Raw genomic sequence first — 212,828 nt, forward strand, 5'->3', positions numbered from 1 at the left:
GAAGGAATTCTTCTTGACTTTATAAATGCGTTCTCTACTGCAACTTCTGTATATACCAGGTTTCCATATTTGCCGGCTATTTTACTGGGTCACTCTTCTCTTGGTCTATAGCTATGCTAAAACCTCAGCACCTTAACCACTGCAACTTGATAATGACACCTACTAGGGCAAGTTCCCTCCTCTAACTGTTGCAATTTCTGTTGTTGCTGTGTTCCTCCTTTTTCTCTCCTCCTCCTTCTACCCTTATACTTGCCTCTCTTCTTCATTCTTCATCTGGAATACCTTAGTTATTCTTGGACTATTTACTGTCTTATACACATTTTAGAATCACCTTGTTAATTTCCATGTAAAACCCTGTTCAGATTTTAATTTAAATTCTATCAATTATTGAATCTAGCAATTATGCTGTAAAGAATTCACATCTTTCTTATATGAAATCTTTTCATAATTGAACACAGTACATCTCTACCATTTATTTAAAACTTCTTTCATGTCTTCCCATTGATTTTTATCATTTTTCATTTAACTGTCTTGCACATCTTTTGTCAGATTTATCCCTAGGGTTGTTTTTTTTTTTTTTTCGTAAATGGTAGCTTTTTAAAAAGCTCTCCTTTGTAACTCTTTATTGCTAGTATATAGACATGCTGCATTATTACTTGGTTCTTTTTTAAAAAGATATATTTCCCAACTCTTCGGGCTTCCCAGGTAGTGCTAGTGGTAAAGAGCCCACCAATGCAAGAGACGTAAGAGATGCAGGTTCAATCCCTGGGTCAGGAAGATCACTTGGAGGCGGGCACAGCAATCCACTCCAATACTCTTGCCTGGAGAATCCTATGGACATAGGAGCCTGGCGGGCTAAAGTCCATAGCGTCCCAAAGACCTTCACCAACTCTTCACCACCAAGAGCTGGAGTAACATGTATCAACATGTACTCAATAAATTAGGTATTCAGGCTGACGTTGAGCTGTACACAATATCATGGCTGTACTAGTTACTAAAATATTGAAATATTTCCATAAAGGACCCCCACTGACTTCCCTGCTGGCACCCTGGCCATCCTGGCCTCTCTCCATGGACAGACCCAGACCTCCCCAACTCCTAAACACTACTAATGTGGTTTAACATCTTATATTTATAGGACAGTCTTGTAGTTTCTTTTTATAAAAGGAATTTTGGAGTCTTCTGCTAATTTTTTCTATTGGAATTTTTTCTTATTAAGACAGGCATTAATTGTATATTTTGAATGCTCTTTGTGGGTTTCATTATTGTAATATACTTTCACTCTTTTTTGTATCTCAACCCAAAAGAGGTAGGGGGCCTTAGGCCCTGCTTCACTGGAAAGGTGGACGAATGTTCTGATTGCTCCATTCCTATGCCATGTGAGTTGTTAAAAATTTTGAAAGTTGCCTTGTACACTCACATGCCAGTGCTAACGTAACACCAAGGGTAAAATATTCATCTGAGTGGTTTCTCAACCAAGGTGCCGAGAGCTCAGAAAAAGGAGATCAGCTCTGGGGATCAAGAGGGGGTCGAGAGATCCAAACTGTAACCAAGGAGATGCAAGCCAGCACCCACCTCTGAAGATCCCCACCCAAATCCCTGCACCTCGCCTCACTCCTCCCCTTGGAGTTCCCACAGGCACCCTGATCACATTTCAGACTTTAAATGCCAGGGCTGCTCTCTTCCTGACTCCAAACTGGTGGGACGGTGTCTCCAACCACCTTGCCCCCAACAGCAGGAAATTCAGAATTATCCTAGACTCTGCCTTACCTATAGTACTGCTTACCAAGATCTGTCGATTCTATGCCATTAAAAAAAAATATCCTAAATATGATCTTTTCTCTATCCCGATTACTCCGACTCCTGAATTTTTGAATAGTTTCCTAATCAGTCTTTTGGCCTCCAGCCTCTCTTGTTTCTCCAGCCCCTCCCCTGTACTGCTACCCACATTAGCAGTCCCACCTGGCCCATGAGCCTTCTCTGTTTCCTCATCTGTGGAGAGGAGTATGTGGAAGCCATCTGCCCTGGCAGCAGGGAGTGTTTTGTCACTGGTGCAAATATAAAGCAGATCGACTTTGAGTTGGTTTTATTATTGTGTTTAAATTCCCTACAGACAATGCACCCCTTTTTGCCTACACCTGCCTAGCCAGCTGTTCTCATCCGCTTCTCCTTGGCATGAAACTGGAGACGTGATCTGCCCTATAGAGCTGCTGTGTGCTATGCTTAGTCATTCAGTCATGTCAGCTCCTCTGTCCATGGGGATTCTCCAGGCAAGAATACTGGAGTGGGTTGCCATGCCCTCCTCCAGGGGATCTTCCCAACCCAGGGATTGAACCCAGGTCTCTCGCATTGCAGGTGGATTCTTTACCATCTGAGCCACCAGGGAAGCTACGAAGGTTAAATGAAACAATACTTGCTGGGAACTTAACCCAGGCCCCTGGCACATGGTGAGCATTTGGTCCATGTTAACCATGATTAATAATAACATTATTATTGATTCCTTATCTCCTCTGTGATTCCTGTTTCTGTAAAACCTTATCTGCCTGGCCTCAGTCACTCCCTCCCATCCTCCTGAATTCCATACGCTTGGCAGCAAACTGTTGACTCTGCCTTCACCCCACCAAGTTCTTCCATGTTCCCCCACCTTTGCAAGTGCCCTTTACTCAGCCTGGAATGTCCCCCTTCTTCTCTGTGGGTTCACCATTTAAGATTCAGCTCACAGTCAGGCTTTCTGTGATGCCTTCCTCAAATTATCCAGACAAAAAGGATGCCTCCTCCCGCTATGCACCCAGGCCTTCTGTTCCTATCTCCTCTTAAAACTCGGCCTGGCTGGAGTTCCTGGTAGAGAGAGACTCTATGTGCTTATTTTGGTGATCAAATTTGTAACCACAGTCACCAAAATTGTGCCGTAATACTGGCTTAATACTTGTGGACGTTTTGCTTATTTTGTTTGATTTTATTGGAAGGAATGAACAAATGAATGAATGAGAATAGTCTGACTTCACCCTAGACCTAGCAAAAAGTTTGGGTAGTGATAGTGTTGGTCATTTGGGGCAAGCTAATATTGGACTCTTCTTTTCATGCGCCAAGAAAAATACTACCTAACAATAGAGAACCAGTCATCCTAAGGAACTGAACTCAGTAACTAAAGGAAAGCCTATATTTAAGAGCAGGGAGAGTGTGAAGCAGGTCAACGCTGTCTTCGCAGCTGTCCTTGAGAGGGCGCTGTTCCCAAATCAAACCTCCAGAGGCCGGGAATGAAATACCAGAGCGTTCCCACCGAGCTCAGCATCCCTCCCTTCCCGTGCAGCGAGCGGTCGCGGGTCCCCAGAGGGGCCACTGCCCACAAACATGGCGTCGCCCTGCTCAGCTTCTCCCCGCCGTGGCCGCAGGGCCGCGCCAGCCTTGCCAGTACTCGGGGACTTCCTCCGCGAGCCGGCTTCCTGCACGGCTGGCATTTAAACCCGCGCCTGAGGCTGCGGGCTGCGGCTGCAGATGCTGAGCTGTCCGCGGGCTGGGCAGCGCCGCCGCCTCCTCTGAGCCTCCGGGGCGGGCGGGAGCAGATTCGAAGCATCCCTTAACTGCACCCGAGCCAAAGTGGGAGAGAGCTGAGGGGGGCCGGGGGACCCGGCATCTGACATTTTAATTGCAGGTTTGACTTTTTCCCCAAGATCGCAGCCCTCCCGCCCAACCCAGATATTTTTCCTCTCTCCGGCCTTAGTTGCTGGATGAAGCCGGGGCTGGGCTTGGACCCAGGAGCAGAGGAAGAGCGCGTTCGCGGCCCCACGCCGTCGCCCCGGGGACCCCCGAGCCCTGCGTCCTGGCCATGGTGCGGCTGAGCCTGGCGCTCCGGTGAGGCGGCGGCGCGGCTGGGAGCCCGGCGGGCCCGCCCTGCCGGACACCTTCCCCGAGGACCCGGGGTCGCCGACTCCACGCCCTCCTGCTGGGACTGCGCACCGGGGGCGAGCAGGCGAGCGGTGGCCGCGATGTTCAGCTGGCTGCGCTCCGACGACCGCCGGAGGAAAGACCCCGAGGTCTTCCAGACCGTGAGTGATGGGCTCAAGAAACTCTACAGGACCAAGCTGCTGCCCCTGGAAGAGCACTATCGCTTCCACGAGTTTCACTCCCCCGCCCTGGAGGATGCCGATTTCGACAACAAGCCCATGGTGCTGCTGGTGGGCCAGTATTCCACCGGGAAGACCACCTTCATCAGGTGAGCCAGCCAGGGTCCCCCAGCAGCCCACCCAGCTGCCCAGCGCTTAGACCCTCTGCTCACTCCCGATGTCCCTCCTGCCTGGGGACAAGAGATAAGTCTTCACTTGAAATCTCTGAAGAAATCCTTGTGTGGGGGTTGTCCAAAGCTTACCCTATAATTTCATTGGATGGTCCCTTACTCCATCCTACCTAGCACCTCTCCACTGCACTCAGCTCATGAAGTGTAAAGTTCAGAGCCATCCCTATGCTACCCATTTTATAGATGGTGAAACTGAAACCCAGGAGGCACAAGTGAGACGTATCCTGGTCACAAGAACACCTTAGGCTGGTGGTGGCGGGGGAGGGGGGGTTACACCCTCTCCTTGTAGTGACATGCGCTTGATGGTCAGGACCATTTCCTTTGCCTTCTAAAGGCTTCAGCCACTCACAGTTGCAGCTGAGGAGGTGGGCCAGGGAGGCTGCTTGTCCTTCTTTCATCAGTTTCCTTTTCCAATCAGAGCTCCTTACAAATATCTCTTGGCCACTGGAGACAAGCAGTGTCTAGAGGCAAAATGCTATTTTGTTTCCTGTTGATCTTCGTGGCTCAGTAATCATATTAAAGTCTTTTGGAGGTGGACAGAACATTGGCCACTGTCTCATCCAGCTCCTTGACTTGGCAGACAAGATAACTGAGGCTTAGAGAGGTTAAATGAATTGTCCAAAGCCATATAACAGGATGGGAGGCTGACCTGGGATGCGGTCCTAGATGCATGGGAGGAGATGATTGGCTCAATGCCTGTAACTTTGAGGGTGAGTCATCCATCCCCTAGAATTACAGAATCCTCGGGCTGTAGGAATCCTCAGGAAGTCAGCTGTCCACCTGGCCTTCAGAGAAGTCCACTTATTGTCCACCAGAGCGATAAGGACCTTTCGTAGCTTTAGAAGACAGGCTTCTCTCCAGCCCTCAGGCCACAAGGCCTTCAAGGCCAGGCCATCCTCCTTGGCCTCATTCACACATTCACAGGCCTGAAAGCTGTTGAGGGTGCTCTGTGTTGAGTGGCCCACTGTGTTGAGAGTCAGGCTCATAGAAAGTGGTGATGGGTTCAGTTCCCCTCCCCACCCCCACAGAGTCAATGGTGCTCATCTCCTATGGAAGGTTTCAAAGCAGGGATGCTCTTGTTTCCCTTCATTGACCTGCAACATGCAAAGCACTGTGCTTTGTTTGGTGAGGAGAGCAGAAAAGTTCACAGTCTAGTTCCTGATTTTCTAGATTCAAATTTTCCCTAGTGCTAAGCTTTTAACACAAGCCTTCTGGGAGCAGGGCACCACCATACTAACATGGCATGTCTGAATGGGGCATCCGCTGAGTTTTTCCTTGTGGGGTTGACAGCCTTGGACTCACTCAGCTTAAGAGGCCGAATGATTTCTGAAGTTGGGTACCTGAGGGAATTGTTGGCTTTTGGAGGTCTTATATTGTTAGAACTGCAAGGACCTTTGCAAAGAATCTAATTCATTGCTTCTTAACTTTTCAAAAAGTCTGTGAACCCATCTTTACAAAAAAGTACCTACATCCCAAATTTACATATAATTTTGGGAGTCCAAGCCTTAGACCTTAGGGCAAGAACCCCTGATCTAATCCATCTTCCTTTTTTATTAAACGCCCATTGCTGCCAAAGACACCTCAGACCCTCCTGGTTCTGTGCAAGGTTTCCTTTGTAACATGCATCTTCCACCTGGCCCCATGGGAAGCACAGGCCATTTACAGATGGCTCCTGCCCATCGCATGGCCTTCCCCAGCCCTCTGGCCACACCTTGGTTATAATTCTTAGTAGGTTGTTTAGAACTTCTCCTTCCTGTGGCACCAGCACTTACTGCCTAGCTCCCTGGGACCTTGCGTGGGGGTCTCTGCTACAGGAGCTCCCAGTAGACATTTGCAGAATGGGAGGGGAGGTGGGGAGAAGCCAACATCCCCCAGGGCAGGATCACGGAACAACAGACGTGTTTAAGTGTCTCTTGTCTGAGACACTCTCCTGGCTTTGCCTGAGTCATGCTGGCTGTTAACTGGGTCTAAGAAAGTGGCAGAGCCAAATTGCTATAGATTACTCCTTATCTGAGGGAGACAGGAAGGCTGGGAGAGGCAGAGCCCTCCTCTATCTTATCCTCTGAGTACAAGCATTCTCCCTCCCCACTCATGTCAGTAACCGAATTTAGCTCGTGCATCAAAAGCTGTCTCACTTTGAGAGAGAGGATCCCAGCAGGGGAGGAGGGGTGGCAGCACAGGGAAGGCCTCCAAAACCAAATTACATATTTTCCTTTCTTCTCATTAAATCCACTGAACAGTAATTTTTTTTTAAAAAATTGGAAAATGCAGACAAGAGTAAATTTGAGGAAGATGAAAAAATGCCCCATCATCATCCTACAACTCAGGGGAAACAATTTTAAATATTTTATATATAGTTCAGTTCAGTTCAGTTCAGTCACTCAGTCATGTCCAACTCTTTGTGACCCCATGGACTGCAGCACGCCTGGCTTCCCTGTCCATCACCAACTCCTGGAGCTTACTCAAACTCATGTCCATTGCCCTGCCAATGCAGAAGATATAAGAGACTCAAGTTCGATCTCTGGGTGGGGAAGATCCCCTGGAGGAGGACATAGCAACCCACTCCAATATTCTTGCCTGGGAAATCCCCATAGACAGAGGAGCCTGGTGGGCTACAGTCCATGGGGTCGCAAAGAGTCAGATACAATTGAAGTGACTTAGCACATATATATGATGTATGTATGCAATATATGTATATGTGTATATAATACGTATTATGTCTTTCCAGTAATTTTAGCTATTTTATAACACAGTTGAGATCATGCCATAATGTAATTTTGTATGTGGATTTATTTCACTTATAGCATGAACATTTCCCAAGTAAATTTTTAAGTCTCTGTAAGCATTATTTTTAAGAGCTGCATGATATTTCACTGTATGTATATGCAGTTATTCATTTAACCAATCTACTTCTTTTGAATATATGAAGTTGTTTCTAATTTTATTTTGTGCTATTATTGTAGGATCAATCTGACTATCTCTGTGCATAATACTTTTCCACGTATTAGGCTGTTTTCTCAGAGATCTCCAGAAGTGAAATCACTAGGCCAAAGGCTGTACAGAGTTTTGGTTTGTTTTTTTTTTTTAACTTTTTCTGACTTTTTAATCTTGGTAGTAAGAGTCACATTTTTGAGTTGCTTTTCAAAAGAGTCAGTTGATACCACACCCCTTCCCCAAAGCAGAGAAGGTTCCATTTGGGGTGTCTAGGAGCACCTGGGTATGGAATCCAGCCTGCCTTCACAGCTGCACCCTCTCCCATCCCTGCTTCTTGTCTTGAGTATGGCCATTCACATCTTGTATTCCAGCCTGAACCTGAGAGGGACCCTTCCCTTGGAAATAAAGACTTGCTTATTCATCCCCTGGCCCTTGGCCTTCTGTCTCCTAGTGTCCATCTCCTTTCAGTTACATTTCCTTGCCTCGGGGTCTATTTCTTGTCTCAGGAAGAACATGCAGAAAAGGACATTCTTCTAATAACTAATTAATGTGCTATGATCTCCGCCTGAAATAACTTCACTGGCCTAAGGCCCAGCAACCCAGGGTAATAAAATAAACAATAAATTGGCCGGGTGGCTGCTTCCTCCAACACAGGCTGCCTCTTCCTAGTACAGTAGCTCTGTGTCCTTCTGGCCTGGCAGCCTCTCCTCCCGCCTCTGCTGTTTTTCTCTCTTCATTCTTCCTCACTCTGGCCTGCAACCTCAAGTCCCTCCTCCTTTGCACCATTTGGCCCCCTGGTCACAGAGATGAATGGCTGGCTGCCCCAGGGGCTATAAGGCCCAGGATCCCAGGGCCTCAAAGAGGGCCTTGCTGGCCTGTGGCCACACTGTAGTAGAGGACCTGGGGCTTTGGGTGTGGGGCTTGGGGCTGCTGGAGCTGAGTGGCCTCGGTCTCCATAGGGAGAGCTCAGCTGGTCTTGAGCATCTCCCAGCCCTTCTACAGCATGACTGAGCCTCTACAGTATGAACAGGCACATGGTAGGGAGGGGGCCGGGTGGCTACCCAGCTGGTCCTTTTGACTCCCCTCTTTTTCAGGGGGCTCTTTGCATCCTCCTGTAAAAGCGACTCAGCATCTGCCTGTGGTTGCACCCTCTCTTGTCACCTCTCTGGCATCTCTGCTGCCCAGGCCTCATAGCAGCATCACCCCCAGAAAGGATGATTCTCTAATAAGCTGAAGGGCTAGTGAAGGGGCCCCTATCCATTCCAGTAGACCCACTGTCCTCTGCCAGGCCATCCTGCTAGCCACAGCCCCAGCAGCTCCTCACTCCTGTCACCCGTCTGAGGTCCATGGACATCCTTTTCCTGTCAGGGCTCTGATCTGCTAGTCCCTAAGTGGGACTAGGTGGACTGCCTGCCTCTTACAAGGCCTGAGTGTTACTCAGGGGAGCAGAGGGCAGAGCATTGGTCTACCTCCTGATGTCTGGCTTAAGATCTGTCTTGAGAGTCAGGCACAAACTGGAACCAAGATTGCCAGGAGAAATATCAACAACCTCAGATATGCAGATGACACCACCCTTATGGCAGAAAGTGAAGAGGAACTAAAGAGCCTCTTGATGAAAGTCATGGAGGAGAGTGAAAAAGTTGTCTTAAAACTCAACATTCAAAAAACGAAGATCATGGCAAATAGATGGGGAAACAATGGAAATAGTGACAGGCTTTATTTTCTTGGGCTCCAAAATCACTGCAGGTGGTGACTGCAGGCATGAAATTAAAAGATGCTTGCTCCTTGGAAGAAAAGCTATGACCAACCTAGACAGCATATTAAAAAGCAGAGACGTCACTTTGCCAACAAAAATCCATCTAGTCAAAGTGTCCAATAGTCATGTATGGATGTGAGAGTTGGACTATGAAGAAAGCTGAGCGCCAAAGAATTGATGCTTTTGAACTGTGGTGTTGGAGAAGACTCTTGAGAGTCCCTTGAACTGCAAGGAGGTCAAACCAATCAATCCTAAACAAAATCAGTCCTGAATATTCATTGGAAGGACTGATGCTGAAGCTGAAGCTCCAATACTTTGGCCACCTGATGCAAAGAACTGACTCATAGGAAAAGACCCTGATACGGGGAAAGATTGAAGGCAGGAGAAGGGGACGACAGAGGATGAGATGGTTGGATGGCATCACCAACTCGATGGATGTGAGTTCAAGCAAGCTCCGGGAGTTGGTGATGGACAGGGAAACCTGGCATGCTGCAGTCCATGGGGTGGTAAAGAATCAGACACGACTGAGTGACTGAATGGAACTGAACTGAGAGTCAGGTGTGGAGGTCATCAGGAGAAACAGGACTGGGAGTAGGACCTCTGGGGAAGGGCTCATCCCACTCCCACTGACAGGAGAATGCAGCCACAGGAAAAACATGGGAAGCTCAGCAGAACCCAGGCTCCACCCATTCCAGCCAGGAGACCTTGTTAGGAAGGGTCTAAGCTTTCTGAACCTCAGTGTCCTTATCACTAACATGTGAATAATGGCAACCACCTCATAGGGTTATTTAGGCCAGCCTGTGTCAGGGGCGGTTAGGCAAGGCGAGGCTAGTAGGAGGCTTGACAATCTGGTGACTGGTCTCCTTTGCGCTTGGGTCACTTTGTCCCCTGGTAGAGGTTGCTGTGCGCTAGGGACAGTGGTGACCGCTCCATGAAGCAAAGAGCTGACTCAGACTTCAACTCGGCCATTAAGTCCCCCATCTCTTACCTCACTTTGTGTCTTTGGGGTGATTTACAGTCTCCCTGAAACCCCGTGAGGCCAACAGGACAAGTAATAATGTCTTGACCCCATTTTAAAGCTGAAGTACACAAGGTTTAGAGAGACCAAAGATACAGATATACAATGCAAATAGGGTTCCCTGGTGGCTCAGACGATAAAGAATCTGCCTGCAATGCAGGAGACCTGAGTTTGATCCCTGGGTCGGGAAGATCCCTGGAGAAGGGAATGGCAACCCACTCCGATATTCTTGCCTGGAGAATTCCATAGACAGAGGAGCCTGGTGGAGTCCATGGGGTCAAAAAGAGGTGGACACAACTGAGCAACTAACACTAACCTAACACAAATACCTGTAACACAAGGCAGAAAGGATTGTGTGCCTTTAGTGTCAACCTCAAGATATACAAATTAAAAGCTATGTGGATTTTCACGAAGGTGCGAGGACCCTGGGTTTGGAGTCCCTCCAGGTAGAAACGCGCTGGGTACTTACAGACATGTGTTTTCTCTAATTATTACCTGTGCCAACATGAGCCCATGTGTGGTGTAGCCATTGCTTTTCCAAAACTCATGTATGTCTTCACAAAAACCTTCACTCTGTCCCCCTGAGCTAGTAAGAAACCAGGATTAGCCCCACTTTATAAAAACTGGGGAAACTGAGGCAGTGGGTCTGGAGGGACTTGTCCAAGGTCACATCTGCAGTGAAGCAGCCACCCATCAGGGCGCATTCCCTAACTGAGCTGAGGCATCAGGTCCAGCCCAGCCACGGCCTCGGGCAGCATTGCTGGTGGCCCTGGTCCCTCTGTTCCCCGCTCTGGGTGCTGTCCCAACAGCAGGGAGGTTTGGCCCCACTGTTGCAGAGGCAGGGGCCCCAGAAGCAAACTAGGTTGATTCTTGGCTATGCCTCACTCTGAGTGCTCAGGTGCCAGTAAAACAAGCCACATGCTTAGATTGCCAGCCAAGCAGGACACTGAAAAATGAGGGAGATGATATTAGGAAACAGTTTGCTTAGGAAAAATAGTCCTCATGGGAAAAACCGGAATTGCATTGGCCTTCTTTATATCCATTTTATTTCTTTTACATTGGATGGCAAGTCGGGGAGACACCCAAACCTTCTCTGCTCTTTGGGCCTCTGAATATTTGTATTTGGCCCTGAATAGGGGCAGTCTCCATCTCCATTTTCTCACCTGCAAAACTGAAATAATTCACCAATCCTGCAGCGATTCTAGGACCGATTGGGTGGAGTAATTCAGGGAAGGGGCACAGAAGAGCACCTGGCTCACAGTGGGTGCTCAGCCCGCCAGCCCCTCCTTGTTCTCATGCTTCCCCATCTCCACTGCTCCCACCCGGGCCTGAATTAACTTTTCTTTTTTTACCCTACCATGGGAATGTCTTTGCCTGGCAACAGAGGCGATCTGTATCTCTCCCCATAGAGAAAGCAGCCATGAGAGCCCTCAATAGGTTTTCCTTTCTGGACACAGTGCTGGCTTTGTTAAGGGGGCCCTCGGGGCTGCAGGTCATACCCAAATGTCCCTGAGAATTTACCCAGCCCCAGGTTCTCTGCTTGGCTTGACTGCGTCCTTCGACTTCCTTTGGGCTTCACTGAACTCTGTGTTTCTCCAGACCCATGTGTGGTCAGCAAATCCAGGATCATGTGGTTTTAGCCGAAGTGCTCTTGCTGGGCTGCTTGAGGCTCTGGAAACGTCCCAAGAAAGTGGCCCTGGCTATGCTGGGGAGCATCACCCTTTGTTCCACCCCATGGAGCCTGCCCGGGTCCTCTGTCCATGGGATTCTCTAGGCAAGAATACTGGAGTGGGTTGCCATTCCCTTCTCCAGGGGATCTTCCTGACCCAGGAATCGAACCTGGGTTCTCCTGCATTGCAGATGGATTGTTTACTGTCTGATCCTGCAACAAATAGTTTGATCTTTGGGATGGTGATCTAGATGCTAGGTACTGGTTTACGCGCTTACGGTCTATAACTAATTTAACCCTCAGAACATCTGGTGAGATGGATTTACCTATGAGGCCCATTTGATGGTAAGGGTTATAGTGCTCACATCAGAGGAAATGTGAGATGAAACGATATAATTCATGGACAGTCTGGAACGCTGTCTGGCACAAGTGCTTAATAAATCAGAACAATGACCTCCCATTTTAAAGATGAAAGTGCTGAGGTTCACAGAGGTCGAGAACCTTCTGAAGGTTAGAGAAACCAAGTCTGCTCACCCCAGGCCCTGAGGCTCCCTGCCTCTCCCCTGAGGCTCTGAAGGAGAAGGTGTGCTTGAGAAAGAGGAAACCCTGTCCACGGGCCGCTGGGGTGATACATTCTCATCACAACCCAGCTTTCGGAATGGGCCTCTGATGGAAGGAAATACTGTCTTCACACTCAGATGTTGGAGGGAGATGAAGGGCTTCACTAACCTAAAACTGCCGGTGTAGGCAGGTGGCCCCTGGGCAGCATCTCCTCCATGGCAGCTCGCCTGCCAGCTCCTTGGCGAGCGACCCCGTGGCAACTGAACTGCCCTGGAAGCACAGAGTAAACTAGCAGCTCAGAACACGATGAGATGCCCATGAGCTGGAAGAAATCCCAGCCAGTTTCCCTGGCTGCTGCCTGCTGGGCAGAGGGTGGGCACGGGGCGGAGGTGGGAGGGGTGGCAAAGAGCATTTCCTTAGGGTAGAGACAGTTGAAGAGCAAAGGATTTGGTGTTAGACTGATAAGGGTTTGGGTTCCTGCTCCACTATTAGCTCTTTAACGTGGAGGAAGCCCCATAACCCTTCAAAGCCTTGGGTTCCTCAATACAGCTGTCCCTCGTTCCTTGGAATCCATGGAGTGCTGGTTTCAGGACCCCAGCTCCCTTGCAGATGCTCAAGCCCCTGCAAGTATAAAATGGCACAGTACAGCAGACCCTCCGGATCCATGGGGTCCACATTCAATGGCTCCAATCAACCACGGAGAATTCAACCCGGGTTCTCCACGGTTGGTTGTGTTCTCAGATGTGGAAGGCTCTGATACAGAGACCCGAACTGCACCTACTAGGGCTGCCAGAAGGAGCTACATTCTTGAAGTGATGAGGGTGATGTCTGCCATGGACATGCTATTGTCAGTGGTGCTATCAGCATAATGACAGTGTCCAGAGCAGGTTGTCAACCCGGCTGCAATTAGAATCAACTAGGAAGTTCCTGAAAAAGACCAGTGGTCAGGGCCCCATCGTGGACTAGCGGGTCAGACCCCTGGGCTGGACCCGGCACTGTTAGCTAGAGCTCCACAGGTTCCACGTGCAGTGGCTGAGGCCCGCTGGCCCAGGAGTTCCTAGGCTCCCTTCCCGGCCAGCAGTCTCTGACTTTCCATCTCTTCTCCTAAGGGCTCCTTAACTTTTCCCTCTGGGCATGAACATGGCCCCTTAAGGTTTAGGGGGAGGGTCTTGGCACACGCTGTGGGCTCACCCATGGGTCTCTGTTTGTTGTGCAACCCACTCCTTAGCTCCTTGTCCGTCATGGCCCCTGGGACTCTCCTCTGGCCAGTCCCAACCCAGGGCAGCACTGGACTCCTCTGCCCACAGTCCAGCCTTAAGCAATTTGGGCTCAAAGCTGTTCTGAGCTCCTGCCAAAGAGTCTGGTTTTCCTTCCAGCTTGTTCTCTTCATTCTCTGGCTCACTGTGGGCTCCAAAGGGGGCTGTGGAGAGGGGTGGTGGCCTCAGGCTCTCAATGCTCAGGCCTGGAGGAGAGTAAAGAAAAACACATATGCCCTGGGGCCACAGCCTGGTGGCTGTGCTAGAGAGTGGGACTGAAAGTCTAGGGTAGGATGGAGATCCTTTTTTCCTGGTGTACCCCTCACTTTTTATCATGTATGAGCTATCTTTACATTAAATGACTGACTAAACAGATCAATAACCACCTATGGCCAGCCAGCAGAGCCTAGGGGTGGTCTAATTCTAACCACACCTGTGTACAGGTACTTTGGCAGACTCCCACATTGTGAAGTCCACAATATTCTGTGTAGGAATCAGTTTCAAGCGATGCTTTATTTGTGAGCCCAAACCTTTCTTGTCCCACCCACCCCTCCGCATCATGGAGGTGAAAAGAAAAGGACCAAGGACAGATTTGACATTTTAAGTTCAACTGAAATCCCACTTCCTCCCAAAGGTCTTCAGATTCTGCATCTGTGAAAATCTCTCCCTGCCATGAAATTCCTTGATTTCCTCTCCACCGTGACTCACCCCAGCATCTGCCTTGCTGTGCACAGGCAATGTTGATGGCCCAAGCATCCTTGCATTATGACTGCTCTCTTCCATCAGGTATCTCCTGGAACAGGATTTCCCGGGCATGAGGATTGGGCCTGAGCCAACCACTGACTCCTTCATTTCGGTGATGCAAGGCGATGTGGAGGGCATCATCCCCGGGAATGCCCTGGTGGTGGATCCTAAGAAACCTTTCAGGAAACTGAACGCCTTTGGCAATGCCTTCTTGAACAGGTGGGTACAGAGGGAACGCGTGCATCCTGGGTGCTTTCTTTTCTCCTTGGAGTATGAAAGGGCAGGGCAAGGTCTTGGGAGACCCTGTTTCTTTTCCAGACCTGGAATCTCTCTTGATTGTCCCTTTCTTAGTGGGAATGAAACCATCATTGACTAGGAATATGGAAGCTGATGACACTGGCCTGATTTCTCCTGATCAAGTTGGGGGAGGGATCCAACTAGTTAAATCCCATCTCTAATCCGCACCTCCCTCCAGGAAAAGCAGAGAGGGCTGCCCTCTGTAGTTCCCAGCTTTTGCCTATCCTATGGAAGGGCTTTTCAGCCAGCTAGAAGGAGGCAGAGGAAGGTTCCTCCTGTTCTGGACATTGTTTTTACTTGGTGGCAGGGATCCTGGACTTAAGGTAGAAGCCCTGGCTTTGATCACTGTCCCTCCTACTAAACTCACTATGTGACCTTGGACAAGTCCCCTCCCCTGAGACAAGTCAGCCTGTAAACACCAGGTCACTGGGTCAGTTTGAGTGGAAGAAGCTCTAGTGGCTGCTCCACAAGCTGACCCGGGCCTTCCCATTACTCTTCTTACCTAGAGTTCAGGCTGATCCCCTGATCAGGCTTATAATGTAGATCCACACCACAATTTTGCATGCATATCGCATTTAAAAGTTTTTTAAGCTACTTTCTATAATTGAAGGCATTTAGAGTAAAGGTAAAGACTATGGGCTTTGGGTTAAGAACCCATCCAATAGCACCATGCTCTTAGATAGATTACCCAACTGGTCTGTGTCTCACTTTTCCCATCTGTAAAATAGGGTAAGAGTAAATATCCTCCTCCAAGGCAAGAGGACTTTGTGAGAAAGTTGGCATTTGACACAGATAGTCAATGATGAGTGAAGTCACATGCAAAGGGTTAAAAAAAGGACATTTCAGCAGAGAAAACTGAAAAAAAAGGTGTATATATATGTGTGTGTGTATTGGAGAAGGCAATGGCATCCTACTCCAGTACTCTTGCCTGGAAAATCCCATGGATGGAGGAGCCTAGTGGGCTGCAGTCCACGGGGTCGCTACTAGTCGGACACGACTGAGCGACTTCACTTTCACTTTTCACTTTCATGCATTGGAGAAGGAAATGGCAACCTACTCCAGTGTTCTTGCCTGGAGAATCCCAGGGATGGGGGAGCCTGGTGGGCTGCCGTCTCTGGGGTCGCACAGAGTCGGACACGACTGAAGCAACTTAGCAGCAGCAGCAGCAGTATATATATAAGCAGAGAGGATTCAAAGAACATGGCTTAACGCAGGAACACTGTGACTTCTCTGCTGGAGCCGCCACAGCTGACTGACAGATGTATACATGTACTGTTGGCTGAGGACCGGCCAGGTACGTCCCCTGGGAGGAAAAACAAGGAGCAGGGCAAGGCAGGGAGTTGGGGAGGCCCTTCCATGTACCACCAGCTTCACTGCAGCCACGTACAGGATAGCTAAACCCTGGGTGCCTGCTTCTCGTCCTTGTACTGCCCAGGGGTTCTATTTCCCCCCTGACATCTCCCTTCCCCTTCTCTGGGGGTGTCCCAAGCCTTTTCCAGGCACCTCAGCCTCCTCTTGCAGTGGATGACCTTTCTTCCCATTCTAGAGAAGATGGAATCCTGTATCCATGGGTTCCCTGCAGTTGGTTTGGTTCCAGTCTGTCCATAAGTGGAGCCTGTTTGCATCGGGCCTGCCCCTCCATGCAGCCCCGAGAGCTGCATCCTCTTTACCCTCAGGTCTGCTGCTTCCCCACCCCCCACCCAAGAACCCCCCACATCCAGCCATCTTCCCAGGGACAGCTCTGTCAATGACTCCTCTTCCTGTCAGCTCCACCCTCCCTTGGCTCCTTTACCACAGAGAATTATCTTCTTGAGAACCCTGAAGCAGGCCCTACCAGCTCTTACCCCCTCGCTTTCCTTCCACAGCCAAGTTTCTGGGCTTCACCTCCTCACTCCTTCCTGCCCCCCACCCTGTGGAACATGGCTTCCCCTGTCACAGCTGCCCATGTGAACACTGTCCGTGACCTCTCTGTGATAAGCCATGAGCACTTCCGGTCCTCACCCCACCCCATCTCTCAACCACCATCCCCTCTCAGCTCCTTGGCCTCCTCCTGTCTCCCTGGCAGACCCTCTCCAGTCTCCCCCGGCCCCCTTTTGCTCTGGCCCCTATGACCTGGTGTCCCCCTCAGCCCCTGCCCTTCTCACTCCATGCACCTGGCCTGGGGGATGCTCAACCAGAGCCCTGGCTCCAAACACCAGCTCCATGTACATGACCTCCTGGTCACCAAGTGACAGCAACCCTGCTCAAACTGGTTTCAGCAAAATGTGGAATTTATTGAGGAATGCTGGTGTGTGCCTTAGAACCTATGGACAAGAATCTGGCTGGGCCCAAGGCATAGAGGAAACCATGGGCTTTAATAGGAAAGGGACCGTGCCATGGACTATCTAGCACAGTGCCAGAAACACAGCACATGCTTCATTAAGTATTTACCAAACTGATCTGGAAAAGCTGACAACCACCATATCAGATTGTATCACTCTTTTGCTTAAAACGTTCCAATGGATTTTTACCACCCTCAGTATAAAATCCGCATTTCTTAATGTGGATCCTTATGAGGGCTTTCAAGGCCCTCATAATCTGGCCACTACCTCCCTGTCCGGGCACGTCTCTAGCTGCTCCAGCATTCTGGTTCTCATCTCAGTGATAGTGTCCCCTGGCCTGATGCCTACACACACACACACACACACGCATACATGCTCCCCTCCCCCCTCTCATTTCCGTGTGGCATCTCCACCTGCTTCTATTAGTTTCCTAGGACTGCCAGAACAAATTACCATGAACTAGGTGGCTTTAAAGTAAATATTGACTCATAGTTCTGGAGGCTAGAAGTTCAAAATCAAGGTGTTGGCAGGGTCATGCCCCCTCTGAAGCCTGTAGAGGAGAATCTTTCCTTGCTTCTCCCAGCTTCTGGTTACTCCAGGCATTTTGTTTGTATCAGAATAATTCCAATCTCTGACTCCATCTTTACATGGCCATCCCCACTCTGTGCATGTCTGTATCTTCACCTAGCTACACACACACACACACACACACACACACACACCCTAGCTTCCTGCCTACACCCCTGTCCTCCCAGCAAAACTGGCTACCTTTTGAGGTCTCACTTCAGGTTCTGTCTCCCCTGTGAGGCTTCCCAGACTCTCTTTCCCTTGCATCCCTGGCCTGCTCGCCAAACCTGCATCTCTGCAGCCACCTCACTGGAGAGCAGAGGCTCCCTTCCCTCTCTGTTCCCAAGACTGTGGGACCTTGAACTGGAACTGTGATGGTCAGACACCTTGTTGGCTTCCACCAAAAATGACATTTAAGAGAGAAGACTTGAAGTGAGAAGGATCTGGCTTAGGTTTACCAGTTTGTATTTGGATACTTTGGGATATAATGCTGGAAATGTTTCCTTGATTAAGGCTTGAGAAGGAAATGGCAACCTACTCCAGTATTCTTGCCTGGGAAATCCCATGGATAGAGGAACCTGGCGGACTACAGTCCCTAGGGCCACACAGAGTCGGACACGACTGAAGCAACTTAGCATGCATGCACGCTATCCTAATAGCAATGTTTGGTATTTGGACAGCCTCTTAAAAGCCCACCTAAGCATTCCTGCATGGTGTGGCCCATTCTTAAAGTCCAGTTGTAGTGTCTTCTCCTCCAGGAAGCCTTCCTTCCACCTTGAATCTCCTGAGTCCTTCACTCGACCTCTTGGGGGTGCTGGTCCCATGGCACCCATATCATGGTTGTCCTTGTGCACACCTCCACTATTCTACCAGACTGTGCCCCTGGGGGTGGGGGTTGGGGACAGGGATCGAGGGCTGGACATCCTGGTGTCCCTACCAGCAGGGGCCACAAACATAGGCCCCTTAGAATGCGCCCAGGAGCTTCCTCCAAGTGCAGATCCTGGGTCTACTGTGGGGGCTGGTCTAACTTGGGGCTGGGAGTCTGCATGGGAAGGTGGCTGAGCGTCGGAACCTCTGCCCAGAGCAGGAGAGGTTGGTATGGGGACAAAATGAGGGTGCCTGAGAGGCAAGAGCAGAATAGCACCTCACCATGGGTCTCTTGCCACCCGTGCAGGTTTGTGTGTGCCCAGCTGCCCAACCCCGTGCTGGAGAGCATCAGCGTCATTGACACACCAGGCATCCTCTCTGGGGAGAAGCAGAGGATCAGCAGAGGTAAGCAAGGCACCTGGTAGGCTTGGCCCTGGCTCTGTGTTGTGTTCTTTCCAGAATATTCTCTGGCTTCTATACCAGGATAGAGGTTCCTGGGGCCTTGCTGTCTCCTGATGAGTCAGTGCTGCCTTATGTGCTATGTGGGGTGGTCCTAGGCTAGCACCAGAGTTCAGGTCCATTGTCACTCAGGAGCAACTGGCCCCAGGCTTCTCATCTGTGAAATGGACATATCAGCATCAGCCTTACTCGCCTCATCAGGTTTCCTCCTGGGCCAGACCCTGACTTGTTCTGAAGGTCCTGCTGTTCCTGCCCCGGGAGCTGGCAGCTCTGCAGGGAAGGCAAGTGCGGGCTGAGGACTTCAGCCAATAGTGTGAGGATGACAGTGTGCTTTGGGGTGTGAGAGCAGGGAGCTGGGTTCATTAGAGCACTTGAAAACTGCCCATTCCAGCAGATGTGGGTGACTGCTCATTGAGGGTGGTCACTGGCATGAGGGGTCAGGAGCCTGAACTTGGGAGCCAGACCACCAGCATTCTGAGCCTGCCTCTAACACTTCCTAGAAGAGTGACCTGGTGGGTTTCTTTCCTTCAGCTGCCTCATCTGTAGAGTAGGGGGCATAATTCTATCTACCTTCTAGGGTTGTTTGAGGATTAAAAGAAATAATACAAGTAAAAAGCCTCCTGTCTGACATGTAGCAAGTGCCCAGTAAACATGATTTCTTACCAATCATCACCATCACTAGCATCATCGGGTTTTTCCTAACTCTAAAACACTAGATGGATACTGCAAAAGTCTTAAAGTTCCTGACTGTGCTCCTCCAGCCTCTCCAGCCACACCAGGCTGTGTGCCCTAGGCGGCCCCCTACCCTTTCTGTGCTGATGCTGTATTTCTGGTAAGAAAAGCTGATGAAGCCGTGCCCACCCCAGTCCTGGAGCTGGGAGCTGGGCAGGAGCCAAAGCAGCACTCAGAAGGCAGCTTCTGGGAAGGGAAGGCTTTGCACAGGCAAGAGTTCTCTGGGCGGCAGAGAATTGACCTTCGGTGACAGCCCGCCTTCCTCCCACACGTGCCTGGGGTGAGGTGCATGTATGGTGGTGCAGGGGCGAAGCGGGCCCCGGGGGGAGAGGGGAGCGTCTCACCCCCTCCCTCTGGCCTACCTGCCCTTTGGAAGCACTCTGTTCAGGGCCCCGTGGCGGGGTGCAGGGAGCAGCTTGGGCAGCTGCTTTGCTTCTCTTTGTTTCCCTAATTATTCCCTCCCTCCTGACCAGTCCCTACCATCATTAAGGCTTCCTCTAGGCTCATCCGAAGTTTAGGCCTAAAGGAGATTTACACAGACAGCCTGTGTCTTCTCAAGGAAGAGAGCAGACAAAGTTCTCCCCCTGAACTCCCCAAGGGTTAGGGGGCTATGTTCCTGTAAGTGCAGCCTGATCGGGGATCCAGAGAGGATTCCAGCTTTTGGGTTTCCAAGGGCACTGGACTGGGAGTTTAGAGCATTGGGTTTTAGAACCTGTGGGTCTCAGTAGGTCACATTTTCCCCTGAGTCTTAATGTCCCTGTGAGTAACAAAGGGTAATGATACCCATCACTTGACCTCGTGATGTCCACAGACAGTAATGGAAAATTGAACATCAGCTCTGGAACTGGATCACAGTGAGCTCCCTTCTTTCGTCTTTATCTGACACCCAGGGCCACCCTATTAAACAGCACCAGGGCAATCTATCAATATAATGGCCTTCCTTGCAGTTGTGCAGTGCACTGCCTATGCAACTGTACATGGCAGCCCTGCTTCTAGAGATGCCTGCCTTCCTCAGCTTCTGTTCCATTCCGTTCTTTTCCTATTCCTCTACCTTTTCTCCTGACTTTATCTTTGGACCTCAGTGGCTGCTCTACAGTAAACTGGGGGCTCGGTTTTCCTGCCTGCCCTTCCTATCCCCTTCCCACCCCACGCTGACTACCACCAGGTCTCACCCCACTTCTGGGAGAAGTGATAGCCCAGTGTATGTCTCTGCAGACCAGTTTGATCTCTGCCCTCCTGAGCCTAGACTATAAATGCAGCTGCTGGCAAAGTAGCCTGGGATAAAAACAAGAGCTGAGAGCTGAGCTGCCAGTCCTTCATCATCAGCCTGGGACAGGGCTAACCTCAGCACTCCACAGAAACCAGGAAAATAGAAGGTGGGGATTGGATACCCTCAGATATCAGGAGCACTCCAAATAAGGAAAGTTTCTAGTATGAAGACCCCCCCCCATCCTTCACAATCAGCCATAGAATTCAGTAGTTCAGTGTTTACCTATATACATATAACCCCCTATCTATATTCATCACACCCCTCTCCACACACCCCTCCATGCACTCACACAGGTATGTGCACAGAACCAAACACACTTCCTGTGGCCTTTCGCCTGGGCTCTCAGAACTCTGGGTTTGGCCACAGCACAGATTCAGTGCTTCTTGCCTTCCTGCAGCCCAGGGCTAGGATAATCCATGGATAGCCCAGCAGACGCGCATCTGACTGAGGTGGTGAGTCAAGCCTGAAATCCAGCCACGTTCCGCTCACTGAACCTCATGCTAGGTTCAAGGCTGTGTCTCACCAAGAAAACAGGGCATCGTCATCACATTTACACTGAGCCTCTTCTGGGCCGAAGCCTGGTATGCCACTTCTCCCAGAGGCCCCTCCTAGGATCTCAGACTTCACAGATGGAGCACTCAGGCGCCAGGCCAGAGCTGGGCCAAGTGTGGTCCTTGGTCAGGTTGTGGCCCCTCTGCCCGGATCTGGGGGTGCCTTGTGTGTCTTGTGGGAGAGCGGAAGCAGGGATGTCTGGGAACCTGAACCTGGGAAGTCCCGGCCCACACTTGTCTCTGGATGCAGATGCTTTGGGGTGGGTGGGAGAGGGGCAGGGAGGCAGTTGCTGGAAGTGACAGGATGTGTTCAGCCCAGGACTCATTACTGGGAAGAAGCAAGGATGCAGTGGAAGAGGAAGGCTCCGGAAGTCTGAGTGTCCTCACACTAGGGAACCACATTTCCTGTCCGCCTTCCAGCTAGAAACCCCCACAGGCGCCACCCTAGAAAAGCAACCCCACGGTGCACTGCACACATCACTCCCAGCGGACCCCGTCCTGTGCAGGTGAGCTCAGCAGGGCCGGAGCAGGAAAACACTTGCCCAGGTCACACAGCCAGGATGGGAACTCTGGTCTCCTGCTTCCCTGTCCAGTAGCTTTTCAGCACATTAGCATGGTCTGCCTGCCCAGGAGAAGCTCAGAGAAGAGAAATGGGGGCATGCGCTCCTCTGCAGCTTTCCCCTGGGGACCCCGGAGGGTCAGATCCTCACAGTCTCCCGTCCCTGGCCTATTTCTGGCGCCCTCACTTAGGGGCCTGCAGGCCCCTGGACCACACGCTGTACATACACACAGTGTAGGGCTGTCACACACCAGGGCAGAGTAGCAGAGTCCCGAGTCCCTTCAGCAGGGGGAATGGACACCCTGTGGCCACTGGGAGGCCTGGGGCAAGGCTGTTGGGCTGCTTTTCAAGGTGACTTCTGGGGGGCATGTAGTGTGGCCTTTGTCATCTGAACTAGTCCCACACTTTGCAAACTGATACCTTCTAATTTCTCTTTCTCTAAGATGTCTTTAAATCTTGACAGATTCTGAAACAGAACCTTTTATGTACCCACCTCAAATAAGTGCCTGGTTAGAGGGCTCAGCGCCCGGAGCTCCAGCTTTGTGGGGCTCTGAGCCAAGAAGGGAACACAGAGGGGAGTAAGGATCTGGGTCCTAGCCCCAAGTTTACCACCACCTGGCTGTGTGAGCTTGGGCGAGCCCCTTAACCTCTCTGTTCCCTCTCCCTTCCCTGTTAGATGTGTCTGCCTGTTTACCTCCTGGCACATGGAGAGTTATGAGAGTCAAATGAGACTGTGTAGCTGAAAATACCAAGAAATGTGCTGCCTTGTCAGCACCCTTGCACTGCCTCTCAGGCTGTGAAGGAAGCTGGTTGATGACTAAGGAGTTGCTGCACTTACTGTTGTTTGTCTCATTGATTTCCTCCTGCCTGGAATTACTTAGAAATGCTTTCCTTCCAGTGCTCTGGAGCCTGGGGTGGGGGGCAGGCCTGCAGGCTGCCCAGGCTCTGCTCCAGGGGCTGCTCACCCGCTCTCCCAGAGGAGGCAGACTTGCTACCTGTAATTCCAGGATGGCCAGCTTCACCATCAGTCTTCAGAGCTTGAACCTCCCACCACCCACTAGTCCACATTGCCTGAGCCCTTGGGCTGCTTCACGGACTTGAGAGCTCTGTTGTAGGGCTCTGAGCCGTTCCCAGTACCAGCGAGGGAAAGGGGGCTCGTCACCCCAGATGTCACGGCAGAGCCTCCAGACTGAATCTGGGCCCTCCCCATGGCTCTCTTGTAACCATGGTTCTACCATTGATCCCTCACCAGTCAGTCATTTTTATCCCCGTTTTACAGCTGAAAAACTGAGGTTCAGACTTGCCTAAATCCACACAGAAACTAAATGGGAAAGCAGCCCATTCCCCTTTCCTGAATAGGTCTACTCCGTGCTTTTCTGATGCTTCCATTCCTGGATCCGCATAATCTCAATCTACAAAACTAATTAGATACCCAGCTTGGAGCCCCCGAGGCTCCATAGCCAGGAGCAGGGAGGCTGAGCTTCAGAGAGAGCTCGCAGAGTCATTGCTTGACTCTCATTTCCTCGTAGCCACACCTGGGGAGGAAGCTTTCTCAGAATTCCCCAGCTGGTAATTTGATAGCCAGCCCTGCCAGAGCAAGCAGAATTTGCAAAAGTGGAAGGATAAAGAGGAGGCCTCGGTGCTTCTGAAATCCTAGAAAGGGTTCCCAGAAGCCATCTGCCTGCCCTCAGGCAGGAGCAGGCTTCATATGGGCACCCAGGACATGGAAGACAGCAGGCCCCAGCCTTCCTTCATCCAGATTAACAAAGAGACCAAGAACCAGAGAAGGGAGGCTTCTTGCCCCAAGACACACAGCAAATTGATAGCTGAGCGGAAACTTGAGGTGGGTGTGTCCAGCCCAGTGCTCCTCAGATGACCCCTTCAGAGCACACCCAAGTCATGGAAACTCAGGCTTGGAAGAAGCTCCTTATAGAGTGGGCAGAGCCATAGGAACAGCCAGGGTCACCTGCAGGCAATCTCACCTGCATCCTCGTCGTTTATTGGATCCTCACAACCAGCCTCTGGCAGGGTCGGGTAGGTTCCAATTCAGAGACCAGGAAACTGAGGCCCAGGGATGGCTTGTTCACTGTCCCTGGGATATAAAAGGCAGACCAGGTCTCACATTTCAGTTCTGAGCAGCATGTGCTGATAGAGCGCCTACTGTGTGCAGGGGACCGTGCTGAGCACAGGGAAGCAGAGGAGGATGAGCGGGCCCTGCCCTACCAGCTCCCGGTGCAGTGGGGGGGACGATGCATCCTGACGGTTCTCTGGGTCAGCCGAGAGGCTGGCGCCTGCCTGAGGGGCACCTGACCCAGCCATGGGGACAGGCATGGCCCTGTTCTGGCAGCACTGACCCGGTGTCGTCCCTCTCCTGCCCCTCCCCACGCAGGGTCCGATCAGGCTTCTGAGATTTGCCCCACTCCCTCCAGGTCTTTGCAGCAGAGGCTCCTTGTGCAAGGCTACTGTCATTGTGTACTGGCAAGGGCTCAGAGGCCAGGAGCCTCTTCTCTGTAGCTTCGCTGGCCCCTTTGATCTCCCCAGCCCATGGAGGGGTGGCTGGAGAGCTGGGCTTAGAGTCAGAAGACCTGCGTTCTGGTCCTGGGCCCTGGGCAGTCTCAGTGGCTTGCTTTGAGCTATGTCATCAAGCATCCAGGACTAGCTGCTCTGGCTGCCCAGCTGACGGTGAGCAGTTGCCACTAGCAGCCACGTGAGGTGTGCTGAGCAGTGAGGGCTGAAATCTGCCACACAGAGGGACATAGGGAGGGGGCAGCCTGCTCTTCGCAGCCACCCTCCCCATGGCTGGCACTACCACAGCCAAAACCTTGTCCGGCTAGATTTGGGAGCAGGCCTCAGCAGAAGGGCAGAGGCCTCCGAGCCCCACTGCCCTCCCCAGCCACGGCGGAGGGCAAGCTTGCTGGTTCCAGGCACCGCAGCAGCAAGGCTGCGACCCGTTTTCCAGGTTGTTGGGGCACTGGGGCCCGGAAGTCAGTTTGCCCTGATTTTCTGAGCCCTCTGCCCCCCTTCCTGCCTATGGCTCTGAGGGGGCTGCCTTCTGGAGGTGAGGTAAGAGCCACCCTCCACTTGGCTGTGCTGAGGAAGATTAAAAATAGCCAGAGCCAGCCCTCGGAAGGGACAGGGGAGGGAGTGGGTGCAGGCTGCAGGCCCCCCTGGAAGAGGCGAACAGGGACCTTGGGGCTCATTGGAGCTGCGAGCCCAGTCTGGGCACAAGGAGGGGAGTGGGAGGCAGGGGACTCACAGGTGCAGGACCACTGCCAGCAGGACCTGTGTAGGGTGCCCAGAGCCCTGTAGCCAGGTCCAGTCCTGACCCCCGCCCTGCAAAAACACACACACACATGTCAGCAATTTGACTCTCCCCTCATCTCTGAGTCTCTCCTCTGGAAAGTGGGACTGTGCCTGCCTCAGAGGGTGGTGTGGGGGTGAATTGAGGTCGTGATGTGAACTGAATCGAAGTCTGAGGCTCTAACAGTCTCTCCAGGAGATTCTGCTGCACTCACGCTGAGGACCTTGTTACAGGCGAGCAGAGCTTCTTGCCTCTCACTCGGTGGCAAGGCAGCTGCTGGATGACCTTCCCTGGTCTCTAATCTTCCTCTGTGAGGCAGGGTGGGAACTGCTGGCTTTTTCCTTTTGGCTCAGTCTCCCACTCAATGTGGCAAAGAGCTCTGGGACCCCAAGGTCTCTGCCTGTAAAACCCTGTGGTGTTGGGAGCCAGGGTCTTTGGGCCCACCCAGAACCTAAGGAAGGGCTCCTACCGCCCTGACAGAGGTGTGGCAGTGGGGGGGGCGACAGAAGGCCCCACACCTCCATCCTTATCCCAGCGCTGCTGCTCCTGGGCTGTGTGCCCTCAAGCAAGTCACTTTACCTCTCTGAGCCTCACATCCCCATCTATTGCCCTTTATATGGAAGAGGAGACGGAGAGGTGAAGCTGCTTCCTCTCTAGCTGCTAGGTGAGCTGAGCATCTCTGGTCCTTAAAAATCTGTTAACTAGATACTATTCATATGCCCATTTATAGATGGAGAAACTGACTCAGAGACAGTAGGTAACTGGCTCAAGGCCAAATAGTGAAAAGATGGAGGAGCCAGAGTTGAACCCAGATCTGACTCCCGAGACCATGTTATTTCCACTGCACTGCCGCCTCACCCCACATCCCTACCCTTCACCCCAAAGGCCCCACCCCCTGACTCTGCTCTGCCACAGGGTACGATTTCGCTGCGGTCCTCGAGTGGTTCGCCGAGCGGGTGGACCGCATCATCCTGCTCTTTGACGCCCACAAGCTGGACATCTCCGATGAGTTCTCGGAAGTCATCAAAGCCCTCAAGAACCACGAGGACAAGATGCGAGTGGTGCTGAACAAGGCCGACCAGATCGAGACACAGCAGCTGATGCGGGTGTACGGGGCCCTCATGTGGTCCCTGGGGAAGATCGTCAACACACCCGAGGTGATCCGGGTCTACATCGGCTCCTTCTGGTCCCACCCACTTCTCATCCCAGACAACCGGAAGCTCTTTGAGGCTGAGGAGCAGGACCTGTTCAGAGACATCCAGAGTCTGCCCCGAAACGCTGCCCTGCGCAAGCTGAATGACCTCATCAAGAGAGCCAGGCTGGCCAAGGTGAGGCTGCCTCTGGGAGAGGGACAGCATGGGTGGGGCCAGTGGTTTGGGGATGGGGTCAGCTGCAAGAGGAGAGGGCTACTGCCTGCAACCCTGAGCTATTGTCTGCCCACGTGAGGATGTCCGGTAGTCACTGCCTTGTGAGCATCAGCCATGCTCACTCGGAGGGGGTGAGGCAGGGTAGTGTGGTGGTTACAATGACATGCCCTGGCGTCAGCTGGCCAGATTGGAGTCAACTCCACAGTTTACAGTGTGATCCCAACCTCAGCAATGCCCTTAGTTGCTCTGTGCCTGCTTCCACATCTGTGAAATGAAAGGGTTAGAAGAAAACATAGAATAAAGATGGAAAAGCCCTCATCACAGTGCCTGGCATGCTCACAAGTGCTTTGTTTGTGTCAGTTGTTGTTACTGTCTTCCTCATCAACATCATCACCAGAATTACCATCCCTGTTACTGCCTTGACCTTAACCTCCCCACAAGCTCCCGTTTCCCCAAGATCTAGTGAAACAGCTCAGTGCTGTAAGCAATGGAAGAGAAAGAGGATGGAGATAAATTATTTCAGAAGTAGGAGCAGGAGGAGGGATTTGTGGGAAAAGATGGGGTGAGAGGCGCCCTGGAGGGAAGGAAAGAACTTGATCTTGATGGTCAAGGAAAGAACTAGAGGTCTTGATCTGAAGGCTTCTCTCTGCCCCTGTTATTCAGGTTCACGCCTATATCATCAGCTCTCTGAAGAAGGAGATGCCCTCCATGTTCGGAAAGGACAATAAGAAGAAGGAGCTGGTGAACAATCTGGCCGAGATTTATGCCCAGATTGAGCGGGAGCACCAGATCTCACCTGGGGACTTCCCCAACCTGAAGAGGATGCAGGTAACCAGGGTCTGGGGGCTCCAGGAAAGGGACGAGCTGGCTGAGCAGCTCAAGCTTGGAGTAGGCCACCCTAGGATGTCCTGCAGAAACTCAGCCCAGAATCAACAGGCAGGCAGGTGGCCCTGGGTCTGCCCTTCCTGCTGTGCTGACACTGGCCCAACAGGTGCCAGACCTGGGCCCTGGGAGAAACATGGAGCCCCAGTGCTCCCAGTGGGCAGCGTGTTAGAGGGGGCTCTGATACCTCCAGCTTATGACCTTCCCCTGTCCCGGTCACTACCAGTTTGGAATCCCCACCACATCATGTGAAACAGGACAAATCACCTGACAGACATTCTCTTGGCCCTTCATTGCTTAAGTTTACTGCTGAGATCTGCCTTGGCAGTGATTTGAACATACGCCACCAAGAAGCAGAAATCTGCACAGGAGTTTGTCATCTTTGGGGTGCACCATGGGCGCCTCTCTTGGGCCAGGGTCGGTCACACATAGTTTCTTATGTCCCCTAAAACAATCCTCTGGGGGAGGCATTTCATCCCCCTTTCACAGGTGAGCAAACTGAGGTTTACAAATATAATTAACCTGCCTATGGTTTTAGTAATGTTTACACAGGCTGCAAATAGAAACCCCAGGAGCTGTCCAAGGTCTAAGCAAAAACCTACCACACCCTGCTAACTGGATCCTCTCTGACCTTCTGTCTCTTGTCTACATGTTGAGGCTACAAAAGCACCACCTTATATGGATATTGTGAGCATAAATCAGATTAATGTTTGTAAGGCAGTTAGCATGGCCTGGCACAGACTATGCTGTTTAAATGCAGTAAGAAGTTAGGTGAGATGTCACCAGTAGAGGAGGCAGGGGGATGAGCACAAGGAACCTACCTCTGCATGATTTTTGAAACTTCCCATGATTGTGTAATTATTTGAAAAGTTTTCAAGAATTAGGGGATTAGGAAAAATAGCAGATGTAGTAGTAATATTGTTTTTGCTCTTGTTGCTCGGAGGGTTTCAGAACATCAGTGTAGTCCCAAATATATGCATTTTTGCTTTCCTATCTAGTAAAAGAAAGAAAAACATAGACGTCCAGACTATGCATTTGTTCATGTATCCATTCATTCCTATAACTATCCACAACGAGCCAGTCACGTGTTTCAGAATTGTTTTCACATAATTCGGGTTTCAACTTTCAGTTTCTCTTTCTGTTAAGAATTTAATGATCTGTAAGCAAACTTTGGGGAAGATGACATTTGAAAGGGATCATATGACTTTTTAATGTGAGGAATTCTTTTGCAACATAGATGGTTTCACCTTCTCGCTTGTTTGCCCACCTGATGTCAGGTTCTGTTAGGGATGCTGGTTCAGTATGTAAATGACTGTACTGTGGGGATATATGTGTGGGCTGATGGGAGCACTCATTGTGACCCCTGGAAGACACTGGGACCCCTAGTTGGAAGCCCACCAAACACACCTTGACATGGATAGGCTAGGAGAGACAGGGACCTAGGGAGGTTGTGCCCAAGGGCAGGAGAAAGGGCTTGTCTGCTCCACCCTCCACACTCCTCCCAGCCCCACCCTGGAAGGGAGGTGAGGATGCCCAGGCTCACACTTGGTCTTGAAATATAGCCATGAGTGTTTTCTGAATTTTTCTGTAGTGAACTCAGTGTGCTTGTCCTGAGACTGTCTCCTGTAAACTGGCCTCCTCCCAGTGTCCTGAGATTGCTGTGGCCAGAGCCAGGGTGGGAGCCAGAAGCTCTCATCTTGTCATTATATCAGCCAAGGAGAACCTGGGGATGTTTGAGACCTGGACCTTTAAAAATGGCAAATACACGCAAAGCAGAACACATTTCTTTTACTATGTAGTGTGGTGGTCATGGGAGGGCAAGGAGGGGAGCTTTTATAAAACCTGCCTACCTGCTCCTGCCTCCTGAGTCAGAACCCTCAGGGAGAAGCTGATCATTGAAAAATCTCTCCAGATAATCCCTCAAGCATCCTGATTAAGAACCACTGGCTTGGGAATGACCTTTGGCTTCTACTGTGATTTATTTCTCATTGCCTGTACCTCCCTTTTTCCTTTCCTGAATGGTGATAGAATGTGATTTCCCACTCTCAGAAGGTCACAAGGAAGAGAATGAGCTCATGTAGTGGAGGGTGTTTTCAAGTGTAACCCTTATTGAAGTAGAGACCCACATGACTCAGTCTCAGAGGGGTGGAGCATTCAAGAAACACTCACTGTTCAATCAATAGCCAGAAGGAACTTAGAAATGTAATGACTGTTGTCCCTTGGTATGCACATGGGATTGGTTCCAGGACCTTCCACAGATACCAAAATTCATGGATGCTCAAGTTCATTATAATATAAAATGATGTAGTATCCACAAAAGCAGAGCCCTCAGATATGGAGGCCTGACTGTATTTGCTTCCTAGAATACTAAAGGAATCCAAACAGATCAAAGTGAAGTGAAAGTGAAAGTCGCTCAGTCGTGTCCGACTCTTTGCAACCCCATGGACTATATAGTCCATGGAATACTCCAGGCCAGAATTCTGCAGTTGGTAGCCTTTCCCTTCTCCAGGGGATCTTCCCAACCCAGGGATCGAACCCAGGTCTTCCATTGCAGGCAGATTCTTTACCAACTGAGCCACCAGGGAAGCCCAAGAATACTGGAGTGGGTAGCCTATCCCTTCTCCAGGGATCTTCCCGACCCAGGAATCAAACTGGGGTCTCCTGCATTGCAGGCAGATTCTTTACCAGCTGAGCTATCAGGAAAGCCCCAAACAGATCAAACCAGTTGTTAAATCTCTTTCTTCTCCAACCCCTGCAATTAGCCTCTCTCCTGAAAAATCCACCAAGAGCCAATATGCCTTTTGTCTCTTTCTCTCATATCTTTTCTGGGCCCACTGTCTTCTGTCCTCACCTTTTTTCTCTCTCTTCCCAGGACCAGCTACAAGCCCAGGACTTTAGCAAATTCCAGCCCCTGAAAAGCAAGCTGCTGGAGGTGGTGGATGACATGCTGGCTCATGACATTGCCCAGCTCATGGTGCTGGTGCGCCAGGAGGAGACCCAGCGGCCCGCCCAGATAGTGAAGGGCGGAGCATTCGAGGGCACCCTCCATGGCCCCTTCGGGCACGGCTACGGAGAGGGGGCCGGGGAGGGCATCGATGATGCCGAGTGGGTGGTGTCCAGGGACAAGCCCATGTACGATGAGATCTTCTACACCCTGTCACCGGTGGATGGCAAGATCACAGGCGCCAATGCCAAGAAGGAGATGGTGCGCTCCAAGCTGCCCAACAGCGTGCTGGGCAAGATCTGGAAGCTGGCCGACATTGACAAGGATGGCATGCTGGATGATGAGGAGTTCGCACTGGCCAACCACCTCATCAAGGTCAAGCTGGAGGGGCACGAGCTGCCCAACGAGCTGCCTGCCCACCTTGTACCCCCCTCCAAAAGGAAGGCTGCCGAGTGATGGGAGCCAGGGAGGTCCAGAGCAGGCAGATGTTAGAGGAGATGGGAGAGGCGATCACACACACACACACACACACACACACACACGCAGGCAGATGTTAGAGGAGATGGGAGAGGCGATCACACACACACACACACACACACACACACACACACACACGCAGGCAGATGTTAGAGGAGATGGGAGAGGCGATCACACACACACACACACACACACACACACACACACACACACACAGATGTTGAGACCGGCACTGAAGATAGGAGGGAACAAGGATCCCTAGGTTTCCAGGATACATCTCCAAGTGCTCAGAATTGGCAAAGCACAGAAGCACCCAGAGTCCTAGGAGTCACGCCTCAGTCTCCATCCCTCTTTACCTCCCTGGTCCCACTGCCTGGAGACCCACCTTCTCCTGTGGAGGAAGTTTACTCAGCCACAGATGGCCCACTCACCTCCAGATTCCCTGGACCCAGAGCAGATGGAAAAAGCTTTTCACTTAATAGACAATCCACTTTTTTCTACGCTTTATCCCCACCTCTTTGACTTGCTAACATGAAATCTGCTCTAGGGCCAGGAGATGGGAGGGGAGGGTGGCTTCTGCAGGGAGGGGAGTGAAGGGGGAAGCGTCCTCAGGGAACCAGGCCCCAGACTTGAAAAGACATAGCTGTGAGCCCTCTTCTTTCCCATGCTGAGGCTCTGATTGCCTCGGCAGACCTGGCTTTAAGCTTGCTTGCACTTCCTTTCAAAGAATCTCGGAACCAGAGCAAAAAGGGAAAAACTTGGCAGGAAAGAAAGCAAAGAAACTGTCTCATCATCCGTTGCTCCCATAGCCAGTCAATGGTGGTTTTATTCCAGATTTTGTGAGATTCCTGTTTTTCCCACCTGGCCTCTGTATGGATGCTTGTACTCGACACATTTATCCACCCCTCTGAGTGCCAGCAGCTGCGTCAAGCGCTTCATATACTTTATTCCAAGTTGTCCTTAACCACTCTCCAAGGAAGTCTGTGTGAGCCCCTCCCATTTGCGCCTGAGACTCAGTAGAGTTCAGGTGACCCTCCCAGGTGACACAGCTCACATGTGATGGAGCTAGGGCCATAGACTCTGCCCTCTGCTGTGATGATGTACAGGATCCCTGTGTTTCTGGCTAATGACAAACTGTGAAGAGTTAGCTGAGCACGCAGGCCCCTCACAGGCTCCCAGAAAAGGCTGGCAAGCGAGAAGGGCCAGCCAGCATTTGGTGGGCCATCAGTCTGGCCATCTGTCACAGCACAGAAGCAAGCCGTGCCTTCTGGCGATGCGCCCCATGTTCCCAACCTCGCAGAAGCCCAACAGCAGCAGTGGGAACGTGACCTGGCCTGTTGGGTGCTGTTTGCCTCTGACTCTGCTCCCCCTCCCACTCCGCAGCCTGAATCATCCCGGCTCAAATGCAGCCTCCAACTCTTCTCAAGTGGGACCTCCTGCTGACTGTCCTGAAGGCCAGTTCAAGAGGTCTGAGGCTGTGTTCCCTGCAGGACCCACAACTCTGCAGTGTCTGGCAAATCCCCACCATTCTTGATGCCCTACAGCCGCCCTTACGGTCTCTCCCTTGGCTTGCTTTGTGGCCACTGAACCAGTCACTTTGTATGCTATGCTCCTACTGTGATGGAAAACAAAAACAAGTATAAGTTATTTTGTATCTATGTTCAGACTATATAGAGAATATTCTATGTATCTACAATGTGCTTACTACTGCAGTGCATTTGTCATTAGTATTCATGTTAATATAACACATTTATCCTTTGGTATCTACTTGGCCATAGAGCATGATTCCGTGGGAGGCTGACGGAGAGGACTTGGGTTCTTAACTTGGGCATCTCTGGCAGAGGATCGGAGCCACCTATAGCCAGCATCCACAGGTAGTGTCCTGTTGGCCTGGTGTTTCTCCAGGCCCACTGACTGCCGTGCCCTGGTGGAACCACCCTGCCACTCTGGAGGGAAGATGGTCCCCAACTCCTGGGCTTCCTTCTGCATCCACACATTCTCTTTCTCATGAAATGAAGACCAAAGGAAAACCAAGGCACAGAGGTCCAGCCTCCTCTAATTCAGGTGCCAAGCTCAACAGAGGACCATTTCTCAGCTCTATGCCTTTATTTCAACTGAAGGGGAATGCGAAGGACAGCAGAGTGAGGGAAGGTTTCTGTCTTTATTTTAGATGGAGAGGGGTGTCTGTTGGTTCCCTCACCCCACCACCCTTTGGACACACACATGTGCCACTTTCCTGCCCTTCCTTTCTCTGTGTCTCTCCCCTCCCTTCTTCAAGGCTCTGCCCCGGAGAGATCTGGGAGGCATGGGAATTCCGTGTTGACACTTCTCCCATCTCCTGAGAAAAAGGAGATGGTGTTTGAGCCTTCTCCACACAGATGAGGGGACAGATGGGGAACACTTTCTCTGGGGCTGTCCCTCTGCCCCTGCTGCCTGGACCTATTGACCTCTCGCAGTCTCTGGGGGCTTGGGGAACTCTCCTGCCTCAGCCTGGAGAACATTTAAAGTGGAGAGCAGAGCCTTGTCATGGCAGTCTCACCGGCAAGAAGCCCTAGAGACCCCACTGGCCTGGTCTGCCTTTCCCCACACTCAGTCTGGACCACAGAAATGCTCAGACAGGAAGAGCCACACCCTATGCCCCGTCCCCAGAAAACCTGCCCCTGGCACCTGAGGGGTCAGTCTTGTACGGGGAACACTACTGCCATAGCAGGGCCTGGCCCCAGTTTGCAGAGTGGTGAGAGGTTGCCCTGAGTCACCCCATTCCCATTGGTTTCCTCTGTTCCAGGAGCAGACATTTACATGTTAGCTGATTAGTAGAGCCATGTTGGGGGAACAGACTTATTTCCCTGTGAGATGTTAACTAGCCTCTGTACAGATTCAGTCTTATTCTCTAATTTGTCCATCCATCCATGCCTCTATCCATCCATTTTTCTGTTCAGAAGACACTGAGAATCTCCTGCAAAAAGACCTTAAGATGAAATTCAGACATCCATTGAACCATTCAAAAATACTGAATACATGCCATCTGTGCAGGGGGGGACAGTTCTAGGTGGATCAAATCACATCAAGTTCCAGCTCTCAAAGAGCTCATGGCCTAGTTGGGGAAGTGAGACATTTATACAAACATTGATAATACAGTGAGGGACTATGACAGGTGCTGGGATGACGGCGGGCAGTCAAAGTGGGGGCTCAAAAATGGAGAGTCAAAAATGGCTTCCAATGGGGAGGGAGTGGAAGGTGGCCAGAGAAAGCTGAGGGTGAGGGTGGGGCTCTTGAACTGAACTCAAAACCTCCTGGGGTCCGCCTCTCGGGCCCATCGTCTCCCTTCTCTAATCCAAGAAAGACAGGGTTTTTGTACAAAAATAAACACATAGCATTCCCAGCCCACAAAATCATGACAGACTCAGAAAAATTGATGTATTTGAGGAAAAGCATGATGAGAATTTTGCCCCTGGGGACTGTGCTGGTTTTCCACAGGCCGTTTCAAGTAAAAATTTTATCAGTATCTTTAAAGTTGAAATTTTCAGTGCTTAGAGGGACAGAAAAGTGGTAATAGAGAATGTCAGTAATCCTAGTTGGAGCCATGAGGGAAACAGGAGGAAGTAAGAATGCAGCTCTCCCCACCACCTCCCTGTGGAGGTAATTAGTGTTCCCCACACTGTGGTTCTTGGGTCCTCTAGACACAGGAAGTACCGAACTTTCTACCCCTTTAAAGTTAGGCTTTGGCTGGCGACTTATGGTAGTTAGCAACATGACCCTTCTGGGCAGAAACAAGCATGCAGTTTGCCACATTCTGCTTCTCTTGCCTGGCCAGGAATGCGTGTGGGAGCCTTGGTGAGCCCAGGTCCCTGGGTCTCTCTAAAATCCCTTACCAGTCTGCACTGGACAGGTGGCATGAGCAAGATACAAACTCTAGTCATTATAATTTTAAGCCACTGACAGTCATGGGCTATTTCTCACCCAGCATCACCTAAACTATCACAACCAAAATACCTGCTAAGTTCTTTCCATAGTTCAGTCCATTGAGTACGTGTAAAGGCAAGTCTTCTAGGAGATTGAGCTTCTGCTTTCTCAAGAACCAAGGTCACCTGAAGCTGAAGGCATAGGTGATCGGCACAAAGTCCTTTAGTGTCCGAGCCATTTGCTGTAATGTCCGAGACCCAGTCCTTCAATGTCACTTTTTAAGCTGAAGAAATTTGCACTAATGGAGGCAAATACTCATAAGACCTGTCTTCTTTCTGTGACAATATCAACACTGAGGATTGACTGGGTGTTTGTCTGCCTTGAGTTAGAGAATGCACAGGTTGGAAAGAGAAGAACTACAATTCCCAGACTCCCTTGCAACCAGGTTCACATCCTTAAAATTACATCCTTGTGATTTTAAGCCCTGCCAACCAGATATACTCAAGGGAGAGTTTGCTGAAGTGGATCATGCCAGAGGTGGACCCAGCAGCTAACACAGAAGCTTCCTGACTTTACAGTTTCCTTTTCATGCTCAAGAAGCTAGAAGAGTTGCTTGTGATGTCAGATGAAACAGTGGCCTGCAATAGTGACAGGAATGTTAATGATCATATGCCGCCTAACTAGGGTGCCTGAGCACTGCTGAGATGTGCAGAGAGGACGAGGCTGCAGCAGGGGAGGCTTCCTAGAAGGGTGTGTGTATGTGTCACCCAACTTTAAAGGGTTAGAAATTTCAGTCCTTCCTGTGCCTAGAGTACCCAAGAACCACATTGTGTGTGTGTGTGGGTGGGTGTGTGTGTTGGGAGGATACCCTGAAGTGGTTCTTGCTGGATAAGTGAGCAAGAGAGGGGATGACAGGGCTTTCTAGAAAGAATAATGACTGGGGAATTTTCAAAGTAATAATCCCTTTCTAAGAATCTAGGGGGTATGCACTCAGAACACTTAAGACTATTAAATAAGGAAATATTAAAAAAAAAAAAATAGCAGTTCTAGCTCCTCCTGTAGAATTTCATGGATAGAGTTTCCCCTCCCCAGGGAAGTGTACATGCACGTCAGCATGTACGCACATCATTACCCAAAGAAGACACAGGAAGTGCAGGGCTTGGGGCCACCTGAAGTCCAGCATCAAAATTAACCATGCAGCCTCTCTGTGCCCCCATTCATTTCCGCCCTAAGTAGGGATCATTTTAATTATTTGTAGATATCATGAGAACACAAAGAAAGTTCACCAGTAACATGAACACTGTATATGTAAGCTTTGTTGGCATGTGCTAGAAGAGGCACAGTTCACGCCTCACAGAAGAGGCGAGACTCCTATGTATGAGGAGGAAGGAAAGCAACCAAGCCTGAAAAGACACAGAGAGAAAGGAGAATGGACAAGGAGGTGTGGAGGAGATGGGAAGCACAAGGCTTGTAGTACTTGAATACCTGAAAGGTGCCCTGGGCCCAGAGACTACCTGTAGGGACCCATAGGCCCTAGACCACTGGGGCCCCTGCCACTGGCAAAAATGCAGAGCCCTGCATCCCTGCCTGGCCTCCTGGCCACCAAAATCTGGTGCTGACAGAGGGCTGTGAACAGTCAAAGTGCACTCACTGGTGGCTGAAGGGGCAGCATGACAGCCTGGCCCCAAAACAGACCACCTATGGATGTCATAGGTCAGAGAGGTCAGAGTAGATCCTCCAGGGCATTGAACACACCACCCAAATGTCAAATGTTTATCCTCATTCACAAAGTCCCAGAATCACAGCATTGGGTAAGGTGATGTCTCCTTTCCTGCCAGCCAGTGTTTTTTTAAATAGCATCTCTTAATGTTGGTTTGAGACAAGGAGCTAAGAGAGAAGGAAATACTAGGTTAGAGTAGAGAGGAGATGACCCTCATTGTTTCTCAACCCCACTGTGGGATGGGCCCAGGATGTGGTTCATCTTCGAGAGAATCTCAGACATACTGGTGTAATGATGCTGCTGGTGAAATCTGACTTTAGTCCAGGGCTCCTTTTTCACAGCCCACTTCCTCTCTTCTCTTTCTCCTGCTCTTCTTCCCACCCCATCCAGGTTGCCAGAGGACCACTGCTTCCCAGCTGGGCATTCTGCCCTCTCCAACACACACACACACACACCCTTACTCCACAGCCATGTCTGTTCCCTCTCCCAGCGCTGGGTCCATGGTGACCACTGGCTGATTGGGGGAACCAAGAGTCTGCACCTGTGGCCATGGGGCCAGATGCTGTGGCTGTGACTCTAGTCACAGGCATGAATCTAGCAGCATGGCCCAGTGGGAGAGGTCTTGTCAATCCAGCAAAGAAGAAGGCGGGAGATTCAGGGTTGGGTGGGTATCGGGACACACCACTGTGCAGGCACCTGCTCCTATGGAGGCTTCCCCTCTGGATCTTATCCGCTTCCTAAATGCCTCTACAGCTTTCTCAACAGCACACAGTAATTCCCCTCATTCCAGAAAGTTCTACCCCTCAGGAATGGGCCATGGCATGAAAATACAGAACTCCAAAGAAGTCAGAGGGTGCTTCTTGCCCCAAGCAGAGTAACTGTCCAGGCCCCAGAGCAGATGTCGCTTGTCCTCTTGATCTCCTGGCACATCCAGGGGCCACGGGAAGTGAGGGCTGAGATAATAGCAGCCCTGACCTCTGCGGCGACATTTCCTGGAACTTCTTGAGATGAAGAGAAAACAAGCAAACTGACTCCAAGCTGCCGCACTTGGTCAGACGTCACTCCCCAGCCCTGGGGATTGACTGAAAGTCTGGTTTGGAATTCAGGACTCATGGTCTGTGTACAAGCAAGCCCGCTCCATGCACCAAGGATTTCAATCAGGCTGCCTCGACTGGATAAGGACAAAAATCTGCAAGCCAGGCTTTTCTAAGACCCAGTTCAAACACTCCCCCCAAGGAAGCGACTCTTCCACCGCCACCAGCAGCCCCATCACCTGCAGATCCCTAGGGCTTTGGCATCTCTGTCTGCAGCGGCCCCTCACAGCACAGTCATTTGCATCCTTGTTGATTCTCACCATCCAGGTAATGAAATCCTTCCCAGGGCCTGGAAGGCTTAAGCTAAGCACAGGGCAGGTGTTGCCTTGCTGTGTCACCTGGATTGTCTCAAGTGCTTATGTCCTCAGCTGCAGGGCTGCCAGCTGCCAGCCCCTAACTTCAAGATATCTCCAGAAATTGTCCTTGGTGGCAGCGATATGCCTCCCACAATGCCACCCCCTCTTCCCATGGACAGCTGCACCAGTGAAGGTCAATGAGGGGCTATAACAGCCTGGCCCCACCTGGAACAGTTCTGAAGGGCCCTCTCACTTCAGAACTCCACACGGGCTCAGCCCACCACTCATGACTACATTGCAGCCCAACACCTCCCTCAGCCTCCTCCTATATCTTTCCCTTCCCTTTCCAAGAGCATCCTCCAATAAACCTGCTGCCTACTAAACTTGAGCTTCCCTGGTGGATCAGTGGTGAAGAATCCAGCTGCCAATGCAGGACATGGGAGTTTGATCCCTGCATTGGGAAGATCCCCTGGAGAAAGAAATAGCAACCCACTCCAGTATTCTTGCCTGGGAAATCTCATGGACAGAGAAGCCTAACAGGCTACAGTCCATGGGGTTACAGAGTCAGACACAACTCAGCAACTAACCAATAACAACAATGCTAAACTCCATCCCAGGGATGGATGCTTCCCAGGGAAGCCAACCTACAATAAAAGAAAGGGTCTGGCAGAGAGAAGTTGCTTGATAAATACTGGTTGGCACAATTGAACAGTCAATTGTTCAGTGATAAATCCAACCAGAGATTGGTCTCATGGGGACTAGGGAGTTGACCGTGCAAATAGAAGAGGCAGCCTTCCCAGAAAATAAGTGCCATGTGGCACCAAACCTACTGGGCACACCACGGTGAATTACTGGGAGAAGCTGGCACCATGGCATGCAGGGGAAAAGGTGAAATGGTTCCAGAGTTACACCTCAGGCAGCTCCAGCCAAAGGGTTGTTTATTAGTGATAAGGAGAAGGGCCATAGGACTCTCCTTTGTAGAATGAAATAATTTTTTCCAAATCACTCTCAATTCTTCTTTTCTTACTAAAAGCATGTCTGTCCTGTTCTTGGATGTGCTTCAGCTCAGAGAGAGATGGGGGTCCATAGATGATGGACAGAGCATACTTTCCAAAAGGCAGCATTAGAGGCAAGGACACTTCCTCAGGAGCTGAATTGGTGAAGATGCTGTCCTTAAGCAGAAGCCTAGAACCACTGCATAGAAACTTTTCTACATTAGCTGTGAAAGCCCTAGTGATAAGGATGAGATTGCAATTTTTAATTGCAGACTTGTAGGGTATAGTAGAAGATCAGTTGATGAAAAAGAAATGGGACAACAAAAGAATATCTTAGGGGATCAGCATCTGCAGAGCTGGTTTCTACATCCTAGCGGCCATGGACAAGTAGCAGCTGCCTGGAACACTGATGGGAGGGCCCAAGGTACCTTCTGTGACCAGTCTGCTGTGGCTTTGTGGTCACAGAAAGGGGGAACAGTAGGACATCCCTCCTAAACTAAAATGTCACCAGTGCCTCTGTGAAGAGGCATCAAATTTAGCACCAGAGTCACACTATATATTATGTGTAGTTTTTTAAATAAATAACATTCCCAGGTGGCGCTAGTGGTAAAGAACCTGCGTGCCAATGCAGGAGATGTGAGAGATGCAGCTTCAATCCCTGGATAAGGACGATTCACCTGGAGGATGGCATGGCAACCCACTCCAGTATTCTTGCCTGGAGAATCCCATGGACAGAGAAGCTTGGCAGGCTACAGTCCATAGGGTCACACAAAGTCAGACACAACCAAAGCAACTTAGCACACTCGCATATGCTAGACATAGTTAATAGTTTAATGAATTATGTTGATCTTATTCCATAGTCTCAATCATTTTATCATCTTGGAAAAGTCTTGAGAAAAAAGGAACTTCTTCAGGTACTTTCAAGCAACAGGGTGACCTCCAGTGAATTGCTGTGTGAAGACCATGTTGGTCAGAGAGGACAGGCTGGATAAGCAGCACCCCTTGTAGGACATGCCTTCATAAGGCCCGTTCCTGACTGTGTCTGGCCTAGGCCACAGAAGCATGGGTCTGGAGCTGAATGGGACCTTGAAAATCATCATGTCCAACCAGCCTCAGACAGGCACCTGTGGAGCTCTGGATCTTTACAACTATCCGTCAACACCCGCATATCTGGACCAACCTTTTCTTGATGTGATATCTTTTGCAGTCACGATCTCATTTTCATAACACTTTGCCCAATCAGCATATGCCCGGAACTGCATCTGTGGGGTAATGTGGGAGCAAAATATGCTTGTCAGAACCCATAGAAGGTTCAACACCGAGAGTGAGCCCTAAGGTTATCTCTGGGCTTTGCGTGATATGATGCGTCAGTGTATATTCATCCATCGTCACAAGCATACCACTCTGGTGGGAGTGTTGAGAGTTGGGGAGGTTGTTCGTGTGTAGGGCCAGGGGGTGTATGGAAACTCTCTATATCTTCTGCTAAGTTTTGCCATGAACCTAAAACTGCTCTAAAAATAAAGCCTATTAATGAAAAAGAAAGAAAGAAATCAGATCCCTCTCTGCCCACACGGCATTCAATAGCTGTATGTCACAGTGAAGGAAGTGCTGCCTGGCATGAACTCTGGGGTCTGGGTTGTCTGGCTCCCTTCCCATCTCACTGAGACAATACAGTCAATGACTGCTAGGTGTTAAGAGGGGTTGAGTTTTGATTTGAGGGATCCGGGGTCTAGAGAAGAAAGAAGATTTAAATAGATGCTTATTTTATGTACACACTGCTATATTTCAAATGGATAACCATCAAAGAACTACTGTAAAGCACTTGGAATTCTGCTTAATGTTATGTGGAATCCTGGACAGGAGGGGAGTTTAGGGGAGAATGGATACATATGTATATGTATGGCTGAGTCCCTTTGCTGTGCACCTAAAACTATTACAACATTGTTAATCTACAATACTCCAATACAAAATAAGAAGTTTTAAAAAAAAGAAAAAAAAAGGTGCTCATTTAATTTGCTGTCTGCAAAGCTGCAGCTTATCTTGGGAGCAGTTGGTCCCCTGGTCCTCATACCTCCTTCTCAGCCCCTCCCATTTCAGTTCTACCATTCAGGGCCTGCCCTTCCAGCATGACCAAGTTTTGAAGCCATCATGTCCCATCATTTCTCTCCGTGTTGGTCTCATTTGATCCAAGCATGGAAAAAAAAGACCCAAGATGACTTATTGTTGAGAGAAAAGGAGATAAGTCACGAGAAGGGAAAGAATTTATTTTTTTCCTTGCAGCTCAGGAAATGCAACTCTCTAGATAAGTTTCTAAAAATGCACTCTTTCATTTTCTTCTAATACAAAAGCAAAATTGCCCTTGAAAACTAAATGTATCATTCATGTATCTCAAACCAGAGTCATTTTTTTAAATAAAAAAGGCAGATTGAGGGGTGTGGGGAATATGATCCATTTCAACCCACGCCCTCTCTCTGTGAGCATTAATCAAACAAGGATGAAGAGTAAGGCAATCCTTCCAATGCTCTTCCCCTGACTTCTTCCCTCTGCCCAAAAAGATTTCATACAAAGTTATTTCAGTTGTTGTAGGTTTTAGCCCTAATTCAACAATTTTGCCAAATGTTAGGAGTATTACTGTGTCTACAGGGCTTCAGCATTTGTGTGTGTGTGTAAGAGAGAGCAGCTGAGAACCTTTGTGAGTGTGTGTGTGTGTGTTGATGCTTGCGTTTCTCCTGTTTCTCCAGTGGTACAACAGTTTTGGAGGGTACCTGAGAACAACTTTGCAAAACAGAACCTTCCTATCCTGTTTCTTTTAAGAAATTCCAGTTTTGGAAAGGTACCACTGAAAAGTGCTTCCAGCTGAGCCATTTGAAGATGCAGGACAGTGTGAACCTATTACAAACCAATCAGCTCACCCAGCCAAGTCCATTACCAGCAACTCTGCAGCCCATCACCTGGGCAGGCTGTTGAACCTTTCTTTGAACCACATCCGTCAGACGTAAGGCTCTGCACCCTTTCCTCCCTGTGCCACCTGCCAACACCTTCCCATAGAAGGCAACTCAGGAATATATCCACTCTGGTTTGTTACTGCCTTCCTCTCTTTTCAACCCTGGTCACAAGTCCTCGACCATCTCTCCCTTTCCTGCACTTGATGCACCCACAAATTCAGCACCTAATAACATAAGTCTGAGCTATTTGTTAAGGGTCTCAAGTGTCTTTATTTTGTCTGTCGAGCAGACTCTAAGCTACCACGAGCAGGCTTACATTTCCTATTCTTGTTGCTTTCTCCCAAACTGCCTGGATGAGTCAGGAGCAATCAGCTGGTATTTGGAGCTGGACAGAGTGGCACAGGCCCAGTGAGTGGATCCCTTGAGGGCTGCCATCCGAGAAGCCTCCAGCCTTCCATGGACTCGGATGAGACCTGACTGTTACTTGGCCCAGGTTGATATCCATGAAGTGTCAGGGCTGGGATTAGCCATGGGAAGGCTGGCTGTTTTTATGAATATTCTTGTTTTCTTCCCCTCTCTAACTGGAGAATTTTCAAGAAGAGAGATACAACTTTGTCTACTTTTTATATCCCAAAAAAATGCTTTCTAAAGAAATCAAAATTACTGCTGATGGTGATTGCAGCCATGAAATTAAAAGACGCTTACTCCTTGGAAGGAAGGTTATGGCCAACCTAGATAGCATATTCAAAAGCAGAGACATTACTTTGCCAACAAAAGTCCGTCTAGTCAAGGCTATGGTTTTTCCAGTGGTCATGTATGGATGTGAGAGTTGGACGGCGAAGAAAGCTGAGCGCCGAAGAATTGATGCTTTTGAACTGTGGTGTTGGAGAAGACTCTTGAGAGTCCCTTGGACTGCAAGGAGACCCAATCAATCCATCCTAAAGGAGATCAATCCTGGGTGTTCAGTGGAAGGACTGATGTTGAAGCTGAAACTCCAATACTTTGGCCACCTCATGCGAAGAGTTGACTCATTGGAAAAGACCCTAATGCTGGGTAGGATTGGGGGAAGGAGAAGGGGACAACAGAGGATGAGATGGTTGGATGGCATCACCAACTTGATGGACATGGGTTTGGGTAGACTCCGGGAGTTGGTGTTGGACAGAGAGGCCTGGCTTGCTGCAATTCATGGGGTCGCAAAGAGTCGGACACGACTGAGAGACTGAACTGAACTGAAAAGAAATCAAGGAATATTTTTCATGAAAGGAGTCAAGGGCTCAAACTCCTTAGGGAAACATTTAGAATATAGAAAATCTGAGATTATTTACACACAGTTCCACTAGGGACCAGAAGAATAAACAAATTATTCTCCAAAGTCCTTTCGGGACTTGTGACACTGGTCACTAAAACAGCTTAGTTGGGCTGCTGACCTTGTTCATGTCTGAAATGTCTCATGACCTATCTGATCCATAGTTGCTGACATTGTACTATCATGATATTGCTCCATTCTACACCTTAATTGCAGTGGAAAGAATAATAAGTCTCTGATGAGTGAAAATCCTTTCATCAGATAGCAGCATTTTTTTCCACATCAACAATTCTCCTAGGACTTAACAAGCTATTCCTTGTCTGTCCCCATCAAGGTCCTGACTGGCGACTAGGAACTTGATTCCCTGCTTGAGAGGAAGAAGGGCACAAAGTCAGGTGAGGAGAGAGCCTTCTCACCTCAACGTAAGGACAAGAATTCTTCTCCCAAGACAAGGATGGGATGTTTCCCTGAAATACTTGAATTCTTGCCTAAGGAATACCCAGATTTACTTCCATGCCTTTGGGTAGAAATAGCCTATTCCCACGTTGGACTTCAGATAACAGCTAACTCCAAAAACAAACCAAGGATAGCCAGCTCTTATGAAAATCTACTAAAGAGAATACCTCTCTATCTGGAGCACAGACTTTCTGGTTCATGCCATCCCTACTCAGTTGGCCAAATACATCATGTCACCTGCCTGACTCTTTCAGGCATCTTGCAGATCAGCAAGAGCACAGGACCAAGACCTGAGCCCGGAGGGGCATCCCGGACAGGCAGAGGGAGCAGGGGGGGTACAGTCGCTCCCTAGACCTGAGACAAGGCAGCAGTAGCTTCAGAACTGGAAGGAGAAGACGGGATCTCAGAACCCAGTGGTACTAAATGCAACAGAAAAGCTACCAAAAACAAAGGCTGGTGAAGTTTGATAGGGGAGGTTCAGGAGTCACCCAGAAGGGGACAGGGACATAGGGAGATGAGGGACTACATGTTGGGGAGGTTTAGCAATCTATAAACAAAGAAGAATAGAATAGGAGCTCAATAGGAAGCAGAGGACTTCCCTGGTGGTACAATGGATGGGAATCTGCCTGCCAAAGCAGGGGACAGGGGTTCGAGCCACATGCGCAGGTCAGCTAAGCCCATGTACCACAACTACTGAAGCCCGTGTGCCCTAGAGCCTGTGCTCCACAACAAGAGAAGCCACTGCAATGAGAAGCCTGCACACCGCAATGAAGAATAGCCCCTGCTTGCAGCAACTAAAGAAAGCCCTTGCACATCAAAGAAGACCCAGCGCAACCACAAATTAAAAAATAAAAGTTCAAAAAATATATATATATATAAAGGAAGTTAAATTGTTTCACAAAGAGGATGCATGTACACAGGTTAGGAAGGAATCAATGGAGTTGGGGGGAATCTTTAGGGTGACCTACCATCCTGATTTGCCTTTAACTCAACAATTTCCTGGGATATGAGACTTTCAACATTGAAACTAGCGAAGTCCCAAGCAAACCGGAAAGAGATGGTTATCCTACAAAATTCAAATGGGTCAGTATGGGGACGCAGAGAGAATTACAGGATCCTGGGAGGGGTAGAACAACTGACCTGGAAAGGAAGGCTTTCTCTACATCAGTGTTTTTTCCACTGGGAAGTGTCTTGGTACACAAAGGACACTTGGGTTTATGAACTATAGACATACATTCTCAATTTCTCAGTTAGCCTGGCTCAGGGCTGAAAGCTTAGTGTCTTCTGCTATTCCCCATTGAAGCTCTTGATTAACTTGTTCCGGCTATCTTGAACCTTCTGGTCACTGACCTTTTAGCTTTCTGCCCTTCAACTCAAGATCAAGCTTTCACTGTTAGTCTTCAGCCCCTGACACGTAAAGCTCCTTACAGCCGAGGTCCCAGGCCTGGCCTCTGCTTTGGATCACAACATTTTTACAAAGTGCTGCCTGGGCAGCAAGATCTCAGACCTGCACCATGTGGCAGGGGTGGACTTGCTAGAACTTCCACCGACCTTCTCTCACTCCCATCTGGCCACATCCCTGCAGAGCCCACATTCTCACCTCCCCCAGCCTCCCCCAGCCTGGGTCCAATTCTTTTAACAGTGGTTTCACAGGAGCAGGATTTAGGCACACAATTCCTTATTAGTGCATCTTTTCTTAGAATTTAGGAAATTCTCCAAGGCTGACAAATCTCTCCCCTTTATATTTGTCAGGAGTTAGACACAAACAGGGCATCCTGAAAAAAAACAGAACTAGAATAGCTTCTGGCTCTGCTATTACCCGCGAGACTCTGGGTAAGGAATTTCAGCTCCCCAAGCCTCTATTTCTTCATCTGTAAAATGGGTCTATAATGCCTATAACTTAGAAGCCTAATTCACTTCAGTTCAGTTCAGTTGCTCAGTTGTGTCTGACTCTTTGTGACCCCATGGACTGCAGCACGTCAGGCTTCCCTGTCCATCACCAACTCCCGGAGCTTACTCAAATTCATGTCCATTAAATCGGTGCTGCCATCCAACCATCTCTTCCTCTGTCATCCCCTTCTCCTCCTGCCTTCAATCTTTCCTAGCATCAGGGTCTTTTCCAATGAGTCAGTCCTTTGCCTCAGGTAGCCAAAGTATTGGAGTTTCAGCTTCAGCATCACACCTTCCAGGGAACATCCAGGACTGATTTCCTTCAGGACTGACTGGTTTGATCTCCTTGCAATCCAAGGGACTCTCAATTCACTTAGAAAAACAGCCTGCCAATTCTTAGCCACACTGTAAATAAGCTAGCAGCTCCAGAGGTAACAATGAGCTGGAAAGACATCTGGGGAGCCAGCAATAAACAACTGTTGAGTGAATGAATAAATGAATGGGTGAGTATGGGATTTTGATCTGGTCAGACCTGGGAAGAACCTAAAAACTGGTCAGTGCTAACCAAGTATGAAACTAGAGGGGGCAGTTCCAAGTTCACAGAGGTGGAATTTGAAGAAACTTGAAGACAGACAAGCTGGCCGGACACCAGATGCAAACACAAGCCACAGAGGAGGCCTCACAGCAGAGGGAACTGCCTTTGCTATGAGAAGCCTCCTTAATTTGGGGCCCAGCACAGGCTCAGCTGCATGATCCACTATCCCAGCATCACATACACAGAGGCTGCCGAAGACAGAGAGGTTTTATCTCAAATGTACACCAGTAAAGCATACAGGTGCACGACGACAGAGTGCCGGTCCATGGTGAACTGGTAAACACGCCACTTTCAATGGAGGCCATTTAAAAAGGTCTTCCAGATAGAAGCATTACATCGTCCAGACCACAGAGGGAGAAGTGGGTCTGTGGACAAGGCCAGTTCAAGCACAAATCTTCTGCCTGTGACCCTCAGCTTGAGCTGAGCTTCAGACCGCTTCAAGCACTGGCCTTGTCCTGATGCAGATTCCTGGATCAAAGTGCAATCATGAACATGCCAGGAGCCAACACGAGGCTGTGATGTCCACTGAAAATGACACACAGAGAGACTAGCTGTCTTAGTCCACTTGCGCTGCCAGAATAGAGTGCTGCAGACTACGAGGTCTAACCAACAGAAATGTATCTCCTCACAGTTCTGGAGGCTACAAGTCTAAGGTCAAGGGCATGTTCCTTTCCTCTGAGGCTCCTCTCCTTCGCTTGTCTTCTCCATGTGTCTTCACATGGTCTTTCCTCAGTGTGTGCCTATGTCCTGATTGTCTCTTTTTATAAGGACATTGGTCATATTGGATTAGGTCCCATCCTAATGATGTCATTTAATGGTAATTACCTCCTTGAAACCATATCTCCAAGTACAGTCACACTCTGAGGTCCTGGACGTTAGGACTTCATGTTAATTTGGGGGGTAGGGGACACAGTTCAGCCCATAACACTGGCTTTAGTAGAAATCAATAATCCTTCAACATTCGAATGAGATCAGTCCTCTCTGGCATTGTGTATACTAGAAATAATCAAAAGAGCTTATGGGAACCAAACAAGGGGGCTCGACATATAACACTGCAGCAAAGCTCTGATAATCAACCTTCCCACTCCCAGACAATTCTTTCATTCTAGAATTATTGTTTTTAATTGAACCTACTGTATTTCAGGCACATTTGATGGCCAAAGTCAACCTGGCCTGGGCCCTCAGATAACTCAGTCTATTGAAAACAATTCTCTGGTTCCACCCTTTACTACCTATGTGACTCAGACCAGGTTGCTTACCCTCAGTGAGCCTCACTGAGGGTAAGTTACTTACCTCATCTGGGAGATGAAGAAAGTAATACCCACAATTAGAGAAGATAATGAGGCATAGAGAGGGTCTATCACAACATGTGAAACTCGCGTGTCCTCGATCAACATAAGCCTTCTACTTCAAGTCCTATTACTTAGCCTTCCACACAAGATAATCCACACTGAGGAATTAAACTTTTCAAACTTGAAAAGGAACATCTTTGTTTTTGCCTAAATTTGTTACTTCCCATCCCAGGGCAAGACGAAAACAGGACCATAACTTATGAGTGGAGACAGTGAACATGTTATCAGTAGAAAGGCACATTCCAAGATAATGAAGGTCCTGCTTCCCAGGGTCCAGCTCATCCCTCCCTCTTCCAACACGGAGGGGGTGGGGAGGTGGTTTGGGCGTTGAGGAGGGACTGGCGCCATCTTGGATCATAAATCACTTCCAAATGGTTCCTGGAAGGCCCAGACCCCCAGAGCTCTACCTTCCACACAGCTAAAGAATTTCCTGCCAAAACGGATAAGAATTTCCTGTTTTGCTTTTCATTATTACTTTAAATAATCATATTCAGAGTCTTGGAGGACTGAAGCAGCAGGGGCTGGGAGGGCCTCATCAGCATCTTTTCTGGATTAACTCTGGACGGCTGCAGCCACTTGAGAAATGCCAAGCTGAGATCGGGAGAAAAATGAACGAAACTGAATGAGAGAGAAGGACAGCTGATGCATGGGGTCCCCTTTGTCTGGCTCTGGTCATTGCTTGTGCCTTTGACCATGACTCCAGATCAGGCAGGAGGGTCCACTCTGATTCTCCCCTTAAAGTTCAGAGGGAGCCCCTACAAGCCCTCAAGTTTACCACCTTTCCTTACCAAGAAGGCCCAGGTGTCCTTAAAAGCATGAACCTCTGAGGAAGCTCCAGGCAACTCACAAACTTATCACACCTGCCCTGTTGGCTGTCTGCTCCCGCCCAGAAAACACAGGCTGCACAGCCCCAGGTCTAGGGAGCTGAGACCTGTGCTAGGTTCCTTCTCGGGTAGTCTTGCATTTGTCCCATTCCCCTTGCTGTGCCCACCCTACAATAAAGCCTCAGGGCCTTAGGGCCTCATCATCTCCAGCCCCAAGGACAGCAGAGGCCTCTGACCTGGTCCCCCACCACAACCCATGCTATTCCTTTCCCTGTTTCTCTGGAGCTGCTGGTACTCTCCACACAGCACTCAATATGTTCACAAACCTGCTCAGAAATGTCAAGGCCAAGCAAACAAGGTACTCGCCCCTTCTCCTGGCACTCAAAGTCCCACGTGATCTGGTCTCAGGTTTCTCTCTTATTATTCCTCCCTTCATGCACCTACACTTCAGCCAAGCTAGGCAGTTCCCCATGAAGTTCACATTTCTTGTCCTTTGCTGCACCCCTGCTTCTGACCCCACCACCCCTTCTAGATCCAGCATGCTCCAACCCCTGCCTCTCAGAGTGCAGCCTCTTCCACAGGTCTTCCCATCAGGCCACTTTGGCCAGTGCTCCCCTCCCCACTGCCCCACACAGCTCTCTGTATTGTTTTGTCACAATATAAGGACCCTATGGCTGGTAGGACTGTTGCCAAGTATCCCCATTCTCCCTTTCTGGGCATTTGGTGGGTGACCTTGCAACTTGCTTTGGCCAACAAATGTAGATGAAAGTGATCCATGATCTTTTGGGTCAAATCTTGAAAAGCTGGTGTGTATCTGCTACATTTTCTTCCCCATGAAATAAGTGTCAAGGTGAGGCTTCCATCAGCCTGAGACCTTGCTGACCTGCTGTGATCATACAGTGGGAGTGAGAAGGTTCCTTGCTTCTTAAGCCACTGAGATTGGGAGATTGTTTGTTATCACAGCAAAAACTGGCTTATCCTGACTGCTATTATATGAGGTCTAAGAGACCATCTAGTCCAAGGACTGCCTTATAGACAAGGAAACTAAGGCTTCGAGGAAGTGGAAGGGCTTGCCCAATGTCAGATCATCAAGTAGTGATTCAAGTCTAGCACCAAGTTCCCCTAGCATCCAGTCCAATGTTGTCTCCATGACCCCAGCCTGTAGGATACTTGAGACTGAGGACCTAATAGCAGGAGTCTGGGAATCTCGGCCCCTGCCTTCCTCTACTTAGCTGTGTGATCCTGGGTAAGTCCTCCTTCTCACAGACCTGTTTCCCCACTTCTAGAATGAGAATATGGGACAAAAGTCCCTTCTAGGAGTCTTGCTATGTACCCCTCTGTGTTCACAATGGTACCTTGCATCTGTGGAGGATCACCCAACCATGTCATGGGCTTATCCCCTCTCTCCTGGGGAGTAACCAGGCCTTCCCCAGGTGGGGCAAAGGTCAGACTATGTGCATTGACCCATTCTTGAATTACCCTTCCCATAGTTCCTCATCAAGCTGCCCTCAGGTATGAGTTTATGCTTGATTCTCATCTACCAGGCCCTACCTTTAGCTGGAAGTCATTCGAATAACACGCCCTGTTCTTAATTAACCCCACGTAAGCTAAGCACTTAGCCTTTGATGATACAGTTGATGAAAGATATGAGCTTGTTTATTCATGTGTATTTGCTCCTTTTGTTTTTTCTCAGCACATCCTAGTTCTTGCGAATACTAAGTACTGTCAGCCTTTTAACTAGGTCATCAGGTTTCTGTCTAGGACATGCTGTTAATTCCTTTTGTCTTTTGATCTTTCCTTAAGCTTCCTTGACATGAAAAGGACCAATTCTTTGGAAGTTAAAACAGTTACGAACGTTTGCAAACATGGCAGACCGTCTCATACTCTTGGACGTGGTGTCAGAAGTTGAGGGAGCCTGGCAGCTATCAGCCACATACCTGACATTCTTATGGGATTGGTCAACCCAGAGCAGGAAGGGTCTCAGAGCTGGGTGACCTCTTCCTCATACTGGTGGCAGAGAGGGCAGGTCATGCCCTGGTGCAGTCCTTCCAGAGCAAACATTTTACCACAGAAGTTAAGTTGTTCACAAGGACACAGGCAGTCTTGGGCCTCCCCCTTCTGCCTTGGCCACCTCTGTGAGGTACATTAGGGCAAATGACCAAGGAGCAGCCAGAGGCAGGGACCCTGCAGCCACCTGGAGTCTTCCAGTGAAACTTCCTTTCACCTAACTCCAGGCTAGTTAACAAACAAGACCCAAAATGGGAAGGAACCCAGAAAGCTCATTCAACCTGCCCATGAGAAGCATACTACAAATCACATCTGTATTTTAAATATTCTAGTAGCCACATTAGTAGAAAACAACAGATAGGTCAAACTAATTTTAATAATACATTTTTATTTATCCCAATATATCCAAAAATTATCATTTCAACACGTAGTCAATATAATTATTATTAATGATAGTTTACATTCTTTGGAACTGTCTTCAAAATCCAAGTGTGTTTTACACTTGCAGCCTACCCCGTTTGGGACCAGTCACAGTTCAAGTGCTAGTAGCTGTTTGCGTCTAGTGGTCTCTGATTGAGAGCACAGGTCTAGTTAAGCCTCTTATCACTAGAGATGAGGAACCTGAGGCTCTGAGGTGAGAAAAGAATGACATCAACAGGCAAATTAAAGCCCTGGTGTTTGCAACACCCTTTTAGTGTACCACTAAAACATCCCAAACCAGAATAAAACAAAAATACCCCTCAGCGGCAAATAAGAGGTTGGTTTATACAGACCCCAGACAAAAGGCTAAGGGTACACTGGCAGATTACAAGAAGTCATGTGACTTTCAAGTTCAAGCAAGCTGGGCATTGAGGGAATTTCTTCCTGCTCTCTGAGTGGGGTAGGTATTTGTGCTACTGTTAAAAGCCAAGCAAAGGCAGCTGCCCCACAAAAGAGACAGCTTCAGGCAAAAGGAAACCTGGAGAGCTGCCACTCAGCCAGCTGGTTGCACCCACACTAGCAGCCACTGAATCCATTCACCTGCAGCAAGATGTTAAACGAAATATTGGTGATAAAGAGAAAAGAGCTTGTTCTGGAATCAAGTTGACCCAAATTCCAGTCTCTGACCACCTCTACGAGCTTCTGCATTTTTCTCTGTATAATGGGGAAGATGCTGGTGGTGTTTTAAAAGGATGGCTGCTGGGGAGACTGAACAGCCTGGCCCCATTAGTAGGTCCTGGGCCCACAGTCAGGCCTCAGTACCCTTTAGCTTTCCTTCCTGGTGGCCCAGAGGCTGGTTCCTTACAGCAAATCAATGCCATTCTCCTAACTGCTCTTGGGAAAGGGGTTCTCTGGGTTAAGGGCCCCTCTTGGTCAGGGTCACTTAGCCAGCTATAAAGTACTTCTAACTGGACCTATCTCTGTGTCTTAACAGATAGATGTCTCTGGAGCATCTTTCTAGGCCCAACCATGACGTGCATGGAGCATTGTTCTCCTAAAGTCACAGGTGGTCCTCCTGGCAACACTGTTACCTTGGGTTAGAGAGAAAATCAAGCTGGGATGTCACAGCCCTCTGTTATCCGTGCCCTCTGGGGGACAGTTTCAGAGGAAGCCAACCCCGGGAGGGAATCCCAGGACCAATGTTTGGGAGAGGAGCTCCTCAGTGGGGGCATCAGTTAGTGCCCAGTTTGGATATGGGAGTGCCTCTCTCTCTCCCTGCTGTATTTCTAATTCTAACATCAAGTAAAAATAGAATTTCCTGTTGATCTGATAAGAAATTCCTGTTTTCCCAAGGAGCAGGGAAGACTATATCAGGGGCATGGACAGCAAGGTTTACCAACTACTTCCGAGATGGATGACTACAGAAAGGAGGAGCCTAGTGGGCCCTGGCTCACATTTATTTATTTTTAAAGTGTAAAGACAGCTCATACCAAGAAGAATCACAGGGTGTGATTAATGAGTTCCTACATACATTGAAGACCTTGGCTGGCTTTGGAAAAGTTCTTTATGCTGGTTCCCTGGAGCCTGGGTATTTTTAGTTGCCAGATGCAATTTGGTCCAGATTCTCAGGCTGAGATGCTGAACCTCACACATGGAATGTGGAGTATCAGGGCAGCAACCTGCACAGGATATGTGGGTACCAGGCCCCAGCCTTTGCCCCAAACCCCTAGTCACCCCAACTTGTGCTCTGCTCCTAGGGGAGCCCAGAGCCTATGGCTCAGCTGTCACTGCTGCACTTGCTTCTGCATAAACAGTTGAGAGTTTGTCCCTAGTGGACATTTGAGGCTTTGTGGTCTCCTAGCATCCACTTCCCTTTCCTTCTGTTAATGGCTCACCCATTTCCACTTGGAGAATCACCTCTTCTCCCCAGTGTGCAGCCTTGATGGAACTGTCAGTCAAGGATTCTTGCCCTCCCCAGCTCAAGTGGCCCATCAATAAGACCCTCTCCTGGGGTTTGGAAACTTGAGTAGAGTGATGCAAAGACAGAAGAATGTCCATCACCCATTTACCCCAGCAGTCAGCCTCTGACCCCTGGACCCTGGGACCTTGTTTGGCACCTGCCTTTTAGAGCCTGATTGTTCATTCCTCCTGGGATTCCCAGGTGGCGCAGAGGTAAAAGGAGATGCAGGTTTGATCCCTGAGTCAGGAAGATCCCCTGGAGGTGGGCATGACAACACACTCCAGTATTCTTGCCTGGAGAATTTCATGGACAGAGGAGCCTGGCGGGTTACAGTCCATGGAATCACAAAGAACCGGACACAACTGAGTGACTAAGCACAGCACACACACATTCATTCCTCCAATTCTATGTGCTACCCAGGTGCCTTTGCACCAGTGTACTGACGGTGAGTCAGAGTTGTCACCTTGCATGTCTCCTAACAGGAAAGTACTAGTCATAGCACAGTATGTGATCCTGGACTGATGTGGAAGCACCCCGACACCAGACAGCTCCTCAGCCATTTAACAACTCCATGAGGAAGGCGAGCAGCCATCACAGCACCTTTTGAGAAATGAAGAGGCCGACTTTCAGGGACCCGCGGACTTTCAGGGACCCACCCAGCAGCTACACAGCCGGGGGATGGCAGAGCCATCACGTGAATGTTGGTCTGTCTTCTGCCCCCAACCTAGGATGTTCTCTGCCAGACCACACTCTCCCCTTGAGCTGAAGTGGGGCCATTTCCACAGGTTGGGGGCTGTCCGCTCTTTAACCTCCTCTGCCTGTTGATGCCAACGTCCAGTAACTAAAACTGGGAAACTAAACCCTGAGATATATTTCCCAAAGTCTGATGCACATCCAAGCAGAGAACCCATAAAAACACACCGTCAAAGTCATCTTTAAAACGTCATCGGGATCGCATGTGCATGTTCCTATTGACTCTTCACAATACCCAAAATGTGGAACAGTCCAAATGTCCATTAATGGATGAAAGTGAAAAGTGAAAATTGCTCAGTCATGTTCGACTCTTTGCAACCCCATGAGCTATACAGTCCATGGAATTCTCCAGGCTAGAATACTGGAGTGGGTAGCCATTCCCTTCTCCAGGGGATCTTCCAAACCCAGGGATCGAACCCAGGTCTTCCGCATTGCAGGCAGATTCTTTATCAGCTGAGCCAACAAGGAAAGCCCATTAATGGATGAACAAATACACACACTTTGGTATATCCATACTGCTGCTAAGTCGCTTCAGTAGTGTCCGACTCTGCGCGACCCCACAGATGGCAGCCCACCAGTCTCCGCCGTCCCTGGGATTCTCCAGGCAAGAACATTGGAGTGGGTTGCCATTTCCTTCTTCAGTGCATGAAAGGGAAAAGTGAAAGTGAAGTCACTCAGTCGTGTCCGACTCTTAGCGACCCCATGAACTGTAGCCCACCAGGCTTCTCCGTCCGTGGGATTTTCCAGGCAAAAGTACTGGAGGGGGGTGCCATTGCCTTCTCCGATATCCATACTATGGAACATTATTTTACCATTAAAAAAAAAAAAGTACTAATGTACTCTAGTGGGTGAACCATGAAAATTTACTAAGTGAAAGACACCAGGCACAAAAGGTCGGATGTTATATGATTCCACGTATATGTAATACTCAGAAGAGACAAACTCACAGAGAGAGAAGATGGTTGCCAAGTGCAAGAGGGGAGGATGGGAAGAAACTGCTTAATGGGTTCAGGGTTTTAATTTAAATGATAGAAAAGTTTTGGAACTAGATAAAGGTGGTGGTTGCACAACATTATAAATGTTCTAAATGCCCTGGATTACTCACTCTAAAATGGTTAGTTTATGTTATGTGAATTTTATCTGAATAAATCGTATAAATACTTTAGTGGATAAAATGACAATAAAACAGATTTGAACAAAACAAGAATATCATTGGGAGCCATCCTTTCCTTTTAATTCCTGTTAATCTCCCTGACTCCTTTCTCTTCCTCAGTCAAGCATTCACAGTCACTGGTCACCACAGGAATTCCTCACACCATGTTTTACTCACAACGTTTGCTCTCTCGACAACGCCCAGTGACACTCCAGTGACTAGAAATGAAGACTCAGCTGGGTGTTCAAAGTCTTCCAACCTCGACATCTAAACTTCCAGCATCCCCTCGACTTTAGCCAGACTGCTCTCCCCTCTGTCGCTGGTCACTGACGCATCTGTGCTCTTCCTGAGCCCGGCTCCCCTTAGAGAGATGATGTCTGTGAACTTTCATCCTCTATAAAAGTGGGTGATGATGATGATCTGATGATGACGATGAAGATGATGTAATTAAACCACTGCTGCTACTCTTACCAATAGCTTCCCATCTGCCCCAGCTCTCCTAGGTATTTTAGAGTGGGGTGAGGATTTGCTGTTGTTGTTTAGTCGCTCATGTCTGCTCTTCATGACCCCATGGACTGCGGCCTGCCAGGCTCCTCTGTCCATGGGAATTCCCAGACAAGAATACTGGAATGGGTTGCCATTTCCTTCTCCAGGGGATCTTCCAGGACCAGGGGTCGAACCCACATCCAGAAGGATTCTTTACTACTGAGCAACCAGGGAAGCCCAGCGTGAAGAGGCTTCTCATCAAATTGAGACACTTCTCTTGAGCTGCCTTTGTGTGCGGTGGGCTCTAGTGTTAAGTGTTCTGGTGACTATTTCTTGCCTTTTTCCTTCTACATTAGATACAGTGCAGTTTTCTCTCACTCTGCATTTCTACCACGATAACCTCTACTCCCTTTTGTTCTACATTTCCCCTTAACCTCTCCCCTGGTTGATATGTAGAATTTGGTATTTGTATGATCTATTGAGCCTGAACAATGGAGCATTGGAGCAAAGATACCAGGACAATCACCATCTATCAAGAATCTTCCTATGTGGTGGTGCAGTATGTTAACAGGCCGAGAGGCCCTAAGAACAAGATAAAACAAGATCCCTGAGAACAAACATCTTTGAATTGTGGGCAAAGTGCCATGGATGGGCTGGCTTCCCCTCTCTGTTGTTGCATGGAAGGTGTAGCTGAATTAAATCATGAGAGGGGCTGGATGGAGCCAGTCATGGTGGTGGTGCTTAGTCAAGTTCAACTCTTTGAGACCCCATGGACTTGTAGCCCACCAAGCTCCTCTGTCCATGGGATTTTTCAGGCAAGAATACTGGAGTGGGTTGCCATTTCCTGCTCCAGGGGATCTTCCTAACCCAGGGATCAAACCCACATCTCTTGCATCTCCTGCATTGGTAGGTGGATTCTTTACCACTGCACCACCTGGGAAGCCCAAATGTTGCCATGGGGGTATCACCATTGAGGGTATGGAATTATTTGTTTGACGTTTTAGCTGGTTGAATGGCTATACGTATGTCTGTTTCCTCCTGATTGATAGCTTTTGTCAAATGTACACCTTTGCACAAGGCTGTGAGCTGCCCAGTCCGGGGTCAACAGGCGTCTTGGAATCAAGGAGCACTAAGATTCTGAGAGCTGAATTTCAGGGACACGGCTATCAAAAGATGAAAGGGTGTTCCAGGAACACTTTATATTCTCTATCTTGTGTAGTATTGATAATAACTGTAGCTAGAGAGAGATAAAATTATCTCCAAGTTAGAGATGAGGAAACGGACTCCAAATTTTAGCCAAGCCACATACCTAGTGCCTGAGGAAGGTAAACTGAATCCCGAGGTCTCTGCTCTCCCCTCCACTCTGATATCAGTTCCCCTCTTCTCTACTTTCTTATTCATTCCTTGGAGCTCTTCTGAAAATGATCTGGCCTTAGATTAGCTGCCTCACCTGCAGGATGTCTTTTCGGGACTCCTACGTACATACAGTACAAGTGAGTTGTGTTACTTACTTGAATATTTATTTCATAATCTATTCTCGCCCAAGTCTCCTAATGAGTCAGAAAGGAAGGGGGCAGGGCACAACCTTTAAAAGAATGACCCAGACATTGAGGACAGGACAGAAACTTGTTAGAACCAACCAGCCTCAGGATGGCAGAAGATTTGGCTTCCAGTAGATCTTGAACCTCAGTATATGCTCAGTGTAACACATTAGCCTCTAAATGATACACCTACAGGTGCCACGACATTTCTGAAGTAAAAGGCCAAAAAGTGAGCCATGACACAATTCCTGGAAATCCCTGCCCCTTCCCCAAAACTGTTGTAATAATCCTCCCACTCATTAGCCCCTGAAACTACCCAGCCCATAGCAACTAACCGCCTTGTATTTCAGGGCTGCTCTTTCTGAGACAGACCACACTCTGTCTATGGACTGCATCTTGCCCTCAGTAAACCTGCTTTCACTTTACTGTATTTTTTTCTTGAATTCTTTCCTGCAGGAAGTCAAGGACCCTCACATGGCAGCCGATCCCAGGGACTCACCCAATGTCTCTCAAACCCCATGTTTTCCTACAACGGTATATTTTGTATTTATTTCAAGCACGTGTATCTGTATCCTTGATAAAAGCACAGATTCCTTGAGAGAGGACAACTGCTCTGCTCACCCCCTTCCCAGTCCTGCCTAGAAAAATACTAAATAAGTAGGAAATGACCACCTTGCCATGGGATTGGAGAATTTAAATGGTCCTTAAAGATTGTTCTCACCCAGGACCAGACCACTCCAGAAACTCCTCAGCGGTCACATGAGCAAATGAAGAATGAAATATATTGTTTCAACTGACTTCACTACCTCTAGTTCCTTTTGCCCTTAGATAGCAATCTGTCATTTCCTCTAGGAGAAAAGAGAGTTATTCTTTATAGGGTTTTGGCTCTCACAATTCCAGAGTTGACAGTCACCACTACTGAAATTCATTTAGGGGACATACTGACTCTGCTTTTAAAAGCAATGGAGGTTCACAACCCCTTATCCTAAACTCTCGAAATCAGGTGTGTTTTAGAATTTAGAATTCTTCAGATTTCAGGAAGGTGATGTGGTGCCTATACACAGTATACCCTGTAATGACCACAGCAGGCTCCAAAGCAGCACCTCATTGAAAGTGAAAGTGAATTGCTTAGTCGTATCCAACTATTTGGGATCCCATGGACTGTAGCCTGCCTGGCTCCTCTGTCCATGGAATTCTCCAGGCAAGGGTATTGGAGTGGGTTGCCATTTCCTTCTCCAGGGGATCTTCTCTACCAAGCGATCGAACCCGGGGCTCCTGCATTGCAGGCAGATTCTTTACCAACTGAGCCACCAGGAAGCCCAGCACCTCATTAGTATTTCTAAATAAAGCTGCAACGTCAGGAGAGGTTTTGCTTCCAAATGAGTTTTGACACCAACCACAAAATTTTCAGAGCTTTTTGACTTCAGAATCATATGCAGACCTCTCATAGACAATAATTGTTCAGTGTTTAGTCCATAGGCAGACTCCCTGCTAAATGCCTGCTGTGAGTTACTTCATATAATCCACCAGCAGCACTAACAGGTAGCTCATTTTACTTCCATTTCACAGATGAGGAAACTGAAGCTTAAAAATCACATGCCCAAAAATCACACAGAGAGTGAGCCTGGGAGGAGAGCTCCATAAGTAGTTATAGGTACCACCACCCATTCCCCCTTCTCTGTAGTCCCCTCTGGGGGTGACTAGGATGGTGAAGCTAGCAGAAGCAAATGACTCCCATGGGTCCCAGGCTATGGGCCTGGGCAGAATTTACCCACAGGCCTGGAGAAGCAGAGCCTCAGGTCTTGAAAGCAAAAGACAAGAGGAAGTCAGCCACCTTCCTGAACTAACTAAACCCCCAGCCTTGACCATGACTGAGACAAGCAAGACACGAGCATCACCTGGACAGGAGGAGCCTCAGAGCGCAGGTTAAGAGCAGGAGGTCTGATTCAGCTCGTGGGGGTCAAACCCCATAACTAGCTGGGGGATGCTGGGCAAACTTCCTTCCTTGTTAAGTTTCAGTTCCCTCTTTTGTATGATAAGATTTCGTGATGCTTCTTCACAAGACTGTTTGAAAGATTAAATGAAACAATTCATGGAAACAGAATGCCTGACACTGAGTGGGTCCTCAATATTGGCTTTAAATACAACCTGAAACAGAAGAAAATAGGATTGTAAACTGAGATAACCCGAGAGGAAAGGCATGGATTCTCTGATCGTTCAATGTGCAAGAGCCCTATCTGAATTGTTTTGCTGCTAAAAACACCCTCGTTTCACAGCCCTTCACCACTCAACCACACTAGATTGAGGGTTTGAGATGGTGAGATCAATGCCATGGGGGCCTCAGGAAGTCAAGCATATCCAGAACCAGCCAGAGATGGTGGAGGTGGTGTGGCTGTTTTACATGGGCTCAGCTGAAAGGTGGGAGTTATGATGGCCTGGGCTGAAGCATAGCAGCTCCAGCAAAGACCTTGACCTGCAGTCTCTGAACAGGCTCAAAGACAAATGAATCCGTCACTACTCCTGTCAGTTCATTCTTCACAAACATCCTGGAAGTGGCCTTGATCGCCCATGGTTTTCCTCCCACACCCCTGAGACTATCTGAAATAATGGTTAGTCCTCATTGATAAGCAGTTTGCCCTTCCCCCACCAACCACGGGCCATCAGAAATGGCCACCTGGGGCAGCACACCCAGTAGGCCCTCACCTGGCCCCTGAGGCACCAAGACTGGTCTAAAAGGGAACGCGTTAGTCGCTCAGTCATGTCTGACTCTTTGCAACCCCAAGGACCGTAGCCCACCAGGCTTCTCTGTCGATGGAATTCTCCAGGCAAGATATTGGAGTGGGTAGCCATTTCCGCCTCCAGGGGATCTTCCCGACTCAGGGATCAAACCTGGGTCTCCTTCATTGCAGTCAGATTGTTTACCATCTGAGCCACCAGGGAAGCCCAAGATTTGCCTGAGGGGAAGCTAACAAAGCCACACTTCACGGAATCTTCCAGAGCCAACCCTGACATCACCTCAGGGTCGGCTACGTTCTACAAAACGTTCACTCACTCATGGAGACTGCGCCTGAGAAGCCTTCGTCTCACCCACAAACTCACAGCCGACACAGGCAGCAGGCAAAGTTCCAGGAAGGTGGGGCGTTTGACCACACGCCACTGTGATTCCCTATTCACCACAAGACGGCACTTGGCAAATGATACAGGTGCTTAACAAATGTGTGCTGAGTGAATAAAGAAAAGGACACACACCTCTTGGACGGTGCAGCGTGCGGCTCAGCGTCCCCCCAGGGGATGTCCCTGCCTGGTCCTCTCCATCCTCCTGCAGCTCCTCTGGGCCAGCCTGGGAGCTCATCTGAGCACAAGGCCCCACACCTGAGGCTCGAGGAACTCATGCCAAAGCCGGAGGAGTCTGCCCTCACTGGCCTGACAGCGCTGTCAGGTGGGGCCTGTCAAGTCCCTCTTTAAATCTCACAGTGTCTCTCTTGTTCCACAGACAGACCTGCCATTAGGAGCGTTCCAGACCAGAGCTCAGCTGCTCTGAAGAGCAATAATTAAATCAGCAGACCGTGATGTCTGCTTTGGGTTTCTTTCACACCTGTCTGTCAGTGGGATTATGGCTAAAAGAAGGTCTTGGCTGGGCCCAGACTGGTAAGCACCTGACACAAATGGAAGGAGGTGGTGGCCATGTGCAGGCCAGCTTCTAAGACCCACACAGCAACTCACTGACATTTCTGGGGGGCTGCCCTATGGCCTAGGGGAGCTGCAGGCGGGGTTGGAATGAAGGAAGAGAATCGCAGTAGGTTATGGATATGGGCCGGGAATATTGCCCCCTTCTTGAATATTTACTGGGTTCTCCTGAGTGCCAGGGCTGCATCGGCTTCTCTGTCTCTCAGTTTCCTCCTTAAGTGGCCCAGACTTCAGTAGTTTCTACAGGCTGACGAAAGCACAGTGTGTGCCTGCAAGAGACATCCCGGAAATACCTGCCAGGAGCAGAAATGGGTGACAGCCCAGGTTAGAGACTCTGCTGCTGAGTTCCCCTCCCTTTCTTGCACAGCTCAGTGACCCGCCCTGGACAGTGTCCTGGGTTTGGGGCAATAGGCTCGGGGGAGCGAGCAGAAGAAGTCTCTGGGCTCCCAGGGGCTATGGAATTGGGGGTCAGCTTATCGTTTTCCTCTCTCAGGACCCCATGGCCTTCTGTAAATACACTGTCGACTGAAAAAAGATGCACAACTTGCGAGTGGGTGAGTTGTTTTATTTGGGGCAGAATGAGGACTGCAGCCCAGGAGGCAGCACTTCAGATAGCTCTGTGACTGCTCCAAAGAGACAGTGGGGGAAGATCAGTATATAAGATTTTGGTGAAGGAGGAGTTCAGTGCAATCAAGCACTTACTTTACAAGAGGTTTCCTCCTAGTCACGAGGCTCTGATGTCATCATGAAGGGATTTAGTGGTTTTCTAGATATGAGGACATGCAAGGATTGGGATCACAAAATCAGTTCCTGAAAATATCCACCTATCTAAAGACTTGTCCCACCAGGTTCCCTGGAGCACAGAGTGCCTCACTCCACCCTGAGCTCCCTCACCGGGTGCTAAAGGTCAACAGCTGCAGCAGCACAGGGCTCAGTCTCCACAGAGGCAGAGGGCAAATGCCCTTGTTGTTCAGTCATTGGCAGCGCTCTTAGCAAGAGCCAATTTGTGGTTGACAGTGCCCCCTTGTGGTCATAAATTAGACCATACTTGGGGAGGAATTTCGTGACCATTTTGTCCCGCATTGCCAGGAAGGCTCCTTCCCAGCTCCGAAGAAGGTTTTAACAGACTGGCTACTCAGTGTGTTATTATTGGACTAGGTCTTAATTGTCAAAGATCTCTCTGGACACCTGTCTTCTAATTATGGTCCAGGAAAGTATTCCCTCTCATTGCCTCTTCCCATATCTAGAATTAGACGGTTACAATCATTGATCATATCAGTTCAGTTCAGCTGCTCAGTCGTGTCTGACTCTGCAACCCCATGGATGGCAGCACGCCAGGCACATACCGAGCTATATATTTGATCAACTGTGTGAATTTTAGTTATCATTACTTTCATTGCAGGCTCAGTCATACTCTTGATAACACAAGAAACAATGATCTTGTAAAATAGGCAAAATACAAACAATATCACTAATAACATTCGTGGAATTATAAGTAAATATTTCAGCCATGAGCGTCCCATGCCAAACCAGTTTTTTAAAAGGTCGTCAAGACTAGGGAATGGGTCACTTAAGGCAGAAATCTGATTTTTTCATATGGTTCATCAGATGTGTTACATTAAATAAAAGTTGCTCAGTTGTGTCCGACTCTTTGTGACCCTATGGACTTTGGCCCGCCAGGCTCCTCTGTCCATGGAATTCTCCAGGCCAGAATACTGGAGTGGGTTACTGTTACCTTCTCCAGGGGATCTTTCCAACCCAGGGATTGAACCATGTCTCCTGTGTTACAGGCGGATTCTTTACTGTCTGAGCCAAGATTCATCAGGTATGAAAAGAGCGTTCAGTTTGAATTATAGTACAAGTACCTACCTCCCTGAGATGCTGTAAGGTGTCAAGGGCCTTGCAGTTTTGTAGCACTGCCTTTCTCATCCTAGAGATCTCAGAATTCAATAGCTAATAGCCCAGTTACTACCGTTTAAAGCTTATGAAAGTTGTTAAGGCTTTGATATGGCCAATTACATCCTCCAATCCCAATGAAGGAACAAAAAAAAAAAACTGCTAAATGTCTTAACTCATAAAGCTCACATCAATGTTAAGATTGTCTCAAGTTACCTCTAACTTGTTACGTATATGACCTTGAGTTCACAGGAATCCCAGGCTACACCTTCCTATCCATTCTGTTAGAAGCCAAGCCATAAATGAGTACCACAAATCCACTGAGTTCCTTACCACTCACTCTCTCTAAGGGTAATAGTAGGCATAGTTCATAAGGCACTCAGCCTAGTTTCATATTACTAGGGTGATCATTCTTGGTATGATTTAATTGCTCCCAACACAGAGGAATTTTTAAACTTAAATGACCATAGCCTGGTGTTAACCATATAGATCCATCCCATAATTGTGGGAGTTTTCCTTTTAGTAGATGAGAAGTTACAGGTTTTTTTGATTGAAACTCAGCTTGTTGCTCTGATTGAGTTCGAGTGTCCCTAAGAGAAAACTTAAATCTATGGCCAGGGTCAGGGCAGGTATTATTAATTAGCCAAATGAGAGGATCCCATCTACTAATATCTTGAATAGACAGAACAGAACTAAACTCTCTTCTAGAATAAATTTCCTAGGAGGATATCCAATCAGAGTCCTGGAGGGGAGAAATCCGCCAAGGTAACCCAGAAGTACTAGACACTGGTAATTGGCCACAACCCACAATTGGATTGAGTTTTAAACTAGCATGGAATCATGTTCATGACAGAAAATGTTTGATTGATATGCAAAGGCCCAAGAAATCAAGAAAGCATTATAAACGATCATATGAATCAGGTTCAGCGTCTTGGGCAAGCTGTCTACTCCTGATGTCATCTTCTCTTCCTAGTGTAGTGCAGTTTCCTCTGTTTGAGCATCATTTTAAGGTGAGTTTGAGGTCAACACTCCTCTCTATAGACCAGTCTGGTGTAGAGGCCTTTGGAAGTGGGAATTAATCCAAGAATCAATTTCCCTTCAATTTCACTGTGCATGAGCTAGTTAAGAGTATCTGATTAAAAGGTTCTTCCATCCAGGTTGGAGACAATTCCTTAAATGATGTCTTTTTCCTGCACGGAGGCAGATGGCAAATGCCCTTGTTGTTCAGTCATTGGCAATGCTCTTGGCAAGTGCCAATTTGTAGTAGACAACACATGACCTGGAATTTTGGACAATCCCAGCTGGTTGTCCAGGAAAAAGGAAAAAAAAAAATCACAGATGGCCCACTGAGCTCTGCCCCATTCCAGGTCCCATAAACACAAATGATCAAAAATACTTGGGGCCCTGGAAAGGATGCCTTCTGCATCCTTCAAGGGCCTGAGGGTTAGGCCACAGGCTCTGAGACAGACAAGAGCACCACTTAGAAGGGGAAGCAGAGGCAATGGTCACCTCCCATGGGGGCCTGGGGGTCTCTGGTATGGGGGCCTCTGGGGAGGAAAGCTGGGAGCAGAAGCATCTCTGAAGTCCAGAAAGCCTAGAGGAAAACAACAGAGGAGGCCAGATGATTCTCATTTAGAAAGAAATCCAACTAAGGTCTGTTATGATTTTCCTTGTAGCTCAAAATTGTAATGAAATAAAAAGTGGAAAAGCCTGTCATTATCATCAAGGGGGTTTTCTAAAGGGGAACTTCTACCTGGAACCATGGAAGGGGTTCCATTGAACGATCAGCTGCAGCTGCCATCTGGGCATGTTGAGCTTTTGTGTCACAAGGCTGGAAAGCAAGGAGTGGACTCACTGTCCTGGCAGGGTTGACTGACATGGTCACAGGAGGAGATCAGGCAGCTGTGACCCAGTGGGAGCTAGGTGGAAGAGGTAAGGGCACCAGGCCATTCCCTCGGGTGCCCCTTGGTACTCTGTGCCCCAATCTTGACAGTAAATGAAAAGTGAAGTAGTCATGGTTTTTGAAGAGCATTGATGAGACTCAAACGTCTCAGGGATAAGGGTCTCTCTGGGTCACACCACCAGGGAAGCTGCTGAGACCAGAAGAAGGGCTGACTAAGGGCATGGGCAACTAGGAGGGAGATGTGGGTATTAGATGTAGCCATGAGATCAGCTGGGGTTTGTCTCATTTCCTCGTGGAAGTATCCCTCAGGGAAAGAGACCACTGGAATTCCAAGGGACCTGCTTCCAAAACTTAGAAGTGGGTCTGAGTGGTACAAAGCTGGACCATTGAAGCTGCTGTGATGAGCAGCCCAGATGCCCCTTCAGGGCTAAAGAACTTGTTCCCTCAGCTGATACAAGTGCTGCCAGCTGAGAACCCCCTTCAGCATCGCCTTGGTGGTAAAGGGTTGCCTCACCCCAAATCACACCCTCTTCCTGGGACAACTTGCACCCAACTTGACTTGACTCGGAAGGATAAAAGCCTGTACCATCACCACCACTCAGGATGACTCTGAAGGTCCGAGCTGCCCATGGGGTTGGTGCAGTTGATGAGGGATTTGTTACTGCTGCACCTGCCCCCACTTTCCCCTCAGCCTAGTCCTAACCCTTCCTTCCACAGACATCCATTTCAAGAGCATCCCCAATCAACCTTCCACTCTGCACACTGGTCCCACCTCCGTCTGGTATACTGGCATACAGTCAAGCACCCCAACACATGTCTGGTAAAATAAATATACCCCCTGAAGTTTGTTCACTCTGTATGCATTACCGACTGATACTAAAAACTTAAATAATATTATTAGAGCAGATTGAAATGATATCCTCCTCCGTACACACCAACCTCAGGAGGAAGACCTGGAGTCACCTCCAGGAAGCCCTCGGGGGTTCTGAAAACCAGGAGTTTAGGTCCTCACTCAAGGTAGAAGGGAATCCCACGGGGATACTGGCTCAATGCCAGAATGTCCGCATCTGACCTTGCTTCTGTTCGGTGAGCTGAGGCGTCGGCCTGCTCCTCTCACTGCTCCACCCTCATCCATGTGAACCACCCCGCCTCCTCCCCAGGTGGTGTAAGAGAGCAAGTGAGATCTTCAAATATTGTATTTGGAAGGACATTTTAAAGTGCAAAGGGCTATGCAAAAATAAGAGAATATCATTTAGCAGATGGCCCATGAACTGTGTTCACTCACTGTGTGCATTCTGGACACTCATCCTCTAGTGCTGGATTAAACAAGACATCAGTATGACCTGCCCCCCGTACATCCACCATCTTCTTCATCTGGTTTTAAGACTCGAATAAAATAACAAATGTGAGTGCGTTGAATATCATCCTAGTGTGTATAGGTTTGCTAAACTGTGGGTGGGTTGGGGGGCTGCTGCGAAGGGTGGGTTGGAAGCAGAAGGGAAGACACTGAGTTCCACACCTTCTCCACTACTTACTAACATGGAAAGTGAAAGTGTTAGTCATTCAGTTGTGTCTGACTCTTTGTGATCCCATGGACTGTAGACCGCCAGGCTCCACTGTCCATGGATTTCTCCAGGCAAGAATACTGGAGTGGGTTGCCGTTCCCTTCTCCAGCAGATCTTCCCAACCCAGGGACTGAACCAGGGTCTTCTGCATTGCAGGCAGATATTTTTTACCATCTGAGCCACCAGGGAAGCCCCCTACTAATTTGGTGGCTTTGGGCAAATCACCTCAATTCGCCTCTATAAAATGGGACTGGTGGCCCAAGCTTTATCGTCCTTGTGTGCTCAGTCGCTTCAGTCGTGTCCAACTCTTTGGACAGCTTACAGAGGCCTATGGACTGTAGCCCACCAGGCTCCTCTGTCCATGGGGATTCTCCAGGCAAGAATACTGGAGTGGGTTGCCATGTGATGGCCCAAGCTCTATCATCCTTACAGAGTTTTAATTTTATTTTTATTTTTTGGAAAGTCAGTGAAAATATGTGTTTGGAAACATTTGGGGTAAATTGAGGCCAAAAGTCAAAGTCCTTACCTCTTATAAGTGGAGAAGTTAAATTGAACCCAGGACCTTGACTCCCAAGTTCAACCTCTTTCCACACTGGGTCAGATATTAGGAATAAAAATAACAATAGGTATGGCAATTACCACTGTGATCACCACAGACTTTAAAATACCTCAGGCCACTTGGCACATCTGTGTTCATTAGAATGGCCCCCCTGAGCTAAGGGAGCACAGCCTAGTTAGAGTACCAAGGTCTCTATTTCAGACCCTGCTCACCACCCACCTGTGCTGCCAGGTACCCTTGGGCAGGGCACAACGTTGGCAGCCCCAGTGGTTATCACCTTAAGTTTTGAGTTGTTCGGCACCACCGTGGCTGTGGGCTCAACCTTTCACTATTTCAAAGGCTGTCCCCTCACAGAGCAGTGAAATCAGTGAGCCAAGAGAGAGACGTGCCAACCTGACAGACACAATGTCACCCTTCATCACTGCCTTTCCTAGGAAAGAACAGGGGAAAGGAGGGTGGCCTGGAAGCAGAGGGAGGAGAGGAGGGGAAGGAGAGCCCAGCAGGCGGTCGGGACTTCATTGTGGGAAGTTCTCAGCTTACAGAGGCCAACTGGGCATTGTCCAACTTCCCTTAGGGAAGGAACATAGGGACAAGGGAGTTTTGAATGTTTCCTGCATTTCGAAAGGGCATCTCCATTCCTGTTGTGAACTTTCCCCCACAGCCAGGAGGTCTGGCCACCCACAAGGCAGCCTAGAAGCCCATTATGCCAGTGGGAAGAGGAGCCAAGTCTCTGGGGTGAGACGGAAGGTGCCAGATTTGCTTCCGAACTTCCCAGCATGCAAGCCCAGTAGCTTCCCTTGCCCTTTTTCTCTCTACGTATCACACACTCCTACATTCTGGGTGTGGACCAACAACATCCTGCCTTGGCAGGGAATGACCCAAGCAAGACCTATGACACACAGGGTTCCATCCACTGCCAGCCTCAGATGGAATAACTCGACAACTGGTGAATGTCACGTAGTAATTTGTAGATGAAGGTGATCAGCAGGGATGCCACCCTGTGTGTTTCTAGGTCAGAATGAGTTTCTGGATCGGTGGGGCAGGGCGGGGGGGTGCGCGGCACGGTGTGTGTCTAAGGTGTTATCTGAGAACACAGAGTTTCAAGTCAGCTTACCTAAATTCAAGTTTTGATTTAGCTACTCACCCATCCTACTCATGACTTCAGTAAGCTAACCTCTTGAAGTCTATTTCCTTATCTAGAAAATGGGATTGATGCTCACGTCATAGAGTCAATGTGAATTAAAAACAAAAGTATGTGTGACGTACAAAAGGCTGCACTGAGGCAGGATGGGGTGAAGGTGAAGAACATGATATTTGGGGTTAAAGAGCTCTGCACTGGGTCACAGTTTCACTGTTCACTCAGGCTGGACCTTGGGCAGGCACTGAGATTTTTTTTTTTTAATGTAGACTTTATTTTTCAAGGTAGTCTTAGGTTCACAGCAGAGCTGTGAGACATCATGTCCCCCATCTCCCCAGTCCAGAGCCTCGCCATCATCACCATCCTTCCCAACAGTGACACTTGTTAGAAATGATGAGCCTACATTGTCACCAAAAGTCATTATCACTCAAAGACTATAGTTTACATCAAGTTTCACTCTTCGTGGTATGCCTTCAACCACTGTCTAATGACACCTATGCACCAGTACTGTATCACACAGAATGGTTTCACTGCCCTCAAAATCTCTGTGCTCTGACTCTTCATCCCTCCCTCCTTGCAGCCCTGGCAACCATTTGTCTTTTTACTGTCTCCATAGTTTTGCCTTTTTCAGAATGTCATGTAGTTGGATTCATATCCCATGGAATCTTTTCAGGTAGACTTCTTAGTAATGTACATTTAAGTTTCCTCCGTATCTTTTCACGGCCTGACAGCTCACTTCTATTTAGCACTGAATAGTAATCCATTGTCTGGATGTGTGTATGTGTATGTATGCACGTGATCAGTTGTGTCTGATTCTTTGTGACCCCAAGGACTGTAGCCCACCAGCCTCTTCTGTCCATGGAATTTTCCAGGCAAGAATACTGGAGTGGGTTGCCATTTTCTTCTCTAGGGGATCTTCCCAACACAGGGATCAAAGTCACATCTCCTGTGTCTGCTGCATTGGCAAGCAGATTCTTTACAACTGAGCCACCTGGGAAGCCATGTCAAGATATACCACACTTTATTCATCCACCCACCTACTGAAGGACATCTTGATTGCTTCCAAGTTTGGGCAATTATGAATAAAGCTGCTATCAACCTCCACGTGCAGGTTTTTGTACGGAAATATGTTTCCAATTCATCTGAGCAAACACCAAAAAGCTCAACTGTGGATCATATGGTTGCTGTAACTTTTCTGAGCCTCATCTTCATGATGTTTGATTGAGCTACTGCACATGAAACAGTTTGCACAGCATCCAGCACATAGGCAGTGCTCAACTAGTGGGACCTTTGTTTGTTATTCTACTCAATTGTCCGTGAAAACACTAATGCTTGGATTCACATCCAAGGGGGAGGATGACATATGGGTACATCATTGTCATGGATCATCTCTCTAGAGTCCCAGAAGGCACAGAGCAACACAAAATGCCGGAAGGCTACTGGACTAAGGACTACCTCCACTGAAGAGGAATGTGGTGGTCTCCTGCACTGTGGGAAGGGAGGAGGAGCTAAACCTTCTGTCCTACAGGGAAGTCTGTCCAGGTTTAGCAAATCGAGGTGTTGGGGGAATCACACAACCTTAGAGGTCTGCTGTCCTCCACTGTCTCCTTCCCAAGTTCGCTCTTCAGACAGCTTCCCTCACCCGTTCCTCCACCTGACTCATCCAAAGCGAAGCCCTGCCCATAGCCAGAAGCTCAGATGTGATGAAAACAAGGACCTTTTTGTTTTCCCTTTTCACCTACTTCCTGTGTACTCACTTCATTGTTCCCAGAATTTACCAGGTCAGAATTACCAGGAAATTTCACTAGTGCAGTCTGTTTCTTTTCTTTTTGCTTCTCTGACCACAAGGTCTACTTGGGGTCTAGACTTGAGCCAATAGTACTTCTTTAGAAGCCATGTCTTTGGTATTTCTGTGGAGAGGCTGAATGAGGGGATGGGATTGAACGACAAAATAAGGCTCCGTGTGTGGTGTGTGGTTTTCAAAAAGCAACACATACTTCACTGTAGAAAGGACTAAAGATGTTCTCCAAGCCTCCAACCCTGGGCTATGTTATCTGGAAACAGCAATGGTGATTATGCTTTGTCTGGGCTTCCTTCTCTGAACTGCTATGGAATGATTAAGTAATCTGAGTCAGAACTGGGCCTGAGACTTCTAGGAGCTGGAAAGCTGGAGTTTTAGCCAATGATGCTTCTATAAAGCAAGTCAGTGCAGGAGGCAAGCCTGGTGTGGGTACCACTCTAGTGATATCACCTGAGCACATCTAATACATCACTTTCAAAATGAGGGTGTCGAATGCGACGACTTTTTGATCTCTTCTTAGACCCATTTTTTAATACTTTTCCAAATGACCTTAGCACCAGCCAGCAGAAGTTATTGCCATGATGGACGTGTTCACTAAAGCTACACAGTCCAGTAGTGGCAGCCGATAGCCCTGTGTGGCCACTGAACACTTGAAATGTTCCTCTTGTGGACAAACAACATTTTTTATTGCATTTAATTTTAATTACTTTATTTTTTTTAGATTTTTATTTATTAATTAATTTATTTTAGTTGGAGGCTAATTACTTTACAATATTGTAGTGGTTTTTGCTATACATTGATATGAATCAGCCATGGGTTTACATGTGTTCCCCATGCTGAACCCCCCTCCCAATTTAAGTAGCCATAATGGGCTGGTGGCTACCATATTTACCATTATTAGTCAACACAGGTCCAGAAACCTGGATTCTGTTTCTTTTAAACTACATATTCTGTCAATTCTGCTTAAAAATGGTATGATTAATTTGTCCCCTTCTTCTCCTTTCAGGTTTCCACCCTATGCTGAACCATCACCATCCCCTCCTCCCTAGTTTTTTTCCTACTTTCACTCTCTATGATTCTTTTGGTACAGTGAAAGGTGAGCTTCTTAAAACATAAAATTCATCAAGATACTCCTCCACTCAAAACCATTCAACAACTTCCCCATGGCAATAAAATTGAAAACCCCCCATGAGGTTTGGACACCCTGCTCCCCCTTGTGGCCCAACACTAGGCTCCAGGAAGCCACCTTTTCCAGCTCAGGTCCTTTGCACAAATTTTCCTTTGTTCTAGAGTTGGGCTGTCCCATACAATGGCTGTAGCCATATGTGACTTTTTTTTTTTAACATTTATTTACTTGACTGAGCCAGGTCTTAGTTGCAGTACACAGGAACTTAGTTGCAACAGGTGAACTCTTATTTGCAGCCTGTGGGATCTAGTTCCCTGACCAGGAATCCAGGTTCCCTGCATTGGGAGCACGGAGTCTTAACCACTGGACCACTAGGGAAGTCCCTATATGTGACTTTTTCATACATACACTTAAATAATTGAAATTAAATAAAATTGAAAATTCAGTTCCTCAGTCCCACAAGACACATTTCAAGGGCTCAGTAATTACATGTGGTTCACTGGTACCATACTGGACAACACAGATACCGAATATTCCTACCATCACAGAAGTTCTAGGACCTTCTTCCCTACACTGGAGCTTGGCTAATTCCTACCCACTTTTCAAGTCTCAGCTGAAATACCACAATATCAGAGAGGCCTTTTCTAATCCTCCAGTTGAAATTAAGAGTCCCTGCTTTCTTTTGTATAGAGCCTGCAACTTTCCTTTTTAGCTCTTACAACTGTTTGCAAAGTTGTAGTGATCTGTATGGTTGTTTAACGTACGTGTCTATTAAAATCTAAAATAATGTCTTGTTGGTTTTCCAGTCAATCCTTGGGGCCTACCTCACCTGAGACTTAGTAGCAGCTCATTCATGTTAGGTGGATAAATGAAATAATGAATAAACATATAGATGGATAGAGTGGCTGCATATAATTACTCATCTTTCAAAGCACCAGGGGGACTTCCCTGGTGGTCCAGTGGTTGAGACTTTGCCTTCCAATGGGCAGGGTGCAGATCTGATCCCTGGTCAGAGACCTAAGATCCCACAAGCCTTGCGGCCAAAAAACCAAAACATAAAGCAGAAGCAATATTGCAACAAATTCAGTAAAGACTTTAAAAATGGTCCACATGAAAAAAAAAAAGCACTAGGTAAAGAGCCAGACCTTAGGAACCACATGGTCCTGGAATGAAATACTGACTTTCATCCTTATTATAGCTTGTCAGTTAACCTTTCCAAGCCAGGATCTGTCCACATGTAGGAAGGAATGCTGTTGCCCATCTCGGAGCATTGACATGAGTACAGAGTGGGCTAGATGAAGGCCTTGGCCCAGAGTCAAGAGCTGTGTGGACGTACATTCCTTCTTTTTCATCACTTCCCCTGGGTCCTTCTGGCCCTCTCTGGGGTCTTCTCCCCTCTCACACTGCATGTCTGGCGTTGACCTCTAAGTTTCTCGTTTCTTGGTCCCATTCTCTCTAAGAGAACTTTAGCTTTCTTTAAGCTGCCACAACTCAAAGGATCAAACCAAAAGACTTCAACAAAGAGAGCCCACCTCACTCAGGCCTTTCTTCTCTGCCCTCCCTGTCTCTGGTTGTAAAAACCAGTCTGACCTTCAACACACCCCAGACTCATAAAGGCACACACCAGTCTGGAAATCCTCTCAGAATAGCAGGTACGCAAGCATATGGCCTGGAGTGGGTCCATTCTAGTACTAGGTGTTCTTGGTCAATTTGTATCTATGAACTATCTACACCAGCAGCACCTGATTGTTTAAAATGCAGATTCCTGGGCCCCCACTCCTGACCCATTTAATCAACTCTCTTTTGAGGGGGGTCTGGAAGCTGCATTTTCAATAGCCAGCTCAGGTAAGTCTATTGCTCTAGATTAAGTCTTCTCAGTGTATAATATTATCCCATCAAGCACTGGGACGTTTATTCTATAAGTCCCTCACTGATCCTCCCTTTAATTTGTACACAATATATATGTGTGTGTGTGTGAATATATATATACTCATGTAAGCTCAGTTGCTCAGTCACGTCCGACTCTTTGTGACCCCATGAACTGTAGTCCACCTGGCTCCTATGCCCACGGGATTCTCCAGGCAAGAATACTGGAGTGAGTTGCCATTTCCTTCTCCAGGACATCTTCCCAACCCAGGGATCAAAGTCACATCTCCTGTGGCTCCTACGTTGGCAGAAGAGTTCTTTACTGCTGAACCACCTGGGAAACCCTATATATATATATATATATATATATATATATATGTATATATATATATATATATATGCATATACACACATATATGTGTATATATAGGGCTTCCCTGATAGCTCAGTTGGTAAAGAATCCACCTGCAAAGCAGGAGACCCCAGTTTGATTCCTGGGTTGGAAAGATCCACTGGAGAAGAGATAGACTACCCACTTCAGTATTCTTGGGCTTCCCTTGTGATATAACACATAATCCCTCTAAAATTTGCTTTACAATATCATAATCAGGTTGGTTTTACATGTGACAGTATAAAGGGCAGAGTTGGCCAGCTGGAGGCAGAGGCATTTAGCCAGCTCCACATTGCACACAGCTATCATCAGTCCTTCTTACTGGCTTTGCCTCCTTCAGTCAGAACTGCCCAGTCCTCAGACACCTGCTTTCTCCAAGTACAGAATTTCTCCACTTACCACTTTCCCCAGGGTCCACCCTGGAAAAGCACAGCCAGCAGCCCCAGGTGGGGGTTTCTCTGATGCTCAGAAATAACAGTCAGGAGCATCCCCAGCCCCTATCTTCTTGACTGTTCCCCATCCTACACAAGAAATCGTGGCGCATAGCAGCAGCCCAGAGCCATCTAAAGATCTCCCTGGAAAAGCTCCTGTAGGTTCAGGAATGCTTCTTGCGTGTTGTTCCCAGTCCTGCGTCAGGCACCAGGCTGGGCTGTCACACAGGGGACCTTAGACTCTCACCACGGCACCAACTTGCACACGGGGTTGACTTCTGGGTCCTTCGTGCAGATGAGAGAGCAGAGGGTAGGAGTGACTCAACTGAGCCTCCCACAGGGACCCCTCCCCACCATCCCTCACGGGACATTATTCCCTGGACAGCCCCTCCTGTGCCTTTCTTCCTATTTTTCCTCCACCTCATCACATTTCTGTTAACTTGTACAGAAACAGCAAGATCCTGCTGGTTTGCAATTGCAGGACGCATTTAATTATTTTTTTTTTAATTATTGAGCATCATTTACATATGGACTCCCCAGGTGGCGCTAGTGGTAAAGAACCAGCTGCAGTCCATAGGGTCCCAAAGAGACGCAGCTGAAGCGACTCAGCATGCATGCATGCATTTATATATAGTGGAGTGCAGAGCTCTTGAGAGCACCATCCCATCCTGTGAGTTTGACAGATGTCTGATCCACAGCCCATTCAACAAACAACATTCTCATTGCCCCAGAAAGATCCCTTGTGCCCTTTCCCAGCCAGTCCCCACCCTCCAGAGGAGAGTGGGGAGGAATGCACTAAGTTTTAAGATCTCCTGGTTTGTTCCTGCAGGTAAAAGTATACCATACACTTTAATTTTATACAATTTTTTTACTATGGAAAAAAATACAATGGCTGTTACTTGTCGTTATGTTTCTTTTTGGATTTCTTTTTTTGTATAACATGAAGTTATACTCAATTATTTTCTGTAACATATAAATAAATGATAAGTATTAATAAATAATGATTAATCAACAAAAAAAGAAAAAGAAATAGGAGAAGACCAGCTGGGGGAAAAGCAGAGAAGCAAAGAAGGAGGTGGAGCCAGTGAAGGACTCTCAGATACCATCACTATCCTGGCTGAAGCCCTTGGCACAGGTTCATTCTCCCTTCCTCCCATTGAAGCAATGTATCTTATGTTGTTTTCCTTCCAAAGGAAACAGCCTCGAGAGAGGCTCTTGGGAAGCTCCAGCACATGTCTCTGGTGGCCTCTCTCCCCAGGGCTAACAGCCTTTCCCCCTGTTCTGCCACCCGCAACACCTTGGGCTCACACCCCCTGAGCACCCACTGTCTGCAGCAACGCTCAACCGCTGCTCCAATGCCCCCACCTCATGCTGCAGCGCCAAAGTCCTAACTGGAGCCCTGGGTGCAGATGGATCAAGTTAACATACGTGGGAATAGCCAAGCGGTCCCACTGAACACCACCCCAACAGTTGTGACTGCGCCCAGGCTCCTCGCTACATCCCTGCTGGGAGTCTGAGCACATCCTGTCCAACATGTCTGCAAAAACAACCCTTGTTATGCTCATCTCAGCCCTGTTTATGATGGTAAAACCTCTTGTGAGCAAGCCAAATGTCAACATTGGAGGATTCATTAAATAAATCACAGTGCCATCCATACAATAGGAAACTACATACCCACTAAAAATAACATCGAGGAAGAATATTAATAGACACGGAAGCTGAGTGGGTATATTTCTAAGATTTAATGGCATCTCACAAACCGTGTTAAGTTGTTCTGAGTGTTAGGATTATATGGGTGATTATCACACTCTTCTGCTGATTTGTCAGTACTTTGTGCAATGATTGTGCTGTATGCTGTGCTTAGTTGTTCAATCGTGTCCAACTCTTTGCAACCACATGGACTGTGGCCATGCTCCTCTGTCCATGGGGTGCTCCAGGCAAGAATACTGGAGTGGGTTGCCATGCCCTCCTCCAGGTGATCTTCCCAACCCAGGGACTATGGAATATTAATTTTATTTATTAAAGATACCCAGCTTTATACTGTTAAATATGAAGAAACAAAGCATAGGCAGGAAGTGTAGAAATGCTACAATAGCAATTTCACTTAAACACTAACATCAAGAAGTGGAAAAGACATACAGTTATGACCCCTCTAGAGAAAATGCAAGGACTGGAATTTTGAGTACCAAGAGAACACAAAATATATGATGAGTTTAAGTCTTTATTATCACTGATATTTAAGTAGAGTTATTTCTGAACATTAGAAATGAATCTTGTAGAACCACCCCCTACTTAAAACCACCAATGCTTTTCGATTTTGGCCTAAGTCTTCTATAATCCCAATTGTATTTGATTCATAAATGTGGATGTATCTATCTCTAGTAACTGAACAAGGAACAAGTTGGAGACCACTTGTTACACCTACACTCTTGTCTTGAAAATCAGTGCCTCAAATTAGAGCTCATTTGCATGCTGTACTTCGTGTTGTATATAGAGGGGCAATGTACCTTAAATGAGGTCTTGGAAGCATTTTTAAGCATTGCAGGACTGATCATAGGAAATACACTTTTAGCTCTAGATTCAAATTTTTGGAAAACTGAGGCCCAGTCACTCTGTTCTGTTAACAGTGCAGAGGTCACTAATTGAGCTATTACCAGAACCCTTGGCTTAGCATGACATTATCCTGTGGGAGTAAAAGCAAACCTCAGAGACACTGAAGTTCAGTTGGAGACCACCACAGTGAAGCAGATATCTCAATAAAGCATGTCACATGAGTCCTTTGGTGTGATACTATAATAATTACCAAAATGACACAGAGACTCCAAAGAAACAATTGCTCTTAGGAAAAAAATGGCACCAAGAGATTCGTCAGACTCAGGGTTGCCACAAAACTTTCATTTAAAGAAAAAAAGAAAGAAAACAAAATGCGGTATATGCAAAACACAACACAATTCAGTTCAGTCGCTCAGCCGTGTCTGACTCTTTGCAACCCCATGGACTGCAGCACGCCAGGCTTCCCTGTCCATCACCAACTCCCGGAGCTTGCTCAAACTCATGTCCATCAGGTAGGTGATGCTATCCAACCATCTCATCCTCTGTCCTCCCCTTCTCCTCCTGCCTTCAATCTTGCCCAGCATCAGGGTCTTTTCAAATGAGTCAGTTCTTCACATCGGGTGGCCAAAGTATTGGAGTTTCAGCTTCAGCATCAGTCCCTCCAATGAATATTCAGGACTGATTTCCTTTAGGATGGACTGGTTGGATCTCCTTGCAGTCCAAGGGACTCTCAAGAGTCTTCTCCAATACCACAGTTCAAAAGCATCAACTCTTCAGCGCTCATGTTTCCTTATAGTCCCAACTCTCACATCCACAGGTTACTAATAGAAAAACCATAGCTTTGACTAGAGGGACGTTTGTTGGGCTTCCCTTGTGGCTCAGCTGGTAAAGCACAACACATGGAAGCACAATAATGGAGGTACTAGCTCACACTGGCCAAAGAAATATTAGGGGCCCATTCTTCTTAAAGTTTATTTTCATTTACTACATATGAATAAGAGAAATGTTGCAATCCACAAACACACGGGATTGACCAGCGTCCTTAAGAAGCAAAGATGCAGTGCTAAGTCTCTTCAGTCGTGTCGAACTCTTTGCGGTCCTATGGACTGTATCCCGCCAGGTTCCTCTGTCCATGGGCCTCTCCAGGCAAAAATATTGGAGTGGGTTGCCATGTCTTTCTCCAGGTGATCTTCCCGACCCAGGTACTGAACCGGCGTCTCTTTCGCATGCGCAAGCCGATTCTTTACCACTAGCGCCACCTGGGGCGCCATAGTGAAGTCGCTTAGTCGTGTCCGACTCTTTTGCGAGCCCATGAACTGTAACCTATCAGGGTCCTCCGAGCATGGGATTTTCCAGGAAAGAATGCTGGAGTGGGGTGCCACTTCCTTCTCCAGGGGATCTTCCCGACCCAGGGATCGATCCTAGGTCTCCTGCATTGCAGGCAGACGCTTTACCATCTGAGCCACCAAGGAAGCCCGTCAAGCACATAGAAGAAGGGAATCCAGGAGAATTTCTGAAGGCCGCCCCCCCGGTCCTGGCCAATCACTAGCTACACAACCGGAAGCTTGGGACTGATCGACAAACACAGGCTTTCCTTAAGTATCGCGAGGTAAAGCGGGAAAGCGGCCGACCATCAATTGGTTAACGGGATCAGTGACGTCAGACGCAAAGCCTCGGGCCTGCCGCTGGAGGGTTGAGGTACCACGCGAATTCCGTTTGGAGGCTTCTTTGAGCTCGCAGAGTAGACATCATGAGCAAAGCACACCCTCCCGAGTTGAAGAAGTAAGTATACGTGGGGGCCGCGCCCAAATGGCCGCTTCCTTGTAGGCCTCGAGTTCCTTAGATCCTCCGCCATTTCCCGGGAGTGTGCCTAGCGTGCGTATTCTGGTCCGCGGACGCCTAGATCCGGGCCAGTGTCGCGCGTTTTGCGGCCTGAGACCCGCGCAAAAGTAATATTTCGGCCGGGCGGATACGGTTACCAAAGCCAACAAGGCGCCACCATCTGCTGACTTACTTCCCGTGCCCGAGCTCCCAGCTCTGTCTCCCGGGCCTTCTCTTTCGTTACTTGAGGGTCTCGAATGCCACACTTTGTTGAACATCTCGAGCAGCATGTTTTCGATAAGGTGGCTGGAGAGTGATTCTATAAAGGAACCAGGGAGATGGGTGTTTGATAGTATCTGAGGAATCAAAAGCCACTTTAATCTTAGACTGTATTTGTAGCTGTTTCTTTGAGCTTTAACTTGGAAATTAAATTCCTTTTTCTTGATTTCTTGTTCTTAGATTAAACTTGAATGTTGTGTGATATCTACTCTGTTAACAAAGCGGTGTGAGAATATTCATGTTTCTAATTAGAGAAGGCTAGGTTGTTGGGGGGGGTGCGGTTGAACCCAGTAAAATCAACTCGAAGTAGGTTATTCCTACTGTAGGTAACACCCAATTTAAAGTTTAGCGTCCTGAAACACTCCTGGCTGAACTTAGCATGTTCCATGTTTCCTGAGTAACTTCTCTGTCTTCTTTGTACTATGTAATCCCAAAATTCTGCATTTATTAGTTGGCTAGCAGCAAGGATGGAAAATTGATCCAGGGGTCAGTTTGTGAGGCAGCCACTTGGTCTGCCTTGTATACAGTTAATTTACAATTGCCCCATAAAGAAGTCAGACATAAGGGAAAGTTCATATTTAATGATTTTGCATTTAAATGCACATTTGTATTGAAGCCATACTTTGTGCAGAATCTTGTATATTTTAGTCTGTTAATTAAGACAATTATGAAGTCATAAGCCTGACATTAAGAAAAAGAGAAATTGCAATTAGTGAGCTAGTAAAATCTTAAATGTTTTCTGAATTCATCATGAACTGGTGAAATTATTTTTTAACAAAGGACCATTCTCTACCTGTAAGACTTCCTTTTGATTAAGACATTATTTGAGAATTTGAGAGGATGAAACTGGTTTTAACACTTTTCTCTGCTTATCTAGATTTCATGAGTTGTGAAATCCTGTCAGGTCGACCTCCAAAATGGCTTTTAGTATTTTTGTTCCTTTACATTTCTCACAAATACCATCTTTAACAAGTTTATATCCTTCTCCTAGTTTAGCATAACTCTGGCTCTTAACTGCAGGAATGGAAGTCTGGTTCTGCCAGCATCTAGTAGGCAGAGGCCAGGGTTGCTGCCAGATGTTCTACAGTGCACTGGGCATCACTCAACAACAGAATTATCCGGCACCAAGTGTCGGTATGCCTAGGTGGAGATACCCTGGCCTAACCAGATCCTTCCTGCTGCTGCTGCTAAGTCGCTTCAGTTGTGTCCGACTCTGCGACCCCATAGATGGCAGCCCACCAGGCTCCCCCGTCCCTGGGATTCTCCAGGCAAGAACACTGGAGTGGGTTGCCATTTCTTTCTCCAATGCATGAAAAGTGAAAGTGAAGCCGCTCAGTCGTGTCAGACTCTTAGTGACCCCCTGGACTGCAGCCCACTAGGCCCCTCTGTCCATGGGATTTTCCAGGAAGGATTACTGGAGTGGGGTGCCATTGCCTTCTCCAGATCCTTCCTGCTACTGCTAAGTCGCTTCAGTCGTGTCCGACTCTGTGCGACCCCATAGACGGCAGCCCACCAGGCTCTGCCGTCCCTAGGATTCTCCAGGCAAGAATACTGGAGTGGGTTGCCATTTCCTTCTCCAGTGCATGAAAGGGAAAAGTGAAAGTGAAGTCGCTCAGCCGTGTCCGACTCTTAGCGACCCCATGGACTGTAGCCCACCAGGCTCCTCCGTCCGTGGGATTTTCCAGGCAAGAGTACTGGAGTGGGGTGCCATTGCCTTCTCCGAGATCCTTCCTAGTGCTCTTAAAAATGGATGACAGAGTACTCTTTGTTTTTTTCCTTCCAATTTTCTTTGAGATATAATTGACATACAGCGCTGTGTAGGTTTAAGGTGTATATAGCATGATGATCTAACTTACACATGCCACAGCTGTCTTGCCTGCAGCTGGTTCTGCTGCAGTAACTTATTGCTGTATATATAACAGTGTGCAGACTTCTTGACCCAGCATTCACGATCCTCCATCTGAAATACAGGCACCAGATTCTAAACACATTAACAGCTGAATACTGTGTTCTCCAGCCAAACTGACCATTTGATTTTTTCAGACTTTTTCACTGCTGTGTGACTTAACAAAATTTTATTTATACTTTCTGAGCTTCAGTTCCCCATCTAGTAAATGCTGGTAATTATTATTATTTTATATATATGTGATTTATGGGCTTCCCAGGTGGCGCTAGTGGTAAAGAACCTGCCTGCCAGTGCAGGAGATATAAGAGAGTCGGGTTCGATACCTGAGTTGGAAAGATCCCCTGGAGGAGAGCATGGCAACCCACTCCTGTATTCGTGGCTGGAAAATCCTATGGACATAGGACGCTGGCAGGCTACAGTCCATGGGATTGCAAAAGTCTGTCTTCTTACAACTTATGTCAGGCCCTTTGTCCTATTTATCTTTGAATTCTCCCATGATATACATTGAAATTGAATAAAGATTCATATTTTTTAGTCTGTAACTGGAAGAGGTAAAAACTGGTTTGACTACATGTCTTCATATAATTCTGCACTGCTGAGATGGAATTTTCTGGTTTAATTCAAATTATTTAACTTCTAAATATGTATTTTGCCAAAGTGTACTTATGTGTTGAAGAATATCCTGAACACTTAAGATTGATGTTTAACATTAAATAAACAACACTACTTATTGTCTCAAATAAGATACCTGTTGGATTGGGTATGGTTTGATTATCTTCTGGTTTCTTCACAACTTTGGCTTTGGAAATAACCAAAAATATAACCAAATCTTTGTTTTTCTGTTAAGGCTGTAAATCCTGTTGTTGAAAATTAGCTCAGTATTGAACAAGAATGTTGTTGTAGTTCACATCAATATAGAGACTCAATTTAATGTACATTAGTATGTTCTAAACTCATTCTGTTTTTTATTGTCTTCCCCTTCAGAGGTTACGTTGCTCAGTTAGTATAAGTACTAGCTGAGATAGCCCATCATTCTCATCCTTTACAGCAGTACAAAACTTTTAATTTTTTAAATTTCATTATTCCTATTATGTAAATTTAGCAGATTATATTGACAGTATCTAAAATTAGTTATTTAATCTTTACCCCTTTTGCTTTTTCAGATTTATGGACAAGAAGTTATCATGTAAGTCTTTTTGGTTTATTATTTTCAGGATGTTTTTTAAATATCAAATTAGTTTTTACATCTGCTTTGGTAGTATATTTATTATATTTTATTATATTATTTTTATTATTTATATTAATATTTATTATTATATATTATTATTATATTGTTGTTATATTAATTCTGAATGCAGAGTTCCAAAGAATAGCAAAGAGAGATAAGAAAGCCTTCCTCAGCGATCAATGCAAAGAAATAGAGGAAAACAATAGAATGGGAAAGACTAGAGATCTCTTCAAGAAAATTAGAGATACCAAGGGAACATTTCATGCAAAGATGGTCTCAATAAAGGACAGAAATGGCAGGGACCTAACAGAAGCAGAAGATATTAAGAAGAGGTGGCAAGAATACACAGAAGAATTGTACAAAAAATATCTTCACAACCCAGATAATCATGATGGTGTGATCACTCACCTAGAGCCAGACATCCTGGAATGTGAAGTCAAGTGGGCCTTAGGAAGCATCACTACTAACAAAGCTAGTGGAGGTGATGGAATTCCAGTTGAGCTATTTCAAATCCTGAAAGATGATGCTGTGAAAGTGCTGCACTCAATATGCCAGCAAGTCTGGAAAACTCAGCAGTGGCCACAGGACTGGAAAAGGCCAGTTTTCATCCCAATGCCAAAGAATGCTCAAACTACCACACAATGGCACTCATCTCACACGCTAGTAAAGTAATACTTAAAATTCTTCAAGCCAGGCTTCAGCAATACGTGAACCATGAACTTCCAGATGGTCAAGCTGGTTTTAGACAAGGCAGAGGAACCAGAGATCAAATTGCCAACATCCGCTGGATCATCGAAAAAGCAAGAGAGTTCCAGAAAAACATCTATTTCTGCTTTATTGACTATGCCAAAGCCTTTGACTGTATGGATCACAATAAACTGTGGAAAATTCTGGGAATACCAGACCACCTGACCTGCCTCTTGAGAAACCCGTATGCAGGTCCAGAAGCAACAGTTAGAACTGGACATGGAACAACAGACTGGTTCCAAATAGGAAAAGGAGTATGTCAAGGCTGTGTATTGTCACCCTGCTTATTTAACTTATATGCAGAGTACATCATGAGAAATGCTGGGCTGGAGGAAGCACAAGCTGGAATCAAAATTCCCGGGAGAAATATCAATAACCTCAGATATGCAGATGACACCACCCTTATGGCAGAAAGCGAAGAAGAACTAAAGAGCCTCTTGATGAAAGTGAAAGAGGAGAGGGAAAAAGTTGGCTTAAAGTTCAGCATTCAGAAAACTAAGATCATGGCATATGGTCCCATCACTTCATGGGAAATAGATGGGGAAACAGTGGAAACAGTGGCTGACTTTATTTTTCTGGGCTCCAAAATCACTGCAGATGGTGACTGCAGCCATGAAATTAAAAGACGCTTACTCCTTGGAAGGATAGTTATGACCAACCTAGACAGCATATTAAAAAGCAGAGACATTACTTTGACAACAAAGGTCCGTCTAGTCAAGGCTGTGGTTTTTCTAGTAGTCATGTATGGATGTGAGAGTTGGACTATAAAGAAAGCTTAGCACCGAAGAATTGATGCTTTTGAACTGTGATGTTGGAGAAGACTCTTGAGAGTCCCTTGGACTGCAAGGAGATCCAACCAGTCCATCCTAAAGGAGATCAGTCCTGGGTGTTCATTGGAAGGACTGATGTTGAAGCTGAAACTCCAATACTTTGGCCACCTGATGTGAAGGGCTGACTCATTGGAAGAGACCCTGATGCTGGGAAAGATTGAGGGCAGGAGGAGAAGGGGACGACAGAGGATGAGATGGCTGGATGGCATCACTGACTCAATGGACATGGGTTTGGGTGGACTCAAGGAGTTGGTGATGGACAGGGAGGCCTGGCGTGCTGCGGTTCATGGAGTCGCAAAGAGTCGGACATGACTGAACGACTGAACTGAACAATGTTTGGAGAAACTTGATAAAAATTCAAAGTACACAGACTTCTAATTCACATCCATTAAGCAAGCAGGTTTATCAAAATTCTAACTAGACAGCTTTTAGAAACAAGCAACCTTCCGTTTGAATTCCAGTTTTACCCTACAGTAACTGTGTAATCTTGAATCAGTTACTTAAAAATACTGTAATTCAGTTGCTTCATAAAAACTCAGGATAATTCTACTTTATAGGATTCCTGTAACTTTAAATGTGGAGGTAAATGTAAAATGTTTAGCCCAGTGCTTGGCATATAGTAAAGATATATCAGGGTTTTCTCTCACTTTATTTTTAATGAATAGTTTAGTTGATAGTTAATGCTCAGGTTTATTAAAATTCCTTTTTCCTTTTACATAGTGAAATTAAATGGTGGCAGACATGTCCAAGGAATATTACGGGGATTTGATCCCTTTATGAATCTTGTGATAGATGAATGTGTGGAGATGGCAACTAGTGGGCAACAGAACAATATTGGAATGGTGGTAAGTACAGATACAAGATCTTAGAGATTTCATTTTTCTTTTGGAATAAACATGAGCATCCCTTCTGTCCAGCTCTTGGATTAAACTGAAGTTAGGCAAATTACACGCAAGATTAGATATTCCAATCCCCTTTTAGTTTAACTTACGGAGGTTATTCAACTGTGATGATAACCCCAGTTACCTGTAGATAAGATCTGAATCTTATACAGAACCCACTGAGGTCCTTGGACTTGAAATAGCTGTTGGGAATTATTTTTGTGCTTTACTCTATAATGAGGCCCATACTTGTTCCCTCATTAGAGCCATAGTGAAGTCACTCAGTTGTGTCCAACTCTTTGCGACCCCAAGGACTGTAGCATGCCAGGCTCCTCTGTCCATGGGATTTTCCAGGCAAGAGTACTACAGTAGAGTACTGGAGTGGGCCATTTCCTTCTCCAGGGGATCTTCCTGACCCAGGGATTGAACCCCCAGGCGTTCTGCATTGCAGGCAGACGCTTTACCGTCTGAGCCACCAGGGAAGCCCCATCATTAGAGCAGTAGTATAGAGGGTTTTCCAGAGAAGGCGATGGCACCCCACTCCAATACTCTTGCCTGGAAAATCCCATGGACGGAGGAGCCTGGTAGGCTGCATTCCATGGGGTCTCGGACACGACTGAGACACGACTGAAGAGTCGGACACGACTGAGCAACTTCCCTTTCACTTTTCACTTGCATGCATTGGAGAAGGAAATGGCAACCCACTCCAGTGTTCTTGCCTTGAGAATCCCAAGGACCGGGGAGCCTGGTGGGCTGCCTTCTATGGGGTCACACAGTCAGAAACGACTGAAGCCATTAGCAGCAGCAGCAGCATGGAGGGTTTTCAAGTTCCCCAGGTGATTCTAATGTAAGGCAAAGATTAACTGTTGATCTAGAGTGTTTACAATCAATTAATCAATGAAGAGTTGTGTTTTTTTTAAGCAAGCAAATAAAAATTATGCCTAGAGTCTACCTCAAAGCATTTGAAATCTGTAAGGCTACTGTTTGTGTGTGCTGTTAGAAGATCTTGTGTAATTTTAATGTGTGCTGAGGATTACTACTTATCCGACTTCAATGTGCTATGCATTCCCGAAGGTTAATTACCCTTTCCAAGGCTTGTATTATTGCCTGTTTCAAGTATATTTCCATTATTGCATTTGGAAAAGCAAATCAGTCAAAGTTGGAAAAACAACTTGGGAGTCCCTAGATACGAGACTCCCTGGCTTCTTGCACACATTTCATGTAGATGGACCTTCTTTTCAGGTACAGTCCCCTTGAGATTCTGTTGAAAATGAATACAAGTATGGCAAATCATTAGCATTTTCTTATAAAAGAGAGTTTTAAAAATACCCCAAGATTTCCCTCTGGCTCTTCATTTTACAGATTAGGAAATCTTCATCCTAATAGAGGGTAGATTAGGGTTTTGGTTCATATAGCAACATATTCACCAAAAAATAAATAAATAAGAATTAAAAAGGGAATTGACATATAAAGTTCTAATTTGAGGAAATAACTTTTGAGAATGTGTGGCACTTTTCAGAACTTTTATTAGTGACGGTATTGATGTTTCTCGTAATTTTCCCCCTTATTTGGATAGGGTTAATTTTCCTTACATGGAAATTGGTTAAAAGCAGCGCCATCACAAGTCGTTCAAATGGTGAGCTCCAACTTACTGTGAAAGACAGTCTGCTTTTCCATCTCTGCGTGTTGTGTGACTAAAACTTAAAGTCTGTTAGTAGGTGCTAATTCTTATGGCTGAGTTAACACTTTGAAAATGAAATAATGATAATATATCAATTTTCTTTAATTAAAAAACAGCCTAAGGAAAATGCAAGAATGGTTTTTCTAAGGGAAAGAAGGGAAACTAGTTACTATTTTATTTTTTCACAAGCTGTTTGGCTAACGAGACAGTTTTGTTGGCTTCATTGTTCCCTTGTCCAATCAGTGACCCATTGAGGCCATTGAAATTACTTAATACAGGACTTCCCTGACAGTCCACTGGCTCAGACTCTGCTCCCAGTGCATGGGGCCCAGGCTCAATCCCTGGTCAGGGAACTAGATCCCAAAAGTCACAACTAAGACCTGGCGCAACCAAATAAATAAGTTTTTTTGTTGTTTTTTTAAGAAATTACTTAATACAGGATCTGTCAGGTGGGTAATTACCTAATGATGTCTCAGTTATCCTCTTCTGAAATATACCCATAGTAGTCAGTAGCCTCAGTTCAGTCGCTCAGTTGTGTCCGACTCTTTGTGACCCCATGAACCGCAGCACGCCAGGCCTCCCTGTCCATCACCAACTCCCAGAGTTTACCCAAACTCATGTCCATTGAGTTGGTGATGCCATCCAACCATCTCATCCTCTGTCATCCCTTTCTCCTCCCGCCCTTAATCTTTCCCAGCATCAGTAGCCTCACCTCTTATTTCCTTAAGATTCCATTCTACTCCAAGGTTCCCCTAAGAATATAGTAAAAATTGTGTAGTTTTTGATGCTGTGTGTTTCAGGAGTTCTTACTGACTTTGTGCTTCTGTAGCTCCATTTTAGGTTTGTATTCTTTATTAGACAGTCGTGCCCCTTCATGAAAAGGCTTGGGCAACACTTTGCCAAAATTTAGTACTGAAGCCCAATCCAAGAAGCAGTATGGAATTCTGGACCTGATGGTTCCAGTTTGATCTGGAATATGGGGTGTCCAACACAATGGGAAAAGAGGAAGAAAACTGAAGCAGAATTGTTCACGACGAGCCTTAATTCCTGTCTTATGTGAGAAGCCAAAGAAGTGTGTGATACCATTTTAGAAAACATTGAGGAAAGTGGCAGTTTTTTTTTTTTTAATGATGCCACAAAGAAAAAAGCCCACAGATCTGAAAGTCTTAGTTATCTGAAATAACTTCTCTCCACCACCCTCCACTTCTGGGGAAAGTGTCACAAATGGACAGGTTTAGGAAGGAACTAGGAAAAAGGCTGCTTGGTTTTTAAGTTTTGATCAGTGAGAAGTGATGTTCATCTTCTGTTGCAAATAAGCAGTTTAAAACTCTTGAAAACTAGGAATCATGTTGTTTAGGTTTCTTCATTTCTTTCCCTAACTTGTAAGAAGAGGACGAGAGTAGCTTCTTTCAGTCTCCACTGTCATTTTCAGGGCCTTGTTCCCTTTCACTGCGGCTCTTTAACTCTTTGCCACTTCCTCACCATAATCATTGCTGTTTTTCTCTGCCAGGCTCCCCAACACCTTCCCACCTGTCATGGTCCTTTCCAGTCTGTTACCTGCAGTAATCAGATGCAGGTCATCTGTTTACTTAGTTGAGCCTTTTGTGAGCCTGCCACTGCTTTAGGCACTGAGTAGGTGCACCAAGCAAGTCCCTGCCCTCAATAGAAATGACACTTGAGTGAGGAAGATAATACATAATAGTGTATGTAATAAATAAAGCAAGTAGAATGAGAGAAGAAAGGAACAAGTTATGGCTATTTTTATGCCAGCTGCCTCCCAGCATAGCTCCACTTTGAATCTTACTCAGTGAAAGTCACTCAGTCGTGTCCCACTCTTTGCAACCTGATGAACTATAGTCCACGGAGTTCTCCAGGCCAGAATACTGAAGTGGGTAGGTGTTCCCTTCTCCAGGGGATCTTCCCAACACAGGGATTGAACCCAGGTCTCCCACATTGTAGGCGGATTCTTTTACCAGCTGAGCTACCAGGAAGTCCCTGAATACTGGAGTGGGTAGCCTATCCCTTCTCCTGCAGCTCTTCCTAACCTAGGAATGGAACCAGGGTCTCCTGCATTGCAGGTGGATTCTTTACCAGCTGAGCTACTAGCAAAGCCCTGAATCTTACTCAGGATGCCTCCATTTCTAATAAATGTTGCGCATCCCCTCATCCCACTCCTGTCCTTTCACCTGTCTGGCTCTATTGAACTGATCTGTGATTGCATTACCTACAGTCCACCAGGGGCTGCTTATTTTCACAGTCCCCTTCCAGTTTGACTTTTCTATCCTATTTTACCAGCTATTACCAGCCATTTCGCCTATGCTGTCATATGAGTATCCTGACTTACCTTCTTTTATAGAAGATCCCCAGGAGTAGGAAATGGCAACTCGCTCCAGTATTCTTGCCTGGAAAATCCCATGGACAGAGGAACCTGGTGGGTTATAATCCATAGGGTCGCTCACGACTGAGCATCTGAGCATTCACACACATTGACTAGGAAAAAAAAAAAGCCTCACAAACTGACATTTAATACCTGAAAAACCATTAATGAGTTGATGACAATTCTTTAAATCATCATTGATACCAACTGTTGAACAAATTTGTGTTCTTTTCAAATTCATTTTCTCTTTCTTAGGTAATACGAGGAAATAGTATCATCATGTTAGAAGCCTTGGAACGAGTATGAACAATGGCTGTGTTCACCAGAGAAATCAGCTGCTTCCATGTGTCCCCTTCTCCACATTTTGCTACCAGAAGAATTGGGTCGTGTACATTTTCTTACTGAACTTTTTTGTTAAATAAACTTATAGTCAAAAATGCTTTCTTAACTGTTCTCAACGTAGAGTATTCACTCTTATTCTGAGTTTTTTCTGTCATGACCTGTTACTGGTTGAGACTGATTAGTTCAGAGGTTTTTAATGCATTAAAATAGAAGAATCTTATTAAATATGAAACATTGGCAAGATGCTTCTCATATCTTTTACCACTGAACAAAGTTAAAGAAGCTGCAAATCTGAGTGGGTTTCTTCTAAAACATTAACTGGAGTTTTCAAAGTTCTTGCAGTAATTTGGACAGACTCTGACTTTTTCACATACATCTACATTCCAAGTACAGTTTCACTCAAACAGCACAGGTTAAACTGCAGGTCCACTTATATACTGGTTTTTTCCAATAGTAAATACTACAGTCCTACACCATCCATGGTTGAATCCACAGATTCCAAACTGAATAGAGGAACTGCATATGCAGAGAGCTGATTGCTCAGAGGGTCAGCATCCATACCCCTCACAATGTTTTAAGGGTCAACCAAATAGTACAACAGAAGTAAAACACAGGAAGTAATGATGTCGTTGTTTTATTTGGAACATAAGTCGGGGAAAATTTTGAATACAAGAGTAGAAATACAATTCCAGAGGAAAACATTCCAGTGCATTGTGGTTCTTTGTGGGGTAGAAGATGGTGATAATGCTGCCCATAATATGCTCACCTAGTTTGTAAATTTTATGGTGCACAAACTCCAATAAGAGATATTACAGATGGATGTATCATAAACCTAACTTTAAAAAAACCTATCAAGCAAATGCTAAAGCTTATTTTTGTGATCTGGTAGAAAGCCTATAAATCATGAGTCACTTTAAAAATAGTGGAAAAATAAAACTAGAGAGTGGGGTATTATATACAGTATGTGAGGTACTTGTAAACAAGTATGTAAAATGGTCTTTCCTATTTATAGGAAATGTTTACAGAAAAAATATAGCTAGAGGGATCAAACTAGAGTTGATGTGAAGGCCATACATTTTTATTTTTCCATTCTCCCCTCTAAATCTTCCCTAAGGTTGCAACCACATAAAGTTGAATTTTAGAACTGGTAGAATTTCTAAGTGTGGCTTCTAACCAGCAGCATCACCTAGGAACATAACAGAAATGCAGTCTTTTGTATGCTACTCCATACCTACTGGAACATTCTAGGGGTGAGGCCAGCCATGTTTCAACAAGCCTCCCGGTAACATTGGAGCAGAAGTTGGCCTTCTTTCAGCCTGTGCATAATCTTTACCAGTCTCTTCTGTAAAAACTTCACTTGAGTAGCCTCCTGGAATAATGGGCCCTAACAGGATCTTTCTTCCAACTAAGTCTTTTTGAATTCTGTTAATTGCATTAAAATTAATAGGCTTACTATATGGATAACGTTTTTGCTCTTTAACAACTTCAGATGCCTCGTTGAAAAACAGTGAAGAGTTGGGTTTGATACAACAGCAACATTTAAAACTGGTGTTCTAAAAATATTTGCCATTGCAAAACAAGTCTGCAGATGATAGAAATTATTCCACTAGAATTCACCCACTTTTAGCATATACACAACAGTGCTATACTCTATAGTCTTCTTTAAAACCATGAAGGAAAAAAGTACGAATGCCTCTTAACATACTTGTTAAGAACAAAAATAGTAAAAAGCTAACTCTGACAAACTAAAAATCTAACTCCTGCCTCTACATCAAATGTCTTGGCAGTTTTATCAGCATATTAATATTCACAATTGTAGAGAAGAAACTGCTTTAAGAATCAATGTTCTTTTTGCCAAAAGGAGCAACTACTCTAGTCTGGAGGAGGACTTATTTTAAAAAACTATATATGTTAACTTGGTTGCAGTTCAGTTACTTTTAGAATTCACAAGTTTTTACTTGTTTGTCCTTCCAGTGACTGTAAGGACACTCATGATCTTTGTACAGGTGGAGAATCAGGTCTCAAGTCTGGCTACATCCTAGAATAATTCAGGAAGCAGTCCTACAGGTGATTGCAATGTACATCCGAACCACAGCCTTAAACGATTTCAACAACCAATTTCTCAATCAAAATGCTACAGTACCTTCAGAAGCATTTAACAGTTTGAACATACACTGGATCTGATCAAGTGTGGGGTCACTGAATATATTCCTCTAGTGCCAAAGGCTCTAGAGTCATCCAAGTTGCCTCTGCTGTGAGACTGTCGATGCTTCTTACTACCAAGATTACTACAGTTCTCACTGAAAGAAATCCTTCTTTGCAACATGGATTCACTTTGATAATGGATTGGGTTTCTTGGGACTTTTAAGACACTAAAAATCCTTTGAAAACATCATAAACCCCCACATCAGTGAATCTAAACCCCAGCTGTACATTAGGAACTCAAAAGCTACAAAAAGCTGACGTCCTATCCTCAGTCCACTAAACCAATCTCTGTTGTGGGGCTCTAGCACTATTTTTCAAAGCTCCTCAGGTGAGGGTTTGATAATAGAAGACCAATTTAGGAAATTTCTTAAATCAATAGCCTATACTTGCTTTTCATTTTACTTGAGATTTTTGTGTGACATCTTTATATTACACTAAGACTTCTGAACTTCACCCCTAATGAAACAGAGACAGAAGCAATCAAAAGAACATTCTGAAAGTCAAGGCTTCAAGCATGGGCATATGTCCTTTGAAAAATACAAGTTACTAAAGCCAGGCATAAGATACCAGTTCCCATGGCAATTTTACCTAACTGAAGATCACATCCAGCCATGAAGTGCAAATGAACTAGTCCCGCACTAAAAGGTAAGTCTTCCTCAAGGGCTCAGCTTAAAATGCTTTAAGGTTTCGTTCAAAATCCAGGGCCCCATCCCAGACCTATTAAATCAGAACCTCCAGAGGAGCTAGAGAATTCATAGGTCTAACAAACTCCAGATGATTCTTACGATCAGACAAGTTTGGAAAATGCTGCTGATGGATATTAAAGAGTTCAATTTTGGAGATGCAATAGTTACACCTTCATGCTTAATTAGAACTTTGCGTTTCTCATGACTCACTTGGATTACTTTTATTAAATGATGATAATGGCAAAATATCTTGATTCAAAATCATCTCTGTTCAGACTATGTTCTTTTTTTTTGCCAGTGATATTCCATTTGGAACCAGGAGGGGGATAAAAGAGTGGTATTTCATAGTTCCGTTTTAAGTCTCTCATATAAGTCCTCTTGGTCAATCATGTGTGTGTTCCCATTCCAGCGGTGATAGGCGAGGAGAGCAGCATTATAGCCTGCAATGGCACTCATTTCCATGGCACTTGCTGCAAACTCTATGCCATTGAGGTAATAAAGTCGATCGTGGAGTATGATGGAGGGGCATCTCTCTGGAGGCGTATAATGAGGGCATGCAAGCCATGACTGCTTCACAGCATAATCATAGGACACAAAGAGCTTTAAAATTTGTTCTTTAGTAAGTGGTGCTGCAGAAAAGATCTTCCAGACATGTGCCGTATCTGCTTTTGGCTGAGGATTATTGTCGTCTTCTACAGGGGACACAAGCCCAATGCTGTTAATGAATAAATCTGGATTATCAGTGGTTAAGACTGTACCAAGATGAAACTCATTTAAGGCTCTAGAGCTAAAGACAGTTGAATTCAACTCCCCTTTAATTAAAGTTGTCACTAAAGGTTCATAGTGTTGATGGAATTCCTCAATTGGAGGATCAAAGTTGAGAAAATTTATATTGGACATTTTCCGATTCAATGGAGTGGCCACCAGGACGATGTCATAGAAGTCTGAATGGGTCTCAGATCCAGTTTGGTAGACCACTTCATACACCTTTGAGGGATTTCCTAGAGGAAATAAGCATTTTTTTTTAAAGTGTTTCTAACATACTATATTTTATACCTTCTAAAAATAATTCTATACCTTAATAGTTTCTCCATAATTCTAGGACTTAAACAAGTTTTATCCCTTAAGATAACTGTCCCCTGCATTTGTATTACACTGAGGCCAATTTTCTACTTGGAATGGAAATAAAACCTTGTCAACAGGTATAAAATACGAAATGTTTACTTTTGAGGAGGAAATTTCTTTTTTAAATCCGAAGAGTCATGCCACTGTACTTGAGCACATATGTACCTATTTCCACATGATACACAACACCTCCAATTTAAAATTTCATCATTTGGAACTGAATGAGAGATGGAGAAAGAGGTTTTTCTCCTTGAACAATTATTTTCTGCAGGGGAAATTAGCAACAATAAAATAGAAGTTCAAGCTTACCTGTCTGCTTGGTCCTTGTTTTCTCCTCTATGGACATTACTAAGCCCGATACAAGATTGCTTCTGGAAGCCTGAAGGAGCCTTGAACAAACAAGTTTATTGCCACCTTTTACTGCCCAAAGGCCGGGATCAGTACAGGACATTGACACTGCCCCTGTCAGCGGTAGGACAAAATGTGTTAATTCTGACTCTGTAAGAGGCCCTCTACCCACTCTCCCTTCCCAAGTAGCTGCATCCTGCTCCAAATCTAGACACTGCCAAACGACCCTCAGAGCAAAGTTTCCCCCAGTTGAGAACAATTCAACTAATAAAAACCAAAGACTGTTCCCATAAAAACGCTCATCTACACATGCACAATTTTGCCAACATTTTCATGTGTCTGAGCTTTCACAAAGGAAAGTAGTCATCTCCAAATCGTGGCCTAAAGTAAGGAGTCAACAAAGCATCGGGTAAACTGCGCTGTCAACTAATGTCGGTTAACTATTCCAAGCTCTGACTTACCTACAAAGCCATTGATGTTTGTGGTTTGGCCATAATTTACCCTCATGACAGGAGTAATAATTTCATCAAGGAACTTCTCAGAGAAGCCTGCTTTCTGCAAGGTTTCAAGAAGTGACCGGTTAAATAATCCAAGATAGTCGTCCCCTCCTAGGGAATGCAGTAACTTTTCTACACTACTGAAGGCATAGTCATGAGACTGGTAGCGGTAGATCCTTTGGAATAGAAGAGAAATGGCCATTAGACACCAAACAAGATAGTGGGAAGGGTACCCACAAAGAAGGAAAACAGCATCCTAAGACTCCAAGTGGCTTTCTTGTTTCCTTCGGACAAGTCCCTACCGATCCGTGAGATGCGTCTTCCCCAGATATCCCAGAGGCTCCTGGCCTCCCTTTCCCTTTGTCTCCTCTGGAGGAAGTTCACTGTCCTTTGAATTCACTCCTCTGCATGAATACGGTCACTGGGATCACCTTTCAGGAAGTGGGTATGTCTTGTTCTCGTTCATCTTCCAGCACACTAAGACACGTCTAAAATTAAACTTTACCTTTCCACTAGGCTTGATCCTCTCCTCCTACCCCCAGTTCCAACCAAAACAATGGGTTAGTCCTAACATCCTACGCATCATTCTCAGTTCATTTAAATTTAAACATTTCATTTCTCCTTTCTGCTTCACCCACTTAAGAAGGGAAGCTTTTATCAATCTTCCTAACATCTCTCCTGTTATTTCTCATCTCCCTGATCTTAAGTGAAGCCTTATATTCAAACTACTAACATGAATAACTGATTTACCTGCCTCTAGTTTCTTTTTTATATATTTTTTTAATATTTGTTATGTGTTAGAAGGTTAATCTGTTGGATATGCTTGGGTAAACTATTATTTTTTACTTGTTTGACATTTTAGGTTTTGGTCCCACTGTGCAGATCTTAGTTCCCCGACCAGGGATTGAACCCACACCCCCCTGCATTGGGAGTGCAGTGTCTTAACCACTGGACTGCCAGGGAAATCCCTCTAGTTTCTCTTCTTTGAAATATTTATGAATCTCCCAGAAGCACTAAAATATACTTCTTGTCAACCACCCACGTAGTCAAAAACATCTTACTTATACTACTACTTACTAAAGTTCCAACATTTAAAAAAATCACAGATTTTTAAGAGCCAAACTCATCAACTCCTTTGCTCCAATTGCAAATAAAGAAACAAAGGAGAGGTTAAAGAACTTGTCTAAAAGTGACATGGCAAGTAGAAGGCTCAGAATCACTATTCCCCCTCTGCCCTCAACCACACACACACACACTCATACCTCACACCTGAACACAGCTGACCCATTCAGTACTCTCTAAATATGCTCTGGATATTGCTCCTAAACATTTTCACTAGCTCTTCCCTCCACCTGGAATACACTTCCCATCTGTAATCATAGAACAGTTAACTACACATCCTTCAGAGCTTAAATCCCACCCACTTTACAAAGTCTTTATTTTAAATTTACTTTTGGCTGCATTGGGTCTTCATTGCTATACATGGGCTTTCTCTGGTTGCGGTGAGCAGGGGCTACTCTTCAGTGTGGTGTGCAGGCTTCTCTTGTCATGGAGCAGGGGCTCAAGAACGCATGGGCTTCTGTTGCAGCGCACAAGCTTCACTGCTCTGCTGCATGTGGGATCTTCCCGGACCAGGGATCGAACTTGTGTCCCCTGCACTGGCAGGCAGATTCTTAACCACTGGACCACCAGAGAGTCCTCCCTTTGCAAAGTCTTCCTGAGTTTCCCAGTCCATAGTGATACCATCATCTCCAAAAGTCCCATAAAACTTAGCACTCATGTTTAGCACTTAAATATTACTTTGTACTATTTATAGTAGTATATTAAATACTACTTTGTACTAAAATTAACTATAATTAATTTTTAGGAAATATCACCTGACATTTCTCTATACTTTATGAACTTGAAAGAATGTCCACATAAATCAATTCATGCAATAATTCAATACATATTATTTAAGGCTGCAAGTGAGGATACAAAAATGAGGAAGTCATGGTTCCTTTCTCTCAAGGAACTTACAGTTAGGGACAGCTACTCAGGTACACCACATAGCTAAGTCTATGAAGTAACGGAAGAAATAAATGCCAAGGAAAGATCTCTATTAGTGGCCACAGGAGAAGAGTTTTTACATCAACTTTCTTCTCTCAAAATAAACTGTAATCTTTTTTAAAGAGCAGAGATAATGTCATACACATTTCAATATTACCTACTCTCTAACAGAGTAGTATGGGCTTCCCTGGTGGCTCAGCGGTAAAGAATCCGCTTGCCAATGCAGGAGAGGTGGGTTCTATCCCTGGGTCAGGAAGATCCCCTGGAGAAGGAAATGGCAACGCACTCCAGTATTCCTGCCTGGGAAATCCTATGGACAGAGGAGCCTGGTGGGCTACAGTCCATGGGGTTGCAAAGTGTCAACACTAGCAACAACAGTGTAGTATATAAAATGCTGAATAAATTTTTGTGGGAGAATTCTCAGTGCCAAAACTGAGAAATTAAAATAATTCCTTGCAACCATATCATTTGGCCTGTAGTGCCTAGGAAGTTGGAAAAAGTAGGATGAAAACACTGAGTTCTTCAGAAAAGTAATAAACTAAATACCTCATAAAACAGTGATTTTTTGCTAACAGTCAGCATGACAAAACAGTAGCCAATTAAGTAAGTTATAGATGATGTTATGGATTTCCAGGTGGCGCTCGTGGTAAAGAACCCGCCTGCCAATGCAGGAAACACAAGAGACAATGGTTCAATCCCTGGGTTGGAAAGATCCCCTGGAGTAAGAAATGGCAACCCACTTCAATATTCTTGCCTAGAAAGTTCCATGGACAGAGGAGCATGCCGGGCTACAGTCCATAGGGCCACAAAGAGTCGTACACAACTGAGCGACTGAGTGTGCACACACACACACACACACACGATGTTATAAAACAGTTATTCCTTGCCTCCTCCTGCCTGAGTCCCAACCACACTCAAGCAAGCCTCTTAAGTAAAGGCCTCATGGAGAAACTATATACCATATAAACATTGAGCACTGTAAGTGCATTACAGTACATATTTACTAAAAAGCAAGGTGTGAGTAACTAGCAGTTTATACAAGCAATCTGATTAGCAGAAACTATCTTTTTTCTCTTTAAAAATCTGTATAACCCTTAACCATTTATTCACTCAATCATTCACTTATTCATGCAACAAATATTTATGGAGCATCAGTTTGAGCCAGACACTGTTCTAGATGCTGAGGATACAGAGGTCAATACAACACAGAAAAAAAAAAATCGCTGCCCTAACAGAACTTTTGTTTTAGATGGGACAACAGGCAATAAAATAAATAAATAAACACAAGCAACTTACATAACAGTTTGTGCTAAATTTCTTCAGCTGTATCCGACTCTTTGGGATCCTATGAACTGTAATCTTTCAGGCTCCTCTGTCGGTGGGATTCTCTAGGCAAGAGAAATGGAGTGGGTTGCTGTGCCCTACTCCAGGGGATCTTCCTGCCCAGGGATCAAACCTGTGTCTCTTACATCTCCTGCACTGGCAGACAGGTTCTTTTATCAAGGAGAAAAGTAAACCGAAAGATTGGAAACACCTGGAGCCGGCAGAGCTGCAACTCTACAGCTGAAGCAGAGCGATCCAGGAGAGCAGGAGGAGGCAGACAGAAAAAAGTAGTGGAGGTAGGATGAAGGACTTCTAAAATGGAATAAGGACCTTAGAAAAATCTGCCCCTACATAAAAGCAATGAGAACACTGGCAAACACTGTCAACATCAACTTTTTTGGAACTCTGGAAATAAACCAAAGACTTGCTAAAATCCCAGGAATATTTAGATGGCTAGTCATTTGTAAGAACAAATGAGCCCTGTGGTATTTGAACTTTCCCTAATCTCATTCCCATCTTGCTAGTAACAAGGAAGCCTTCAAAATCAGCAGCCTTGCAAGTACAATACCTGTGAAACCAGCAAGTTGGCAGCCACAGAAGCGATAAGCCATGTTTAGAGCATCCCCAAATTCCCATTGTCAGAGAAGTGCCACTATTTGCCTTATCTGGCAGTTCACTCAAAGCACTATCCTCAGGACTTGTTCTTTTTTTTAATTTTTGATTAAAATCTTTAAAGGGTATACTCCATTTACAAAATTGGGAAAGGAGTATATCAAGGCTGTAACTGTCACCCTGTTTATTTAACTTATATACAGAGTACATCATGTGAAATGCTGGGCTGGATGAAGTTAAAGCTGGAATCAAGACTGCCAGGAGAAATATCAGTAACCTCAGATATGCAGATGATACCACCTTAATGGCAGAAAGTGAAGAGGAACTAAAGAGCCTCTAGAGGAAGGTGAAAGAGGTGAAAAAGCTGGCCTAAAACTCAACATTCAAAAAACTAAGATCACGGCATCTGGTCCCATCACTTCAAGGCAAATCGATGGGGAAACAATGGAAACAGTGACAGACTTTATTTTCCTGGGCTCCAAAATCACTGCAGACAGTGACTGCAGCCATGAAACTACAACACGCTCACTCCTTGGAAGAAAAGCTATGACAAACTTAGCATATTAAAAAGCAGAGACACCACTTTGACGACAAAGGTCCACATAGTCAAAGCTATGGTTTTTCTGGTAGTCATGTATGGATGTGAGGGTTGACCATAAAGAAGACTGAATGCCGAAGAACTGATGCTTTTGAACTATGGTGCTGGAGAAGACTCTTGAGAGTCCCTTGGACTGCAAGGAGAACAAACCAGTCAATCTTAAAGGAAAGCACCCCCGAATATACATTGGAAGGATTGATGCTGAAGTTGAAGCTCAAATACTTTGGCCACCTGATGCGAAGAGCTGACTCAGTGGAAAAGACCCTGACGCTAGGAAAGATTGAAGGCAGGAGGAGAAGGGGACGACAGAGGATGAGATGACTGGGTGGCATCATTGACTCAATGGACATGAGTTTGAGCAAACTTCAGGAGACAGTGAAGGATGGGGAAGCCTAGAATACTGCAGTCCATGGGTTGCAGTGTTGGACACGACTGAGCAACTGAACAACTCCAAGTACAATTAGAAAATATTGGCTACATTCCCCATGTTGCGCAATACATCCTGTAGCCTATCTTACACCCAATACTTCATACTTTCTATGCCCCCACCCTAACATTGTCCTTCCCCCCTTGCCACTGGTAACCACTAGTTTGTTCTCTGTATTTGTGAGTCTGCTTCTTTTTTGTTATAGTCACTAGTTTGCTGTATTTTTTAGACTGTTTATGTGTGCGTGCTCAGTCGTGTCCAACTCTTTGCGACCCCATGGACTGTAATCCGTCAGGCTCTCCTGTCCATCGGATTATTCCAGAAAGAATACTGGAATGGGTTGCCATTTCCTTCTCCAGGGAATCTTTCTGAACTAGGGATCGAACCTGTGTCTCCTGCACTGGCAGGAGGAATCTTTACCACTGGGAAACCTTTTCTTTTTAGATTAGGGCTTGTCTTTTTTACCTCACTCTGTACAAACAGCCCATCCTGAGCACATCTGTCAAAAACTTTTGTTGCCTGAGGTTGTGGTACCAAGTTGGGCTAGCAAGAGGCTTATCAGAAGATTTTAAAAAGAAATACTGGGGAATGAAAAACCCCAATTTGTTTCTAGGGACGTAGAAGGCCATGCCCATGTACAAGACTGTCACATGCCCAGGAAAGACCTGAGAAGGCCCTCATTTGTCACCTTCGGCTGACCTTGAGGCTTTGAGCAAGCCAGAAGTAAAGGCTAGAGCTATAAACCACCTGCCAGAGCACTGAAAGCAATCCTCACACACACACACTTGAGCAGCCAAACATGACAAAGAATACTGACTTCAGAGAATTAGTTCCAGAGTCACTAACAAACAGCAACAGCAATAAAACCTGGGGTGAGTGGATTTCTGATGTCCAGAGTTACTATTCAATATTATTTTAAAAGTCCAGTTTACAACAAAAATCAACAGAAATCCTCCCTGAGAAAACCCAGACACTGGACCTGCCAGACAAAGACTTTAAATCAGCTATGATAAATATGCTCAAAGAACTAAAGGAAGCCATATCTAAAGAACTAAAGCACGTATGAAAACAACATAGATTAGGGACTTCCCTGGTGGTCCAGTGGTTAATACTCCGTGTTCCCAATGTAGGGGACACAGGTTCGATCCCTGGTTGGGGAACTAAGATCCTGCATGCCACACATCTTGGCCACAAACCAAGAAATGTAGATTAGAACAAACACAGACTGCTGTTAAAGAGAAAGAAATAATGGAAAAAAAAAAACTTACTGTGGAGTTGAAAACAGTAGAGAAAATTAAAAATCCCCTAGTGAAATGTAAGGGAATTCACTGTTCCTGACTCCTCTTTGGCAACCTCTGTGGCTCCTAATCCTGGTTTTTGTGACACAGGTGATACTACAAGTATTTAACAACTGGATTGAGGGCAAGAGGAGAAGGGGTGACAGAGGATGAGATGGTCCAATGGCATCACTGACTCAACAGACATGAGTCTGAGCAAACTCTGGGTAATAGTGAAGGACAGGGAAGCCTGGCATGCAGCAGTTCATGGGGTCACAAAGAGTCGGAAACGACTTAGTGACTGAACAACAACAGCATTAAACAGAAAGTAGACCGATTATAGCCCTGGAACTGAGTCAAGACTCCCTGCTGAGGGCAAGGAAAGAGATTCCTGGGGAAGAGAAAACATGCTGGCAGAAGCTATTTAGTATGACCAGCAGTATTTCACTATTTAGCAACTGGCACATGACGGCTCAATACTTGCCCTTTATCCAACAAGGTATGATGGATATGATAAAATTATCAAAGTAAGATCTGCATGTTCTTATTGAAAGCAACAGAAATGTGTGGCCCTTTAAACAACATAACGGTCAGCACTCCATAATCAAGTATCAAAGATACACGGTGGGGTGGGGGAGGGGGGATAATTCCATGTTTGGGAATTGTTTTCTAAAATCAAAAATAGTATAATATACAGGGAACTATATGCAATGTATGTGTATGTGCTTAGTCACTCAGTTATGTCTGACTCTTTGTGATCCCATGGACTGCAGCCTGCCAGGCTCCTCTGTCCATGGGATTCTCCAGGCAAGAATACTAGAGTGGGTTGTCATTCCCTTCTCCAGGGGATCTTCCCAACCCAGGGATTGAACCCAGGTCCCTGCATTGCAGGCAGATTCTTTACTATCTAAGCCACCAGGAAAGTCCACTATATGCAAAACCTTGTAATAAATCATAATGGAAAAGAATATTAGAAAAGAATGTATATATGTATTAATAAACCACTTTGCTATATAGCAGAAATTAACACAACATTGTAAATCACTATACTTCAATAAAATAGAATTTTTTTAATTTAGAGGAAACCTGGTTTACAATGTTGTGTTGGCTTCTGCTGTACAACAACATGAATCAGCCGTAAGTATATATACATATATCCCCTCCCTTTTGAACCTCCCTCCCACCCCCTCATCCCGCCCCTCACATTTTTAAAAAAAAGTATAATCTGTGTATCCCCTCCCTGGGCCTTTTTCACAGTTCTGTAATACAATAAATTCACTTCAAAAGTGATTTCTTAATTTCTCAAAGGGCAATTCTCTACATGTCAAGAAAACTGACTCACACAGGCAAGGCTGTATCTCATGCCATGTGAACTCGATTTACCTGTTGAGGTTGCAGCAACATGCCACCTTTCTTTAAAAAGTGACTGGCTCTACACAAATTCTATACATTTTCCTAGTGAACTGCTTGTCTCTTTACTAGAATATATATTTTTTAAGGGTAGGGGTATGTTCTAGGTTCTACATCTTCAAGACCCAGAATACTGCCTGGCATGTAGTAAGCACTCAATATTTGGTGAATGAATAAATGAATGAATGACTACTTTAAAACAACCTGCACTATAGCTGACCTTTCCAGTAGCTGGAAAGATGTTCAAGGAACTGACCTCAGAATGATGCTTAAAAATAAAGAAATCTCCAACTACTACAAGTTACAGAAACTAGAATATATTTATCCTATTCAACTTTTACAAGCTGAATTTCTCCAAGATCTAAAACTATAAACCACCATAAAAATTAGCACATGCCAACAACCTTTAAAAACAATAGGTTATATCATATACGTACGGTTGAGTCCCTTCGCTGTGCACCTGAAACTATCACAACATTGTCTGTTAAACGGCTATATCCCAATACAAAATAAAAAGATTTTTTAAAAATAAGTTATAGTTTTCAAAGTCAGATGGTTTTCGTTTTAATATTCTCTTGGCTGAGCCGTATAGCATATGGCATCCTAGTTCCTCAACCAGGGATCAAATGTGCGCCCCTTGCATTGTAGTGTAGAGTCTTAACCATTAGTCCACCAGGAAGGGCTCTAGACTGGTTATTTTATGTTATTTTTCTTACTTACCAAAGCAATGTATATTTGTATATAAAGAACTTTTTGAAAACACAGAAAAACAAAGAGAAGGAAAAGAGGCACCTGTATTTTCACTATGCAGGACAGTGTGGGAATATAATACCTTAATTTACATTCTTGGGGCACAGACCTGATATGCTATTTCAAGCTGCTGGCTCACTGAGACATCGTGTCACAGTTAAATCAAGCTCATTTAAGTTTTCTACAAGCTCTTGTACGTATCACCTCATCCATCTACACACAACACTAAAACAGTTCAGACATTAAGAGGGAGGACTCTGGAGCCAGACTGCCTGGGTAAGAACTCCATCTCCACCAGTTACTAGGCAGGTGGACTTGCATACCTAAAACCTCTCTATGCCTCCACTTTCCAGTAACCTACAAAAAGAAGCTAGTAACAGGACCTACCTCAGAGAGCTGTCATAAGCCTTCAAGGAGTTAGTATGTGTAGAGCATTTAAAAGTGTCTGACAACATTACATAAGCATTTGCAAAATAAGTTTTCAGAAGCAAAAATAAACGACCCTTTCACGTTCCAAGTGGATAAAAGCCCTGTATATCATATACAAAACATTTTTCCTAATGACCTTACAAATAGGCTTTGTGGTTAGGTAGAGAACTGTTCCAAAAAACTGTAACTCCTGCAGATTATCTAATAAAAGGTCTTAGGTTAAATGGAAGAGAAAAGATTTACCTCATAAACTTGTCTAATATATCCTCTACCCACATGTGCATTCGGAGGGACTGAAATCCATAGTGCCAAATTAGTTTAATCATGTTAATTATAAACCAGCTGCTTTCCTCATATACCAGAGTCTCTCCATTATACACCCCCACTAGGCCACTAGGGCTCTGAACAGCAGAGAGACCTGCAAAAACAAAGAAAGGGTAACTAAGTCAATGGTTTCTGTACTGATCAAATGAGAGAAGGTAATTTGAAGCTATGGGGGACACTTTGAAATGAGTGAATCTGGGCTTCCCCCAGTTCTCAGGAGACATGTTAACAGAGCTCTATCTTTAGAACAGTGTGTGATACTCCAGACATCACACTGTCCAAAAGCAGATTCCCTTAAAGATGGGTTGGATGATCATGCAGCTATATCAAAATTAGAAACTGGCTATATTTAGTCTCAAAAGACTAAAAAAGGCAAAAGAAAAAGCCAAAGGACAGTGAATTCATCTTAAAAGCAAAAATGTCAGACATGACTTTTGCAGCATAAATTGCTCCTGGCACACACTTGCCCTTGTGGAGCGAAGAGGCCCTGGAAGCATCCACAGGAAATGTGGAAAGCAGCTAAGGAAAATAGGATTTCCATTCCTGTGCAAATCCTATTCTGCGTAACTTGATATTTCTCATAACTGGAAGGAGGCCAAAATTACACAATATTCCCTGAGGAGGGAGCCTGCAGAGGCCCCCCAGGCTTCCCCCACAACCTGTCCAATGCCTCTGCTGCTAGCGAAGCAGTCAGATGTCCCAAGTTCCAGGCACACGTTTGCCCCTACAGCTGTGAGTGACCTTAAGTCAGACACCTCAACTCTCTGGGCCTCATTTCCCCAGCTGTAAACTGAGCATGCTAGGTTTTGCTAACTCAAACCATTCTTTGATTCTTTCACACAAACCCAGAATATTTAAGAATCAACAGCAACCAACCCCAACCCACGCCCCATGGCTGTAATTCCAGATAACTGAAGATGCAGATACTGTAGTGTCCCATTACAGCAGAGCAACTCCTAAGGCAGTGACAATTGCTAGCAGGGAAGTAAGGAAAGCAGTTTTACCAGCTTCACTGTAAAAGACAATTAATAAGGTAGAAAAGTTTCAGTTCCCTATGTGATAACAATATCCATGCACTTTGAAGTCTCCTTTGCTCTCAGACCAAATTACATACCCAGATCCTTGACAAAACGCTTCATGTGCAGATTTAAAGGATGGATGACAGAACCTCCTGACTCAAATTCTTGCCCCTCCACATTCAAGGTGGCCAGACGGCCTCCCACCTTTCCTTTTTCGAACACGTCAATCTTCACATCTTTCCCAAATTTCTGCCGCAGATAATAGGCTGCTGAAGTGCCACCAATTCCAGCTCCAATAACCGCTATGGTGGGGAAAAAAAGGAACAGGGTTTTTTTCTCTTACCAGCTTCGCATGTTTGTTTTTGAAAGGCCGTAAATAAACAACTGACATTACCTAAAGCAGTTATCGACAATTTAGGGAAGCCTGGGGAGGGGGAGGCAAGGGACAGTTGCAGTGAAGACAGAAAGAACTCTAAATCTGCACCGACACTGCCCCCAGACAACAGTCGTAGTAGATCGTTACATTTTTTTTTTTCAGCCAGATGCCCCAAGCCCCTCACAGTTCGTTGCGGAGGCACCAAGTGGCCCGCACACGCTCCTTTGTGCCCAATGCAAGGGAACAGAGGAGGTGGGGCCTTTCCAGCACGCATTTTAAATAAAGTGGCCGCCATTTTTGCCTAGATTTGTTCTGTCTCATTAATGTAAATAGCTTAATGATCCCAAAGAAAACGGGTTAAAAAGGAATCAAAATAAACAACAACAAAAAAGGCAAACAAAATAAACATGGAGCAAACCACCAAAACGAATCAAACCAAAAGAGTGACTGTTTCCGCTGGGTAGTCGTCCTAGGTAAAGTACTTGTGCAAGCCAGGGGCCTCTGCAAGCCGGCCGACTTCAACAAAGCAGACGGGGGAGAGGTGCCCCGGAGGGGTGCCCCCCACCCCAGCCCATCACGGGAAGCACACGCGGTCAGCCTGTTCGCGCTGCTCGGCGTGCTGTGCCTGCGTGCGCCTCTCATCTGCAGAGCGGAACTGGCCAGTCGCTCCCTGAGCAGCCAGAGGACCGGCCTCCGAACAAGTGCAGCAAGGGAAGGCCGCGGGAGGGACCTTTGCTTCCTTGGAGCCCCAGGCCCCCGAGACAGAGGCTGCAGAGACGGCGGGCGGCCGCCCGTGGACTGGTCCGGGTCGCCCCCATCTCCACTGCCCATTCCTCAAGTGGGCATGTCTCCACACCCGAGAAAGGGGGTTCCCTGGAGCACTGAAAGCGGTTCGGAGGCGCGAACCGGTAAGAGCGCCACTTTCACAGCGGGCTGGTTCCGCGCGACCCAGCGGGCGTCGCGGGCGTCGCGGGCGCCCGGCCTGCAGCAGCTGGCAGCGACCGACCGGCGCGGGCGCGCTCTCGCCACCCCCGCAGCGCGCCACCTCTTCCTCGCCTACCGATCTTCTCCGGCGGGGCCCGCGGCTCGGCGTTCCCAAGGGACCACCAGCTGCACAGCAGCAACAGCCCGAGCCACAGCCGCAGAGTCCAGCGCGCGAGCTCAGGAGGTGCGGGTTCCATGGCTCTCCAAGCGCTGCGGTCGGACTGGAGCGCCAGGCTGCCACCCGCATTTGTTGAGTCTGCGCTCTCCGTCCGCCCCGCCCCCTGGCTGGCCTCACCCCTCCAAGCCCCGCCCAGGTCCGCTCCCACCCTACCCACTCCTCAGCGCAGGCCCCTGACACCCCAGAGCCACACTTCCCTTCTGGAGTTCCCAACCGGGTGGTGTGGGTACCCCAAGCCGGCCCTGCCCCACCACCCGAAACTCACCCTGCTTCAGGGAGATACCAAAGGCCCCAGAGGAGGCTCACCCCAGCTTTTAATTTCTTCAGCTGTGCCCTCTTCTGTCCCTACAATCGCTCTCGCTCAAATGATGGTCATAGCTAATTGCTGCCAAAAACAGACCAGGGGTGCAAGAGATACTTTACTGAGTGATTACTAGGTTCGGAACTGCTGGGTATGGGATGAATGCGTAAATGGTACTGACAGTGACAGTGACAGTCTCTCAGTCGTGTCCGACTCTGCTACTGCATGGGCTGTAGCCTGCCAGGCTCCTCTGTCCATGGGATTCTGCAGGCAAGAATACTGGAGTGGGTTGCCATTCCCTTCTCCAGGGGATCTTAAAAGGAAAAACGTGGGAGCCCAGGGATAGGATAGTTCAAAGTGAAAGGAGTGGAAACATCCTGACAGACATGAATAAAAATAATGGATTGACCTCATATGATAGAACATTATGCAAGCATTAAAAAGATTGTAGGATTTATATAGTCCTAGTATTGTTAGGTGAGAAAAGCTGCTAACTGAGTGATGGGTATTACATGATTCCATTTCTATAATTAAAATACCCCTCCCAGCCAAAAAAAAAAAAAAGGAAAAGAAAAGAAAAAAAACTAGTACATGACCATGAAGAATATTATGGATGGAAGGAAAACAAGTTGGATAAAAAGAAAGGTTAAACTTGGAGAAAGGAAATAGAAAATCCACTACAAAAAAAGGATTCATTTATTGGACATTTATTGAGTTCCTTCCAAGTGACAGGCAGTGTTCCAGGTACTTGAGAAAAACCAGTGAACAAAATAGTGTTTTTAAAAAATATTAATTATAGTGACACAAACATTCCAGTGGAAGGAGACCGATGACAACTAGAATAAACATGCAAATGATGTAGTGTGGGGAAAGAGAAATGAGGAATGGCTTGCAATTTTAAATAGAGTGGTCAGATCAGGCTTCATTGAGCAGAATGGCATTTGAGCAAAAGTAAATGGCTACCCACTTCAGTATTCTTGCCTGGAGAATTCCATGGACAGAGGAGCCTGGTGGGCTACAGTCCATGGGGTCACACAATGTCAGAAACAACTGAGTGACTAATACTTCCAGTAAGTGAGAGAGTGAGCTAGGGAAAGAAAGACCTTTCTAGGCAAGGGAAATGCCTGGCATGTTTGTGGAACAGCCAGTACAAACAGGAGAAATGGAGGTGTTAATGGACAAGATGCAAGTCACACGAGAACTAAACACTTCCTTGTAAGAACATAAAAATACGAAGATTAAGTCTCCTTTTTCTACAAATTATAAAGAAAGAGCTAAATTATGTCTTTTACTTTTTCCAAACTACGTTATGCCCACAACACCTAAGTACCTTTAGCCTTTTTAAAAGGCCTTCAATAAATATATGCTGGTTGATTAGAATTTACCATGTCAGTGACCTTGACACAGGTGTCCTAGGAAAGATTGTGCTGAAAGACCCTTGGTGAAGAGACAGTGGAGGTGGACTGAAGGCTTTCTCATTCTGCCCACTTACCTTTTCAAAAGAATTCTGTCACTAAAACTAAAAAAGATATTTTTATGTCATTTATGGAAAATGTTACCATGTACATGAAGTATAATATAAAGTAATACTAGAAACCTTTATTTATTTCTGTATTCAAGAAAACAGTCAACCTTAGGAAGCTGAAGCCTAAGATTCTCTCCTTGACCAAATTCTCTTTAGCCAGGTTCCTCTGAGACCTCTTCTCAACAGCACCTCAACTTTAGCATATGAAGACTAACATAGTTTACAGAAGCTCAAAGCCACATCCTTGGAATAAGCCTGGCTTCCCTTAAAGTGCCTATCTGAGAAAAACTCAAGGCTGCCAAAAAAATTTAGTAGTGGTTCCAGGTAACATATGAAGACAGAGAGCCACTATCTTCTAGTCTTCGTGGAAGGACAGGAGACTAAATTTGGTAAGGAACAGTTAATGAAAGCAGAGTGATTTCACTTGCCTACTGGCTGCTTCTCAACTTTTGTAATCTTTCATTTCCCTAACTCCACTAGGCCCCTGCTAATTCCCCAACTTCCATTCCCTCATTCTCCTTTTAAAACATGAGCTCACCTATGTACAAATCAAAGTTGATTTCTACAGTTCACACTGGACTTTACTCAACTGCAACAGTATACTATTGATTAACATTTAAATACTGATAAGTGTCTGAGTTTGTATTCACACCGCACTTCTCCCCAGTGAAATAGTATATTACTGATGACAGTAAAAATGTAACTAGTGTATGGCTTTGTTTGTCTTTGACAACACTCAAATTGATAATACTACCACATCTCCAGGCTTTTTTCTTCATTGAAATTAACTCAAAGAAATTCATTTTCATATGTTCTTACTTCCATACATCTCATTTCTTTCTTACTCTAAATAGTCTAAATGATATTTATTGCCTTAGGTAAGATAAAGAAATTCAGAGGCAATATGAGAAAAGATAAACATGTTTGATTACATAAAACATAAAGATTTTCAGATGGCAAGAAATAGAATTTTAAAAGTTAAAAAAAATACATGAGAATTAATACTTGCCTATAAAATGACAGTTCAGTTCAGTTCAGTCACTCAGTCATGTCCCGACCCTTTGCGACCCCATGAATCGCAGCACGCCAGGCCTCCCTGTCCATCACCAACTCCCAGAGTTTACCCAAACTCATGTCCATCAAGTCGGTGTTGCCATCCAGCCATCTCATCCTCTGTCGTCCCCTTCTCCTCCTGCCCCCAATCCCTCCCAGCTTCAGGGTCTTTTCCAATGAGTCAACTCTTCACATGAGGTGGCCAAAGTATTGGAGCTTCAGCTTCAACATCAGTCCTTCCAAGAACACCCAGGACCGATCTCCTTTAGGATGGACTGGTTGGATCTCCTTGCAGTCCAAGGGACTCTCAAGAGTCTTCTCCAACACCACAGTTCAAAAGCATCAATTCTTCAGTGCTCAGCTTTCTTTATAGTCCAACTCTCACATCCATACATGACCACTGGAAAAACCATAGCCTTAACTAGACAGACCTCTGTTGGCAATGTAATGTCTCTGCTTTTTAATATGTTATCTAGGTTGGTCATAACTTTCCTTCCAAGGAGTAAGCGTCTTTTAATTTCATAGCTGCAGTCACCATCTGCAGTGATTTTGGAGCCCAGAAAAATAAAGTCTCTCACTGTTTCCACTGTTTCCCCATCTATTTCCCATGAAGTGATGGGACCAGATGCCATGATCTTAGTTTTCTGAATGTTGAGGTTTAAGCCAACTTTTTCACTCTCCTCTTTCACTTTCACTTTCATCAAGAGGCTTTTTAGTTCCTCTTCACTTTCTGCCATAAGGGTGGTGTCATCTGCATATCTGAGGTTATTGATAATTCTCCTGGCAATCTTGATTTCAGCTTGTGCTTCTTCCAGCCCAGCATTTCTCATGATGTACTCTGCATATAAGTTAAATAAGCAGGGTGACAATACACAGCCTTGACGTACTCCTTTTCCTATTTGGAACCAGTCTGTTGTTCCATGTCCAGTTCTAACTGTTGCTTCCTGACCTGCATACGGGTTTCTCAAGAGACAGGTCAGATAGTCTGGTATTTCCATCTCTTTCAGAATTTTCCACAGTTTATTGTGATTCACACAGTCAAAGGCTTTGGCATAGTCAATAAAGCAGAAATAGATGTTTTTCTGGAACTCTCTTGCTTTTTCTATGATCCAGCGGATGTTGGCAATTTGATCTCTGGTTCCTTTGCCTATTCTAAAACCAGCTTGACCATCTGGAAGTTCACGGTTCACGTATTGCTGAAGCCTGGCTTGGAGAATTTTGAGCATTACTTTACTAGCGTGTGAGATGAGTGCAACTGTGTGGTAGTTTGAGCATTCTTTGGCATTGCCTTTCTTTGGGATTGGAATGAAAACTGTCCAAGGTAAGGAGCAGCTGCTGCGCTTTGCTGGAGCAGCCATGAGGAGATACCCCACATCCAAGGTAAAAGAAACCCAAGTAAGATGGTAGGTATGGCGAGAGGGCATCAGACGGCAGACACACTGAAACGATAATCACAGAAAACTAGCTAATCTGATCACATGGACCACAGCCTTGTCTAACTCAGTGAAACTAAGCCATGCCGTGTGGGGCCACCCAAGACAGATGGGTCATGGTGGAAAGGTCTGACAGAATGTGGTCCACTGGAGAAGGGAATGGCAAACCACTTCAGTATTCTTGCCTTGAGAACCTCATGAACAGTATGAAAACGCAAAATGATAGGATACTGAAAGAGGAACTCCCCAGGTCAGTAGGTGCCCAATATGCTACTGGAGATCAGTGGAGAAATAACTCCAGAAAGAATGAAGGGATGGAGCCAAAGCAAAAACAACACCCACTTGTGGGTGGGACTAGTGATAGAAGCAAGGTCCGATGCTATAAAGAGCAAAATTGCATAGGAACCTGGAATGTTAGGTCCATGAATCAAGGCAAATTGGAAGTGGTCAAACAGGAGATGGCAAGAGTGAACATCGACATTCTAGGAATCAGCGAACTAAGATGGACTGGAATGGGTGAATTTAACTCAGATGACCATTATATCTACTACTGTGGGCAGGAATCCCTTAGAAGAAATGGAGTAGCCATCATAGTCAACAAAAGAGTCCAAACTGCAGTACTTGGATGCAACAAACCCCATCAGACAAGTAAAAGAGATAAAGAATCCAAACTGGATAGGAAGATGTAAAACTATCACTATTGTAGATAACACGACACCATATAAATAGAAAATCCTAAAGAAACTACTAAAGAGTATGAACTTAATATAGAGACATATGTTGAACTTCTATTACTAACAACAAATTATTAAAAGAAATTAAGGGGAAATCCCACTTACAATCACATTAAAAAGAATAAAATACCTAAAAATAAGTCTAAATAAGGAGGTAAAAGACCTCCACTCAGAAAATTATAACAAACTGATGAAAAAAATTATAGACAACATGAACAGATGAAAAGATATACCATGCTAATGAATTGGACAATTTCATATTGTTAAAATGACCGTACTACCCAAGACAATCTATAGAATCAATGCATTGCCTATCAAACTACCAATAGCATTTTTCACAGAACTGGGACATAATTTTTAAATTTATATGGAAACACAAAACATCGTGAATAGCAAAAAAAAAAAAAAATCTTGACAAAGACGAACAGAATTTTAGGTGTCATGCACCTTGACTTCAGATTATATACTACAAAGCCACAGTAATGAAAACAGTATAGTAATGGCATACACACAAAAAAATACATAGCTCAACCGAACAGAATGGAGAGTCCAGAAATGAACCCACCCACATGGGCAATTAAATGATGACAAAGGAGGCTAGAATACACAATGGGGGAGAGACAACCTCTTCAATAGATGATGACAGGAAAACTGAACAGTGACATGCAAAAAATCAAACTGGTCTACTCTCTCACTCCATACACAAAAATAAATACAAAATGAATTAAAGACATAAATGTTAAGACCTGAACCATAAAATTTCCAGAAGAAATCATAGGCAGTAAGTCTTTAATATCTGTCTTAACAATATTTTTTATATGTCTCCTCAAGCAAGGGAAACAAAAGCAAAAATAAACAAATGGGACTACATTGAAGTTAGAACTTTTGTACAGTGAAGCAAACTGTTAACAAAACAAAAACGCTACCTACTGAATCAGAGAAGATAGTTGCAAATCCTTATCCAACAAGGGGTTAATATCCAAAATATATAAAGAACATATATAACTCAACATCAAAAAATGATGTCTGTTCAGAGCCTCTGCCCTATTGGAAAATGGGCAGAGGTTCTAAATAGACATTTTTCCAAGTAAGGCATACAGATGGCCAACAGGCACATAAAAAGGGGTCAACTTTGCTAATCATGAAAGAAATATAAATCAAAACCACCATGCGATCATCTCACACCTGTCAGAATGGCTATTATTAAAAAAACAACAAATAAGTGTTGGCAATAACAAGGCATGGAAAAAAGGAAAGAAAGGAAATCCTCTGGAACTATTGGTATGTGCTAAGTTGCTTCAATCATGTCCTACTCTGCGACCCTATGGACTGTAGCCCACCAGGTTCCTTTGTCCACGGGATTCTCCAGGCAAGAATACTGGAGTGGGTTGCCATTTCCTCCTCCAGGGGATCGTCTCGATCCAGGGACCCAACTCACTTCTCTTACCTCTCCTCAATTGGCAGGCGGGTTGTAAAGCGTCTGCCTATAATGCAGGAGACCTGGGTTCGATCCCTGGGTTGGGAAGATCCCCTGGAGAAGGAAATGGCAACCCACTTCAGTACACTTGCCTGGAAAATCCCATGGACGGAGAAGCCTGGTGGGCTATACAGTCCATGGGGCCGCAAAGAGTCGGACACAACTGAGTGACTTCACATTCACTTTTCTTCGGCACTAGTGCCACCTGAGAAGCCCGGTACTATTGGTAGGAATGTCAATTGGTGTAGTCACTGTGGAAAACTGTACGGAGAGTCCTCAAAAAATTAAAATAGAATTGCCAAAGGATCCAGCGATTCCATTATTGGTTATCTATCCCCCGAAAATGAAAACATTAATTAGAAAATATGTATGCACCGCTAAGTTCATTGCATCATTATTTATAACGGCCAAGATATGGAAGCAAGCAAAGGTCATCAGTAGATGGATAGATTAAAAAGATATGGTACACATATATTCACTCAATAGAATATTATTCAGGTCAGAGTTTAAGTTTGATAAGCACTAGTTAACGAAAACAGAAGAGTTTCACTTAGACTAACCCCTGCTTCTCAATTTTTGTAATCTTACATTTCCCTGACTCTGTTAGGCCCCTGTTCATCTCCCTCCCTATTTCCTCATTCTCCTTTTAAATCAAAATATCACCCCTGTACAAATCAAACTTGATTTGTCAATCCACACTGGACTTTTCCCTACAGCAACAGCATATTGTTGACTAAAATTTAAACATTAACTTGAGTCTGGCATTGTTTATCAATGACAACTCTCAAGTCAATAATTACAACACTGCGCCATAGGCTTTTTGGTTTTGCTTTGATTTTTGTTTTGTTTTTGTCTTTGAAACTACCCTGAAAGAATTTCATTTCACAACTTCTAATTTCCACACACCTGATTTTCTTCTTATTCTAAATAGTTCAAATGACATTTATTCTGTCTTAGGAATAAAAGGAAATTCTGAGGCAATATGAGAACATATTTGATTACATAAAACATAAAACATTTTCAGATGGCAAGAGATAAAAATTTAAAAGTTAAAAAATGTATGAGAATGAATATTTGCATCAAAATGGCAGATAAGGGAATCCCCTGGTGGTCCAGTGGTTAAGAATCTGCCTTGCAATGCAGGGGGTGCAGGTTTGAGCCCTGGTTGGTTAACTAAGATCCCACATGCCATGGAGCAACTAAAGACCATGCACCACAACTACTGAGCCTGCACACTCCAGAGCCCACATGCCACTACTAGAGAGTCGACATGCCACAACTACTGAAGCCTGTGCTCTCTGGAGCCCATGCACCACAACTAGAGAGCCTGTGTAGCACAACTAGAGAATCCGTGTGCCACAATGAAAGATCCCACATGATGCAATGAAGATCGTGCATACCACACCTAAGAACCAACACAGCCAAATAAATAAATATTTTTAAACGACAGATGAGATTGTAGTTATTATCATAAATATACAAAGAGCTCTGCAAATGGATAACAAGGGTTGAACAACTCAATATAAATACAGACTAAGTACATGAGTAGGGAAATCACAAAAGAAAGAGCAAGTACCACTGAGGGGGAAAAAAAAAAAACCCACACATGAATGGATGATAACTCCAACAGCACTTTAGACAAAAGCAAATTCAAACACGAGATACTAGTTTTCATCATTTATATTGGCAAAAATTAATGATGAGAATATCTTAATACAAGAAAAACTGAGGTGGACTGGGTGGGGTTTTCAGATACTAACTATTGGTGTTATGGATGACTATAACTTTTTAAAGACAATTATCAGTAAGATACATATAGAGAAAGATACCATTTAATTCAGAAATCTCATATTCAGTAATTTATTCAACAGAATTTAAAGAATCAGTCTTAAGGATATATGTTCCAGGATTCTTATTGCAACACTGATTGTAGTAAGGGGAAAAAAATTGTAAAATGTATAATTCAAACAGATATAAAGGGAGAAATTGGCCAAAACACAGAAATATTGGGGAATTTAACACCACACTCACATCAATGGACAGATTTTCCAGACAGAAAATTGATAAGGAAACATTGGTCTTAAATGACACAGCAGACCAGTTGGACTTAATAAATAAAAAAAAGAAAATTGCATTCAAAAACAGCAGAATATGCATTCTTTTCAAGCGCAAGATAGGTCACGTGATAGGTCACAAAATAAGTCTCAGTAAAACTTAAAAGACTGAGATCCTGTCAAACACCTTTTACAACCACAACACCATGGGACTAGAAATCAACAATAATGGAGAAACATGCAAAAAAACCCCCACAATACACACATGTGGAGGCTAAACAATATGCTACGCAAAGACTAAAGAAATCAAAGAGGAAATAAAAAAAATACCCGAAGACAAATGAAAAAACAAAAACACAATGACCCAAAAGCTATGCGATGCAGCAAAAGCAATTTAAGAGGTAAGTTTACAGCAATAGAAATCCACCTCAAGAAACAAGAAAAATCTCTAATAAACAACCTAACCCTACACCTAAGGGAACTACTAAAAGAACAAACAAATTCAAAGTCAGTAGAAGGAAAGAATCCTAAACTTACAGAGCAGAATTAATTAAAAAGAAACTAAGAAACAATAGAAAATAGTAGTAAAACTAAGAGCTGGTTCATTGAAAAAATAAAACAAAATTGACAAACCTTTAGTCAGATTCATCAAGAGAAAGAAGAGAAAGGGATCAAATAAATAAAGTCAGAAATGAAAAAGGAGAGGATATAACCAGTACCACAGAAATGTAGATGATCATTTGAAAGTACTATTAACAACTATATGCCAATTAAACGGACAATCTAGAAGAAACTGACAAATTCCTAGGAATGTGCAATACCCGAGGACTAAATTAGGAAGAAATAGAAAATATGAACAAATTACCAGCAATGAAATTGAATCAGTAATAGAAAAACTCCCAACAAACAAAAGTCCAGGACCACACAGTTTCACAGGTGAATTCTACCAAACAGAGAACAGTTAACACTTAGCCTTCTCAAACTACTCCAAAAAATTGTGTAGGGAAGAATGCATCCAATCTCATTCTACAAGTCCAAGAGATAAGAAGCCAGAGAAAGATTTCATAAAAAAAGAAAAGTACATACAAAACAAAAAGAAAGAAAATTATAAGCCAATATCACTGATGAACATAAAAATGTTCAATGAAATATTAGCAAACCAAATTTCAACAATATATTAAAAGGATCATACATTTTGATCAGGTGGGCTTTATCCCAGGGATGGAAGTAAGGTTTAATATCTGATCATCAATCATAGGATATACCACATTAACTAATCAAAAAATAGAAATAATATGATAATCTTATAGATGGAGAAATATCTTTTGACAAAGTTGAACATTTATTTATGATTAAATCTCTCAAAAATGCATGCTTAGAGGAAACATACATCAACATAATAAAGGCCATATGTGACAAACCCATAGCTAATATCATAGTCAACGGTAAAAAGCTGAAAGCATTTCCTCTAAGATCAAGAATAAGACAAGAATGAACACTCTTGCCACACTTATTGACAGTAATATTGGGACTCCTAGCCACAGCAATTAGTAAGAAAGAGAAATAAAAGAAATACAAATTGGAAATGAAGAAGTAAAATTGTCACTGTTAGCAAATGACATGATGCCACACACTGACCATCCTAAAGACACTACCAGAAAACTACTAGAACTCATCAAAGAATTCAGTAAAGTTGCAGGATCCAAAATTAATATACAGAAATCTGTTGCATTTCTGAGTCCTAACAACAAACTACTAGAAAGGGAAATTAATAAAACAATCCCATTTACAGTTTCATAAAAAAGAATAAAATATCTAGGAATAAATCTAAATAAGAGGGTAAAAGACCTGTACTTGGAAAATTATAAGACAATGAAGAAAGAAACTGAAAACGACACAAACGGATGGAAAGATACATTATGTTCATGGGTTGGAAGATTTCATACTGTTAAAATGACCATACTACCCATGGCAATTTATGCGTTCACAGTAATCCATATCAAAGCGTCAGTGTCATTTTTCACAAAACTAAAACAAGTAATTTTAAAATCTGAATGGAAACACAAATAACTCCATAGAGCCCAACCAATCTAGAGAAAGAACAGAGCTGCAGGTTATCATGCTCCTTGCTACAAAGTCACAGTAATGAAACAGAATGGCAATGGCACACAAAAAAATAGACACATAGATCAATGGAACAAAATAGAGAACTCAGAAATTATAGGCAGTTAATCTATGACAAATGAAGCAAGTATACACAGCAGGGGAAAAACAGCCTCTTCAATAAATGGTTTTGGGAAAACTGGACAGCTACATGCAAAAAAATCAAATGCAACTACTCTCTAATACCATGCACAAAAATAAATTCAGAATGGATTAAAGACTAAATGTAAGGCTTGAACCATAAACCCTAAACCAGAGGAAAACATAAGCAGTAAGTTCTTTGACATCAGTCTTAGCAGTATTTTTTTAGATATGTCTCCTCAGGCAAGGGAAATAAAGGCAAATATAAACAAATGAGACTATATCAAGTTATAAACTTTTGCATGTGAAAGAAAGTATCGATAAAATGAAAAGGTCATCGACTGAATGAGAGAACATATTTGCAAATGATATATTCAATAAGAGGTTAATATCCAAAATATACAAAGAACATAGACAACTCAACATTAAAAAAAAAAAATTCAAAATGGGTAGAGGCTCTGAACAGACATTTTTCCATAAAAGACATACTGATGACCAACAAGTACACGAAGAGGGTCAACTTTACCAACCATTTGAAAATGCGAACCAAAACCACAATGAAATATCTCCTCATATCTGTCAGATGGCTATTATAAAAAAGATAACAAATCACAAATGTTGGCATGGATGTAAAGAAATAGGAATCCTTGTACAGTATCGGTGAGAATGTAAATTGATGCAGCCACTGTGGAAAACACTACAGAAACTCTTCAAAAAATTAAAATAGAACTACTTGGACCCAGCAATCCAATTCTGGATATTAATCTAAAGAAAATTAAAATGCTAATTAGAAAACATGTATGAACCCCTATGATCATTGCAGTATTATTTATTGTAGCCAAGATACAGAAGCAACCTAAATATCTATCAATAGATGAATGGATAAAGAAGATGTGGTATAAATAATGGAATATTTCTCAGCCATAAAAAAGGATGAAATCTTGTCATCTGCAACAACATAGAGGGACCTCGAAGGTATTATGCGATGTGATATAAGCCAGACAGAGAAAAACAAATACTGTATGATTTCACTTATATGTGGAATCTAAAAAAAACAAAACAGGGAATTCCCTGGTGATCCAGTGCTTAGGACTCCACAGTCTCACTGCTGAGGACCCGGGTTCAATCCCTAGTCAGGGAACTAACACCCCACAAGTCATGCAGCAGCCTAAATAAATAAATAAATATAATTGTAAAAAATAAAAGCCAAAACAAATGAACAAGCATAACAAAACAGAAACAGTATCATAGATACAGAGAGTTAACAAGTGGTTGTCATTGGGGAGGGACTGGGGAGAGGAAAGAAATAGGTGAGGGCGATTAAGAAGGTACACACTTCCAGTTGCAAAAATAAGTGAGTAACAGGTATGAAACACACAGTGTGGGGATTATAGTCAAACTATGCGGTATCTTTGTATGTTGACTTATGACTAGAATTTTTGTGGTGACTATTTTTTAATGTTTGGAAATACTGAATCACTATGTTATACAGCAGGACCTAACAGTATTGGTACTGTATTAATACTGGTATCGTATCTAACAGTAACAGTATTGTAGGTAAATTGCATTTCAAAACAAACAAATTCTTAGGAAAAGAGATCAGATTTTTGGTACAAGAGGTGGATACAGAGAGGGAAAACTGGGTGTAGACAGTCGTTAAGCATGAACATCCAGTTACAAAATAAGTAAGTACTAGGAATGTAATGAGCTACATGATAAATATAATTAACACTGCTCTATGTTATATATCAAAGTTGTTAAGAGGATAGATTCTGAGTTCTGGACACAAGGAAATACATATATTCTTCTGTTTCTTTAACTTTGTATCTATATGAGATGATGGATGTTTCTTAAATTTACTATGATCATTACCTCATAGTGTATGTAAGTCAAATCACTGTTGTATACCTTAAATTTACACAGTGCTCTTTATCAATTGTATCTTTAAGAAAAAATGAAAAAATTGAACAAAACATTAACATAGTTACTAACAGCTCAAAGCTGATCCTTGGGATGACCCTAGTGCCCTTTTTAGTGCCTCAGAAAACACAAAGCTGCCAAAAGAAATTACTGTTCGTGGGAACTTCCCTGGTAATCTAGTGGTTAAGAATCTGCCTTGCAACGCAGGGGATATTGGTTCGATCCCTGTGGGAACCAAGATCCCACATGCCCAGGAGCAACTAAGCCAGCGCACTACAACTACTGAGCCCATGGACTATAACTGGTGAGTCCATGTGCCTCAACAAAAGATCCTGCATAATGAAATGAACATCCCATATGCCACAACTAAGACCCAACACAGCCAAATAAATAAATATATTTTTAAAAAAGAAATTAGTGTTTGTTCCAGCAAACACTTTGTGTACGGGCATGCCTGCTGTCACTAAGTCATATCTGACTATTTGCAACCCCAAGGACTGGGGAGCAACAACCAGAGGAGCAACAACAAGCTCCTCTGTGGGATTCTCCAGGCAAGAATATTGGAGTGGTTTGCCACTTCCTCCTCTAGGGGGTCTTTCTGACCCAGGGATCAAACCCACATCTCCGGCATTGATAGGTGGATTCTTTATCACTGAGCAACCTGAGAGCTAGAGCCCCTATCTTCCAGCCTCTTAGGAATGGTATGAGTCTAACTATGATAAGCACAAGTTAAGGAAACCCTGTGAGTTTCACTTGAATTAATCCTTGCTTCTCATTTCCAAAACTTCTACTTCCTTGACTCTACTGAGCTCCTAATCATTTCACTCCCTATATCCTCTGTGCCTTTCTAAAAGAGCAGATCACCTCTGTACAAACTGAAGTGAAATGAAAGTCGCTCAGTTGTGTCTGACTCTTTGCAATCCCATGGATTATACAGTCCATGAAATTCTCCAGGCCAGAATGCTGGAGTGGGTAGCCTTTCCCTCCTCCAGGGGATCTTCCCAACCCAGGTATCGACCCCAGGTCTCCTGCATTGCAGGAGGATTCTTTACCAGCTGAGCCACAATGGAAGCTCAAGAATACTGGAGTGAGGCCAAACTGAGCTATCAGGGAAGCCCCTGTACAAATTGAAATTGACTTCAATTCACATTGGGAATTTCTGTATTACAATAGTATATTACTGATACAAACTTAAACTTAATTAGTATCCACATTGTATTCAAAGTGAACCTTCCTCTATTGTGATAGTATATTATTGACTACAATTTAAACTTTAAATATTGTCCAACCTTTTTTGTCTTTGACAACACTGATATTTATAACTCTGCCAAAGCTCCATGTTTCTTTCAAACCACCCTGAAGAAATTCATTTTATACCTTCTCATTTCCTCACATCTCATTTCTTTCTTATTCTAAGTAGTCTAAATGATTACTTATTCTGTCTTAGACAGCATGTTGCAGCCTGGCAGGGCATAGACCAGGACCTGCCCCATGACTCGAGGGTGTGGCAAACTGTGCCCTCCTGATTTTCCTAGTAAGTATGCCGAAGGGACATTTTTGGGGCGGGACATGCTCTCTGCTCCACTTCACTGCCTACCCCTGCATCCGTCCTCACGGAAACAAAACAAGATATTCCTAATCAACAGCAGAGCCTTCGCTAATCAAACTCCCCAGTATAGCTATTCCCTAATGATCTCATGTGACTTCTGGTAATAAAAGTGCGGGCTGAAAGGAACCATTTTGTCTTCTTGCTATGGAGAGCAGGAAGGCCCCCTGACTCCCCGATTGCCAAATTATACCTGTCTGTCCTTTCATTGCACTTGCCCCCATTTCAGGTCTTTCTCACCCCCTGTGCTGGATGCAGCAACAATACAGAAAATTCAGAAGCAATATGAAAAGATAAACACATTTGATTACATAAAACTTAAACATTCTCAGATAGCTAGAGATAGAATTTTTAAAGTTTTTAAAAAGACATGAGAAAAAATCTGTCACTAATATGACAGGCAAGATTGTAGTTTATATCAGAAATTTACACAGAGCTCTACATATGAATAGAAAGAGGTAAACAACTCAATATAAATACACTAGGTATATGAAAGGCTCATCAAAAAAGAGAAAGCAAGTACCATTGGTCAAAAAAACACACATGAAGAGATGCTGAACTCCAGTAGCAGTTTCAGAGAAGGCAATGGCAACCCACTCCAGTACTCTTGCCTGGAAAATCCCATGGACAGAGGAACCTGGTAGGTTGCAGTCCATGGGGTCTTGAAGAGTCGGACATGACTGAGCGACTTCACTTTCACTTTCACGCATTGGAGTCGTGTCCGACTCTTTGTAACCCCATGGACTATACAGTCCATGGAATTCTTCAGGCCAGAATACTGGAGAGGGTAGCCTTTCCCTTCTCCAGGGGATCTTCCCAACCCAGGGATCAAACCCAGGTCTCCCACATTGCTAGCAGATTCTTTACCAGCTGAGCCACTAGGGAAGCCCAAGGAAGTAGTACTTTAGATGAATGCAAATTCAAACAGGGAGATACAAGTTTTAATTGATCATATTAGCAAAAATTGAGACTAAAAACAATTTAATGCAGAAGAAAATGAGATGCATTAGTTGATGATCTCAGGAACTGACTTTTCGTGTGGATGTGAATGAATAAAACCTTTTAAAAACATTAGTTATTAAGATATGTAGAGAGATACCACATATTTCAAAAATCCCAAATTTTTGAAAAATTTCCAAATAGGAAATCTATTCTATAGAAATAAAAGAGCTAGTTACAAGGATATATATACTAGGATGCTTATTGCAACATTATTTGTAGTATAGGGGGAAAAACAGGTATAAAATAATAACAGACCTAAGGGAGAAATTGACTGAAATGCAATAATAGTAGTGATGTTAACATCCCACTCACCAGGACTTCCCTTGTGGTCCAGTGGTTAAGACTTCCACTGCTGAGGGCCCAGGTTCAATACCTGGCTGGGGAACTAAGATCCCATAAGTCAAGCAGCACAGCCAAAAAAAAAAAAAAAAAATGACGATAAATAATAATTGTTGGTGAGGATGCAGAAGAAAGGAAACCCTTGTGCACTGTAGGTGGGTATGTAACCTGGTGCAGCCACTGTGGTAAACCATTTGGATAGTAAAAAAAAAAAAAAAACCACCAGCTGTGCAACATGGCCAAAAAAAAAAACTTACAACAGAACTACTATACAATTCAACTGCTTCACTTTTGAGTGTTTATCAGAAAAAAATAATAATTCAAAAAGATATGTGCACCTTCATGTTCACTGAAGTATTATTTACAAATAGCCAAGATATGGAAGCATCTTAAGTACTCATCAATAGATGAATGGATTTAGAAGAAATACTGTATGATTTCACATATGTGTGGAATCTAAAAAACAAAACAAATGAATAAACATAACAGAACAGAAACAGAGTTATAGATACAGAGAATGACCAGGTAGTTGTCAGAGGTGGAGGTCATGGGCAGGAGTGAAATAGATGAGTGAGATTAAGAGGTACAAAAACAATAAAAAAAACCCCAGTGGACCTTGAATGTACGTCAGTGAATGCTATTTATGGTCATTTATTCAATTTGCCATTGAATAAATTGTGGCATATTCTATGATATGAACTCTTTGTAGCTGCCTTCTCAGTACTCTGCAGGTATCCCAGTAAGTTCTCATACGGAGATCTTACTGTTGTTTTTATTTTTAAATATTTACTTATTTGGCTGTACCGGGTCTTCGTTGCTGCATGCAGGAACTTTTAGTTGCAGCCTGTGAACTCAATTGCAGCATGTAGTGTCTAGTTCTCTGACCAGGCATCGAACCCAGGACCACTGCATTGGGAGCACAAAGTCTTAGCCACTGAACCACCAGGGAAGCCCCAGATCGTATCAAATGATGACCTGAAAATTTTATTCTTGGAGACTTAGCATTATGTATAGTTTTGTTTTTTTTTAATAAATTTATTTATTTTAGTTGGGGGCTAATTACTTTACAATATTGTAATAGTTTTTGCCATACATTGACTTGAATCAGCCATGGGTTTACATGTGTTCCCCTTCCTGGACCCCCCACCCACCTCCCTCCCCATCCCATCCCTCTGGGTCATCCCATTGCCCCGGCCCTGAGCCCTTGTCTCATGCATCAAACATGGAATGGTGTTCTGTTTCACATATGATAATATTATCATATGTATATTCTTGGAGACTTAAGGGGCACTGGTACATTTCTTAGGCAGGGACATAGTGGAATCTGAGTGGGGTGCTCAGGGCAACATAGGCGGCCATGTTTTTGTTAAATCTGGCTTAACTGAAAAACAAGTGGATAATATGGTCTGAACAAACTGCAAGTGAAATGAAAGGCTGAATTATTCTCCTCTGAAGAAAGGGGACATTTGCTCCTTCTGGCCACAAGGTGTCCTCAGGCAACTGAGAACCTAGTGGAAGCGTTTGAAGATCAATCCTTCCAACGTGGACCAGTCTCACAGGGAATCCCAGCACAACCATTAAGTAAATACTGTGCTCTTCCTGAGACACACGATGTAAAGATTGATCATCTAGTGCCCTGAGCACCCAAAGCAGTTTTAAACTATCAGAGGGAAAAACAGAGACATGTCCAAGAGTCAAAAATCCAAGGCTAACTCTTCGGGGAGCTTAAACTCAGAAACAGTACACACCTGATCCACCACACTCTTCTCAGAAAAGTGTTCAGATTTTATCTGAGTTAGGGTACCAAATTAATAATAGGAAATCGTTTCTGGAAAGCCTAACAGCTCCCTGGCAGGCACCTATGGGAACTCCAGTAGGGCTTATGTACAACACTTATGGACAGGGAGGTCTGGTGTGCTGCAGTCCATGGGGTCGCAGAGTCGGACACGCCTGAGCAACTGATCTGAACTATGGACAAAATACTTGCAAATGCTTATTTAGTGGAGAAGGCAATGGCACCCCACTCCAGTCCTCATGCCTGGAAAATCCCATGGACGGAGGAGCCTGGTGGGCTGCAGTCCATGGGGTCGCTAGGAGTCGGACACGACTGAGTGACTTCACTTTCACTTTTCACTTTCATGCCTTGGAGAAGGAAATGGCAACCCACTCCAGTGTTCTTGCCTGGAGAATCCAAGGGACAGGGGAGCCTGGTGGGCTGTCGTCTATGGGGTCGCACAGAGTCGGACACAACTGAAGCGACTTAGCAGCAGCAGCTTATTTAGTTGGGAACTGAGGAAAGTTGTGCCCCCAAAACGACCAAGATGGGGCTCTTCTCAGCTTTCCAGACTGGCTTTGCACATGCAGTTACATAATGTCAGCTTGATCAACATCTTTTCAGAATTCAGACCCTAAGGGAACAAGTTCTTCTAGGAGGAACTCGCTTTTCTCTCCCTAAGCCTTAAGATGTAAATTTGCTACCAGGGCTCTCAGGAACTCTTACCTTACTCCTATCTAAACTATCTCCAATTCCTGAGACTGAGAAGAAAAAAATGGAAAAGAGGCCTTTTTAAACTCACACAAATAAACTTAACTTCTCCAATTGTTGGGGCTTCCCAGATGGCACAGTGGTGAAGAACCTGCCTGCCAATGCAGGAGACAAGAGAGATGTGGATTTGGATCCCTGGGTCAGGAATATCTCCTGAAGGAGGGCATGGCAACCCAGTCCGGTATTCTTGCCTGGAGAATTCCATGGACAGAGGAGCCTGGCAGGCTACAGTCCACAGGGTTGCACAGAATCGGACACAATTGAAGCAACTTAGCATGCACGCACTCCAATTGCTATTTACAAACTAGTGAGTTTATATTGTAATACCTGATTCATAACTAGATTTGAAAATGAAGTCATGAAATCTCTGGTTGTGTCTGTCTATATTTGTGTGCGTGCTCAGTCGCATCTGACTCTGCGATACTGAGTGGGTTGTCATTTCCTCCCCCAGGAAAGGATCAATTATGTGTCTCCTGTGGCTCCTGCATTAGCAGGTGGATTTTTTACCACTGAGCCACCTGGGAAGTCCTATACGTGTGTAAGTTATAGATATGATATATCTTTACTGTGAATGGCTTTACCAAAATTAACTTGTAAATTAACCATATTTAATTGGCTTAAAGAAAACTAAATTCTTATATAAATACTCAGAAATAGAAAAGAAACTAACTCAAATGAATTTTAGGTTCATATGATTTGAAAAATACTCAAAAACAGTTTTACTAGAAGTCAAATAAGGTCTTATTATATGTTAAAAAAATTAGCAAGAAAAAGAACTTGATTTGATGAAACCAAGATTCTTTCATCAATTGCACTGTAATTAGATTTTTTTTTTTGTAATTAGACCTTTAACCACCCCTTTTAAAGTCTTTTGTCATTTAACAGACAGCTATTGTTGCTCTCTGATGCTTTGGAAAAAGATGCTTCATCTTCAAGAATGTTCATAGTAAGGACCTTTTGACAAGTACAGGTTTCTAATAACTTTCAAATCATACCACTAATCTGAGTAAGCTGGAATCAAGATTGCTGGGAGAAATATCAATAACCTCAGATATGCAGATGACACTACCCTTATGGCAGAAAGCGAAGAAAAACTAAAGAGCCTCTTGATGAAAGTGAAAGAGGAGAGTGAAAAAGTTGGCTTAAACCTCAACATTCAGAAAACTAAGATCATGGCATCTGGCCCCATCACTTCATGGGAAATAGATGGGCATACAGTGGAAACAGTGAGAGACTTTATTTTTGGGGGCTCCAAAATCACTGCAGATGGTGATTGCAGCCATGAAATTAGAAGACGCTTACTCCTTGGAAGGAAGGTTATGACCAACCTAGATAGCATATTTAAAAGCAGAGACATTACTTTGCCGACAAAAGTCTGTCTAGTCAAGGCTATGGTTTTTCCAGTAGTCATGTATGGATGTGAGAGTTGGACTATAAAGAAAGCTGAGCGCCGCAGAATTGATGCTTTTGAACTGTGGTGTTGGAGAAGACTCTTGAGGGTCCCTTGGACTGCAAGGAGATCCAACCAGTCCATCCTAAAGGAGATCAGTCCTGGGTGTTCATTGGAAGGACTGATGTTGAAGCTGAAACTCCAATACTTTGGCCACCTCGTGTGAAGAGTTGACTCATGGGAAAAGACCCTAATGCTGGGAAGGATTGCGAGCAAGAGGAGAAGTGGACGACAGAGGATGAGATGGCTGGATGGCATCACCCACTCGATGGACATGGGTTTGGGTAGACTCTGGGAGTTGGTGATGGACAGGGAGGCCTGGCGTGCTGCGATTCATGGGGTCGCAAAGAGTCGAACACGACTGAGTGACTGAACTGAACTGAATGGAAAACTGATGATGGTTTCATAAACCCTTAACAGACAATCAAGATCAACAAGAATTAGCTACAATAGGGCTGAATGAACTGATGAACATGGTTATAATTTTTACGACTTTTTGTCTGAAATATTATTGGCTTTCAATATTTGTTTTCCAGTTTTAAGGAAATCTTTCCCCTTAAGCTAATAATGACTTATAGCAACTTGGTGTTAGTCACTTAGTCATGTCTGCCTCTTTGCAACCCTATGGACTGTCCATAGGCTCCTCTGTCCATGGAATTCTCCAGGCAAAAACAGTGGAGTAGGTAGCCATTCCCTTCTCCAGGAGACCTTCCTGACCCAGGGATCAAACCCAGGTCGTCTGCATTGCAGGCAGATTCTTTACCATCTGAGGCACCAGGGAAACTTGTACCTTTTTAAGCAGAATTGAAGTATTTATTCTTTCTCCATAAGGGCTTCCCTGGTAGCTTGGATGGTAAAGTGTCTGCCTACAATGCGAGAGACCTGGGTTCGATCCCTGGGTCAGGAAGATCCCCCGGAGAAGGAAAGGGTAACCCACCCCAGTATTCATGCCTGGAAAATCCCATGGACAGAGAAGCCTGGCAGGCTACAGTCCATGGGGTTGCAAAGAGTCAGACACAACTGAGCGACTTCTCTTCACTTCACTTCCATAACTACTCATTCCAGAATTTGGAAACTCTTAGTGAATATTCTTATTTTTAGGCAATATAGTTATTTGAGAAGTTTAATAAGAATTTGTCTTCCTTATAACAGCACATAATTGGAAACACTGGTAATATTACTTTGGCTTTGATTTGAATGTCATAATACAGGGTATTTATAGAATCAAATATGACCAAACAGCTTTGAAGAACTAATGTGAACTTTATGACACCATAAAGCCCCTTGGGAAACAACCTGGTACTCTGCTTGCAGGGTTCTCAGCAGCCTTAATAGGTAGATAAAGAAGTCCACCTCCTGGCTGGTAAAGGATCTCCAGATATTCTGGAGACCTCTAGAATTCACCCAGATCTATAGATACCGCAGTCAGAATGGAACCGCAAGCCCTTGAGGTGGCTTTCCCGCCCTTGAGAAGCCTTTTAAACATTCAGCCTGAGATTCCTTATGAAAACTTCCAGCAAAGCCAATTTAAAAAGCCTATAGAATCAATTGCTGCTGCTAAGTTGCTTCAGTCGTGTCCGTCTCTGTGCAACCCTATGGATTGTAGCCTGCCAGGCTCCTCTGTCCATGGCATTCTCCAAGCAAGAATACTGAAGTGAACTGCCATGCCCTCCTCCAGGGGATCTTCCTGACCCAGGGATCCAAACCCACATCTCTTATGTCTCCTGCATTGGCAGGCAGGTTCTTTATCACTAGTGCCTTATGTAAATAATCAAGACAAGTTTATTGAAATCAGGTTTATTTTGCAAACAAATTAGTCTTAATTTGGCTATGTTTGGTGGAAATGAGGATAATTTTATTTTTCCAGGTACCTTTTATTTTTTTTATTAATTTATTTTAATTGGAGGCTAATTACTTTACAATATTGTAGTGTTTTTTGCCATACAATGACATGACTCAGCCATGGGTGTACATGTGTCCCCCATCCTGAAGTCCCCTCCCACCTCCCTCCCTATCCCATCCCTCAGGGTCATCCCAGTGCACCAGCCCTGAGCACCCTGTCTCATGCATCGAATCTGGGCTGGCGATCTGTTTTTCACATATAATATACATGTTTCAATGCTATTCTCTCAAATCAGGAAATGAGGATAATTTTAGAGAGAAAAAAATTATGTTTCAATATAACTTTGTGGATATTAAATTCTAGTGTTCAATTTTGTTTTTTTTTAATTTACTGCCTAACAGTCATTTCGGAGAAGGCAACGGCAACCCATTCCAGTACTCTTGCCTGGAAAATCCCATGGATGCAGGAGCCTGATAGGCTGCAGTCCATGGGGTCGCGAAGACTCAGACACGACTGAGCGACTTCCCTTTCACTTTTCACTTTCATGCATTGGAGAAGGAAATGGCAACCCACTCCAGTGTTCTTGCCTGGAGAATCCCAGGGACGGCGGAGCCTGGTGGGCTGTCGTCTGTGGGGTCGCACAGAGTCGGACACAACTGAAGCGACTTAGCAGCAGCAGCAGCAGCAGTCATTTCCTGAAGGGCTTCTCATTACTATATTATATTATTGTTAACTTTAATTTTTAAAGGGCATTCCAAGTTTCTTTCTAAAGCTTATGTCAGTAATCTATCTTTGGGAGAAGATCAAGTACCCCACGACCTGCAATCAGGCAGATTATGCATACTGGGAAAGACATTATTTAAAGGACTATCTCCAACCTAGACGGAAGACCCTTACCAGATATTCTTAACTAATTCACATACAGTAAAAATGAAAGAGACTGACTTTTGGATTCTTATTTCCCACTTCAAAAGGGCCCTGCACTGGATGGTCTATAGAGAGACCTGCTGACTTCAACTCACTTCAAAACATCGCTCACACAGAAGGGAAACAATACCCACACTAGGACAAGAAGACAATATCAGAAGCAGACAGCTACCCTAAGATGCTGGACCTGACTTGTACGATCATTTATAGTTTTTTATTGATTTCTTGGATTCTATATAAACAAATTTCTATCACGGACACAAATCCTATGTGGAGTTTTAAATTAATTCAATTATTTTACAGTCAATAGCCTATGTCCAACTTTTCCAAGTGTACCGTTGGTGGACTTCTCTCCAAGGCTCTAATTGGATGACCCTTAGAAATTTTATTCTAGAAGAAAGATATTCTAGGACTGTATAAGCTACTGCTGATATCACTAAGTGGGACCCTCTTATCCAGCCAGTTAATGACATTTGTTTGGAATATGGCCATAAATACTCCTTTTCACTAGATGCTAAATATACTAGTTAGCTCCTACTAAGATCCAGTGGATTCATGCAACAAATTTATGGCCTTGGCTCTCCCCAGGCTGGTTAGAAAGATGCACTATTAGTTTTACTCATGCTCAAGGTCACCTAGAGGAGGTAGCCTTTGAAATTGTCCCTGTCAATCTGCCTTTAAAGTGAAAATACAGGGATCAGTCTTTCACCAGTATGATCACTTAGTCACGATATTCATTCCTTCATTTGAAATACAAGATGTCATTATTCACAGAGACTTTAACAAAATTCACCCAGCAAGCCTTAAATGAAAGTAACCAAGCCATTAGCTTGCTTAATTCAGAAGTTTTCATAATGAGAAAATCCCGTGGCCCTTGATATTTTAACTGCTTCCCAAGAAGCTTTTAATATAACCCATATTGTTACACAAATGAAGACTTTAATTTCCATTCTGAATGACCTTCTTTCGAGTTTAAGTGAGATGTGAAGAAAATGGTTTGGTTTGGGAAGGAAGAGGTCGTATCTTTACTAACAGTATTGTTACTCTTTTTAATATATTTACTTATTTATTTGGCTGCACCAGGTCTTAGTTGTAGCACAGGGCATCTTCAATTTTCATTGTGTCTTAGTTGCAACATGAAGGATGCAATTCTCTGACCAGGGATCGAACCCAGGCCCCCTGCATTGGGAGCACAGTTTTAGCCACTGGACCACACAGAAGTCCCTGGCATTGTTATTTTTGATGGTAATTTTGATTATAGTTTGTGTGACTTATAAAGTGATGGCTTCCTGAATTTCATGCTGTGTATCACCAACTTCTACTAAGATAGTAACATCTAAACTGCTTGAAATTATTGATCACATCTATAGTTCCCTATAAAACAATGAACATTCACAATGCATATACAATGTAAAATTGACTTAAGTTCTATTGAACAATTTGGAATTGACTATCAGTCCTTGCCAGACATTCTGCCAATATGTACATGTGTGCGTGCTAAGTTGCTTCAGTCTTGTCCGACTCTTCTTAGACACTATGGACTATACCCCACCAGGCTTCTGTGTCCATGGGATTCTCCAGGCAATAATACTGGAGTGGGTTGCCATGTCCTCCTCCAGGGGGTCTTCCCGACCCAGGGGAAGAACCTGTGTCTCCTGTGGCTCCTGCACTGCAGGCAGATTCTTTACCGCTGAGCCACAGAGGAAACCCCTCTACTAGTACAATCCTCCCTAAAAGGAAAGAAAGAGCAGGCTTTTAGAACCAAGAATGGAGGAATATGATGGACCTAGAGCAGGTAAGCAACCATTCTGGGTGGCATCAAGGGACCAAATATTTGATTACCAAATGCCTTCTATCAAAAGATTAAGGATTCAAAGAGGGAGTTGATGAAACAAAATTATTTTTAAGGCAAGACAAAAAAAATTTAAACATAAAACTCTCTCTGCTCACTTAGACCACTACTTCTCTTTAGGGTGCACTGTGCTTCCGCAATTATGCGTTAACCAAATTTCCTTAAAAGACATGGGAATTCCTGCTTGATGGTAAAGAGCAATTATTTCTGGCACCAGAAAAATAATTCCTTAGGATTTAATGTGCGGGATTGAGCATGGGGGTGTTTTATTTCTTTTCCTTCTCAACTGAAGAGGGTTTTCATTTCCAGCTCAAATATTTTTCTTATTTTATTTATTATTATTATTTTTTGGCTGCACCATACACCTTGCAAGATTTTAGTTCCCCAACCAGGGATTGAACACAGTCCTGGGCAATGAAAGCACTGAGTCCTAACCACTGGACCTCCAGGGAATTCCCACATTTCTTTCTTAATCCTTAATCTGCATCTGTACATGCAGATTTGGACTATGCAAATTCATCATTTGCTTTGTCTTCAAAATGTATACAATTCTGGCTGCCCCAGAGTGGGATGTGTGTGGGTCTCTGGCCAGGCCACAGTCTACATAGGAAAACAATCAGTCACAAAGTTATGGGAATGCCACACAAGCTTGGCTATTGACGCGGGCACTACAAAGGAGCCCAGGCCAGGTCCTCTGCACATTTGTTGTTAAAAACTCTACAGGGTGAGGCTGTACCTGAGTTTATTACAAAAGAGTTGTACTTACAAGAAACTGTACACACAGGTGAAAAACTCTCAAAATTCTCATCTATGAGAATTACAAGTTGCTAAGGCAAAATATTAAAAACAGGATAAAATTATAAACTTATAATTCTTTTCAAAAGGATTAATATTTTTAAAACACATATGCTACTTTCTTTAGCAAATCCCACAGAAAGACTGAGCACCCCAGCCCTCCTTGAGCCCCAGAGGCTTTGTCCATGAATGGGCCCGGCCAGGAGACACTGTCCAGAGTCAGGGCAGGGGAGCCAAGTCCACAGTGCAGAACAGAATGCTGAAACACACACAAAAGAAGGAAGATGTCTCTAGCTAAAACCTTAGCATTAAATGAAAGAGGCAAACAGGATGGAAACATGCAGTCCTACCGGCCAGGTTGGGGAAGAATTAGGAAACAGGCAACCTTTCAGACTGGCTCCAAGAGCAGTGAGAACCAGGCCTGGGCCCATACCTTGATGGTAGAAAGTTGTCTTTCAACCAGCTGGGTGTGCCTACTAGGCCTGGCAGGGAGTGCATACAAGAAAGAAACAGGGAAGGGTAGGTGGGTCACCCTGGCCACAACCAGCTCATCAAGTAACTAATGTGGATGTAGTGCAAAAAAAGTCACCATTAAGTACTTTGGGCATGCTCCCTGCTTGCCTTAATGGTCACAAGGCCATGTTGGGCCCAAGGTAGGACCTTGTCCTTGTCCTGAAAGCCTGTGTCCTCAATCACAGAAACAGTTCCAAAAAAGACTTTTTCCCAGTGTGTGTGGGACAGGAAAGACAGAGCCCCGTCTCCTTACATGTTCGTTGAGAACTCCTGGGTCCAGGTATCAAGGTGCAGAGTTGTGCATCTCTTTGTAGTCTGTGTCCCTTGTTGGCACCAGCAGGTGAGAATGGGGGACAGAGGAATATCTGGACCTCTCACCTCATGGCAGAGCACCCAGCCTGAGCCCCACCTTAACATATCACAATAGCCCTTCCACACTGGCGAGGTGTCCAAGAAAACCCACAGAGTGGCCTGCTGAATAGTATGTGATACACAGTTCCATGGAGGAGCATGGATCCTGATGTTCCTAGGGTACAGCTCCATGGTTCTCAGGTGGGCACCAGGCCTGGAGGGCCATAGAGAGTCACCAAGGTAATGTGGTTGTTCTGCCTGACCTCAGAGACCATCTGTTGAAGGCCAAAGCAGAACGTGGAGCCAAATGGGTTGGAATTGTTTGAGCAGGAGGACTTGTGCAAGACAAGCGGTTTTTTTTTCCACAGGATGGCCCAGAAGCTCCTGAATGTTGTTCCACTTGCCGTAGGTCATGTGTGTTTCTGTCTGACCTTCTGTGTTTTCTCTCTTTACAGATAGTGGAATCTTGAATTCACAGTAGTGATACATATTAAAATTATAATGTCTAGGGTAACTGGTGTGTAGGATAAACCTCTTCATTTTGTGTGTATTTGCATCATGGCAGATGTTCATTCTGAGAGTGAAGTAGTTAAAAAGCAGTCATGGGACTTCCCCGGTGGTCCAGTGCCTAAGAATCCACCTTCCAAAGCAGGACATGGGTTCCCTCCCTGGTGGGAGAACTAAGATCCCACATATCCCGGGGCAACTAAGCCCACGTGCTCTAGAGCCTGTGCTCCACAACAAGACAGTTCACATATTGTAAGGAACACTCAGCGCAGCCAAAAAAAAGAGTACTCACTACACTTGGATGGAACTTGCTTGTGAGGCGAAGGAGAAAGAATCTTCATCTTGTCTTCTGACTTGTAGAAGACCTTGTGTGGAGAGCCAAGCATGCTAAGAACATCTTGGCAGGAATTGCCAAAATATACTAAGATTTCAAATACCTGCATCCGGGCCATCTGGTAATAAGTTGGGTCCACAACCTGCGACAAGTAGGCAAAGTCGTAAATCTGAGGATCCACTTCCATCTCAAAGATTATCTACACTCTCAGCATACATGTTGCCCAGGAAACATCTCAGGGGCATCATGGGAGCCTTGGTATCCTGTAGGCTGTTTCCACCATACATGTACATTCATCTCACAGTTGCTCTGTGGGGTACCTGGAAAGAAGCCGGAACATGGGCAAAACTGGGCTCATACTTGGGAACCTTGGTGCATGAGTCTAGCTGAAAAGAGAAAGACAGTCCTCTGAGGTTGAGCTGAAAGAGCTGTGCTGTGGAGTTCTCCACTCCAGGATGGGTTACATCGAAGACTGGTCAATCTGCTCAATTAAAATGTACACCACAATAGTGTAACTGCACTTTAGTCACATGATATATTTGAATCACCTTAAGTTTCTGATTGAAAGCTTCAAACAGTAGTTTGATCCACTCCTGGGTCAGGTTAAGGATGAGGTCATGCTTAAAAGAGGAGACCAGTGTGAATACCTATTGCTCTTTTCCCAGAGAGTGTTCAGGCACCACTTCCAGATCCACCATGGACTGGGCCCGCCAGGCCAGGGTGGCCTCCTAAGGCAGTGCACAAGGACTGGAGCTCCTTCACCGGCAGCAGCATGGGGCAGCCCTGTGCACTAACCTCTAATGGGCAGAAAGTCCTCAGAGCTTGCTGAAAGACTGTCTCCCAGGTTATAATCCTCTTGATTATAAACTGGCTTGAATAAAATTCTCTGTTTCTTTATTTTTTTTTTTAAAAATTACTTATTTATTTAATATCTGGCTGCACCAGGTCTTCGTTGCCATATGCAGGATATATATATATAATTTTTAGTTGTGGCCTGTGGCCTCTTTAGTTGTGGCATTTGAACTCTTAGTTGTGGCACATGGGATCCAGTTCCCTGATGAGGGAACAGTCTTAACCACTGGACCACCAAAGAAGTTCCTCTATTTCTTTCTTAGATTAACTATTAATCATTTTTTTGTGGACAATGTGAACTGTTCAGAATAGACAGATCTATAGAGAGGAAAAATTAGTGGATTGGGGAGGAGTGAGATGGGGTATTGGGAGTGACTTCTAATTGGTAAGGGTTTCCTTTGGTGGGGGGTGAAAATGTTTTAAAATTGATTATAGAGTGGCTGCATACCTCTGTAAATATACTAAAAAACCACTGGATTATACACTTTATATACTTTTTTTCCTTTGACTGCCAGTATACAGTATCTCAGTTTCCAGACCAGGGATTGAACCCAGGCCATGGCAGTAAAAAAGAGCCCAGACTCCTAACCTTTAGGCCACAGGAAATTCCTGCATTATACATTTTAAAAATTTGTATTGTTCACCCTCAAAATATTAATATTTGATATCTTTGAATAAAATCCCAAGAATGTATCACAGATTCTAAATTCAATTTCAAAAATGATTAAAAGTGCTGCAGTCTAAATGAACTACTTCAAGAAAACACATTTTGGGGCATGTACATTTCCCAATGTTTAAAAAAAATTTTACATAATTTAAAATGCAACACAAAATGCATGATTAGTACACTGAAGTACATTTTTCTGCCTCCCTGGAAGAGGATAAAAATTTGTATATCTTCTTATTCCTTCAGTTTTAGAACTCTTGGATTGATTTGTATTAAATAACTGTTTCTTAAATGTTTTCCAGTGTACATTGATTATACCAAGGAAATTCAAATATAAAGAAAAATTCCTTAAAGATGTGTAAATATAATCGTGGCTCAAAAATTTGGTTAACACCAAGAAGACAATTCTTAACGAAACTCTTACTTTTTTTTCCGGCTGCGCCGCGTGACTTAGGGGATCTTAACCAGGGATTAAACCTGACTTCGGCAGTGAAAGCGTGGAGTCCTAAATACTGGACTACTGCTGCTGCTGCTGCTGCTAAGTCGCTTCAGTCGTGTCCGACTCTGTGCGACCCCATAGACGGCAGCCCACCAGGCTCCGTCGTCCCTGGGTTTCTCCAGGCAAGAATACTGGAGTGGGTTGCCATTTCCTCCTCCAGTGCATGAAAGGGAAAAGTGAAAGCTACCCCATGGACTGTAGCCCACCAGGCTCCTCCAGCCATGGGATTTTCCAGGCAAGAGTACTGGAGTGGGGTGCCATTGCCTTCTCCGACTGGACTGCTAGGAAACTCTTTTAAGTTAAAAAAAAAAAAAATTTTTTTTTAAAGTGAGATTTTTCCGTACAGAAAAACTAGGAACATCCATTCAACCGTACCAAAATGAAAGAAATCATTTCTTACCTTAAAAGTAACAAATTACATAGACTCACAGTAAGCTTTTATTTTTAAATGAATAAATCTTCATTGGGGAACGAACGTCCACGTGTACTTGCTCCTAAGGCATTTCAGCAAGGCTAGCTTCCGTCAGCGCCGCTGGTGTAGTGGTATCATGCAAGATTCCCATTCTTGCGACCCGGGTTCGATTCCCGGGCGGCGCATGCCATTTTTGTCCCCGCTTTGCGTAATTTTTATAGTCTTTCTTCTTCTGGAAACACAGTTTTTCATTTCCATGAAGATTTATATTTTACTATAAATCACTGTTGACACATTCGAATCTGGAGGTGGAATTCAAAAATGTTTACTCAAGTCGTTAAACAGTTAACCATTACGCCTGCGCAGTCCGAGACAACCCTCTGGCGTCGTTGGAAGCGCGGCTGCGCAACAAGTGAATATATGGACTGAGGTGTAGCCTGGCGGCCGGGAGGTTGAAAGTGCAAAATTTTTCTGCGCCTGCGCGGCCCGGGTCACTTCCCTGGCTGCTCCAAGGCTCCCTGCTCGCCGCCATCTTGTATTCGGGCTTCATTGTTCGCGCTGGGCCCGGCAGTTTAGTGTAATTGCCGCCGAAGAAGGAGGCGGGGTAACCTCCGGTCAGCCGAGAAACCCGGCTATCCCGCAGCCATAGCCGCTCAAAAGATTTGTGAGGTAGTAAAGGGTAGGGAGCTGGACCTGGAGGCGCCGCCGCGACAGCAGCAGCCATGGAGGACGAAATGCCTAAGACTCTGTGAGTCTGGGGCAGCAATGAGGGGGGCGGGATGGTGATCGTCCCGGAGCGAGCCTTAGGCTCTGCGCCGCTTCCCAGCCTATTGTTCCCCGTGGACGCCGCGTTATCAAGGTTACTCTCTCTGGCGCTCACCTGGATGTCTAGGGACCGAGATCCAGGCAGTGAGGACGAAATGGAAAGAGGGGGCTCAGCCTCTAAATTAGTCCGTACACCGTAACTGCCCCTACAGCGTGGCCTTTGGCCTCGTCCCGGGCCCTCGGCAGCCTTAGGCCTGGAGAAAAGACTTTCATTCAAACCTCTCTTTAGAACTCGGCGAACCTTTTTGTCCCATGCCTTCTTTCTCTTCCCCATCCCCTCCCCAGCTTCTCGATTAACCTCTACTGATTTTTACAGCCGTCTCGCTTTCATTTTACTTTGATTTTCTCCAGATACTCTTCCTTTCATTTTCTTTTCATTGATAAGAATTTTTGTCTTGAAAATCCGTGTACTCATTTTCAGGGATGTAAACTTTATTCTCGCAGTTGCCAACTGGGAAAAAGCCAATTGTTTTTTCTTAAACTTCTCTTTGGCTCTCTTTCTGTGGCAACCTCCCATCCCCGATTAAAAAGCCCCATATCGGACCCCCTAAGGATTTTGAAACTGCTTTTTAAAAATGGAACTCTCTCCCGGAGGTATATATCAACTGAGGGGAAGTGGATTTAATGCTTTTTTATCTTCGCTTGCTACTTTTGTGATTGACATGTTGAAGGAGCGGGGAGTTTTTAATGAAGCAACAATTGATAAATACCTTAACTAAAATACTTAGTCACCTCTGAATTTTTGTAGTGTTAACTGGTCTTAGTTTGGGATCATTCCTTTGTAGCGTAGTTTTCCCCCCGCCCCAGGCATTCTCCTTTGTTTTTCGAAGTACTATCCGATGAGGTGATCCTGCCTTTGTTGCTTTTCTCGAAAATAAGAAAAAGCCCCATCAATTTTTGACGTAGCTTTCTCGTTTTTATTCTTAGAATACTGGCAATTTGAGAACCCTCTGCATTAAAAAGATACACTCTTAGGTTTCTTTTTGCAACTCTGGATATTATAGTTGTTATCAAATACAATGTAGTCAATTTTTTTCAGCGCCAAAAAATAGTTTCGTTTTGTAATCTATATGAAAAATATAGTCACTTTTCTTAATAAATAAGTAGAATTTTTTGCGAGTTTATCTCATGTTAGTGACCTTTAGTGTCTTTTTGCTAGGATGCAGCAATTAGCACATGACTTTTGTTTTTTGAAAGATTGTATCTGTAGATGAATACTCCCTAAAAAAAAATCATTAACCCCATAGAGTTTATGGAACCCTTTTTTCCCTTTTGCCTCTTCACTACAAGTATAATATCCAACAGCATACTGGATTAAGAAACTGCCTGTCTTTTTATATTATAATGTCTTCAAGGTTCTTATTTCAAAATTTTTAATTTCAGAAACTGCCAAAAATAATCTGAGAACTTAACTTTTTTAGTATGTTGATTTGGGAATATCAAATAATGAAGACAACTTCAGCTTTCCCAGGCCAGTCTACAAAAACATGCGGTACTAGTCTGGGGACAGAGGGCCAGACATTGCGGGAGAATTATGAAGGAAGGTTTATTCAACAAATACTTGTGTTCACTGTTAAGTCCTTCAAGTGTTTGTTGAATCCTCATCAGAATTCTGCAGTAAATGTGTCCATATTGCATTTGAGGAAAAGCTAAGATTAGAATTTAAGTAAGTCATCCCAAGTCATATACCTACCTTTTTGTTCATCAGCCTGCCATTTTGCTGTCCTCAACTTTGACTCACATTTATGACTGATTTTGCCTTGTATACTTTACCAGAACACCCCATCCAAGAATCTTTTCCCCAAAGTAGTCCATACTTGAACATTTCCTAATATCTCCTCCTTTGCTTCTACCTTCTCAACGAAAGCTCCCATTCTTCCAGTCAAACCAATCCTGATTAAGTATGAGTAGGTGCTCACCCTAAGTTTTGCCAGCAACGTTTTTACTTTTAATATAAAATGTTTGTGTGAATAACCTTGGGAGTCAGAGATTCTTAATATGTTCTTAGCAATGTCTGATCCATGGTAAGTGATCAATAAAATTGTTTTAAAAACGGGTAGTTTCCAAGCAGTGAATCAAGATTTTACTCATTCTTGAGGGTAAGATATGTGTCTGAATTTCAGTATTACTTGTGTACCTAACTGGCTCAGGAAATATCTTCATTTGCCCCAAATGAGTGTTCAGCACTGCCTCTTTAGAGACTGCCAGTATTCAGTTTCTTGTCAGCAGTACTCTGGAAATGGTACAGTTGACCCTTCAACAATGCAAGGGTTAGGAGCTCTAGCCCTTGAGCAGTCAAAAATCCATGCATAACTTTTACAGTCAGACCTCGGCATCTGTGGATTCAACTAATTGTGGATCGTGTAGTACATACTTAGTGAAAAAATCCATGTATATGAATGGATCCACGCAGTTCAAACCCATATTGTTTAAGGGTCAACCTTATTGTGTGAAGTGATTTGATACTGGATATGTTTTGAAAATAAAGCTACAGGAATTGCCAGTGGTTTGATGTTGAATATGAGTGAAGTCAACAATAACTTTAGTTTGCAAATGCGTAATTATCAGTCATCTAGAATGTTAGTTTGTTGCAAAATAAAATTAAAAATGAGAACTGTCTTGAGAGCGTGGATGTCTTAATAAGTCTTCTGGGCATGTGTGTGTGGGCTCAGTTGTGTGCGACTCTGTGACCCCATGGATTGTAGCTCGCCAGGCTCCTCTGTCCATGGGATTGTCCAGGCAAGCATACTGGAGTGAATTGTCTCCCATCTCCCTTATCTTTTGCATTGCATACTGATTCTTTAACACTGCGCCACCTGAGAAGTCTTTTCTTCAGACTGATTTGTTTACAATTGACCCTTTGTATCCACTGATGTGGATCCCTCAATATGATAAGCCAAATGTAAGCAACTTGAGCATCCATGGGTTTTGGTATCCATGGGAAGAGGCAGGTCCAAGAACCAATCCCTGTAGAGTAACAAGGAATGGATGACTGCATATGGTCTGATATCCAAGAGAAGGAGATGGCCAACTAATAAAATTAGAGGGTTTCTGCTATCATGCAGCAGACTGTCTTTTGTGAAGAAGAGACAGTTAAATAATAGCAAGGTTATAATGCTGGCATATAATATTTGTATTATGTACTACGTAGCTCTTACCAAGTTCCATCCTCAGCTTCAGTGGAGCTTGCTAGATTGTTCATGGAGAGATTAGATACCATCTGGCAAGAGCAGAATCATCTCCCCAACACATGAGAAAAGAACAGACACTGGCCTGCACCCATTTTATCCTCCTCTTCCTGTCCAGCCCATCATGGCAGTAAAAGGTGTCCCTCCCTCCTCCCATCAGAAGCAAACCCCAGGTAAAGGACTTAGATGTAAAGGAAACCAGAATATTGTCTTGAGCTGCAGACACTTTGGGGCTTTGCCGGCAGCTCAGATGGTAAAGAGTCTGTCTGCCTGCAATGCAGGAGACCTGGATTTGGTCCTTGGGTCAGGAAGATCCCCTGGAGAAAAAGATGTCACCCCACTCCAGTATTCTCACCTGGAGAATCCCATGGACAGAGAAGCCTGGCAGGCTACAGTCCATGGGGTCGCAGAGTCAGACACGACTGAGTGACTAATACATACATATGTACTATGTACAACGAGTATTTACTGTTGTAGGAGTATTTACAGTTGTACATAATTTCTTTTTAGTTGAACTATAATTGATACACTGTGTTATATAAGTTACAAGTGTACAATTTTAAAGGTTACACTCCATTTATAGTTACAAAATATATTGCTATTTTAATATAAAATATTGACTATATTCCCTGTGGTATACAATATCCGTGTCATAATTTCATAATTAGTAAGAAATACACACCTTTTACCCCTGAACTAGAATAACTCTGGCAAATGGATTAATTTTCTATCACATTGCAAATGTTCAAAAATAATTGTAAGAGAATACAGTTACCTCTTTTAAATTTATATTTTATTGGCGTATAATTGCTTTACAATGTTGTAGTTTCTGCTGTACAGCGAAGTGAATCAGCTACAGTTATCTCTTTAACAAATATTTATAGAGCACTTAGAATATTCCAGGCAGAGTTCTATGTAGTAGATATGAATGAAAATGTCTCTACTCTTATGAAATTTATCATTAGATTAAAACCTATTTACTCATGTTTTTCACTCAAATTTTCAGAGGCCTCATATCAAATTTTACATTTTTATACAATGATTGTCGCTCTAAACAAACCCAATACAGCATTCTTCCTTGCAGACTTTTCTTTGTAAGTTAAATTTTCCAGAGCTGTACTAATGAATACTTAAAATGTTTTGGATTCCAGTGTTATAACTATTTGAACTTAATATCACCTTAAAATAATGTATATGTTAAATTGACATGAAATCCTCTCTCAGAACTGTCAGGTTTTCACTGGCATTGATGATTTTTTCCATTGAAACTTCTCAGATTAACTTTTTATTTTGAAAAATTTAAAACCTATGGAAATGTAGCAAAAATAGTGCATTTAAGACTTAGATACCTTTCATATGGAATTACCAGTTGCTAATACCCACATTTGCTGAACCATTTGAGAAAACATCAATACATTTAGGGCTTAAATAAATCTGAAAATTGGGGCATTCTCTTATATAACCACAATATAATTTTCATACTAAGGAGACTACATTGACAGAGTGTTTTTAACCAATACATAGTTCGTATTTTATCCAGTTGCCCAAGGAGGACATTTACTTTCCAGTTCTGTATGAGATTGGTGCATGATCTCAGAGGTGATGTTATAAATATCAACATGGGATACTTCAGTCTAGGGTGTTAACAAGAAGTTCACGGGACACCTAGAAAAGGATGTTTTAATGTTCTTGAATAAAAAGCATCTTGAAAAACTAAAACTACATAAATGTAAGAAATTTGCATTTTGGTTTAGTAGTCTAGTCAACATTGTGACAGGGAATCTTGGCTTTCAGCTGCTCCAGAATCAATTTTGGTATCCATCAGAATTTCTTTAAATGCATTGCTGCAAAAAAATTTAAGCATGAAAGGAATTTGTTTTTTTTTTTTTTTTTAAAAAAGATACTGGGGCCATACTCTTGTCTATGAAATGTTTCTCTTGTGAATAAATCCACTTGTTACCTATCACTTTGTCTCACTGAGTTCTTTCTGCAGTGAGACATCAAGAACCTGAGCTTCATTAGGTCCTTGAACCAGGCCTACTTAGAGGTTAGAGCTGGGAAATGAATGAGATACACATGCCCAAGAGTTTGCACTGATTCTTCCAATGCTTGTCTGATGCTACAGAGTTCATTCTGTTCTTTCCCCTCTCTATTTGTAACTCTGTTCTCCCAACTGTGAAGAACTTGGCTTCTATTGCCAATATATATATTCCCAGTATATTTACTTGATTGCTCAGTCTTAGAATTTCAAAAAGTAGCTTCAGAATTGTTCAGTCATGCTTCTTTAAAAAAAAAAAAAATATATATATATATATATATATATGGAGAGAGAGAGAGAGGACACTTTCAGAACTTGCAGGAAGTTTATGGAACCTGGCTTTAGAAAATGTTCAGGAAAGAGAGACAACTGTCAGGCCCACAGTCCTAGTCAAGCTACAGACCATCCCAGGAAGGATACTCCTACCACATACAGTGAGGGCCTGATACTACAACTTCAGCTTCAACTGGACATGGGACTCGGCTGCTGTTTGCCACCAAAGTGGATTCTCTTCAGTTTCTGCTTCTGTAACCCCTGTCTTTGTCTTCTGTGTTCAGGGCTGGTATCTCTAGTATGACCTAGCCTAGATCATATGCATGGTAGACTACATAACTGTATTTAGCCTTTTCATCTTTTGAAGAGGAGTCAGGGTTTGCCACAGGGTGAAGATTTCTCTAAATGTAGGAAGATGTTTGGCAGCCTGAAAGGAAAAAAAAAAAAACTGTTGCGTATGTAACTTAAATCTATGCTGTTAATAGGAAATCCTTTGTTTCAGAAACAGAATAATATGGGACAAAGTATGGGACAACTAAAGAAACTTGTTTTATAAAACAGACTGTTAAATATGTTAACTTAAAGTTTATTGTAATGGTGTCAAAGGTTGAGAGCAAGTTGTTTGTGTAACTTGCTCTGAAGAGACTCTAAACAGCTGTGTGTAGTTGATAAAGGCTCCGGGAAATTACATTATATAGCAGGCCACATTAAACAAATACAAAGGCAGTATAGACCTTAATATCTTCAAACTAGGAAAGTCACTTAGAAATTTTGAGTTTCTGAGAAAAAATTTGAGAAAATTTTTTTCTGAGAAAAATCTTGAAGTTTTGCAGAGTAAATGACAGACTGCAGGTTCCCTACATACTGTCAGTTTATCACTGGATTACCTAGCTTTAGCAAAGTAGATGTTAGAATTAAATTTTCAGAAGAGCCATTTTTTCCCTTAGACATATGCAGTCCTTAGGGTTTCTTATAGGCACACGAGTTGGGTAAAAATAGAAGAGTTACAGAGATGGTTCAGAGTTTTCACTTGACCTTCACCCTTCCCTTAATATTAATATCTTACATAACCATGGTATGATTATCAAAACTAAGAAGTTAATACCTTGGTACAATACTAGTAACTGCAAGTTTTATTGCTGTTTTCCCACTAATGTCCTTTTTCTTTTCCAACATCTAATCCAACATACAATGTGTTTTGTTGTCATGTCTCTTTACTTTCCTGTAATATGTGAGGAGATATCTTTCATTGTGGCACTTAGGAAGGATGCTGTTTCTCCTCAGTATCATTTCAGTTCAGTTACTCGGTCATGGCCAACTCTGCAACCCAGTGGACTGCATGCAGCACACCAGGCTTCCCTGTCCATCACCAACTCCTGGAACTTACTCAGACTCATGTCCATTGAGTCAGTGATGCCATCCAACCATCTCATCCCCTGTTGACCCCTTCTCCTCCTGCCTTCAATCTTTCCCAGCATCAGGGTCTTTTCTAGTTAGTTCTTCACATCAGGTGGCCAAAGTATTGGAGCTTCAGCTTCAGCATCAGTCCTTCCAATGAATACTCTACTCAGGACTGATTTCCTTTAGGATGGACTGGTTGGATCTCCTTGCAGTCCAAGGGACTCTTGAGTCTTTTCCAACACCACAGTTCAAAAGCATCAATTCTTCAGCGCTTAGCTTTCTTTATAGTCCAGCTCACATCTATACATGACTACTGGAAAAACCATAGCTTTGACTAGACGGACCTTTGTTGGCAAAGTAATGTCTCTGCTTTTTATTATGCTGTCTAGGTTGATCATAGCTTTCCTTCCAAGGAGCAAGTGTCTTTTAATTTCATGGCTGCAGTCACCATCTGCAGTGATTTTGGAGCCCAAAATAATAGTCTGTCACTGTTTCTATTGTTTCCCTATCTATTGCCATGAAGTGATTGGACCAGATGCCATGATCTTATGTCCACTGTATAGTGACCCTTTTTTCTTAACATACCCTGTCAGAATTGAGTCACTAAGAGTTGCCCACACTCAGAGAGGGAAATTAAGCTTCACTTTGTAGAGGGAGGTGTATCAAGGAATTCTTACCCATAACATTATTACTAAAGTGTTTTAATGATGATTTCCCTCATTTCTTGTACATTTATTAGTTAGAATTCTGTAAGAAAAAGCTTTCTCACCCCCTCCCTAATCTAGGATTCAGTCAAGGATTATTCATTGTAAATATTAGGTTGTCAGTGTCTTTTAAACCTCTCAATCAAAAGTAGTCTTCCTTTTTACTTTTTTTTTTTTTTAAGGACAGTAATCTTTTTAAGATATCAAATAAGTCACCTTATATAATATCCCAGATCTGAATTTGTGTGTTTTATATGCCCAATATCCTGTAAACTTATATCTGAATTTAAGCTTAGCTAAATTCAAGTTAGATCTTTCTGACTTGAATATTTCATATATGATATTGTATAATTCAAATTGTATACACAATGTCTCATTGTTCGTTCATAACATGATTTAAAGTTTGATCACAGGGTCAAAGTGGCCTAGAGATCTCACTTTTTTTTTAACTTATTTTTTTACTGAAGGATAATTGCTTTACAGAATTTTGTTGTTTTCTATCAAACCTCAACGTGAATCAGCCACAGGTATACATATATCCCCTCCCTTTTGAACCTCCCTTCCATCTCCCCATCCCACCCCTCTAGGTTGATACAGAGCCCCTGTTTGAGTTTCTTGGGCCATACAGCAAATTCCCTTTGGCTGTCTATTTTACATATGATAATATGTTTCCATGTTACTCTTTCCATACATCTTACCCTCTCCTCCCCTCTCCCCATGTCCATGAGTCTATTCTCTATGTCTGTTTCTCCATTGCTGCCCTGTAAATAAATTCTTCGGTACCATTTTTCTATATTCCGTATATGTGCGTTAGAATTCGATATTTATCTTTCTCTTTCTGACTCATTTCACTTTGTATAATAGGTTCTAGGTTCATCCACCTCATCAGAACTGACACAAATGAGTTCCTTTTTACAGCTGAGTGATACTCCATCGGGTATATGTACCACAACTTGTTTATCCATTCATCTGTTGATGGACATCTAGGTTGTTTCCATGTTCTAGCTATTTTAAATAGTGCTACAATTAACAACGGGATACATGTGTCTTTTTCAACCCTGGGTTCCTCAGGGTATATGCCTAGGAGTGGGATTGCTGAGTCATATGGTGGTTTTATTCCTAGTTTTTTAAGGAATCTCCATACCATCTTCCATAGTGGCTGTATCGATTTGCATTCCCACCAACAGTGCAAGAGTGTTCCCTTTTCTCCACACCCTCTCCAGCATCTGTTGATGGTTCATGCCTGAATCAGTGAGTTCAGTAGGGCTTGCACATCGTTAATTTAATGCTGTCTACAATTATTGTCTAGCATTTTTCTGTAAAGGAATTTTTCATTGTTCTTAAGACTCTGCACTTCTCTCTGCCATTTTAGCCTATTCCTATGCCTTCATAGTAAGCATTCAATAGTATATTGAATGGGTAAATGGAAGGAAGGAATTGAATCCACACTTTCTGGCATGTATAGGTGTTTTATTTTTCTGGGGAGAGAGTCGATACCTTTCATCACATTCCCTGAAGGATTCTTAGCAGAAGAATTAAAACACCTACAGTTGTTGGGAGACTACATTCTCTGATTTCAGAAGTAATAAAACTAACATATCTGGAGGTAATCTCATTTCAAAATCCCATTTTGAATATTTATAAACCCTTTAAATAAGGATCATCCTCCTCCCCCCTAAAAAAGTAAGGATCATCCTAGTCATGTTGTGTTTAACACATTATTTACAGTAATTTTGTTAGTCACCAACTTATATTATCTGGTAAAAGTCTCTCCTAGAATCTTTCTACTCCCTTTCTGCTTCCACTGATCAGTGATATTCACTAAAAGGCTTCCCTTTCTTTTGTGAGCATGTACAACAGCTGATAGTGATTGATTCATGATCTTTCAAAAATATGTTTACTGTCTAAACCAAAGTATACCTCATTTGGACACTTTTAGGACAATCATGTGAATTAAACATTGAGGAAATTTTATTTAATGTTCAGTAATATTGTAGAAGGAGAATAATTGCAGAGTTTTCTAGGATTGATTGTATGAACTGTTCTACATATCAAATGATTCATTTGAGAGATTTTAGGCATCTCTCCTAAATTCCTAATTTCCTAATTTTGCTAATTTCCTAAGATTAGCCTAGAAACTTAAATAAAAGCAACAGGTTTAATTTGTGCAATCTTCACTAAAAACAGATACTTACTAGTTTCCCTCTACTAACTGTCTAGTATATTTGTAAGTAACATATCTTACATCTGTTTTGTAAGAGATTTTGAAGTTTTCAAACTTTTATAAGTTCCTAAATAGTGTAGTACACAGCAAAGATCTGCCTATTCCCCCAATTCACTGTTGAGTATTCAATTTTAGGAACTGATTTAAAAGAAGCAAATTTTAAGTGGTGAATCATTTTTCTTTGTGTTTCAGATATGTTGGTAACCTTTCCAGAGATGTCACAGAAGCTCTAATTCTCCAGCTCTTTAGCCAGATTGGACCTTGTAAAAACTGCAAAATGATTATGGATGTAAGGGTATTTTACTGAGTTAACTTTCTTCTTTTTTTTTTTTTTATACATTCTTTAAATCCATTACTTGCAGGATCTCTTAAATTGGTTTATACAGTCTAAATTCATAGAGGTTTTAGTAAATTTGTAATAAGTCCATTTTGGCAACCAAGTTTGTTTTACTCAATAAAGAATAAAGAGACTAGATCTAATCATTTCCAAAACAGATGAGAACTATATGTAGGGCTCTTGTTTTAAAATGTATTGAGGCATCAGAATTGTTTGTTCTGTATGTGGTGTCAGTTGATTGGCAAATCTAGAAATTCAATTATTAATTAAAATGGGAAATTAGGCAAAAGAAATAATAGACTTTGATACTGTGAAGATCTTTTAAACTTTATTTTTAAAGGTCACAGTTCAAGTTTTTCTTGTATTGTGGCAGTGCCCATTCATCAGACCTTAATGTATAGAAAAAACATCAATTAACTCATGTAATTGGTATTAAGCCTGAGTCATAATATGTGTAAAAAGGCAGCTTCAAATTCTCTTGGTGAGAAAAACAGTACTAAAGAGAAATCCTTTTATCCCATGGTCTTTCCTGCATTTAAACTTTTTGTTTCTCCAGGAAAGAAAATCATGTATGTATCAGTATCTACTACTTTCTCTTCTATTATATTCCAGTTTAACTTTTTTTAACTTGGTATTTTTAAAAATAATTCTTCAGCCAGTTGGCTTTGGTTTGTTGTCTTGTATTTTAAAAAGTCAAAACTTTTCTCCTAATGTGGCAGAGTCACCTACACATAATACTGATGGATTCAACAGATGTTTTTTTATCCTTTACACTCTTCTGAAGTGTTCTCTTAATCATATTTAATATCTGTATGCCTTTGGATAATGAATAGAAGATTCCGGTACCCATAGAAAAAGATAAGAGGGAGAGATAAAGGGAAATGATGGAGAATTTAAAACGAGTCTTTCCTTCATCTGGGTCTCCTTCCTTATCTTAGTAATAGCATTTACGAAATGCTTACTGCCTATCATTTTCATACTGATGCCTCATCAAAAATACTCAATAGAAACATTACAAAGCAGATGTTATTCCTGTTTAATATATACAGAAATGAGGCAAAGCAAGGATGTAAACCCAGGCTGATCTTTTCTCTCCATAGGTCTATAGGCTGCTGTTCTCTCTCTGTCTGGGTCTTTCTTGATTTGCTGGTAAAGATTGCTAGGCAAAGTGTTAGTGACTGCTGGACCTACAGAAAAAGACTAGCTAGGGGAGCCTCTGCCACTTTGTATAAATTTTGGACTTTGGTCACTCAAAGACTTAGATTGACTACTCTTTCTCCTGCTTCTTATCATTATTTTATTATTATTAAAGTCTAAATTCCAGTCTGTTCACACTGTTGGACTGATGTTCATATTTATTAATTTTATTCTCCCTAGAGTATGAATTAGAGAAGGAAGTGGCAACCCACTTCAGTATCCTTGCCTGGAAAATCCCATGGACAGAGGAGTCTGGCAGGTTACAGTCCATGGGGTCACAAAGAATCCAACATGACTGAGTGACTAAAACTTTAGAGTACAAAGGCTGATAATGCATGTGCTTAGAATTTTTTTTAATCTAAAAAGTATAGTTTTTATTTTTCTGGACACAAATTAAGTAAAATGAACATTCTTATTTATTTTGATTGCTATACTCTTAGGTGTAAGCCGCTTTTTTAACCACTTTTCTGATTCTGATGCCTGTCAACATGGATCTTGGTAGTAGAATTCCCATTAAGAATAGCATTAGTTTGAATTATACAATTTTAAAAACACTATATATTCTCTAATGCTTTTAAAATAAAATAATGGATAGTTTCAATGTCATCAATTTTGTGGTTGCCTCTTTACTCTAAAATTCTTTGAAATCATTGCCAAGGACATTTTTTTTAACTGTTAATTGTGCATGAAATAAAATGGCATATTTATTTTATTATCATTCTAGTCTTTTGAATTAGTTTCTTACTTTAACAATTCTGCTTGGGCGATTATGGAAAGAATTTTAAAATGGACTATGAAGCCATTTGGTGTTTTACACCAAGAGGTGTGAAAATATTAGGTATTTTTTTCTACTTCTTTATAAGAAAACATCCAGGCTTTGCCTGTCATCAGGCTTCAACTACTTTGAACACCAACAGAGGAGAGGAGAGAATTTCTTTCTGGTTGCATTGCACAGTGGCTTGTGAGATCTTAGTTCTCCAGTCGGGAATTAAACCTGTGCCCCCTGTAGTGGAATCACGGAGACCTAACCACCGAACCACCAAGGAATTCCCAAGAATTTTTATTTTTAAAGGCCTTCTAAGCAGGCAAAAATTTTGATGTCAGAAAGTCCACATTCTAAAACCTATTCTAAAACTTTACTTATCTGAGAATGTCTTCAGTTTTTAGAGTGTATATGCTTCTATTTTAGTAATAGGTTTAAGAAGGTTAATTATAACATTTAGTCATTAATAAAAGATTAAATTACATATAGTAGTGTAATATAAGCTGTTGAAGAAGATAGCTTTCTATAAAAATAATTATTTTTTATTGTTGTTTAGTGCCTTATCTTAAACATTTACTTGCAGAACAGCCCCTCATTCTCCATGGCATGATACTGAGCTGTATAAAACTTTGTATAGTTTTAAAGTAAGGAGAGTATATAAAACTTAAAACTGACTTTTGTGTCTCTTCAACAGACAGCTGGAAATGATCCATATTGCTTTGTGGAGTTTTATGAGCATCGTCATGCAGCTGCAGCACTAGCTGCTATGAATGGGCGGAAGATAATGGGTAAGGTAAGCTATCGTAATTAAAGAAGGTGACGTGCACTGGAAAATTCTAAGTTGTAAAAGGTTTTGTTTCCATTTTAGAAGCATTGTATTTGTTTTACAGAAAATGATCACAATTAATATTAAAAAGATGGGGTGAAGCTTTTAGAGCATGTGTTCATGTTAGTATTCTTCATGGTGCCTTGCACATGGTAAATATTTAGATAACTGTTGAATTACCAGGCTTTATTGAAACATAAGAATGCTGGCTACTAATGGGAAAGAATAAAAGAAAAAAAAATTTATTGGTACTTTAGGTACCCATTTAGGTACTTTAGTTGAATGTTAATAGAGAAGTTATGTACGGTTAGGATTTGTTAATATTATGTGCAGATGTGTACATTAAAAAATAAATAAGTATTGAAGGGAAAAATGAAATAATTCTGAGATTATGTCCTTTCTACATTTTTGCTAATGTTAAAATGGCTTTTCTCAAAAAAAAAAAATTGGCAGTGATAACAGATGGTAATGATTTCGTCCTTAATGAAACAAAGTTGTTAATTCTTTTTAAAAAAGTATTGAAATTTTGACCAGAAAATTTTGAATGCTTCTTGTCAAACATATACCTTTGTATTCATAGATGCAAATCTTGTAATATCTGATTATGACCTTTATTTTTATGAAATATAAATGTAGAAAAAATTTTTTTAGGAAGTCAAAGTGAATTGGGCAACAACTCCCAGCAGTCAAAAGAAAGACACAAGCAGTAAGTATATTTTATACTCTTTGAACTTTTGTGTTTATTGTACATAGTAGTTTTCTTGTAAAGCATATAAACATCATACATTTGCAGTAATGTTTTGATCGTTATCCTAAGATATGATTGACTGTGTTTGTATTAATAAATTTAAGAACAAATCTAATCTTTGTCATCAGGTAGTACCGTTGTCAGCACACAGCGTTCACAAGGTAATTGTATCTTCTTAAACATAAAATGAAATCTCTTGAAAGGGTATTCACTAACCACCTGAAGTTTTTTTGTTTGATGTTGGGGGGAGCGGGGAGGGAGGGATCGTATTACTATTTGTCTCTCTGGCAATATTTTTCCCTTTTTCCCAGTGTTGACCAAGTGTGGCTTGTCCACTACTTTGGTGCTATTTCAAGTTCTCTGATTCCCCCCTTGGTAGCAGCTGATGCCTTAGAAATACTTCACCACTGAAGGGCAAGATACCCTGTTTCCTTGAGGTCAAGTTCTGTGCTTCATACCCAGATCTTATTGCTTGAGTTGCACTTGAAACTATGTCTCCCAAATAGCAACCTAATATGTTGCTTAAAGGCCTGCCAAGTAGGGGTAACTTTTCTTTCCAGATATACTTTGTCAGAATTGATATGTATGTCCATTTAAAGTGTTGATCCAACTATTTTGTATATTTAAAGTGTTTCTTTCTTTTTTTTTTTTTTGAGCATTGTCTTTTTAAGAAAACTTCATATATGGGATCATTATTTCTCTCCAGTGCTTTTTTAATGCCTCTGATATAAAGTGAAGGGATTACTGTTTTCATTCTGTTGCCTTCAGTCTTAGTTCACTTGCACATGGATTCACATAAACTGAATGGTGTAATGTCTGGGCAACCAAAACTGTTGGCTTTTGAGAAAACTCAAATACTTTAACATCAAACTGTTGAATGCAAGGTATTTCTTTGATTGTTCTTCACAAAATATGGTTAAACCAAGTATATCGCATAGCTAGCTTCAGTAAACTGTCTTAACTGAGGCAAATCTAGCCTAATAACTCATAATACCACTATTTTAATTGGTAAAGATTTAATGTAGTGGTAAACTGAATGAATGTGAATAATTACTATTAGAATGGTAATTAAATCATATATATATATTTTTTTTTTTTTGTGCAAAACTTGTTATGTATTACTAGTTTACTTTGGCCAGTATAATAATTGGTTATAAGTAGAAATGTAACTGTCAGTCTCCCATTAGATATATCATAGGAGAATCTTTCCTGTATTGTCACCTTGATTCATTATTCATTATGTTTAAAACTGATAGAATTTGTCTAGATATAGGATAGTGTTTTACTTATACTTTATTGTAATACATAAATTATTTTAAGAATACTTTATTGAATAGATCTTAGCACTTTTTTAAATTCTAAAATTGTATTTTTCTTTTCACTTCCCCTTCCTTCCCCCTATAAGATCATTTCCATGTCTTTGTTGGTGATCTCAGTCCAGAAATTACAACTGAAGATATAAAAGCTGCTTTTGCACCATTTGGAAGAATATCGTAAGTAACAGAAGATAAATTTTAAAATGCTTTTAATTAGAAACAATCTTATGTAGGAAGTAATTTGAAAATCTGTTGTGAATTTTTTTGGACATTAATTTTAACACCTGAATGTAATGTATTAATATTCACTTGAATAAATGTATTGTTTAGAGCCTATTCAAGCAGTTAACAGCCAAAGATTATTTTCCCGTTGATAAATCTTTGGTCTTCAATTATCTTAAAATTCTTTTTCAATTAGCATTAGCTTTTAAGAGACGAATGTGCTGTCCTGCATCCTGTTTCTTGTATGAGTGTCTTGCTAGCCTGGTCATAATCCTTAGTGAACTTGTGCTATGACTAAGGAGTTTAGACCCTTTGGCACTTCTATGATACCATGCATTTTCTGTTAATATATTTTAACAAAAAGAAACCTTAACAGTTTAAAAAGCAGTTATTAAATGTTAATTCCAGGATACCTGTCCTTTTGTTGTTGTTATTGTTGCTATTAACAACAATAATAATGCCTCTTAGTATTTTGTGAAGCACTGTATTGCTTGCATTGTTATTAATTTTACAGTTTAGGCCTTTTATAAATAGCTCACTTGAGCATTCATCATAAAAGAACTTTAATATTTTGAAAAGCATGCCTGTAGTGGAGTAAGAATAAGTTGATTATTGCACTTTCTTAGAAGTAATTGTTGAATTTAGAAAACAAAGTTTTTAGAGTTTCTGGTTGCTTTATTATTGGTGTTCCAGCTAGAAGAGTAGAAAAAAGGAAATGCTAGCTTTGATTTGGTTTGATGAACAGACCAACAGCAGAGATGAGAAGGAGACTGGAAAGTAAATGCTGGTGGTATTGATGTTGAATTTGGGAATTTTCATTTGAAGAGTTTTAGTTCACTGGTAGGAGGAAGAAAATGGATAGTGACCAAAGAAGGATCATAAGTAAGGGGCCAACTTTAAAGGCAGTCACAAGATTAGAGTTTATAGGTGGGCTTTTCTTTTAGGTGACATTTTTCTTGATCTCTTAGAACTGACTTTAGGAAAATAAAGTTCTAATTTCTTGATTGTTCTTTTTGTCTGTTTTAGGGTTTTGATGATGGTTAGCTGGCTTTCAAATATCTAGATTGGACAGTGTTAACCTTTGACCTCTTAAAGGCTCTATAAATTTCTGTATGCAAAATTTTGCGCTTGTTTTCATTTTGATGTGTAGTATCTTTGTAAATTTTATCCACTTTCAGCATAGTCACAGGACTGTAAAGGATTAAAGAACTCTGATCTGTATCTTTGCTACTTCTTCCTTTGAGAATTCTTTCAGATAATATAAGAATCAAGGCTAACATTTCCTGAAACTTAACATTAAGAAGAAAAAGCTTTTCTAACATTTTAACAGATTAAATGTTATATTATTGAATGTTTAGATTTTGATTGAAGTAGCTTTTCTGAAAGCGTGGATATTTAGTTTGGGGTTAAGATAAAGATTGTTTAACAATTGGCGAGTGTAAGTTAAATGACATTCAAATTTTAGTAATTTCATTACTTTTTAATCAAGAATCAATAATTTCTTTTTGTTAAATATGTTGGTATCATAATTGTAGTCTGTAGATTTTCTTAGAGTCTACTATGATTACTGATGTATATGATTTTTTTCTTGATAAGACCTTTAAGTTTTATAATTTTCAGTTGAGATAATGTCTAAGCTTTAGGTTATCCTAAGAGTTAGTGTTTCTAAATTTGAAGGAACTATTTTCAGTTGGTAGCATCACTTCTTGATTTTTTTTAATTAAAGGAGACACGTTGATAAATACATATATTGAGAGGTTCTCATGATAGTCAGGTATTGTCTGTAGATTCTAAACAACAGTGCTTGATTTATAAAAGTTGTGTAGTAAATGTTGGCCTATTAAAATATTTTGTATAAAAATTATAGCACTTTCTTTCCCTAATTTATACAGTTTAAATTTTTCCTGTTCCTTGAGTTTAGGGTAGTCTAACAGATTTTGCTGTAGAATCAGCTTTAAATTAAATGCATGTGTACCATAAGTATTTTTACATATTGAGAAGTGACTTGCATTAGTTTTCCTCTTTCACCATCACCTCTTTGTCATTTTGACCCTAAGCACTTAATAAATCACTCCTAAATTTATCAAAATATGCTTATGTATACTTTAATATAAAATTATATTGCATGGCTTTCTGACTTGGGTTTTTGTTGTGAAAGTGCCTGTTTTGTTCATGTGTCCTGAGAGAACAAGCATTGTGACATACCTGGCTAACTTAAAAGCAGATTGCCTGCGAAGCACAATTTGAGTCCAATTTTTTGAGGTATGGAGTTTTAGCTATCATGGCTGGGTTTTTCACTCAATCTCAAATAATAGGGCTCTGGTTATTTTGCAGAGTATCTCTGAAGAATGGACAGAATTGCCCTGGCTAACTACAAGCTACGGTTCACAGTGGATAAATGTTGGCGTGCTTTTTTACTTTCTGACTTTTTAAAATTTTGCTTTTATATCTTGTAGTTTCCAATCAATCTTATATGATTGCTATTTTAGAATTTAGTGTAAAATCTTTTCTTATATAGAATAAGACTAAAGTGTGTGTCTAGTATTTTTCTTCAATTTCTGAAAATGTCAAGTTCTCAAAATTTACCCATAGTTCAGAAGGGGGGTGTGAACTGATCTGAGAAAATGAAAAAAATTAATTGATTTAGGGAATATACAACTTCTTCATTCTTTTAGTTTCCAGTTTTCTATTTTAATTTTTTAATGATTAGGTAGTATATAGTATAAAATAGCAAGTTATAAATTGCATGGTTAAAGAAAGCCATTCATTTAGTGTGCCAGTGAACCCTATAAGTTAAGTAATTCATGTGAATAGCTGCTTTTACCATGCTTAATATTTAAAAATGTAAAAACTTTTTGAAGTGGGAGGCAGTTTCTGTAAAGTGTATACATATATATTTAAGAAGTTTTTGATTTGCATGTTTATAAAATTAAGCCTAATTTGCTAATACATGATAAATTTTATAGAATAAAAGGTAAATTTGTATTAAAGGTTCATTTTAATGAAGATGAAACATGAAAATGAGTTGTGTATGAAATTCTCACTTGATATCCAGAGGAGAGTTTGCAAACCTAAACTTCTGATTGTTTCTGATTTCAGAGATGCCCGAGTGGTAAAAGACATGGCGACAGGAAAGTCTAAGGGATATGGCTTTGTCTCCTTTTTCAACAAATGGGTGAGCTCAATAAAAAGTGCATGTGCAGTATTAGAAGAAAGAACAAAAACGTTCATTTCATTTCAATTATTCATTTCTGTCATATACCATTTGTTCATATCACTGATAATTAGTACTCTTACTGGAGGATACCTTCTTTCTCCTGTTTGGTTATTTAGTCAACATTTATTTAGCACCTTGGGCTTCCCTGGTGGCTCAGATGGTAAAGAATCCCCCTGCAATGCAGGAGACTGGGGTTCGATCCTTGGGTCGGGAAGATCCCCTGGAAAAGGGAATGGCCGCTCACTCAAGTATTCTTGCCTGGAGAATCCCATGAACAAAGGGGTCTGGCAGGCTACAGTCCATGGGCTCATAAAGAGATGGACACAACTGAGCAACTAAGCACATGTATTTAGCACCTGATGCGTGCAAAGTACTGAGAAAATGTTTTCAGGATATAAAAAGTAGAGGTGTTTAAATCATCATCCAAAGATAGGATAGATATTGAGTATCTTATTTATATATTTGATTTGTTTTCTCCCTGTTTTATATTCCCATGTTAATTTAAAAGTAACTAATAAAATGTTCTGGTGGGTGGGAATTTTTCTAAAAATAGTATATTAATGTATTTGAAAATGTCTCATCATTTCCTTCATCCAGTAAACACTATTGAACATGGATTTGCATAGACTTGAAGTTTCTGAGTTTTGCAGAGAAAAGGAAGGATAGCATAGTTTGTCAAATGAGAGGTGAAAGGAGGGTATAGAGAAAGAAAGGCTTATATTTATGACAGCTGGATAAAATCTTTGGTATGTTCTCCATATAATGTAATACTGTGCTGTTTACAAAAGGAAAATGAATGAAGAACCTCTGTAAGTCCTGGTTATGGAAAGATTTCCATGGGATATTGTCAGGTAAAAAAACTTTTTTGTGTAAAGAAGACAGCATATTATATGTGTGTGCGTGGCAGGGAGCGGGGTGGGGGTGATTTCTTTCCCCCTGCATTCCCCCTGCAGAGATTAACAAAACACTTGTAAGATTTCCTGTTTGTGGGCTAGGTAATGAGAGGCACATGGGCAGGAGGGCAAGAAACTTCTAGCTGTATTGTACTATCTGAAGTTTGAACCTTGTAACTATATTACTAATTCAAGTGAATAGTTTTTTTAGTGTGATGACTCAAGATTCCAAACAATTAAAGCAGAGATATCACACTTCTAAAAATGTAGAGGTGGATGGTAGGAGAATTTATATGCATTAATCCTGGATTATACACTCAGGTTTCATTAACCTTTGATTTTATTGTCTTGCCTCTATGTTACGATTGTTTGCCAGTGATATGTGCAAAAATACTGTGTTTTTTGTGCAAGAGTGCCTTAGAATGAGCCATTAAAATTTCTGATACTATGAAATGTGTTTTAGAAAGGATTTTCTTTAGTAAAGGGAGTATTTGAAATAGGTATCATTTCTTGATAACTTCAGGTGAAATTTATAAGCATCATTTATTGTACCAGTTCCTTCTGAGTTTTTAAAAACATCTGCAGTTATGCCAACTAGTGTCAAATTGTCTTACATTTTCTAGTTCGTGTCTGCTTATATTGAAACTAATGTCTGGTTATTCCTCCCTATGCAGATACTCACTGTAACAGCCAGCTTGCAGCCATTTTACTTTTCCAAAATTTACTTTTCAAATAAAAAATCAGCCCTAAAAATGTTAACATGGCCTTTTTTTTTCTTAATTCATATCTGTACCAGGTCTTTATTGGTGCAAGAGGGCTTTCTCTAGTTGTGGAGTGTGGGGGGCACAACTTTTTGTTGCAGACCCTCGAGCACGAAGATTTCAGGAGTTGTGGCACACGGGATTAGTTGCTCCGCAGCATGTGAAATCTTCCCGGACCAGGGATCGAACCCATGTCCTCCACATTGGTGGGCAGATTCTTATCCACTGCGCCACCCAGGAAGTCCTTAACATGGCTTTTAAGTTAAAACAAAAGAAGGTAGAATGCATTTTAATTGTGTGTCAGCTGTTTGCACAGTGGCATCGTATCTTTCAACCAGATTCTTTTATAACTATCATCTTCCTCTCATGAAGTGACTGTCTTCTAAGAAGCAGGTATTAATCTAAGAGGTCAGGAAACATCTGTATATTAGAAGAAAAATTGCAAATGGTAAAGCATATTGAGAAGTGAAGATGTAAAAGCTCTGTCATGTATGGTCCCATCTACCAGGTGTAAAAGGAGATGAGAAAATAAAAACTATGAGCCTGTAACTAGTTCTTAAAGCTTTACTGTTAATCACAGCATAATATTTAAGGAAGGTAGAAGAATACCTCATGCAATGAATTGATAGCCACATTTACCTTAAAGGATTGATAAATAGGTTGTCAATGTTTTGTGATACTTGGTGATATAGGTTGAGGGCTTTGGGTGGAGTAAAAACGCACTTTTTTGCATTTGGGATTATGGAATATATTCCCCTGCTATATGTCACTATTAAATGCATAGTTAGTATGAAAGTCAGATATAGCAGAGGATGTCTGTGTGTGACCTCTGTAGTTACCAGACATGGATTATAATCCTGATAATCCTGACAGCCATCACACAAGAGGTATATAACTTTGAATAAGTGATACAATTTGATCTTCCCAAATTTATATTTTAGTTTCTGTAAATTTGTGCTATGTGATTGGCAGCCATTCTCTGGTGTTGCGAAGTGCCACAGCACTGATTGCGATTGCCCCTGGCTCCCTTGCCTCTCCTGTGTTGTGTGTCCTAGGCAAACTCCAGTACTGGTTGAACATACCTCCCTGCCTACTCTGAAGTAACTGTTGCTAGATAGAAATTGAGTCAGCTCGTTTCACTTCTAATTTAGCAGTTACACATAGATAAATACATGGTACTGTCTTTGTAAACCTGTGTTTTTCTAGTAAAATTGATTTCCTGTTCTTTGAAAAACTTATTTCATGCTCCCTCATTTCTCCTCAAATATTCCTCACTCTTTTTCTCCATCATCACCCAGAGCTTCAAATGAGAAAGTAAAAGCTATCATACAGAAATTCCTTCAGCTTTCTACCACCAAACCTACATTAAATGCTCTCACCTTCTCCCTCTTCCTCCTGTTACAGTGGAGGAAGTCTTTCCTGTAGTTGTATATGAGCATGTAATTATATTTGTTTTCTAGGGCTGCTGTATCAAAGTAGCTGAATGACTTAGAACAATAAAAAGATTCTCTAAGTTGTAGAGGATAGAAGTCCAGAATCAGGTTGTCATCATGGCCATGCTCCATCTGGAGACGCTGGAAGTATCCTTCCTTCCCTCTTTAGTTTCTGGTAGTAACTGGCAATCCTTGGCATCCTTGACTTGTAGCTGCATTACTCCAGTCTCTACCTTTGTCTTCACATGACCCTCTTTCCTCTGTGTGTGTCCTTGTTAACTTCTCATCTTCTTATAACAGCCCTTCTTTAAAAGGGCCCACCCTAACTTGTATGACCACATCTTAACTAATATACCTGCAAAGACCCTATTTCAAATGCAAATGAGGTCGCTTTCACAGTTATGAGGCTGGATAGATAGGACTTCATATAAATTTAAGCGACACAGTTCAACCAGCTATGGAGTTCAGACTGGTTAGTGTGGAAAGCAATATTTGTTTCTTTTTTAAGAAGAATCATTTCCTTTTTATGTGTCTCAAGGACAGCTTTTAGCCTTAAATTTACCTGTTCTTTTGTGCTAGGTTAAGCCCACATTTGACATAGGCAAACCAAAGCTGAACCCCACGTCCTTTTCCATCTACTCTTAAGTTGGCTTTATTCTTATTCTGTACCAAGCCTACTCTTTTCAAGTTCACCTATAGATTTCTGCTTGCTTGGCTCTCTGACAGTACATTGTTGTGGGTTTCTTCCTTCATCACTAGCTATTCCTTCTTAGTCACCTTAGCTCGCAATTTCTCCTTTATCCAGTTTTCACATTTTGCTCTTTTTCAGGGCTCTATCTAGGATGCTTTCTTTTCTCTTCAGTCTTTCTTCATGGCTCTGAATCTTACATCTGCAGCTCCATTTACTTCACACTTAACTAACAAATAGGAAAAGGAGTATGTCAACGTTGTATATTGTCACCCTGCTTATTTAACTTATATGCAGAGTACATCATGAGAAACGCTGGGCTGGAAGAAACACAAGCTGGAATCAAGATTGCCGGGAGAAATATCAATAACCTCAGATATGCGGATGATACCACCCTTATGGCAGAAAGTGAAGAAGAACTAAAGAGCCTCTTGATGAAAGTGAAAGAGGAGAGTGAAAAAGTTGGCTTAAAGCTCAACGTTCAGAAAACTAAGATCATGGCATCTGGTCCCATCACTTCATGGGAAATAGATGGGGAAACAGTGGAAACAGTGTCAGACTTTATTTTTCTGGGCTCCAAAATCACTGCTGATGGTGATTGCAGCCATGAAATTAAAAGACGCTTACTCCTTGGAAGGAAGGTTGTGGCCAACCTAGATAGCATATTGAAAAGCAGAGACATTACTTTGCCAACAAAAGTCTGTCTAGTCAAGGCTATGGTTTTTCCAGTGGTCATGTATGGAGGTGAGAGTTGGATGGTGAAGAAAGCTGAGCGCCGCAGAATTGATGCTTTTGAACTGTGGTGTTGGAGAAGACTCTTGAGAGTCCCTTGGACTGCAAGGAGATCCAATCAATCCATCCTAAAAGAGATCAATCCTGGGTGTTCATTGGAAGGACTGATGTTGAAGCTGAAACTCCAATACTTTGGCCACCTCATGCGAAGAGTTGACTCATTTGGAGAAGACTCTAATGCTGGGTAGGATTGGGGGCAGGAGGAGAAGGGGACAACAGAGGATGAGATGGTTGGATGGCATCACCAACTCGATGGACATGGGTTTGGGTAGACTCCGGGAGTTGGTGAGGGACAGGGAGGCCTGGCGTGCTGCGATTCATGGGGTCGCAAAGAGTCGGACACGACTGAGTGACTTCACTGTATTAGTCCTGGTCACCAACATTCTTTTTTATTCTGAATATTACATTGGTCTTATAAAGTATTTTTTTATTGTCTTATCTCCCCAAACTGTTCTCCTTAAAACATAAGGATGGCCTTAAGACATACATTGGATCATGATACTCTCTTACTTAAAATAATCAGTTTTTTCTTCTCACACTTTTCTTTTTGGCACACTAGATTCCAGTGAAACTAGTCGTGTTTCACATGCTTCTTTTAGATGTGTACCAAACTCTTGCCTGCCTTAACACACTTTGCAGTGGTTTTCCCTCTACCAGGAACACTCTGGGTTTTTGACTTTTCTAGCTCCTTTTCCTCTTGTTTCAGCTTAAAAGTCATTTCTAAGAGACCTTCCCTAATCGTGCTGCCCTAAGGTAGATTCCCATCCCTGTATCTCAGCGTGGCATATTCTTGCTCTCAGCCTTTTGTTTCTGTCATGGCACTTACCACACTAATAATTACTTTATTTGTCCCCTCCAAAAAATGGAAGCTCCATGGCAGCAGAGACCGTGTCTGCCTCTTTGACTGTATTCCCAGCACTTAATGTTAACTGCTGTCTAGAACATGATGACTGCTCAGTATTTGCTTGTAAGATGAATGAGTAACCAAACACTATTGTTGAAAGCTTGTTGGATTGTATAAAGTGAGATTTTCATCCATAATAGTCTGGGTTGTTACGTGAACTTGACAATGGCTACCTCACAAGGGCTTTTGGGCTCAAGTCTTTCAGGTGATTAAAATCCCCAAAAGCCCTTATGAGGTAAAAGAAAGACAGTTTAAAAGCACCATTGTAAAATAAACAAAACCACCATTGTATTTTAGGAAAGCTGTCATATATTGTGTATATCATAAAGTATTTCATTAAGAAAACATTTGTGGAAAGCAACCATGAGTTTTCTCTTTTGCTAACAGTTGTTTAACATCAACTAATAGTGGCTTCTTTGTTATTTCTAATGTTGTGTGGAACAGGATGCTGAAAACGCCATTCAACAGATGGGTGGCCAGTGGCTTGGTGGAAGACAAATCAGAACTAACTGGGCAACCCGAAAGCCTCCAGCTCCAAAGAGTACATATGAGTGTAGGTGTATTGGAGAAGAAAAGGAAATGTGGAATTTTGGAGGAAAAAACACTAGATTTTAAATGTTAGAGCTGTTCCCGGAGACTTATTGCAGAAATAGATGAGAAGCAAATCAAGACTACTGTTCAAAAATGTACTTAGTTTTCATTTTTGTAATTATAAATAATAAGTAATATCTCTAATGTCAAGTCTCCTATTAATCAGAAAATATTGAGTAATATTTAGACATTCTTCGGGGAGGTTTAATCCTTAATCAAACTGTAATATGTATTAAACAAGCATTTTGATCAAGATAAATATTACCATTACAATAGTGTAGTTATATCGCTTTATTCTTTCTGAACATTTCGTGAACTAAAAATATTAAACTTTTCTCCCCAGCAAACACCAAACAACTATCATACGATGAAGTCGTAAATCAGTCCAGTCCAAGCAACTGTACTGTGTACTGTGGAGGCGTCACTTCTGGGCTAACAGGTATGGCATCTTTACCTATGTGGCATCTTAAGATTAATTTTGAAGTACTTGATATTTGTAGGATTTTAATGCGGTTTTGGTTTTCATCTAACAGAACAACTAATGCGTCAGACTTTTTCACCATTTGGACAAATAATGGAAATTCGAGTCTTTCCAGATAAAGGATATTCTTTTGTTCGGTATGTGTGGTTTTTAAAAAAACTTTTACCTCCAGATCTTTTTGAACTTTTAACTTAGTGATTTTCTTTAAAATTTACTTTGGTTATAAAGAAATAGAAATTTCTCTAGCTTTTATTAAATTCGCCGCAATAACTCCTTCCTTCCAATACAAAGGCAAATCATTTTCTATTAAGACAAGTTTCTCCAAAAAATGAAGCCATTTTATTCTCTTATATTAAATTCCTGTTTTACCTCAGGCCCAGTTTGATTTTTTCAAATATGTTTTATGTATAAGTACCTTAAACAGTGTATATTGTAATTCTTCATATTATTTTCAATAGGTTCAATTCCCATGAAAGTGCAGCACATGCAATTGTTTCTGTTAATGGAACTACCATTGAAGGCCACGTTGTGAAATGCTATTGGGGCAAAGAAACTCTCGATATGATAAATCCTGTGCAACAGGTGAGAGGGTTCTTGACTTTGCAAAGTAATGGCTGGGCTAATAGGTATTTTTAAATGAAATTGTTAATAATCCTTGTTAATGTTTCTAGCTACAATGATGGCATATAGGGGCTCTTCCTACATGTATAATATTATAGTTCCAGAGTGATGGTTCATGGATGCAGTGGTGACATGATGAATGTGACTGCCTCAACTGACTCATGCTCACACCACAGTGGATTTTAAAATGTTCTGACAAACCTAACAGGGTATTAAATTTTTTTCTAATTCTTAGTAGACTTACGTACTATTCGGAGAACTCACAAGCATGTTTGAATTCAGTTGAAACAAAAGCTATAAATATATTTAGGACTTTGGTGTTTTCTTCTAGATTTTGCCACCTTTGTTTTTCCAGGCAGCTCTAGTAGTTCAAACTTGATCCCACAAACATTTCTATGAGGAAATAGTAAATGTAACATTAAGATAGGATTGAGAAAATCCTAAACTATATAACTTTCTTAAGTAAACTGAATATAAGCATAGTCTTCATATCTTCCTTATCTAAAGGAAACAGTCATATGGATAATTTACAAAACACTTAAATGTTATCCTGAGTTTAATATTTATTTCTAGGCCATTACCTGCTGGCTCAAAGAATATGGCATTTAGAGCATCACTGTAGAGTTGAAGCAGTATGACCTCGCAGTTTTTTAGCAGTGACAACTTACTTTTGCTTATCCTTTAGTTGTCATTGTAATGATGACCCTATGTGTTATGGCTATGTATTTGTGGTATATAAGGACTGTATATGCACCTATAATTTCAAATAATACTAAGTTATCTGTTATAACTTTACTTAACAGCAAAATCAAATTGGATATCCACAAGCTTATGGCCAGTGGGGCCAGTGGTATGGGAATGCTCAACAAATTGGCCAGTATATGCCAAATGGTTGGCAAGTACCTGCATATGGAATGTATGGCCAGCCGTGGAACCAGCAAGGATTTAAGTAAGCACACTTGTTCTTTTCCTTCATTATTAACCTTTGAAAATGTCAAGAACTTAAGAAGAGATTTTAAGTAATTAGCAGGTAATGTGGCCTTCTATCTAAAGCGTAGCCTTTGAAGGACTTAGAAAGTCTTTTACATTATAGTTTTAAGTGTATATCTTTAAAAAATTGCCTGCAAATGTGTTGCTTTGATTTATAACCAGCATTATAAGGACTTTGGTAATGCTTGAATGACTCAACAAATATTTAAGTAAGAAATAGGAACTTAATAGTTGTTAAGGTTTTTATGTGACTAATGGTCACTAGCCTTTCTTGGATACAGTTATTTTGATCCTAGTTGCTTTATTCATTAGGCTTTTTTCCTGTGCAGAGGGTTTATTCATACATTGTTATACAAAAACTTCTCTATACATCCTGAATTATGCGATTTTATTTAAATTTCTGAAAAACACTTTGCAGTTTTTATTTAAAATGAATCTTGTTATGCTGAAATATTTATAAGCTTACATATACTAATAAATATTTTAATTTCTTCTTTGAGTAATATAAATGCAAGTCCGTATTATACCAGATGATCAAGATTCTTTGAGACAGTGGCTTGTTCAACATATGTCAAACCCCAGGAGAACAGTTCTGAAATTAGAGATGAGTTTTTATGAATTCAAAGGGAATAAATGTTTATAGATAAAGGGTATTTTCTTAGCTGTAGTAAAACTAACAGAATTAAACCGTACAAATTAAAGCCACATGGATGCTTATTTTTAAAAGAAAAAACCTTTTGCCTTTGCTTTCTCTGACATAACAATTATTCTTATATTTGGGCTTAAGAAAAAGGATATTTCCCACATATGTGTAATTTCTTCTTGGCATTACATTTTATTTTAATCAGTGGATTTCCCTTCCCCTCTGCTTCTTTCACATTCTCCACCAGTCAGACACAGTCTTCTCCACCATGGATGGGACCAAATTATGGAGTGCAGCCACCTCCAGGACAGAATGGCAGCATGATGCCTAATCAGCCTGCAGGGTACCGAGTGGCAGGGTATGAAACCCAGTGAAAAAGGACTCCAGAATCTAAAGTCAGGGGCTTAAGGCTACAGGGAGTAGTAAAGCCGTTGTTTACTTACAGATTTATCAAATCAGTCAGTGCAAATGTCAGATACAGTGTATTTATTTAAAAGATTCATTTTTCAATCATGAAATTACTTATCATCCACATTGTTTTAAAAAGAAACAAGATGCTGGATGTCTGCCAATTTTTGCCTTCATTACCTTTTTTGATAAAGTTTCTCAGATCCTTGTTTCAAATACAAATGCAGGGATTGCTGCCACTTTTTTAAAATTGAGGCAGAAAATTGCACAATGTTGAACTTTTTTCCACTGAAGTAGTGTGCAGTTCTAGTTTGCATTCCTGATATGATTTAAAACATGTAATATAAAGATGTAAAAAAAAAGAAAAACCAAAACTGTGCAGAGTCTAGAAGTTCTTTGTAATCTTCAGCTAATGCACAATTCTGTTTTAGGTTTTTTTGAAATAGGCATTGTTTGAGCTGTCCCATCGCCACTGTTTTCCTCTGCCGTTTTTAAATATAAATTATTAGTTTACATCATTTTTGTATCTACATTTTTTCACAAATTTGTCTTGCCTTATTAAAGTTCTGTAAAATACACTTAAATGGGAAAAAAAATGATGTTCATTTAGATTGAAAACTTTTCTCAGATGGATTGATAATTGTATTCATCTTGTGTTTTATATGAGAAGGTGCCTCAAGAATTCCCTGTTGAATCTGTTTAAAAGGGTTTTTATCTTCTGTGATAAACTTTGCTGTGTACCAGGAATTATAAAAACAAAAACTTGTTACTAAAGAAAATCTCTGAAATGTGATAAGTTCTTATGAACCCATGTTAATTTCATACGTCAACTTCTATATTTACATGTATTATTTCATTATGTAAAATGTTTTAGCAATTTAATATTTTGCACAGTTACCAAACTTTGTATGTCATTTCCTCCTTAAAGGCATCATGCAGAGTCGACAGGAGATTTATAAAGTTTTGTTTGCATGTGAATATCAAATACACACTTTGGTAGTCTTTGAATACAAAGTCATCAGCTCTTGTTTTTCAAGAATTTTGAGACACAAAGTTGTATGTAAAAATATATTAATTTGCCATATTCTAGTTATATTTACTCAAAAAGAGTAAATCAACTTGATTTTAATATGTACAAATGATAGCTGTGAAACTGTAGAATATCCTTATGTCAGGCATGGGGTTCCTTGTGAACTCCAAAATTAGCCTGAATGACCAGCCGGGCAAAGCATTTTTAAAATGTTCAGAGGCCAAAAGATAAACAAAAAAATACAAAAACCCTTGAAATCCTACCTCCTTAAACCGCCTTCCAAGAGGAGAATCCTCAGTGCAATCATTACTTTGATTCTTTTGGTACCTGTTTTCCTGGAGTTCCTAGTTTTATTATTTTGGGTTGGCTCCAAGCATTAAGAAGTTTAATCTTTGATGGCATTGTTCTAGTTTTTAAATTTCTAGTACATTTCAGAGTCTCGTAGAACAATTGTGGGAGATTTTGTTTTGTTTTGTTTTCAATAAAAGTCACAAACTCTCCTGTTTGACTCACAAAGGGAAAGGATCCCCACTATACCTATTTGGATGCTTGGTTGTTCTTTTTAAGACCAGAGAGCTCCCATGTTTTGTTTAGGAACAGAAAAGGCCCATGGAATCTTAAGAGATTCCTGGCCTGTATTCTGCAGGTAGCAGCAAAGGAGCCTGAACTGGTCTCTAAGCCAATACTCCAGTAAACCAGAGCCCAGGAAAGACAGCTCTTAAATGTGTAATTCTCTGGGGCTCAATTCTATGCAGTTGTAAACACTTGGAAATTTTATTTCCTTGTTAACTTCTACAGATCAGGGCATGCAACCAAAAGCAGCTTAAATGAAATACTCAAAAAATGAAATAACAGGATGCTGTTTTTAGATTCTTCTGGTTTATGTTCCTGTTTTAGGACCCTCGTTGTTTTTCTCTTATTCAAAAAAAATTTATGTCCTATACATCTGTGGACTGCAGGGTAAATTATTTGGGCATAAATAATCTAAGCAAAAGTGTAGTTTTCCTTTCATTTTGACTATCTCAAGTAATACTTTTTATTAGCCAATATTTTTTATTGCACAATTCTAAAATGTACAGACTACTTTTTGAGAAGAAAGTAGTATTACTCAAAGGGTTACTACTGAACAAATTTGCAATTCAGGAACATTGCTAACTTTGCTTTAAATCTTATTCTCAGTGTTAAATCATTTAAAAAATTTACAGTCTAAAAATCATACTGGTATTAGTATCCGGTAAGGAAATTACAGTCTTTAAAATGAATTCATTCTCTGCAATATACATTCAGATTTTACTTTAAAATACATCTGGTACTGTAAAGAACCTGAAGTGATTCACACTTAAGGGGTTCATTAATCCAGTATTCATTGCCCTGACTGTTTGGATATTAAAGTTCCTTTATGTTTTCTATAACCTTTGGGATCTTCTTGCAGTGATTATTGTGTGTGAGATTTTTTTTTTTTCTTTTTGGTCTAGCCATATTGTTATATTCACTCAGGTATTTGTTAGATTTCTTTTTAATCTTATTCCAGAAACCATGCTTTGCATTGGGATACTGCAAAGAATTGCTATAGAAAACTTATTATATGAAATCAGGATCTCATTTTCCTTGTTGATATTCTCTCCCTGTGGAAAATGAGACTCACATTCTAGTTTTATTCTTGTTTTGTTTCTGTGCTTGCTCAGCTTCCTTTTGTATGTATGTTAAGAGTTCTATTGCTTTGGAAAAGACGGTTGATAAGGACTAGTTTGCGTAGAGAATTAGAGTTGAGTTTACTAAGAGCTACAGGGTGCTCTTGAGGTTACAGTTGAATTGGAAAAATAAACTGTGTTTGTAGGAAATAAAGAGCAAACCCTTTCAATGAAAGAGTGATGATTTCTAAAGACAGAATCTTTGTGTACAGGGTTATTGCCTTTTTTCCAGTGACTACATTTTGACTGTTTAGAACTTGAAGAACATACCTCTAAAACCACAAATTTTAATTTAAGAACCTTGAGTAAAATGTATATGAATGAGTCTTAGTTGAGTAGTACTTTACATTATGGCCTCTGAAGTTGGAGGCTGAAGTTATTCTAATAGTAATTCACCTAAAAAAGGAAAAAGTAGATTTTTGACTCAGGGTTAATATGCTTAAATGAGTTACTGCACAGAAAGTAGGAGTTAAGCAGATTTACATACTAGATAAATGAGATCCCTAGCTTATCTGTTTTCAGCTCTAGAAGACCAATAACCATACTTAAACACGCAAGATTTAGAGGCTCCTACTGTGGAAATACTAAGCTGCTCTTGAGTGAAAAGACAGATGCTGATATCTGAGGGTCCTCACCGACTCAGTGGACATGAGTTTGAGCAAGCTCCAGGAGGTGGTGAAGGACAGGGAACCCTGGCATGCTATAGTCCATGGGATCGCAAAGAGTCAGACACAACTGAGCAACCGAACAACAAAACCGAAAAGTAACTGGCCACCAGACCTCTTCGAGTGGAGTTTGCTGACCAGTAAGCCCTGCCCATGTACACAAACCTTCCAAACAGGTTTTTAGTGCTTCACTTTTCAATGAAGTCAGCCAAAGGTCACCAGAAATTGAGAAAAACTTTGATTGCAAAAGGTAGAACTAAATAAAAAGCAACTCTCAAGAATCTGAAAACTTATACTGTATTCAAGAAATTAAAACAGAATACTGATAAAATGTCACAACAAGAAATGAGAATAAATACATTCAGTGAGAGTATTAAAAGACAAGGAGATGTTCTGGAACAGAAATCAAAATTAGAAAAAATAAATATGGATCAATTGAGGAGGTTTATAATATGAAATCATTAAGTGTTCCAAGAAGAAAACAGAAAATAGGGGAGTGGGTAGAATTTATTAAATAAAGGAAAATTTCCCTGATGATTTTTTTGAGTTTTAAGATTGAAGAAAGGCTAATGTTGAGTTTGCACAATAAATAGGAAAGATCCATATGAAGCCATACCACTATGAAATTTTAGGACGCCAAGCCTCTAAGGGGCCCATCCTAAAATTTACCAGATAGAAAAAGGATTGAGAAAAATACCCAATGACAACATTGAACCTAGGAATCAGTGGGGCACTGTTTTCAGAAGTGTAAATGAATTATGTCATGGGTCACAATAGAATAAAGACGAGATATGTAAGTTCATAGAAGACTGATTCTCAGGGATAAACTGGATAAACTCCATCAGAACAAGAATTAAGTCAGGAAAAAAAATACGATGTAGTATCTAGCAACAGGATCAAACAGGAGTGAGATAACAGGAAGTCCTAGCATTACAGTTGTGAAGAGACCTGGCAGCCAATCCAGATTGATGGTCAGCAGGCCAGACTTAAGGCTCTCTAGAGGTCGGGGTGTATATTGTGAGAAGTTTCACAGAACTATGGAGAATGTGAGAAGACTAAATACTGGAAAATCAGGCAGATGGGAAGAGACAAACCAGGGAAGACATTGTGTAAGAAAAGAAACATTCCCTGAGCTAAGTACACGCACCAAGCTAATATTTCTTGTTTTCCTGAATTATATTCATAAATATTTGTACTATTCCACTGCTTTGGTTTTCTTTGGCAACTCCAGTTGTATGTTGGATTTCCTCTGCCTGTCATTGATTTCTATCATTTGTTCTTAATTATTTTTATCTTTTCGTTTGCTTTTTTTTTTTGGCACCGTGACATACGGTATCTTAGTTCCCTGACCAAAGATCGAACCCGCGTCCCCTGCATTGGAAGCGTGGAGTCTTAACCATTGGACTGCCAGGGAAGTCCCTGCGTTTCTCATCTCTAATCTCTGTTCCTTAATATGCTTCCTGTGGTATCCCGACTCACTGGTGTTCCTTTTAATGTAACCTTCATTTCTGGAAAAAAAAAAATTTTTTTTTCTGTTTCCTAAACTCTACCAATTTCTGTTTCACTTTAGGGACAGCTCTTCCCTGAATTCTTGTATTTCTTAGCTGCATTTGCTTCATTAGATTTTTAAAATTTACATTGGAATGTCAGTGTATTATTTTCAACTGCTTTATGGGAACATTTTCTTGTGAGTTTTCTCCAGGGAAACTCTGGGTAAGTTTTGCTGTCTTTCTTATTTTTAATTACAGAATCTTGGTACAAATGCTGTGCTTACTCCTTTCTGTTTATTCATATTTGAAATGGTTGGTTTTTTCTAGACCAAGTACCAGCAGGAGGATGAAGGGGAAAGACCCTGTCAGGGTTTCTTAGCTCCCTCCTCTGTGGCTACAATGAATTGTCTCCTTAAAAGCGTAGCCATGGTTCCTCTCTGGGATGAGGCCCTGTTCAGAAGTTCTGTGCCAGCTGAGCGCCCTTGATTCCTTCATGTGCTCCATTAAGTGACAAAACTCTTGTCTTCAAGGAGATCCCCTAACTTGCTTTCTGAAAGACATCTCCTCTGGACCCTTTAGGCACTTAACACATCTTCCCTCCCCCTCCTCTTCCAGCACTCACATACTAGTTCAGTCCTTCCGACAGCTGGCTCCACGCACGGTTTGGCTCTGACTGAATATTTGCAAGTGATTTCTGAGGTCTGCCACTGCTGGCCCCCTCCTCACTCCCTGTCCTTCCCCCACAGCACTCGGTTGGCCTCCCATCCAATACCACACTTCTTCTCAATGTGGAATGTGTTGAGTTTTCTCTGTATCCCTGGCTTCACTGAAGATACTGTCTGTGGGAGTTTGTGGTCATAGGTTTTCCTTATTGCTCCCTGTGGTTTCCAGGAAAAGGGTAAAGATCCAGGTACCAGACTGCTAACCTTTCTACCAGAATCAGAGCCCAAAGGAATCTTTTATAGATGTAGATCTGATCATGACTCTTCCCTTCTTGAAAGTCTTTGCTTCAGATTATATTTAGGATGTAATCTAATATCTTTGGAAAAGACCATGATGCTGGGAAAGATTGAGGGCAGGAGGAGAAGGGGGCAACAGAGGATGAGATGGTTGGATGGCATCATTGACTCAGTGGACATGAGTTTGAACAAACTCCGGGAGATGGTGACGGACAGGGAAGCCTGGCATGCAGCAGTCCATGGGGTCACAAAGAGTCTGACACGACTGAGCAACAATGACCAAAATCTTTAATACGGCCTGCAGTTGTCTTCTAAAGTATAGTCGGTGCTTACCCAACTTCACTGCAAGCCACTTTATATATCAGAATCCTATCAGGAGACAGAGACCACCACTAAAATTTGAAAAGGGAAATTTTAGTGTAAATAGTGAAAAATGGTCAACCCCTAGAAGGAGTCCAAAAATTGCAAGTGCAAAGAAAAAAAAAAGCTACTACTTCTGGGCAGAGTGGACAGTGCAGAAGCTAAGGGTTTAGGAGAGCACTTGAAGTTTCTAACCTTTTCAAAGTGGGCTTGATTATCACAGGAACCTGCAGCCTGGTAAGAAATGTGCGTGGGCCAGACCTGTTCCTTAGGAGCTGCCTACCATTGGCCAGAGTTGATCTTTAGAAATGGTCCACCAGGTGAGGGAGCTAGGGTTGCCAGATTTAGCAAGTGAAAGCACAGTCCCAAATATTACATGAAACATACTAAAAGTTATATGATGTTTAACTGGAATCCCAAGTTTAACTGGGTGTCCTGTATTTTATCTGTCAGCCTTTGAGGGTGTTACAGGCTGGTGCAGCCAAAACTGCCACAGAAGCAGCTGTAACTGAGGAAAAGTGTAGCCTGAGGGTGCAACGGGGACAGGTCCAGAGAACCACTGAGGGGAGCACCCCTGGGTCTTCTGTACACTGATCCATTGGATTGCACACTGAATATAAAGATTGAACCAGAACCCATAAGGAACATTCCTTCCTGTCATTGCCTTGCATGTTCCTCTAGTTCCCTCTGTTGGCAGAGCCTAATATTGAGCCAGCTGGCACAGGTCAAATGCTTCACAAAGCGAGGCATAGCAGGGTGGATTGGGGATCAGGACTCCCATTGCAGAACCCTGCCGTGTGAATGCCTCTTGTCTGTCTGCTGTTTGTCTTCAGCTCTCCACCTAAATGTCTCTTCCTCTAAAACTTCTTCCTTTCTCTACCCACAATCTAAATCAGGAGCCTCTCAAGTCATCTTATAGTCTTCCTTTAGAGCATTTGTCATAATTTTAAGTTATGTATTTATGTGATTATATCTTTAAAACCTGTGTTCCCCATTAAAAGCTGGTGACTGTTTTCTTCAATGCTGTATATATACCCTGTAGGTAGTAAATCATTTAATTAATTTAATTATCTCAATCTCATTTTAAACAAATGGCTTTCTGCTGTGTGCTGATAGTACTACCACCTAAAATACTGGTTGTGAGGTGGTAAGAGCTAAAACTAAAGGACCAAACCAGGGCCAGTTCTATGAGATCTACCTTCCAAAATGTGGGGTGTAGGCACGTAACACATTCAAGTAGAAATATCCAGTAGATAATGATGTTGAATTTGGAAGGGAGATCCAGACTGGAATAGAGATGGGAGTCATCAGCATTTAGGCTGTAGTTCAACCCAAGGAGTGGCAGTCACCCAGAGAGACAGTAGAGTAAAAAGTGGACTGAGGACAGAACTCTTAGGTCTGTCTCAATGGAAGGGGGCAGAGACAGCTAAGCTTGCAAAGGAGAATGAGGAAGAGCTGCCTGACAGGGGAGAAATACTGAAGGCCCATAATGTTGCAGAGATCAGGAAGAAAACAACTCAAGGAAATAGTAGTCAAGGGTCAAGTGTGGCAGAGGGGAAAAATGTTCACTGGATTTAGCAATAAAGAAGTAATTGGTGACTTTAAAAACTAACACTTTCAGCGAAATAGTAGGAACAAAATGTGGATGCAGTGGGTTAGGGAGTGGGAGGTGTGGATGTTTAGTGCAGACTGCCTTCCTGATTCAGTGGGCTGTAGAGAGAAGGAAGCAGAGAGGAAGGAGCAGATGGATTTAAGAAAGCAATAATTTTTTTAACATCTCAAGACAATAAATTATGAATAAATCACAAAGGTAAGTAAATGATCACCAAAAACAAAACCTCTACTGTTCACCCATTTGGAAATACACAACAAAAAAATACCTCTGTTTTATATAAAAAACTGGAACAACAGTTCAAGAATGCATTTGTGTGCATGTGTGTACTATTTCTCTAGGATACTTAGAATTGAGAGATGGAGTAAAGAATGTAAAGTGTAAAAATTGTATGATATATATTGTCAGATTGCCCTCTTAAAAGTTGTATCATTTTACACTCCAACCAGAAATGTCTGAAAGCACCCATTTGCCCCGCTTTTACCAATGCTGATTGTTATTAAGCTTTCATTTTTGCCAATCTGAGACATGTAAAATGATCTCTTTTATTTCTCTGATTGCAAGTAAAGTTAGTGATTTTTTTCCCCATGATAATTGGTTGTTTGTGTTTCTTTTTTGTGACATTTCTGTTTATATCCTTTGTCCGTTTGACCTCCAAGGACTTTTAGACATAGTGATTGCATATTGAATAATAACTACTGAAGCCCATGCACCTAGAGCCTGTGCTCCACTACAAGAGAAGCCACCGCAGTGAGAAGCCTGTGCACTACAATTAGAAGCCCCCACTCGCCACAACTAGAGAAACGCCCTTGGAGCAACGAGACCCAGTACAGCCAAAAAATAATTTTTTTTTTTTTTTAAGAAATATGATCATAGTATCTTATGTTAAGTGACAAAAGCAAGTTGCAGGAAAAAGATAACAGTTATCTTTGAAAGTAATAGAGGAAGTTTTGAAAACAATACTTTTGAACTAGACATCTTTCTTAAAGAACTAAGTATAATTAGAGTGAAAGCTGCTGCTGCTGCTGCTAAGTCGCTTCAGTCATGTCCAACTCTGTGCGACCCCATAGACGGCAGCCCACCAGGCTCCCCCGTCCCTGGGATTCTCCAGGCAAGAATACTGGAGTGGGTTGCCATTTCCTTCTCCAATGCCTGAAAGTGAAAAGTGAAAGTGAAGTCGCTCAGTCGTGTCCGACTCTTCGAGACCCCATGGACTGCAGCCTACCAGGCTCCTCTGTCCATGGGATTTTCCAGGCGAGAGTACTGGAGTGGGTTGGCTCATGCGAATGGAGAAGCTCTAGAAACATTCTTAAGGTCAGGAAGACAAGGTTATCTACTATTACCTTATTAATTAATTATTTCCAGGACTTACCTGGTTGTCCAGTGGTTAAGAATCCACCTTCTAATGCAGGAGACACAGGTTTGATCCCTGGTCAGGGAACTAAGATCCCACGTGCCTAGGGACAACTAAACCCACACGCTGCAACTGCTGAGTCCGTCCACTCTAGAGCCTGTGGTCCCCAAGAGAAGCCCACACCCTGCAACAAAGACCCAGGGGAGCCAAAGAAGAACGGAAAAAAAAATCCCAAACCTATGACAATTAGAAAAATACTACAAAAACAATGAGAATTAGGTGGGTAAAAAAATGTTAACATACTGAAATAAAGAAGGCCCTTATTTGTATAAAGCCCTTATTTGAAGAAGGAATTGAAGAACCCAGTGTGCCTGGCTTGGAAGAAAGAAACCTCTTTTAGAATGAGGTTGTTTGGAACATATAATGTGTATCAACTGAAAACAGATCTCTTAGGATGCATTTGGGCAATTCCGTTGGAAAAAAATTTAAACACACTCACTTTACAACAGTCTCTCAATTGTGACACTGTTAACATTTTGGTCCAGATAATTCTTTGTTGTAAGGGCTGTCCTGTACATTGGAGGAGGAACTTCAACACCTATGGCATCTACTAGATGTGTAAGCAGTGCTCCCAACTGAGAACAACTGCTTTGTGTAATCACTTGGCACTAATATAATCATAAACACAACCAGACGTTGAAACCCCACCATTATTAGGTGATCATTTAGATGATCCAGGATATACTTTTTTAAAGAATTTTTTTGGCTGCACGGGCTCTTCGTTGTATAGTGTGGACTTTCTCTAGTTGTGGTGCATGGGCTTCTCTCTTGTGGCACATGGGCTCTAGGGTGTGTGGGTTCAGTAGTTGCAGTGTGGGGCCTCAGTCCCTCCATGACATGTGGGATCTTAGTTTCCTAATTAGCGATTTAACCCATCTCCCTTGTATATTGGAAGGCAGATTCTTAGCCACTGGACAGCCAGGGAAGTCCTGATCCAGGATATTCTGATGATCATTTTAAAACTTGAAATGGAAAGACAAAACTGGAAAAATTCCGTGGAAAAGAAAAAATGTGCCCTTCTCCCCCTACCTCCAGATTAGGAAACAACATAGCAAATCTTAATCACGGAAGGGACCCCTTCTTTTATTAGTAGTTAAGAAGACTAAGGTTCTGCCAACTAAAGAATGTCACTCACCATCTGGCTTTATAAGGATTAAGTCATTAGCCACTGCAGTCACTGACCTTCAACACACTTTGAAGGGAGTTCAAGGTGGAGATCAGAAACAAGGCACTTTGTGCTCTGGAAAAATTGGGAGAATAGGACTTCATATGGATATTTTCAGGAGATTTTATGAACCTAGTTTCCTGCATCTTTCCATACTTAGAAAAACACTAAAATCATTAACCAAGATACCTGTGCTTTGTGACCAGAAGCACCCCTCTACCAATGTGTGCTTGATTGCACATACCCCGTCTCCAAAATCATAGATGTGTTAACCTCCCCCCATAACCTCCTCACATCACTTCCTCAGAGCTGAGAGACTGTCTCATTGACTACAGTCCTCAGTAAGTCCCTGAATATAACTGAAACAACAGCTCTCACCTTTTTATTTATTCATGTTATTTCATTTGACAGTTCTCAGGCGACAAGTCCACAGTGCAACGATTAATAAGTAGCAGGATGAAGGCTAAAGGTGCACAAAATCTCATTCCGGGGTTTTCCAGTACATACAAGCCTCACCCTTAACACATTTGTACTCAGCAGCTATTGTCAACAAAGAGTATGTAGATTTATCCTGTGCAATTCCATGGACCAAAACTAGTCATGCGGGAACTCAACTCAATTCCAACCTCTTCTAAGGGGAAAACGTTCAAGTAATACGTCCGAGTATAATTAAGGGAGAAAAAGATAACTTGATACAAACACACAAGTGATAGGAACAGCGAATACTTTGGTAGACAACACTCCCTTGACAAAACACTAAATCGCAGCCGACATTGCTAAAAATATAGAAAATCTTAAGACTTTTGCATCAGTGACGGATGGAATTCTACTCAGAAACAGGACTCACTCAGGCCTGAAATAGCCATGACCAGCGCTAGAATTGTCTGTGCCTTCCAGTACCAGCAGAGTTGTCCAGAGCACTCTTGCCATAGCAAAAAAAAACCTTAAGCAGATTCCTCCACCTGATTCTGCAGCAATTGTCCGCTGCCTCCAGGAGGAGGAAACTACAACTCCCGTCAGACAACGCGAACTGAGGCGGGGTGGGCCCTCGCCGCGCGTGGGCGGCTCTGACCAATAACGACTGTCGTTACAGCGAACAGTTTGGCCGTGTTTGTAAAAGGCCGCGGCAGGCGAAGAGAGAGGAGGTGAGGGCGGTCATCAGCGTGGGAGCCAGGGGCCGCAGGGTGGGGGGCGCAGGGCAGGTAAGGGGACTGTGTTGACCAAAGGCGTGGGCGACAGTGGGACAAGGGCGTACAGCCGGGAATCCTGGCGGATAGCGTTTCCCAAGAGCAGGGTGCTGGCCGAATGATGCTTCTACTCGGGCCTACTTAGGACCGGAAGTGAGTGGTCGCACGGGGAGGATGCCGGGAAGTAGGTTCCCGGGTGATGCGTCTGGGGGAGGGCTGCGTCCTGGAAGCCAGGTGGAAGGTGCGGGACCCGCTGGGTGACAGGGGATCTTGGCCTTTCTCCGGTGTTCCGAGGCAGCGCAGGGCAAACGGAAGCACCCTGGACCTGAAGTGGAGAGTCCTGGCTCTAGTCTTGCCCCTTCCTCTCTTTTCTGGTTTGACAAAGAATCCATCAGATTCCAAACTCACCCTAGATTATTTAGAGGCTGACCGAGGAACAGGAATCAAACCCCTGCTTTCTCTGAGCCACTGGTAAAATAATACCTGTGTCAAAGGATCGTGGTGAGCATTACACGAGTAAATGCATGGGAAGGGCTTACTTGTACTCAATGAATGTTAGCAAGTTTATGTTTTAGTCATGGTGCTCGTTCACTTTACTGTGCTTCACAAGAATTAAACAGCGTTCAGCGAACTGAATATAGCTCTACAGCCAAATGGCACATGGCTTAAAAAAATAGATAAATAAACTAATTTAAAAAAACAAACCAAATGGCACATGGCTGAAAGCCCACCACCACAGGGAGTGTTCGTGGGGTAGCTCTTTCAGCACCAGTCCCTGTACACCATCCGAGGAGGCTGTTCAGAAAACTTGCCCGGAAGAGGAGACCCTTTTTAAGGCAGAGCTCAAATACAGATTCTTTATGAATCTGCATTTCTTCTCAGGTGAGACTCAGCCAAAACTCAAATTCGGACTTGAACCCAAGATCCCTGACTTAGGAGGGAATGGGAACTTATTGTGTTGATCTTTTAATTGAAACCGTTCAACTAGTGTCAGGACTTAGTGAAGCTCAGAGAGTTAAGTGTGAGGCAAAGTGGCCAGTAAAGAATGAGTTTATTAGCATAGGAGGCTTGTGAGAAATACAAGCAGGCCAGCAAGGGAGCACAACCTTGAGAACTATTCAGTAGGGCTGCATTTTTATAATCAAAGGAGAAGTGGGGAGGAGAGAAGACCACCTTCTTCCCCATTCTTGGACCTGCATCAGGGCTTACATCATTAGTTCCTCCTTTGACCCTCTCTGGCCTAACTGGGACTGTCCTGGTGCTAATTAAGTCATTTGTGTATTAGCAAAAGGCTGGTAAATTATACTAAAATATAGTGGAATTTCTAAACTTAACTAATTATCCTACTCTATCCGTGTCATTTACAAATTGTGTTACTTGTTCGTGTATGCTTTCTGTAAGAAGTAATACTTGTGTTCAGTTGCAAAGTCGTGTCTGACTCTGTGACCCCTTGGACTGTAGCCTGCCAGGCTCCTCTGTTTATGGGGTTTTCCAGGCAAGAATACTGAGTGAGTTGCCATTTCCTCCTCCAGGGGATCTTCCTGACCCAGGGATCAAACCCTCATCTCCTGCATCTCTTATATTGGCAGGCCGGTTCTTTACCACTGAGCCATCTGGGAATCCTAAGTGATACTAGTACAAGTTTAGAATTCACATCTTACAAAACAATGAAATGTGCATATCCCTCCCTCTTTCTATTTCCGAAGTCCCCGGTCACTTCTTCTGAGGCAATATGTTATATAGGTGTGTGTCTTCCCCGTTTCATTTTTTCTCTTTTAAACCAAGAGTATCACATTAAACATGAAGTTTTATACCTTTTTTTTTACTCCACAGTGTATCTTGATATTTGTTCCTTATCAATATATATAGATCTGATACTTTTTAATGGCTCTGTAGTAGCATATTTTATAGTTACACCATGATTTATTTAGTTAGCTCTTAGACTGTTTCTGTTCTCGTGCAGTTATGGACAACCTTGCATGGAGTACCCCTGTGCATGTTTCGTGTTTATATGAGACTTGAACTCATGGAATCTTAAAAGTGGAATTGTTAAGTCAAAGTGTGTTTTAAGTTTTATTTTATTTATATCTCTTTGAAGACGATATTGCAGTTTACACTCCTACCAACAATGCAGAGTGTGTTTCTCCACATCCTCCTGTGATAACATCTTTTTGTCACTTTGCTGAAGTCCTGTTTTACTTTGCCTCTTGCTTATTGCAAGGTTGAGTTTTGGACATTAAAAACTTTTTTTTTTTGGAATCCCCTGGTGGTCTGGTGGTTAGGACTCTGTTCTGCCACTTCTGTGGACCTGGATTCAATCCTTGGTTGGGGAACTAAGATCTCACAAGCCACACCACCAGAAAGATTTTTTTTTCTTTCTTTTTTTTTATAAGCTGTCTTTCCATGCCCTTTACTGATTTTTCTAGTGGGATTGCTGCTTTTTTATTGATTTGTAAAAACTCTTATTTTAGGAAATTAGCCCTTTGTTATTTGCATTTCAAATATTTCTTTTTCCCATTAAATATAATTTTTACTTTATCTTGGAATATAGTTGATTTACAGTACTGTGTTAGTTTCAGGTGTACAGCAAAGTGATTCTGTATACACATATATATATACACATACATATATCCACTCTTTTTCAGATTCTTGTCCCATCCAGGTAATTACAGAGTATTGAGTAGAGTTCCCTGTGTTATACAGTAGGTCCTTGTTGATTTTCAATTTTATCCTTTTATTTTTAGTGGCAGATTTATTGAAATATAAATCATATAACATAAAATTCACCCTTTTAAAATGTTAAATTTGGTGATTTTAGTATATTCACAGTAATGCAACCTTCCATCACCCCATAAAGAAACGTCACACTTATTAGCAGTCACTCGTAATCCCCCCATTCCCCTCAGATCTAAGCAACCACTCATCTGTCTCTATGCATTTGTTGATTCTGGATATTTCGTTTAAATGGAATCATACAATGTATGGCTTCTTATGTCTGGTTTCTTTCACATAGCATTGTATATCAAGGTTTATTCATCCATGCCATAGCATGTATCAGAACTTCATTCCCTTTTATGGCCAAATAATATTCCATTGTATGGATATATCACATTTTGTTTACCCATTCATCAGTTGGATTGATTCTACTTTCTGGCTTTTATGAATACTACTATAACGAGCATTACCTACAAAACCACCAATTTTCTAAAGTGGTTGCACCATTTTGTGATACTATCAACAATGTATGAAGGTTCCAGTTTTTCTTTATCATTATTATTGTCTATATTTTTTTAGTCATCTTGGTGAAATGGCATCTCGTTTTGATTTTTTGATTTGCATTTCCTTAGTGGCATGATTTTAAACATCTTTTCATGTGTTTATTGGCTATTTGTATGTCTTCTTGGGAGAAATATCCATTCATATAATTGGCTCATTTTAAAATTGGGTTATTTGTCTTTTTACTGTTAAATAAATGTAAACATATAAATGTTTTTATATACTCAGGATACAAATCCTTTATCACATATATGACTTGCAAACATGCTCTCCCATTCTGTGGGTTATCTTTTTACTTTCTTGATGCATCCTTTGAAGCACAGTTGTTTTTAATTTTGATTAAGATCAATTTTTCTGTTTTTTTCTTTTGTCACTCAGGCTTTTGGTGTCATATCTAAGATACCATTGCCTATTCCAAGGTCACAAAGATATATGCCTGTATTTCTTCCTAAGAGTTTTGTAGTTTTAACTCTTACATTTATGTCTACGTTCCACTTTGGGTTAATTTTTATATACAGTGTGAAACAGGGATCCAACTTCATTCCTTTGCGGGTGGCTATGTATTGTTCCAGCACCATTTGTTGGTGGGACTGTTCCCACCAACTAATGGATCTTGGCATCCTTGTTGAACATCAACTGACCATAAATGAGAGGGTTTACTTTTTAATTCTCAGTACTATTTTGTTGGTTTCTACGTCTATCTGTATGTCTATTGTCACATTGTCATTCCCCCCCAATTTTATTGAGATGTAATTTACATATAACATGGTGTAAGTTTAAAGTGTAACACACTTACATTGCAAAATGATTACCGCTATAGCATTACCTAGTGCTTCCATTACATCACATAATTAACATTTCTTTTTTTAAAATCATTTATTCTTTTTGAAATAAAGATTTCAAAGCACTGTATCTTCATTGCTGCGCCCAGGCTTTCTCTAGTTGCAGTGAGCAGGGGCTACTCTCTAGCTGCACTGTGTGGGCTATTCAGGTGGTGGCTTGTCTTCTTGCAAAGCAAGGGCTTTAGGGTGCACAGCCTGTGGCTCACAGGCTCTAGAATGTGGGCTCAGTAGTCATGGCAAACCGGCTTAGTAGCCCCACAGTATGTGAAATCTTCTAGACTAGGGATTGAACCCATGTCCCCTGCATTGCAAGGTGGATTCTTAACCACTGTAACTATGCTGTACATTAGATTCCCAGAACTCATTCGTCTTACAACTGGAAGTTTGTACCCTTTCACTAACATCTCCCGATTTCTCCAATGCCCTAGGCCCCTGGCAACTACCATTACATTCTACTTCCATGAGTTTGGTTTTTTTAGGTTCTCCATGTAAGTGATGTAATACAGTATTTGTTCCTTCTCTATCCACATTGTCTTAATTTGCTGTGTAGTAAATTTTGAAATTAGGAAGTGAGAATGCTTCTACTTTGTTCTTTCTCAACATTTTTCTGGCTCTTCCAGGTCCCTTGCATTTCTATATGAATTTTAGGATCATCGTGTCGATTTCCAAAAAAAAGGTATTTAGGATTTTGATAGGAATGCATTACATTGGATCTGTAGGTCAGTTTGAAGAGTAGTGCCATCTTAACAAGATCAGCTCTTCTGGTTCATGAACATGAAACCTTTCCATTTTCTAGGAAATTTTCATTTTCATGGAAAGCCTTTCCATTTTCTAGGTCTTTAATTTCTTTCAATTATGTTTTGTAGTTTTCACTGTACAAGTCTTCCACTGCTTTGGTTGCTTAGTTTGTTTTAATCTTTGGATTTAGTCTGAGGTACTTTTTTCCATAAAGAAAAATACCATTTTCATGTAATCAAATGAGTCAAAATTTTAAACTGGGTCAAATATTTGAATAGTTATTTCCCCAAAGAGATAGACATATGACTAAATAAGCATGTGAAATGTTACCAACATCATTATTCACTAGGGAAATGCAGTAAAAACCACAGTGAGGCACCACTTCACACCCATTATAATCTAATGGCCATAACCAAGGAGACAATAACACTTGTTGGCTAGAAAGTGGAGAAAGTTTGTGAGAATGTATAATAGTGCTGGTGCAATGTAAAATGGCACAGTCATTTTGGAAAACATTTTGGCAGTTTCTTAAAATGTTACACTTAAACTTACCCTGAAGTGTTAGTAGCTCAGTTGTGTCTGACTCTTTGTGACCCCATGAACTGTAGCCCGCCAGGCTTCTCTGTCCATGGGTTTCTCCAGGCAAGAATACTGGAGTGGCTTGCCATTCCCTTCTCCAGAGGAACTTCCTGACCCAGGGGTCAAACCCTGTTCTTCTGCACTGCAGGCAGATTCTTTACCATTTGAGCTACAGGGATTTCTGACTACTCCTATTTATCAGTGTTGTTTTTTTTTAACTTCTTTATTGAGGTAAATGTAAAATTACCCTACCACTCAGTAATTCTAATTCTCGGTTTCTACCCAAGAGAAATGAAGACAGTTGTCTGCACAAAGACTTGCATGTTAATGTGCTCGACAGTATTGTTCATGATAACCCTGAAGTGGAAACGATCCAAGTATGTATAAGGTGATCAATGGATAAACAAAATGATATAGTCATGCAGTGGAATGCCATTCAGCAGTGTAAAGGAATGAAGTACTGATACATGCTACAATGTGGTAGAACCTTAAAAACATTATGTTGAGCGAAAGAAGCCAGACATAAAAGGCCACATATTGTATGATTCCATCTATATGAAGTGTCCAGGAATTGTAAATCTATAGAGACGGAAAGTAGGTTAGTGATTACCTAAGGGTGGGCATGGTGATTGACTCCAGAAGACAAGAGGGCTCTTTTATCGGGTGATAGAAGTGTTCTAAAACTTAATTGTCATGATGGATACCCAACTCTATAAACAATAAATATTATTGAATTTTACACTTAAAATGGGTGAATGGTACGGTATGTAAAATATACCTCAATAAAGAAGTTTTTAAAAAACACTGATAAATAGGAAAAATTAATCATTTCTAGATTTAATGTTTACTATTTTCTGGATTCTGGGTTTTGTGTCATGTAGGCCATCTTCAATCTGATATCCTTAAAAAATATTTTAAGAAAAAATTCCCTCTTTTTGTTCTAGTGTATTGACTGTTCCATTTTTTTGTGTGTGAATGTTTTATCTGCTTGGAATGTATTTGAGTACAGAAAGTGAGATAGGATGAATAAGACAATAATAACATTTTTAGAAGTCGAACTTCTTTCTCCCAATAAAATTTTATTCTGTACCCAATAAATTAAGAAAACTAGAAACAATGTTCAGAATCTTTTCTACTGAAATAATTGCACCTATATACTAAAGTTAGTGTTTAAGATGTTAATTGCAACATTGTCTAGAACTAAAACTCATTGGTAGAGATGGTTCAACTGTGGTAAAATATTAAGTATGCAAACTTGAGGACACTGAGTTTAATATAACTCAATTTTTCTAAAACCAAAATCCCACATGTGTACATACATATATTTATTTATTCATAAACACAGAAAATAGTCTGTTGGATATATGCCAGCCTGTTAACTGTATTTACTCTTGAAAAGTGAGGATTTGTGGGGTGGAGGGGCAAGTGGGGGTAGTGGTAGTGAAAGTAGGGGATAAAAGGGTCATTAGTTCTTTAGTCTACTTTTGCAAGATCATAGACTTAAATGATTTATTTACAAAATAAACTATAACTGGCAAATAGTTCCTCCCTTAATGAGCAAAGTTGTTCTGTTTTTTCACTTTAATAATAATATGAAATTATCATCATCAGTGTAATTTTAAAATTGATTTATATATAAAGCAATCTGAAGCTCAGAATTTAAAAGATTTGGTCATAGAGATAATCAGCTTTGGAACAACATTCTTTCCTAAGAACCCACATTTGACTGATTGAGAACACCTACCAAAAAAGTGTATTGACCTCAGAAGGAAATGCTGTGTAAACAGACTAATGTCTCTAGGTGTTTTTAAAGGGGTGATTTTGCCCCCCAAGAGGATATTTAGCAATATCTGGAGACATTTTTGTTTTTTTATAACTTAGGGAGGGCATGTTGACTGCTACTGGCATCTAGTGGTGGAGACCCAGGATGCTACTAAACATCCTATGACACATAGGATAGCCCCCCATAATAGTTGTTGTTGTTCAGTTGCTCAGTTGTGTCCAACTCTTTGTGACCCCCATGAACTGCAACATGCCAGGCTTCCCTGTCCTTCATTATCTCCCAGATTTTGCTCAAACTCATGTCCATCAAGTCGGTGATGCCACCCAACCATCTCATCCTCTGTTATCCCCTTCTCCTCCTGCTCTCAGTCTTTCCCAGTATCACGGTCTTTTCCAATGAATCAGCTCTTCACATCAGGTGGCCAAAGTATTGGAGCTTCAGCTTCAGCATCAGTCCTTCCAATGAGTATTCAGGGTTGATTTCCTTTAGGATTGACTGATTTGATCTCCTTGCTGTCCAAGGGACTCTTGAGAGTCCCAGCATCACAGTTTGAAATCATCAATTCTTAGGCACTCAGCCTTCTTTCTGGTCCAAGTCTCACATCTGTACATGATGGAGAGACTAGAGTTTTGACTACATGGACCTTTGTTGGCAAAGTAATGTCTCTACTTTTCAATATGCTGTCTAGGTTGGTCATAGCTTTTCTTCTGAGGAGCAAGTGTCTTTTAATTTCATGGCTTCACTCACCATCTGCAGTGATTTTGGAGCCCAAGAAAATAAAAGTCTGTCACTGTTTTCCATTGTTTCCCCATCTATTTGCCATGAAGTGATGGGACCAGATGCCATGATCTTTGTTTTTTGAATGTTTTTTAAGCCAGCTTTTTCACTCCTCTATCACTTTCATCAAGAGGCTCTTTAGTTCTTCTTCGCTTTCTGCCATAAGGGTGGTGTCATCTGCATATCTAAGGTTATTGATATTTCTTGAAGTACAAGCAGTCTTGATTCCAGCTTGTACTTCATCCAGCCCAGCATTTCGCATGATGTACTCTCCATATAGGTTAAATAAGCAGGGGACAACCTTGACGTACTCCTTTCCCAATTTTGAACCAGTCTGTTTTTCCATGTCTAGTCTAACTGTTGCTTTTTGACCTGCGCACAGGTTTCTCAGATGCAGATAAAGTGGTCTGGTATTCCCATCTGTTTCAGAATTTTCCAGTTGTGATCCAGACAGTCAAAGACTTTAGGGTGGTCAATGAAGCAAAAGTAGATGTTTTTCTGGAATTCCCGTGCTTTTTCTATCATCCAGCAGATGTTGGCTATTTGATCTCTGGTTCCTCTGCCTTTTCTAAATCCAGCTTGTACATTTAGAAGTTCTCCATTCACGTACTGTTGAAGCCTAGCTTGAAAGATTTTGAGTATTACCTTGCTAGCATGTGAAATAATACAGTTGTGCAGTAGTTTGAACATTCTTTGGCTTTGCCCTTCTTTGGGACTGGAATGAAAACTGATCTTTTCCAATCTTGTGGCCACTGCTGAGTTTTCCAAATTTGCTGGCATATCAAGTGCAGCACTATAACAGCATCATGTTTTAGGTTTTGAAATACCTTGACTGTAATTCCATCACCTTCACTAGCTTTGTTCTTAACAATACTTCCTAAGGCCCACTTGACTTCACACAGTAGGATGTCTGGCTCTAGGTGAGTAATCACACCATTGTGGTTGTCCAGGTCATTAAGACCTTTTTTTGTATAGTTCTTCTGTGTATTCTTGCTACCTCTTCTTAATATCTACTGCTCCTGTTAGGTCCATACTGTTTTTGTCCTTTATTGTGCCCATCTTTGCATGAAATGTTCCCTTTATCTTGAAGAGATCTCTAGTCTTTCCCATTCTATTGTTTTCCTCTATTTTTTTGCATTGTTCACTTAAGATGGCTTTCTTATCTCTCTTTGGTATTCTTTGGAACTCTGCATTCAGATGGATGTCCCTTTCCTTTTCGTCTTTGCCTTTAGCTTGTCTTCTTTTCTCAGCTATTTGAAAGGCCTCTTCAGACAACCACTTTTCATTTTTGCATTTCTTTTTCTTGGGGGTGGTTTTGGTTACCACTTCCTGTGCAGTATTACAAACCTCCATCCATAGTTCTTCAGGCACTCTGTCAGATTTAATCCCTTGAATCTTTTTGTTACTTCCACTGTATAATCATAAGGGATTTGATTTAGGTCATACCTGAATGGCCTAGTGGTTTTCCCTACTTTCTTCAATTTAAGTCTGAATTTTGCAATAAGGAGTTCGTGATATGAGCCACAGTCAGCTCCTGGTCTTGTTTTTGCTGACTGTGTAAAGCTTCTCCATCTTTGGCCACAAACAATATAATCAGTCTGATTTTGGTATTGACCATCTGGTGATGTCCATATGTAGAGTTGTCTTTTGTGTTGTTGGAAGAGAGTGTTTGCTATGACCAGTGCGTTCTCTCAGGAAAACTCTGTTAGCCTTTGCCCTGCTTCATTTGTACTCCAAGGCCAAACTTGCCTGTTACTCCAGGTATCTCTTGACTTCCTACTTTTGCATTACATTCCCCTATTATGAAAAGGACATCTTTTTTGGTGTTAGTTCTAGAAGGTCTTGTAGGTCTTCATAGAACTGGTCAACTCCAGCTTCTTTGGCATTAGTGGTTGGGGCATAGACTTGGATTACTGTGATATTGAATGGTTTGCCTTGGAACAAACCGAGATCATTCTGTCATTTTTGAGATTGCACCCAAGTACTGCATTTCAAACTCTTTTGTTGACTGTGAGGGCTACTCCATTTCTTCTAAGAGATTCTTGCCCACAATAGTAGATATAATGGTAACCTGAATTAAATTCGCCCCTTCCCATCCATTTTAGTTCAGATTCCTAAAATGTCGATGTTCCCTCTTGGCATTTCCTGTTTGACCACATCCAATTTACCTTGATTCATGGACCTAACATTCCAGGTTCCTATGCCATGTTCTTTACAGCATCGGACTTTACTTCCACTACCAGATACATCTACATCTGGGTGTCGTTTCCACTTCAGCTCAACCTCTTCATTCCTTCTGGAGCTATTTATCTGCTCTTCTCCAGTAGCACATTGAACACCTACCAACCTGGGGGCTTCATCTTTCAGCATTACATCTTTTTGCCTTTTCATACTGCTCATGGGGTTCTCAAGGCAAGAATGCTGAAGTGGTTTGCCATTCTCTTCTCCAGTGGACCACGTTTTGTCAGAACTCTCCACCATGACCCATCTGTCTTGAGTGGCCCTACACAGCATGGCCCATAGTTTCATTAAGTTACACAAAGCTGTGATCCATGTGATCAGTTTGGTTAGTTTTCTGTGATTATGGTTTTCATTCTGTCTGCCTTCTGATGAATGAGGATAAGAGGTTTGTGCAAGCTTCCAGATAGGAAGGACTGGCTGTGGGGAAAATAGTCTTGCTCTGGTGGGTAAAGCCATGCTCAGTAAGTCTTTAATTTTCTGCTGATGGGTGGGGCCATGTTCCCTCCCTGTAGTATCCAGCCCTAAATGTCTGTGGTGCCAAGGTGGAGAAACCCTGCTATCAATCATATTTCACAAAACTTCATTCACTCAGCAGATATTACACGGGGGATTAGTTCTTAGCATCAAAATGTAGGCATTCCTAGACTTTTCTTATTTGTACTTTTCAATTTGTTAATCAGTAAACTAAAGAAGATGTGAAGGGAGAGTCTTTTATCAAGATGATTCTTTGGGAACTTCCCTGGTGGTCCAGTAGTTAAGAATCCACCTGCTGATGCAGGGGATGTGGGTTCGATCCCTGGTCTGCGAAGATTTCACATGCTGCAGGGCAAGTAAGCAAGTAAGCACATGCACTGCAACTCGAGAAAGCTCTTGCACAGCAACACTCAGAACACCTGGAAAAAAAAAAAAAAGACTGTTCTTTGGGATCAGAAAGCAAAAGCAAAGCTCTCACCTTACTTGAAAATCACAAGCAGATTTACCTTTTTTAAAAGCATTAAAAATATTAAACTTTAGTTGATAATATGCATGCTGCTGATACCTGCAGCTTACTTTGAAGTGCATCAAAATATGAAAGGGATTGATAGATGAAGAAAGGGATATGTAATAAATATAGTAAAAGGTTAATTTTAGAATCTAGTGGGTGGGTTTATGAAGGTTGACTGTATAATTCTATTTTTTTATATGTTTGAAAATTTTCGTAATGTTGGGGGAAATCAGAAACAGAGATTCACATTCTTTTTAGCAGACACTGGGTTAGTGGCAACCACACTGCTGATTTTGATAGGTGGCCTCAGGCAAGTTACTTAACTTTTGATTTTTATCTGAAAAGCCATTGTTGTTTGGCTCAAATGAGACACTAATATGGTGAGATTCAAATGAAATAACGTAAAAGCATGTTAAAAAGCATAAAGTGCTATAAAAATGCAGTGCATTACTATTAGGAATGCTGAGTGTTCGACTATTTATATACCTGACTCTAGGTGTTTTTGAAAGCTCCCTGTGTAATGACATTAGCACTGTTTTACCTTCTTGTGATTGGAAGTATAAAACAACCATGATAATTTCTATCAAATATTTCTCAAATATTTGTGAAAGACTTTCCTTTTCTAAAACGAAAGAATCACTCTTTGTATAACTTTAATAGTGTTTCCCTGTTTTACTTACAGGCTGCCATGGTCTCCACTTAGGGCAGTGGGAATCTTTGACTATGGAACATTGGGCATGAGCTTTGCCATTGGCTGGCCAAAAAGGAAGAGGCAGAATGTCTCCATTGTTACACCACAGAGTTCAAACTTCAGAAGACTTTGAGTTAAACAGTGTTTTTTACTCTGCAAATTGTTGCATCTTCACTTGTCCTCTATGATCATCACAAACTAATGAAACACCTTTTAGGTCTTATGAATTCAGGTTATACTGTTTTCTGGATACTCTGGCAATTGATACAGGTAAGATTGGTCTGGGTTTTGTGGGGAATGGTGGAAGAGAAAGAACTCATCTTTCCCATTCTCCAGTCGCTCAAGTCAAACATCTGTGCATGTTGAAATTAGGTTAACTAGGGAATTCCTTGGCAATCCAGTGGTTAGGACTTTGTGCTTTCACTTCCATTGATCCCTTGGTGTGGTCAAAAAAAGATTAGGTTAACTAATCTAGCTTGTTGTATAAAACAAGACTGAATCTTGAGAAATATTTCAGTTATTACATTAGGCCTTGAAAAATAGAGAGATACAAAAGGCAAAGATTCCTACACTTTTATTTTATTTGAGGGTTTAAATGGATGTTTTCTTTGAGGGTACAGTTTGAAAATAGTGGATAGCTTCTTTTCATTTTACTTTCTGTACTAAATATTGTAAGTGATTTTAACTGTGTGTGTGTTTGTGCATGTATACTCAGGCTGATGAGCTTATTGTCTTTTCTAGAACCTATGAAAAATGGAACCAAACTCTCTAAGGACCAAAGTTCCAGCTTTCTTATCTGATTTGGGGAAGGCCACATTGAGGGGGATCAGAAAGTGTCCCCGATGTGGCACATACAATGGCACCCGGGGACTGAGCTGTAAGAACAAGACATGTGGAACCATTTTCCGGTATGGTGCCCGGAAGCAACCTAGTGTTGAAGCTGTCAAAATCATCACAGGCTCCGATCTGCAAGTCTACTCAGTGCGGCAAAGAGACCGGGGCCCCGATTACCGATGCTTTGTGGAGCTAGGTGTTTCAGAGACGACCATCCAGACGGTGGACGGGACCATCATCACTCAGCTGAGCTCTGGCCGTTGTTATGTCCCCTCATGCCTGAAAGCTGCCACCCAGGGCGTTGTGGAGAACCAGTGCCAGCACATCAAGCTGGCAGTGAATTGCCAGGCAGAGGCCACCCCTCTGACTCTAAAGAGCTCGGTCCTGAATGCCATGCAGGCCTCCCCAGAAACCAAGCAAACCATCTGGCAGTTGGCCACGGAACCCACAGGTCCCCTTGTTCAGAGGATTACTAAAAACATTTTGGTGGTGAAATGCAAAGCAAGCCAGAAGCATAGTTTGGGGTATTTGCATACATCCTTTGTGCAAAAAATCAGTGCCAAAAGCTTGCCTGAACGCCGTTTCTTCTGCTCCTGCCAGACTCTAAAGTCACACAAGTCGAATGCTTCCAAGGATGAGGCAGTCCAGAGATGCATTCATTTCTTTGCTTGCATCTGTGCCTTTGCGAGTGACGAGACATTGGCTCAGGAATTCTCAGACTTCCTAAACTTTGATTCCAGCGGTAGGTGGTGTGGTTGACACATTTACTCTGTTTTTCTAGAACAGCAATGAAAGAGTCCCACTGATGGCATTTGGAGATTGTCCTAGCAACCTTCAAAAGCAGTTGCTAGATAAATCCAATGAAAAGCATTCCTTCTTTTAATTCCAGTCAGCACACTTGCATGGAGGTTGGTTGGTTGGTTGAAATTAATGATCAAGAAACTTGGGCATTTTCATTGAGACAATGAATCAAGCAAAGTTAGCTTTGCTTTGATTTTTTACTTTTCTACCGATTCCCTATGTTAGTAAAAACAAAGAGCACACAAAAAGTACCTTCTATTTTGTCTCGCTTGCTTGTTTCTTATCTTTGAAGATGGGGAAAACTAGTACCTTGCTCAAAAAATGTTTTAAAGTTTCTACATCAAAACTTACGTTGTTTTTAACATTTTCATCTTGTGCTTTTATTTTCATTTCTGAATGATCTTTAGCTGGCAGCAACTCCCAGATTTTTTGTTTTACGTTTCTCTGTAGAGCCTTTTATCATATTAATGGCCCATGAACAAGAACATATGTTTGGGGAGTTCTTTAAAGGAACTGATTTTAAAGCAGGCAGTCATGCTGTAATTTGTTTTGGGGATTTGGATTTTTTAGAAATTCTTCTCTAGATTGGGACCCATAGTTATTCATAGATAGTATTAATAATTCAGAAATTTGTTATATTTTAGGTCTAAAGGAGGTTATTGTGCCCCAGTTAGGTTGCCATTCAGAATCACCAGTATCAGCTTGTGAGTCTACCGCCTCTAAGCCAAAGAAGAGGAAAAAGGAGGAAGTATCTGGTGAGAAGCTATTTCGTTTGTTTGGTGGTGGTGTGACCTTTAGATACTGTTTTACTATGTTTTATATATTTCACTGAATCTCAGCAAATACAAGAGGTAATGTTGTTGTTGTTTTCTGAAAAAACTTTTACCCTTATTGATAATTCTTTGTCAAGCTAAGAGTTGGTTCTGTTGGCCAAGTATAAGATCCACTCAAACTCTGCTTGTATTATTGATATGTTTGTTCATCCCTGAATCATTTTCAGACTAGTTTTACACCTTAATCTGCCTTAAGATAGACTTACGAAGTTTTCATTGATAGGTGTTTATTTAAAAATTTGTGATAGTGTTTAATTATATTTTCCATGATAATTTAGAAATATAGTTTGTTTTCTGCATTTTCAGCAGGTGGCATTATATGTGTATTTTTTTTCTTTTTTAATTCAAAGGACTCATATAAATCAATGTGAAAATGCTAAAGTAGTATAGTTGATATAAGTGTTAAAAGACCTAGACTCTGAATGAAAGGAAAATATTACCTGGTCTGCATATGTGGACCAAACTCCAGACTCACTAGTGAAGAGAGAAATGCAAATGTTTTATAAATACAAAATTAAAACAAGATGCTTTTGGATGCCAAGTTAGCAAAGTTTTTTTACGTGATGAGGCCACAGGCAAATTGGCCTCTTCAGCGTGGCTAATGTAGTGTAAGTTGATTTAATCATTTGTAAAAGTAGTTTGCAGTATTTGTTAAGAACCTTGAAAAATGTTGCTATCCATAGAGGGCGTATTGCTGGAAGCGGGTCAAGTGGTTGTGCATAGTTTAGGTGCTGGGAAGTTGGAAAAAGATGGAGAGACAGTGACTTGGTTATTTCTGTGTTTTTGAGAGAGAATTCTGGCAGCAATATAGAACAGAGATTATGGTTAAATGTTTACTTATGAGTCTTTCCCCCAGAAAACTTGAAATTAAAAAAAAATTTTTTTTATACCCTGTAACTCAGTAATTCTACATTTAAATGATCTTTTTTAAAAGAAATAATCCTTGATATAGGAAAAACATTTTGTCCAGAGATGCCCACTGGGTATTTGTTTATAGTAATGAAAATTAGAGACAACTAAGGGCCAACCACTGGGGATAGTTAAACAAACCACTTGATAGAATGCCAGGCAGCCATTAAAAATGACTGTAAGGAGTTTGTAGGAATGTTAGATCACTCAGGTAGCCAGATAAAGTACAGAATACTCAATTCAATTTGAATTTCATACAAACAGTGAATAATTTTTTGTGTGTAAGTATTTCCCATGGAATCTTTGGAACACACTTACAATAAAAAATTATTTGAAATTAAAAAAATTTTTTTTGCTAAATCGGTAATCCTGGTGTAATTGTTGTTGTTGCTCAACTCTTTGCAACCCCATGGACTGCAGCTTGCCAGGCCTCCTTGTCCATCACCTTCTCCTGGAGTTTCCCCAAGTTCATGTCCATTGAATTGGTGATGCCATCCAACCTTCTCATCATCTGTCTCCCTCTTCTACTGCTGCCTTCAATCTTTCTCAGCATTAGGGTCTTTTCCAATGAGTCCGCTGTTCATGTCAGGTGGCCAAAGTATTAGAGCTTCAGCTTCAGCATCTTTCCTTCTAATGAGTATTCAGGGTTGATTTCCTTTAGGATGGACTGGTTTGATCTCCTTGTTGTCTAAGAGACTCTCAAGAGTCTTCTCCAGCACCACAGTTTTGAAAGCATCAATTCTTCGGCACTCGGCCTTCTTTCTGGTCCAACTCTCACATCTATACATGACTACTGGAAAGAGCATAGCTTTGACTATATGGACCTTTGCCAGCAAAGTGATGTCTCTGCTTTTTAATACACTGTCTAGGTTTGTCATAGCTTTCCTTCTAAGAAGCAATCGTCTTCTAATTTCATGGCTGCAGTCACCATCCACAGTCACCATCCACAGTGATTTTGGAGCCCAAGAAGAGGAAATCTGTCACTGCTTTCACCTTTTCCCCTTCTATTTGCCATGACGTAATGGGACCAGATGCCCTGATCTTTATTTTTTCAATACTGAGTTTTAAGCCAGCTTTTTCACTCTCTTCTTTCACCCTCATCAAGAGGCTCTTTAGTTCCTCTTCACTTTCTGCCATTAGGGTGGTATCATCTGTATATCTGAGGTTATTGATATTTCTCCCAGCAGTCTTGATTCCAGCTTGCAACTCATCCAGCCCTGCATTTTGCATGATGTGCTCTGCATATAAGTTAACACAGTGACAATATACAGCCTTGTTGTACTCCTTCTCAATTTTGAACCATTCAGTTGTTCCATGTAAGGTTCTAACTGTTGCTCTTGACTCGCATACAAGTTTTTCAGGAGGCAGGTAAGGTGGTCTGGTATACTCATCTCTTCAAGGGTTTTCCACAGTTTGTTATGATCTACACAGTCAAAGGCTTTAGTGTAGTCAATGAAGCAGAAGGAGATGTTTTTCTAGAATTCCCTTACTTTCTCTATGATCCAGTGAATGTTGGCAATTTGATCTCTGGTTCCTCTGCCTTGTCTAAACCCAGCTTGTACATCTGGAAGTTCTCAATTCAAGTACTGCTGAAGCCTAGAGTGAAGGATTTTGAGCATAACCTTACTAGCATGGGAAGTAAGTGCAATTGTCTGGTAGCTTGAACATTCTTTAGTACTGCCCTTATTTGGCATTGGGATGAAAATTGACCTTTTCGAGTCCTGTGGCTACTGCTAAGTTTTCCAAATTTGCAGACATATTGAGTGCAGCACTTTAATAGCATCATCTTTCAGGATTTTAAATAGCTGTGCTAAAATTCCATGACCTCCACTAGTTTTATTGGCAGCAGTGCTTCCTAAGGCCCACTTGACTGCACACTCTGGGATGTCTGGCTCTAGGTGAGTGACCACACCATCATGATTATCTGGGTCAATAAGATCTTTTTTATACAGTTGTTCTGTGTATTCTTGCGATCTTTTCTTGATCTCTTCTGCTTCTATTAGGTCCATACCGTTTTTGTCCTTTGTTGTGCCCATCTTTGCAGGAAATGTTCCTTTGATATCTCCAATTTTCCTGAAGAGATCTCTAGTCTTTTCTCATTCTGTTTTTTTCCTCTATTTCTTTGCATTGTTCATTGAAGAAGGCCTTCTTGATTCTCTGTGTGCTTCCCTGGTAGCTCAGCTGGTAAAGAATAGCCTGCAATGCAGGAGACCCTGGTTTGATTCCTGGGTTGGGAAGATCCGCTGGAGAAGGGAAAGGCTACCCACTCCAATATTCTTGGGCTTCCCTTGTGGCTCAGTTGCTAAAGAATCCACCTTCAATGCGGGAGACCTGGGTTTGATCCCTGGGTTGGGAAGATCCCCTGAAGAAGGGAAAGGCTACCCACTCCAGTATTCTGGCTTGGAGAATTCCATGGACTGTATAGTCCATGGGGTCACAAAGAGTCGGACACAACTTAGTGACTTTCACTTTCACTTGTTTCTCCTTGCTGTTCTCTGGAACTTTGCATTCAGTTGGGTATACCTTTCCCTTTCTCCCTTGGTTTTCGCTTCTCTTCTTTCCTCAGCTATTTGTAAGGCCTCTTCAGACAATCACTTTGCCTTTCTGCATTTCTTTTTCTTGCAGATGGTTTTGGTCCACGCCTCCTATACAATATTACAAACTTCTGTCCATAGTTCTTCAGGCACTCTGTTTACCAGAACTAATCTCTTGAATCTATTCGTCACCTCCACTGTATAATTACAGGAAATTTGATTTAGGTTGTACCTGAATGGCCTAGTGGTTTTCTCTGCTCTCTTTAGTTTAAGCCTGAATTTTGCTATAAGGAGCTGATGATTTGAGCCACATTCAGCTCCAGGTCTTGTTTTTGCTGACTATATAGAGCTTCTCCATCTTCAGCTACAAAGAATGTGATCAATCTGATTTCAGTATTGACCACCTGGTGATGTCCACGTGTAAAGTCATCTCTTGTTTTGTAGGAAAAGGGTGTTTGCTGTGACCAGTGCATTTTCTTGGCAGAATTCTGTTAGCCTTTGCCTTGATTCATTTTGTACTCCCAAGGCCAAACTTGCCTGTTACTCCAGATATCTCTTGACCTCCTATTTTGCATTCCAATCCCCTATGATGAATAGGACATCTTTTTTTTTTTGTATTAGTTCTAGAAAGTCTTATAAGTCTTCATAGAACTGGTCAATTTTAGCTTATTCAGTGTCAGTGGTTGTGGTATAGACTTGGATTACTGTGATATTAAATGGTTTGCCTTGGAAATGAACGAAGATCACTCTGTCATTTGTGAGACTGCACCCAAGTACTGCATTTCGGACAGTTTTGTTGATTATGAGGGCTACTGCATTTCTTCTATGGGATTCTTGCCCACAGTAGTAGATATAATGGTCATCTGAATTAAATTTGCCCATTCCTGTCCATTTTAATTCACTGATTCCTAAAATGTCAATGTTCAACACTCTTGCCATCTTCTGCTTGACCATATCCAATTTACTTTGATTCATGGACCTAAAATTTCAGATTCCTATACAATACTGTTCTTTACAGAATCGGACTTACTTCCATCACCAGTCACATCCACAACTGAGCAACATTTCTGCTTTGGTCCAGCTGCTTCATTCTTTCTGGAGCTATTAGTGATTGCCCTCCACTTTTCCCCAGTAGCATAGGGGACACTTTCTGACCTCAGGGGTGGCGGGGAGCGAGCAGGGTGGAGCTCATCTTTCGTTGTCTTATCTTTTTGCCTTTTTGTGCAGTTCATGGGGTTCTCACAGCAAGAATACTGGAATGGTTTGCCATTCCCTCCTCCAGTGGAACACATTTTGTCAGAACTCTCCACTATGACCTATTGGTCTTGGGTGGCCCTGCACAGCATGGCTCATAGCTTCATTGAGTTATGCAAGCCCCTTCGCCATGGCAAGGCAGTGATCCATGAAGGCGGATGTAATTACAGGTTCTTAAAATCACAAAACCAGCAAAATAAACTATTTATAAAAAAGAAAATGGATGCTACTTCACCAGAAAATTGATAGTGATTGTCTGAGAGGTAGAACAAAGGGTGAACTTCTTTTCTTCCTTTCATTTCTAGTCCCCCCACCAATTTCCTGTAAAGAGTGTAAGACACTTTAAATGTTATATATAATGGCTAATGCTAATTCCTTTTAGAAACTGAAGCTAAGCTAATGTAGAAATCAGCATAGACTTTTTATATGTTTTAGACTTCAGAAATTAATGTTGAAATGATTTATACTCTGCAGATGTCTTATTAAACACTATGATGATTGTGGTTTAGGTGCACAGACGAACAGTTCCCTGCTACCTCCAGATGCAGTGAGCAGTAATCTAAGGAAAAGTGGCCTGAAAAAGCCTGTGGTTGCTTCTTCGTTAAAAAGGCAGGGTAAGTGTCCCTTCCCCAAAATAGGGTAAAGAGGTGGAAAATTATCCTAAAGAAGCCCAGAGCAATATAATCACATGAAATGTTGCATGTTGTCCCCCTAGATAAACAGTAGCAGGCACTGAGGCCAAGATCTGTACTGTCCCTCCCACTGCCTCAAAACAGGCTCACAACCAAATTGTCTTTTAAATAACAAATGCAACAAAAATTACTGACATGCTTTAGCATCATGGATTTTGTAGAATATTTTGTTTTTGTTGCTCATTACCCACATGCAGTTGGTATGGGTGGTTCAAAACTGAAGAAGAAACACATTTTACAGTTATATAATGCTAAATATTTGTTAAGAAATACAAAATTAGTGAAATTTGAAAACACTGAAAGGCAGTAGCAGGGCTATCATTCTGAATTTTTGAGACAGAATGACTTAATTTGAGTATAACTCATAAATTTATATATATATATATGATATATATATATCACTTTTCTGTGCAGAAGAGTTAAGCCTGTATGTTTAGGGATCAACATCTTCTTAAGTCTCATATCATTTGGCTGGGTGATTAAAAATTAGAGGTCATCCCTATGCTCACACTCGGGTTTTGAAGACAAGACCAATAAATACATAAATAGCAGATGGTACATGTGTGTGTGCATGCTAAATTGCTTCAGTCATGTCAGCAAATAGTACAAGACCAAATCTCAATTAACTAAATAATTAAGAACTTACACATTCCAAGAACAAATGTTTGTAGAAGGTCAGGAAGTAAACAAGTTAAAAGTATCACTTTGACACAAAGAAAAAAGAAAAATAGCTTTTAATTCAGCTTATCATTAGATGCTTTTACCTATGAGAATTTTAATTTTAAATGAATAGCAGTTTTCCATCTTTACGTCTTTATAAAAGGGGATATATACTTCAGACACATGAAGACATTTCAGGAGAAGAAATAGAATGGTAGGTCAGTATATAAACATACTCTTCAGGAATCTGGTCAATTAATGGCTCTAAACCAACCATTCTTCAGTTTGCAGTTTGATGTTGAAAGGCTGCAAACTTTCTGTGGTTAATAATGTTAAACCCATTAGTCTCTCCGAGCTTTCTATTTCTTTTTTTTTCTTTCTCTAGATGGATTTTTAAAAAGAAAATCCTGCAGTATTCCATTTCACTTAATTTACCTACTGTCATTGAATTTCGGCTTGTTGCTCTTTTATGTAGTATAAACTCCTTAGCTTTTTCAGAGTTTAGGTAAGTGTTAAATTCTGTAAGAAAAGATAAAAATTAATGAAGAGTTTTTTTTTTTTTTCCCTAGCCTGTGGTCAGCTGTTAGATGAGGCACAAGTGACCTTATCCTTCCAAGACTGGCTTGCCAGTGTCACAGAACGCATCCATCAAACCATGCACTATCAGTTTGATGGTAAGTATTGGTCATCTAACTGCGCTGTTGGTGAAAGTCAGAGAAATTAAAGTGATTGTGTATAGCTCTACTCTGTTTTGAAAAAAAAAAGTAATTGGGCTTCAGTCTAGAGGGCACTGGACCACAAGAGGATAGAAATCGAAATGAAATAAAGGAGTAATCACATAATTAAAATGCAGGACGAACAAAATTGAATTTGGTGATGGAAAAGAAAAACCACAGCAAATAATAAGTAAAAGTAGACAGCCTTGGTCTTAGGGTGTGCGTGGATGTGTATTTGATGAGGGAGATAACATGCCTTAGAAGGTCATTCTAAACTCTCAAACTTAAAGCATGGGAGGAAAAAATCTAAACATGTGAGAATAAGATAGTTATATAAAATTACATGGATATGGTAAGGGCTTCCCTGGTGGCTCAGATGGTAAAGAATCTGCCTGCAATGCAGGAGACCTGGGTTCGATCCCTGAATGGGGAAGATCCTCTGGAGGAAGGCATGGCAACCCACTCCAGCATTCTTGCCTGGAGAATCATTATGGTCAGAGGAGCCTGGTGGGCTACAGTCCGTGGGGTCGAAAAGAGGCAGACATGACTGAACGACTAAGCATAGCACATAGCACAGATATGCTAAGGAAGATTGGAGAACACAAGCTGGATTCGGGTTGATCATGATAGCCTCATAGAACCTCAGCAATTTCAGAAGTGGACCATCCACCAGGCCTTGCCCATTGCCTGAAAAGCATCCTTGATGGATGGTTTTCAGGTTTTGTGTAGTGGTGAGCAGCTCACTCCTTTCTGAGGCAGCTCATAACATTGTTGGACAGTGAGAGCTGTGAGGAAGGTCTTCCTCATACTAAGTGGAAATGTTTGCTAATAATACTTCCTGTTGGTTTTAGTCTGGGCTCCAGCCACGTGGAGTAAGTCTGTTCCTGTTTTCAAGTAACAGTACCTGCTGCTGCACACACCCATTGGCCTGCATGACAGATCTTCTCTTTTCCAAGTGATACATCTCAGGTCTTCAAACACTCCTCATAGCATTATTTATAAACCTCACAACATTTTGATGTTTTTTGCTGAATATGTTAAGTTTATGAATATCATTTTAAATACAAAGCACCCCAAAGGGAATAGTAGCCCAACAGAAGACACTCAGGAGGAGGAGATGAGTTGAAGGGTTGGAGCAGTTGTGGCTTCATGGTGAAGAAAGGAACAAGAATGGAGGTGTTGAAATACATGCTTAGTTTTATTTACCTTGGTTCAGAATAAATAAAATTTATTCAGAAATAAAATTTTAGAAGTTGCTTTTGGAAAAACAAAATAAACTAGGGAACTTTAGGGATTTCCCTGGTGGTTTAATGGCTAAGACTACATGATCCCAGTGCAGGGGGCCTGGGTTTGATCCCTGGTCAGAGAACTAGATCCCACATGCTGCAACTAAAGATTTTGCATGCTGCAAAGATAGAAGATCATTTAGGAAAAAAAAAAAAAAAAACTAGGGAAGGTTAAAAAGAGAGTCTGTTTTTCTTTTCTTTTAAAATTTCATTCATTTATATATTGTTTGAAATAATATAATAAATACCTACTAACCCACCTCCTAAAACATAGAACATTGACAATAATGTAAGCTGTAAACTATGGTCCTTTTTCATCCCATTCCTTATACCACCCTCTCTCACCATCTCTATTGCTACCACCTTTGTCAAAGTCACCATCAGCTCTCTCCAGCACTGTGATTCTGAGTCTTTTACAAGGGTTTTTCAAGATTAATTTATAAACCTAAACCCTAGCATCCCATCAGCTGAGTTCTGGTGAGTTAGCACTTTTAGAGTCATAATGATCTTTGCATGTAGCTTATAATCTAATTTCAAGATGAAAGACTTTAAAATTCCTTTCTTCAGTGACTTCTCTAAACTGCCTATATGGGAATTCCTTGATGGTCCAGTGGTTAGGACTTCGCACTTTCACTGCTGAGGGCGAAGGTTCAATCCCTGGTTGGGGAAGTAAGATCCTGCAAGTCATGCCACATGGCTAAAAATAAAATCAACTGCATATATATTAATATGCAAAAGTGTGTTAGTCACTCAGTCATGTCCAACTTTTTGTGACCCCATGGACTGTAGCCCACCAGGCTCCTCTGTCCATGGAATTCTCCAGGTAAGAATACTGAAGTGACAGCCATTCCCTCCTCCAGGGGATCTTCCTAACCTAGGGATTGAACCCAGGCCTCCCGAGTTGCAGGCAGATTCTTTACCATCTGAGCCACCAGGGATTCCCGTATATTAATATTATAGTGGCTCAAAAGCAATGACAGTTTTGTTATTGACATTCTACATTCAATTAAGCAGGTAAAATCAATTGAAAGCATATAAAATCTTAATATGAAATCCCAGAAAACCTTTTATTTTTCTTGGTTTGATCTTTATTTCAAAAAAGGTATCTGAACTGTCTTTAAGAACTGCTCTTTAAGTTGCATCCAGGGAGGTGGAAGTTACCTATTAATCCACTTGGTTCTGGATGGTTTTGCTCTGTTGGAGCTTGACCCTTGGGCAGAGTTCGTAAGAAAAACTCTGAATTTTTTCAACCTCTCCCCTGAACACTCTTTCTGTTGACATTTTGTTGACCTGGTGTTTTGCAAGTTTGTTAAAGAAGTTTGTTAAGTATTTTCAAACAGTTTTCCTACCTTCAGATCAGAGAGAAAACTGATGCTTATTGGATAAAGTGTCCTAACTTTGCAGTCTCTGGCATTCACAGTTCTGGCCATCTGAAAGCATGAATGCAAGCAGCAAGTGCCTGGGAGAGTGAGCAGGAGTGAATCAAGTTTACCTTCTCAACTCAGCCTCAATGTTCTCATCTCATGTCCTCTTTAAAGGGAGAAGTCTGTGCTGTGGTGGTGTTTACAAAATTGAGGACTAGAAAAGTTATTTTTGGTAGATGACAAGAATTGGATATAATTGCAAGGGATCAGGAGTAGGGCAAGTGACAGTGCTAGACCCATAAAGGTCCATCAAAGCTCGTTTTTGCCTCTGTATAAAGAAATCTCGGTGGTATTTTTAGTTATTACTGCCCATCAGTTCCATTTCCTCCACTTTTCCCTCCACACCAGAAAGCCCACTTGTGTTTCTTTAAATGAGTTCTTATTTCCTGTAGGCAAACCAGAGCCACTGGTTTTCCACATTCCTCAGTCCTTTTTTGATGCCCTGCAACAGAGAATATCCATCGGCAGCGCGAAGAAACGGCTTCCCAACTCTACCACAGGTATGAGATGTTTCTTTAGGAATAGCCATAAATGTCTGGACCTTACAGAATTATGTTTGGGAAAAACTGTGCAGGATTTTCAGGATTAGGTCTTCTAGATACATACTCAGAGCATGAAGCCTTAGCCCATCAGCTCTTAGAATAATGATCACACACTTCAAAGGCCTCATGCTTATTCTAGTAAGAGTTGATGAAAAGATTCAAAAAGCAAAAACTTGATAAAAGAACCACCAATGAAGGGCAATGAAGGTGCCCACCAAGAAGTTGGGTATTTTCTAGATATGAGCCAGTTTCAACAAAAGCATTGCAAGCTCCAGTTGGTATTTGGGCTGGCTTCTTGGAAGCATATTACAGTATGTGTCAAACACTAAAACTTGTTTTTCACGATTCCTGATTTTTGATGAAGGGAGATTTTCTTTTTGGAGTGATTCTCAGGCTTGATACATTTTATCATTACAGTATTTTGGTACTTAGTTCTCGATTTTATATAATATCTTTCTACTAGAGATCTCAAGGTACTTATTAGGTAGTATAGGAAAATGAGGGAGAAAAAAGGAGGAAGAAAAGATTGCTTAGGGGCAAATAGCCCAAGAGTATCTATAGCTGGTTCAGTTCAGTCACTCAGTCGTGTCTGACTTTTTGCGACCCCATGAATTGCAACATGCCAGGCCTCCCTGTCCATCACCAACTCCCGGAGTCTACCCAAACACATGTCCATCGAGTCGGTGATGCCATCCAGCCATCTCATCCTCTGTCGTCCCCTTCTCCTCCTGCCCCCAATCCTTCCCAGCATTAGAGTCTTTTCCAATGAGTCAAGTGGCCAAAGTATTGGAGTTTCAGCTTCAACATCAGTCCTTCCAATGAACACCCAGGACTGATCTCCTTTAGGATGGACTGGTTGGATCTTCTTGCAGTCCAAAGGACTCTCAAGAGTCTTCTCCAACACCACAGTTCAAAAGCATCAATTCTTCGGTGCTCAGCTTTCTTCACCATCCAACTGTCACATCCATACCTGACTACTGTAAAAACGATAGCCTTGACTAGACAGACCTTTGTTGGCAGAGTAATGTCTCTGCTTTTCAGTATGCTATCTAGGTTGGTCATAACCTTCCTTCCCAGGAGTAAGCGTCTTTTAATTTCATGGCTGCAATCACCATCAGCAGTGATTTGGGAGCTATTTCTTCAGTAAATTGTTATTTGATGATATAATAGGGACTGAAGTTTAATTCTGGAGAATTCCATGGACAGCAGCCTAGCAGGCTACAGCCCACGGGATCACAGAATTGGACACAACTGAGCAACTAGCACTTTCACTTTCACTTTAAATGGTACAAACTGTGAATCACTCTGTTTAGGGCCATAAAAATCTCCCATCTTTACACCTTATCTCTCTAACATTTGAGACAATGTTGATTCTTCCCGTTTACACTTTAGGTCTAATACATTAATTTTAACCCATCCCTTAGATATTTTTAGGCCCTTCAGTGGAACTCCTTTATAATCGGGAGGCAGGGTAATAGATTGGCAACCACATGAGCAAGATTTAAACTCCATGTAATTATTTTAAGGACTCTGATTTGACCTCTGACGTATCTAAAGTTGTAAGAAGCTGTTTTATAATGGAGTCTTGTGTCTGTAGTTTTATGAAACAAAGAAGTTTCTAAGATGCCCAAAATTAGTATCTCAGGGAAGCATCAGAGACTTCATATAGCAAAAATCCATATCATTTGGTTCACCACATTTTGCCGAAACCCTGTGTATAGATTTGCTTCTAGAATTCTCTTTTAGGGGTTTCCCTGGTGGTCCAGTGATTAGGACTCAGTGCTTTTACTGCCAGGGCCTGAGTTTGATCCCTGGTCAGGTAACTAAGAGCCTGCAAGCCATGCAGCACAGCCAAAAAAGAAAAAATAGGATTTCTTTTTTTTTTTTAATTTATTTTTGGCTGTGCTAGGTCTTCCTTGCTGCCTGTGGGGTTTTCTCTAGTTGTAGAGAGCGGGGTCTACTCTTATAGCAGTGGCTTCCCTTGTTGCTGAATATGGGCTCTAGAGTGCTCGGGCTCCAGTAGTTGCAGCTCCCAGGCTCTAGAGCATAGGCTCAGTAGTTGTGGCACATGGGCTTAGTTGCTCCAGAGCATGTGGGATCTTCTGGGACCAGGGATTGAACCCATGTCTCCTGCATTGGCAGGCGGATTCTTTACCACTGAGCCACCAGGAAAGCCCAGGATTTCTTTTTTAGAGGGCAAGATTCTATAAGGCACGAATATCACTTCACTGCACTTTCTAGAAACTAAAATGACAAATTCAGTGAAAGAGCACAGGTAATGCTATTATTTTTCAGTAGTCTAATTTTGTCCCCTTTTTTTACATTAAAGCTTTTGTTCGCAAAGATGCCTTGCCACTGGGAACCTTTTCCAAGTATACCTGGCATATCACGAATATCCTGCAGGTTAAACAAATCTTAGATACCCCGGAGGTAAGAGCTGATTTCTATAACACTGGGAGGGCAGAGTGGGGAAGAGAGAGAAGCAAGTGCAGGAAGCACCAGCTCGTTGAGTTATGGACACTACAGAGAATTCCTTTTGTTCATCCTAAGAGATTATTCAGGAACATTCATGACTTTATGGTTCGAACTCTGATTTTAACAGGTATTCACTGGAACTTGAGGTTGTATTCTTTTTTAAATTGGAGCATCCTTTTTTCTTTGCCTTTGGGATGAGAAAACAAGGATACTTTTTCTTGTAAGTTAAATAATGCTACCCTACTATCTATGGTGAGCCATAGATTAACTGGCAGGCACCTGGGAAGTATATGTATAATTTGAGATGATATGCTACTTGTGAAGTCAGTAGGTCCAGCACAATTTAGTGTCCCTCTCCAAACTGCAATTGAGTTCTCATTAAAGAAATGATTCTTAGTTTTTGTTCCTTTTTACAGGGATAGTAGTAGACATTTTTAAATATTTTTTTCAAGCAGATCCTAAAATCTTGAGGATTTTCCCTTCCTATGATGATAGAATATTGTGGAAAACTCAACATCATGTGATTTAATACATTAAGATTATCTTGATTGCAAGGCATTGTTATGTTCAGAAAAATAATAAATTATTATCTGTAGAACTTACATGTGAACACTAGGGAAGATTTATGTTAGCCCCAAAGACAATGGAGGAACTTCTTTAAATGCAGGATGTCACAGAAAGAAACACATGATGTACAGGGAGGCACTGAAACAACCCAGAGTAAAGTCAAGTTGCTGAGTTTCTGTCTGTTGCACATCACTTACCTGTATCACCCCATTCCAGCTCACAGCCATGACTTGGTATGGACTGTATTTTGCAGATGAGAAACAGGCTGTGGGTAGCTCAGCCTGCTGTTTAGTGGCAAAGATAAAATTCAGTTCAGGCTTTGTCTGACTCAGTGCCAAGGATGGTGGAAGCACACAAGACATGAGCTGTAGGTGTTGTCAGTAGAGTTTTTAGGAGAAGACTGCTGCCAGCAGATCAGTGAGGAAGGAATAAAATGACTTTAAAGCAGATCTGTGCCAGCAGCAGTTATGTAGCCGTGAAGGTAATAGGGGTTCAGTTCACTAGGGTTTTGCAGGAGTTCAAATTAAAGTTATAGAAAAAAAGGGAAAGCCGTGAACAATATGTAGAAGAAAAAGCAGAATTGTTGAAAAAATTTACTTGAAAATACAAGGAAAAGTTTTGAGTGCACTTGAAAGAATGAATAAAACCAGAATGAATAAAACCTATTGTCATCCAGTGTTTGTCCGCTTGTAAAGGTTTTCCTTTCTCACCTTTCTTGGTATTGTCTCCATATCCAGATGCCTTTGGAAATCACCCGGAGTTTTATCCAGAACCGGGATGGGACCTATGAGTTGTTTAAATGTCCTAAAGTAGAAGTAGAGAGCATAGCAGAAACCTATGGTCGTATAGAAAAGCAACCAGTGCTGCGACCCTTGGAACTAAAAACTTTTCTCAAAGTTGGTAAGTAAATTGGTGGTTTCAATAGCACACCTTCCTTTGAAGGTCAGCTGTGTGTATTATGCTGTCCTGGACTTTGGGTCTTGACCTTAAGCAAAGAAGACACATTCATACATTTTGTAAAGGCAGTCATAGGATAAGGTGTTATGTTTCATTTGAGCCACTGCCTTTAAAATAGAGAAGTAATACCTGTTCATTATACAGAAATCATTGATTTCACTACAGAGCATAAAGAAAAATAAAAACCACCGATAATCCCACCCACCATGCTTCCTAAGTGGCGCTAGTGGTAAAGAACCCGCCTGCCAATGCAGGAGAGGTAAGAGAGAAGATGGGAAGATCCCCTGGAGGAGGAAATGGCAACCCACTCTAGTATTCTTATCTGGAGAATCCCGTGGACAGAGGAGCCTGGCAGGCTGCAGGAAAAGCCCACCAGGGTCCTCTGTCCATGGGGTCGCAAAGAGTTGGACATGACTGAAATGACTTAGCACACAGCACAATCCCACCCACCATAAATGACATGACCATTAAGATTTTGGTGTACACTCTTTTTTTTTCTGCGCATAGGAAGAGTTTCTGAAACATGGTATCATATCTAAATAGCTTTTTCCACTTAAAAATATATCATGAACAACTTTCCATGTCTGCCTTCAACATTATTTTAGACTTTTTTATTATTATAAAACATATATAATATAAAACTTAACATTTTAACCATTTTTAAGCATAAAATTTTTCTGCCATAAAGTGCTTTGGCATTGTTATGCAACCATCACTACCATTCATCTCCAAAAGTTTTTCATCGTCCTCAACTGAAACTGTACCCATTAAATACTAATCCGCATTCCTGCCTCCCCCAACCCTAGTTACCATTCCACTTTCTGTCTGTATGAATTTGACTACTTGAATTAGAATCATACGATTTTTGTCCTTTTGTTACTGGTTTATTTCATGTACCATAATGTCTTCAATGTTCATCCACATTGTAGCATATGTCAAATTTTCTTTCTAAGGCTGAGAAATGTTTCATTATATGTATAGACACACTTTGTGTATCCATTCATCTGTCTGAATACTTGAATTGCTTGATCTTTTGGCTATTGTGAACATGACATTTTTAAACAGCTGCATAAAATTCATTCATTACGTTATCTCACTCTGATCAACCCTGAGTTTAAGTTATGTCAGACTTTTTGCTATTACAAACAATGCTTCCTTTTATAATTAACTTCCTTTTAGAAAAACCTTAATTATTTGGCCTTAATTATTTCCTAACTTATTTAGGATATTTTTGGGGATAAATTCTTAAAAGTTAAATTGGAGGACTTCCCTGGTGACACAGCAGAAAAGAACCCGCCTGCCAACGCAGGGGACACAGGTTTGCTTCCTGGTCTGGGAAGATTCCACATGCCTCAGAGCAACTAAGACTGGGTGCCACAGCTACTGAGCCTGCACTCCAGAGCCTGAGCTCTGCAACAAGAGAAGCCACAACAGTGAGAAGCCCGAGCACCAAAACTAGAGAGTGGCCCCCACTCACCACAACTAGAGAAAGCCCTTGCACAGCGACGAAGATCCAGTGCAACCAGAAATAAATAAAATTATTTTAAAAAAAAGTGAAATTGGAGAGTCAAAATTTATTTACATTTTTAGGACTTTTGATTTTTTTTTGCCACACTGCTGTCCAGAAAGATGGTACTAATTCTACAGTTTACTCCTGCTAACCATGTATGAAAGAGTTTCTCTTTTTTAATCTTTGTTGATCTGATAGGCAAAAAATATTCTATCGTTCTTTTAATTTACATTACCCTCAAATATTAATGAGAGTAAATTTTTCAGTTAGTCATTTGTATTTGATGAATTGCTTTTGCTTTGTGTATTTTTAACTGAGGTATTTTAATAATAATGACACCTGCAACAAAATGCACTTAATGAGCTCTGTGCTGGCTGTTATTTTAAGTGCTCTACATATATTAATTCATTTAATGCTCATCATACCCCCTATTCAGGGGTAGATACTGTGATCCCCATTTACAGATGAATAAACCGAGGTGAAGATAGGTACAGTAACCTGCCCAGAGTTACACAGCTAGTGAAGTGGTAGGGCTGATCTTCAACCCCAGGCAGTCAGAGCCTTCACTCCTAGCCACCCAGTACTCACTCACCTGTCTTTCCACTAACTAGGCTATAAGCACTTTCAGACATACTATTTCAGACATCTCTATTCTTCACTTTCAGGGCAGTGAACTATGTCATGAAGAAATTTAGAATTTGTAATTATTTTGTCAAACTCCTGTGAAATATATTTTTGGCTACTCTTGTGAGTAAGATGTTTATCAAGTGTCTAACTTGTTACTGCCAGCGTATGGGAAGCTCTTGATTTTGGTATGCATGCATGCTAAGTCACTTCAGTCATGTCCGACTCTTTGCAACCCCAGAGACTGTGTAACCTGCCAGGCTCCTCTGTCCATGGGATTCTCCAGGCAAGAATACTGGAGTGGGTTGCCATGCCCTTCTCCAGATTTTGGTATAATTGCTGTCCTTAATGAGTTCTTATTAGTGATGATAGTTGTTTACCTGTTGGTTTCTGGGAAACTAATTATATCACTTGAAAAATGATGACAAATTTGTTTCCTATCAAATGTTTATACCATTGTCTTTTTCTTGTTAAATTGCCTACAACTTCAAGAGCAACAATGAATAATAGTAAAGCTAGCAGCTGTGATTTTCATTTTATTATAGTAAAATTATTGTTTTTACTATAGTAAAACTCCCCCGGCATAGCACTTTCCAACTGTCTTGAAGAAGAGATAGTGATAAATATTCTCTGAAAAAAGTGTTCCATGATCTGATAAGTTTGAAAAATGCTACATACTGTATTTCTTTGATTTGAAGACCCTTGAATGTAAGATGTTCGTCAACTTTGTAATAACTTTTGGTGCGAAAAGAAATTTCGCCACATGAAAACTTCCCTAGTTGTAAGATACACTCAGATCTCAGAAAATGTTATAATTAGAGTAGGGAGGCAGTAGTGAGTAGTGTCTTACAATATCATATATCTCTCTTAGTAACTCATCATATAAATTTGCATATTAACAAGATCCTAAAATACAGATTTGTATTGAACTTTATGTAACTTCAATTTTCCCCAACTTATTTGACCAGTGAACTCTTTTCAGGGGAATGCCATTAGTATTTCATATAGAATACTTTTCTGGAAAAAGCTGCTCTAAGTTTCACTAGTAAATAATGAACTATTGATTATTAATTTCAGATTAAATGTTTTATTTTAATAGCATATCCTTCGTTTATTAAGTTATTTTTATTAGGAGCTAAAATTGATTTTTAATATAGTTTTTTTAAAATTATTTTTATTTATTCATTTATTTTTTGGCCTTGCCACACAGCTTGCAGGAGTTCACCAACCAGGAATTGAACCTGGGCCACAGCAGTAAAAGTGCTGAATCCTAACCACTAGACCACCAGGCAGCTCCTTGGAATTGAATTTTTTTTAAATACCTTTTTACCATCTTTTGAGAAACCTCTAAAGATAAACTCTACTGACCCAAGTGCAATGAAATTTAAGTATAGTTGATGTACAATATGAATTTTAGGAATCAATTTCTAATATTGAAATAATCTTACATTTCTGGAATAAATCCTATGTAGTCTTTTTTCTTTTAACATATATGTAGATTCTATTTGCTAATACTTTATTTAGGATTTTTTATTATCTGTTCATAAGTATTAGTTGCCTACAATTTCTTTTTTGGAGGCTATCTTTTTTGGGTCTTGGTAATAGTTATGTAGAAAATGATTTGTATGTTTTGAACTATTTTCCAGTTTTGTCTGTTAAACTTTTCTGAACTCTTTAAAAAGTTTTTCTAACGTTTTCTTGGAACTTTTTAATTTTTATACCTTTTGGAGTTATCAGTTACTTTTTAAAATTCATGTTTGATAATAGGAACATTTAAGGTTCTTATTATTAATATCTAAATAGCCTATAATCATAGTTTAGTTTCTCTGTTCCCAATGCTTTGTATTTAAAGTTTCTATTTGGTTGAGGCTTTTGATTTTTATATTCTTAACTATCCATTCCTACTTTTTTATTTTGAGTTCAGAAGATGTGCCTTTTCAATTTTTTTAAAAGAATTTAAAAATATTTTCTCACTAACCTAATGTATGATACGAATTTGTGCAAGCAAACGTGTTATTATTTATCCAATATAAAATCTTGTATAGCTTTAAGATTTATAAAACTTAGATAGCAGAGTTGTAATACAATTTCCTACTACAATTTTGTTTCTCTAAATGCCTTCTGATATAGCAAACGCCTTTAAGTATTGTAATGCAATGTTTTTTGGTACATTAGAGTTATTGACAGATGTCAATGTAACTATATTATCTTAGTCCATTTCGACTGCTGTAACAGAATACTGTAAACTGGGTGACTTATAAACAACAGGGATTTGTTTCTCACAGTTCTGCAGGGTGGGAAGTCCAAGATTCCTACAGATTCGATGTCTGATGAGGGCCTGCATCCTGGTTCAAAGATAGCCATCAGCAGCCTTCTCTCTGTGTCCTCACATTTCAGAAAGGGCATAGATGTCTCTGGGGTCTTAAATAAGGGCATTCAATCTCACTCATCAGGGCTCTTCCCTCATGACCTAATCACCTCCCAAAGGCCCCGCCTTCAAGTACTGTCACATTGGGGATCAGGTTTTCAATTTATGAATTTGGGGAGGATACAATAATACTAGGGAGAAATTTTAGAGAATATAGATTCAGCCTATAGCAACAGTTCAATTTAAAAATAACATTTGCCCTTAATTTTTCTTTATTCAATATTACAACAGTGACACCAGCTTTCTTTTGTTTTACATTTTTCTGATGACTGCCATCCTTTTAACTTTTTTTGTGACACTTTGTTCTTGTTGACTCTCTTACCAGTATTATATTGTTTTTATTTTTCTCTGATTTTAATATATCCCCTTTACTATAATTAATATAGCTGGTCTTCTGTCTTCTTGGTTTTTTATTATTATTATTTATTATTTTTGGCTGTGCTGGGTCTTGGCGACGCAGGCTTTTCTCTAGTTGTGGTGAGCAGGGGCTACTCTCCAGTTGCCCTGTGCAGAGTTCTCATTGCAGTGGCTTCTCTTGTTGCGGAGCATGGGCACTAGGGAGCACAGGCTTCAGTAGTTGGCGGCTCCCTGGCTTAGAGCACAGGCTCAATAGTTATGGCTCGTGAGCTTTGTTGGTCCTCAGCACGTGGGATCTTCCCAGATCAGGGACTGAACCCGTGTTTCCAGCATTGGCAGGCAGAATCTTTACCTGTGAGCCACCAGGAAAGCCCCATCTTTTTGTTGTTTCTGTTTTTTGCTAAATGGACTATGTTCTCTGTTTATTGTCTCCACGTTTTAGAGGTGATACCATATGCTTATTTTTAATTATGCTAGTACTTTATATTTATTCAAGAGTATTCTTTAACCTGAGTTTTTCACATTTAAATCTTTAATATTCTGGACTTTATCTTGATGTAAGTTATGAAGTAAGATTCTGTCATCTTTTAGTTTCTTCCAGATAATTATGTAGTTGATGTACCCCATTTGTTATAAGAAACACTTACTTGTATTTCTTACACTAATTGAAAATACCACTTTGGCCTTATCTTAAATTCCTCTTCTTTTTGTATCCATTTTGGATCTTTCTGTTTTGTTCTTTTCGTCTGTCTCGATATATGCCAGTACAACACTCTTGTGGTTATTATAGATTTGTAATATATTTTAGAACCATGTGGATTTTAATTCTCTTTCTGGTTTCCTTGAAACTTGACCTTTTCTTGCTAGTCTCCCTTTTCATCTCATCCAGCTGTCTTTTCCTCTTAGCCTGGCCTCTCCTTATGATTCTTTTGGCCCTGTTTTCATAAAGGCTGAGTCTTATTTTGAGAATGCCAGAGAGTTCCCTGAAATTTTGTTTTGGATAGATAGAGCAGTTGTTCTTGTTGCCCACCCCCTTTTTTTCTTCTCATATAGTTTTGTTTTTTTTTAACTTCTTTTTCATTTTAAAATTTGTGAAAATTTATTTTGGAATTGTACTAATCAATTCTTTTTTATTTTCTTTTTTATCTTTAGGCAACACTTCCCCAGATCAAAAGGAGCCAACACCTTTCATCATCGAGTGGATCCCAGATATTCTTCCCCAATCCAAGATTGGTGAGCTTCGAATCAAGTTTGAGTATGGGCACCACCGCAACGGGCATGTGGCAGAGTACCAAGACCAGCGGCCCCCCTTGGACCAGCCCTTGGAACTGGCTCCTCTGACCACCATCACTTTCCCTTGAAGCAAAACAAGAGTCTTTTGCTGCTAAATTTGCACATCCCCACCCTTTGACAACTTTAAATACTAGTTAGACACTTAGATGGCTCTGTTCCTTAGTGAACTACTCTTAGCTAAGATGCAGTTTCTCAGTGCATTCAAGTGAATTCTTTTGAAGAAAAACTCTTCTTGTAAATAGCCCTTTTGGTGCTGCTGTGTATAGTCTTCATTTAACTTGGATGATATTCCTGGATAGAGTTTTTAAACAAACAAAAAGAAAACCAGCTCACTTACCTTCCTGAAGGACTCACCTTTAGAGTTTGTTTCAACCTTTTCCTAATTCTCTAAGAAGTCTGCAGCACTCCACCTTATACTACCATGTTGGAAAATTAATAATACCTTGGTTAGGGCAAAATGTTGAAGATCATCCTGAAAGAGTTGCAATCATATCCTTTTATGCTCTTCTCAAATAAAGCACAGTGTCACTAGTTTTTATAAATTATATCTTGTGTTGGCCTAATTATAAAATTATAAACCTTTTGGGAGATTTAGGTGATAGTGAACTAGGAAAGAGATTCAGGTGTCAAGGCAATATTGATTGACGTTTCAGACTAATGCTTGTAATTACTTGTTCACTTGATTTTTATTTCCTTCTTTACTCTACAAAAAGCTTAATAGGTGGTAAAATTCAGTTTCTGTTTTTTAATTCATTGATCACAGAATGGAGATACTGAAAGTCACAGAATAGAAGCCTGCCTTTAAGGAGAAAAGAAGAAAATGGAACATTTCCTATTTGCCTATTACATTCCAGGCATTTTCATTTACAATCTCACTTAATCATTGTTCTCATTTAGTCCTCATCATTATTTGAATTTAGCCACCACTCCTTCTTTTATAAAGTTAAACAGTCTCTCTGAGATTAAGTATCTTACTGGAAATAGCATTAAAAGTGTTTCATTTTATTCCAAAGTGCATGTTCTTTCCACTTTATCATATTGCTTTATAATATAAATTCTTCATAATTCATTATCTTTGGAAGACAAGAAAAGTGTGTAGGTAGGCATTTTTGATTGCATATAACAAAAAGCCAACTCTAACCAGCTCAGGCAAAAACAGGAATGAATGGTTCATGGACACTAAAATAGGGCTAGACAACTATCCTCAGGTGGAGCAGGGGTGTGGTTAGGCCTCAGAACCCCTGCAGCCAGGGTCTATCTGACCCATCTCTACCTCTCCTGAGGCTTCATTACTATCAACACAGAGCAGCTCCTTCTGGTAGGATTTCTGGCTCCTAACACATCCTGGACAGCAAAGAGATCAAATCAATCCTAAAGGAAATCAATCCTGAATATTCATTAGAAGTACTGATGCTGAAGCTGGAGCTCCAATACTTCGGCCACGTGATGTGAAAAGCCGCCTCACTGGAAAAGACCTTGATGCTGGGAAAGACTGAAAGCAAAAGGAGAAGGGGGTGGCAGAGGACTAGATGCTAAGATAGCATCACCGACTCAATGGACATGAATTTGAGCAAACTCCAGGAGATGGTGAAGGACAGGGGAGCCTGGCATGCCGCAGCCCATGGGGTCACAAAGGGTTGGAAAAGCCTTCGTGACTGAACGACAACAATAAATGCACCTGAAACTGGCTTTCACTTCCGCTCTAGAGCAGGACTGACTGCTCTGCTCAACTCGAAAGTACAAAGTCCAAAATCCCCAAAGAAAGGTCTGGTGGACCTAATTGAGGTGGGAGACGGGTCTGTGAGCATTTTTGGTAAAAATGACCTGTGCCCCTACATGAAGGAGATGAGTAGGCAAATTAGGGGTTGTTTGTCCTCTACAATTGAGGGGCTGGCTTGTGTGGAGAGTTCTCAAGTGCTTCAGACAATGGGGAAGATCCTTGAGAACCAAGAGGTCCAGGGAGAATTAGACTTTGTTCTGGGCTTTAAAGGAAAGGAAAAGGGGAATTCCCTGGTGTTCCATGCTTCCATTGCAGGGGACACGGGTTTGATTCCTGGTTGGGGAACTAAGATCCCGCAAACCCTGCCACGTGGACAAAATAAAAAAGGATAGGAAGGGCTTGGATAAGTAAAGAGAAGAGGAGACATTAAAACTAGGTGCCTGCCTGAAAAGTAAAAATACCCAAGGAAACACAGTGGCTGGCCTATTCTAAGTCCTCTAGTCTTTGAGGACATCAGTCACAGTTTTTTGATCAAGCTAAACCTGTGAGTGACAGGCAAATCCTGGCTCAGTCTAGCTGTACTTGATTCCAACCTTGGGGGCCATCAGAACCACGTGGGCCATAAAATACATAGCTGGAGCAAATAATTTACCCAAAGAGCCCCCCCTCCAGTGCTGGGGTGTTCACCCAGGATCCCCCTGGCCCATCAACACGGTCCATCAAAATCTGGCATGGGTTCAGAGTTACATTGACACCCTCTCTACCAGGTTGAGCACAGTCCTAAGAGAACCAGTAGGGTTGCTGCACCCACTCCCAGCATCCAGATACCTCTGGGACACCATCAGCAGTGACCTCATTTCAGACCTGCCCCTCACTACAAGAGTAGAGTTGGCCTAGATACTCCCATCAGTCCAGTGCTCTTCAAACCCTGCACCCACCCATACATACTCCCACCTGTACTATCTGCTGCACACCTCCTCCATTAATTGTTGGACTCTCCCAATTCTGAGGGCTGCCCATCTACTGCCTTTCCATGCTGCAGCCACTGTTTGTATTCTGGAGTGGGCAGTGCAAAACCTTCCCATGTCCACACAGCCTCCTGCCTACTGCACAGGCTGACCACCCTCAGACTGAGTGTATACTGATGGGCATCCTAACTCCTCCTTCAGACAACATGGCCAGGCCCCTGACACAGTGGGCATGGTGAGAACTACTTGCTACTCCTACACCCAGGACACTTTAGTTCACATCTGCCTCTACCAAAATTGCTAGCATCTCAATAGCTTGCTACAATCCAGAGGCATGAGAGGCCACTCAGAGACCTTCAGAAAATCTGATTCTAAGAACCACCCACCTAAGGGAAGTTCCGTAGGCCTGCCACCTGGCTCTCTCAAGGTACCAGAGGTCATCAGCTCTGTGACTTTCTGGGGTAAGGTCCCCCTCTTCTCTCACTGATTCCTGTTCTGTCTGGTCAGCCAATCACTTCCCTTTCCTTCCAGCCCACTAGTGCATACCCAGGCACCCACACCAGCCCCCAGGCTGGGCCACTTACAGAGTGCAACCTGTATATGTCATCCCAGAGGAACTCCTATCACTGCCTAGTCTCCTATGTCAAAACAGGCCAAGCTTTGCCCTCCACTAGAACTCTGGGAACTCCTGCTTTATCCACTGAAGGTGAGGGAATGAATGGGCAGGGGCTGCCCTCCTCCAGCCCTTTGAATGAATGGACTCTCTCAGCCCAAAGTCGGAGGCAACACAGAAAAGTCAGTCACAGAGAACAGCCCTGTGTCTATTTTTTCGGTGAATTTCCCAAGATGAACCTGCTTAACTCAACATAGTCCCTTTTTTTTTTTTTTAATCTTATAGATTCTGATTTCCTACTTATGGCCCATCTCGTGATATTTCCTAATATTTCTTATTTGATCCTCTTTTTAAACCTCCTTACAGGGAGTTCCCTGGTGGTCTAGTGGTTAGGATTCTGGGCTTTCACTGCTGTGGCCCAGGTTCAATCCCTGGTCACGAAACTGAGATCCCACAAGTCATGTGGCCCAGGTAAACAAAAAACCAAAACCTCCGGTCTGCCTGCCCTCCCACAACCAGGCTCCCTTCACATCTTTCTACCATCCCACCTATCTCAACAAGAAAGGGCAGGAGGACTTGTTTACACTAGTGCTTTAATGTGCACAGAAATCACCCACAGATATAGTCAGACCATATATTCAGAAATTCCAGGGTGGAGTCCAAGAGCCTCCAATTTTGTCATCCTGCTGGATGAAGCAAGTTGCTGGACTGAAGAAATTCTGCCAGAGGGCAGGTTGCACTTCGAACTGCAGGATCCAATACCAGTGTTGGCGCAGACCGTCTCCTTTCACTGCTAATGGGAGAGGGCAGTGCTTCTGGTTGGTAACAAGCACATAGCTAGGTGGTTCAAGGCACATATTAGTGGGAGCTGTTTTATGGCGCACTACTGCAAAGCTGATCCTACGGATGAACCCTTGCTCCTGGAAACTAGTCACATCTGACGGTTATAGAAATACAAAGGCAGTCTGCCACCATCTGTTTTCCCTGCAATTTTTCACTGTCTCCCCAGACCACCATCTTAAGGTTCAGAGTTTAACCGCTGGGTTCAAACTCCTTACTCCGTTACCCGCGTGTGAGCCGTGTAACCTTAGACAAGTTTTTTAAATCTCTGAGCCGGTTTCCTCCTGTGGATGATGTGCATAGTAAATGAGATAGTCTGTTAAACGCTCATGAAATACTATTACCCTTAACCTATTGTTCCGTTTCTCCTCTACCGTGTTTTTCTAACTTAGTTTTGGTGCTTTTCGTCCCTCAAGAGCTTTTGTACTTAAAACCACTGCCATACAGCGAGTTCACAACCTGATCAAAGCAAAAGAAAGGCCAGAAGTAAATATGAAAAGGGATATTGCTATTCCTTTCCTTCATATATTTTCCTTTGCTTTTCTCCCCACAAATTTTCTATAAGCAACAACGTAACCTACATTGTTATATTCGAGAAAAGGCAAGGTTATAACCTTAAGAGAAGGGGGAATAATCTACC

General features: G+C 42.6%; 5 protein-coding genes, 3 long non-coding RNA genes, 2 other non-coding genes and 1 pseudogene across 33 annotated transcripts; 7 read left to right on the forward strand and 4 right to left on the reverse strand.

Moving 5' to 3' along the window:
* The first annotated feature begins 3,485 nt into the window (after window positions 1-3,485).
* EHD3 (EH domain containing 3) lies at window positions 3,486-32,589 on the forward strand. 2 transcript variants are annotated; one of them, XM_081594464.1, is made up of 7 exons: window positions 3,486-4,213; window positions 14,275-14,451; window positions 18,592-18,689; window positions 26,072-26,484; window positions 27,187-27,351; window positions 30,278-30,830; window positions 30,896-32,589. In XM_081594464.1, the coding sequence occupies exons 1-6, from the start codon at window positions 3,987-3,989 to the stop codon at window positions 30,803-30,805; spliced, it is 1,608 nt and encodes a 535-aa protein (XP_081450590.1). In that variant the 5' UTR covers window positions 3,486-3,986; the 3' UTR covers window positions 30,806-30,830; window positions 30,896-32,589. The 2 variants fall into 2 exon arrangements, with proteins under 2 accessions (XP_081450590.1, XP_081450589.1); XM_081594463.1 differs by having other exon boundaries at window positions 30,278-32,589.
* Window positions 32,590-47,823: 15,234 nt separating this feature from the next.
* On the reverse strand, window positions 47,824-48,848 carry LOC145546736 (uncharacterized). The gene is made up of 2 exons (XR_014083173.1): window positions 48,529-48,848; window positions 47,824-47,969 (listed from the first exon to the last, which is right to left on the reverse strand). It is a non-coding gene; the product is annotated as an uncharacterized LOC145546736 (long non-coding RNA).
* A 28,251-nt stretch (window positions 48,849-77,099) lies between these two features.
* On the forward strand, window positions 77,100-87,625 carry SNRPG (small nuclear ribonucleoprotein polypeptide G). Of its 2 annotated transcripts, none has more exons than XM_081594524.1 (4): window positions 77,100-77,220; window positions 80,608-80,630; window positions 82,970-83,094; window positions 87,444-87,625. In XM_081594524.1, the coding sequence occupies exons 1-4, from the start codon at window positions 77,189-77,191 to the stop codon at window positions 87,492-87,494; spliced, it is 231 nt and encodes a 76-aa protein (XP_081450650.1). In that variant the 5' UTR covers window positions 77,100-77,188; the 3' UTR covers window positions 87,495-87,625. The 2 variants fall into 2 exon arrangements, with proteins under 2 accessions (XP_081450650.1, XP_081450651.1); XM_081594525.1 differs by having other exon boundaries at window positions 82,970-83,091.
* Window positions 87,626-88,147: 522 nt separating this feature from the next.
* Window positions 88,148-133,733, reverse strand: PCYOX1 (prenylcysteine oxidase 1). 8 transcript variants are annotated; one of them, XM_081594474.1, is made up of 7 exons: window positions 133,371-133,729; window positions 131,056-131,272; window positions 102,705-102,911; window positions 101,510-101,684; window positions 92,356-92,567; window positions 91,856-92,008; window positions 88,148-91,422 (listed from the first exon to the last, which is right to left on the reverse strand). In XM_081594474.1, exons 3-7 carry the CDS (start codon window positions 102,727-102,729, stop codon window positions 90,764-90,766), a joined length of 1,224 nt encoding a protein of 407 aa, XP_081450600.1. In that variant the 5' UTR covers window positions 102,730-102,911; window positions 131,056-131,272; window positions 133,371-133,729; the 3' UTR covers window positions 88,148-90,763. The 8 variants fall into 8 exon arrangements, with proteins under 8 accessions (XP_081450600.1, XP_081450602.1, XP_081450601.1 ...); XM_081594476.1 differs by lacking the exons at window positions 131,056-131,272; window positions 133,371-133,729 and adding exons at window positions 103,004-103,033; window positions 103,842-103,945; XM_081594475.1 differs by lacking the exons at window positions 131,056-131,272; window positions 133,371-133,729 and adding exons at window positions 103,004-103,033; window positions 103,422-103,673.
* Window positions 96,462-100,704, reverse strand: LOC145546757 (uncharacterized). The gene is made up of 2 exons (XR_014083238.1): window positions 100,578-100,704; window positions 96,462-99,527 (listed from the first exon to the last, which is right to left on the reverse strand). It is a non-coding gene; the product is annotated as an uncharacterized LOC145546757 (long non-coding RNA).
* Window positions 130,010-131,650, reverse strand: LOC145545593 (phagosome assembly factor 1 pseudogene; annotated as a pseudogene).
* Window positions 133,497-133,567, forward strand: TRNAG-CCC (transfer RNA glycine (anticodon CCC)). The gene has a single exon. It is a non-coding gene; the product is annotated as a tRNA-Gly (tRNA).
* Window positions 133,734-133,902: 169 nt separating the features above from the next.
* On the forward strand, window positions 133,903-164,308 carry TIA1 (TIA1 cytotoxic granule associated RNA binding protein). Of its 12 annotated transcripts, none has more exons than XR_014083177.1 (14): window positions 133,903-134,130; window positions 144,228-144,324; window positions 147,027-147,125; window positions 147,810-147,864; window positions 148,035-148,067; window positions 149,312-149,399; window positions 151,779-151,844; window positions 152,544-152,619; window positions 158,577-158,818; window positions 159,067-159,162; window positions 159,257-159,341; window positions 159,663-159,786; window positions 160,629-160,774; window positions 161,706-164,308. XR_014083177.1 is itself a non-coding variant. In XM_081594484.1 (14 exons), exons 6-14 carry the CDS (start codon window positions 148,784-148,786, stop codon window positions 161,830-161,832), a joined length of 858 nt encoding a protein of 285 aa, XP_081450610.1. In that variant the 5' UTR covers window positions 133,903-134,130; window positions 144,228-144,324; window positions 147,027-147,125; window positions 147,810-147,864; window positions 148,035-148,067; window positions 148,675-148,783; the 3' UTR covers window positions 161,833-164,308. The 12 variants fall into 12 exon arrangements, 9 of the variants coding, with proteins under 9 accessions (XP_081450610.1, XP_081450605.1, XP_081450606.1 ...); XR_014083178.1 differs by having other exon boundaries at window positions 158,577-158,685; XM_081594484.1 differs by lacking the exon at window positions 151,779-151,844 and adding an exon at window positions 148,675-148,790 and having other exon boundaries at window positions 158,577-158,685.
* LOC145546759 (uncharacterized) lies at window positions 134,125-143,417 on the forward strand. Its single transcript, XR_014083240.1, has 3 exons — window positions 134,125-137,568; window positions 142,968-143,062; window positions 143,277-143,417. It is a non-coding gene; the product is annotated as an uncharacterized LOC145546759 (long non-coding RNA).
* A 9,057-nt stretch (window positions 164,309-173,365) lies between the features above and the next one.
* On the forward strand, window positions 173,366-208,592 carry C4H2orf42 (chromosome 4 C2orf42 homolog). 4 transcript variants are annotated; one of them, XM_081594468.1, is made up of 10 exons: window positions 173,366-174,321; window positions 185,343-185,621; window positions 186,093-186,927; window positions 187,631-187,741; window positions 193,026-193,130; window positions 194,438-194,542; window positions 197,687-197,794; window positions 200,166-200,266; window positions 201,616-201,778; window positions 207,907-208,592. In XM_081594468.1, exons 3-10 carry the CDS (start codon window positions 186,105-186,107, stop codon window positions 208,113-208,115), a joined length of 1,725 nt encoding a protein of 574 aa, XP_081450594.1. In that variant the 5' UTR covers window positions 173,366-174,321; window positions 185,343-185,621; window positions 186,093-186,104; the 3' UTR covers window positions 208,116-208,592. The 4 variants fall into 4 exon arrangements, with proteins under 4 accessions (XP_081450594.1, XP_081450592.1, XP_081450593.1 ...); XM_081594466.1 differs by having other exon boundaries at window positions 173,366-173,592; XM_081594467.1 differs by having other exon boundaries at window positions 173,366-173,454.
* On the forward strand, window positions 196,467-196,539 carry TRNAE-UUC (transfer RNA glutamic acid (anticodon UUC)). The gene has a single exon. It is a non-coding gene; the product is annotated as a tRNA-Glu (tRNA).
* Window positions 208,593-212,828: the final 4,236 nt, after the last annotated feature.

The sequence above is a fragment of the Giraffa tippelskirchi genome, chromosome 4, assembly GCF_054371585.1.
Source record: "Giraffa tippelskirchi isolate mGirTip1 chromosome 4, T2T-mGirTip1v1.2.pri, whole genome shotgun sequence".
NCBI lineage: Eukaryota > Metazoa > Chordata > Mammalia > Artiodactyla > Giraffidae > Giraffa > Giraffa tippelskirchi.

Excerpts from the sequence above, each read along its gene's own strand:
- C4H2orf42 (XM_081594468.1), top strand. The coding sequence starts at position 186,105 with ATGGAACCAAACTCTCTAAGGACCAAAGTTCCAGCTTTCTTATCTGAT. Across the intron at positions 186,928-187,630 it reads CCTAAACTTTGATTCCAGCG|GTCTAAAGGAGGTTATTGTG; the intron begins GTAGGTGGTGTG and ends GTTATATTTTAG. Across the intron at positions 194,543-197,686 it reads CATGCACTATCAGTTTGATG|GCAAACCAGAGCCACTGGTT; the intron begins GTAAGTATTGGT and ends TATTTCCTGTAG.
- SNRPG (XM_081594524.1), top strand. The coding sequence starts at position 77,189 with ATGAGCAAAGCACACCCTCCCGAGTTGAAGAA. Across the intron at positions 77,221-80,607 it reads CACCCTCCCGAGTTGAAGAA|ATTTATGGACAAGAAGTTAT; the intron begins GTAAGTATACGT and ends TTGCTTTTTCAG. Across the intron at positions 83,095-87,443 it reads AGAACAATATTGGAATGGTG|GTAATACGAGGAAATAGTAT; the intron begins GTAAGTACAGAT and ends TCTCTTTCTTAG.
- TIA1 (XM_081594479.1), top strand. The coding sequence starts at position 134,105 with ATGGAGGACGAAATGCCTAAGACTCT. Across the intron at positions 134,131-144,227 it reads GACGAAATGCCTAAGACTCT|ATATGTTGGTAACCTTTCCA; the intron begins GTGAGTCTGGGG and ends TTTGTGTTTCAG. Across the intron at positions 159,163-159,256 it reads CGTCACTTCTGGGCTAACAG|AACAACTAATGCGTCAGACT; the intron begins GTATGGCATCTT and ends TTCATCTAACAG.
- EHD3 (XM_081594463.1), top strand. The coding sequence starts at position 3,987 with ATGTTCAGCTGGCTGCGCTCCGACGACCGCCGGAGGAAAGACCCCGAG. Across the intron at positions 4,214-14,274 it reads GGGAAGACCACCTTCATCAG|GTATCTCCTGGAACAGGATT; the intron begins GTGAGCCAGCCA and ends CTCTTCCATCAG. Across the intron at positions 18,690-26,071 it reads GAAGCAGAGGATCAGCAGAG|GGTACGATTTCGCTGCGGTC; the intron begins GTAAGCAAGGCA and ends GCTCTGCCACAG.
- PCYOX1 (XM_081594469.1), bottom strand. The coding sequence starts at position 103,280 with ATGGCGGCCACTTTATTTAAAATGCGTGCTGGAAAGGCCCCACCTCCT. Across the intron at positions 102,912-103,003 it reads ATTGTCGATAACTGCTTTAG|CGGTTATTGGAGCTGGAATT; the intron begins GTAATGTCAGTT and ends TCCCCACCATAG. Across the intron at positions 92,568-101,509 it reads ATATTAGACAAGTTTATGAG|GATCTACCGCTACCAGTCTC; the intron begins GTAAATCTTTTC and ends TCTATTCCAAAG.